Here is a 245,463-nt window from a genome sequence, read left to right on the forward strand (position 1 = left end):
TCGGCCAGGATCGCAGCTAGGATCGAATCGGATGGGATGGTATAGGGATGGTATGGGGACGGGGGAATGGTCCTGCTGATGGTGATGTATGTTCGATCGACGGATCGTGCATTAGATGCCATCGCCTGGTGGCCGCTTTTAATGACTACAGCAATTAATCTAAGAGCCTCAGCCGCCTCCGCTGCAGCACGTACATACACAGAGAAAAACCTTCAAAGAACATATAATAATAAAATATATTGAAATATAAAAGTATTTAGCCATATATTTTAAACTCTTATAAATGATTTCCCATTCCATTTGTATCAAAGTGTTTTGATATTAACATCTTCTCAAGTATTTTAAGAATAAATTGATCTTAAAAAATAATATTTCAAAATCCTATGCAATGCCTTTCAATTAAACTTGTGTTTTAAAGTGTTTTGATATAAACCATTTTTAAATTGCTTTTAATTAAATGACAAAAAAAATCAGGGGTACCTTTAATGTTAAGTTATACGGAAAAATAGGTCGCAAATAGGTAGAACACTTTTTTAAGAAAAATAAATAAGAACTTTTTGTAAATAATCTCAATTAACAACCTGAAAAACTGAAATCATCTTTTTGATAATTCGCCTATACTAAATAACATTTTCATGTATCAACATTTTTTAAATTTGCTTTTAATTAAATGGCAAAAAATCAGGGGTACCTTTAAATGTTGAGTTATACGGAAATATAGGTCACAAATAGGAACAACACTTTTTTAAGAAAAATAAATACGATTTTTTTGTAAGGAATCTCAATTAATGACCTGAAAAACTATTTTTTAAGTCATATAAATATTCTACAAATATGTAAAGGAACCCAAACACCCTAGTCCTATTTTCTCTCCATGCAACCACATATGTACGTGTTGCTATATGGACAGCAAAATTAATGCAACAATCCGTTCTTATCGGGCCAAAGAGCCGAGAACTCGGCTTGTACTTAAGTGGCATACATTGTAAATCTCTTTAAATGAGCATTTAAGCAAAGCGAAGACACCGATCTCGATACGAATACGAATCCGTATAGGATTCGGAATGGGAATGCGAGCTCCACTGGCCAGCCACTCCTGCAGTTTATGTGTGACTGTAATTCAATGCTCAATGCGTTGATAGCATCGCCCAGAAAGTCGGTGGAAAATACAGAGTCTCGGGAACCCTTCGCCAGCGGATTGTCCCAGAAGCCGGATTGTACTGTCACTGGTAGCAGAGGACCCACAGTTCCAGGCAGGCGGGATGATATTGCCATAGCGGTGGAGGAGAAACGATCGGAGACGATCAGCCTTCGTCTGCCGTTTGGTGTCCTCAATATGGGTATACTCTGCGGATTTTAGAGTTGCCTTGAAAGATTATTTGCTTTGAATTTGGCATATTATATTTTAAAATATTTTAACAAATCAGCAACCCAAAATTTACAATTTCCAATTAAGGTGTCTACGATCACAACATAACAACCTAGTATTTTGTAAGGGATATGTCAATCCTACGAGAACCAAAGCCGATCTTAAATTACCTATTTTAAGATATATCAATCCTATTATTGTGTAAATTGTATAAACCCTTCAGGTTGTTTATTTTAAAGTAAGTTATTTTATGGTAACATTATAATTATTCGTTTAAATATACCATCTTCTTGAAAAATCAAACTAATAAAAAAAAATATTTCAAATATTATTTTGTTAGGAACAGTCAAAAAAATATAAAAATATATTATTAACATACATCGAGTTATATGCAAAAATTCTGTTCTGTACTTTGCTCAAATATAAATTGTTCTCCTAAATTGTATCTGACTTTGCTTAGTTTTGAGTAGTGTTTCGCACATAATCAGATGACTAATTGTTATGATATTTATTTGCATTTAAGAGTATTCCTTATTCAGGGTATCTATCTATAAGCTTTGCTACCTTGTTCTGCTGTCGCCGGTTTGGGGATATTTATTGTATTGTTGCATTTGTTTGCTGCTACTTTGGCTGCTGTTGACGTGGCCATTGCTGCCGTGGTTGTTGCAGTTGGTTGTTGCTGTTGGTTGTTGCTGTTGGTTGTTGCTCTTGGTTGTTGCTGTTGCGACTGCCTCAGTTGTTTGTTGCTGCTGATTGTCGTTGTCGTCGATGTTCCTCGCGATCGCCTTTCAACGCGCGATCGATCGATTAACGATCGCAGGAAACCCAAAGGGGAGAAACTCGTTGTTCTGCGACAATCTTGCCGTGGTTTTTGCTGCTATTTCTGCTGTTGTTGTCGCCGTGACACTTTCACCGACCCCTCAAGAAATTAAAAAAAAAAATAAAAAAGGAGATTAAAAATGGAAGGGGCAACCCTTGATGGTCACCCACTGACTCGGCAATTACAAGTAATATATCATCAAAACAGGACACCGGACAGGACACATGTGCCTGGGTGCAATGTGCTGCAACTTCAGAGCAAACGCCGCCCGAAATCGGAGCCTGCACTTGTTCTCCAGTGCTGCCAGGACCTGGACCACCCAGGCTAGAGCTCGGTAATCACCCACAAAACTGGGCATTATGTCGGTCAGTTAACAACATAAAAAGTCAATAAAAATCCTTTTGACATTTCTTGTCCTTCCCCCAATCGTTTGACCAAATGCCGACATAATTGTTGTGACAGCCAGACGCACACACACATAAACATACAGGAGGGTAAAAAGGACCAAGGAGATTATAGTATATGGTGCTATATGGCCTGACAATGGCCGAAATTAATGGGCACAGGACCTCAATGCGGTAAGCGACCAATGAGGCAAGAATCGGTCAGAGAATTCCTCTTGGGGGAGAAAGTGTTTTGTCGGCACCGATGAATTGCATCAAACGAGGCTCAGATACAAAGATCCATACCTCAGATACCCCGGGGCCAAAGCGTTAAGTCATCGAGGGTCGATCAATCGATGGATACGCCAGGAAGTCTTGCTGCGCCGCACAAAATATTTTGACACTAAGCGCGGCAATTCCATTTGTCTCCGCTTACATTACCATGACTTCTTAAGCCTTTTATGGCCACCGCGCCCACTAAGCCTCTTATAGGTTATAACAACCGGACCCCCACCATTCGAAACCACTCTCCACCGATCATCTACCGGAACTATTTCGAAGCCCCATTAATGCTAATGGCATCCGCGGACCAAACTCATTGCAATTTGCGTGAAATATTGGCGAAACTTTGTATGCGGCTCGTGTAATGTCCAGTCATAAATATCAAAATGAGTTTTCAGCACATCGAATGGAAATGGGTGGGGCGTTTGGGAATGACCAAGGAAATGGTTATAGAACACGAAGTTAATGGGGGAAATATTGCGAGGAAAATCAAGTAGTTGGGTTGGGATGATAGACAGATGATTAAGAGGTTGCTAAAGTGATGGTATATGGGTTAATAACAGAAAAAACGGAGTGTTGGGGGACTCGTTTTATATAGAATACCGGTTAGGATGGTTGTCCTATGGGCTTAAAATCTAAAAGGTTTTACTTTATACAAACTTAATCGACCCACTATATTGATGAGAAAAATGTTTTTTTTAACTTTTAGCATACCATTAAAAATATATTCAGTTGAAAATAGATCAAATTCTATTCAAGTCTTCGCAGGCTAGAACTATAATAACCTTAAACTATGTATTACAATAGAAAGAAAACATTTTTAAATAGTAATTATTTATTATCTTAACTTATTATTTATTTATTATAATAATTCAGGAAATAATAGATCATTTCCTCTCTAGTTTGTATACATATTAAATTACCAACCAGTTGGATCTCCGGTTTCCGAAAATTCATTGGAAGTTAATCGTTAACTCTTGTTTTCTTCTCCCAACATTTGAAACCAAAATAAGCAATCTAGAGCTAAACCCGAAAGATATAAGAAAGACGCTTCGATCGAGGTCTGTGTGTCTTTGGGATGGACATGGGGATTGGGGACTCGGGGTCTTCAAGAACAGAGAGACATTTTGCGGAATATTTCTGGGGACCGACATCGGTTGTTGTCCGTTGTTATTGTTGTTACTGGTCGTCGGATGTCGGACGCTGGACATTGGACACTGGACACTGGACGTCGGTCTCTGGTCTTCGGTCGTCTGTCCAAATCGAACAGAGACAGCGACGAGATAATTTTGCAATGCTTATGGCCGCCAATTTGCGGAATATCGCCGTACAAGGAGCCCAAAGCATCCCGAATGCGAATGCGAGTGTGTGCGTTGATTGGTTCATAAGAAAAGAAGCTCGACCAGAGCCAGGGTCCACAAAAAACCTACAGAAATCATTTAAAAAGCAGGCAAACGGCGATCGTGCTTAAGTATCCAAAAAAAAAAAAATGAAAAAAGGGAACCAAAATAAAAGAGGCAGCTGGAGAAGGCAGGAAGGCCAGAGGATGAGGCTACCTCGAAGTGCAGCCATGCCAGCGATAGCTACAACTATATAAAGCGGCCCGGTAGGAACCCAGTTCCAGAACCCCAGACCCGACAGACAGGATCAATATACAACAACGACGTTTCGGGCTTGTACATAATTTTGCATTTTTATAAGGCAGCAGAACCCTTCTCCGGCGAAACAAAATGTCGGTTACGGACCAGGGCCATTTAAAGACTTCTTCTCTGCCTGGGAGACGAGAAAATTAAGCCCAGTATTTTGTAGCCTTTTTCTGGCCCCGGCCTGTGCGTGTGTATGCCCTGGTAATTATTATATACACCCATGATGAAGACGAAGAACGGTTCGGTACGGTTCGGTTTGTGGATCTGGGCATCTGGGTAGCTGGGTATCTGAGTAGAGAGCTCTTGGGCTCTTCGCTGTCATGTCCATGCGCTGGGGCTGTCAACAGCCTGCGGGATAAAATGATCAACATTGATCGCATAATGATCAGCAGCAGCGGCAGCAGCAGCCACAACATTTTTAAATGGTTTTTTTCCACACGGCAAACAAAGTATGATCACTACATTGTCAATTTTATTATATTTGTAAAGGGTTCTTTGAAGAATTTTTTGTATTTCATTTAATCCCTATAAAATTAGCCAAATATGGTAAGTTCCTTTATTGATCAGCATATAATTTAACTGAGATATTATTCCAAAATGGTTAAAAACCGAATACAGAATTAAGAATAACTATATATTTACTAAAATCGGATGTGGTATACCTAACTATATGGGTTGATGACTGATATCTAAGCTATTTTACCTTTGAAGTTGTTGTATCTATTTTAATTCTGGAAAATATTATAGATAATAGTATTTAAAGACTACGATCATGTGAACTTTTTATCTAAGCTATAATGTTCCAAGGAATACGTTTGGGGCCGTGATCCATTATTTGTATGAACTTCTATTCTATACCATTTCAGATTTCAAAATGCTTTGAGTATAGTTCTAATTCATCTATTAATTTTTGTTTATGGTACTTGAACATTTTAATTTAAGATCTTTACAGATGTTTGCTTTGTGATTTTATAGTCTCTAAAGTTTATTTTTTCAGTGCAGCCCAGTTTTTAGCTTGGTTCACTCGAGTTTGCTTTCGGCCAGATTGCTTTTGTTCGCTGCGTAGATCACTGATTAAGTGCGTGTCTCTCAGCCTGGCTAAGTAAGCTATTATGCGTGTTTCAAGTTTCGCTTCTTGCCGCCCTTTGCTATGATTCCGATTTCGATCGACCCGCATAATTTAGTTAATTATATTTAATTGAATTTTAAAGCTACCGGTTAAGGTGGCTACCCGTTTGAAGGTCCTTTTCGATTCCCAGGTTTTTTTTTTGGCAGTACGTGCCCCGCTGACAATTTTGCGCCTTTCGCCCGCCACTCGAGAGCCCTGACGAATCTCGATCTCATTTTCCCCCTTTTTTTGGCCATTATCGGGACAGACAAAAACCGAACCCTTTCCATTTCGCTATCTGTTACACAATAAACGCAGTCGCAGGACTTTCCCAGGACGCGTGACATAAATCATGGATGAAAAGCCGAGCAGCACAGGCCACAAAAGGGATTTGTTGTGCAAATCCCTTGAGAATTGATTTGTGCACGCTAATAAGCCCGAACAGAAAACTAAATTATGTTCCGGGAACCACCCAGAAATATCCTGCTTCCTGTTTGTTACGCCTTTGTATATGTGTGCTTGTGGATTTCTCAGCCAAATGACATAATCATAATCATAGACAGTCAACTGTCTGCGTCCTCTAACGTGTATGAATTTCAATTTCAACCCCTCCGAAAACTCCAATAACTAAGGGTGGCAATTAGAAATTGTGTTTACTTTGGCCACCGACAAAATGGCGTCGCATCGTTATGGTTGCGTTTCTGGTCACGGTTCCGGTTTTGGATTTGGATTTCCAAACATGGTGCTGTCCTACACCAAATACCCCCATCGCATAATTCCCGGAATTGAAAGCCGTGCGGGCGATAAATACGCGATGGATGTGGATGTGGGTTGAGTGGCCATGACGAACGCGACTCGAGTGGGTGAGAAAGGATTTCGGGTGGTTCCGGCAGCGAGTGCTTTACATTTAATGGACTTACCCTCGAGAACTGCAAATATAATTAGGATTATTTACATTTTCCGGTTGCGATGCTTTTTATAAGCCCTAATAAAATGTGATTCAAGTGTTTGACATTATTCATTCTGATAACAAGAATATCCGTTTTCCCGAATGTCAGTTAAAGTAATAGTTTGCTTTCCGTTCGAAAATTAACAACCAAATTAATCTGTCGTAAAAACATATTGGTTTTCTTAACATCTATGTATAATTTACAACAACGTTTACATGCAGGTTTTTTAAAAACAAAATTCCTTAACTGCCACTTGAGAAAACGGTCTTAGAAACTTAGAAAAATGTTAAACTAATAGTTGTTTTTTAAACCGAAGCGTACAAAAAGGACAAGGGCCGTTTTCTCGTCTAAATGTCAAGCCAGATATGGGTTTTACCTCTAGAATACTTTCTATTTGAGTTAAAAATACTATTTTTAGTTTAAACTACAGATGAGATTATAAAGCATCCTTTATTTCAGAATATTTTACCTTTACAATCACTTTTTAGACATATTTCTTTTTACATGGTGGTTTTTAAAACCAAAATATCTTCACAGGCTCTTAACTATCCAATAAATGTTAACTGGCACTCGAGAAAACGGTCTTAGAAACTTAGAAAATATTCTTTTTTTTCGATCCTTTATTGTAATTTGTATGTTACTTTAATTTTTACAAAAAAAAAAATGCAATTGCCTAATATTTTTCCTGTTTTAGATAATAAGCAAAAATGGTAAATTTACTTTATTCACTAAATTTATATATTGTTGTTTTGTCAGATTATGGATTTTATAGAGTTCCATTATCTCCCACCACCACTTAGGACACTCCTGCTTTCTGTACTCCCCCCTGAAATATTAACAAATGGCTGAATCACAGGCACAAATCGGGCAAGTCGCCCCATTTGAAGCCGCCGCTCCCATTTGGAACTCGGAATTCCTTGAGGCCTCTCCTGCTTCCCACAGACTTATGGACGTGCCCCCCGCCAGGAAACTGCCCCTTTGTAACCCCTCCTCCTCCGACTGCAACTGTCGGCAGGCATTAATGTCCAATAAATTGTTTTTGTCAAATGTCGCGCACCCCGTTGATTTTAATGTGGCTTAAATAGGATAATAAAACTAACCGCAAGAAGCGCTGGAGGGAAGGGAAAGTGAGCGAGTCAAACATGGCCAACGGAATTTATGGCCAAGCTGTATATAAAATAGTGCGTTTTATATGCCTACGTATTCGAAAATGGTATGGCATCTGGCTGGAAGCGGAACCCGAAGACACTCAATCGCACAGGTGGAGAGGGGAGGGGGGGGAGAGGTTCGGGCTAACAGGTGCTTATCGCCCTGCATCGTGACATTTTATTGGAGGCCCAGAAACCGACCAGAAAGGCTAAGACGATGCTTATCAATGGCCCAATGGCAGCAGGGCCGGCAGCTGATGGCTCCGATCGGGGATTGGGGGAGTAAATGTGGCAGGGGATATGGAAATGGAAGCGAAGGTGCACATAAACTACCTTTTTATGACTGACAGGCTGACAGTTCGTAAAACCCGAAAAAGAATAGCTACACGGCGAGAAGTTGGATCAACAGTAGATCTTTATGTATCCTATATCAGCTTTTCAATGATTTTAATTCAACAGTTTTGTATTTACTTGGGGAAAACAATTTTAAGTGATACTTTCAGTATGATACAGGTAATTGCAAACCCAAAAAAATATTTTATAGAATCAGAATATCAGATAATATATATAATATAAATAATTAAATAACTGTAATTATAATTATAATCACCAAATTTTATTAAATTGGATTAAGGTAATTACTCATCAAAAATATGCCTGCTATTTGTGTTATTCAATTATCATATGACAATTATTCATATGATTTAGATAATAATCGTTATAATAATAAGATAATAATCATATATCATTATATTTGCTTATAGAACAACTTAAATTTAAATTTTAAACCCTATCCCATAATTTTTACCCGTGCATCTACTTACTCAGCTCTCCGTTTAGCTGGAAATTTACATGTTTCTGGCGTGAATTGTTATTTTAATTAATTTTCTTGGCCGTGGAATTCCTCGCACGCGTTGCCGCCAGTCAAAACAGAGATCAGCGGTCACAGCTCCAGCGAAAATAAAATTAATTTGGCCAATTTACCGGCCATACCCTATACCCAATACCCAAATCAGGCGGCTGCCCGCTGAGCGCTGATCAATTAGCCATGGGTGTCGGCGGTGGTGTCGGCGTACCGCTGTCCATATCCCACTTACAGGCCAAAGTTCACAGGCGCCGCCTCCGCGATGGACCACCCAAAATGCAGGGCTCATTTGAAGGATGGGTTCTGCCAAAATAAGTCGAAAATCAGAGATCTCCGAAAGGCCAAACCGCGGGGAGAAAGCAAATAAATAAATAAAAAATTAATTAAAGCATTTTAATGATGCCGCTAACAACCAGCCAACTCTTGGCTCATCCTCGGATCAGAATGGAACTCAAGGCGAGTCATCTCTCCACTTAATGATTGCTTTTCGCACCTTTTCATGGGGCGCGCAGTCCGAGTTTAAAATATAAAAAAACGCCAGCTCCAAACGACGTTTATTAAGCAAATATTTTGACTCATGCAAATTGCTAACCAGCCGGTTGAGTTGGCCTCTTGATTTGGACGAGATTAGAGTCGGGTAGTTGAAAAGGGTTGGGAACTGGCTGGGCCACGATAAGCAGACCACTTCACTGAAAGTAATTATTTCTTTTGAAGAGTTTTCAAAGGGATGCAAAGGGTGATGATCATTTTGAGGAACGTCAAGTTTTTTTGATTACGAAATACCCAACAAAAGTTTATAGTGGGCTTTAAAAAATGTTATGGTCTTAGCGGAAAATTTTTTTCTTGCAACCTTTAAGGATATCATATTTAATTTAACAAGGTTTTTCATTCAATAAGCTGCTTTAATAATATTCCTGTTAATACATAATAAAGCATAATACAATTAAAATATTCCAAATATTAAGTTGAACCATTCCAGAAGATAATAAAATAGGTCTAACCATAATTCAAAGACATCTTTTTGTTAGGCCTCCAATCTAGAACAGCCATCTTTTAACAAAAAGCAAACCCTTCAAAGGAATGATTCCCTATAAAAGGTTTTATATTTCTTACGGAATATTTTCTCTTACAACCTTTTATATTCCCTTTTTAAATGCATAAATAGAAAGTAGTATTGACGTTACCTACACATTATACACACAATACAACATCCCAAATCCAGAAAATATAGAAAATTGGACTACTCATAATTCATTACAAACTTTTAGCGAAAACTCCAAACTAGAACAGCCCGCCAATTACAAAAAACAATGATTTTAACCATTGATTTTCTTCGGCAATTGTTATTTCCGGAACGCCTTGATTAAAACTTCATTCCCGTTGGGGCGTCTGTCTCAATCACTTGTCCGGCAATTGTCTGGCAAACGAGACTTCAATTACGTGCAGTTGGTAAACGGGCGAAACCCCCTTTTCCCCAGTTACCAGTTACAACAAATTACCCGATTTTCCCCCAGTCCTCTGGGACCTGTAATCCATATTGGCCCAACAATCATTTAGCTGTCACAATTCTTGACATTTCAGTTTTTCATGACGGTTGGCAACACCCACTCTCCCACACACACACCCCCCGAAAAAATTGGTGGGTGGAAGTCCTTAGAGCAGTGCATTACTCATAGAGGACTTAGTCCTGGTTCGGCTGTTATTGCTGTTCCTGGCAATATAATTTATACCTTCAGCCCATTATATGCTAAATTATATTTTTACCGAAATGATGAAAACATTTGAGTCACGCAATCCTGTCGGGGCAACTGTTGGGGCTTTTGGCCTGCATTATATTTTGCGTAGAAAAACTCAATTCGCTAAATGAGCAGGAGCAGGAAAAAACAAGGAGGTTTTCATCCACGTTTTCCTGCCCCTTCGATTTCGGGATAAAGTTTTTTCGGGGCAATTCTCACTCAACCGCACAAAATGCCTTAACTGCACAGAGAGAAATTTGTTGGTTTTATTTTATAATTTGTTGTACATTTTTAAGACCGTTTCCTCGGCTAAATTTTAAACTAATAGTAGGTTTTAAACCGTACCATACAAAAAGGACATGGACCGTTTTCTCGTCTAAATGCTAAACTAAAAGTAGGTTTAACCTCTAGAAAAACTATCTACATTTTAAGTTTTCTAGAGGTTATAAAACGTATTTTTAGTTTAACCTGCAGATGAGAAAACTGCTCTTCAGGTTAACGTTACGATTCTTTTTTTAATAAAGCATCCTTTATTTCAGAATATTCAACCTTTAAAAAACCTTTTTAAAAATATTTAGAATAACTAAATCAACCAGCAATTTATAAAAGTCTTCAGCTTAAGTTAATTCTGTAATAACCATTCAAATATTTTATTTTCTGAAAATATATTTTTATATTCCGATGTTTCTGGTACTTTTTGTTTCTAACTTTTGCTATCAATAAGTATTATAAATATATAAAAAATTGGTTCAGTTAATAGAACTGAATAATATACCACCGTTTCCCCTTTTTTTTCTCACTCCTTAGATATGGATGGGTATCCTGTTATTCTTGGCAAGTGTCACCCAACCGCTGCTGTGTTTCTTGTTTGTTTTTTGTGAGCGATCCGTTTTGCTTAATGGAATTTGTCTGGGCCAGGCCAAGACCGGGAAGACAACAAACACGCGTCCCGCTGCGCATCCTGTGCCAGCCCTACACCTTTGTCTGCATTTTTTTGGCAACAGGATGCATATACGATACATTGTTTGTTTTTATTTTGCTAACCGCACAGAAGTCAAAAGAAGGCTGCTGCTTTGTTGGCCCGAACTCTTCGGGGGCTACTGCCAAATGCATAGGGCCAAAATCAGCTTAGCTGTTTAGCTGCTTTGTGCCCATGGTTCCCTCTCTCTTTCCCTCTCATCTGCCGGTTCATTATGTAATTGATTTTTATAGCCCGAAATGTCCTTTGCGGCCAGATATCATATCTCCCAACCCCCAACCCCGCGAACAATCTGTGGACATCTGCCGCCCTGGGGATTTATTTAATTTGCTGACATCAAGCTGCCTGCCATTATCCTGATTTCGGTTTTATTGCCTCAGCTCCTGCTCCTGATTTGGTCTCTTTTTCTGGCCATTGTCAGCTCGTTTTCTGCAGGCTGTAATTTTATTGCTGTTGACTTTTCCTGCCTTGGTTTTCCCTCACATTGTCCAGCCTTCTTTGTCATATGTCCTTTCTCCTTGTCGCCACAAAAAAAAGTTAATTTTCTTTCATATAAAAACTTTGTGCGCGTGCTGTTTGCTACGTTTTCCTACAACAACCATTTTCCCAATTTTCCTCTTGTTTATTGGTTTAGTTTTCCGCAGCTGTCGACTGTCATTAGGCCATCTTCCCTGGCATATTTTCTATTAAAAAGGAAATAAATGGGGATGATGGAGAGTTAGGAACAACCAAAATATTACTAATTTCCCTTGTAAGATCTTTGAAAAAAACGAATTCTTGAATCCAAAAGTTCCTAAGGACTTATTAAAATATAAAATATCAAAACCATAAAAATTCCTTATGGCTTTTTATGGCTTTCAGTTCCCACAGTCCATAGAAATGCTGGAAAAAAGCTGCCCCGGAAACCCTCAATTCTAATGCCCAAAATAAAGTAAATTTATGACATTTTCAACACACACCAATCAGGTTTACGACCCCCTCATATATATAGTATAGTGTACCGATTTTGATTGCGATCAAAGAACGGGCCGAAAAGTCATCTGGCATATATACACATATGCATATAGCCAAGCGCCATAAGATTAAAGATATATGGGGCCCAATCAACCATTAACATGTTCACTAATTTTACGATCCGCCTTATAAACGTTGTTTCGTTTTTTCCGCTCCCCATTCGCTGCTCTTTTATTTTTTGGCATTGATTGCTTTTGTTTTTTCTGCTCATTTAATAAAAAACCCCAGCCGTATCCCAATCCCAATCCAAAACGAAACCATAATAAAAACTCGGATGGCGGGAGACGTGTATATTATAAAATTTTATGCGCAATTGGTAACAGTTAACAGCAAATTCTCGGGTATAAAATCAAAAGCTCATTTCAATACAAAGGCCGGGCCAAAAGCAGAACAACGAGAGGCCGAAAGAAACTTGTCAACAATATTTTATGAGCGCAACGTGATTTTTTCGATGGAAAAATAAAAAGAAATCGATTCGAAATTCGAAGAGTTGCAGCAGCTGGGGATCTCAAAAAGTTGGGGTATGGGGGGATATTTGTTGGGGGAGGGGTGGGGGATTTGGGTTAACCACCAAATCGACGACAGCCATATTGAAATGGTGGTGTGCTGCAGATGCCCAACAAAAAAAAATGGAGTTGCCCCGGGCAGCCGCATGGAAAAGCATAAACATAAAACATAAATAATAATACAATATCTTTTATGTGGCCTCAGTCCCAACGATCGCGGTCTGTATGCACATACATCTACATAAAATGTGTGTATATATGGTTTTTTTTTTTCTTCCTTTCTTTCTTGTTTTGTAAATTTATAATTTATGATGTTTTCCCTGGCGTACGAAACGAACGAAAACCGATCAAATTTGATCGCTGAACGCTTTGTAAATGATCGATTGATTGATTTGTTGTTGATATTGGGACAATAACAAATTAGAGGTAGACTGCCCCCGGATCCCCTTTTCGAGTAAGTGCCTGTTTCTGGCAATTAAGTTGAGGAACCCGAAGCTAAAATAACAAAAAACGGCGCCAGTCCGCAGACGAATAACCCCCCTCCTGTAACACTGGGAACTTTAAATATGGCGACTGACCATATGCCGCTCAAGATCCTAATTTTGCTATAGAAACGTCTTTGCTATAGAAACTGGCCAACTTGGCTGCTCCATTGGCCAAAAACGAAATGTGAGCAGTCCATAAAAAGGGAGAAGATGGGGCAATCCCAAGGTAAAGCCCGAGTTTATGAATATGCAAGCGGGTCTCGAATCGAACTTCTAAGCCGGATTGGACTTAAGGAGAAGCCACAAATGGCCAGGAGCAGCCCGAACAATGGGATGATTGGCTTAAATTCAGCGTGCTTTTAACTTGGCCAGGAATATGGCCTCGTAAATTCCGCTGAACTTTATAAACAAGCCATATAAAAATAAATTCGGGGTGGTATTTTTAATAAGTGCTTAAAAGCAAGCATTTTATGAAGTTGGCGGTTAGCGTTATAAAAACTTTTGGCCATAAAATCCTTTGATTAACCTTCTTAGTTGGTCCCCGACAATGTTTAAGGTTATGTTAACCATATATTTCATTGGAATACTACAAATTTTATTTTTTTAAAACAACATCAAATCATTAAAATTTTTATCATTTTAAGAGTTATATTTAAAGATCCCTATTATCGGCATAATATTTCTCTACTTTTCCACTGTGCCTCTCCATTAGGCGCAGCCTTTAATGCCAAACGAAGCTGCCTTAAGCCATCTGCCAGTGGAACCGATAAAATGGAGCCTTATAAATAAGGAATAATTTGCCGTCTGCCCCGAGATAAACGCTATCGCATGCCCAGCTCTTATTCCATCCTATCTTTTTAGTTTTGGCAAATGTGCGTTAGCGCCTCCATTTTTGGCCGTGACGCAAGTGTTTCCCCTAACAAATGATGCACTGCATCCTGGTCATCAGTTACAAATTACAACATATTGGATAGTGGATAGCAATAGCGGGTCGAATATTGAACATCGTCATGTGCGCACACAATTGGAAAACACATTAGGGCCAAATCAAACAAAAAATTGAAATTGATAATGTGGTCGCTGCTGGTGGGTGAGAAGGGAAAGGGGCGGGGAAAACTAAATCGATGTTCTCCTAATGCCCAGCGGGTCATAAATTTTCCCGAATGTTGCCCCCGTTGTTGATGATGCCGCCAGCAATATTCGAGTGCACAGAGAAAAAAGATTGGTGGTTAAAGTGCCGAATTCAATTAAAATAAATACTCTCTTAAATGTTATATAGTTCAATAAAATATTATAAATTATACCCACAAGTAAAGTGAAAAGTAAGAGGAGTACTGGATTTTAATGAAACCAATAAAAATTTAAAAGATGAATTGACTTTTGTATGGGGATATAAATAATGATATTTAAATTATTTCAGATAGATAAAAAACATTAGTTTACTAAAACATTGGTATAGAAATACTTAATTTTAAGTATATTTATTGGATGAATATGTTGAATACACTCAAAACTTATCATAGTTATTCAGACATAATAGATCATAGTTAGAATACCTATTCGAATTTGTAAGCTTTACGATACGGAAATGTTTTCTAAAATTAAAAGACCAAATTTCGTATAGATATTTATCCACAGATCAAATTTATTTCGGTGTTGGAATGGCGATATGCTGCAGGAGTCGGGGGAGGGATGTAAAACCCTATACTTACTTTCGTATCATCAGCCAGTCAGAGGGAGAGATATCGGGAGGGGGGATTACAACGTGGATGAGATGCGATGATGAAGCAGCAAAAATTTGAAAATGGACGCAGAACACGCAACATCCCATGTCTGTATCTGTATCTGTGTCTGTGCCACGGTGTTCGAGTATCTGTGAGGGGCGTTCCAATCAGCCCCTATATGTAAGCATCCGAATCTGTATGCTGCCGTATCTGTCGTATCCGAAGCGGCAGCTGCAGCCAAGTGCTAATAATCTCATAGTTCTGGGCAAACAATCAATATAAACAGATCCCAGACTTGTCTCCCGCCAATCCCCCTGTGGAAATTGAAAAGCGCATTTTCCAGCATTATCCATTTATTATGCCCGTTGCCGCTTGTAATCGTCGCATTAATGTAATCTGCTGCCACAAAAGAATCTCTCCCCAGCCACATTTTTCGCCTGTTTTGTGTTTTTTGCATGCCATTTGCCTGGCGGTTACATATTTCCCGCTTCCATAAGCTGATTTCGAATGCAAAACATTGCCCGCGGTGGGATCTTTCTTGGCCAACTTGAGGTTTTTCGGCTTACTCGGGCTGTCCTCCCCCTGTCACTCCTCCGCCTTTCTCGGCTTTTGATGGCTGTCTGTTGATTTTTGACTTTATCTTTTAATGGCCACAAAATGGCGTGTCAAATGCTAACAATTTTTCAATCAATTCACTAAATCGTGACAAAGCGGGCGTCTCTGTATCATTAGTTTTCGATAAACAAGGGCGATCAGCTGTGACATCCCATCTGCTCCCAGACATTATAATCGATTAAAACTTTCTAAATGGGCTAAGAAGTGGAGTCAGGGAAAATTAATACTTGGCCTCATATAAGTTTAGAGAAAATGAGATATCATACCAACGTTATATGTAACGTTTTACCTAGAAAACAAAAATATACATTAGAAAGTAGATTATTATTATTTATAACATTTTCCTCAAAGCATAATAACACATAATTCAATAACAAATAAATTGGTGTTCAAAATACACAGCATTACATAATTTAAGCATTTACAATTGTTTTTAGTCCTTAAATAATATTAATAGTTTACTTATTTATTATGTGTCTTGACAAAAGGTAACCTTAAGATTTCTTGGAAAGCACGGCCATTTGTGTGTATTTTGAATATTCTGTTTTGTCTAATCAATCATGACAACATATATATTCTCTTAACTTAAAAGTTAAGATCTTTAAAAAATATATTCTAAGTATTTTTTTTTTATATGTAACTAAAAGAGAAACAATTTTCTGAGTGTAGAACTTAAAATCCACCTTCCTCTTCCAGCTTTGATCATTCACATTCGCATTAGAAAGTTGCCCGTTTGCGAAATTCCTTCTTAATTTGACCCACTTCCCCCGCGGTTTACCCGCATGTTTGAAAAACCATACCACATCTGATGCAATTTAATTTGCAGATTTCTAGCCGGTATCTCATCGGTCTTAGCCATCAACATAGGTTTTAGGATTAGTACATTCCTGGTAACCACAGAGCTAAGTATTCATAAGCAATTAAGCGAATCGGAGCCGACAGATCCACTTACTTGCTCAAGCAGCTGCTGCACTTTCACCAAGATGCGAATATGGCAGAGAATATCTGCTTTGAATTCTAGGAAGGGAAAAGTCCCATTAAGAGCAATCAAATGGCCAATGGGGATGGGAGACACAAATCCAGAGCCACATCCAAATCCACAACCGCAGACACATACATGTCATCGTCAGTTGTTACAAGTTACACGATGAAGAGAACGTTGGATGGAGAAGGATGTCAGGAGTCACCCTCTGGAGGGCTAAGCCATAAGCCATAAGCCTCAACCCCTCGTTAGCAGGGTATTCTGCCTCATCCCAAAAACATCCTCAACATCCTGAAACATCCTGGAACATCCCGACTATCCCGAACACCCCGCACATCCTGCACTTGCCACACAGATGCTGCCCGGCCATTTTGTAAGCGTGTGTGTTAAGTGGATTTATGAGGATGTGGCAACATTTGTGGTTAAGTATCGGTTACATGCCCATTGACAGGACATGATAAATGTTTTTCAATAACACACGAACGCGAATGCGAACGCGCTGCTCTCCACCCATTTCACCTTTTTTTTTTAGGTCCAAACTTTTTGGAAGCACCGGCAAATTGCTCCATTTGAAATTGAACAGCGGAATTCTGCAGCAAATATCTTTATTGCAAAAAGCTCTGAAGAACGATCGTCAGTTGGGTTTCGGCCATGCTGAATTCCAGGCATCATTAAGCAAGGCCCAAAGCAAACCAGCAGATACATAAGGGTCCCCTCACCAGACACGAACTGGTTGGACAGGGTCTTGGAGTCGGGAACTTGGGATCTCGGAATTGGAATCGGAATCGGGGATCCTCTACCTGCCTTGCATTTATTAAGCACCAAGGCAAAAGTCGGCACAACACCCCACGAACACGTTCCTTTTTCCTTTTCGCCCCTCTTTCTTTCTCATTTTCGGGCTACAACTTCACTTGATTGGGGACCCATGGGTTCCATGGGAGCTGGACCCAAAAGATCTCGGGATCCCAGAGTCTGGCAAGCAAAACGCGAAAACGTTAATTAAGATTATGAAGTCATAAGAACTGCACGAGTGTGTGGGTCTTAGTATCGCTATGTGTTTGTGTTTGTGCCAAAGTGGATCCTTCTGGCCAACTCCTGGAACCAGTTTTATCAGAGTTCTCTATAGAGAGGTGCTCTAGAGAACCAAGGGGAGTTGGTAACTCGAAGAGCAGTCTGCACGATCTTCACGCGAGTTGATTTTTAAGTCAACAACTTGATTTTCCAGCAATAACAAGATTAAATTATTTAATTTTTTGCCTCATTTAGGCAGTGGACCTAGGCCGCTCTTTGATTTGTTGAGTGCTACGAGTGCTGGGCAACCATTCCCGAAGTCCGGGCCTAATGGCGTATTATAATTGCGATCGGGCTGGGAGGACGCTGCTCCTGTCGACTCTTAAGTGGCTTTTAATGCTAATGTATCGCCATCCCAGCCCGGTTCTATGTGAGTATGTATAGTATGTTTGTCATATCCCCTTTTCTGCTAATGAAGTGCCGCTGGTCCGCTGGCGGAATAAAAAAAAACTGGTTGCCCGCTTCGGGTTTCCAATCAGATTTTGTTGCATTTTATGGCCGCATTATGATAAAGTTGTAAATGTTTCCGTCCGATAGATGAACTCCCTCGATAGGGCATAATTAACTGAGTGCAGAACTTGGCCAATTAACTGAAATTACGACTAATTAGTAATTAGTTTTTTACGTGCCCAAATTAATAGTCGAATTTTGACATGGTTTTCTTGACACGCAAACAAGAAACTAATCCCATGAAATTGGTTAAGGGGAGTGGAGTTCTTAGTAGTTTTGGGGACTTACAAACTTTCCGGAAAACTTTCTTATTGATATAGATATTAATAAGAATTGTTTCTATAAATATAACTTATAAATTATAAACATACCTAATTATTTTTGACAAAGTTAATTATTATATCTTTTAAAAGCTTGATCTATCCAATATCAATATTAACATAAAAATGGAATATTGATTTTCTTATGGTTCCTAGTATTTTTTGAAAGCTTCCTTATAAATTTTTGGCAGATGTTTTTAAATTATTTTATTATTTATAAATTAAATAGCGTTCGTTGCTTAAGGGTATTTATAAAAATGTTTTTTTGTTTATATTCCCAAACACTTAATAAATTAAAGCCCAAGAAAACACCATTCTCAATTACTCACATTTTTATGACCGACTTCTTCCAGGAACTATCGAACCCATTCCTTCTCCGGATATTGTCCATAATTAACGCTAACTACATGGCCTCAATGGTTGCCATAGGCCTAGTTAACCCTCGGCAGGCCGCACCACACCTTCTGGGCCATATCAACCCCCAAAAAGCCGCGTTCTCACGCGTGTGGAAATGGCGTCGGTGTTGGCATTCGCTAAACGCTGCCATGCGCTTCCGTTTCGTGTCGCCGGCCATGTTGATTAGGCCAAGTTTGGACCGGGTTCGAGGTCCTCCGACTGTTTTAATTACTCCCAATGCAGCCGGAGAACAAACAGCGGGAGGTGCTCGAATAATTAAAAGGCCAGTCCGATGGGAGAACTTAACGATTCCCGAACAGGCTGCTCGATTCCCAGGTACTGCAACCCGCCATTAAAAGTCGCTAATGAAAATATAACCAAAGAGTTGGGCCGCATTTCCACACAGGAAAATGTACAGCCATTGATTATAAATACTAGGTGTACTAGAAATAGTAAACTCAGGAAGTATTACCCACTTAATAGCTAATTTTTTAGTTAAATATGGCCATAAATGAAAAAGTGTTGAGCCCATAGCTTATCTAAATACATTTATTAAAATGTACACCTTTTTCCATCATATTGTCATAGCTTTTTAAAATAAACTAGCCATGAACCCTTTTTTTGAAACACATTTTACAACTTATTTTGTATTTTATGATACTGAATTACCTATAATAATTAATTTTAAAATCACTTTTTTCTCAGTGCTCAAAAAGCGAATATTAATCGCAGTTGTCTGCTTTGCATATTGCGTGCCACTTTGAATTCTTCAAGGGTTTCTTGAAATTGTATTATCATTCGATTTAATGCCACTACCTCCCCCTTTGTGGGTGGAAGTGGGCGTGGCACTGGCCACAGTTCGAAAAGTTTAAATTCTCAACTTAACCTTTTGAGCTTTTTATAGTGCGGTCGGTGGAAACTCCGCCTTCGTTTTCCTGACGCCCCAGAACGCCTATTTGCTTTTCATTCTCCCTAATTGAATGGAAAACCTGGCAGCTGTTGAAGTCATTGACGGGTGGAAAAAGGGGAAAACGTAAGCAGTTTTCAGTTGGAATGTTTTCAGTAAAGGAAAACGGAAATCAAGCACAAGTAAGAACAAATATATATATCAATTCTTAACAGTCTGAGAAATAGAACCAAGGCAATTTTTTCCAGGAAAGGACAATGTAATTAAATGAATACCAAAAAATAAAAATGAATTTCAAAGTTTTTATTTTGCCTGTACCCACAAAATTTATTAATTTTCGTAACCGTTTCTAAAATTACCGAAAAAAAACATTTCGTTAAAAACACCCATCCGTCATGACTCTCAAAAAGTATACACATTTAATTTGCCCCCAAATTAAGCAAATGTTTTGATCATATCTATGCTAAACTGTGCCCAAAAATGAACCAAATTTTAGAATAATTTTCCGCCTCTAATAGATCTAATAGATTACTGCCCCCAATGATGATGATGATGATTAAAATGATGATTGTTTAATATACACGTAGTTTTTACACCGACCAAAAAAATTTCCATCCATGTACCGAGCAATACCATATATTTAGACTAATAACTGAATTAATTAAAATCTCATTTTTATGCAGGAAGGTAGAAAGGGAAAGAGAAAACAGAAACTTGGTTGGTTCGCTGGTAATTAATTTTACCCCTAATAACAGAGGAAGCCCCTGCGCCAGACCCGTAATTAAACGTCCCAACTTTTACGACGCTTGATTAGGGTCACCACCATTTTTGGAATGGTGCCTGAAAGGAGGAAGATACCAACGAACACCCAAACAACCAACCAATCCACCCACTGGGGCGTAATTAATTCAATCTGTGCACTTACACGCTTATCACCCAATCCCAAAAGCTCAGCACCCGAAGCACCCAACCAAATCCCAAAGTAAACCCAACAACCTTGCCGGGAAGGGCGTTGTTCTGTCATGATTTTTAATTAACTTAAAATCAACCCGAATCCCCTTTGGTCCTGTGCATAATTTGATTACGGCCTTATCGCCCCCGCAGGATCTTGTTTAGCTCGTTACGAGCGAATCCGTGACACTGCCACGCAATTGTTGTTTTTGTTTGGGTTGCGGTTGTCCTGGGGGTCGGGCGAAAATCCAGGCGAAAATCCAGGGGGAGTGGCCGGAATGGGATGGTATGGGATGACCAAGTTTATTTACACATGCTGGCGTCAGATAATAAATTGCCTCGCTGCGGTGCCACCCACGCACTTTGCCAGCCAGTCCCAAATGAACAACAGCCAACAAGGATAATAAAACGATTTCCGCAACGTGCCATAAAATCCCCCGAGCAATTCAATTCAATCTACACGTGGAGCTTCACACACAAATATAGGCACACGGAACAAAATTTTTGGTTTTTTTAATAAGTGTCTTTGTAATTTTTACCAAAAAAGAACATTTTTGCAGATCTTTTTCTTGGATACAAAGAAATAAATCTAATAATTGACTTAATTCAATTAAATTAAGGGTGATGTAATAAGTATATCACTAAAATTACAAGAACATTTTTATGATTATTTCAATTTAAAGAAAAGGATGAATTATTAATGGAGAAGAACAATGATATACGACTAATAATTTTATTATTTTATTAAAAATTAGAATTAATGATAGGTAGGTAAAATAAAAAAGTTAATGAATGTATAAGATTGTATTTTATAAAATGTTATTTCCATGAAAGAATTCAAATAAATGAATTGATATTTTTGCTTAGAAACCAAATATGAGCATTATTATATGAGTTTTAGAGAGAGAATACTAGTACTACTTTTAAATATTAAAAAAATATTAAACTATTCAGCAAAAGTAAATATTATAAACAAAATTGTATATACCCTTGCCCACAATGTGTCTAAAAATCACCCCCATTATGAAATATTTATAAAAATGTCGTAGTAGGCATATGATTATTTTTTGTCGTTGTTTCAATAACTGCATAGTTCACCCAAAGCTAGAAGTAACACCTTTAGAAGTGGAGTAAATTAAATTTCAATAGATCATATCTAAAAATGCTTTAAGATAGTATATCCCTATAAATATTCCGATATAGAATGTTATACATTTAATTCTCGGTGCACAAAAAAAGCATGAAAATGGGGCCCAAGCATTTGCCATTTGATCTTTAGCAGCGTCAATTTGTAGTAAAAACACGCGCGGTTTTATTATTCCATCAGCACAACAGCCGCAAAAGCAGAAGGAAGTGAAAGCAGGAAAACCCAAGACGAGGGGTGGAAAATGGAAAATGCCGCATTACGCCATCCTCGGAAAGAGGGGCGAAGGATGTGGAGATGTGGATGGAAATGGAGGTGGGTAGATGGAGATGGAGATGGAGATGGACGAGCCCAGGACGAACACTCCCTTGTGAGCCATCAGCAAATTAGAAACGTTTAGACGGCAGTAGGGGTGCACGTCAGTGGGAGCGAGAAAGAGGATGGCGAAGAGCGAGACAGCTGGAGGCCATAAGTGGCCAAGGGTTGTTTCATCCCCCAATGTGAAGGATGCGGCCGGATGGTGAAGGATAACTGGATGTTGAGCTGTGGTCTCTAACAATATTGCTTGGGGAAGTGCCCTAAAAAAGGGGGATAAAAATACTGCAAAGCGCTTTATTCAATTGAATTTTAATTGAAAGACAATAGTAGGGGAATATATTTATGTATTTTCACAAAATATACCAGTTTAAGGAATGAAAACTGAACTATAGGAACAGAAAAAAGATTTTATTTGTACTTTTGTTTTTATTTTTAAGAACAATTTTTAGAACCTTTTTAAATTTAGGTTAATAAACATTGGAATTTTTAGTAACCTCGATATTAAGATTAGCCTTTTTATAGCATTCAATTCTAGCATTTCAATCTACTTAAACTCACTAACTCCATATTTTTATTATTTTAGGATGTAACTTTGAAAGATACAAGATACATTTAATCATTTATGGTAAACTTGTGGAATGTTTCCTAAAGCAAGACATTTTTATGCACTTAAATATACACTAAAGAGCTTTATAATGATAAAATATTTTAAATTTAAATTCATTTTATAAGCTGCAAAACGAAGGAGTTTCTTATGTAACCAATAAAAATGCACATTGTAACTACTAAAAAAACTAGTTCATCCAGAGTTAATTCATAAATCCATCGGCACTCGTCGGATCCGCCTTATATAGGGTGTCTTGTTATCATAACTGCGCAGTGACCGACTTCTGGTCGCGGTTTTCCGCTGGGGAGAGATCAGCGATTAACCCAAACACGCCCGGCATGCGGCTGCCAGTGGCTAAGAGCAGTTAGAGCCACCAGTGCTCCACTGCCAAGATTCGCAGACTGGGGGAAAAACCAAACAACTGAATCCCATTCCAAATCGGGCGACATCAGTGTCGGGTTATGAAGCGCGAATAGGAAGCAGACATGGCCCGATGATATCCAGTGTAATTATGAATGATTATGCGCATGTGCGATGATCATGTAAGCGATCCGCGGACTATGGCATATATATATATATAGGTATCTATGAGTATAGGTACGCCGCCAACAATCTGATGAGCTGTCAATATTGACAGTCAGCTGGCATTGTCCGACTGGCAATTGATGACAATTATTTTATTATGGCCGATCGGCGGCGGGACAAGATGCCAAACAACTTGTTAACTTGGCCACATTGCTGCCAGTTGACCATTTCGAGGCGGAGCGTTTTACAAGTGGCAACATATTTCCAAGTCCCCTGATTAGCCCACCCAAAGCGCCAATTGTCCATAAAAGTCAATGGCAGTCAGAACGGCAGCAACAACGGCGATTGCACAATGATCGGCTCACACAAATCGGTTTAAAGGAAGCAGTCAAAGGTCCTTTTTTCGGCCAGGATATCTGTCCAAATATTTACACACAAGCCGGCCGAGATACAAATGCCGATACGAAAAGCAGGTCAATTCCTGCCGTCCGTTTGATTTCGGCCGCCTTCGATATTTTGTCAACTCACAAATTGCCCGGCACTGGTCTCATCCCTTTGTCAACTATCCTGCGAGCCTTATTTATGGGCCAGGCCAAGATCTGAGGAGCCGCCGCTCCCGAAGATCGCCACCCAAGCAGCGTGAGAAGATTCGATTCCTGGAAGAGGACCTCTTTTCTTGGCTACTTTTAAGGCTTAAAGCTCTTGGATGGTTTATATTATTGAAGATCACTTGTATCACCCCTTATTAGGTACTAATGGAATATTTTTGTACGCTTTTTGTTACAACTATAGTGAATAATAATAATAATATATAGTATATTGTATGCCCAGCTTATAAAGTGATTTGGTAACTGGTGGGTACCAATTGAAATACGGCTTTACTAGACCAAAACTTATAATAATAAAATTATTATTCAACAATAAAAAAAACAGTTTAAATAAATATCTGCATATTGAATTTCAGAGAAGACATAAACAGAACATTCAATACAAATCAAATTAAATTTTATGGTTTTATGGTTGAAAATATTTTAATCAATGTAGAACATATTAGACACGATGGTAGTAAAACTTACATTAAAATTGTTACAATAAGAATTCCATACTCAAATCAACGTTTAAAACCTATAAATTACCTAGAATTCTAAATTGCTATGCTTGAAATTTCAAATTAAAATCATTCTGAAAAATATTCGAATTATTTATGAAATCGTTGGACCTACTACTTTTTTTAAAACAGATTGTTAAGTACTTAAAATGTTTAATAAAATCTTATTTCCGGAAAGAAGTCTACATTTTTTCAAGGTAAGGCCATTTCAAGAAGAAATATCTGCCCCGAAAAAGGACAAACTAACAGCACTGCTACCCATAAACCCATTAACTCCTAGAGAGTTTACCAAAACCCTCTAATGGCACATTCGAAGAGCCGAATAATAGGGCTTACCCCCAGCAGGTCTTGCATGTTTTTCCAATCAATTTTCTGGCCACCACGCCGAACCGGCGACTCCATCATTTTTTCACTTAAGCAATTTTCTGAAGGCATCTCGTGTCCGAAGGCAATCAAAAATATTACACCCCAGCCAAAGGGGGCGTAACTCACTCGCCATAAAAAATGTTTAAGCAGCAAAGTTAAAGTTGAAATTGCAATCAAGCGAAGGGGTCCACATAGTTGGCCGCGGAGACCATGATTATGAAAAACCTAATAAAGCAACAAAATTTCATTTCTTAATAACAAGCTTCGATCAGCGCTTGAGTTTCTCTTGTTTTCGTTTTCTTCGGGAATTTCAACTTATTAACCTTTCGGGTAAGTGGAAAATCAACAAATTGGTTTCAGCCATTGCACCCAAAACTCTGATTAGTTGCAGTAAATATTTACTAGAAGTTCGCATTTTTACCCAGACGGTGGGTAATCTGCCCAATCTGTAACTCTGTAACCCCTCTGTTACTTTTTTGGAAACAAAAGATTTTTCACAGCTCAGCACAAATTACGGGCAATAAATTTGGTGTCAACGGAACGAAAACGAAAATAAAACTATATGCGCGATGCGGAGGAACCAAACGCTGTTTAAACAAGCCGAAAAACAAGCCCGACTATTGGCCAAAAGCGAACTCTATGGCCAAATCCAAATCCAAAGCTAAGGCCATTAGCCATTAGCCAAAGCGAAGCACTGCAGTCGCACACTGACAACACTAACAACCGCGGCAACAACCACAACAACAACGACAACTTTGGGCCACGACATTTGACAACGCTAATAAATGTGCTGAATTTCATATTTATGGCTTCATAATTCCACGGCAACAACAAATGGCGGGGACCAAGAAGTCGGCTCAAATGCCGCTAACATTTGTCCAAGGAGAGCAGAGGGGTTCCATCCTAGAAACTGCACTGAGAAGTAGGGATTTAAAAAGTTATGACATGGAATACAGATCTTAACTTTTAAATCGAGTTAAGAATTTGTAAGAATTTTTAACCAAAAATTAAGATGTATTATTTTTAGATCTATAAATCAAAGTATCTAAACTTCGTTTAGAATCTCTTTATATTATGCATTTTTAGGAATGTTGGTCTAAATCTTTTGTTCAGAGGAATAGAATAATTTATGCATTAACTTCTTAAAACAGTAAGAAAAATTAAAATAATGATTTGTAATACAAGTTTCTTATAAGAAATCTCATATTTCTAAATGTACTTTTAAGATATCTTTTACTTTTTAATCCCCTGTAAATACTTTTAAAATATAAATTGTTTTTATTAAGAAGGTTGTTTTATTTTTTTAAAGAATTTTAAGTGACAAGTTTTTAAGTGGTAATTATTTTAGTTGGTTGGTTTAAAATATTTTTATACTATTGTAGAAAGATTCCTAATAGTGTTCAGAATAGTCTGCATATTTTTGTATAGGAACCATAATAATATTACATTAATATTTATCATAAATATTTTTTTATTTACATAAATATTTATCTTTAAATCAGAGATTATGTTAGGCTCAGTGCTAAAAACTGGATTTAAAAAGCATGAATTTTATGATAAATATTTATGTAACGTAAGATCAATCTTTAGGTAATTTTTACAGCCTTTAGAAGGTGAATTTTTCCTGAGTGTGCTGCAGTAGACTCCAGCTCCAGCTCCAGCTCCCGATCCCAGCCAGATCGCGCTCCTTTTAGCCTGACTCAGGGGCCCGGCTTGGACCGTTTTGGCCCGAATCGACTTGGTCGCTCACAGTAAGGCGTCTCGTCCCTCACAATAAACGCCAATTAAAGTCGCATAACACATGGCTTGGTGGGCAAATATGGCGGCGGGTGGGGATTGGTTGCAGAAAACAGGGCGCAGACAGGCGACATTTGTTAATGTTCGGTTTTTGCCGGCACGGCGGCTCACGTGAGCATAAATCAAAGAGATTAATCGAACATGGCTCAATTGCCAGTGAACATGGCATAGCTGCCCCAAGGAGGGGTGACATTTTCTCAATTTCTGACTCACGGATCACGGGATGAGCTCATAGGCCAGCCCAGCTGGAATATATTTAAGCCCAGCTCTATGGGCACCTGGAATCCAAATGGCAGGGTAAACATTATGCAGTTAAACGCTGGACCAGCCCCCTGGCAATTTCATCCCCCCTCCTTATAATTACAGTCGCGTCCAGAGCGATCGGACCAACCAGACGTGTAATCACAATGGACAGTCAGCCATTCGACTGGCACTGCGACTGGGACTACGGACCATGGCCATAATTTGCTTGTCTGCATTGGCCATTTTGGCCAGGAAGGCCAGGTGAGCTGGAGAAACCCACTCGCAGAAGGGCAAGCCAAACGCAAACTGATAATTTTGATTTACAACATGCCAGTTATTATTTATAACTTACTTAGGCCCAAAGAAGAAGAGTTAGCCATTCCATTTAAAGCATCCTTCGTGCCCATCGGCTGGCTCTTGCTCTTCCTCCGCCAGATGGTTCTTCTACTCATCCACAGCAAGAAAATAGAGTACTCTTGTTTTGATAAAATAGTTAAAACATTGTTGAAGATACACTATTAATTCTCTGCTAACTAAAGGTTATACTTAAGGGTTAACTTATTTTACACATTAAATACAACCTAGAAAGAAAAAATATTGAGGGAATTTGGAATGTTACAATTTTAGGGATATTATTTAAAAAATATATAACAAACCCTTAGTTACAGAACTTGAACTATCATAAAAAGTTATTTCTCTTTGCTTTATGGAATCAATTTCAGAATAAATCAGTGTATCAGATCAAAATAAATGATACCTAGTTATAGGTTTATTATAAATGGTAGTGTTTAAATATTTTCCAACGTTCCTTTAGGACTTTTAGTGATAATAATTTGTAGAAATGTAATCTTAATAAATCTATCAACATTCCTTAAAAAAAACATATAAACATAATGTTAAAAACATTTTGAAAAAAAGAACTTAAATCTTGAATACAGTTTTCCTTTACAATAACTTTAATTGAATTTCCTTTTTATATTATTATTAATAATGGAATACATAATTTTGCTAAGTGTACTCACACCATCTTCGGGGCTGGATCGCGACTCCACTTTCCACTCTCCACTCGCCAATTCTCCGACGATTCTCCGCCCATTCACGTTGCCCGTGTCTCACGTTCTGACCGCGAGCACTGCGATTCCGAGTCCGATTCCGCAAATGGCGCACAGAACCAGCACCTCACCTTAGCCCAACTCAGCTCGGTATCCTCGGCCAGCGCCAGGAAATAACTTACTTTTGAGCACACTCGTAGGATCCCTCCTCCGGGGCAACGAGGGGATCATATGCGAAATATAATTGGATACGCCAAAAATGGTTAGAAATACTCAATTAGACGATGGGTTCCCTGTGATTTAGGCAAGGTTAAGATTATGCAGGGTCTTCGGTTAAAAACCCACGCAGAATATCAGCGAGGGAACTTTTTTTGGAAAGTCTGGGAACTGGAACTGGAAAAAAATAAACAACTAAATACACCTTAAAGAGACTTCCGGAAAAATAAGCAATCATCAAAATATTCTGGGAACTGATAAATAAGTTACACCTACAAAGCTCTAAGACTTTCCATTGTCTAAAATTATGGTGGAAATTAACTGAAAGTTGTAATAAGCGCATATTATTAATTATTAATGGACAACCATTTACAAATATTTTAATTTTCAAAGGTCAGTGTCCGACTCCTCCCACAACTAATGCTCCAATTACTAGCTTTTCTCATAATACAATAATTATAACCACTAGAAAGCAGGCTGCCCGCATTTTTCATCCGAAGAATGCTTGCCAATGTCGAGAAAAAAGTCTTCATAAATTGAAAATGATAAAACAATATTGAGACTAATATTTGTTAATGAACCCGCACATGGAGCACTCTTTATAAGGAAGCGCCGATGGATCTGTGGATGGATAGATGGTTGGTTGGCTGGTTGGATGGGGCAGCGGAAAACAATAATTGATCGAAATCAGAGTGTAAATTGTCGACCGATGGCAATTACCAAGGCCAAAGTCGTTGCCAATCAGTTGACGCAGAAATGGCAGCTCTTAATTGTCTCAAGCGGCGTATCCATCAGTTTCAGATACACAGAGAAATAAGTGTATCTTACATAGTGAGATGCTTCTGGATTTTCAAGGGAATATTATTTTTGAACGCTACCAAAAATGTATTATCTAAAGCGTCGTTTCTATCAGTTTCAGATACAAAGAGAAATAAATGTATCTCATATTGTGAGATACTTCTGGTTTTCCAAGGGAATATTATTTTTGAACGCTACCAAAATTGTATAAATTATAATGTCTAAGCAGGGATACTTTGGCGTATTCAATAATACTTATGTTTAATTTGATGCAGAATTAATTTCGGTGGGTTAACATATAATTGGGGAAATAAATTTAGCTTTTAATTATAAAAGGACCATGTTTGATGTAAGTATCTCTGTGGGATGTTATATATTGATACCATTCTGCCTTGTTTTCCGTGTACAAATGGAGTTTCTATATAGAGAAGCCATAACTGCGACGGTGGTTGAGTGTGAGTGAGCCAGGTTCATTAAGTTAATTAAACCCACACGACGCAATTGGAGTTGGCATCGTCATTAAAACTTAATTGAACGCAGGCTGCGGAGAACTGAAACCGGAGTGCGATGCCAAAACCGAGGCTGACCAATAAAGTTGTAGCCTATTAGCGGCCATATCTTATTTCTGGCCAGCAGGGGGGCTCTTCATGGGCGGCGATTGGGGGGCTTTTGTGGGAGTGCAGAGCCGCCATGGTCCACAGCTAATTAACACAATTGTGCGAATTGCGAAAATGCGTTCGCGTCACTCAAATTGCAGCGAATCAAAATCAAAATCGAAAACATTCAACCGCAACTCTCGCAGATCATTAAAGCCAATTACAACTTACAATTAACAATTGAGTGCGAGCCCGAGTGGGAATTGTCTAGTGTTGGTATTAGTTAGTGTTAGCTGATTTTGCAATCGCACAGCTCCAAGCGTTAATTAATTGCATCTGTATCTGTATCTGTATCTGTAGATGTATCTGTATCTGTATCTGGCATTTCAGCCTGATTATTGCGTGCTCTCAACACTTTTGATGCCCGCTGGCTGAGAAGCAAATATTTATTTATCGCCGTTCGCCTGCTTTTAATTGTAGTTAACAGCTAGTTAGTTAGTTGGTTAGCTAATTAGAGGTTACTTAGTTAGCTGTTGGAACAATGGCATTTCTGCATTTTCAGTGGGGCTGCTCACAGGCATTTAGCGTTCGTTGAGTGCCAGCCGGAAATCGGCAGTTAATAAATGACACAGGAGAAACCCTCAAAAGTATTTCCCAGGGCCTGAAATTGGAGAATTGAGGGTGGAAACTCCATTCATCTGTGGTTCATAAATATCAATAATCTGGGGCAGAAGTTAATAGAAATTAAATGCATTTCAGAGGGGAAACTAAACTAAATTCTTCAGTTTTAACTATTGATTAATTAAGAGTAGATTTTTTAAATTGATAGTAATTTAAATCTTAATACCTATAGATTCAACCTTTATAAAATCATGTTCCATACCATATATCAGCGGAAGGAATATTTAGATATTCCCTCAATTCCACCATAATTTCCCAATGCAAACCTTTATATTTATAGAAAAAAGTCACGGAGTTCAAGGACTGTAATACCAAAGAATCCTACAGAACTTCAACAATTTCCTATAATTATTTCATATATTTACCAAGAATAACTCGGCAGCCAAATGGAATCAATTACTCATTGATTCTTGGCCAATGGTTGCATGCCAAGAAAACGAATGACCAAAATCATTACCACAAACAATCCTAATTACGAAAGAGCTACGAAATTTGCAGCAATTACGACATTTCCTGTCCTCCAAGTGGAACACCTGCAAAAAAAAAAAAACAGAAAAATCACATATAATAATCGAAGACGAGGCAAAGGCAGCCAATAAATTGCAGTCATAACTATAAGGTAATCAAAGGAAATATTTTGAGAGATTCTTGGTAAGCAGTTTAAACAATTTCCATTAGCTTCGTTCGTGAGTTGGTGTATATAATGTGCCATATATCATCATTATCAGGGCTGGGCACATTCCCCTGCTTGATGACTTTGCACATGTGAGGCAGCAGAAACACGAGATCCGATCCCTCCACTCATGGATTAGTTACAAACCTAACCAAACCAAACCGTACCCAACTTAACTGAACTGAACCGAACGAATCAACCTGAATATGTCGACAACTTTGTAGGAACGACAGGGAAAAAAACGGGGAAGGCCAGTAGTACTATTAAAAACAATTTTTTGTAACTTTCTTATAACTCAATAATAATAATATTTCCCCCTATTAAGTTTTTCAAAGCCTTATTGTGTCGTAAATAAGCCATACTTATAACATTTTTATGTATATCCTTTACAGGACCTAAGCACAGACGTTTATTTTTGACGTACAGATTAAAGTACGATTAAACCATACTGATAACTTAACAGGCAGATAAGAAAATGTCCCTTAATAGATGTAATAAAGGTATCATATATATGAAATGATATATGATATATGTGATTTTCTACAAAGTTATATGATATTCAGCATAAGTTTTGGTATCCCCCCTTTATTACCATTATTTTTTCTGAGTGCATTGAAGTGGTTTTTAGTGGACAACCGCAATGAGCTGCCATTTTACACGCAGGGCCAGCGCTAATGACCAAATGCGAGGAGCGAAAAACGAAAAATCCAAACCAAAACTGAAACCGAAAAATCCCACGAAAAGGGCCCCGGCAAAAGGTGGCAATTAAAATCGAATGAGCGCCGAAGCTTCCATGTTGAGCACTAATGGGTGTCGGCCAACTGGATTGGACGTGGTCTTGGTTCTGCTTGGTCTTCGCCTTGGTCTTGGTCTTGGCCAAGTGGATGGGCTGTGGAAAATGTGTAGAATTGTTTTAATGGCCGACAATATGGCGGACGAGGCAAGAGCGTTGGGGATGGAGAGAGAGACTAATGCAGCTTCGTCAGAAATCGAGCATAAAATATTTTTAATTAAAAACTATTTTTTTTTCTTCAGCTCGCCAGCTTGCCATTTCCTTTTCCCCTACGCATAAATCAAGTGGCCAAGTCGTCGGCTGCAATTTCTCTAGAATTACGAAGACAATTACACATGAAACGCGTGGAGCCGCCAACGCCCGAGCTGTTGGCTCATTTCTCGGATTGGAGATTCCAGATCCGTGATTCGAGATTGAAGATCTGACACCGAGCGCATCATGATTTGTGAGCGGCTTAAATAGTGCGAACGGAAATCATGATTAGCCGGGCCATTAAAGCCGAGCGTTTCCCTCGGCAATTTGAGGCCTTCTCTGGGACACACAGAAAAATTATATGAAATTATGTTAAATGCGTTCTGGTTCCGCAGCCAAAATAGTTCCCAAGTTAATAAGTGTTTAAGTGAAACGGTTTTGTCTGCATTTTCTAAGTTAAAGGTTAGTAGTTTCTATTAATTTGGGATATACACTTTACTAATTTTGTAATTGTACCTGATATAAAGAGATTATATAATGCCCAAATTTCTTTAAAAATATCTTTTGAATATTTTAACATACAACAAAAATATTATATTTTAAAATGATAACTATAATTCAAATGATGGTATAAATGTAGAAATTATTTAAAGTAAAAACTGTATGTAAGGCAACATATATCAGCATGCCCATTATAATAGACTTCCATTCCAACCGTTCTATATATAATTTTATATTAATACACCTTTTACATATAAAGGGCGGAACACTTAATACAAAACAATAGCCCCGGGTAATAAAAATATTTTATATGGATCCCAATGACTTGATTTCTGAAAGGAACCCTATTTCAAACTTATGAAAGTGTACGTTGGTCTCATATTTTGAGAAAGTCTATTATAATATCATCCACGGATCGTAATTACTTCGCAAATTAAGCCCCCGATCAAGATCTCGGGATCTCCTGATCTCTGATCCTATTTTTTTCTGTGCAAGCTTTAAAGCGACCTGACCCCCGGCCATCTGCCGGCTGTGTCTCCTTTTCGGGCCGCAAAAAACGCCTTCGGGGCTGGGCCCTGATGTTTTCATTTCCCGATAAAGGAGGTCCGTAAATGGCACGGACCTTACTCAACTCAGCCCAGCCGAGCGCACGCCAACATGGAGATGGAAAGAGAGATGGAAACGCAGATGGAGTTGCACTCGCAGCACGTTGCAGTTGTAGCAAATTAAAAAAATGCAAATGTTGCACGTTGTACAGCCAGACAAACCAGCAACAGCACGGCAGCAACAGCCACTGCACACCAGCAACATATCCACAGCACGGCAGCAACATCAGCAGCAACCGCTTGCCAACTTTATAGACTGACTCCTGCCTGGAAGCCCGCAATCGTGTTCATGTGTCACCAATATGATGTTGTCCAAGTCCAAGTCCAAGTCCAGCTTCAGTTGCAAGTCCAAGAAAAATACGAAGACGATCGGTACGGAGCGATAATAGAGTGGGGAGCCGAATGGAGGTTGGGCAGGAGGACGCGGACGAGGGACAAGCAACTGCCATGTCAGGCTGCCCGGCACAGATGGCATCATCAGCATCGTCAGTAGCCATCGATCCCTGGCCTTCGGTTGGCCCCTCCCTCTAAATGTGCATATACATACAACATATAGGAGACATTTCTGCATGAACTGGCAGTTGTTGGGGAAATTTTCAGAGTAAGGAATTCAGAAACAAATATATAAACACAATCTGCTGAATATTATCAACAATCAGATACATATTACGAAAATACTTAAGTACCTACATTGTAACATCTTACCATATTTCAAAAATAAATGTTATAAATTTGAACAATCTTTAAAACCTTTTCCAATAACCTGTATATTTTTTTATAGTTTACTTATATATAAATTCTTAATTTAGAAACAATTCAATCCACTAAAATATCACAAGATACAACAAATTTCTAAGCAGTACGTCAATGAAAATGATATATCTTATCATGATATATCTTAATTTTCAGTCGGTGGAATACAAAATCAAACATAAAAGCACAATCTGCTTAATATTATCAACATTCAGATACATATTAGGAAAACACTTGAGTACTTACATTATAATATCTTACCAATTTTCAAAAATAAATGTTATAAATTGGAAAAATCTTGGAAACTTTTTCCAATAACCTGAATATTTTTTGTATACCTTATTTATATAAATACTTAATTTAGAATCAATTCTATCAACTAAAATATCACAAGATACAACAAATTTCTAAGCAGTAGGTAAAAGAAAATGATACATCTTATCATGATATATCATAATAAAAATGTAATTTATAAGCATTTCAATGTATTTAACAAGAAGAACCAAATTGAAAAGAATTTTAAATGACTCTAAAACATATTTCTATATTCTGTTTCAAAAACGCATAGTCATGCCTTAATTAAATTATTATCTCTCCCTAAATTTTCCTGTTTTCACCGCTTAAATAATAGCTATCCCAGAAACCATTTTAAAACCAATGCCCCCATTGAGCTGTCATTAATTTCCAGGCCAGCATAAATATGCATGGGGTATATCTGGTGTACTTATTTTGGTATGCACGGACTATATTGTGGTTCCATGGGCTGCACATTTTGGTATAGCAATTTGTGTCTTAATTAATGTCCCAATCAAGAGACCGCCAAAATCAGAAATGAGACCCACGACTGGCCGCGAGCTCCGAAATCTCCATTTTGGGCAACGAACCCACAACAGCGACTGCTTCCATATGTATTTATGCATATGTATATGGGATATGGGTATATCTGGAATGGAGTGGTATGGTGGGATGCGGATGGGGATGCAGCGGCGATAAACTCGTTTCGGTGCAGGGCACTAAATTAGTTGGCTGGTCTTCCCCCAACCCCTCGACTGCAGTTCCACAAAGACTTTTCAATACAATTTTGTTTGGTTCGTTCTTAATTTCGATGGAGTCAATTTTATTGCCCTTTCGCAGCAGACAGAGAGGGGGGAGGATTGAAGGGATGGGGCTCTGACCAGGTAGCCCCGCTAAGTAGTCGCCATTGCAGTGGAGTTCGGATCGAAAAATCCTCTGCACAGGGAAAAAGTGGTTAAATATATTGAATAAATTGAAAACAAGATGTTTAAACTCACAACATGTTCAGATAAACCTAACATATTTCTTTGTAAGATTAATAGATCTTTAATAATAATAATAATAATAACTGTTCATAGAAATACATCGATCTTTAATACCAAGTTATTTTAATAAATTACAGTTTTATTTATAAAGAAATTAAAAACCATTCATACTCGTCAGACATATTTAAAGCTGCCACAAAAATGTTTAAATTTTAAAGATCTTAACTTACAAAAATTATATATAATATCAACAAATTCTATCTTATTTTGGAAAAGCGATCTATAATACCAAGCAACTTTAATAAATTGTAAAATAAAAGTTTCCTAATCAAGACAGTTATTCCGAGCCCTTCACGTAAAAATAGCTTACAGTTTTATTTATTAAGAACTGAAAAAATATTTATCTGCATCTTCAAGCAAAAACAAAAATATTCTATCTCATTTTAGAAAATCGATTTTTAATATTAAGTGATTTTAGCAAAAATTAAAGTATTCTAGTCAGAGAGGTATTTTAGAACTCTAATTAAAAACCATCCCTTCGCATCAAATAAATTTAAAGCTGCTGGAAATATTTTTAAATTTTAGGATTCTCTGCTCACCAAAACACAAAATAATATAAAAACATTTTATTCATTTTTGGAAAATGTTTATAAACCTAAAAACGAATTAAGATGTCATTGTGAAGAATAAACCTCTACCATTTACATATGTATATACCAAATTATTTAAATTATTTTGGTGGGGATATTATCCTAAATTTCCCCAAAGTTGATCTAAACTAGTTCCATTTTATTTCCTCTCAGTGTGGACTTACAGTCTGTCGTCTTCGGCTGGAGCCCAGTTAATTTGGTCATCTTCCATGATGTTTTGATAATGTGGCTGGAGCTGCGGACCCAATCTCCAGTCGTGGTCCTCCGCTGCAGTTGTCCCCATCCACTTTTGAGTTCTTTTTTTATTTCGTTCGCTGCTGGGTTGCGCACGAAATTCTTGTCGCTGCGAATAATTACATAAATCAGTGGTTTTTAAAGCGTTTCGAGTTTCCAACTGTCAATACTGCCGAACAGTATTTAAGGCTGAAGGAAAGGCAAGCGGTAAGCACATCTTTTGTCAAGCGTTTCGAGCGCTGATTGCCGGGGATTAAAATCAGCTAAGATATTAACACCTCAGGTTACCGGCGGTTCCCACAACAAAATGTTATGTTTATGCTTCCGCAAGATTTCTTGGTAAAACAGCTTCGCACCTCCGTTAAAAAAAGGGTCTCTTAATGCCTGCCAATCTGTCAGCAATTCAAATTTTAGCACAAGTAACAAAAGAAATGATTTATGCTGTTGCCTGATTGATTTTGGGGCATAAATTGGATGGGGGAATTGAAGAAGAACCGCTCGTAAAAGACCGCCTTTGAGAGATCTCCGACGATCCGACAGTTGCGGTGAGTTTTTGATGCGCTTTCAAAATGCAGATTGTTCCGTTTTCTGCCCATTTAATTTGTATGATTATGGCCTGTCACAGCCAACGAAGCATGGTCCGAACGGAACGGTAAACTCAAGCCAATGGCCAGGCTCAAAAGCTTGTGGTCAGCATGGGTTAAAGATGAGGATTGGTCGGATCGGATCAGCTCAGTCAGCTGTCGATGGAGTGTGTCAGGCACTCAGCTTCCTGGCCATCAGAAAACTGACTACCCTTGTATGTAGTACTTACAATAATTAAATAAGGCCATAAATGCTTGCTTTAAAAACAGGCGTAATGTTTTTATAGGTATAACTCTCAAAAACATTAAAATGTGAATTTTGGGTACCAAAAAGGTTATATAATAAAAAAAAGTGAAACAATAAAACCTCTTAAGAAGGTAAAAACTTAGTGGCGATCGCACCTTTAATATGCAAAAGTTCTGATATTAACTTTTGTGAGGAAAATGTTTTACACGATCCACTAAATGAATGCACATTCTACATTTTTCACATTTGGCATACTTTATCAATTGATTTTATGATTTGAGATTCGTTGAATCGGTGATTCGATGATTCTATGACTTGGTGATTCGATGATTTTATGATTTGATGATTCGTTGAATCGGTGATTCGATGATTCTATGATTTGGTGATTCGATGATTTTATGATTTGATGATTAGATGATTTGGTGATTCGATGATTTTATGATTTGGGGATTCGATGATTTTATGATTTGATGATTCGTTGAATCGGTGATTCGATTATTCTATGATTTGGTGATTCGATGATTTTATGATTTGATGATTAGATGATTTGGTGATTCGATGATTTTATGATTTGGGGATTCGATGATTTTATGATTTGATGATTCGTTGAATCGGTGATTCGATGATTCTATAATTTGGTGATTTGATGATTTTATGATTCGATGATTTGGTGATTCGATGATTTTATGATTTGTCGATTCGATGATTTGGTGATTCGATGATTTTATGATTTGGTGATTCGATGATTTTATGATTTTATGATTCGATGATTTTATGATTTGGTGATTCGATGATTTATGATTTGGTGATTCGATGATTTTATGATTTGCTGATTCGATTATTATATGATTTGCTGATTCGATGATTCGTTGATTTGCTGATTCGATGATATTATGATTTGGCGATTCGATGATTTTATGATTTGATGATTCGTTGAATCGCTGATTCTATGATTTGGTGATTCGATAATTTTATGATTTTGTGATTCGATGATTTAATGATTTTATGATTCGATGATTTGGTGATTCGATGATTTGTTGATTCGATGATTTTGTGATTTGATGATTCGTTGAATCGGTGATTCAATGACTCTATGATTTGTTGATTCGTTGATTCTATGATTTGGTGATTCGATGATGCGATGATTCGTTGAATCGGTGATTTGATGATTCTATGATTTAGTGATTCGATGATTTTATGATATGATGATTCGATGATTTGAACATTTGGTGATTTGAACACGCCCAAACAAAATGAAATGTTTAAAATTAAACCCCACTAAAATGGAAAAAAAAATTTTAAGATTCCAGCCTCTTTCCCAATAAAAAGCATTGTTCTTTTGTAAGTTTTATATGATTTACTTATATTTTCCTTGTGCACAAATGTCGAAAATGTCCCACCAAAATGTATGAATTTTTTTGTAATTTTTCAGTATTGTTTTGTTTTAGCATATGTGGTTATAGCTGGCGGCTATCCCCTCACAATCATAATATGGATGCTTGGTTATCGAGTATATCCATCGTTTAATATTTATTAATGAGTAAGTTACGTTCTCATATGCGTAAGTTGGGTACATATAATTTTAAAATATATATATATATTTCTGTTATATCTGTTGTATCACCACGAACACACACATAAATACAAATCAAGATTCCATTATGTATGCAGTTATTGTTATGGCGGGGATCTTCCAGAATCGTGTCCCCATCGATTTTAGATTTTGGGCAAACGCTGTTTGCCGTTCAATTATTGCATAGTGAAGTGACACAACTGTATGAATGCCAATAACATGCTCGTACCGGATCGGTAATGCGGGGAGGGGTATTGAACTTGGAGCTTATGCCCTAATGCGATCTATATCTTATATACAATGTACATGCATGGGTTCAGGGGGCTTTCGCTTCCTATTTACACAAGCAACTCATTGCGAATGCATCTCTCTCTCTCTGTCTGGTAAACCCGGATCCAAATAATATACCTAATATTGAGCTCTTTACAAACTATAATGGCTGTGCTAAAAAATACATGCTCTGTCGCTGAACTAATCCTGTGCTCGGCTGGTTATCTGTTATCTGTGAGTTGTAGGTAGGTAGTTCTGGTCTGGTGTTCTAAATTATTATCGTCTTGTTGCAAAAACTATTGACTGGCCGCCTTCGCTCATGCTAAAATCCTTCCTCGCCTCTATGTTTCTGTTTCTGTATCAATTTCATTCAATTATTGTGCTGCACTGCAAATGAGTTTCGTTTCGATTTATTCAAAAATGTAGTTCGTGTAAATATCATTGCTTTGCTAATTGTTATTCTGTGTATATATAGTAATGTAACATTTGTATTTTCCCCCCAACAATTTCACCCTTTATATAGGCTAATCTGTATTGCTTGCATCAGCTTGAATTTTGTATACCTCCTATATACAGCTAAAATTTCAGATGCTCGCCGGATCCTAATGCCTCTAATACTGTCCTGGAGTTGCGCTTAGATCCCGCTAGGATATGTCCACCTCACTTCACTCCCTTCTCTTCTTTTCATTTCGATTAGTTAATTTAATTTTATTTTCAATTTCGATTTGATTTCGAGTTGTATTTGCGATTTGCCAAAAATTACGATTCAAAGTACCAACTACAGTGTGGAAAATTTACACGGAATAAATAATTTAATACATTTAATTTTAATTTGCTTTCATTTACATTTACAAATCATCCTCGCACCGCCATTTTTGAGTATAATTGTTCGCATTTTTGCCTGGGCAATTGTTAGCTCTAGTTAGTTTACGTTTAAATACAGATGTCGGAGTTGCTATAAGTACAAAATACACTTTAAAACTTAAATGAGCGCTTCGTTGGTGCTTAAAGAATAATTGTTAAAATTATGGTTAGAATTAGAAGTGTAGAAAACAAAGCGACGCAGCTTTGTGCACAAAATACTGTTCAAACGATGGATCGATCGATCGATCGGATCGGATCGAATCGGTTCGGAAATTGGTAGACAGTTTTTGTACGTGTTCATTTGTCATTTGTCAGCGTTCATCCTGTCCGGGCGCCTACTGTAGATGGCTTCTTATGCGATACGATCTCTAACTGCTAATCTATGTCGGCTAATAGTTATTGTTTATACTGCTGTTGCTGCCGCCCTCGGATGCTTAACAAACTAAATACAATTTCGTTCACTTGCATGCTGGTTGTTCGCCTTGGCTGGTGATTTATTTTGAATCAAAGCTACCTCTTTCAAAGGTCTTGACCGACGTAGGACGTTGAATACTCTCGCGTGTGTGTGTGTTTTTATATATCTACTATATATAAATATATTTTAATGTGTGTATGCTGCGCTTCTAGACTATAACTAAACGTCTCTATCCCCTATTTATGTACAATCTTTGCTTAACCTACTCTAATCTCTTGACCAAAATTGTGCTGCTTCAGTTAATGCTGTTGTCGTCTCCACGGCTCCCTCCTCCTCCTCTTGCGACGTGGCAATAAGGGTGACCATCTCAATGGGATGTGTGGCAGTGCCGGCCAAGATGTTGGGGGTGGTGATGCTGATGCTGTTCGTGGTAGCCATCTGGATCTGCGGCTGGCCGGTGGTACAGGATCAGGAGTGCTTGTCGGTCAGCTCGCCCCAGCGTGACTCAAAGAACTTGCGCATGCCATGCCCTGCCTTGCCTACAGGCGAATCATCCTCGTTGAACATCTCACAGTTGTCGAAGATCTGACGCACATCCACGCAGAAGTCCTCCCGGGCTTTATAGCTAATGAAAAAAAAGATCAATTAGTGATCTTTTCATTATAGAAGATTTTCAGCTTCTTTACTAACCTCAAATCCAGCAGTTTCTTTTTGATCGTGGACAAGTCCATGGGAATTTTGATTATTTTTCGATATGTTGGAAACTGCTTGGTATTCACTGGCAATAGAAATGGCCAAGAGTCCTCATGGAGCTGGAAGAATTAGACAAAATATATTATTTGAATACTTTTTCTTTAAACAGGATGTTTAATGCCCACCTCCATTTCCCCCAATAGCGTCTTGCAGACGGCCAGCTCCTTCATGAGCTTCTTGGTGGCGTGCTTCTCCTTCTTCTCCTGCTTCAGCTTCTCCTTGGCCTCCTGAATGGCATGTATGTTGATGGGCGGTGGCGACATTTGGTTGGATCCTGTTCCCGTTCCCACTCCAATGGCTGGTGGCGAGGGCATGGTCATCAGCTGCTGCTGCTGCTGCTGTTGGGGCGGCGACTGGCAGGCGGTTACATGGAGGGCGGTGGCTGTGGGCGAGGCCTGCATGAGCAGCGGTGTCGGCGGCGGTGGTGGTGGTGGCGGAGTGGGCGCTGGCGTCGGTGTGGGCGTTCGGGTGCGTGTGGGCGTGACAGCCCGTGGCGACATGGCGACCACGTTGGCATACTGCATCGCTGCTGGTGGTGCCACCGGCGCTGGGCTAATCAATCCAGCCGAGAAGTTGCCAGCCACAACTGGCGGATAGACCGGATAACTGCTGGGCATCACACTGCCACTGCCACCGACCGCCGCCACATCTTCCAGCAGAGCCGCAGTACCATTATTTGGCGGAGGGATGAGATGCGCTTGGAAGCGACTGCTGCTGTCGACCGAGTTGTTGGCATGATGCTGGTCATCGTAGGCCGTTGCCGAGGCTACCGAGTGCGCCGGACTGCAGAGAGCAGAGGCATTATAAACTGGAACCTGGACCGTGGACTCCGCCGCCCCCTCAGCCGCCCGCAGGCCCCCACACTCACCTCAGAGGCGCCGCCGTCAGCGAATTCATCGACTCATCGTGCGACGAGTTCAGCGACGGCGGCTGCTGATGATGATGATGGTGGGGATCCCCGCCTGCCAGTGGCTGCATCTGCTGCTGGATTTGCTGCTGGATCTGCTGCTGTTGCATGTGATCCATGGCCGGTGTCTTGCTGTTGTCACTTCGCCGCTTGGCTGATCCGCCCGAGTCCCGATCCCTGTCCCTCCGCGACTTACTGCTGCTGCTGGCCGTTCCGCCGGCACTGCGTTTCTTGGGCGGAGGTGCTCGCGAGATGCAGCCGTGGCAGTACCACTTGCCACGCGGCACCTTCAGCAGCGGTGGTATGTAGCAATCGGCGTGGTAGGCCCGCGGGCACAAGTCACAGTAGATCATCTTGCCCACGGGCGAGGGACGATGACCGCCGCACACGATGCACTTGCGCTCATTGGTGGCTTTGTTCACGCACTCGTAGCAATACCTGAAAGGAGAGAAGGGATACCAAGTTACTCACTATTGTTAGATCCAGGGTTCAGGATTCAGGGTTTCGGTATTTTTGGGGAACAGAGAGTAACAGTGCCACAGTTTCTCAACGGTTAACGATCAACGATCAACAAGACAACGCGGATTAATGTGTTTTTTCTTAATTTTTATTTTGTAATCTATGACAGTGACATGTGAGGAATGAGAGGATGTATAGAGAGAGAGATAGAGAGGAGTGGTTCCAGGTACTCACCAATCGCCATCGGGAATGTTGTCCATCTTGGGCTTGAAGCAGTAGGTGTGATAGCCCTTGTCGCAGCCGTCGCAAAGTAGCAACTTATCCTCATTCTCGCCGGACGTGCAGAACTGGCAATTCTGTAAGGAATTGGAATATTTGCTAGAGTTTGTATTGTTGGCCGAGCGTCTGCGTTTGCCGCCACTCTTCTTCTTCGTCCGTGTGCCAAAGTCCGAGTCGGAGTCGCTAGTGTTTGGATTGGAGGATGGGGTTGGAGATGGGGATTGGATTTGGGACTTGGATATGGATTGGATAGGGTTGTTTTGGGTTTGCTGCTGCGAACTCTGCCCATTTTGCGCCAGAGCCTTCAGGTTGATTTTGATGCTCAGTGGAGCTTTCTTCTCTGGCTTTTTGCTTGGGGTATCCTTCTTTTTTCCATTGGTGGTTGTGGTGGTCAACTGCTGCTCCTTCTGCTTTTTCTTTTGCTGTTGCTTTTTCGTTGGTGTTGCCTGCTTTTTGGCGCTGCTCTTCTTCTTGCTGGACTTGTTTTTTGTTGCATACTTTTCGGATGGCAGTTCGAAACGGTTCGTTTTGAAGAGGGGATGGTGGGAAGACAGTCGTGGTGGTTTTGGTGGGTTTTATTTTGTAGGGGGTTTTAACGGTTATCGGTAAACGGTAACGGGCAAAAAGCATTCAAATGTATGTGTATGTGATTCGTGGGTTATGTACGTGTGTGTGTGTGTGTGTGTGTGAGTATGAAAGCGTTAAATTTATATTTTTTTTGTTTTTTAAAGTACACCATGAAACACCACAAGCAACAAACAAGTCAAACATTCAGCAAGAGACAGTTAAGAAAGACAAATAAAATCGGAAGGAGAAACAAAATAAAATTTGAATTAATTTCACAGGCAGTTTCAATTTTTCGGTTGTATTCAGAAAGGTTTTAGGAACTACTTAGCTACAATTCGAAAACAAGAAATACAATTGAGTGTGATCATGGATGCTTTTTAAAGTAATGTGCACTTTAGTAAGTTATTTTTAGCAAATATGTAACAAAAATATTTAAAAAAATGCATTTAGTTAATGTAAATTATACCATTTTTCAGATTTTTTACTTCTATACAAGGTACTACAATTTTAAAAATTCATTGCTTTAACCATATATAAAATAAAAATACATACTAAATAAGGAAAGTGTACAAAGAGCATTTATCTTTTTTTTTTTAACTAAAGAAAACATAACATAAAAAAACAAAAAAACAACCATGATCTCAGCTCTATAACTCCTTCGTTTCATTTGTGGTGAATACGGTTAGTGTGTTAAAACTCAGATGGTTATGCAATGCGTGTGGGTACAATTATGTAGGAGTGTGAGTGGAGGGTGTTAGTGTGTGTGCAGCCAAAACAACAATGAGATGGACCACAAAAAAGGCGGGTGCCAAGCGTTTTTCTTTTTTTTTCGGGGGGGATTGGGTTTTAAAGGTTGCCAAAGCCCTCCTAATCTTACCGCTTTCATAATGCTCTTGTCCCAGGCCACGCAGGATTCCAGGACGTACAGGGCCATCGCCAGCTGGGCGGTCGTGTGCGACCGGGAAACTGCATCACGCCACTGCACCAATCCCTTGGGAATGTGCTCCACCTTCTCATCCCGATCGCTGTCGCAGTTGCTGGCCGGCGAGGCATTTCCGGAATTAGGTTCCCCACTGCCCGATTCACAGGGGGTTACTCCTCCTCCGGTTGCCGAGTTCCCGGCTCCAGCGGCGTTGTTTCCTGTTCCCGAAGCTGCTGCTGCCGCCGCCAGAGCCATGGTGCGCTCATTGAAGGACGAGGGATTCATGTTATTACCCGTTCCCGATCCTTGTTGCTGCTGCTGTTGGGCCAATTGTTGCTGCTGCTGCTGTTGCATCTGCAGGAGATATGCTGCCGCCGATGCGGAATTCTGCGTCTGGGTGCTGGTATGCTGGTTCTGGGCAATCACCGCCAAATGGGCATCGCCAGTCTGCGAACCCAAGGGGGGCTTCAGATAGCGCCTTTCGATATTCGCCTCCAAATCAATTATTCTCTCCCGGATCATGGGTATAATGCTCACGAAATCCTCTTCGGTAACATCCTCCTGCGAGTCCAGGGTGAGTTCACTCTCCACGCGATTGGGCAATTGCCAGTTCTTCAATTGCATCGAGGCACTGGCCACCTTGTCCTCCAGGGATTCCAGTTGCTCAATGAGGGCAAGTTCCACACGTTTGGCCACCTTAGGATTCCAATCACCCTTCTTGTCGGGCATAAGGAACTCCTCCGGGAACTCTGCATCCGATTTGAGCTGATAATTCACACCCAATGGCTGTTCTAGGCCCAGGAAACGCTGCAAGTTCTCCTGCAATTCTCGCTCCCTCAGCCCAGAGGGATTAAGGGTTTTGAGCAACTGGCGCAACTTCTGTTCATCGTCCAACTGCCACCAGCCGTAGCGCTGTCTGCGAGGCACATAAACCCCGTGGACTCGTTCCGGGAAACCCGCCAGCTTGACCTGCTCCAGCAGACGATGCTCATCGGGGGTCATGGAGAGCGGCAGCGGTATGTCGATGGGAATATACGTTTGCACACTGCTCAGTGACATGTTGGCTATATTGTGGTAATATGCCTGCGATAGCGCCTCATCCAAACGCAGCTCAATCTTGGGCTTCACATCGGCTCCCCCCTCGTTTGTCCCTCCTCCCGTATCCGGGGGCGCATCAGAGCGCAAGCGAAAAAACTTGTCCTTGCCAGCGAGTTCGTCTGCATCCGTTTCCATTTCGGTGTCGAAATTTTTATCCAACCTCAGCTTGGCCTGCTCCTCATCATCTTCAGTCTCGTGGTGGCGATGAGGAGAGCCCAGACCGTTTTTTGACTCCACCTTGTGGGCCTTGTACTCCTCCACCTTGGCCAGCATTTGCTTTTCATCCAAGCCACTTAGCGAGAAGATGCACTCGTTGCCCAGCTTGCTGGTGTCCACCTTGCATTCGTCCATGGGGATCGAATAGTACTGCATGTTGTTGATCAGATCCCAAGGATGTCCCTGTAGCTGCAGCTGGGCCGAGCAGTTCTGATTGGCAAAACTGATCTGCAGTTCCTGGCCCACCACGCCGCCCTCCTCCGCTGGCAGCTCACTGATCAGCGGAACTTCCCGACGGACAATAGAGAACCACTTGGGCGTATCGTCAGCACTGGATGTGGAGACTATAATGCAGTCATCCTCCTTCTTCATATCCTCCATCTTGATCACAGCCTGTCCAAAGTTCTGCTGCTGCTGCTGTCCCAATCCCAGATTCAAGCCCGTTTCCAACTTATCACAGTTGTCGCTTCCGTTGTTGTTGTTATTGTTATTGCTGTTGTTGTTGTTGTTGAGGGTAGGCGGCATTAATATGCCAGGCATTGCGGGTATCTTGATTTCCGCCTCAAAGTCTGTCTTGGTAGATATCATCGTCGTGGGCGGCGGACCCATTAGCTCCATCTCTGACTTAACCTTGATCTCTGGTCTAGGAGGTTCTATTTTGGGCAGTGGTGGAGCTGCATCATCATCATCATCGCCCAGGTCAACAATTTCGGGTTCCACCTTGTTGATCTCTGTCACATCATCATCGTCATCCTCCTCTTCTTGATGGGAATTCGGCTGATTAGTTTCAGAAAGCTCAACATTTTGAGCTGGAGCTCCATCCTCCAGTTGCGTGAGAGATTCATCCACCTCCATGGGTTGTTCGGCGGACTCCGCTTCGGTTTTCTCCTTCTCCGCGTTTTCCTTCTCGCTAGCTGCATCCTTCTTGTCATCCATTCCCTCTAAGGCCTCATGATAACCGCATATATCATTCTGGGCCGACTCAAGGGCTTCAATAAAAATGCCACCTGCCTTGGGCAACTTCCAATAGCGTCGCCAGAAACGATCCTGTCCAAAGCAGGCCGCCCTCAGCTGATTGGTGCTCTTTTCCAGCGCCTCCTTGCAGTTGAGAGAAGCCCTCACAATCTTGTCCAGCTTCTTCTGCAACTCATCGGCACTCAAGCGATTGTCCTCGTCTTCCTCGACATTCGTGATCTCCGAGTCCAAGTCAGAGAGATCATCGTCGATAATGCTAACATCATGGTGGTGTTCATCGTTAATGGAGTTACGTGCTCCGCTTTTCTTGGCCTGCAGCAGGGCACTCACTTCGGATCCAGTGGTGGCACTTGTTGTGGGTGTACTGGATCCATTTATTTGATAGGTGGGCGTTGCCATGTCCTGTTTGTTGGGCGTAAGTGTGTTATCCGCTTGGATGATGCTTTTGGCCGGGCTCACCAGCGATTCCTCATCGGCCACGCCATCCACATCCATGGGCTGCTGCTGGGGCTCCTTGGTGACCGCCTGTTCATCCTGATCCTCCTCTTTCGGCTTCTCGCCATTGGGTGAGCCACCCTTGGTTGCCTCTTCCTCTGTTTCGGCTGCAGCGGCTGCTTCCTCTGCTGCCGCGGCCTTGGCTTCCTCCTCCGCCTTCAGACGCTCTGCATCTAGCTTCTGCTGCGCCATCAGCGCCTGCATTGCCGCCTCGCGCTCCGCTTGTGCCCGTTCATAGGCCTCAATTCGAGCCTTACGCATATGGAGTGCCTTGTACTTGCGCACCTTCATGTCCGTCATGTACTTCTCCTTGCGCATCTGGGCGCAGGTCTCCAGGCTGCCATCAATCTGGCGGAGCACCGCCTTGTTCATCAGCAGATCATTGCAAAGGTGGGCTAACATCTGGGCCTTACGGGTGGGATTTAGTGCCACGAAGGGGCGATCCTTCAGCGAGTGCGATAGCTTCCAGGTGTCGTTCTCGTGGAGGAGCTTGTAATACTCCTGGTTCTTGGCCGAATGGGAGTGAGTGGCGGTATCGGTATCCACTTGATGATGATCGGGCACTCTCCTCTCTCGCTCGCGATCCACAGTGATGCCATGCATCTGGCGTACCTCACCCGTAGCCGTGGCATACAGATAGATCCTCAAGATCTCTGACACATTCGAGTTGGTTATGTCCGCGTTGCGAAGCGATTGTCCCAGCAAAGTGGTGTGTCTACCGGGATTGGGTACACCCGGATCCTCAATGGCACAAACCAATAGATGCGTCATCACCGACAGTAATTCCTCCTCAGCGTCTGCGCTGCTATCGCTTATCAAAGCATCATGTAAGTTCTGGAGCGTTGGCAGTGATTCCATGTCGAAGCCCAGAGTCTCGCCGAAATTGTGCAGGAATTCGAAGACCATTAGCAGATCGGCCATTGCCTGGCCGGGAAGACGGTTGCCCGCAATCCTGTCCAGCTCTGGGATTACCAACTCCTGTGGCAGCTCAGAGTCCTCGTTGGGGCGCCTAATCAACTGCAGGATCTCTGCATCTCGTTTCCGCTCCGCCATGCGACGCTCACGGAGAAGTAGACGGTCCAGCACCAGCTGGTGCTTTTTCTTCTCGCGATCCTCGAATTTGCGACGCACCTCTAGCATCCGGATGAGGCTCATGTGCTGGCGACGACGCTCCCGTTCCTTTTCGGATAAGAAAACGAAGTTTAATTAAGTTAATAATTTAATTTCCCTAAATCCTTACCATTTCGGCAGCCAACAACATCTCTTTTTGTTTTTGAAGCTCCTAAGTTATACAAATAGAACAAATAGGTTAATACAATTAAAGGAATAAACTGATACTGAGATGGCAATGTTGGGCTTTGATGACTACGAACATAACGAAACGAAGCGTAGAAGCCCTAAAACTAAATGGTATAGTTAAGCCGAGATTTATCAATTAAATATAAAATTTAGAATACAACTTAATCAACAGCCCAAAACACCAAACTTGTATCAGTATATTAAGTTTGATTTTCTGTATCCTTATAATATTAAAGGTTAGTTAAACTAAAACCAATTAGTTCTACAAAAAATTAGATAAAACCCTTGGAAAATCGTAAGCCCCAGTTTTAAACGGATATGGAACGGATTAGGATCTAGGACAAGACAGAAGGTAAGAAGGTAAGGCATTGTGTACCTGTTCCTTAGCTAAAATGGCCTCCTGACGCCGCTTCTCTTTCTCCTATTGCAAAACAAAACACAAATTATGCACTGATTGTGAAATGGCATAGATTATCTAGACTGACCTGTTGCTTCTTAAGCAATTCCTCTTGCTTAAGGCGATCTAGCTCCTCCTGACGCTTTTTGCGCTCCTATAAAAATATGTTTTTGCATAAGAAGACAATCTTCATAGGCCTTAAACTCTCAAAGTTACCTCGACGGCCTGCTGATTCTTGAGCTCCTTGTCCTTGCGCTGCTGCTCCAACTTGGAGTTCTTCTCCTGGCGTGCCTTCTCCTTGTTCCTGGCCAACTCCTCCTTCTGCAACTTCTTGGCATCACGCATCGCCTGCTGCTGCTTGGCGATCTCAATGCGCTGCTCCACGTTGAGTGTCTGGCGGGTGAAGACCTTTAGATCCTCTAGCCGCTTGGCCACATCCTCGTCCGTCATCCGTATGTACTCGCCATCGTTGGCGTACGGCGGTGGAGCGGGCTGCAGGAATGAGCCAACAATGGCTCGTGCAGAGAAACTAAAGTTCTCACGACTCAGATTCGATGGCTGCTGCTCCAGGATCTGTGGGGAGTTCAAGAATTTAGCTAGGCTTCTAGGGACTAAATGACGTTATGATGATGTGCACTGTTGCCAATTTGTTAATTTGATTAAGAAATATAAATAACATATTGTGTGCATAAAGAATTAATGTTTTAACCACCGATTAGTTATAATTTCTGTGATTTTATAGTCTATAAGTGTTCTTGGGAGTGGCTTTAAGATATTCAAAAAAGATGCCCTACAAACTCACAGCAAAAACCTGTCCGTTGCTCTTCAGAGGCGCCGTGCTTCCCGGTGCATAGTAGGTGACTTCGCCACGGATCTGACCTTGCTTGGTCAGACCACGGATCACCGTCTCCCGCTTCCAGCCCAATTCCAGTGGCACCCTTAGCTCCGCCACGTTCAGGATGTTGGCATCCTCGCTCTCAGACTCCGAGAGTCCACTTTCTGCTGCCACGCTCTCGGAATCCGTGGAGGTCTCCATATGAGCATTGGCCTCGCTGAGCGCCAGGCGAATTTTCTCCTGGAAAACCGGAAATATAAAGTTAAAGTACACTATATAGATTAATTTTAAGTTAACTCACAATATCAGCACCCTGCTGAAGAAGTTGCTGAGTGGCCAGCATCGGTTTTAGTCCCACAGCTCGGGATTGTGCCAACAACGAAGCAACCGTGTTCTTCTTGGGCTTGGATACACCGCGTCCAAGGTTACGAGGTCTTCCCTCTTTGTAAGAGGACGATCCCCCGCCGGATCCAGATCCCGAACCACCGGAGGCTCCTGTGCCGGCACCTGCCGGAGCTGGGGAGGTTCCTCCGCTGCCTGAAATGGATCCACCTGGCATGCCTCCAGTTCCTCCCAAAGCAGCTGTAATCGAGCTCAAGCTCTGCAGGCTATTCCCGCTTTGGCCACTGGCCACCGCCTGATAGTCACTTGCCAAATTGGCCAACGCTGCGCTGGAAGAGGAGGACGCCCCTCCTGCTGGAGTTGTAGAGCCACTGTTGCTCTTATCAGAGGGTTTCATGGAAAGATTAAGTGGCGCATCAAAGTCATCGATTGTGATGGGATTGGAGGCTGAGCCTACGGCTCCGCTGGGTGTCAAGGCATTTGCATTGTTCGCATTAGCCTTTAGGCTGAGATTCACACCTCCAGAAGTGGGAGCCAGATCGGTGGTGAGGTCATGTACCTCTTTACCCTTGCTCGAGAGGTTATACGCGCCGTTAGAAGTGATTGTTGGCGGCAGTTTGATCACCTCCACGCGATCACTGGAGCTCTGGTTGAGCAGGTTGCTCCCTGCTGAGGAGGAACTGGTACTGGTTGTGGCCGCCGTCGAGGAGCTGGCCTTGCTCACACTCAACTGATCGAGTGGATTGCCACTCATGCCCGGCAGACCGACCAGTCCAGCCATTCCAGGGATCCCGGCTGCCCCCAGCATCCCGTGGAGTTGCTGCTGCGCCTGGTGTTGCTGCTGGGCCTGCTGATGTTGCTGTTGGGCGGCCGCGGCCATTGCCGCGTACTCCATTTCGAGTCTAGCCCGCTTCGCGGGACTGAGACCTGGAAATGCAAGCAGAGAGGAAATGGCATTTGTGGTGCTGTCGAGCTCTTTTTGTGCTTGTGCTTGTGCTTGTTGCTGTTGTTGGAGTAGGTGTTGTTCTGCTTGGTGTTGTTGTTTCTGTTGTTGTTGTGTTGTTTGCTGTTCAGTTTCAGAAATTGTCTTTTTGCGACCGCGCGAGGTAGTACCAGGTATCTTGGGTCCCACAATCGAGGACGTGTACTTGATTATCTCCGTGTCCGGTGGTAAACGAACTCCAAGAAGAGACGGGTGCTCACTACCAGTGCTGTCAAGGAATTAATACATTAAATTCTGAAATATTTAAGCTTATAAATCATGAATTACCCCATCATGTAATCCTTGGCGCTGGATTTGCCGCCCGATCCCGACGTGGAACTGTTGCCACCCATTTGTTGCTGCTGCTGCTGGGAGGAGTGATGCGGCGAGGAGGTTATCGTGGCGGACGACGACACTCCGGAGCTGGCCGCAAAAGCATTCATTGCCGCCTGCATGCTTTGTTGCGGCGTCATGCCCAAGGCTCCAAACTGCGACAGCGAGTTGAGCGCGTTTAGCGAGGGATTGTTTTTGTCACGATCCTTTCCGGATGACGAAGACGATGAGCCCAACCCCGCATGCGGCGACATTAGCGGATTGCTACTGGCCAGACTGGGATGCATTCCACCTAATGATGAATTGCTAGCGCTTACACTGGTCGAAGCCTTGCCACTGGACATCATGCCACCACTACCACCCATTCCCATTCCGTGGCCGTGCATTGATGAGGATGATGAGCCACCTCCACCGGACTTCTTGCTGGAGGAACCGCTGGAACCCGAACCGGAAGCAGCGGCTGCCACGGCCTGCATGGCCAACAGCTCCTTGTGAAGGGTCACCGGATCGTAGGCGGAGCCCGGATTGCTTGCCATGCTACTGCTCGTCATGGTCGAGGGTTTTCCATAGGCGCTAGCCGTGCTCTAAAGGGTTAAATAAGAGAATTAATAGTATCAGAATATTCTTCCTTGATCGCAGAGCTCCCTAAAATTGTCCCATTTTACAAGCCGTCAGAAAAAGATCAGTCAAACTAGGAATCTACATTATACTCAAGAATCAAACTCATCTAAAAATTCTTCTGCTTTGTCAGAAATATTTTTTGGTAGGCAAACCACAAAATATAACTCTTTATCTATATACAATTTTAAAGCACACATAGACTGATCATGATCATTTTTGTTACATTGATCTTAGTCTGACAGGCTAGAGAAAGTAAGTCTCACCTTGTAGCTCCCATGACCTCCACTATTGGTAGATATAGAACCACTGCCTGTGCTCACCGACGGAATGCTGGTGCCCGGCACTCCCACTCCGAATCCATGCATACTGGCCAGCGCAGCGGCGGGATGGTTGGCCGCTGCTGCTGCTGCCGCCGCAGCTGCCGCATTTAGACTGTTGGCCAGACTCTGCTGCTGTTGTTGTTGCTGCTGGGCAGCTCGCTTCTCCTTGCGCGACTTGTTCGACTTGCTACCGGAGGATCCGGATGAGGAGCCACCGCCACCGTTGCCACTTCCTCCATTTCCCCCGCCTCCGCCTTGGCCAAGGACACCTGCTCCTCCGCCTCCAGCACCCGCTCCTCCAGCTCCGCCACCCATTCCCATGCCAGCTGGTCCAAAGGCAGCCGCCAGATCGGGATGTGGGAAGGGGGAGAGACCCGAGGCCTGCAGGCGGCTGAAGTAATCCTGGGCAGCTAGCTGGGCCATGGACCACCAGCCTGTAAATCGAGTAATGAGTGAGTTAGAAAGGGTTTTTCGGCTTAGATTTATCAATCAATTAATGCTTTTTCATCTGCAATAAAGTTAATTACGGAGGAAAGACTAAACTTAGTTTGAAATTGTATCCTTTGAAATAGAATGACTTTTAACTTATCACCACGAATGCATTACTCATTTCATGACCACATATTTGTCTATTACAACTAATTTGAAGATATGAATTCAACTTAATTCTTCAATTTATGACCAACTTTTGGAAATTTTAACACTATTCTACACTGATTGCTCAAATAAATATGTTAAAGATACTTAAATACTTTACTAAATTTGTTGACTAAGTTATTCTCAAGATTCTTTTAAATTATTTATTATTTATAATCAAATTTACTTGCAAAAATTACACAAAAATAGACTTAAATACTTGTGCTTGACCATTTTTCACTGCCCTGCCCAGGAAAGAGCGTTTTGCGCAGTGTAAAGCGAACAACAAGCTACTAAATGCAATGCTCTGGGAGTATTTTCTTCAAACGCCTTGAACGATGAACAAGACATTTGCTGTTTTACTCCATATAATTTAGATAAAAGCTGTTTTCACCAAGCGGGAATCGAACTCGCGTGGATTTTTTATGATGATTCATGTGACGACGTCGTTTTAACGCTTTGCGCCAAAGCAGTCGCTAATTTCGTACCATCACAAATTTCCTCTTGGGGTGCGCTACTAAAATACGGAATGTGCCGACATTTTACTCACTTGCTGGATGCAAACCGGCCAAACTGGCGGCCTGCGAGGCGGCCACTGCCATCGTATTCTGATGATGATGGGCTCCCGCCGCCGCGGCCGCTGCAGCTGCCATGGAATAGCGGTCATTGGCAGAAGCGCCTCCGGCCTGAGGCAGTAAACCCAATCCGGCAGCAGCGGCGGCATTGAACTGCGAGTTGAAGAGCGGATTGGATGCCGCTGCAGCAGCCGCTCCAGTGGGATCACGTCCCCAGTAAGCTGGATGTGGGAAAAGAAAAACATGTATTACACGAAGATCGTAATTCACGAATTTTAAGAGTTAGTACTTACCGAACAGGGAAGCTGCATCTAGGAGGCCGGTGGGGTCGTGCGGCCCCCCGGCTCCACCACCCCCTCCCGCATTCGAGTTTTTGTTTGAGTTTTTGCCATCGCTGCCATCGCCGGCATTTTTGTTCATGTTCAAATCCCCTAGATCTTAGGACCAACTATTGTGCGTAACATGCGTTTGGAGTCTGCAAGAAATGCGGAAAAATTATATTAAATAATAATAATAATAATTGTCATTTTAACTAAATAAAGTTTCATATTTTAGAGACAAGTCATATTTATAATAGCAGTTCCAATATTTTAATATTATTCGATTCATGTTTGTAGTTTTCATTGACGAAGCACAGATAAATACTATGGGTTTTAAATCACTATAGTTTTAACTATAAAAATAATTAAATTTGAGCTTGTGAAATACTTTATTTTAAATTTTATTAACAAAGAAAATGCTTGCAATTCACTGATTTAATTTTTTAAGAATATTGTGCCCCTTCACACCGAAAATTTAAAATAAATATGAATTTTTTAACTAGACAATAACTCCATTTTAGTAAAAAGTATCTCAACTGTAATCACAACACTTGTAATCCCCTAGATACAGTTCATCAATTGGTTTCGATTTTAGCTTCTTTCGCTCTTCGCTATTACTCCACTCTCTGTGCTGGCAATGCCGCAACGCTTGGGCGAAACTCGAGCACAAAGCGGAATCGGCCGAAATATGGAAAGCAAAACAAAACTAAAAAAACTACACGCCAGCGAGAGGGACAAACACACGCACAAAACGGAAGCAGAAGCTGCTCTCTTTTACCACTACACCTGCACTTTATCGGCAGTGCGGCGAATTCAACGCGTAGCCGAATATTCGGCGAATTCAAAATTTACGCACAAGATTGCATTTTGTTAAACAATAGAAAAAAATCCCCCTCGAGGAAAAAACTTGAACTTTACAAGTCATGCGCAACATTTACCACTGCCGCTTATAAAAAAAAAAGGAGGAAAAGAAATGGAAAAGAAAAGCCAAGACACCCGCACACACAGACACACGCAGACTGCAGGCGGCGACTGCGAAAACCAATGCATACACAAGGCGAAAAAATAAAAAAAAATTCCGTTCACAGCATTTTGCACTTTTTATAAGCAGGGGGTTTCCGTTTTTGCATCACTTTAGCAAATTCATTCATAAAATTTGTAGTTGTCTGCTTTTGTTGCTTTATGGAGAATTAACAGACACTTTGTCTGCTGTTTTTTTGGCTGTTAATGTGCTTGTTTTTATTACTTGCGCTGCGACAGCAGTTAACGGCATTTGTTTACACTGGCTATTGCATTTTCCGCGAATTAAATGTACAATTAACAAAAATATTTACAAGCGCCGCTCGGCGACGCGTCCGTCTGTGTTTGTGATTTCGCGGCGAATGAGCGTGTGGAGAGCGCGGAGAGTAGAAGAACCGCAAGCGGCGGCAGCGGCGGACCAGTGGAAATGGAACGCAAAAGGGAGAGTGCGGGCGGAGGACAGCGAGAGACGAAGAGAGAGAGAGAGAGAGGAAAAGTGGTAGGGGGCCGCCTTACATTTGTTGTTGCCACGCACTGTGGTTGATAATTGCACTTTTCTTTTTGTCATTACTTGTTATTATTATTAGTTTTAGCTGTATTAATCACTCTAATGAGCCAGCGTTTAGCCCGCTAAGGTGGGGCCCACTGTGGCTCGCTAATAACTGTAATTGCGCACTCTTTTTTTCCTGCTTTCTTTGGGTGCTATATTTTATTTTTTTTTGTTGTCACGCATCGGCAGGCGACAGATGTGCGCTCTTATCAGGGGGAGGAGGTGCTAGTAAAAGAGAGTGAGTGTGAGCAAGAGAGGGGGGAGTCTGCGAAAGAGCGCTGGCAATTTATAACAAGCATGAAATAAAACAAACGGAACGGACAGAGCGACTTGGTACAGTGGTACTTGCTTGAGTGGACTTGACCGGAACTAATTTAATATATTTTTATTACTTAAATGATAATAACTTTATTTTAGAAGCGGGTACTTTCATTTTCTGCCTTAATTTAATACCTGAAAATTTTATTTCATTCTGCTAAGCCGAAGGAGCACTGTAAAACTTTTAAACATTTGGCAACAGATCATTCAATTGTTATATTTTGCCTGAATGCGTCCGATTTATTTTCCAACAATCCACTTTATTTGCTTTATGATAGTTACATACAATTGGTTTTAGCGGAAGTAGCACTGTAAAACTTTGCCTTTAGTCTACTTCTTCAACTTGGGCATTGCTTTTGGGTTCACCGCAAGTGGGAGGGGGAGGGGGCAGGGTGAAAGGTGGAGTAGAGGGAGCCAGCAATATGATTCGGGCATTTGTCTTTGACACTGCCACACTTCGCTGCCTCTGCCTCTGCTGCTGCCGACGTCGCGGGGGCGGCAGCGCAGTCGACTTCGACGCAGGCGATTGGGAAGGTGTGTGCGTTTTTCTTGTTCTTCTTCTTGTTGTTTCTATTTCTTTTTGCACTGTGTGTATTTGTGTGTGACTCGCCGCCTACCGCCTCCCACCCCCTCCTTCTGCCACTCGTTTCACATCAATATTTGTGAGTGACAGCAGCGAACAAATGTGAAATTCTTCTCATATTGTGCTGGCGTCACTCCACTTGGCCACCACCCCCCACCCCACCCATGCCACCCACCGAACCTGCTCCCCACCCCCTCCCCATACCCCTCCCCCTGTGGAATACCCATTGTTGTTTGCTCTTGATTATCTTCTCTCTCTAGCTCAATTGGCCGACTGTGTCTGTCCATCGCTCATGAGTTGCCTTTATTTCTTTTTTATTTGCTGTATGTTTTTGCTTTTTTGTTGGGCTTTTTTCGATTGTGTGTGCGTGTGTTTGACTTCGTGTTATATCTTTTACCCATACACAGGCAGATAGCGCCGCCGTTTCGTTTGATTTGCCATTAAAAAAAGTTTACGGCTGTTTTTTCTTTGGTCAATAAGCCTGAAAAGCTAATCAATTGCTGGAAAAACAAATGGATACGAAGTTCTCAAACTTAGATTCATCCCAAAGTCTTGCTTCATTCGCAGTAGCATATAAACACACTCATACAAAAAAAACTTAACTAGAGTATTTATATACACTAAAACATATGGCCTAATGCGAAATAACCCCAGGTTATCATAAGTTTTAGATATTTGTTTTCCATATTTCTACATTTTATCTTACTTCTCTAATGTATCTCTAAAATGTATCTTTTCGTATTTCAAATATTGTTAATCTGACATCTACTTCAGGTTCAACTCAGCGAACTGGAACGGTAATTAATGATGATGAGTCAGTGGTTTTACTATAGATTTCTGTTTAAAACTACCGTAATTATTAGATCTGTGGGTCAAGTTTTGAGTTCGATGGGTAGTTTATGTATCTTGATCCAAAACAAATAATTGAATGCATTTTTAATCGTTTCCTTTGCTTTGGAATTCTTGAGATATGTGTTTGGTTCTTCTGACTTTCTGACTTAACTTCTGCTTCTGCGGATTCTTCTACTTCTGATTCTTATTCTTTTTATGCCCTATTGTTGTTGGCGGCTTTTTTATGCCCCATCCAGTGTGGGAATGTGTGCGACAGAGAGGGGACGAATGTGAGTGCTTCTGACTCTTCCTCGTTTTTTTCTTTTTTTTTTTCTTGTAGAGCGAGTGAGGTTATTGACTCAAAAAGCAATATACCCCAGCCACTTTTTTAGCGTCCAACAAGCCTGCAGTCTGCGTCATCGTCTGGCGCGATCTTTAGTCTCGTTTCCCCTTCCCCGCCCGCTCTATCCCTTTCCCTTTCCCTCTTTCCAATGCTTCTGCAACGCCTTCAGATCGAGTGCAGCAACAACAAGAATGCCATAACTTTAGCCGCAGCAACAAGTTCCAGTTCCTCTGCTTTTTCCATTTTTTTATCAATCAATTTAAGGCTGTGAATTGCTTTTATTATTTCGAATTTTTAAAGCTCTATAAAGCTATCTGTTACCTAGAATATGTATCTTAAAGTCGCCACTTCAATATTAAAGCCTATCAAAAAGTGCATCCTTATCCCCAAACTCACAATGGCAACTAAACCTCTCTTCTTATCTTTCTCCTTTCATTTTCATCATTTTCACTGGCATTTTCAGCCTGCCTTTAAAACTCTTTATCTGGAAAATGCTTTCAATTTTCCCCCCTCTTGAAATTGTGCAATTTAGCCGAAACGATATAAAATATGCATAACCGTTGAATTGTATCAAATTTTCCAATTAAACAATTTGCCGCACAATTGATTTAATCCAGCTATTTTCTCGTCTTTTAAGTGGTCAACATTTTGTACAAAATAAAGCCTTTAAAGGCCGTTTACAAAGCCGATTGTATGTAAACATTTAATGACGTGATAAAGGTCTAGAGTTTCTATCTCTTTTGACGAGTAAGTACTTTTTGCTCGGTTTAAAGAGCAAATATAAAACTATAAATACATTTAGCAACTTTGCCAACCGGTTTGCAACAATTTAACTAATAATCAAGAGAGCAGTTTTGCTTGGTTGAACAAAAACAAGTAAACAAAACTAAGTTTATCAAAGGTTTTTGCAATTTGTTTGGACAGTTGTTGGGCTACTTAACAGTATTGCATCCTTAAATAACTATTAAATGATATAAGAGGTAAGTTTCTTGGAATTATTTAACAAATATTAACAGTTTAAGTAATATTTTGGGAAATATACCAAGTTATACATAGATTTAACGAAATATTTTGGTTGGTACTTTATGTTGAATGTGTTTTCAGCAAAAACAAAAAAGAATAATGTATATAAAAAATGTTAACAGTTTTACTAATATTTTGGGAAAGGTTCCAAGTTATACATAGATATAACGAAATATTTTGATGGTACTTTTGGTATATCAAGGTTTTTCTGCATGCTAAAATAATAATATAATAAAAGGGCTGTGTTTTAAACAAAAACAATTTGTAGTTTTAATGAAAAATGTTCAAGTAATTAATGCCCTTACACAAAAGGCAGTAAATAATATTTTGGAAAAAACAGAACCCACTGGAAATGAAACGAAAACCCAGCGCCGATTCTGTTATTCTTGTTTTGCACTTCTCCGGGCTGGAATATATTATCATGAAGGATATATTGCCAACCAGTTTTCGGGAGGAAAATGCGGAGGGGTGGTTGGAAAATTCGGGAGGGGGGGTAGGTGGGGAAATTGGGAGGTGTTGGGTCTCTCGCCTGGGCAAGAAAACTGTGCAAAATAAAAAAAACAAAAAAAAAGGACACACATAAAATGTAAACTCTGAACCGAAACGGGGCGTGTAACGAACAGGGGCGACAAAGAGGGGATGGCGAGGAAACTGAGTGGGTGGAGAAATCGTGGGTTGTTGCACACAGGACGAACAGGCCAACAAAACGAACAGGAAACGAGCGTGCAAGGACACACAACTTTGGTGGTGCAGAAATAGGAGGGGGAGGGGAGGGTAGCGGGGGAGTTGTGCGGGTGGGTGGGTGCAAAATTGGGGGCGTGGCAGGGGTTAGCCGGAGTGAAGTGGCAGTAAAACGAACCGAATGAGAATCGAGAATTGCGAATGGGTGTGGAAGAAGAAGAAGCAGCGGCATCGGCCGAACAGCAAAACTAAAATTGAAAATGGCAACGCCGGGGGCGAGGAACAAGAGGAAGAGCAAGAGGAAGAAGACAGAGGGCAGAGCAGCTAGCAACAACAACAATAAAACCAAATAGAGTCCAACTTAGCGCAGACGTCGACTGCGACGTCGGCAGCGAAACAGAACTAGCAATAACAACAACTGCAGCAGCAGCAGCAGCAGCTACAACAACACAAACAGCATTGGGAGCAAACAAATGAATTTATGCAGCGAGGCTAGAGCAACAACAATGACAACCGCAGGCAGTTTAACAGTCAGCACTCCCTAAGTGAAACCATAATTTTAAGCAAATGTTGAATTCAGGGTCCTTTTACCAGTAAAAATATACTACATTTTGTAATTATGTAGTTTAGTAGTTTATAGCCCTATGCCTTTTTGATCCTTTGATTTTACTTTTGAATTTGGCTAAAATGAAGTATTTTGACTAATGGAAACAACTAAAATCCAGCAAATTAAACCTACAGCTCAGAACAATATATTTTAAGGTGTGTTTAGTTTTTTATTTATTACTACTTATTATTACTAAGGATTGTTTAAAGTCGGTATACAGTGATACAATTATTTTTCTTAGCATGTTAGAAATATTGGTTTCGTGCAAGTTTGACTGTGTTTTAGATTTAGCTAGTTCTTAAAGATAATAACAAGATAATGGCATGCCATGCGATTAAGTTAGAGTTCAAATAAGGTTAAATATATTTAATGATTATATCTAACCAATTATACAAGTTAAGTTCCATTTATAAAAGTTAGGCTTGATTTTTGGAAGTTCCGTTTAATAATCACTTTGGCAGGTTGCCCTGTAGTGTGTATTTATGTAACGATGTTGGTGTGGTTGATGTTGTAACTGCTGCAGGATTACAGGAGTAAGAGGAATGCATGGGACATGGGATGTGGGATAGAGGATGGTGGATGCGGCGGGAGAGGGGAATAGGGAGCAAGGGAAAAGGAACAGAAACAGGAACAGGGCAAGGGAGGGAAGGGGAGGGCAGAGGAGAGGAGAGGTGGCGCATTGGACAAGGGACAAAAGCTGCAAGTGGAACGAGAGAAGCGCGCACGACCCATAAATTAGAGTGAGAGAGTGCAAGTGTGCGAGTGAGAGGTCTTCGAGGAGGAGGAGGAGGAGGAGGAGGAGGAGGAGAAGGACGAGGGGCAAAAGGAAGGCAACAACATTGACGTATTTGCCATTTGCAACAGCAACAACAAAAACAAGGTGCAAGAGCAGTTTCAAGGAGGAGCGAAGAAGAGCCGGAGAAGGAGGAGTGCAAAAAGGAGACGCAAGAGCAGAGACATGTCTCTCTCTCTCTCTCTCTCTCTCTTTCCCCTCTCTCTCTTTCACTCACTTTTGTGGTGGGCGGAGTGGGCGCATTTTGTGGCTGCACCCAGTGCAATCCCTTCCTCTCTTCCCTCTCCCTCTCCTCCACCTCTGCGTTCCTCCTTGGCATTCGCAAAATGATGATAACGTGATGCAATTTCCAGTCATGTGCAGTTGACCATGTGCAGTTGCCAATTTATACCAGCCACCTGCCTCTTCTACCTGTCCCTCTTCCCTCACTTCCTCTTCTTCCTTTTCCCTTTCCTTCCCTCCTCCGCCTGACCTTTCACTGGACAATCAACTGATATCGGGGACATGTTCACTTCTTCAAGGATTTAACTTAACCCTCTGACACTTCTGTATCAGAAAATGGATCATACATAACTCAGCTTTAAATTACATTTTGGGTGATGGGAAAATTATTGTGGTGTAATACGGCCTTGCTTATTCAAGTATCTTATGGATAATCATATCCCATATCTCCTTTAATATGTGCTAACACCATTATAGTTAATATTAAGAGATCATATGGTATCTTAGATATTTATAAAATTAGGGCTTTAAAACTCGAGTAAGATTAACTTATCAGCTGATATAATCAAAGGTTTATCTAATTAAATATGGGCTAACACCCTTATAGTTACTCTTAAAAGATCATATGGTATATTAGATATTTATAAAATTAGGGTTTTGAAACTAGAGTAAGATTAGGGGATCTCTGAAATGCCTTATCAGCTAATAGTTTCGATACCTTTCTATGTCTAAAAAAAAATTAATCATTTTCGGATTTAAAATCGAACGAAGTTAAGTCCTACGTGTCGTATTAAATATCATTAGTTTTAACCCCCGTTTCTATAGCACCAGTGAAACACCCCATTACGGTTCACAAATGTTTCCGTTGATTTCCCACACTTGGCTCAGGGCATTTTCACCCAAAATAACTGGGTAGCTGCTACATGTGGTTTATGACCGATTCTTCAGCTAGTGCCCCCCTCTATAGCTACGGCGATTACAATCCAATCGAAACCAATCCAATCGAATGGCTGTCGCACGTTGCACAACTGTACGCATTTTGCTATTCGTTGCCCAAAGCTTTTAAATGTTGCTCTGCGTTGCGGTGATTTCATTAGACGGCAAATACAATTAAAGAGCTTGTTGCACGTAATCTAATATGGACAGCGAACAGTATTTGTATTTGTATTTGGATTTGTATCTGTGCTTTATTTTGTACACACGGTCGCAAAATGACGGCGATAGATACACGGATAAAAAGATACATAAACGCACACACATGCGTCCGTCCGCACAGCAATTTAATTAATGCTTAAATCAGATTATCCCAACAAAAGGCAGAACGCGGGTGGAATAACGGGGGTGGGAAGAAGGATAAACTGAGTGGGCAAGGGGAAAGAGGAGAGCGAATGCGAATGCGGTTACTTTGTAACATTAACAGATGGACAACTTCTAGATACATTTATGCATGGAATGCATTCGTAATTTCAAAATATAGCATGTGTCTGAACGATTCATAATACAATTAGTTAATTATTTATTTAAATGGAAACTATGATACATGAAACCGAATGCACCTTTACCATTTGTAGCGATGGAATAATTATTTATTAAATATTTTCAAACCACATTAAATATTTGGGATTTTGGCAAATGGAAAACTTTGAAATGTCTTTATAACAGTACCTAAACTTGTATATTTTCTATCGAACTATAACCATTCTAGTAAAAGGGAAATTTGTATCCACTTGAAATTCAATTGAATTTAAAAAGGCACTTAATTCAATTTAAAAGCAATTCAATATAATCCAAATATAACAAAAGGGTGACGGCTAACGGCTGAAAATCATTTAGGTATCCTTAAGATACAATATCTAAAAACATATTCCCTTTTGACAAATGAATAAAATTATAAGTATCAGAACCTATTGATGATGCTAAAGGCATCTTGAAGATAAACCCGAACCATTTTATATTTTCCATTTCAGAATGTTTAAAGTGCTCTTTTGTGTGCATAAGAAGAACTCACCTCTTGAAGTGAATGAAAACTCGTAGTTTAAACTTTAAGTTAGTTCTTCCAGTTCCGCTTTGCTACCGGTTTGTTTACTTTCATTATTATTCAACTATTCACTTTTGTCGCCCTTCGATTTTGCTTTAATTTCTTTTCATCATTTATCTGTTTTAATTTTTCTCACTCAAAGGGGGATCGATGGCTAGATAAATTAATGATTTTTGTGTATTTCTTTTGATTTTATGATTTTATTTCTAGATTTCCGTTTGCCTCTCTTTGGCCTGGTTAACACAAACACACAATGAGTCCGAAATGATTATTGAAATTTATGAGACGGCGTCGCTCAAAAGAAAAAAACTTGTAGAGGAAAACGAAATTGAAGAAGCCCGAGGAATGAAATGCACAATTATAATTTCGGTATTTGTATTTTCCGACAATTTTCCTCACTCTCTGCTGAAATTAAACAGACAAGCAACAACAATTATGTATTTTCTATTGGTTTCTGTTGTTTTCTTTTTTTTTACATTTTCACTTTATGTTCCTAAAAAGTGGAAAGAGATGGAGGGATTGGGTTTGTGAGTCACTACTTTATATAAACAATGGCGTTGGCAGCATTTTGGTCAACTTCTCGTTCGCTCTGCCGGTCATTTAGCACTTCTCGCCGAAGGGGGGCGTCGGGGGTTAAGAGACCCGTCGGCATACAGGGGGTTAAAAATTCTGTACCAAGAAAGCTAATGAACGACAGCGTCCGATCCGAAAAATACGAAAAAGCAAGAGGAGAAAAATAAGAAAAGAGTCAACATTTTTCAATTGAATCAGTTGGCAGAACGAGACGGAAAAAGTGGGCGAAAAAGAGATGGAGTGGGGCCAAAGAGGCCAAGAAAACAATTGACAGTCAGTCAGTGCGTTGGGGGGAGGAAGGGGGGGGGGGGCTGTCTGAGCGCTGCGCTTCAATAAATCCGGGCTACAAAAAGCAAACGAAACTCGCCTTCAATCGAAAGAATTCCGAGTCTATGTACTTTTCCACAGTGAATCCTTTATAAAAAGTATGCAAAAGTCAGGGAGTGTTTCTTCGTAAACCTTTGTTATTCAAAAATAGAGCATACAACTCGCGAACAAATATTAAATATATTCTCATTTTAAATATTTTATTGATATTAAATATATTATTATCGTATAAAAACCAATAATGTATTTAATATTTAATATATTGTATATTTAATATTTTTAATTTGAATACTGAATGTTTAAATAAAATTTTTGAAGGAGTTTCTTTATAAAGGGGTATGTTTAAGAGCTAAAACCTCTGCAAATTAAATTAAAAATTGTTCTGCAATCATCTAGAATTCTTTTAGATCTTTCATTAGTGCAAGCTCCACTGTATTCCTGTGGCAATGCAATCAATCAGATAGCAACTGCCAACAGTACGAACCTAACCTAACCGTAAATTATCGCTCAATGGCCAAGTGTTGTTATAAGCTAACGCTTTCCAACTCTTGGGAAATGTAAAAACATTTGTAATTTAATTAACCGATTGCCTGGGATTTCATCGTTTGCCTCTAATGTGTTGTGTTTGGAGTGCCCCAATGATATCACAGCTCTCTCGTTAACTAAACAAACCCTTCACTTGTTTATCGTGTGCACGGCAAACTGGAAATCTGCTTTTGCAAAATCCATTAATTGCTCTATGCAGTGCACACAACCCTCTCGTTTTTTACCCAAGTGATTAAATGGCATAGCAGTTTTCGCTGACCACTTTGACATCGAGATACAGGTACACAGTGAGAAATAAGACTCCAATTGTCAGGTAAAATGAGGTTTATAGAAAAGTACATTTATGTATTTTTAAGTTTATTTAAGATACAAAACTGCTAAACACGTCATATTTTCTTGGAGTGGCCTCATTGCCATACTTTCAAATATTATTATAATTTTTTTGCAATTCGTTTTTTTAGCGTTATAAAAAGTGATATTATCTTTTAACAACGGATAACCTAATTTTTTTTTACTTAAATTCAAAGATCTGACATTTTTTTTAAGTGTTAGTCATAGAAAAATAAAATTAAAGTGCATCTGAGGAAACTGTAAATTCAAAGCGATCAAAGAGCAGATGCATTTCTCAAAGGGCATTTATTTGGTTGCATTTGTGTGCCATATGTGTGAGTGTGCGTTTAGAAGTGCAATTGTGGTGGTGAGGGTGCTCGGGTGCTCGGCAAATGACTAAAATTAAACAGGAAAACAAATTCATCACCGAAATGCCTCAAAAATCCGTTGAAGGGATGATGATGAAGCTGAACAGAGGAGAAAAAAAAGGTACAAGCGACATGACGAATTGTAGATACAGATACAGCTGAACCCAGATGAAAGAGGAAGAGCGGAGGGAGAGGAGGGAAAGGAGGAGGAGGAGGAGAGAGCAGGAGAAGGCGGGGGCAACAACAACGAGCATGGCCACAATGAAAACCAACGAAATAAATTAAATAATATGAAAAGAAACACGCTGCAGAGACGATGGCGTACACCCAAAAACAAACGAAAGAGGGGGTAGCGCTAAAGAGGGGGGTTAGTGGAGTGGGGGGCAGTGGCGGCGGGGCTAAAAGAGAAGCCAGGAAGGGGGGGGAGCCAAAGGAGAAGGAGAAGCAGGACGGGGGCACAGAGCAATCAGCGAGGAGCGAAGCGAAACCGACGGCAAAACAACAGACGAAACAAAACTTGACAGATGGACAAGCGGGCGGAACGGGGTGGAAGGGGGAACGAATGGGAGGGGGACAGACAGAAATCCAACTAAATATCGAAATCACAAATCCGCAACAGCACGAAAAAAAAATGCCATAAAGATGACCAAACTACGACTAACCGAAGTGTTTATACACTTGCAGATTAAAAGATACTGGACTTTGTTTTTGATAAAACAATAAGAAACTATGTATATTTGGAGATGGATCTTAATGTAAATTAAAATAATGCATGATTTTTGGCATTCAGTCAGACATTGCTAACATACAAGTCAATTTCCTGTTAATATCTATATCTAATCTAAAATAAGGATATTTAAAAAATGTTTTTTATAACAGCAGTGTAATACAAGATTAATTTCTTTTAACATAAGATCTATAGATATTATAATTTATTTTTAAATTAATAATTAAAAATTTAATTAATTAAATGTAATTAGGAGGTGGGTTAATCGACATGTGGTGTAATAAAACTTATATGCAATACAAAGATCGAATCAAAGTTGTGAAAACCCATTCCAAGGGTATGCGAAAAAAAAACGCGTCCAAAAACAGCGCAAAATTGTATTTTAGAAACGAATGGGAATCGGACAGTGGTCAGCGGACAGCGGACAACGGAAGGTGGAGAGGATTGGCCGAGAGCTAAAACAACAAAAATAATAACAGCAACAATAACGAAAGGAGGCCTGACCAAGCAGCGACGCCGGCAGAGGCAGAGGCAGAGGGCAGCGACGCCGGTTAGTTGGCTAAAACCAAAAACAATTCGCTGCGAGGGAAATACACACGAATTCCGGCCGACTTTGGCTCAAATGCGCGTGGTTAGGCTTTAAAAACTCGACTTAATTGGTTTTCGCCACCAAAGGGTTAAGGCATCAATATGTCGAGATGATCCGGAAAGATGTTTCTATTTCCATAAAGAACAGATAGATGACTTCACAGCCATATCAGCATCGCAAATTCACTGGTTCGCTTATTGAGCCCACGCAATACTTGTTTATCTTATTTTTTTAATGATTTCACAGTGAAACTTCGTTTAAAACATTTTGGCAAGCATTGCAACAAAGCAATTAACTAAACCTATATCATGAAACAAGTCATTAAAGGTACTATACAACTAAAAAAAATCATTATTATAGCATTCTATAGATCCCCTTAGGCATAAAAATAAAGATTTTATACATTTTCGGACCATCTTAACTTGACCACAATATTGGAATTTTAAGTGTGGGAACCCGTGTCAGCTGATCGGGATTCGAGCCCAACACTGGATACATAAACTCACCACGACGCGTGTTGAATCGCGTCGTATGTTGAGTTCAAGAAGGAGTCGACGATAAGCAACGAAAGCGAGCGGTAGCGAGCAATAGCGACTGTTTAATAAAAGTTATTAAAACTACTATACACGTGTTATTACTGGAGTATTACATTGGCGACGAGGATTAAAATCTATTACTGACGGATAAGAAAGACTACTGAGTATTAATAAAATAAACGACCGCTGCCAACGAATGCAGGTAAAGAAAAAAAAAAAGTGCATAAGCTGGAAAAGGGAATAGAGATACATACATATATGTATGTATATATATTCCTGCACGTGCAGCGCTCATGTATGTGCGAAATGTACATGCGATGTGTAGTTGTATGTAAATGTGTGAATATGCAAGCTTGGTACGCCACAAAACGAATAAGTGGGTAAAACGTCCGTTCATCGAGAGCCGATTAAATTCAGGCTGATGAAATAAAAAGAAAAGAAGAGACAAGAAAAAGGAAACTGGAAAAGTTTCGATCACGTCCGTTCATCGAGAGCCGATTAAATTCAGGCTGATGAAGGAAAAAAAAAAAAAAAAAAAAAAAAAAAAAAAAAAAAAAGAAGAAAAGAAAAAAAAAGGAAAGAAGAGACAAGAAAAAGGAAACGGGAAAAGTTTCGACCACGCCACGAAAAATAGGTTGAAGCAAGTGTGCGGATTAAATTCCTGCAGATCTAAAGAGAAGAAACACACCACGAAAAGAAAAATAAGAAAGAGGTGGTGGTAGATGAGAGAGAGATGTAAGTGCAAAAGCGAATGCAAAAAGGTATAGCAAAAGCGCATGTTTAAGAGCGTGGTGGAGTTGAAAATAAAGCAAATGATAATAACAACGAATTGTTATTATTGGAGCTGAAAAAAAAAAAAGTTGATTGTTATTATTTTTCTTGAATTTCAGTAATCTACCGAAATGGCGGAGCTAAAACCATTTCTATTTCAAGCATTTGACAAGGCGTTGTGGAGAAATGAGTGGGAGACATGGCTGCGCTCTTTTACCATCTACATAGAGTCGGAGGAGATAACGTCTGTGTACAAAAAGCGAAATAAGTTGCTGCACCTGGGTGGACCGCAGTTGCAGGCAGTGGTGTACAACTTACCCGGGGCACTTGTTGCGTTCGACGAGGAAGCCAATAATGACATTTTTACACCTCTAGTGGAGAAATTAACCGAGTATTTTTCTCCACAACGGAACTCGGTTTTCGAGAGGCACCTTTTCCGGACTATGGTTCCTGTGGAAGGTGAAGGCTTTACCGAATTCTTAATGCGCTTGCGTCGACAAGTTGCAAAGTGCTCTTTCGGCGAAACCAAGAAGGAAATTGAGGAGATCTGTCTCAAAGACAAAATCATAGATGTCTGGGCGCCGGTGGACTTAAAAAGGAAGCTCTTGGAGAACGAATTTACTTTAAATGATTTTGTAAAGATGTGTCACATCGAAGAGCAGGTTAACAGGCAGACAGAGACGATGGGTGCAGCTGGCCAACAAAGCACAATTCAGAGAGTTTCACATCAAAAGGCACGAAACCCTGATACACTGCAAGAATGTGGTCGTTGCGGGAGAAAGGGACATAGGGAGAACAGCCCAGATTGCCCAGCACGAAGCGCCACATGCAGGAAATGCTCAAAGATTGGACACTTCGCACGGAAATGCAAGACCAAAATAAGAGCAGGCAACCACGACGCGGACGGGCCTTGGGCAAAACGGCCACGGCGTACAGACACACACATCAGGCTGGTTAATTGTGAGTGTGTGCACGACGGAGAAAAGTCAGCAAACTCTGATTGTTTTCGAGTAGCCACCAAGGGGAATAATGACGAGATTATTCCATGCAAAGTCGGCGGCAGGACAATGGAAATGGTTATCGACTCTGGTTCCAAACACAATCTATGCAGTCAAGCAGATTGGCAGAAACTTATCGACGACCAGGCAACCATTTTCAACATGCGCACTAAATCATCGAACCAGTTCCGTTCTTATGCTTCTGATCAACCTCTCAAAATATTAAGAGTATTTGAAGCTCCGATAAGCGTAAAAAGGGACCCGGAGGTAATTGCTACGTTTTACGTCATAGAAAACAGCAGACAATCACTACTAGGATGTGACACTGCGATACAACTCAATGTTTTAAAACTAGGGTTAAACATAAATCGAGTTGAGCAGATTGGGTCGTTCCCCAAATGGAAAGATGTTCAGATAAGGCTTTCAATTGATCCAACGGTGGTGCCTGTCAAACAACCCATGAGGCGAGTCCCGACGGCGCTGGAGCACAAGGTAAACGCAAAACTAGAGGAAGCCCTAAAATTTGATATTATAGAGCCGGTAACTGGGCCGAGCGCTTGGATATCGCCAGTGGTCATCGTGTTTAAAGAATGTGGAGATATTCGAATGTGTTTGGACATGCGCAGAGCCAATAAGGCCATAAAAAGGGAAAATTATCCTCTTCCGACGTTCGACTCATTGATGACCAAATTGAAGAACGCTAAATACTTTTCTCGGCTTGATCTAAAGAACGCCTATCATCAACTTGAGCTTGACGTTGCGAGCCGGGAGATAACGACATTCATTACACATCGTGGGCTGTTCAGGTATAAGAGGTTGCTATTTGGAGTGAACTCAGCTCCGGAGATTTTCCAGAGGCTTATGGAGGAGATGCTGGCACAGTGCCCAAATGCCATAAACTATATTGACGATGTTATAGTTTTTGGCAATACCCTCGAGGAGCACGACATGGCGCTGAGCGCGGTGAAAGATGTTTTTGTGGGCCGTAATGTGATGCTCAACGAGGAGAAGTGTGTTTGGCGGACAACTAAGCTGAAATTTCTTGGTCATATCCTCTCTGACAAGGGGATTGAGGCGGATCCAGGCAAGATTGAGATAATACAAAACTTTAGAGAACCCAAAAATAAGGAAGAGGTCCGCAGCTTTTTGGGTTTGGTCACGTATGTTGGAAAGTTTATACCAGACTTGGCGGATACGACAGAGCCATTGAGAGGATTGCTCAAATTGAACGAGAAATTCATATGGGGTGAGGCGCAGAAGTTAGCTTTTAAACAATTAAAGGAAAAGGTTTCAGTAGTCCCCATGCTGTCCTATTTTACCTTGACTGATCGGACTAAGTTGATTGCGGACGCTAGTCCGGTAGCGTTAGGAGCGGTATTGGTGCAACTAGACAAAGATAAAATTCCCCGTATTATCTCGTTCGCCAGCAAGAGTTTATCGGAGGTAGAAAAAAGGTACTCTCAAACAGAAAAGGAAAGTCTCGCGTTAGTCTGGGCGGTAGAAAAGTTTTATTTTTATTTGATCGGATTAGAATTTGACCTAGTAACAGACCACAAACCTCTGGAGGCTATATTTAAGCCCACTTCCAGACCTCCAGCCCGCATCGAAAGGTGGCTTCTACGCCTACAATCTTACCGTTTCCGAGTCGTGTATAAACCAGGAAAAGAAAACATCGCAGACTCATTGTCGAGACTGTCCCAGGAAACCGAGTCAAACTCATTCGATTGGCAGGGGGAGAAAAACATTTTTCATATCGTCTCAAATTCAATTCCAGTTTCGTTATCAATCTCAGAGATAGCAGAAAGTAGTACTCATGATGAGGGGATAATGGATGCAATGACGTGCCTAAAGGAGGATTCGTGGAAGCTAGCTACATCGAGTCCATTCTATCCGTTTCGATTTGAAGTGTCGACGCTCGGTAATTTGCTGCTAAGAGGAACAAAGATAGTGATTCCGAAAAATCTGCGACGGAAAGTGTTGGAGTTAGCACATGAGGGTCACCCAGGCGAGACTGCAATGAAGCGGCGACTCCGATCGAAAGTATGGTGGCCACGAATGGACAGAGAAGCTGAAGAGTTCGTTAAAACCTGTCGTAGCTGCATTTTGGTGTCTGCTCCGGTACGTCCGGCCCCAATGAAGAGGCACTCGTTTCCAAATGGCCCATGGAAGTGTTTGGCAACCGATCTGTTAGGCCCGCTACCAAACGGAGAATACATTTTGGTACTAATCGATTATTACTCTCGATATATGGAGTACAAAATAACGAGGAGCATCACATCAAAGACTATAATAAACGAGATGGAGGAAATTTTCGCAAGGCTAGGTTTTCCCCAAACATTAACAGCGGACAACGGTCGCCAGTTTATAAGCGCGGAATTCAAAGAATTTTGTACAACAAACGGGATCGAGTTGCGTACAACTCCTCCATATTGGCCACAAGCGAACGGCGAGGTGGAGAATATGAATAAATCGCTGGTTAAACGTCTCAAAATCGCATATGCGAGTAGAAGTAACAATAAGAAGGAGTTGCAAAAGTTCGTTCTTATGTATAATGTAACACCGCATAGTACAACGGGTGCAGCTCCAACCCAGCTGATGTACAATCGGACGATTCGAGATAAAATTCCCGGAATTGAGGATATTTTGGATCAGGATGTGGACTCGGAGGAAAGAGATAAGGACATGTGCCAGAAAGAAAAAGGGAAGAAGGTAGCAGATGCAGCTAGAGGAGCAAAAGATATTCAATTAACTGTAGGTGACAGGGTTCTAATTAAAAATGTTATTATCCCCCACAAGCTAACACCAACGTTCGATCCAACGGTTTACGAGGTGACCAGCAGAGACGGTGATGTGGTCCAGGTAACCGGAAATGGGAAGTCGTATACCAGGAACGCCAGTCACCTCAAGAAAGTCGAATCCTCTGCTGCAGTTCAGCCAGAGAAGGGCCAGTCCCCGAAAAGGACTGATGAATCATTCCCGGCCAAACCAATTGACGCGGAGCTCACCTCACAGATGCCACAGGGAGGTCTAAAACTGCGTCTGAAAAAAAAAGGAGAGATGTGGGAACCCGTGTCAGCTGATCGGGATTCGAGCCCAACACTGGATACATAAACTCACCACGACGCGTGTTGAATCGCGTCGTATGTTGAGTTCAAGAAGGAGTCGACGATAAGCAACGAAAGCGAGCGGTAGCGAGCAATAGCGACTGTTTAATAAAAGTTATTAAAACTACTATACACGTGTTATTACTGGAGTATTACATTAAGTATCATTTCATTTGTAATCTACTTAAAAGCAATCTGTCTATAAGACCTCATTGTTTGTTATTAAAAAGTATTTGTCAGATAGAATATCTGTTTATATCACACATAATTTCCTCAAGTCATGTTTTCTGTTTGCAGCTGTTCTGAAGTTCACTTAAAGCCACTATCATTTGGATTTGCTTCTGAACTAGTTATACAAAAAGTTGTATATTTTTATTGCCCCTAGCAAAGTTGCCCTGTAGATCAGTTTTAATCCGTTAAGTTCTCGATTTTGCGGCATTTTTCAGTTTGAGTTTCAGTTCGGTTTGGTTGGTTGTCAAGTTGAGTCGGCAGAAAATGAAACAGAAACAGAAAAACAAGAACAAAGTAACGAGCGAGTCATGCACACACACACACATGCACATATGTATGTGTGTAGTGTGGGGAGAGTGGGGGGGCAATGGGGGGTGGGGGAGCAGGATAGGCAGCTCCAAAGTAGCGCAAAAGCAGCAAAAACAAAAACAAAAACAACAAAACCGAGACATAAAATAAATGAGCGCCGCCGCACAAACATGTCTCCAATGTTCACCCGTTGTTTGTGTTGTTGTTGTTGTTGCTGCAATTGTTATTGTTGTTGCTTTCTGCTGTGACTGGCCGTTACGTATCCCCCTCCCCCTTTCCACTCACTCCATCACCCTCTCTCGCTCGCACTCCCTCATTCCATTCCATTTCCATCCGTGTGCTTCAATTTCGTTTCCCAAGCGTAGTTGTTGTTGCCTCTTTCCTCTTGCTCTCTCCCTCCACCACAACCTCAACCTCTCCCTCTCGCTCGCTCTTTGTAATTATTGATACATAAAAATACAACAAAAGCAAGTTGAAATGCCGGACTGCAATTGTGGTCATAATAAATCTTATTGCACGCTGCTCAAAACAACGTTAAAAAAACAAATATCGTGAGAAATCTTCGAGCAGTACAAACTTAACTTGCTTTTTATCTTATGGTTTATTTAAAGATAGTTGTTAGTTGTAATTATCGCCGGATAATGATATGATTAAGGCCAGCTAGAACTATAATAAATCTTCCTAACTTTCCCCTAAAATGTACCCTGAAATATTTTAAACGTATTTAAAACGTTCTAAATGGATATTATTGTTGGTTAAGGTACAGACAATAATCTTATTATTCTTTATAAACACACCTCTTTGGAGAAAATCATAAGAGCATCCTTAAATCTCCAAAGTTTTTCTAATCTAATCAATTTTACATTTAAATAACCATTGAACTTGAAAGCAATCAATGGCATCAAGTATTTGTAAATCGTAAGTACTCAATCGGTACTAAGTAGCACTCACAAGCACTCGTTCCCCTGTATCGTTAAATATATACATATGTACCATCTAACTTAGTGGTTCTTCCTTTTTATTCGTAGATGTATTAAGTACTTGGTAAATTATCATATTGAGCCATGAAAAGCACTTTTGCTTTTGTTTTTGCCCTTTTAGGTCAATTTTAAAATGAAACCTTACAAAGTTTGCTATTTTCTATCAGCTTTTTATATCATTTTACATTATTATAAACTTGATGTGGGGTTCCCCAGTCTTTGGTGACTCCAAGCCATTGTATTTCAATAGATTAATGCATCTAAAACAATTCCTTTCTTAAAAACTTCAATTTTTAGGGACATATTATGAAACCTCATTGAAATGATCTACTATTTATTACAAAACGACAGCTTTTCTATCAATTTCAGAGTGGAATAAAAATAATCCGACGAGCTCTAATCTTTTTACATTATTATAAACTTCATGTGGGGTTCCCCAGACTTTAGGAAGTCTAAGCCTTTGTATGTCAATAGATTTATAATAATAATTAATGCTAATGTGTCTAATGCAATTTTCTTTTAATAACAATTTTGTTTCCTTTTAAACTTCGGTTCTTTAGGGATACTTTATGAAACCTGATTGAAGCGGTTGATATTACAATGGGACAGTTTTTCGATCAATTTCAGAGCGGAATAAAAATAATCCAACAAGCTGCCTTTTTTCTTAATCCTTTTTCTCCGCCGTCTCCTTTGGCGGCTGTACGAAAAGAAGAGCGTGGAGAATAAGGTGGCGGAATGGACAAAAGAAAATGCGCGCTCACACACACACACACACACACACAACCACTGGAACGCTTGGCTGCGTTTATAGAAAAAGAAGAAGAGGAAGCCGAGGAGGAAGAAGCAGCAGAACTTGGCCCAAACGAATTCCGTTTTAGCTTTAGCTTTGTGTATCTGTATCTGTATCTGTCGCACTTCCTTTTTAGCTGATTTTTTTTATTTATTTATTTTGTATTTATTACTTTTACTTGTTTGTTTCTTACTTTGGCACATTCACAAATATTGAGCACACACACACATACACTTTTCTAATTATTTTGCTTAGACAACATTTTTTACGACACTTTTATTTTGTTTTCTATCTCATTGCTTAAGCATTTGTTTTAGATTTATTATCTTATTTTGTATTATTTTCGTTGGGGATTTTACTTGCGCGACCGACGAGTTTCCGAACCAAACTAACACCATCAACATTCAACATCAAACATTCAACATCAGCGGCAGCGACTGCGACGCCAGCAGCGACGCCGGCAGCGCAGCGGAGACAACTGTGCGGTAGTTGCCTGTTGTTGTTGTCGTTGTTGTTGTTGCTTGCTGATTGGGAGAGGGAGCAAATGTGTGGATATGGACGGGGAAAGGGGACCAAGAGAGCCGCAGAGAGCAACGGGGCGACGACTGCGATTATATGAGAAAATTTATTCAACATTTAACGAACGTGCCCACAGGCTTTGGCAGAGGGGGTGGGGGAGGATAATGGAGGGGGTGAGAGTGGGAGTGGGAGAGCGGCAAAAGGAGGAGAGCAGAGGGTGCTCGTCAGGTGAAGGTGTCGTTGTTAGGGGGCCAAAGTGGAAGGGAGAGGGCATCAACAGAAATTTGAGGAAGACAGCCTGCATTTGTATTGTTTAAATTTCTTCATTTCTTTTCTGCAGTCTTTAATTTTTGCTTCAAGTGCTGGTAATTAAAATTGCTATAACAACTAAATCAGATGGCACTGCTTCCTTAAAGACTTTCAAGTGTGTGCGTATTAGGGTGGGTCAATTTAAATTGATTAATACAAATTAAAAAAAAACTATCCTCAATACTAAAAATCGGGAGTCTCTCCCTCGAAATTCGGGAAAAACTTGTGTTGATACAAAAGTAAATTTCCTCCGAATTCCGCCCGAAGAAATTTCTGTGACACCCCGGAAATTGAACACTTGACTACTTTTGTTATGGGATTAAAAACCCCATCATAAGTTGAGTTTTATTTTGTGGGGATTACCTTTATAAATGCAAATACGATTAAGGTTTTACGAAAAATGGCCTCTTCCTTTCCCTTAATTGTCTTAAGAAATTGCAACTGCAATTGCAATTGGGGCCACCCTAATGTGCAAGCGTGTGTGAGTGTGTGCGTGAAAGGAACAAGTGAGAAATTAAGCAGTGCATGATGCCAAAATGGGGGAAATGAAAGGGTAACAGGAAACGGGAAAATGGAAGTGAGCAAGCAAATTTCGCTATGTGTGCTGGTGTGGGTGAATAAGTCTGGAGTTGTGGCAATGTGTGTGTGTGTGTGTGTGTGCAAGCTCAATGAAAAGGTGTCTCCTTTTTGTTGTCCTGCTTGTGTTTTTGTTGTTGTTGTTGCTGCCAAAACTTTGCGGCGGCAGTTGTTGTTTTTATTTCTGTTGCGGAAGCAGCAATGCAAATTGTTGAATAATGTCAAGTGAAATTGCGTTTTCGTAAGCGGAAGGTGTGTGTGTGTGGAGGGGCCAAAGACGGAAAATTGCAGGCACACGCATGAGTTTTCCACGCCATATTTCCATCTCCCTCACTCTGGCTCCGCCCACTCTCGTTCGCACTCATTGACAAAGAGGCGTAGGTGCTAAAACTGCAAGTAGAGCGTAATTAAAAAAAACACGGAGTCATGTAGTCGACCATTAAATACCTGGCTTTTCATACAAAGTATTCGTTGCATAGTTTGAGGCGTAGTTTATTGAAGATACAAAGAATTGGCATTTCAGAAGAAATATTTGTGCGATTGATATGAAATTTGGTATGCGGCTAGAACTTGTTAAAACAAAGGTTGCTAAACTTTTTCCTAGCTAATTTTTACCAAGTCTTCTGAGAAATACCCATTTAATGATTGTTTCTAAAATGATATCTATCTGAATTTAGCAAGTTCAAGTTGCAAGTCTAAGCAAAGCCTTCTCTGTAATGACCATTAATAAAAAATCATAATTGCTTAAGTAATGCAATCTATGCTATCGTGTGGTCTACCTACCTCCCTATAGACATAATCGATTTACCAAGCATAATCAATAATATTGCACATTTTTCGCAATGTTTCCAGGCAAAGATGTGGGACCTGCGAACCGGAGTGAAATGTAAAAGGGCAACGACAAGAAGGACGTGCATAGTGGCAAAGGTGGAGAGGCCAAAGAGGAGGCGGAGGAGTGGGAGGTGGAGGATAAAGAGGAGCTGGAGAAGGTGCATGAAGCGGCGACGTGGCGGCAGCAGACAAAAGCAGAGGCTGATGCTGTCGAACGCAGCTTGATAAAGGGGGGCGGGGGGCTAAAAGGGGGATTCCGAAAAGGAGAATGAGTGGCAGGGGAGGAGGCAGAAACTTGCTGCAGCAGCAAACAAGGAGAAAGGAGAGACAAGGAGAGGCGAAGAGCGTGTGCCAACTACAACAACCAGGATTACAATTCAAACTTGCTCGTCAGCCTGGCTGGCTGCCATAGCCGTGGGCCAAAAGGGGGTGCCAAAAGGCAGGGGGCGACAGCGGAATAAAGGAAATGACAGAGGGAGCAGGGGCATAAGGGAGGCAGAAATGGAGAAGGAGGAGGGGGATCAGCAGCAGCGAGAGGCGCAAGCAGGGATGTCGTGCAGAGAAAAACGCCAGAGTCAGAGGCAACAACACACAGGCCAAGTTTTTGAAATCCCCCTTGCGACTCTCCATAACCCCCCTTAACCCACCCTTTGGCCACATCCCTGTCCAACGGCGAAGCTGCAGTTTGCAAAAGAATACACACACACACACACACGTGCATAAAAAATGTGCGGAAGAAAAAATGTTTAAGCACACGCGTGTGTATGTACGGGAAAGAGAGGGCAACAACGCAACCAGAAAGAGCAAGAAATAGAGCATTTTTAAGAAGAGGAAGCAAGAGGAAGAGGAACCTGCGGCCAGCGGAAAATACAGTGGACATCTTGAAAGGTGATCGAAATACAAATATTTAATAAATAAATAAATTAAATAAATAAGAAATAAAAACAAATAAAGAGCAATTTGCAAAATACAAGTACAAGGTAAATATTTTCAAGGGGCTTATTCTATATCTGATAGTGACTTTAAAAATTGACTATGAATGATAGATGCGAAGATAGATATCTTACTCTATATATTAAAAATAAAAATATCCACTGTAGCCTGCGTGCACCGTAGATAAAATGAGCGCCAAGGGGCCCAAAAGCAAAGCCAACAACATTTCAGCTTTTTGTTAATTTTCATCAGCAGAGCCACAAATGAGTGGGGCCAAAAGGACAGAAGGTGGAGAGGAGGTCCAGATAGGCAGAGAAGGCTAAAAAGAAAAAGGGACACCACGAAGTTCCTCAAAGTCAGCTTAATTGGCACAGCGCAGCTTTTTGCAGATGATTGTGATTGTGTGTCCGCACTGTCTCCACACTTTTTTTTCTCCAGATTTTAGGCAGTCAGAAGTTAGAGCAGGGCACGTTCCACTGTGATTAGTTGGGGCTTTATAGTCAGGGGATGCCAAAGGGACCACAAAGCGGTCAACAAAGTTTCAAAAGCGGACTTTAATTTTGGCAGTAGGAAAAACATGTCTAGGCTACACAGTCCTCTACAATTAAGCAGGTAGTTTACACTTTAAAAGTCAAAGTCTTCAACCTAAATGGGTTAGTATCTTTCAAAGCAAGCTGAGGTGTTAAAACTTAGATACCTTAAATGACTTCTCTTCAATTTTCCACTTCAATATAAAAGCTTGAGGCTTTAAGCCCCAAACTGTTTTCACAATAAATGAAATTCATTGACCGAAAACTTTTAGTGTGACAAATTTAATAGGCTTAGTTTGCTCGTCCGTGTGTGGTTTTTGATTTGCAAGAATTTACCTAACCAAATCAATCAATAAATCATTCGGCCATTTAATTTCCATTCGAATTGTACAAAAGACATTCGATATTGAGTGGCACAAGTTGAGCTTGCTAGCACAGGATTATGTACTTAATACCCTTTATACTTTGGTAATTGACCATTTGGTCAACTGATTCTCAAAAGATTAAAACTTATTTCCTAATTAGCAAACGGATGTGAAATGTGGTGACTGCACCATTAAATCGATGAGTTATCTTTTATGCGAGGTGGAAAGTATCTCAAGTAAATCTAATGAGCAGCGGCGGTGTGCCACGCCCACGCATCTGGCAGATACATAGATACTACATTCGCAGATACTCGTGCATTTGCGGATGCAAGAGCACCGTCGGCGACAGCTCATCCAAAGTTGAGCCATGCAAATTACAACGATTTCCCGTATGCCGCACAGAAATAGATACAGAATGTGTATCCGCATCTGCAGCTGTGTACCGTACCAGCGAAATGTATCTGCATCTGTATCTGTAAATGTATCTGCATCTGCAACTGTATCTGTAAATGTGGCCGCTTGGCACGCAGCAAACTGTCTAATGTATCTCGCAGATGCATGGCTGGCGAGATGGCGATGGTGACACCAGCGTCGCCAGCGTCTCAGCATCTCGGCAGCTCAGCATCCTCAGCATTTGTATAATTTGCACAATGGCACAAGGAAAATGCTCGCTGCGCAGATACAGATACAACAGTTGCAGATACTTGCAACACTCACTCACTCACTCACACACGAAACCCATGAGTTTCGGAGCACAAAAGCGAAATTGCAAAGTTTTCGCTGCAGCAGAAAAGTGGGCGTAGAAGTAGGAGGAGGGCGTGGGGCGTGGGCGGTGGTTCCCAGCAGGAAGAAGCAGAACAAGAGCCCAGTCTGAACTCGCGTTTCATGCAAACAGAAATGCCTCGCTTTACATTGGTCAACATGGCCCTGCTTTCGTAGTAAATATTTTAAACAAAACAAGGAGGTACAACTAGAAAAATATGGTTCCTACTTAGTAACAACATCTTACATTGCTTGGATAGTTATATTTAGACTTCCTTTAACTAAAAACAACATCCAATCCCAACTTGTCTTTAATGTAATGGTTTTTTTTACACTTATTCTTTATTGTATAAATAGTTTTCTTTCTCTTAAGACCATATAATCAAGGTTATGTATTTCAAATTACGAAATTTGCCTTAACTAAAGTTGTTACCACCTTTATAAACTTAATTTGGAAAGTCCAAGGACTAAAGACTTAAGGACTTAGTTTGTAGTTAAGGCTCTAGTGTCTTCAACTTTGTATTCCACACAAAGTTGTTTTGATTGATTGAGTTTAAACTGGAATTTGCCTTGTTGCCTAGTGTGTCTTTGTATATAGATAGAAAATACCCAGAAACATGGACCCATATGCCAACTAGTGAGCATATAATTACAACATTGGTTAAAGGCCGCCGCCCGTTCAGGATATCCTGACTTTCCCCATTCTCCTCCTTACATTTTCTAACCCCTCCCCCTCCGCGTCCTTGTCAATTTCCCCCACTCTCTTCATTCGAGAGCCACGAAAATGCCGCCACTTGCGCTTCCCTTCCAGAAATAACCAGGATTCAATAGACGACGAAACCGAGGACATGAGCGAAACGAAGCTATTGCTATGGCTTTGGCTATACCTTTTGCCCACCCATAGATACACACGCACACAATGACGCCCGCCGGATATACACAGATACACACACATGTGTAATGCATTCATATATACAGATATTCACATAATGAAGTAGAGCACAAATGCCTTTGGGGTGACTGGATGATGGGCCACAACGAAAGCCAAACAGTTGCCCACTCGAGACCTCGACCCTCGTCCTTCAGCCCCCTCTCACCCAACCTCCCTTATCCTGGATCTGCTTTGCAGGCAATCGCCCAACAGGCAACAACAACCGCACGGGGCAAAAGTTCACATTCAGCTTCGTTTAGATGGCCGAACCCAAAGGAGCCCGACAAAGGAGAAATACAAGGAGTTGGAGATGGTGGTGGGGAATACGCGAAACCAAAAGTTGGTGAATAACAGGATTATCCACAGTGATTGCTTAGAAAACAATATTATTATTTCCAATACTAAACTTTAATTTGCCAAAGGTAGAGAACCACTTATCAGAGGGAACATAAAAAACGAAATTGCTTATGTATATATATTCCAAAGATATTGCGTATATTCCAACGAAATTCTTAAGAACATCTCATAAATGAAACCCTAAACAGTTGGTAAGGAGAGTATATGTTGTCCAAGACAAATCATTTCCTAAAATTCCTAATGAACCATCTTAGGATAATTATTAATATCATTATAGCCATTACAATACTCCTTGCTTTAACTATTGTACCATGCCATATAATATCTTGTATAAGAACTCACTATCAAGGTAAACACGTATCTTTCATATCTATTTTATATTATTCTAAACTATTTTCTGGTCCAACATAACAATTTTCATAATTTCTCTCATTATAGTCATTACAATACTGCTTGTTTTAACTATTGTACCACACCATATAATATATTTTATAAGAACTTACTATTAAGTTCAACACATATCTTCTACATCTATTTTATATTGTTCTAAACTATTCTCTGCTTCATCATAACAATTTTTATTATTTAAGGAATACCCATACCACAGATGATGATACACCCCTGATAAATAATAATTTATGCATAGCATTTATCTGCGAATCCAACAACATTGTGCCACACAGTTTCAGTCATCGAACATTCAAAGTCCCCAAATATATTTGGCCCCATCCTTCAATAACCGATTCAATTAAAAACCGATCCGATGAAAAATATATGTACATGTGTATATTCCGTAACATGAAATAAGCTCCACAAATAAACGGAATCAAGCAGAAATAAGAGAATTTCCGACCACAAGGAAAATAGCAATGGAAATTGGCGAAAATTGTGTGGGAGAGAGATAGCAGCGGCAAATGAGTGGACAATGGAAAATTACGAATGGTGTGGAAAAAGAGGGCCTGGAAATATATAGGTGGCTTTCTCATCTTTAGTATTTCAATTTTGGCTAGTGTTGACCTGCCTTTTTTCTCTCCCCTTTCCCTCATTAATTCAATTACTGCCAATATTTTCCGAGCGTGCAAAGCAAATTGCAACAAAAACACAAAGGGGGCAGGCCAACAACAGTAGTAAATTCAATTTTGTGTTATCCATCGATGTTTCCCCAGAGAATTGGAAAGAGACAGAGGGATAGAGATAAAGAGGGGCTGTACAACACCATTGCCCCGTATTCTCCCCAATTTTGGGGTGCGATTTTTTGCACTTTCAACTGGCACTTTGAATTGTGTTTGAAATTGGGGAAGCGAGAGGCCAGAATGCCAGGACCAAAACAAATAAAATGTGTGTGCATTCCGAAGTGCAATTGGTTGAGCCCCCCCCCAAAAACCACCTTTTCTATCCTGCAACGTAACCCCCATGCCTCCCCCAAAAATCAACTGACAAAATGTCAAGCCTGATTCTGATATTTGTTTTATATTCCTTTGCATGGAGGGTATTTTAGTGGTTATCTCAGGATTAGCACGGCATCTACATTTTTTTATTTACTAAAACCACATTAAACAATAAATTTATATATTTGTAATATTACTATTTATTTTACTTGTCTAAAACCATTTTTACCGATGCTTAGAACTTTGAATTTCAATAAAATAAAAATCAAACTTACTATAGTTTTGAAAGTTTTTATAAAAACGTTCATAAAAATAGAAAGGAGTTTCTCAAAATCATAGTATAATAGTACTATATGTACAATGTACATTATACATATATAATTATTTGATATACACTATTATACTATGATTTTGTCTGAGGAAACCCTTTATCATAATCAGGGTATAATGAGAAGTCCCATCAAATTTAATTAATAATACTTTAAAAATAAATTGAGAATATTTCTTCAATATTTTTAGTTCTCAATAAAAGGGTATGTTAATCTCAGTTCTTAATGAATATAAAATATATTCGCTTATAGCCCCCAACTAAAACTATTGCTGCTGTAGGTGCCTATACTGCTCCCTTTGTTGCTGGTTGCTGGTTGCTGTGGAGCTTCTGTGTTTTTTCAGGTTCCGAATTTCGGGTAGTTCTCATCCCGAAGTCCTTCCATTTATCTCTGGCATTTAAACAGCGTGGCTGTGGCTGATATTTTCTGCTCTGTTCAGCCTCCACATACCCATCCTTCTCCTCACGCTGCCCTTTCCCACCTTGCGATTCCAATCCTGTTTGATTTTGGCCTGCCTCTCCTTCCCCATTTTCCTTGGCATCGAAAAAGCTCAAGGTGCAACCTGAAATCTGTTCACTGCACTGAGAAAAATATTTACCTATGTATGTTGGCTCTAAATTCGGAATTTTAAGATAAATAGTTTCACAAAATCAGAGTATAATATGTAGTTATAGTAAATAAATATTATATCTTTTCTGAAAATAACCCTTTATCGAAATCAGAATTCAATTGGAAAACAAATAAAATTTCAATACATTGTATTGCAATTACTTAAATAATTAATCTTTTTTAAATGTTTTTAAGATTATAGGGCATAACTTATTATTCTGAAATGATATGTGTGTTTCTTTCAGTGTGCGACTTTTGGTTTTGAAACAATTGCCCATACAATCCTCCTCTTTCTCTCTCTTTCTTCCCCCCACTTTTTGTTGCTATGCTAAAGGGAAGGACAGGGAAAGGTGGTAGAGGAAGAGGTGGTGAAGGGGAGGGGAAAGAAGAGGTCGCAGCATTTGTCGCCATTTATTTACACGATTAGAAATCGATTTTGTGCGTTCCCATATAGAATTCCATATGAAATGACAGCCGAAACGAACAAATACATATGTACATATGCACGCAGACATACAGAAAAGAGGGGTTTTTTGGGGGGCAGAAAGGTGGCGTGAAATAAAGGAGAAGGGGGGCAGTGTGGCATGTAAGGTCCCTCCTGTATGTGCCGTTATAATGATTTATGTTAAGCTTATTGCATACACACACACACACAAACAGAAGTCGAGGGTGTGTGCGACAGGGACGGAGCTAAATCGAAATCGATTTGTGGGCAGAGGAAAAGCAGAGCGAAGAAGAAGAAGCAGAAGCAGCAGCCGAAATCGGCTAGCGGGTGGCGACATCTGGCGGCGGGAACCTCTTTTAATTTTGGCCAAAAGGGAATCGGAAATGCAAAGGGGAAATTGGAATAAAACGAAATACGATGTCTTATATCAAAACAGTTTACCGTTTGATTAGTGCAGCTAATTGATTGGCTGATAATGGTATAGGGGTTACGAATAAAAATTACGAATATTATAAAATCTTTAAATGTTTAATCAAGGGTGTTTAAATTACAATAAGATAAGATAACAAGATACATAATTCGTCTTCATAAAAATAGGCATTATAACAAGATTGATTATAGTACTACTTTAAAATGTGCGACTCATTATGCGAAGCTCTGAAATTATATTGTTTTTATGTGATTATTTGAAACCTAATGCTCGTCCCAATAATTTACCTTAGTACTACCTTTACAATTTGCATAGCTAACCAAATATTCTACATTTGAAATTCAGCCAACAAAAAACCAGCAGCCTGTGTGTTTGTACAACAAACAACCGAGGCAAAGAAAACAAAAAAGGCAAAGAGCAGCTAAACCAATTGATTAACAACTAAAAGTTCAACGCCGGCAATTAACATGCGAAGGGAAATAGCGAAATATGCCAAGAAAAGTAAAGAAAAGGAGGAGGAGGTGGAGGAGTGGAAAAATTCAGTCAAAAGAAGGGTGCAAGAAGGGCCGAGGGAAAAGCGTATAAAACAAAATCTAAAGCCCAATCCACTTGCCGTTTTTTTTTTGTACGTACGTACGTCTTGTTTTTTCTCTATGTTGTATACCCGTATTTCTGATGAGCGTATGTATGAGTGTGTGTTTGTCCGCGAACTCTAGTACGAAACTAGCCTGAACCATTCACCCCCTCCCCCTTCCCCTCGCCCACCCACTTTACAATTTATATACAACTCCAAGAGCAAAAGCAAAAGCCATTCGTGCGCAAATCTCAAATAAAAGCGCGCAGAACCAGCAACAACAAATAATAGCAGCACCAGCAACAACAACAACAACAAACGACGCCGACTTCGCTGCCGCTGATGAATTGTATTTGTGTGAGCCCAACACACAAACACACACACTCATACCCTCGCACGCAAGCACACACACGCATAACACATGCGGACAGGGCGGGCAAAAAAAGAAGTAAAATAAAATAAAATAAAATACAATATGAGAGCAAAAGGAAAAATAAAAGAAAAAAAATTAAAGCAGAGGAATCGGTTTCGAGAGGTGAGTTGACTCCTCGAGGTGTCTTTACCTCTGCCGCAGACGCAGTCGCTGCCGCTGCCTCAGTCGCTGCCCCCTGCATTTGTCATTGTGTTCGTGCGGGGTACAGTGGAGCTTCCCTGCATCGAATTAGTTTGTTTAACCTTTCGAGGAATTTTATTTCAGCGCGGTTCGTCCTGCAAATCAATATATGTAGTTTAAGCCTACGCAGGAAACCATTCCTATCTCGGAATACAAAAAAAGGTAATACACAGTGATAACCTATTATGAAGAAAAGAAAACTGGATACAGGCTTATGCTTCGAAGTTGAAGTTTTATTTAATTGGTATTTTAAGATATGTATCTTACAAGATTCTATATTAACTGCGCTAAATAATCAAATATGAAACTTGTTTACTTTCTTTTTAAAGTGTCACTAATTAATATTGTCCTAAAAACACACAAAAACTTTTAAGCTGCATATTTTGTTATTTAAGCTGTTACTGTATATTGTATACCTTTTGGAAAAATTCATAAAGCTGTAAACTTAATATGGAAATCTAAAAGGGCTTTAAGAAGTACTGTAAGGATCGTTTTCTCGACCTTGTGATAAACTAAACGTAATCTTTTCTGAACATTTTAGAGTTTATTACCTACTTTAATTTTAACAAATGGATGGAAAATATTACTAAATAAAAATATAGATGTCGGATTATAAGTAAAACCATTTTTTTAACATTCACATTCTTTGATCCTTTAATCCTTTTATTGAACCCAAATGTCATTTTTAATCTTAATCGGATTGGATGGATTTCAGAAAATAAAAATAATTGTAAGAAAACGATTTTTCCTATCACAGGATAGGGTGGTTTGACTTAATTGTTAAAGTAGAATTTGTTTCATTTTTCCAAGTATGCATTTGATAGTTCTTCTATAAGGAGTCTCCACTGTACTTTGTATTCGCTCTGGCCAGCAATGTTTGCTCGAGCATGTGTGTGTGTGTGTGTGTTGGCCGCGTCGTGTGCCACTGCTAGTGGCGTTTCCATTCCAGAGTTCGCCGTTCGCCGCCTTCCATTGCTCACTGTCACCGCCGAAGTCAAGCCGAAATAAAGCAAGAACAAGAACAACAAAGCAGCAGCAGCAGCAGCAGCGGCGGCGGCAACAACAACAAAACTTCTATGCACCATGTGGAACGAAATGAAATGGAATGAAGGACTGAAATCGGCGACGCTACTTCTTTTGCTTCTTCTTTATCCGCTTCGGTTTTTTTGCCCATTTTATTTGTTTGCGGTTAAAAGGGGGGTGGGGTGATAAAAAGGGGAGGAGTTGCAAAATCGAACTCAGCGGGAGTTACTTAGGGGTGCAATATCATAATTGCACTTTTGATTACATGGTAATGTTTTTTGTTTGGTTTTTGAGAAACTCACCGTTTTTTATTAGTTTTAACTGCTTATCGCTGATTGACTTCTCTTCCTTTTCGCTGCCCAATCATTTGTCACCCACTCACACACAAGCACACACACACTGTATTAGCAATTTCTCGAACTTCTTTGCTCTTGATATTTCTCCTTCCTTCTTTTTTTTTTCTTTTTGCACACCCACACAAATACAAGAATTTTCGCCGCGGGCGTTTTTCCTTTTTATTTATCCGCCTTTTCCTTGGCGATGATTTTCACGCGAGTGTCACTGTTCCACCCGCACACGCGCAAATTTTCAGCTTTTCGCAAGATTTTTCAAAATTACTTTCAATTTCCTTGTGATTCCAAAATTGATTAATTAAATATGAATATTCAAAGGGACGCGGCCGCCGCTCAAGAATCAATCATAATTGTTGTTTACTTTGTTCGCTGATGGTTTAGATTTTTAAATCAAGTTCGTATCGTTTTATCTTTTTAACGTCCGAACGCTTCGATAGAGAAACTGATACTCTTTTGCGTTTTCGCTCTCTTCGATATTCGCCGTTTGCAGCTCTGCCCACCCTCTGCCGCTGCGCGTGTGTGGGTGCTGAGCAGATTTCTGTTAACTAACAGAGGTGAGAGAGCGGAACGAAATGGAATTGAAACCAAGTGACCAAATCTTGCTATTGTTGTTGTAGGCTAGGCACAAACAAAAATCACACACACACACACACTCTTATATCTATTAATCATTTAATAGTCATCCAAATTATTAGGAATTCAGCGATTGTTTATTTTAGGCCTTTGAAAACATTTTGATTGACCTGATATAAATAAGTACTAAAACAAAGTTGCTTCTCTTTGAAGGTACAGTTCCCAGGTGACTTTACCACCTGTCCACACACACACAGACACACTCACCAACATGACCGCGCACCCATACAATCGCACCGCTTTTAGACGTTTTCCTGCGCCGCTTACCAAATTGTCAATTCTTTATCAATTCGCCCAGTTCAGCCACTTAAACGAAATGCAAATCCAATTCCCAGAGCAGCGGAAAAGGCGGACAGGTGGTAAACTCAACGGATTAAGCAATTTCACGCTGTCTTCGAAAAATGGTTGTTTAATTGCTTAAAGATTTCTGTGGGAAAACACAGTTTATAGTTGTTACTCCAGGTATTTTTCCATGTTATAGATATTGCAAAATTGGCGAAAATGTTTAGTCCTTAGTCTTCAATCTTAAAATAAAGGTCGAAAAGCATCTGGTAAAAAAAAAGCCAAGAAAACACAGAAAAAGTTTAAATATACATACATACATATGTATGTAAGTACAGACATACATACCTAGAAATTCAAGTTCAAACCCTACTACATTAAATTCAATCAAAATATTTTGGTAAAAAATAATGCAAATATTTAAATTGGAAAACATTTAACTTATCTCTAAACAATTCTTAGCAAGGTAATGAAAGTGCTACAAGAGATGTAATATAAATTTATAATATAAAAAGTAACCCCCCCCCCTTTGTTTCCAAAAATCGATTCTTAAAGTAAAAAAACACATTGTCTAAATTAAGAAAATGTCTGACATTTTTTCACAAATTTTTAAATATTTGAAAAAGGAACTCTTTTTCCTTACACCCGCTATCGAAAATCTGAAACTTTTTTTAAGTTGTTAAACTAAAATAGGAAACATATTTTGTAATACCACTTTTTACATAAATATTAAACTATGTACGTATATCAAAAGTTAAGACTTTCTTTATTTTCCATCCCTTCAATATCGTGAAATCTTGAAATTGAGATTGGTGAATTCCCCTAAAAAGTTAATCTTTTAAATTTATGTACAAAGGTGTATGTGACCTTTTGAAAACGAAGAACAACATGTGGAAATAAAATGGTAAAAAGCTAATTGCAATACAAATTCAAACCAAGGTTTGTTATCAATAACAAATATTCACTTTAATGGTAAAGGCAATAATAACTAAACTAGCAGCTTGGCTTAGAAGTTGAACGTGAGCGGGTGGACGGGGAAGTAGCCCTTGCTCTTGGTCAGTTGCTTGGAGAGTCGCAGCAGGTTGTTGTCATTGTTGACGAAGTTGCCGCCGTAGATCTGCGTGCAGAGGGTGTGGACGCGGTCCTTGCCCTCCGAGCAAATGGCGGTAGCCGTGAGGAGTTCATGATCCGCCAGTTGCAGTCCAATGCAGTAGGATCGGGAGGCCCTCGCCACACTGGCCCACATGGCATAGATGATGGTGCCCACCTCCGCCAGGCGTTGCATTTCGCTCTGCCGCTCCACTACCGCATTCCCGTGACGGGTGAACATCAGCTCCACAGCCATCTGGAGACGGGCCACCGAATGCTCAATGCACTGGGCTGCCGCCTCCAAAGAGGGATGCACATGCTCCGACAACTGCATCTTGGTCTTGGGACTGTCGATGCTATTGGTGTCCAGGAACTTGCCGAAAATGTGGCCAGGATTGAAGAGAGGATTGCGAGATTTCCGCACGCCCGCATTCATCGATTGCTGGAAATAACAAGTGTGTCAGTAACCTATATGGAATCTTATTCACTACCAAAATCTCACCCCCGCATGCTGCAATCCGGTGAGGGCGATAAACATGCCCAGTGTGTCCAGGGACTCGCCCTGCGTGCACAGCTGGGCTGCATCTCGTAGTCCCAGCTCTGTACTCTCACCGCTGAGCAGACTCTTGGGCCCCACGAGTCCCAGATTCTGGGAGGCAATCTCGTACAGCTGCCGCAGGGTAAAGTACTTGGTAATGGCACTCTCCAGCGTCACATCCTGTACACGGAACTCGTCCAGCAGGCCGGCGGTCATGTAGAGCATGCTCTCCATCGCATAAACGGAACACATGGCCCGCGACAAGTGGACGCGAGTGAGCTCCAGGTCCCTGTGTTAAAAACAAATAAAAATATATAAATTATTTTAGAACAAACACAAAATATATACCTAAAGTTATACCTTTACGTCTAAAATATGTGGAATTTGAAAATTCAATTATTTAAAATGATTTCTTATAGGCCTTTTCCCACATACTTTATGGCAACTGCTAGTTTTCCTCATCTTCCCATTTTATAAATAACTTTAACATTACGAATTAACTAAGTTTTCTTTTATTTCTTAGGTTATTCCTAGGATCTTTGTTGGATTTTGGGGATAAAAAATTTTAAAATACCTAATTCTTATCGAGTAAAAACTTTTAAGATATGTTTTTTTGGGTATGCTTCTGTATGTCAAAGCATTATACACAGATAAATTAAAATATATTGCTAGAATTTCTAAAGTAGCTCCTTTAAGTTATTTAGAAAGTAGGTTAAATTAATTACTTAGAGGACGCATTTACGAATTTTCTTTTAGTTGATAAAATATCTTTTTTCATTAAAAAATCATACTCACTTCAGTTGAACGCCACATTGAGTAGTGCTCACCGAGTACTGGGCCAGTTCGTTGAGCAGTTTCTTGGCCAGCGACACGCCCACCAAGCTGCCCCTCAGGCGGGAGGAACGCACTAGTTGCTCCGAGTACCGATTACCATCGTGCGGCAGGCCCACCACCTGATCCTCTGTTAATTTCACCTTGTCGAAGTGCACACGTCTGATTTCCGCCTGGCGGCAACCGAAAGTGGCATGCTTTTCACCCAGACGCACACCCTCCTGCTGGGAGTCCACCAGGAAGATGGTGGTGCCACGGCCCAAAGCGCCCGGAACATTGGGCTGCTGGGTTTGGGCGAGGACCAGGAAGAGTTGTCGCTCGCCGGGAGTGCAGACCACAAAGGCTTTCTCGCCATTCAGTAGCCACTTTCCAGTTTCTGGGAGCAACTCCGCCTGGGTGCTGAAGAAATCCTCCTCGGGCGGCGAGTACTCATATATGGCCTCGGTGGCTATCAGTTTGCCAGTGGCCAAATCCTGCAGATATCGCTGCTGCTGCAGGGGAGTGCCCACTTCCTTGAGGAGATCCACAACCACGCGGTGGGTTTGCAAACCCAGGGTTACATTGACATCCGTGGAATCAGGTTCGCTGGCCAGCAGACTGGCACTCCAGCCGTAACCCCTGCCATCGTACTCCGTGGGCACATTCAGACCATAGAGTCCCAGTTGGCGGAGCGTCTCGGTAGATGACTTATCCTCCACCTCGCGCGGCTCTTCGAAGTAGTTCTTCAATGGGAGCAGTGCATTCTGAAGCTGAGCCATCTCGTCGCGGGCTATAACCTCTGGATAGGCCAGCAGTTCCTTGTCCACCACTCCGATGAAGAAATTCTTGGCCAGCGGCTCTCTGGTGGGCAGTTTTTGCTGCTGCTCCGGTGACTCCTCCACGGATTCCGATTTTCCGCTTTCGGTGGTCGCCGCATCCTGATGCTGCGAGTCCAGGCTGGTTGAGGTCGCCTTGGTGCTCCTTCCACGAGTCAGAAGTTTTCCATTCCGGCTGTATTTCAAGAGCCGCGAGGCGCCGGAAAACCAGTTGGATCGCATATTTACCAAGAAATTGAATAAATGTCTTGTATAACAAAACAGGTGGTATTTTAGGACGGCTGTGCTGCGGTCACACTGCCCGATAGGTTCAGACAATATTATCGATAACTATTGGTTATTGTAAAGATACCATAAAACATACATCAGCTGTTCAACGTGCTATAACAATTTGAAACGGTTAAGGAGTTTGCTATAAATAACCGTTTCAAGTGGCAGCATAGGAACTGCAATTGTAGGAAGATTGAATGGTAGAGAGGGGATCAGCTGTTCGGCGTGCTATACAAATTTGAAACAGTTACGGGGTTGGCTATAAATACCCGTTTCAAGTGGCAGCTCAGTAATTGCAATTATAGGAAGGTTGGTAAATAAAGAGAGGGGAGAGAAAAAGTGAAGAGAGGAGGAAAAAAGAGAGGCGAAGATGGCGCCTTTTTTCAAAAATTCCTACAACTGCCTTTGGAAAAATAAGATCAAAGATGCCATTTTTGGGTTTTTATACTTTTTAATCACATTTGAATTCTAAAAAACTGCATGATCGTTCAGTGTATAAAACAATAAAGCTAAGAGAACAATTGTCGTTTGTATTAAGAATCAAGAAATTCGAAATTAATTTTTAAATCTCCTTAAGTTGGAAAAAAAATTTTAAAAGATCAACGCAAAATCGTATTTTCTACAGCGTCCTAAAATAGTTAAATAAAATAGGGCCGCCATAAAATAGGTAAAAAAAATTAAAGGCGAAATTTAAAAAAAGTTCAAAGCTTAATTCTAAAATTTCACAAATTAGAAAACTTTACATTTTCTTTTTTTTTAATAAGTAAAAAAAATTAAAAAACATAAAATTTTTTTTTTCTTTAAACTTTTTAAAAGCTTAAAAAAACTATTTAAAATCTAGTTCATGGATTAACGTTCAGAAACAGTGGCTAAAAACCTTATCAATTTCAAGTAATTTTAAAAAAAAAAAATGCTCTGGAAAAATATAGTAGTTGTAACATACTAAATAGTTTAAAATCTCAAATGATTTGTATAAATAAAAATGTACTATTTTTGTAAAATTTGTTTTCTTGTTGTCTTTGAAGAATCTTTTTCCCTAAGATTTACTCCAAATTTATTTATTTATTTTGTCGTAAAAATATTTTTTATCAGATAAATTCCAAAATCTCCCCTAGTCTTCCAAATGAAAAACACACTTTCCCTTTATTGAATCATTGTATTGTATATTGGTGTTATTGTTACACATATAATTGCTATTGACAGCGCACATTAAGCTCTCTACTTAAAACAAATTGAACAAAGTAAATTGTATGATTCCCAGCCGACGGGTCTAACTAATGCACATCCCCATCGACCTTGCTTTATTGTTTCGCTTGGTTTTTTTTCGAGTTTTCCTCATTTTTTTTACGTTCTAAATTTAATGTTTTATTTGTTTTCATACCACCTAGATTGAAAATTTGTTAATAGCTGTGTGTAGTACGTTGTTATACAATAGTTATAGTCAGGTATCAATTGAAAAACAAGAATTTGGTTAGAATTCAACACATCTAGATCCGTATAGTAGTCGTATTATTGAAGTACAGATGTGCTTGAAGTTTGGCGAGGGTTCCTATCTCTCTAAAAAACCCCTCGAATGCATGGCGTGCAAATGAACTCCAAGCACTTATTGCATATGGAAAACCAAACAGGGAAACTAATCTGTGTAGTTTGTAAACACAAAATAAAAGAGAACGACAAAAATGTAATCGTCAATTGTATTTAACTAAAAACTCTATTAGAAGTAACCCCCTCGTGCAGCTCATATCGTATCACAGGCACGCTTAATTAGACACTCTCAGAACGGAAATACCAAATTAAAATCGAAACCAGATAAATTCATTTCAAACTTGCACTCAACGAAAAGTTTTCTTTTGTTTTCTTTGTTTGTTTAATTTCTGCGGTTAAAATCACACTACACACTAACAACAACGATCGATATGAGCGCACATCAACCTACTACTGCAAATCGCCAACTCCACCCACAAATTGCCTTTAAAATTGCTGACGCTACACGACGATTAAACATATGGTACATAAATATATATTTAAATATATATATATATATATATATATTGTATGTGATATCTGCATATGCATGTCCTATATACGTAGTTATCTCCCTTGCGTTTTCACACTCACACATTGCATAGTTATTTTGTTTAGTATTGCTAATTGCTCCGCTCGCTCTTCCTCGCGTGGACCCCAAAGATACAGATAGAGATACAACTGCAGTTGCCATTACAGATACGGATACAGATAGTTTAGCTAGTCTAGACTGACCGCCGCCTGACCGACCGATTCGACTCGATTGCTTTCATAATTCAACATTTTTACTTTCGCAATGTTTTCTCACACACATTTTCCAGTAATTCAAATTCAAAATTCAAAACTATACGAATAGAACCTCCTGCGAGGTGGAATACCAAACAAATTGTTAAAGAAACTAAACTTAGGTATAGATTTAAACGATAACTAGTAAAGCAGTTGGTTGGTTGTCACACACACACGACTCAGTTGGAGTTTGTTTCGCCTCCTGACCTCCGTCTCTTCGTGCTGATCCGTCGCCTACAATTGGTATCGGGGCCACTGCCAGAGATCCCTCGTCTCCCTCTGCTGCTGCCATTTGTCCTGGAGCTGCTTGCACAGCCGGCGCAGCAACTCAAAGGTGCCGCCCAGGGCTCGCAGTAGCTACTAAATCCGGCTGGTGCTCTCCTGTCGCGCACTGTAGCGCGGCTCGGCGGGCATCATGGTGTCCGTGACCAGCTCGTTGGGTGCCTCCAAGACGCCCTTGGCATGGGCGGCCGCCGTATCGCAATCGGTGCGGCGTGAGATCAGCAGTCGGATGTCCGTGTGCAGGCACAGTCGTCCGGAGCGAGATGTCTGGAACCTGGTGGAGAGCAAAGGTGGTGTTAGTCCAGAGTAATGACTTAAGAAAGTAATTAAAAAGAGGGTAGGGTAGTAAACGGTGCAGCTACATGCAGATAGATCGATTTTTAACCCTGCCGCTGCATCGTTTACAGTCACTTCATAAACTCATTACCTCAGGTGTATGGAGTAGCGCAGCCGCTTCATTTGCTCGGCGCTGATGAAGTGCCCCAGTTTGCTGGTTGTGCTGGTCACCGTTGGGCTCCTTGGCATCTTTGGTCCGGCATCCTGCTGCTGCTCCTGGCCAAGCTCCTCGGCCAGAATGCGCTGCCGAATGAAGGTACGGTGCAGCGGCGGCATATCCCGCATATCGTAGGGTATCACAAACATCCGCACCACCGTGCCCATGGGATTCAGCAGCGTGGCCTGCACCGTGCCTGTCCTCGGCACCGAGTAACCCTTGCGCGGCAGACGAATTTCGCACTGAAAAAAGACATTTTCCATATTCCTTAATTCCATTTTTCTGCCAAACCTAACTAAACTGAAGGAAACAAGGTGTTAAATAAGCCTCTGCAATATCTTCTTTGACTACTGGGACTGGATTTTGCTTAAGAACTTTATTTTAGCGAGTTAGAAAAAAAATATATATTTCCAAAAAAAACAAAAGAATGTGTGTATTTGGTCCCCTAAACTTTTACTTTAACAAAAAACTCACCAAGTACGGCGTGCTAAGAGTCTCGCCATGCAGCTCGTAGAAGTAGGACACAGCCGGGATGGTCAACTGGGTGGGACAGAAGCCCCCGGAGGCGCCCAACTGCAGCTTGAAGCCCATCACCTCAACCTTGGGCATAAGCCTCCTTTGGAGCAGAGACTCCTCCAGGTTTCCCAGCAATGGCCGCCCTGCAAAATGAGCCGCCAACCTGGCGCGACACTTCAAGGGCGATCCACCCGCTGGACTGCAGAGTCCAGACTCCAGATCCTCATCCGACAACTGCTCGTCGGATCCCAAAGAACTACGATCGCTGCGATCGCTCAAATGGCGAGAACGCCGCTTGTGGGCGGCCAGCGCCTGTTTGGCAAATCTTGGCGAAACGGACAGAGAAGCAGCATGTGGCAATGTGGGAGCAGAAAAGGATTTCTGCACGGGTGGCGTGGAGCCTGCATCCGGCGCTAGCAGCTGCGAATGGGCGTGACTCAGGGCAGCTGGATCGAAACTGAAGGCGGGACAGCCAATGGCAATGGGAGCCGAGCTGCAGAAGATCGTCGTCAGGTTCACCTTGGGCAGTGCCTTGCGCATCTGTGGCGAAACAATGGGTGGCGGCGTTTCGCTCTCAAGCAAACCAGAGCCACAATTCAATCTAAGCTGACTGGGCTTTGGTGAGGATTTGCCCAGCTGCTGCTGCTGCTGCTGCAGTGGCACCATTGCATCTGGTTGCAGCTTGGCCGGCACTTGGCTCAGCGGTGTCTTGAATTGCACTACAATGTGCTCGGCTACTCCTGGAGGAGGCGTCTTGCAGCGCTCTGCGGGATTTAGCGAACAGCGTTCGATGTTGGGCGTCAGCTCGGTGGAGGGAATCTGCGAAATATACTTTGTTAGTTAAGAATATGATTATAAATAGGGCAAATGATTTACCTGAACTTCCTTTTTCTTCTCCGCCTCCCTGTGCATGCTGGCAAAACCATTGCTCGTGTGCTCTCCATTGGTGGGTTGATGAATCTTTCCATTTGCAAAGTTGTGCTGCGTCTTCTGGCGTTTGCACACCTGGCAGCCACTTGTGGCGGGCGTCACTTTCACCAGATTGTTGTTCTGCCCACCATTGAGATCTGAGTTGCGGCAGGAGGAGGAGGAGGAGGAGATGGTGGCCAGGGGAGCCTGTTCCACCGTCTGATGTGGCTTTCGATTTCGGTTGTGGTTCTTTGGCGTGCGCTGAATGGCCTGGAGCAGGAGCTCCGCCTTGTTGCGTGGTGTGCCCACGATGAGATCGCCGCTACTGAGGCTGCAAGTGGAGGTCTCCTCCATTTCGGAGGCTGTTGTATCGCTATCATCGGCATCCTCTGCTTGTCCTGCTCCATTAGTCGTTCCTCTTCCTCCTCCGCCCGTGCAGCTGAGACAAAGTAGAGTCTTCTCACTGCCACACTGCTGGCAGCTGCTCAGGGAAGTCTGTGTGCCCGTGGAGATCATGGCTATACGCCTTGGTTGCTGCAAGGTCAGGGATAGGGATTGCGCCTCTGATGGCGTCTGAGACTGCGATGGCGACTCCTCGCCCTCCTCCATGGGCTCCTCGGTTTGTTGTGGATTGCTTTCCCTTTCCGGTGTGGATTTCCTCTCCCTTTTCTTGTCCCTCCGCTGCATTCGTTTGCGATACTTCTGCAGCTGTCTCTCCCGGTGGCTCAAACTCGAATCCCCATCGAGTTCATCCAGTCCCTGTCCCATTTCGGGTTTTCCATTATCACAGTTGGAGCCGCTGGCCGTTGTCGTTGGGGTGAGTGCACTTATCCGGGCTCCCAGGCCAGTCGGCGTGGCGGCATGAAGTCCCCCGCCTCCGGTGGGCGTGCTGGCGGGGTCTCCACCTCCGCAGGATCTCAGGCTTCGTGGTGCCGGACTTGGAGGCAGTGGCTCCACATGCGGCAAGCCACCATTAATCCTGGGCAAACTACGCACGCTCACCGAGATGCTGTAGCTCTCGGATACATTGACGTTGGGAAAATTGTGCACATTGGCCTTGGCACTGAAGCCATCCTCCTGGTGGAGCCCACTATTGCTGTGGGCGGTGTGCTGCTTGATCCTGTAGAAGATGTTGAGACGAGGTCTCTTCTGGCCGCCACCACTAGGTGCATAGGCTGTGGCCAAATCCCCGGCATTGTTGCCGCAGCTGGAGAAGATAACGCGGCCACTGTCGTACACCGATGGATCGCATTTGCGGAGGAGATCGCACCAGGCCACGATCTGGGAGAAGTACAACTGACTCCTGATGGCGCTGCAAAGCGAGGGCAACGTCATGGTGGGTGGAGGAACTCTGGAAAAGAAGAGGGGTTATATAAGTAAGAAATCTAATATGGTTTCTCATTAGTCTAGGACTCACTTCTCCTTGCCGCTGATGATCCACTGCTCTAGCAAGAGCTTGTGGCTCACGGGACCCAGGTAAACCTCGATGCAAACGGGTTCGCGTCTGGCCAGGATGGCCTCCATCTTCATGCAGTACGCCCGCCAACGATTGCACTGGAAATAAAAAGAGATTTCAAGGGTTAACTATCTTTATAGACAAATGAAAGTAAAGTTTTAAGTATTATTAAAACAAAGTCTTAAGGAAACATCCCACTTACGGTCATATTCACGTAGGACATATCACAGATGTGCTCCTCAGCCTCCGATGGCATCTCGCCCTTGGCCAGACCCATCTTCCTGAGGAACTGATCACAGTGCGGCCCGTGTTTGGGCCGCGATGCGGAGCTACTTGCTCCGCTGCTGGCAGTGGCAGTTGCCGTTGTTGTTGTTGGTGTGTTGCTAATGCTCCCTGCTGCTATTGCTGATGCTGCTGCAGCTGCTCCCAATCCCAATCCCAATCCCAATCCCCGGCCACCAGAACCACCCGATCCTGACCACAGAAAGGCCAAATTCAGGGGTCGTGGCTCAACAGGTGGCGGTGCCAAGGCGGGTCCACCTCTCAAACAGGTGGTGGCCAGCGATTGCAGCGAGTGGAGGATGTTATCCGATGAATTGGAGCCCGGTGAGCTGGCGGCACTGGAGTTGTTGGTTCCACCACCACCGCCACCACCTCCACCGGAACTGCTAACCAGACCACCCATTCCTCCAGCACGATTAAGCATCACTCGGCGTACAATCTCGTAGTCGCCGTGATCCTTGTTGAGATCATTGATGGCCAGGGATACCAACTCCGGTTCGGCACTCATCGTCTGGGCAGCCGGCGAGATCTGACGCAGCTGGCAGAGCTTCTGCGTCCAACGCTGGTGGGTCAGGGAACTGCTGCTGGGCGATCCGGCGGATCCACTTCCATTGCCCGCTCTATTCTCCGATCCTCCCATCGAACCGTAGGGATTCGTTGTGATGTTAATGGCTGCCCTGGATGTGGAGGGGCGTGGCGAGAGGCGTCCCCCGGCTGCTCCAGATCCTGCTGATCCTGTACAGACCATTCCCACCTGCTGCTGCTGCTGCGGCTGCTGATACTCATCGTCGGCAATGGGTCTGCCTTCGAGGATCAGCGAGGCCAGACCCAGCACAACGGAGCTGTAGTTGTTCTGAGCCCCCAATCCAGATCCTCCACCCACTCCTGCTCCCGATGACACGCCTCCAGAGATCCCCAGACCGGATAACATCCCTCCGCCCGCCGCCGTGGCCGAGCCCAAGGAGGCAGATGCTCCATTCTGGCCCAATCCCGCTGGCGGCGGCGAGTTGGTCACGCTGGTGGGTATCATTGTCGGTCCGTTGGTTGCCTGTCCGTTGGAGCTGAAGCTGTTTCCGGTTCCGATTCCGATTCCTCTAGCTATTGCTGCTGCTGCTTCTTGCACCAGAAGTACACTGCAAAAAGAGCAAGGAGAATTTTTTAGAGATGTAAAATAAATATATATCTTTAACATTGGAAATCAGTTTTAAAGTACACACATACAATTGTATTTTAATGTTAATTTTCTCATTAAAATTTTATATTAAACGTAAATTTTAATCTCTAGGTTAAAAATTAAATTTTAGTTTAACGTGCGGCCAAGAAAACGGTCCTTAGTTATTAAATTATATTTTTCTTAACTGTTTCTGTTCCTTTTAAGATAGAAGTAGTATCTTACTACAAAATTTCATACTTTTACAAATTAAACTTTACTTTTAATTTAACTCCTACTTTTAATTTAACCTTTAATATAACATGTGGACAAGAAAGCGTTCCTTAATTATTAAATTCAATTTTTCTTAACTGTTCCTCTTCCTCTTAAGATAGTAGTAGTCTCTAACTGAAAAGTTCCGTGCTTATCCAAATTTAACTCTACTTTTAATTTGACTCCTACTTTTAATTTAACCCCTACTGGTAACTTAACCTCAATTTTTTTTGTTGACCATGAGAAAGACAAGTATCTCTTAATTGGCCAATTTGTTAAGTCAATAAAGTTAATAAAGTTGGGTAAAATGATTATTCTTGCCATGATAATTATATAAAACGTGACAAGTATAAGAAATTTGTTCACAAAGTTGATGTAGTTATCGAAGTTTGAAGTGAAGTTAAACACTTTTTGCTTGAAAAAAGGTAAACTTATTCTTGCCAGTAAAACTAGTTTGCAAGTTAAACTCTTAGAAGCTTTAATTTGGCCTTAACTAGGCTGGCAGACTTTTGGTTTTGTATCCTTGACTCCATTTCGAAATCCGCAAGGCTGTTCTATAAATAAGCCTAGCAACAGATGCAGATGGCAGATGCCAAACCACTGCCCACCACCCACTCCCACCCACTGCAATTGCCGAAGGTCGAATGACGAAAGGAGCACCCTCAACTTGAATCGAATCCCCAAGGTCCGTCCATTATATACTTATGATATTATATACCTGGACACTATGTACTGCTGACATGGTTTACTTCTTGGTTTATCCTTCCGATGCGGAAGCAACAAAAGGCCAGGCCAGTACAATTCTGTTGGCCAATTGTTTAACTGCGACACACTGACACGGCCCCATTTTGGCCTGAAATCATCATGTGCACTGTATCTGTGTATCTGTATCTGTAGCTGTATGTGCAGCAAACCGAGCACATTCATACTAATAAGCGAGAAAAAAAAAGAGCAGAAACCAGGTCGTTACTTAACCGGAGACCCAGTTAGGAGCAACATGTCAGCCGTTTGGCAATGCACAATGCATCAAACACCCCCTCTTTGTAGCCCCCCCCTTCACCACCCCCTCGAAATTCGCACAGGTCCACAAGCTGTGGCAACAACATGTTGCTAGCGTTGTGACGTCATTGAGCCAAGCTTTGCAAAAGCATTGGCATTGGTATGGGTGTGTATCTGCGTGAGACTTTGAAGGTCGTTCTGTGGCACCTTCTATGGGAATGCTCTACAAATATTATTTAACTTAAATATCATAGATATATAATTTCTTAATTTGGTTAGCTATTAAAAATTATAAAAAAAACATATTTGTATGTTTTAAAAAAATTTTAAAAAGGCGATTTGTTTATTAAAATGCTTTTCTTGAAGAATTGACTCTTTTTAAACCATTTGATTTCACTTTTTTACTACTAATCTCAATATAATCACTAAAATATTAAGATATAAAGCTTTCATATTCGTAATATACATTTTAGGAAACTTTAAAATATGAGGTTCTATATTTTTTCTATACTATGATTTTTTATAATAAGTAAGATACAAATAAAATGATAGTAAAACAAATAAAGCGGGATTATGAATGCCTTAATGGGGTCAAAACTTTGGGAAGTGTAAAAAATCATTTTATTACACAAAATCATCTTGGTTTTGCAATTCTATTTCTGCGTTTGCTGTTGTTTTTGCTATATTTTTTTCGTTTGCTAAAACTTTGCTTAGCAACAGCAAAATCGCGGATTGCGAATCGAAAAGCAAAAAAAAAACAAATTAAGAGGCAAACATGCAAGCAGTGCACATGTATGCAGCAAAGTAGCGTGCAACATGTTGCTAACGTACATGAGTGAGCGCGCTCTCTTGGGTAAACATGTTTGTCTTTACTTTTGCTTTTGTTTTTGCGTTTCTTCTTGACCTGCATACACAATATATAAGTAGCGCGCGAGACAGACACAGATACATAAGGCGAAAATATAAAGAGAGCATGAGAGAGAGAGCGAGAGAGCAGAGCTTTGGCCCTCTCTCAATGTTTGTATTAGAAAACATCTGATTTTTGTATTGCTTTGCAATGTTTGCTCTGCCTGTGTGTGTGTAAGTGTGTGTTGAGTTTTGTTTATGGCACATTCGCGTGTATATATAAAATACTCTTGGCCCACAATAGACAACACATACAGACAAGAAAACCCGTATGAAAATGGGGACAAGCGAACGGAACGCCAGAGTTTAATAATATTTCGATTACATTATTGCCAATTTTTTTTTTGTATTTCCCTCCCTTTCAACTGTCCATTATCATTTGCTTCTCATCGCAGGCGGAAAATTCGCTTTCCATCCGAAAAATTAAAATTTACTCGATGACGCAGTTGGAAGAAAGACGACCGACGATTTTCAAGAAAATGTCAGGAAATGACAAACGTGGAAAATCGCATGGGACATGGGACATTGGAAAAATGTAAATTGTAGCGTTTTTTTTTCTAAAAATATTTTTGAACGACTCTAAAGACGTCATTGTACTTTCTTGGAAAATTGGAATTATGTACGTAAATATAAGTAAAAAAGATGTTACAAGATTATATATTTTTTAATTTTGTTTTAAAATAAAGTTTTTTATAAAATATATTTTACAACTTTTCTTTTCTTGATTTTTTTTTTAGATAAATATCAAATATTTATCCCATTTTTTGTAGATAAATACCAAGTACTTATGAATTTTGAACAGATTCTCTATACTGTAGTAGCGAAATATTTTTGTTGGCAGAAATGCAATTGCTAAATTAATTGCAGTACGATTTTCTGTAGATAGTGGCCTTGTAGTTAACTAATTGCACTAGGAAATCTTTAATTCTCGTTGAAATAATTGCTTTTTAAGGTAAAAACAGATGCAAAAGTAATTGGCAGCGAATTAAAGAAACAAGCAATTAGGTTGATCGAAAAAAGTTTGTCATATGGTTGTTTTTTATTCCACCTTTTTCCTCCTCGTGCGGCACACTTTGTTGTTGATTATTTGCTGCACTTCTTGGCAAAGCGATCGAGAGTATGTTTAAAGGGTGGGGGGTGGGGGGGCGCCACAAGGGGGTGGGCAGGGGGCGCATTGTTGGACTAATTTCATTTAGCTCGGCCACCGTCCTTGGCATGCTTTTTGATTTTGCAACGCGCGCTGCATTTGTGTTTGTAGATTGTCTTGCTTGAATAATTTATTTATTGCACATTTTCGTTTCATTTGATTTTTTCCCATTTATTATTACGTGTTTTTCTCTTTTTTTGTTGACGCACATTACAAAATTTGATTACCAAGCGGAAAATGCAGGCGCGGCGAATTGCAGAAGGAAAACGAATGGTGGAACGGGAAATAAATATTGAAACGGAAATTTTTATACGCTTCTTTTTGGGTATATTTGTCATATAAATTTAATACAACTTATAATTTCATTATAAAATCGTTAGTAACTACCATTTCTAGAGTTATTGATAAAAATCTCCTTAGGCACCCAAGTTATGAAGAGTTGGGTCGAACTTGTTAGGAACAGCTTTATGAACCCCTATTTAATATAATTTCTAAGATTCATGTTAATGATTACCCACAAAGCCACCTAATTGCATAGAAATACCCTTGGTGGTACAGATGCCTATATAGTGCCCTCTGTGAGGGTATAAAAATCGAATAACGAATAACAAATTTCTGAGGCGCGCCAAGTGGAGTGAAAGGCAGGTAACTAAAACCACCACCAGGGGCGCTGCTGAAAAAAAAAAACACAAAAAATAACCAGTTCAAAGCAGATAAGAAAAAGAAAAACGACCGCCAGTGGAAAATTGTTATGTTGCAACTTTTCAAAAGAAAAAAAAAAACAAGTTCCGTTTGCCTTTCGCTTGTTTCGGGGGTTTCCTTTTCTGCGTCCCCCTTTTTTTTGGGATTATGAAATCAAAAACAACAAAAACAGCAGTTAACACGTGAGTGCAACGAAAGCCACAAACAAAGAAAAAAGGTCTTTTATTAGCTTTTAACATCATCTCTCATACGGTTGTGTTTCACTTTAGTCATCTCGGTGAATGCGTCACCATAAAGTTTAATTATACTTATTCTCGTTAGCTGCAGAAGTTCGTTAAGTGGAGGATGTGTCATCTAAAACGGAAGTCGAGTCGTAGCGAGATTGTCGAGATGGGTCAAAAGATATGTCAGACGTTTTTGTGAATGCTAAAAACTATACCTTTTTTAAGATTCCTTAAATTGGAGGTAAAGATACAATTTTAAAAATTTTGGACTTCGTTTTTGGCTTTAAAAACCAAGTAAATTCATATGTAGGATGTTTATTTTATATAAAAATCAGGTTTTATACTAAGACGATCCTATCAAAAAAATTTCTTTTTGAATAAAGGTTTGATAAATATCATTGGCGACTAAAATTGGTTTATTTTGATGTACAGATTAGCCATATAGTTTTAATTTTTTATAAAGTTTGTTGATGTTTGTAGCAACCTAACCTAGTTACAATGAATTTTTAATTAAATTTTCAGAGAATCATCTTGTAGTTACATGCATATTTATGTGTGTCTTATTAAATTTTCAATTCCCAGGAAGACAATCGCTTTTCCTAACACTGATTGACCTCGCTGTCGACCTTACAAAAAGCCCATTCTGTGCTTGTGTGCGTGTCTGAATGCACATGTGTTGGTGACCCTCCCAATCATAAACCTTCACAGCTGAGCGAGCTTTGGTTTTTTTTTTTGTGTTTCTAGGGGGCCGCACCTTCATTGCATTACATGTAGCCACCCCATTTATCACCCATCCTCTCTATTTATCTCTATTTCTCTCTTACGGAACAAAGAACATGTTGTAGGGTGACTTAGCTTATCAGCATGGTCATTCGATAGGGAATTGCTTCACGTGCATATATATGTACCTACGGAAAACTTCTGAAAAGTTGACTTTGTCAGTCTTCTTTAAGCTCTATAAGTTTTTAAACTTTAAGACCGAATGCATTGTTTATAATTCAATCATTATTTAATAGTATTCTCTGAAACCTTTAACAGTATTTTTGTAATGCATACAAAAGTAGATTCAAATTAAATTAAAAATTTTTTTTAATACGTTGTTTTATTCACTTTTAAATTTTCCCGCAGTGATACTTATCACTGTATTTGAATTGATATCAAAAAAGCAGTCAAGGTTTTCCTTATAAAAAAAACCCCTTCACTTACCTTTTAAAACTTTGTTAAAATTCCATTATTTTTGTTGCTTTTTGCTGAAATAGAAAAAAAAAACATTGATTAGTAAGAAAAATTACATTTATGTAAATAATAATTGTTTTTTAATAATAATTTTATTTAATTTCTCAGGCAGTGAGGCACCCTGATTCTCTTACACAACAAATAAAGTTGAGGTCCCCCCTCTCTCTTTACCCCTCTCTTTCGCTGTCTCTCTCACCCACATTGCCCTGCTGATGCTCACATGTGCGCAGTAAATAAAAATAAAAACAGAGGCAAAATCAAAGCGAGCAAAAACAAAAAGGCAAAGCAAAAATGTAAACAAACGCAGTCCAGTTATGGTGTGCTCTTCTTCCTCCACGTGTGTGTGAGTGGGTGAGCCAGTATCTCTGTGTGTGTGTGTGTGTAATGTGAGAGCACGTGAGCGCATCTCGCTCGCACTTGTGGGGAGTTGGGGCCACGGCAACTGGAGTGGGCGAAGGAGAGAGGGAGACAGAGAGAGCAAGAGGGAGCCAGAACAGGACGAGCACGTTTTTATTTTTAGCCAAAATATTTCTTGCAAATTGAGAGCAAAAAATAAAAAGAACACACACGCACTTATTCTCTCGAGAAGCAAATGACCGCAAGACGTCGTGTTAATGCCTTCCTTTAACCCCCATCCTCCATTCTCTTCCCTCTCTTTCGCTCGCCACCTTTTCTTTCAGTTGATACTTTTCCAACTCCAATTCTTTATTCTGCCTCTCTGTCTGACGACCGCCCCCCCATCCCCATTACTCCCTCTCCCTCCCTCTTTCATTTACATTTCCAACTGCGCACGTATAAAATTACTATGACAAATGCATGCATGTGTGTGTGTGTGAGTGTGGGTCCGAGTTCGTTACATTTCATTTATGTATATTTTTTTCTTTTTTGCGCTATCTGAATTGATATAAATTGGTCGAGTGTACACGTGTAAAAACCCCCGCAAAACTATAACCAAAGTTCAATTATTCAAGCAGAACAGCTGTTGCTATTTATTTTGCTTTTACTTTGGCCTAGCTATTTTCGTGTTTGTTTTGCTAATCTGCCAAAAATTAAAAAGAAACAAAAAAAATACTTTCACTTATATAAAAAGCTGGTTCAGAGATAGTGAAAGTTTGTCATTTAATTGTTCTTGGTAAATTATTTTTGTTAAAGTGACCTTTAGTTTTAGATACAATTTAAATGTTATTAGCTACAGTAAATCAATTTTAAAGTTTATAACTAAAACCACACACTAAATATTAAAGAATCCCATATTTACAGCTTATCACACTTTTCATACACAATGTATCACTATCTCAAGATCCCCCTTCCCATTTTTTTTTATAAATTTGATCCAACAACCTAGACACGTGGGAGGTTTTTTTATTGCGCATTTTATTCTTACAGATCTTACAGTCTTTTTTATTTATTACATGATTTCTGCCTATTGTCTTTTTCCATTTATTTCCTCACAGCTGATTGAGTCAAACAGGTTACAAAAGAGACACGGATAAAGAAGTTCAAAAGCAGACCCCTGATACATGATAAATGCCCCATGCAAAGCAGCAACAAAAGTGTTGACACACAGCAAATGCAACGCCACAATTAGAAAATGTGTGTCAATTATATTAAAAAAAAAAAAAACTCGAGTAGTTTTTCCTGACTTCACAACACACAAAAACAACATTTCAGGGAGTGGAAAGATAGAGATAGCCCGATAGGTGGGGAAAGAGAGGGGGGGGGGGGGGGAACACGGGGCCAGGGAGCATGATTCGAATTGCCTTTTCAGTAAATTATGTGTACTGTTGTTGCTCTGTGTATGTGTGTGTGTGTGTCAAATAACACCGAAGGGGGCGTCGCATAGTCTCCCAAAGTGCTTCACCTACACAAGTGACGAAACTACAGTCCACCCTCAACAAGTTCAACTTTACATAACCAGAGAAAAATAGGTTGAAAAAAGCTTTTAAGGTCTAAACTTTAAATATGTTTTCAAGGCAATGCTATGACCCAATTGAAAAACCTGTTTATCAACAATATTTTGGTTTAATAAACTATATATATCCTTTAACTATTATAAAATGTAGTTCTCATATTTGAAGTTATTTTTTAAGTATAAATGTATTTTATACTAAAGCTTTTGGGAACATTTTTTTTTATTATACGACATATTACAAACAAAAACCTAAAACTTTAAAAGCATGTTTCGTCAATTTCAGATATTTTAATTGGAAATTCAAGTCCCTTTAACATTGACTTTTTAAAATTTAATTTTATATCCTTTTACTTAAAAATAAAAATACCACTACTTGAGGTCTAACGAAAAACGAATTGAACATTTTTTAAATATTTTAGTTACATTTGTTTCATAACATTATACATTTTGGAACGGTGACCTTAAAACTTTTAAAACAAGTTTAAACTTCTTCACTTTGTATTAGATCTTTTTAATAATTTCAAGTTTCTCTCAAATCAAAAATTAATATTATTCTAGTTCCACCTGTAGTTTTCTTTTTAGGGAGCCCCCACTGTCAGTGTGAGCGATCTTCAATTATTGGCAACTGTGTGTGTGGGTGGTTGTGGTTGCGGGGGTGGGGGTGGCGTTTGGGGGGTTCAGAGCTTCGCCAATTGTGCTGTACTAGTGTTAGTGCCTGTGCTTTGGGCATTACGTCACCAACACATGCGCAGCTAACCAGCTGAGTGGTCACAAACACACTCACACACACACTTGGCACTTAAAGCCATACAATTATTTTGGTTTTTGTGCACCAACCTTTTTTTCTCTTGTTGTAATTGTTGTAAAAACTTTTCGAAAACTTCCTTATTTTGCTGTATTTTTTTGATCAGGTTAATTGGCAAATTGAAAAAACACACAATCAATTGATTTTTAAATGTTCATATTTTAGGTATTAACTGAGGCGGATTTTTGTCGCCTTTGATTTTGTTGGATTAATTGGCTTCTAGTCCTGAGGTTGAAAAAATGGCAGTGGCCACATTTTTTTGGGCTTTCGCTTAGCTGCATTTGAATTCGCAACGCTTTTGAACAGCGCGTATTAGCAGTGTGTATATATAGATATATTTATTTTCAGTTTCGCAGGTAAGCGCGTTTAATATTGGCCAAACAACAAACTTGTTTGCTTAGATTTTTTGGACTTTGCTTTTTTTTTTCTTTTGTATTTCTTTCGGAAGAGTCTCTGCACTTCACACACACACACACACGGCGCAAACACTGGGAAAAAATATCTAATAATTCCTTGAGTTTTTTGTCTTTTTGATTTTCGTTTTATTTAATTTTATGGATTGTGACGCGTGTGCTCGCTTCGACGTCTCGAAGTGAATGAAATGGAAAAAAATGAGCGGAGGAGCCCAAGCGCTGCGAACCGTTCGCTGCTGCTGACGGCAACTTTCTAAAACAGCTGAGCAGCCAGCAGTAGCGCTTTGTTTATGTGTATACTATGTAGGCGAGTGTATATACTATATAGATATATATACACATGTATGTATATACCCCTCTTGGCTGCGGGGAAAACTACGTCGTACATTTGGCTAGTTTTTGTGGGTTTATTTGTGTGGCAACATGTTGCTGGCCAGCCCAGTGGCAACATGTTGCTGTTGCGCAGGCCAAAAATGTACACAAAAATCATATGGAGCTCACCAATACCAATGAAAGGCAACGAAAAAAATAAATAAAACACATATGATAAGCCAAGTAAATAGGTAAGTCACAAAACCACAACTATAACTCACAGTGAAACATCGATTAAGTGGACTTAACTCATACAAACTTATAATAATAACTTACTAATAACTTGAATCTATATAATTGACCATTTGATTATTGTTAATTTATTTTATAAGATCTTTCTGCCCTGCTAAGCCTTATAATTATTTAAACAATTGTTACGAAACCTTTTACCTTTATTTAGGTTGCTCTTGTGGAACCCTTTTTTCCCATTTTAGTGGGGCAAGAGCAAATGTTGTTGCGATAGCGATTCAATAACAAAAGCCACTCACAGATACAGAAAACACAGATACACACACACACACACGCCGTAGATTAAACAAAACAACAAAAAATAAAGAAAAAAGAGGAAAAGACAGAGATAGAGAACCCGTTTCCATATGTTCGAGATGCCATGTTGTCGAGTGTTGTTTTGCCTTATGTACGAAAATAGCTGTTCGTTTATATAGCGTTATATATAGTATATATGTATGTATGCATACAACTTGGGTACTTGTTGGCAGATTTCTTGAAGAAGAGGAAGAGGTGGAGCACCGAAAAACAACAACAACGCATGCGCTTTCAATATATATGTATGAGCATGTGCGATTATATATCCGTATATAGCAAGCCCCAAAAATCGTCAGCGACCCAGACAACAGCAACAACATTCAGAATTTATGTTTGCCTGCTCTCCCTCTCTTTCCCATTCCGATTCGTTCTCTCTCTTTCGCTGCCTATCTTTGTCTTTCATTTCCTCTGTTCTCCTACGATGCGAATCTTATCAGCAGAACCCACACAACCGTACATTCTGAAATGCGCTGCTCTTCTCAACTTGCTGATATGATTTGTACTTGATATTCTTTTATAAAGATTTGCCACAACTTGGCCTATTGTGCTCGGAAAACCATTGGGAATTCAAAAATGTTTTAATTTAAGCGATAATACACCTTGGTTTCACGATGTCTTAACTATATTTATAATAATTTCATTATAATGTTAATGTAATATATAAAATTAAACCATATGTTCCTGATTTTGAGGAAAATAAATATTATGCTGTATTCACTTCAAATATCTTTTAAATAACAAAGTAATATTAAAATAGGTTAAGAAATTGAATTTTTTTGTTCTTATGACTTGGTTTGACTTAAAAACCAACCATCTGAAATTTTTGTTTGTCTTGCAAACCGCTGAAAAGAGATATTTTTGGCATCCAAACAGTATGTAAAATTGGCTCCGTTTCCATAGTTTCTCTTAACCGTTACCTACTGTAGGTGCAGCAGACACAATCACAGACGGCACCACATCTATAGCCACAGATACTTGTCAGGCGTCAGTCTGCAGAAAAAGCGAAGAAGTGAACTCGAGTAACCCAACTTGCTGGAACCGAAGGATACTCAGATACTCAGATACTCGAACACTCAGATACACGGATACACGGCGACAACAAAGAAGAAGGCAGCCAGACAAAGAAATGCCCAGACCAATGCGAAAGCGAAGGCCAGACCAAAGAAGTCTGGGGTCTGGGATGGTCTTCGCTCGCCATCCTGGCCAAACAGGAAAACAAGAAACTGCTGTTGACCCCCCTTCCATTCAGACACAGAATAAACTTAAGTTATGTTTACCATTTCCAGACACATACTTTTTTTGAGGTCCCCATACCCAACCATATCAATAGTCTACATCCCAATAACACATTAATTATCATATAATATATTATCACGAAGTCGAAAAGTCATAGTATAAACTTTAATATTATTAAATTGTATTTATAGACTGTGTTCTGATCGGTATAAATTTTAAAATAGTTCCAAATTAATATTTGTAGGTCATGTATCAATAAATAATATGTTCACAAACAAGTTCAAAACCTATCTTTCTTAGAACTGTAAGTGCTATATTATCTCTTTGTCAAGTTTCAGTCGGATTGATTGAAAATTGTCGTCAGTTATTAATGGAGAAACCTCGTGGACCGATTAGCAGCTCTATCGATCAATCGATTCTCTGGGTTTTTCTCTTTTTTGTAAGCCAGACATTTCCCATTTATTTCCTAACCCCAGATACAAAATTCGAGGCAAATATTTACTGTTTCCTTTCTCACTTCTCTATATCTCGTGCAAGTACAAATAAAAGTAAGGGAACTTCAGTTAGAGCTACAGGTAGATATTTCCTTATTTCTATTGGAAAGTCATGCTCAAAATTCAAAATTTTCCACGCACAAAATAACGTTAAGAGGCGCTTAACATAAATGAAGATGATATCATAAAAGCCCTTGGGCCCAAATGGATTTTTGGTTGGTTTTTTCGATGCCCCTTATTTTTCTTCTTTTTTTTCTGCTCTCCGGTTTCAAAGCTTGAAAAGTTCCACTGATTGACGTCTGGCTTTCTTCGCTTAATTTTAATCAAGATGGAATTCGAGAAACGTGCCAGTTTGCGAATAAATATGTGTGGAATAGTTTGGGTTAATTGTTAATTTTTCCACTAATACTTTTGCCGAATTAAAATGTTTTCACAGCTCCGGTTCGTGGTCTCTCTCTTTAATAAGGGTCAGTTCTCTCCCTCTCTCTCTCTCTCTTCCGCTTTTTTTATGCGCAGTTGTTTTCAACACACAGATACAAACAGACACTTAATTGCGTCGATCAGCTGTTTTGATAATAAAACGGTTAAAAACCTTATGAAAGCAAAGCAGCCTGCAAAAGAGGAAAACGAAACACAACTAACAATAAAACAGTCTGCACTACTTTTGAAGAACCAAACAAACTAAAGATCACCTTGAAATATTTTTAAAAGAGGTTTATATCTCAGCCGAATATGTTAATATCGGGTATTATTATAATATAACGGGTACCTTAGCAATTCAAAAACTGTTGAAATTAATAAATACATTACCAAATTATAAACATGTAACTTGTTTCAAACTTCTTTTAGTTTAAGATTCAGATGGGAAAACGGTCTAAAATATAACCAAAACAGACTTTCCCTGTTGAACTAAGCGAGTCATCACTGTATTATAAGGAGTGTGCACTGCAGTTCCTTACACTTTGTTTCAATCTACAAGAAAAGTAAACATGTGTTTGTTTGTTTACCATAACTTATAAATTATAGAGCGTTTTGCCACCCAAGCAATTGTGAAACCGCAAAGAACGCAGTTGAAAAGTTTCGAGTTTTTGAGACCCTTGGAAAAACCTTGGATTGATTGCGTGCAAATATAGACTCAAGGCAGACGAAGCGCTTACACAAGAACGGCTGAGGGCACTGCTCATGTAAGGCGCGTGTATTGTACAGTAAATATTGGCTAAGAATGAAATCATATATTTCTTTAAAATAGTTCATGATTTTCTAGTAATACATTTCCCTTTCTTTTATATTTTTAAGATAGTAATATTTGTATAATTTTAAAATTGGTTAACAATCGAAGATTTAGCATCAGTTTTGAAATTTTCATATAGTAGTGATTCGAGTTATAGAAGCTGCTATAGAACACATTTTGGAATACCCACTGTTCAACCCTTGGCACTGTCTACATTCCGACTATTATAGCTCTTTGTGTCTGTCGTGTGTTTTTCTTCATGTTTTCCGGCACACCAACACAGCTGTTCTTGTAATTTGGCCCACACGTGACTGTGATTGACTCGTCAGGTGTAGAAAATCCGAAGAACGGGGGGCGCAAGAGGAAAAACTGGCGAACGAGGTGCCACTGTAATGAGCTTTCCACGGAAAAGCAGGAAAGTTTAAGGTTGAGAGCGCAGACAGCTGTGACATCAAAGCCAAGTGTGGCGGCCATTTTGGGAGGTGATTGTGGGAGTGATTGGAAAAGGGGTGACGAGGGTTCGAACAATATACACATAGATGGCCGATGACCCAGCACTTTGATAATCTGAGTCAGATAGCAGACTTTTTGAATAATAAGCCCCGTGAGTAATTGTAGGGTATCAATGCAAGTTAGTTATAGTTAATTGCCTTGTCGAGATAGGGGTTTATTACATTCAGATAAAGTTATAAAAACACTCACAATCTAAACATACATATAAATGTACTAATTTCACCATTATGTAAAGGACTATAATAACAAAATTTAACAGACAAACCGTTTAAAATAATGAAGACTTTAAAGTATTAGTGCATTTTAATAATGTAAGCAAATTAGATGGAATTAAAAATTGTATAACAAACCCATCAACTCAAATTTATGTCAACTCTATTTTTTGAGTCATGTAGAACAAAGCGTGTCATGACGCAATTAAGTAACTAAAGGGAATAGAATATTTACAAAAATGGGAACTATACTCAAGACCCAACTCTGCTACCAATCCCAAAATCATGTGATGACTACATGCTGTTTATTTTCGTAAATTCGCCAAAGCAAGAAAAAAAAATCTAAACAAAGAGCTTTTGTTGGCAACTTAGAGAATTCATATGGAATATGATTTTCATTTGTGTTTTTTTTCTTAGCTTTGATTGAAGCGATAAAGTGGCGAATTGAAAGAAATGCAAATTCCATGAAGGCCATTGCACGAATATCAATCAAAACAATGTTGGGTTGTTATAGTCCCTCCAGTCTTTCCTCCTCTCTTTGTATCTACAGCAACCCTCGGATCACAGGGGGTTATTCTAAACACAAAGTAAATCAAAAATTCCGAAGAGGGAGGTGCGATTTCCAGACGAGACATACACCCCACCCCCTAAAAAAAACTCTTGATTTGTACCTCCCGAACTCATCAGCTGTTGGAAATTTTGGTGGGTTCGTTGGCTTTACATCTCTCTCTTTCTCTCTGTTTTTCTCATTAGAGAGAGAGAGAGTGACGAACTGCCCCCCAAAAAATGTTGTTACTTTTTAATTTTCTTATTTTTTGCTCGCTCGCACACGTTGTTTTTGTTATTGTTGTTGTACCAAAGTCATTCAACCCGACAAACAAAATAACGTAAAATAAAACGCAAAAGAGGGGAAGGAGCAGTAGCAACAACAACAACAACAAAAAACAGCGGAACGGGAACGGATAAAGTCAACGGCTGAAAAGTTGGGGTCACTGAGCGTTAGCCACTCTCTCACTCTCTTTCTCCCACTCTCACTCACTGACATCCCGCCCCCTCTTCGCGATTCTCTTCAGGCGAATTTTAAGAATACCTATAATGCGTAGTAAAGAGTGCGACAAAGAAATCACGCCGAAAGAAGCGTTCTAACATCCAGGAACAGGTTCTATAAGTCTCAAACAAAGGTTATAGTGATTAGTGTTATAAGATATGGTATTTTATAATTTCTAATGCGTTTAAGGTGATTTCCAATTTCCATAATGATCAATGAGTAATACATTTTACTGTCAAAGGTATATTTTAAAATTGTTATTGTCAGAAATCAATTAAATTATATGATTTTATAGAAGTATTTTTACAACTAAAGCAAATCCTAATATGTCGTTAAAAAGAAATTTTTTGTAGTGTTATAATGGTTAGAGTGGATGACCGCCCTCAGAAAAATAACCAGGATATTGTTCATTAAAGCATATTTAAAGAAGCGAGGAAGCTAACAATGGAGCAGTAAAGTTTAAGAACTGTTCTTGCCGTTCTTTCGTTATCAGCTCAAGAACTTATGTGATATACGAACCTGAATCTTAATGCAATAACCCCAGGGAATTGGGAACTAAGATAGACCTTATCAGGGATCCCAGTATCGTATTTCGGATCGGGTTATCTCAGGCTGCCGTATACCCACATACCGTAAATAAATGTATAAATACTAATAACTGAGACTTTGGAAGGAGTTACAAAACAGAAAGGCAAACAACAAATTTAGGTTTCGGTGACTTTGAGATAAGCCTGCAATTTTTCTAGGTTTCATTTTTCTTATCGTCGAAAGTTTAACCCGAGAATTGCGTGGAGGTGGTGTATAGGGTACAATATAGCACTTATGGCTTCCATTAACAGCATGGAAAACCATAAAAAAGCCCAGACACGCAGGAGGCCTTACTTTGTCCTTCCCCTGGGTGACTGTGTGGTTATTTGCTGACATATTTAATTGGGGAAAAACACCGACGACTGAGTGGGAAAATACAAAATTTACTGATGTTAAGCTCTCGAATAATAGTATTTTCATTTCCAGATTGTTGTGAAATTAGTAAGAATGTTTATGATTCATTTAGCATTATAAAACTAATCATTTTTAATGGTACTCAATTCATGTCATCAAAATGTTTAGTTCTGACAAATGCGGGTTCTAAAGTTATAAAAATCGAAGTAATTTAGAAATAAATAATGTACCGGAACTTATTTCTATATTTTTATGTTTCGAGAGATGAATTTATTTATATACAAAGGTGTATTTTTTGATGAACTAAATACATAACAGATATGTTGCTATCAGTTGAATTTAATTTAAAACTTAATTTAATTTTAAATTTAATTATTTTTGTTAAAAACAAGTGTTAAGAATTTGAGGTATTTTAGGATAATGTGCATAAGTTTATTAAATTTCTATTATCTTTAATATAATGAGGTACTGATACCCATTCTTCACCTTTCGCTACACCTTTGATCTGTAAATTAAACATGGCCGCCAACGAATGACGGGATAAAGACGGGGCGCGGACAACCGTTAGTCCGCTTACAGTGCAACATCTTTAACCCGTCTGCCAAGATTTCGCGGATGTAATGCGCACTTGGCAGCAAAATCCCAGCAGCTAATTGCTTATGTAAGCAGTCTGCTTTTGGCTATCACTTAAACAAATCAATGCAAATATTAAATCAATATGGATGAGGCGGAAAACTCAAACTGTCAACCGTTTTCATTACAATTTCCTTTGTTGTCTGATTCTTCTGCGCAAAAAAGGAATAGGAAGCAAAACGAAACGAGACGATACGAATTCAAGGATACAGCAAAGTCGGCGCTAACAGTTTCTTTGTCCGCCCTCTCCATCTCTTTCTCTCTTACACACACACATGAGCACAGCTGATTAAGCGAAAGGGAGAGAGAGAGCGCGGGGGAGTTGGGGAAAGTAGGAGACGAAAGAGACAGCAAATAAATATTGAAGCCAAGGCAGTGGAACGTGAATTGAAATCATTTACTTTGACCATAAAGAGAATCGACGAAGAATTCACACACATGTGGACACACAAGTACACTTGGAAAAAATATTTTAAAGGTCAAGTTCGTAAAATGGTTTTAAATTTAGAAATGTGAAAAAAGAATAAGATCGATAGACAGTTGATAACAGTTTACAGCTACAAATATTTGATAGGGATTAAAATAAAGAAAATTAAATATTGAATTAAAATTAACCTTTGATCTTATACAACAAATAATATCTCAAGGTTTATATTTAAATTATAAAAAGCTTTTTTAAACACATTTCATATTTTGGATAGCTATGTATTTTGGTTTAATTAACTGATTTCAGTTCCCTAATTTCCCCAGTGTATGCAGTGTATATACATAAGGTATTACTTTGCCTGCTTTGTTTACCAAAGTCCCGCATTTCCAGTTTTAAGCTCCGCTCCAAAGCGCTGTCTTCTAACGAAAGACTGCATATAACTGATGAAATATTATGGTCCCCGCATAAAGTTCAAGGCAATTAAACGCAATTTGCGGCTATTTTATTAACAAAAGGCCGAGAGAAGTGATATGAGGAGAATGCAATAAAAATGGCCGACTCACCTTCTTTCGCTTTGCAGCAGAAGATCCGTTGAAAGGCACAATTTTCGCTCAGTGCAGCCTTGATGTATGGCTTTGCTAATTTGATGCCTCATACATTTTTCGACATTATTGCAGTTTCAATTCTTTTTTTGGGCTGCAAACATTATTGATTTCACTTGCTCACAGCACACACGCGCGCACACACACTCGCAAGCAAACAGGGCTCACACACACACGCACTCAGCTGTGTTGCTTCTTCTTCTTGCTTTTCCTGGATTTTGCGTCTATATCATTGATTTATTTTCGATTTTTGCCAGACTGCATTTCGTGGCACTTTTGATAGATATATATATTTTTTATATAACCCACGGATTGCCACTTTTCACTGCCTTTTCACACTCTTATTCGCCATTTATGAACGACTAATACGGTTCTTTTTCTCTACTTTCGCATGAACCCACGTACCGCTCTCCACTCTCTCTCTTTCTCCACCCACCGCTCTTTATCCTTGATTGCTCTTTCTATTTAGCGGAATTGATCGTTCTCAATTTGGTCGCCATTGCAGCTCCACAGGCGAAAAAATCGGTGGAAATGCCAACACAGGTGCACAAGTGCCGATAAGCTGGAAAATCCGGAAAAGCCACGCCTACACTTTCATTGCCAGCATCGCGTTGCCCTTTCGCTGTCGAGATTCGCATAATTTCCACTTTTGGTTCGCGCACAACAACCAGCTAAATTATTGTTTATTTTTCCCCAACAAAAACAACAACACAACTGTGAGGTGAGACTGTGAGACCAGACTGGACTAGTTTCAGGCAATTTCGCCTTGCACTCTTGCTGGGATTTTCAGTATTTATATACTAAATCAGGCTATTGAATTGCTGAAACTTTTGAAAATTGAATCTGTATGGAGCAGCTGTTAAACAGCTGAACGAAATTGAACAATTCCGCAATTTAACAGATTAAAGAATACACTAAATATATGCATCGATAAACGGTATGTTATTGTGTTTTGGGAACTTTTGCCTAGCACTTTTGCTGGGATTTTTAGTATTTATATACTAATTAAATACTTCGTTGTTTTTAGTCTGAAAGTTGATTTTAATTTAAAATTTAATTTCATTGAATCTAAAAAGACCAGTAAATAAAATAAAATGAAAGGCATATATGTATATATGATTTGGGTTTCGGCTTGTATACAATTGTAAACTATATTAATTATTAATGCCTGCAATTCTTGGGTTTGGAGATCGCCAAGTTTTTCAAAATATTTATAATAATTTATTTTCTTACCTTCATTTTACCTAACTTTTAGATTGGTTTTCTGGAAAGGCTACTTACATGAACTGCTAATCTATTTGTGTGTACAACAACCTTACTATGTTTAAAACAAATAATTTGACCGCCAAATAAAACACACAGGAAAATGTCTCATCTGGTTTCGTTTCCAGTCATTTACAAAAAATTTACAAGAATTCCACTTATAGTGAGTGCATTTTCAAACTAAGAAATATGAAAATAATAAATAGCCGGACGACTTCGCTTGAGTGTGCGTTCCTCTTGTCGCATCTTAATGCGCTCGCGCGTTGTACTTGTAATTATTACCAAATATTATTAAAATGTATATTATTATTATTAAAATTATTAAATTTGTATTTTCCAGCGCTCGCCAAAAAATAGACGTAGTTTCCGGAAAAAACCCTTGGAACAGGGTTCTCCCAGAGTCCTCGGTCACGTCTACGACCTAAATCGGTGACTATAAATCATATAAATATTGCATTTATTTCTTAAGAATGAGTCTTATTTTGTCAACAGAGGTCGGTCGATTATGAGTAAGATGCTAAGCCGGTCGAAGGAATCCCTGAAGTGTTACAACTGCGGAGAAATAAGACTATGGAAAATCTAAGTAATACAGATCAATCCGCTGAGTTTTTCTCCGGCATCAGTCCTTTTTTAGTTTTAAATTTACGTTCTGACTATTTTCCCTATCAAAACAAACATTAAAAGTCGCTGATATGAATTTTAGCTGCCGACAGACAAAGATTTATCTCTTCAAAGATCCAAGATGAAAGAGAGTTTAAAATAATATTATGGCCGTACGCGCAAGAAATGTCAAACCATCGATATCTTTGAGGCATTTGCAAGGTTCATGTATCCTCACAGACTGTGGATATGGAAATCGACGGGAAAACCAAAATAAACATTTATTTCACCAAGTAAGTTTACCGCCAAATAAACCACACTGTCACTTTGATATTTAAAATATTATTTATGTTAAACGTTTCTCAGTTTAAAATGTCATATTTTTTGTTTTGCCATATTAATTTTTGTTAATTTTCGAGTGTTTCATTTTTGTTATTATTTTTTGTTTGCAAAACTACACACGTACATAATGTAAATATATTAGTCTGCATTGTAAAGCCTTTATGTAATACATATACATATATAGAGGTGTATATAATATTTAATTCTCCTTTTAGATGTAAATTTTATTGAACCAAAGGTTGTTTTTGTGTGGTACGGAACTTGATTGCGCTTTACGGCAATTTTCCATATATGTATATATTTTCGGTTTTTTTTTTATCAACTCTAACTCTAATTAATACATATCAGTTGTGATTTTTTAGTAGACTTCTTTTTAAACAGTTTTAAAACAAAGTTGAAACGCACTACAAGAGACAGACAGAAAGATCCGTTAAAATACGCAACTTACAACTCTTGTTTTATCTTTTTGCATTTCTTTTTTTTTTGTAAATATGATTTTGACTTCTTTTTGGTTTTTTTTTTGTTCTAGGAAAATATATGGTAGGTATATGTTTGTATGACACCATTTGCTTAGCTTAACTTTTAGCAGAATAAAATGAATCAGGAAAATATCTCATCTGGTTTCGTTTCGCGTTTTATTATTGTGCTTATCTGTGAATGTCGAGGGGTTAAGAATGATAATGGGTTAAGGGGGCAGAAGTGGCCTGATATTGTCACGCCATCGCTTATCCAATTCCCCAGCTCACAACTTGGGTTTGGTTCGATCTCTCGAGGATTGAATATAGTTCTGCTGGAGTGGGGAAACCTTTCAGTTGTGAAAATCCTATATTATCTACATAGTTGCGGTGGCCCAAGCTGTGAGCTAACGATTACTTTCCTGCCCCGTTTACACATTTTTCACTGGATAATACATTACAAAATATACTGTATAAATATCTGTGTGAGTCCAGAGGTGTGTATATAGATTTATTGAATTATTTATGTGGGTACTGTTTTGTGTTTCAGGGAAGATGATCCAGTATGTGAGTCGTTTGTTCGTTGTGTAATATACATGGCTATACATAGATAATGCTAATTGCTGAACAGTTGTAGCTGGCACTAGACTTGAGTGGATTATAAATCAAATGAATCGTACCTCGCATAGTGTGTTTGTTTTTGTTTTTGAACGCTTTGTGGTTCTATCGACATGTTTCGGAATTTGGTAAACTCCAGGTTTTTTTTGGGGGGGGGGCGACCAGTGAGAGATAAAATCCGAGCATGCTCCAGATGGATTTATAATTTAGTCATAATTTAGCAAACATTTAATACAGGTATGCGTGTATGAGAGTTAAAACTAAACGCACATAATTGCAGTTTCTAGGCTAGACACGGAACATTCAGCGGAACCACCTGAAGCTGCCGTACGAACATGCATAGAAATATGTATATACAGGTCTATATAAGCTAGCAATTCATCGGGCTGCAGTTAATAACAAACATAGAGCGTGGGGCGTGGGCTAATACAGATTACACAAATGAGGGTCTAGTTAACGTAGCATATTAAATAAAATAATCACAATTTGATGCTGGTTTCTGCGAGTTTTTGAAACTCGCTTAAAACTAAAACTAGGGTTAGGTTTCGGTTTCGTTCAGGCCGCTGCTGCTGCTTCTGCTGCTGCTCCTCCAGAACTGGTGGCTATGTGGTCATCGCTGCATCGAGCAGGCCCAGCAAGTACATGCAGATCATCGAGACGAGGGTCAGGCTGAACACCATGGCAAACATGGCGAACATGACGATGCACACGGGCCAGCATCAGTCCGTGGCTGTCTTTCGCATTATCTTCCTGGCGAAGCCGATGGCCGTATCTCAGAGAATCTCACAGCAGCGGCAATAGCGTGGTCGGTGGCCGCTGGTCACAGCAGGCGGCGTTCCGGGCGCAAAGTAGGCGTGCACCTTGATATTTGGTAGATGGTTCTGCAAGAACACATTATGTTATATCTCAGCAATCAATACAATCTTTTTACACTGCTCACCTTCAGCTTGCGTATGGCGTTGCGACTGATGAGCTGACAATCGAATAGCTCAATGCGCTGCAGGTTGTGGCAGGACACCAAATGCTCTAGCGTTCGATCCGTGATCAGGGGGCAGTTGTCTAGCTCTAGCACGGACAGGATTTCCGCAGCACAGCTGCCGGTAGTTAGGTGTCGTATGCCATCGTCCGTTATCAGCTCACAATGCGAAAGGGTCTATTAAAAAGGCAAGATATTAGATAACCCTCAGTTATAAAGGTAAACGCAAGACTACCAATTTCTCCAAGCTGGGACAGCCGGTGGCAAGATGGGCCAACGTGAGGTCCGTGATCTGACTGCACTCCTCCAAATCCATGCGCTCCAGATACTTGCAGTTTCGCCCCAGCGCCTGAAAGCCGATGTCCGTGAAGTTTCGGCATCCAGACACCTCTAGGGTGTTCAGCTGGTGATTGTGCTGCGAGAGGGACAGCAGCGTGAGATCGGTGAGATCCGCGCACTTGGACACGCACAGTTTCTGCAGCTTGTGGCAATTGGCGGCCAGTTGCCGGATCGATGAATCGCTTATGGTCTGCGATAAGCAAAAGGCAATTATAATGCAATAAGTTTTGAACAAAATGTAGACCTACCTCACAGCTGTGTAGATTTAGCACCATTAAATCGGGACAGTATTTGGCCAGGCACATTATGGCATTGTCGTTTATCTGTTTACAACCTTTACTGCTGAACTTGCGCAGCTTGACGCAGCCACGGGCCAGCGCCTCCACGCCGTTTTCGGAGATCAGGTGGCACCAGGACACGTTGATCTCCATGAGGTTCTGCGGGAACAACCCGGATAAAGTATGCTTATTTCGTATGGTGTTATTCAAGTAAACCTACTGGACAGCCATCGGATAGATACTTCAAGCTGTTGTCTGTTATGTTGGAGCACGAGTCCAAATTAATGGCTGTTAATTTGGAGCAAAACCTGCTGATGGACTGTGTGGATATATCGGTTATCTTCTTGCACTCCGAAAGATCCAAGTGTTCGATATTGTGGCAGTGATTCGCTAGAGTTCTGAAATTTATAAATAACTTTTTTATTTAGGTTCTTCAGCAGCTGTTGGGATAGATACTCACCTTACGGACTGATCTCCAACCGATTGGCAGCCACGCAGCGAAAGTGACTTGAGGAAACCGCGACATCGCTGAGATATATTCTCAATCACGGGACCCTGTGGATATAAAATGTAAATTTAATTGAATTTTTTGTGTAGAATATAAGGACTCTTATACCCCGCACTATAATAACATATTACATATTAATTAATCCAATTTCTAAAAAAACAGAAAATATAACTTAATTTAATGAATGACTATGCATTTGCCTAGTTACAGTAACCAAAAATAACCTATCCTACAAAAATTGTCATTACTTAATGGAAAATTGAACCAAATTAAATAAATGTACATGGATAACTTACTAGTTATAACTTACTCAAATTAACTTATCCTACAATAAAACAAATTATTCACATATGCTCTTTTAAATCTACAAATTTTCATTGAATTTTCAGGAAGGGCTTCCTAAATGAATGTCTTACATACAGTAAGTAACTAAGTAAGCGGATAAGTGATGAAAAATATAACCCTATGCAGAATTTTACTCCTATACAGTACAACATAGCATTAAAATTCTGGAAGCTGTGCGTGGCTTTCGTTGACCATTAGATGCCCCAGGCTCACCTCGATATCGCGTTGAAAGTCGAATAGATTGATTTTCTGCCAGCTGGAACCGTCGAGGGCCAACACGTTCCAATATTTGCATACCTGGTGGCATGAAAAATTCATTAGTAGGTGGAAAAAATAAAAACGGAACACCCAAATGGGCGTTTAACCTGGGCTAGTTCATTTACCTGGGCACAGCGGCATAGTGAGACAACATCCAGGTAGGAAAAGACGCGCAGCAGTACCTCCTTTGGCAGTTGTTTGATTAACTCATCGTCCAGTTCGGTGGCGCCTAGGAATGTTTGCTGAAACGGACACAACATGGCGTATGAGCGATGGAATTTCAAATTAGAATATTTCTATGGCTGTTGTGAAGAGTTCCTGATTGGAGATGTGGATGGCTAAACAAAATCAACTGACTGATTCCTCGACGAGTGGTCCCAAAAAATTATAACATTCATGAAAAGCAATAGATTGAATTGAATTCCGGAACAAAACAAATTAATTAATGGAGGAATCATAAGACGAGAGATAGAGAGAGAGCGAGAGGTGGAGGAGAAAAGAGCGAACTATAGAGGCAGAGCGATTTGAGTGGGGTTTTTGAGAGGGTTTCTTGAGCTATATGTACAAAATGCTGGATCAAGATGATATTATACGACCGCTGAAGTGGGTAAAATGTCTTCGAAGGTGGTAACGATAGGCAATTTGTTGATGGTACTTGTTCTGGTTTGTATTTTCTTTTTTTTATGGGTTTTTCTCGGTTTTCTTGTTTTATTTTTTTTCTTACGGTCTGATCCTCTGGCTGATCTTGAGTGCTGGTGACCCCTGTCCTTGGCTGATCAGTTGGGCAAACCTCTGGCGCTAACGACGAGCTCAATGAGCAACTATCGCTGCTGCTTTCCATACTTTTTGGCTTAATATGTACACTTGGTAGGGGGTTAGTCACAGGCGTGGCACTGCCAAAAGTGGCCGAACGCCAAATGGTGCTGCAAAAGCCGCTGATGATGTTGCTGCTGTGATTGTTGTTGTTGTTGCTGTGGCTGTTGCTGCTGTGGGGAGGGCTAATGTTGCTGCTATGGCTGGAGTTGCTGCTGCTGCTGCTATTGTTACTGCTATGCGGCCTGATGTTGCTGCTGTTCTGTCTAGAGTTGCTGGTGTTGTTGCCAATGTTGCTGCCGTTACCATTCAGTTGTAAGCTCGGATTGTGATTGTTGTTGTTGCTGCTGCTGCTGCTGCTGCGATCTGTGGCACCACTGACGGCGGTACTGTGCGTTTGACTGCTGCTGCCGCTGGCACCGCTGTTGCTGCTGAAACTGGCGCTGCCGCTGATGCTGCTGCTGCCGCTGGGCGGGCACAGCAGCTCGATGCTGCCGTTGGCGATACCTCCGTTGTTGCTGCTGCTGCTGCTGTTGTTGCTGCCACCATTGTTGCCGCCGCCGCTGCTGCTGCCGCCGGCGTCGACGACAACGACGCCTGTCTCGCCGGTACTGGCAAACATTCTCGGTTCTTATCTTCAAACGCTGCTGCCTCTGCCGATTCAATTAACTCTTCAGCACTCTCGCCTGTTTTTTTTTTCCAGTTGGCGCCGTGTGAACGCTCGATTAAATTATTCACAATTTGCGTCTTCAATACGTTGCTCCCGGCTTCTCTTATTTTTGGCTCAGCTTGTTTTCGATTTTTATTATTTTTAAATCACTTACTGCAGCAGGAACTGAAGTTGAAGTGTCAAAAAATCAAACAAAAACGTGGAAAATAGAACAACAGTGGAATTTATTAAGAGACTCAAAACCAAACAAAATAGAGTTTCAGACTTCAAGGTTGCGGGCGTGCTTTGATTGAAATACGCACCCAACTTTAAGCCTTTCGGGGACCCCTCTTCACACCCATCCATCGCCCCCCTTTTGGTGGCATTCAACCTAAATGAAAAGTCATCAAGCCAATTTAAAAAAAAGGCAATCGATCGAACGTGTGACGAATTTGAGCGAAGCGCGAACAAGAAATAAGTGTTTATAAATAATAATGACAATAACATAAGATTGAACTGATAACTGAAAGAAATACCTATAAATCTGTGGAGGTATATTGAATATTTTACGAGTTCTGTGACAATATTTAGATTTAAATGGGATAAATCTACTCTGAGCTACATAACAGCTAGAACTATTTCTTCAAAAACAACTCATAAAATTTAAACTTTAAAAATTGAGCAAACTTTTCATTTTATAAATATTTAAACCTTTAAAAAAATTGAGCTGTATCATTGAAAATTTGTTTAAGCTGAATAATTATTGCTGTTTTTTCATGAATATTAACCAGTCTAAAGTTTAGACCATAAGGTCTATTTTCGAAAGTAAAAAGTATCATTTCTTTTATAGCCTTTTGGAAAATTTTATCAAGACCAGAAAGCGATTATAAGCAATTTATTTTTTCCGCATTGAGGCCAAACAAAAATGTTATAATACTTGGAATTCCCCAGAGCAGGGTATACACATATTTATTTTAACAATACGAATTCCTCTTTTCTTGTCTGAGGTACTGTAAATGGCACAACAATTACAGAGGCACTATGAACACAATACATGTCAGTTATAAAATTGCTGTTTCCACAATTGTAAAAAGGCATTCATATGTATGAGATTCAAATAAAGCGATTGAAGGTCCAATAAATAATTGATTGCAACAGATCTTTAGCTAGAATAGGAGTTGAAATAAATATATAGGAATATTCATGTGTTCATATTCAACTAGACCATGAAAATATGACAAATTGCTATCAATTCATGTGAAAAACACTTAAAGTGAACTGAATTCAATCAGGGCGAAACAAATAACAAAGAAAAATATTTTTAATATTGTTTTTTTTGGCTTATAATCCATAATTTGTCATGTATGCTCAACGTTCTTGGGTATTTTTCCATTATTTAATATTTTATCTATTGCCTAGGCATATTATTAAACATGTTGTAAGCTACCTACTACTATTATTGCAACCGCCGTTTTATTTCACGCCCAAGGCGCTATATCTTTCGCACGTACTTATGCAAATTCAAGTGCAGCTGAGCCCCAAATAGTTCCAACTCAATTCGCTTTAAGTGATGGAAGCGACAAGTGCAAGGCATTTCGCTTGATTGCTGCGTTTTGCATAGTTTATTATTTATTTGATCATGCAACACATGGCGTATACGTAACTAAACTAAACAGCTGACAAAAAAAGAAATAAAAACAGGGCTGGAAAGTGGGCGGTGTGGTGCGTGTGGAAAAAAGTAAACAAATTACAAATTCCCAGTCGGGCATTTACTTTCCATGTGACCTCGAGCGCACAAAAAAAAAAAGAGGAATAAATGCATATAAAGTCTGCGAATGTGTTTGTATCGAATGCCATATAGCAGCCCACATGACAACAAATCTGGGCTGCATTTTATATAAGCCATGGCCGGGTCAGCTGGCCCACAGAAAGTTGAGAGTTGATAGCACTGACAGACAAGCGAGCTTCCGTTCTATATACCCCAAGGTATATAAAATACAAGCTATATACATACATGTAAGCAAGGTCAGCGAATGGGGAAACTGGGTCAGCATCCAAATTGGTATTTTTTTATGTGCCGATAAATATAGAATTCATAAGGGGCAAAGAACACAAAAGCATTTCCACCTCACGGGCTCTTTAAGAATATTTAATAAAAACTCCTAAAGCCCATAAACAATATACACACAAAGCAAAAAAGAAAAAAAACAGCTGATGACACACAAGAAACGAAAATCAGGCGGAAAAGTCCAAAACATTTGGAAAAGCAATTTGCACAACACAAAACACACTTTCAGTTAGTTAGACAGCGAATTTAAGTTTCACTTTGCCCTACCATTTGTTTATATTTTCAGCTGGACTGACGTGAAATGGATTTTCATTCGATTTTTCCTCAGCTGCGAGGAAAAACCATGTAAATGCAGAAACGCAAGACACGAAAATCGAGGGGAGAGCTGCAGTTTTCGCGAGACAACATCGATGACAACAGAGCGCAGAATGAGAACTGAGTGGAGAATCGAGAAGGCAACGCTGCCGAAGCTCCAAAACAGCTGTCCCATCAGCACTCTCTCTCTCTCTTCATTTCTCTCGGGAAAATGCAACGAGGAGGCGGGGCAATGCACCCACACAAAAGGTCGACAACAAAAACCCAGCTAAACTGTCTCAATGAGAGAGTGTCTTCAAGCGAAAGAGAGAGTGCAAGTGGAGGAACTGACCCAGCAAAACTGAAGAACTTTAGATGCCCTTGCAAAAATAGTTGAACCCTTAGATCGGGTCAATCGAAAAAATATAAAAATACCAAAACACCTACAGTTTTGATTGAGAAACTAAGTATTGTCCCTCAGAGCTTGAATTTCATTATATTTTCATCATATTTCATATGATATTTTTATAACCATATATTTTTAAACATTTATTCTCCCGCGTTTAAAAAAACTTTTATTATACTATTATTTTTGCTGGTTCAACAAAAACATTTTAACTTTTTTTTGTATTCAAATCTATTTAAAAAATATTTAAAGTGTTTCGGAATTAACAAACAAGAACGTTGTAAGAAAAAAAAACATTTTGTTAAATTGAATGGAATCCTTTTAGAGATATAAGCAAATACACCTAACTATAGGGTATTCATATTCCCAATAGTTTGAATTAAATGGATTTTCTTTCGGTGAACAATAGCGTACACCCCTAATTATAGGGTAACATATCCCCAATAGCTGTCGTAAATACCAAGAGAGTACCTCGCGTTTTCTCGGAATTCCTCCCCCACCTTACTATGTAAATCTGCAAGGGTTGCAATGCTGCCAGACTTTTGGGATAAAGCCCGTCAGCTGTTTATCGGGCAATCTGTTTACTTTCGTTTGTTATTGGTTTTCGGGTTGGGTTCTAGATAAGTAAAGTACTCTTAATACCAAATACCAAGAATGGACAGTCCGTAAGCCCCAAAACAAATAAGCAATTCGGTGCGATTAAAGCATGGGGGAACGCAATTAAAATGAGTCTTCGTTCCAATACCTCTTCCTCCCATTCTAGCAATTAAAAGAAGTCCACGTAAAGAAATCAAACCAAATAACCTGATACCATAGCTTTACTCAATGGTAATATAATGATCTCTAAAAATAGTATGAAAAAAAGTATTCCATTTAAAACTTTATACTTAAGGGTCTCAGAATTGAACTTTAAGCTACTTATTTCTTGTATGAAATTTCAAAACCTTTCTGTCAGTGTCTAACAAATTGGTAAATTCCGCTCATGAGCTTCTTTTCTGTTTGCTTATTTACTTTGCATTGTGTCCACATTGCACTTGGCGAAGAATTTCCAATTTGTCAGAAGTCCTCACTTCGCAACCGGTCATTATCCGAGTTTGGTGGGTTGTTGATGGGGTGTTTGTGGGGACTTTGGGGGGGCTGTGGCTTGGGGGTGGGTTTGTCAGCGAGTTTATTGCACTTTTGTCGCAAGACAAACATATAATTTTTTTTGAGGGAGGGCGAGACATTAGCCACTTACACTTTTACAAGCTGGGCAAACTCCCTGTCGCTCCGACAAAGGCGATGACTCCTGTGCTTCCTCTTCGTATTCCTTATTCCTGACTTCAAACGAAGGACAAAGAACTCGCTTTGCCATAAAAATAAACGAGATGCAGTCTATTTTCGGGGTGGGGTGTGCGGGGGCCGGAGAAATTGAAGTGGCTGACTAACTGTCTGGACGGGCAAACAAACAAAAGAGCAACAGTACGTCTTGTAAAAAAAGAAAGGGGAAGGGAGCCCCAGGCTAACGAACGAAATCAAAATAATTTCTTGCCCTTTTCATGCTTAAAATTTAGATAGAGATAAGGCCGGGTTTTTCCAATTTCTTGGTTCCAGCTGGGCTATCATACAGATAGATAGTATACAAGTATTTTAAACAAAAATCAACAAGCTTAACAAATATGGTCTGGGGAGAACCCAAAAAAAAAACATATCTCATTAATATAAAAAGCTAAAGGTTAACTTCCTTATTATAGAATATTATTATATTTTTATTTATCAGTTTAAATGAGCAAGAGTTTCCTTTGGGAAAACATATGAAGATGGAATATTTAGAGGGTCTTATTTATCAATAAATGCGCTGCTTATTTTCTGATTGCCTATCTACCACTTGAAAACCTCTTGAGAACTCAAAGCTCTCCGGGAAAAGAAAAACAATAAAATAATAAGGAAACTGCAGTTTAAAGGAAGGTCAATAAGCTAAGCACCACAGAAAAATGAATAGACATTAAAACTCTTTGTAAAGTATACGGTTTTGGGAACAAATAATAAAGAAAGTAAAAGATACAAGATCAAAACCAACTTCAACCCATAGAATAACTGCGGAATTATTAATTTCCCTTTGAGGATAAAGGTTTTTTAAGCCGAATTCAGGGTGTTACCCAACAATACTCAAACAATATTTAAAACACTCTCGAAATTTCCCTAAGAATACGCTCCAAAAAAACTATCTTGAAGAACCTCTTCGAGATCTTAGGATCACATCGTAAACCTGCTGGACAACTTACATCGTATCGATGATGATTGCGTCCCGAATTGGTCATTTTACGCGTGGATATATCCAGAGATCCAGATCCAAATCCAGAAATGCAGTTTGCTCCCCCGCACTTTTTCGCCTTCCTTTCCCTTTCGCTCGCTCCTTGCTCCTCCCTTCCCACGCTCTTTGATATTCTTTGTTGTCCCGCTCTCTTTGTGCAAGCGAACGTGCGTGTGTGTGTGTGCGAGCAGGAAATTATGCGTCGTCTACTTCTGCTTTTGTTGTTCTTCTTCCTCTTGCTCTTCGCCGTCCACCGTTTGTTTTTGTTGTTTTTGCTGCTGCTGGTAGTTCTTTGTTCTGTAATTGTTGATTGCACTTGGTCGCCGTTGTTTTTGTTTTCGTTTTTTGCTGCTGTTTGTTGTTGTTATTGCGAAGAGAGTTATGGTATCGGTATCGGTGATTTTTTTATTTTATTTGCCTACATCACAAGAGATCTGCGTTAACTGCATTTGGTGCAGCTACCCCGATATTCCGATATTGGCATTATAAAAACAAAATGAAACGGCAAATCAACGACTCGCTTCGTAATGCGTAAATACGTTTTTCCCGTTCTTGCATCTTTTTCGCCGTTGCCTTTGTGCAGGTATTCGCTCGCCCGTTCGCCGCGTTTTTCTAGTTTTGCCAGATTTTGTTCCGTTTTTATGTAATTTGCATTGCAATATTGCACTGGACCGATGGTGGGCCCGGATTTCGTTTTACAAAACAAACGCAAACACGTAAGACACGTAAGACGTAAGTGTCGTCAAAACGTAAGTGTAAAGCGAGATAGCTTCAGCGTAAGTGTCAGTAAAAAAGCGAGATGCAAAATGGGAGAATGGACCGATGCACAAAAACACAAAAAACACTGTGTGACCGTTTGGTGGAGAGCGAGAAAATCACATAGTCGTTCAATCAGCCGTTAGTATTACCGCATTTTAGGTTCAGGATGGGGAACTAAAAAATAGTAATTTATTTAAATACGAATTCAACAAACTAAAGCCTAGTACTCAGATTGGCTAAGAATTTCACTGGTCGAAAAATCGTATTCTTTGTAAGGTGACCGATGTTTTCAAAGTTCACCCCCAATGCATGTGGCATGGTCTCTTACTGTCAAGCAGCTGGGCGTGTTGCCAAACGGAAAAGAAATCAATTGGAGCAATTTAAAAAAGAAGAGCCTGCTGCTGCACAAAGAAATTAAAATAAAAATAAAAAAATGTTCAACGAATATTTATGTAAATTAAAAGTGTAAGGCTTCCTTTTTGTCCCACGGATGCTTCGCGATCTTTCCCGCGCCATCTGTAGTTCAGCTTCAAGCCCCAATAGGTTGGCCAATAATGGCTGGTGATGGCTCCACCAGCTGTCCCTTCGCGGGCGACCTTATTTTCTCCTCCCTATAGAAGCCGGCGCGTCCTCCATCTCCGCTTTAGCTGTCAAGTAGCTGGTGTGGAGGTAGAGTCCTCAATGGAGAGCTTGAGATCGAGCAATGTCCCATGTTCCTTCCCACTGGGATTCTCTAGTGGATCTTCTCCAGCGCTTCAACTATTCTGCGGATTCGCCCCGTTGTGGTATTGCTTCCTGTCGGTCTAATCCCACAATAATGGGCAACAGCTTTGATTAGGTGACCTTTTTCATCTGCACTGACCTCCCTTACCCGTTTTTGGTGTTTTTCTTCCATTTCTAATTTTTAAATTCCCCTCCGCTTCTGCACGAACACCGCCAAAGAATTAAATTTCTTATTCTTTTTCTTTCTCTTTCAGAATAGAAATGCGATAATTTTAAAATTAAAATTTTAACGTTTTCTGTAAATACCGTTACTGATTGAAACTTTAAAGCTCTCAAAAATATTCCCCACTGAATTAGTTCCTGTTATATTTTCAAAATGGTATTTAAAATTAATAACTTAAGGAATGTATGTCAATACACTTTAAAAATATAAACTCTATCCATAAACCAGATCTATGAACCAGAACCACAAAAACCGCATAACGTTGTCCACCTTAAAAAAAAACTACGAAAGTAGGCCTGTTTTTAGGCTTTAAAACCCTAATAACTTAATTCGTTACTTTTTCCAAACATTCTTATTAAGATTACCGTTACAGTGCCGTATTCCTATTGGAAATACTGAATGAACTAGTTCCCCAACTATTTCCAACGATCTGGCAGCCCGATCAGCTGTTGGTCTTGTTTTGTAATTCAGCACGCCGCTTATTTCGCGTTTTTCTTTAATAAGTGGCTTTAAATTTAACAACAACTACTAATAAAACCAGGATGTGGCCCATTGTAATGGCTCTGCTAAGGCGTAACGCCGTCTACATAACTTTGCCAATAGCCGGCATCGTTGGATTTATTGGCTATAATCTCGAGAGTATGCTCTCCGACAAATACACCCCATACAGCCGTGAGTTATTCTTATTATGAAAGAAATATTCAAGTTAAAGTGTAAAAACTCCACAGCATCCATACAAGAGTTACGCGCCAAACGTTTGACAGAGGAAAGTCTGAATACAAATGCCGCCAATGTGGAGAAGTTACGACTCAGTAGTCCTGTACTCGAACGCAACCTTTCTCCCTCGCTGCAGCCGAAGGCCTAGACCTACTACCATGACGTGTTATCAAAATTAGAAAGTTGTTATCAATAAAAAAAAAAAAAAGATACGCCAAAAAAATTTACTTGAACGCAATGTTACATCCCTTGCGGGGATCGAACCCGCGACCTTTGGATTAGAAGTCCAACGCGCTATCCTCTGCGCCAAAGGGACAGGTGGTGGACGGCTTTCCAATGACTCATACGAGCCAAGGGGAGTTTCTGCTGTTGCAAAATGGATAAAAAAGCTTTTACTCATCTTTAATAATTCAATAAGTACATCGAATAATACATTCGTAATAAATTTAAGAGTTTAGAACAGCTTTGTTCTCGATCTAGAACGTTTGGGGGTTCAAGTGCTCGTTAGCCGAACGTCCGTCATAGCCTCGGTGGCGCAGTTGGCAGCGCGTAAGTCTCATAATCTTAAGGTCGTGAGTTCGAGCCTCACCCGGGGCATGTAATCTTTTTTTATATTTTGTTTTTATTTTTTTTTTATTCTTTTTAAATACAGCATAAAGTAATTTCAGGTGGTGAGATTTATTTTCCCATGCGCTGGATGGACCACTCCTGCTGGCACAAAGGGCATCGGTTGTTCTGTTTGACCCACAAGGACATGCAGCAGTGGTGGAAGGAGTGGTTGCACTCGCCCCAAACCACCACGCAGTCCTGCCGACCCATTACATCCCGCTTATTGTCCGCTTGGCAACGAAGGCAGGAATCTGGAAAAATAATAAGAAACAATTTATTAGCATAAGCTATAAATATAAATAAATATATTTTAGGGTCCTCTTTTGTATAAATGTTAAACTAATAATAGGTTTTCAATCGAAAAATGTTCGGAAACTTGGAGTTTAAAACGTGTTACTAGAACATTTTACTATTTAAAAGGTATTTTAAAATAATAAAGAAATTTCTATAAAAAACCTGTATCATCTTGGATAATCCAAAAAGTTAAATTTTCTTTAAAATCTTCGGTATTAAAGTCAGGTATAAAAGTCTTAAAGGGACAACCTTAATATTAACATTGAATCATTATTGAAATCAATTTTTTTTGGTGAATCATCAGGTAAAAATTTAGTTTTCCTCCCCCGTAGGTTTTATGAAAATCGTCTTAATTGAAACAATGAGATGGGATGAAAAGGTCAAGTGACTTGAAAGACGCCTTAAAAATAGAACTATACAAAAGTGCAATAAGTGATCTGCAAGTGCTCTTGAGAAAACGCGTCACTCACAACTTTGAGATACAATTAGCTGAAAATGGCAACGGTTTCGAATCTCTGCGGCTGTGACGCAATTGCATCTTTGACACCTGCCCGATTTCCTGTGAATTGATTATGCCCAAAAAGCTATTGGAAATGTCCTCCGATTGCAGTTATTCGATATGAATGTTCTTGACCAGCGGAAATGCCTTCATTCAGAAAATATTCACACCAAAATCGGCAAAAACGTTCATTCAACAAAAGGTGAGCACATAAAAAATAAGTGCAATGTAAATCACAATTCAGCGAGCCTTTCCCCCCTCTTCACCTTTGATTTCAGGTATTTCGGTTGTTGTTCGTGGGAGAGGTCACTGTACTGGGCGGCCCAAATTGAGAACGCATCGGTTTTCACTGGCGATAAAAAAATTTTCTCAGAACGACCGCCGAAATTTGACAAGTCAATGCAAAAATGGTTCAATCAGTGGCTCATTATAAGTACAGAGGGAAAATAAAGGGTTTTCTAAACTTAATGTTTAAAATTGGATCTAGTTTGGATCTATATAGATAAAAAACGGGTAAGGTCCGATAATAAACTTATATGTCTTCCATATGAATTTGGGAAATTATGATAAAATTTTTTAAATGTTAGTTGGGTTTTTTCAATTGTTAGGATATTTACTACCTTGTCAGTCTATACCACAATTTACTTCTTAAAAATTAACCTAATATTATGGTATTAAGTGGCTCATTATAAGTACAGAGGGAAAATAATGTAATTGATGTTAAGAATTGGATCTCGTTCGTATCCACAAAAATTAAGAACAAGAAAGGTCCCCCCAAAAAAGCCTATATGTATTCCATATGAAGTTGGATAATTATGTCTTATTTTTTTAATGACAGTTGGGATTTTTTAAATATAAGAATATTTGCTATCTTGTCAGTCTATACAACAATTTATTTCTTAAAAATTAACCTAATATTATATTATTAAGATGGAGCTAATAATTAACACAGCAATATTTTTTAGCGGCATCAATTAAACACTTTTAATATTTAATCAAGCCCATTGTGACCCATTTTCTTGCCGTGTAGCGGGCATCACCTGAGCCGCTTGGGATACCTGGTGCAGGTGTTGGTGTTGACATTTCGAAATACGATCGCGTCGGCAGAAATTTACAATACACCTTCGAAAATGACAATCAACAGAACAAGCAGGTAAGGTAAATGCGTCGTCGCCGGACGGCTTGTGAGGCATCACGTATACGCCGCTTTGGCTGGCGTTGCATCGTAGAATTCTGCTGATCCGTAGAAAATATTAACAACGATATAAAGAACCCAAAAAAAAAAGAACAAGCGAATTGTACACCCCGCGTGAGTCAAGGAATTATGTTTTTTTTTTTGGTGTGAAAATCGCCTCACAATTTCCCCTGGTTTTAGCACTTTTGGGTAAGCGAAAAACGATCACAACAACAGGAAATTGTTAACATACTTCCAAGAATTTCATGATTTTGTGTAATTGAAGTAGAAGTCAATAGCCATTGGTCACGAACTATGGCTCTAATCGGGTGGCTTAAATGCGTTCTATACACAAAATTGCTTCACTGTTCTTTTCCTGGGTCTTTGAACTAGTGAGAGGTGAACTCTAGCCAAATGAAATGGCGTTGTTTGTTGTAAATGCTTTTTTAATTGTTTTTAAATTAGAATAAATTATTGTTTTTTTTATTTGGAGTTGATCGTTTAATGTTAATTGTTGTTCTGATTATTAAGCATTGTTTCATTGTTCAAAATGTTTTCAAATGAGCTTGTATGGTTAGCTTTGTTGACTGTTTTGCTGCAGGATTCAATGGTAAATCGTATTGTATTATTACAATCTTAAGTTCTTTTATATTTGTATATCCTTTAGGGCACTCGTCTTTTGAAGTTCACTAATGTCAAGTGCATGGATCTACCCACTTCACGAGGTTTTACCAAATACGAATACTGTCGTTTGAAAGTGGTACGCAGGAATCAGGTGGAACTTTCTTTGAAGGTCAGCTTGCTGCAGCTTCCCATCAATAATTTGACCACCAGATTACAATGCTTTCAACGACGGGATGGCTATCGACCCTTTATGTACAACATCCTCTTTGATTTCTGCAAACTAATGGGCAGTAGTAATTACAAGATATCCTTTGAACGATTTATTTTCGAAGCCTTCCGGAAGCAGAGCAACTTAAATCAAACTTGTCCTTGGAAAGAGGTGAGTATAATATAAGGTTTTTGAAATACATCTGCAATAGAGATTCTCTATATACCAATTAATAGTTTCATATAATATAATTTCAAGTAGTCTTCAAGTATAATATCATTTTTAAATTATTGCTTATAGATTTAAAAAAGGTGTTGTTCTGTTTTGGTCCAACTCTTGAAGCATAAATTATAATAATTCTCTATAGGGTAGTTGTTTTTGACGATTTGCTTATAGTTTTTAAGTAAACATATTTAAACTCGGCTAAAATCGGTTACCTTTTGACTTCCTGCCGCATATTAACCCATATTTTTTCAGAACCACATGACTGTTGAGAAGTTCGCTCTGGATTTTAGCAAGATCAATATGCCAGTGCCCGCCGGAACGTATCGCTTGGATTTCACCTTTTATGCCTACGGCATCGCTCGTACATTGACACAGGTGTTTTTCGAGAAAATCGAGTGAGTCTCCGGGCGTCACAAGCATGTTCTAAGTTCTGCTTAAAGCGCCCTGTATTACGTAAGTTAAAAGATCCGAATACACTAAATAGAATGGCATCACTGTTTTCAATTTACATAGACCAACGTTTTGATTTCCTTGCCGTAATAAAAGTCTGTGTGGCAAGTTGAAGTCAATCAAGTCAATAAACAATTACGGGCAATGGAAAATTTTTTAGAGGGCTCGGCCTAGGCACAGTGGGAGAAATAAAGTGTCCCAGGCGAGGAAGTGACATTTCATTTTTGTTCCCAGCTCATGCATAATCAATCAAACCACCGTCCGGAGGCAGTTTTGATTTAAATAAATACCAGTTTGGCAAATTGATTCATTTAGGTAGAACGATATGAAATACCCACGGTACAGTTAGTGGAAAAATATGCGCAAAAAACAAACTGCGTCATTGCAAATCTGCGAAGTTCTGGCTCTACAAGTCTACAAGTATTCTTCGAGTTCAATTGCGATCGTTTAGCAGGGCCGCCAAAAGGGTGGGGTGTGTCTGGGAATCTGGAAATCAAGTCGATCGGATCGGTATTTGACTCCGTTTTATAGGCCCATCCATATGCATAAGGCAAATCGACAGTTGAGCCCTCGACGAGTTAATTGCACAATATGTATCTGCTGTCAGATCGCAGACAAACGAAACGTGACAATGACGCGCCCACCTCAGTTGATTTGAGCCCAGCTCACCTGACTTTGCGAGCCGGAAGCTGATCGTCTGGCTATATGGAGAGTTCCTAAGTCGAGTGGTCTGAGGGTCTTGTTTGCCCAAGAACGTAACTTATATTTTAAGATCCCCAGTCTTACGTATTTTTAATGGAAATGGAAATCAGTGGCGTTTTTAGTTCTCTAAACCTTTAGGTGCCTAAAAGTATGCAATACAAAAGAATGGTGTCCTTCCACTTGAATCCATTCATATTCCTGATTTTTAATATTGTTGCATACTTTCAAAAATCTTTTTAAGAATCCAAGATATTAACTTAAATTTAAAGATCCCCCAGACTTAAGTATATTAATCGGAAAAGGATATCAGTGGGGTTTTTAGTTCTCTGATAAAGGTGCTTACAAGTATGCAATAAAAAAGAACGCTGTATTTCCAAATGAATCTATTAAAATTCATGATTATAGTATTGTTGCATATTTTTAGACATTTATATAAGTGATTTCAATTATTTTTCTGGCTCTCTCGTAACATATATGTTTAAAAACTATAGTAATTTTTATACAAAAGTTTATTGCTGTTCGCAAATGAAAATGTAGTGTTTTAAGATCACTTAAAAAGTCTCTAAGACTATGCTACTCTTTGGTTTTTTAACTTTCTAAGTCTGGAAGGCCAAAGAAAATTCAGTTATAAGTCTAACTATTAGTATAATTCGTTTTTTGACAATTAAGAGTATACAAAAATGATCATATAATCATAAAATGTGTTTTTAACTGTATGTCTCCAAAACTCGAACTTTTTTGGTGGCAGATAATGGATAATGATTCAAGTATTGAAAGTTCGACGGCATTGGAAAAGGTTACTTTCTGCCTTGTATTACCTTATATCATAGTTTTCGACTGTACGGCAAAAGGGAACCTTCTGTTTTCCATAGTTCTTAAGGGTTTTACAGATTTCTGCATGTGACCGAGTAACCCATATGCCCCATTACCTATAGAGTGTGGCAGTGGAACGGCCGGCAAACCTGTCCGACATACCTGACAAAATCGTTACTGCTTTGACTTCAGGTCTGCCGATACAAGTCGACAGCCGACTGATTAAGAATTCCAGTTTACTGCGCCTGACCAGACCAGACGCTAGTCGACCATATAGATATATAGATAGGTGAATCGGACCGGATCGGAATCGGATTTGGATTTGGAACTAATCGAGTGCACGGCGGTATGCAAATGCAAAATGTCTGGGGCCGTTATGCAAGTATAAGTTCAAGGTTGGCGGTTGCATTAGCGAATTTGTCTGGGATCGGGCCTAAATATAGACTTTTGAATTGTGGCACATGGCGTGTGGTTGAGAATTTTAGCACTTGCGACCCACGTTTTCTACACCTCGATGGCTATTTTATCGGGGCCTCAATATATCTACGCCTTATCGTTGCAGTCGATTCACCGACAAATTGGTCACATGCTCGACATTATTATTATTAATATTTTATTATTTTATTTGTGGTTCGTTTCGCGTGTCACGTTGCAGCTGCTGCCATCTCTTTCGTTTAGCTCGCTCTGTCTCTTTTCTCATCGCTCAACTCGTTTCGCATTTGTTGTAACGGTCTCGCTTACGTGACGTCATGCACGGGGGCTTGTCGCCCAGCAGCCAGCAAACAAAATAACAACAACAACAACAAAATATATGAAAATCAACCAACGAACGTGCCCCCAAAACCTGCTCTTCGTTCTCTGCTCTTTGGATTTTCCGCTCTTTGTTTGGCGCGAAAATGCTCTCTTAAGTGCATCCTCATCGAACCAGTAGTTGTTTAATGGGTTTTTGTTGTTTGGGTTTTTCATTGCGCTTGGTATAAGATCAGTATTTTATTTTCCATTGTTTAAAGGTCTAGTTAATATATGATGATAATGATAAATATTTCTTCATAATAATAAGGTTTCAATATTTTTATAACGTCAATCATAAATAAATAATGGAAATCACCGCTTGTCTCGTGGAAATTTTGATGTGAGGGTGATGTTTTCAGACGTATCTTCAGCTATATCACAATGCCATATCGTTTCGTGGAAAGTCGCACATGTGACCGAATTGAAGGTGTGAATGTTAGTAGATTAATGTTAATTTTTGCAGAGCGGTTGGGTGGTGGTGAGTAAAATAATTCAGGCATTTAGAAGAAATTAACAAGCTAAGAGCAAAAGGGATAATGCCTTGGGAGCGTACTACAAAAGTGAAGATAAATATTTTGTTATAGTTCTAAGTTCAGGCAATTAGTGAGTGATCTTTGATTGGGTAAACAAATAGATACTACGATTTAGTCTCAATCACTTGCTTACAAATCATTTATTTATAAACTTAGCAAGTTACTCATCGTAGGTCACTTCCTTAAAATATTATAGTCTAGAATTTTAGAATTGGTTAAGAATATATAGTATTTATAATAACATATCCTTTCATATTTTTATAAAGATACTTTTTAGTAGAGACTTTTAGAACCAACTATCCGTAACCCCAGAGAAAAATCTCGAGAACCGCAATGCATGGCATATAGTCTACGAAATTGCACAGATACCAAATGAAAAGACATAGCGTAGCATTTTCTGGCTTGTTCCACTTACGAGTGGGCAATATCTGGCACATTCAGATACTATATACATTAAGATACCATACGTACATGACCGATCACATGTGCAGAGATCGGAGAACGAGGCGAACACGGTGCAAACTTGAAATTTATGGCAATCACCGAAGAACCGAATCGATGGATGTGGTTAGGGGTTTCTCAGAGGGGTAAAAATAAGAGAAGTATTCCGTTGAGAGGCAGAGGCACTTTCTCGCACTCGCTCACACATTCAAAGATCACTTGCAGGCGATGAATGGAAAATTTTGATTTTCGTTTTTGTTTCAGAGGAATTTTTTTTCGAATCTCTGCACTCCTGCATTTGGACTTGCCGATGCGAGTGAATGCCCCTGGTAATTTTCCATAAAATTTTCCACTTGCCCTAAAATTGGTACTCGCACTCCATCTGTCTTTTTACAGATCTGTAGATCATTGTCCCCCGTCTGGGGTATTGAGTTATTATCTGTATGTGTTTTTTATAAGCCACGGGATCTTGCTGACCTTGCTTGTACTTTTTTTTTGGCACGCTTTACATAAGCCATGCGACTCGGACAGGTGCAAAAAGGTGTCATATGGAAGGAACAGGCAACTGGAACAGCCGAGGGTTTGAAATCTAATCCTACATATATATGTAGCTGCAGTTCCGCGAAGTTAGGAGCTGCAGTCGAGAAAATTCTAGAACTGAAAACCATTTATACAAGAAGTTATTTTTAAAATTACATACATATTCAAGCGATGATATAGCTAGAAAGATGGTCTTTAAAACTTATTTATTCTACCTAAAACTTTGTAAAAAAATTGTAATTCTCACTAATCAAATAAAATATTATATTTCATATATTCCATTATAATTTGTGTTTATTCTGAGAAAATATGTAATGAACTCTAAGTGTTTTTGGTTTACCAGGGCTTGCCCTGTGAATAAATTTAGTATTAAATGCCGACCTATGGTAAAAATCTGGTTAAAACAGCCTTCACCCACTGACAGCCTCGTGACATTCAGACAGCGTGGGTGTGGGTATTTGGCAAATATTGACATCTCCCATCATCCCGGGTTGGGTCCGGGTCTATTCGCTCTGATCTGATCATTGCACCGCCTGTTAACGGTTTTTATTTGCTTTGTCCCGATCTCGTTGCTAGCTGGAAGAAGCTAATGTCATCCGTAATGGCCGTGTAATTACCCAGTTTACGTTAACTGTAACTGAATTACGGAACCCGCCTATTGTAACCGTAATAATCCCGACCACACGCCAGCGTAATTTTATGACGGATTTGGTTGGTACATTCGCAATTTATGAAGGGACTCTCAGGTGCTTAGCACGCGTTCATAAAATATTTGAAAAAAAAAATTGCAAAGTAAATAGAAAACAAATTAAACTGCACACAATAGATTCGGTGAAAATATTTAAATCACACAATAAAAAGTGTGACAAATAAGAGCAAATAAAGTGAACTTATATTACAAAATTATCACACATAAATAAATATTACTTCATGTAGGTTATTAGGAAAAAAAAATAATGTAATAAATAAATGTCAAAGGACGAGAGAAGGATACATTTTAATTACTTAAAAATTTGGTACATGATAGTCTCAATATTATTCGGCTTTAAAAAAGTTAAAAAATAAAGAAAAAAAAGTTTTTTTAACTAAAAAAAAGGAAAAAAATGTACATGCCCCGGGTGAGGCTCGAACTCACGACCTTAAGATTATGAGACTTACGCGCTGCCAACTGCGCCACCGAGGCTATGTTCTTCGCGCCGTCGGAGTGCAAGTTGAAACTTGCCACGTGGCAGGTTCTCAAGAATATATGGATTTGAAATTGTCTCGTCCACAGACTTTTGTTTTTTGTATTTTATTTTGAAAACAAAACGATATCGAAATTATTTACAAAGCGTTGAACATTTTTGCACGTAAGTCAAGGCTATTATTTATTATTTAGCACATAATGTGCCCTTATTATTGTTTAATTTGTACACTCAAAGGTTCTATTGACATTTTTGTGCTTTAATTATTGAGTTTTATGAGCAATATGATATGCTTTGGAATGTTTGGTGCTTAGAGTAGATGGGAAATAAGTAAGCTTCGAGAAACTTTTTCAAAACCTTTTTGCATCAGCCGGTTAATTAACACGTTGAAAACAGTTTGATTAGTGCCAGTAGACTATCGTACGATAGTTGATCTACCCTCTACCCCTTTTTTTAGTTCCTCGCCAAACGGAACCTACATATACATATTGTTTTACCCTCCAAAGAATGTGCATATATTCATGAGATGATTTATAAATAAACGGCATCAATTAAAGCCGCCAAAACCAGACTCTGTTAAGTATTTTAATCTTTGCATACTGGCTGGCAGACTAAAACTGTATGACTAACTAGTCAAGCCAGACGCCAACGATCGTTGTTTTTTTATGTGGGTTTATTCCTACATATGTATATGTATCTCGTGGATATCGTATGTGAATGTGTAGATGTGGTGTTAAGGTTTCTATTAACGCTCTGACGCAACTTCGCAACTTTGAACTGGTCACTGGCGGTTGGTGACAGAAATTCAGATGGACGGACGGACAGTACGGCTTTGACCTTGGCTGAAGGGCACTGGTCTTGCCATTTAGCTCGCCTTAATTACCTGGATGTCTGAGTACCTCTCGCTATCTTACTTTTTCTCAGTCAGTACACAGAAAAAATATGTTTCATTTTGCACCTGATATATCAGAAAATACACTTTTCTTAGATCTTTAGAAAAGGGAAGAGATATTTAATTCTTTTTAGATAATAACTTAGTTTTTATAAAACAAATGTATGAACTCAAAAATAATTTAGGCCAAATAAACAAGCAACATGACTGATGATTTTAAAACTACAAATTCTGGCTAAGATCTTAAAATAACAATAACTTTATATCTGATACTTATTATTATGATCTTTTAATTATACCAAATATACCAAATATGTGAATTTTCTTAGATCTTTTAAAAGGAAAGAGATATTTCAAACTTTTAAGATAATAACAAAGTTTTTATAAAACAAATGTATGAACTAGAAAATAATTTAGGTCAAATAAACAAGCAATATGACTCTTATCTTAAAACTAAAAGTTCTGAGTAAGTTCTCAAAAAAACAATAACTTTTTATCTGATAATTATTATTATTATCTCTTAATTGTATCCAATTTTTTTCCGTCTACAACTAATGCGGGTCTCATGTGCACACGTGTTAGCTGTTGTACTAGGTAAGCACTTCCCATTGAAAATTAGCCGTGTATAAATAGAAAACAAAAGTCAAATTCTAATGATTAGCTGGCAAACGAAGCTTTTTATTTGGGAGAGCGCGGGAGCTTTTTGGCTAGGGGGCAGCGATCGATCGACGGATCGATGGTATATGGGTGCATCAATGACTTGGACTAAGTTTAAAGTACGCCCGAGGGGATTATAAATTTTTTTTTGCAGTCCGAAATGCTCGTCATAATCGGATCTAATCAGCAAATTAAATGGGGAAGTGCCAACAGGCAAAGTCTGATTGGAGAATCTAGAAGTAGAGCAAGTCACCATGTGGAGCTTAATTTCGATTGTATGGGTGTGTGTGTTGGGGGCTCTCTTCGTATAAGTTGGAGGCTCGTCTGGTTTGCCAAAAGCAGCAACGTCACCACGCACACACTCGCACTTGAATATTCAGTATACATACATATGTAGTTGTTATATACACAGAAAAATTAGGTCGATATAAAATTGGAAAGCTAACGTATAATAGATATTAAATTATTCATATAGTTAAAGAAAATTACAACAAAATCACCATTTTTCACTTAAAAGGGTTCCGTACAATCTGTAAACCTATACTATATTTTATTTTAAGGTTGAAAAAACATCCTGCTAAAATGTTATAATGAGATCAAAACAGTTCTTTAATACCTGTTTCATATTATACTGTAAAAGTTATATCTAAAATCTTCAAATTGATCATTATTTAAACCAAAGTTTTTCTTTCTCTGTGTATAAAAACAAAATACTTTTGATTTAGCTGGGCGCGTGACGAAGAAAATAAGGTAAAGAGCAAGGGGGCGGGCATCACATGCTTAACTTAACTTATTGGTCTCTTTTTGCCTTACATATTTTGATATCTTAGCGCTAATTTTGGATGCCAAAAAAAAAAGATAAGAGCAAAATGTGATCACGTGTGCATTGAGGGCTCTCTCTTTTATTTACCACTCTCTCTCTTATTCGCTAAAAACTGCTGTGACTCGACTCCAAAACCAATTAGATAAATAAGCTTTTAATGATTTTTGCCATTTGTTTCAATTTGACTTTGTCGAAGTTCTTTAATTAGCGCATGGAAAATTTCCGCTCACGTACAAGAATTTGTGTTATATTTATTTTTACAGTGGACCCTCGTTGGTAGAGTCTGATGCAATAAATGCGCAATTGCATCAGCTTTTGATTTGCGCGCCTGCGCCACCTCACAAATTTCATAGGTTGATGCACTCTCTTAGGGTTTCTCTCTCTCTGTCTCTTTTTCTGCTGTTGCCAGGTACTCCACCACCTCTCTACCCCTCTTTTTCCCTTACTGTATAGCCCCCTCTCTTTCTTTACATATATACCCCTCTCTATCTCTCTCTCTCTAGTGAGTACGTGCAGCTGGGGGGCTCGTCTCTTTTGGCATTTTCAGCGCTTGTTTCGGCATTTCTGTTGTGGTTTTTGCCGATTTTGTAGACTGGTGGAGCTACTAAAAATAGACAAAATAGGAAGTGGGTCTGTGATTTGCGGGTACAGTTCGGTAATTACGAGAAAGCTCCGTGTCAATTACGTCAGGTGCTGGGAAACAGAACTGATAGGCCTATCTGTCAAGAGATAAGTTAAAAGCCTTGAATGCGTAAAGCCAGTCAAAGCGAACACCCACCTCATTATGCTATAATGAATCACCTAAACAAGTGGGTGTCCCACAGATAATACCACTTATAAGAAATAAATGCCATTTTATTTGGATTTGTTTTGATAATATTACGTTTTTGACACCATTTTTTTGCCTATATGTAAAATTATTTAACTTTTCCCTCAGTGCTGTTCCGAATTTAAACCTTTAGTACTTCATTTGCAAATATTTCACAGTTCATTGCACTTTCGTTTTTTTTTTTTCACCACTTTAAGTTCCTATTTCGCCAGCTCTTTTCTCTCTTTCTTTCCCTCTCCAAAAGATCTTTTTCGCTCCCTCTCGCAATTCCTGTCAATCAAGTTTTGTATTCAAACATTTTTTGCTTGCCGCTTTTTTTTGACCTTCCCACAGATCGAAAAAACGAAAACATTCATCTACATTTAAGAGCTTAACTATTGTTTGCTATGTGTGTATTACTTTTCCTCGATTCCAACTAAGCCTTGAGTCATGCAAAAATAAAAAAAAAGCACCAGATACAGTCCGATACGAACCGATAGTAACTTTGAGTCGAGGGCAAATGACGGTCGGCTGTGGTGGAATGGAAATGCCGAAATATCTTACGCGTGCTACGAAGAATCGTGATTAAAAACTTTCCGTTAATTGTTGAAAATATTCGATCAGAAGCGCAAAACAGTAGGGGGTCCCAATTCCAAAACAGGGGCTCGTTTAAAAGTAAAGAAACCTTAAACCAGATAGTAATATGTATATGTTATCGACTGTGGCAGATCAGCAGAGGCTCGTTAAAAAGTTTTTAATAATATATGAGGGCAATAGAACCCAAATCCTATAGAGCTATTGTAGGTTAATGCTTGGTAATGCCTTCGATTAAGGCTATAATCTAATTCTAAGGTAATATAAATGTTATCGGTTAATGCTTATTAATGCTTTCGATTTAAGCTATAATCTAATTCGTGACTAATAATGGGTAAGGTGATATTGTTAAGAGGTAAAAACCGGATTGCATAAGAATTTGGAAGGGAAGTTAAGTTTTAACTCGCAAAATTGTTACAAATAATAAATATAGCATATACTTTTTTTTATTATTTAGAACAAAAATATAAAGTTGTATTTAATTTTTGATAAAGTCACAATCAAAACCTCATTTGGGATTACCCCAAACCACTTTAAAATTCTCGAGTGTGGTATCAAATAAAATTCAAGTTAATCTTAAGGAACTCACTTAAGCTTTGACTAATTTGTTGATAACTTTATATTTTGTTTTGATGAAATATATTTCTAGGTATTTCTTTTATTCAGGGTGACCCCATATGACCATCCTGCTTTTAGAGCAATGCCCAGTATTCATATCTGTTGCTGTTTAGTCGTATCTGTATCTGCAAATAAAACGAAATCGGCTGGTGGGCCTGGTACTTGGAAATTGTGTCGTCTCATTGCGCGTAATGTTTATGCCACGTTATGAAATAGAGAGACGAGCCCCCCGCATCTTTTTTTTGGGGGCCCGTTTGATGATTTTAAACAGAAATCGAAATAAATAAACCCATAAAACCATAATAAATAATCGAGAGTGCCGCAGAAACTCGAGGCACTTGTCCCGCGTTTAATTATTTGCCTAATGCTTATTTCCCCCCATATCATCGCATCATCCATCATCGTTTGTTTTGGTTGCACTTGCGTCAGGCCCCCAAAAAACTAAAGTATCGAATTGAATTGATATTGACATCGACTGGCGGACGCAAGGAGTCGCACGCAAAATGTTTCCCAAGGCTTCCAGAAATTTGCACGCGCCTCAAAGTCAATTTAATAACAATCAATTGAAAATATGTGTGTAAATAAAAATCAATTGGCAGGCACTCACACAGAGCCCCCGAGGAACTCTCAGCATCCAATCCAACCAGCAATTGGTCATTGAGCATAACATAACCATAACTATAACCACGTAGCGGCCAAAACAAATCAATAAAAATATAAACTAAAAGGACACACCGACTGCGAAATTATCCTAAAAAAATATTTTGCAGTTGGGCGGGAATCATATATAGTAGAATTATAATTTATCAAAATATTCCTATATTAAACAAATTATAAAATGTATTCCTTATATTAGGTGGTTTGATATAAGTTTAAATAGGAAATATGGTTAATAGTGGTTCAAATTTTAAAATGACTTAAGCAAGAGTTACTTATTAGTTGAAATTTATAAAAGAAGTGATTGACGATGCCTCTATATTTTTATGACAAATAAGAAATCCGGTTTTTAGTTATTGACGTCTGTCAAAGTTATTTTGAAACAGCATTTAAAAAAGTTTTTAAAAAATATTCTTAAATTTTTTTGTGACAAATAGTATGTTGACTAAACCAAGAATTAATTTTTAGTTGAAGTTTAAAAAAATTTGTTTGTCAATTTCTCTTGGTATTTTTTGTGACAAATAGGAAATTGGCTTTTCAAATGTTGACTCGAGTAAAACTCATTTTTGATTCAAAATTTAAAAATACATATCGAACATTTTTAGTATATGTTTCTTTGGTGACAAACAAAAGTTCGTAACTTTAAAATATGATTTTACGAACTATATATTAATGGTTTTTATTGAAAAAAAAATTTTTTTTTGACGATGTCACTTTTTTGTGACTAATAGGAAATCGGGGTTTTATATGTTGACTTCAGTAGGAGTAATTTTTAATCGGCTCTAAAACAAGTTGAATTAGCTTTAGGTAATAATAGGAAATCGGGGTTTTATATGTTGACTTCAGTAAGAATAATTTTTAATCGGCTCTAAAACAAGTTAAATAAGCTTTAAGTAATAATTTATGTATTAGTCCTATCTATAACTATTTTGGTATATTCCGTTGCATACCTCCTGGTGTCAGACTGTGAAGAATTCTTGGGATGATCTAGGGACTTCAAATTGTGTCTGATCGATATGAAATTTGGGATGTGGATGGTTATTGGCAAAACAAAGGTATCCGATTACAAAGCCATGAAACCCCTTTTGAAAGAAGTGTATTAAAATGGGTTTTGCATGGTGCCAGTGGGTCGCGAGTCGCGACTTCTCTTCAAGAACACGCGTCATGCTCTCTCGCAGCCTCCAAGTGGCAGGAGCAACAACAACAACAACGGCAACGACGGAGACACCTACGGCTAGGAGGCGACCCACACACACAAGCAACCCATTCATTCATGCCTTCTTTTCGACCTTCGTTCTCTCTCCCCAGAAAACCGAAAAATCCAACTCTCTCCCCATCCCAACCGACTCACCCATACAAGCAAGCGATGAGCGCGAGAGCGGGCGAAGAGAGTGCCTGTTTTACCGTTGGGGAACAACAAAAAGCTCGAGCGAATAACTCTTCTTCTTCCGCTACGAAATCGGTGTGCGCTATATAAACGTTGCGCATTCGAATCTCGAACTTCAGTGCCACAATAGTGGATATCACATTTAGTAGTTTGTTCCAAAGGTAAAAAAAAAGACCACAAACATCGCCGCAAAATTATATCTCAAAACTAAAAGCGATAAAGGCAAAAGACCCAAAACCAAACACAGTGTTACTTTCCAGTTGGTTATTTATAGTTTAGTTTCCGAACAGTTCCGGCCGCCACCTTATCGCGTTTCTCAAGAAATATTAAAGAAACTACTTAAGTAAATAAAAATTAAAAAAAAAACAGTCTCTGGGCTGTCTGGGCCTATAAAAAAAAAGAAAAAAACACAACGCAAAACTTGCCAATTTATGCGCATTTTTGCATACTACGTCAAACCTAAGAAATATTTATGAACCCAAATTTTATTGAAACCGCTGCGGACTGCAAACTATTTTACGTAATGTGCGAAAAAATGTTGTAAAAGCAAAAGAAACAAACGAAAAAGAGATGACAAAAAAAAACAACTATTTGCCAAGGGTAAAATGCAATTTTCGAGGAAATAAATAAAGAAAAGTCGAGAAACTTTTTTGGGAGAGTGGCGACCGTGAAAATACGTAAATTTAGACAAGAACACTTGAATTTTATCTCTTACAAAAATATTCGAATGGTGTGTAGTAGTGAATTTTTGAGTGAGTGGCGCGCAAAAAGTGAAAACAAAGTCGAAATAAATACAAAAATATATATTTCAATTTCCAAATTCGAGTGTGGGCGTTTCGTTTTGCGCTTCGCTAATTGAAGCGAATTTACTTATAATACTCGTCTGGCGGCGGCTGCCTTTTGTTAATTTTAGTTTCGATTACGGTTTTGTTAATCTGCTGTCAGCATGAAAAACGTTTTTTAAAAATAAAATGCCCACAAGATCATGACGAATATACGAATACGAATACGAATACAAGATACAAAATCGCAACGTTGCACTGTTGACGTAGGCTGCGCACCTGTGTGGGTTTTGGGTTTAATAGTGTGCGTGCGTGTGCCATGTAAGAGCGGGGTTCATATGGCACGTGAGTTGGTTTTTGTTAAGAGAACATGCCACAGCTGGTTAAAGAGCGGTTTTGAATTAACCAGGGCTTAAGAGAGCCCCAGAGAAACGTGCTGCGATCTCTTCGCCTCTCAGGCCCCCAAAAATATGTGTCATTTGCCCAGCCGCCCACACACACACACACACACACACACTGTAAGGCGGCCTTCAAGGTCAATGGCAACTTTTAGCGCCTTTCGCAAAAGAATTTGCATATAAACACTGGCGCTGCAATTGCGTTTCAGGCTGGCGAAAAGCGCAACACGTTCATTAACCAATTAATGGCTAACTAAAAAGGCGTTACGCGGAAAAATATTTAAATTAACTATTTTTAGAGTAAAGCCCACACACTGAAAATGCCAACATTTCATAACAAATTAATGATCTTTTTGGTTCATTTTTTACATAGTATACTTTGGAAAAACCAAAATATAACATTAAAGTGATAAAACATTTTAAAAATTATACTTTTTTTTATAAATTCTACATTTAAATGTATAAGTACACAGAGAAAATTCTGACGTTCTCATCTGAGTTGAGAATGTTCTTAAAAATAGAACGACATTTTTAAGTTGAAAATGTTTTTATTTTGCTTAATCAAGTTGAATTTGCGGTATTTATGTACAAATAAACTATTAGTTGTTAAATAAACTCAATTTAACTTTTCTCCTCTAACCATTTCGTTCATATATTGAAACCAAAATGTACTTACACGGTTTTTAAGAACGAATGTTCTCAATTCAAGAACAATGTTCTTAGATAGTTTTCTCTGTGTAGCATTATTCCAGCAATTTAAAAAGCTCTTTAATCCAATTTTTGTATTAAAACTAAAGAGTATACAATTTGTTTTGACGTTATAAAATGCAGGATTGTATTTTTTATTTATAACTAAAATGATTACAATGTTATACAAAATGATTAACAAATTTTCCCTGTGTCTGCAATTAAACTTTCGGGTGGGATTCATGCCCCCTCACACATAAGTTAGACCTATCGTTATGTCACGCCTGCTGATATTTGCAGGGGAAAGCCAAATAAAGAATTGAATCGCAAAAAAAATGACACCCACTTTCTCAGTAATAGAATGAAAGCAATAGCAGGGGAAATGGGTGAGAAAGCGGTGGCCAAAAAATAAATGCCGAAAAAAAACGTCGACGTCATGGCGCCCACACATTTTCCCAGGCAGCACATCACATGACGCAAAGTGAAAACTCAAAATAAATACGAATGAGTCCAACCAATTTTGACAAAACCAAACAAATGAAAATATTACCAATTTTTCCGCGATGCGGTCATTAATCAGCTAATATATATACAAAGGAAAGTGGGTGGAAAATTTTTGAAATATATCTATATTTATATTTTTTACCCAACTGCCGCATGCCAAATATAAAAGATCATAAATAAATTTCATGCTGCCGGTAAATAAAACAGCAGAATACACAAAAATTCGTGAAAAGTAAATAAAAACAACTCTTCGTTGAGGAAAACACCGCTTTCACAGTGGCTACAAAGTTGGTCACGCGTGGAAATCAAGGACAACCGGCATCAGAAAGTGGGTGTGTTGGGTGCTAAGGGGGCTCGAGCGTTATCTAAAACCCAAACCATAAATTTTTTCGATAGCAGAACCAGACATCAGACGATTTTAAGTCGACAAACTACTACTGCTGATATAGTGCAGTTATCACTTATCTTTTCGAGTGCCCAACTATTTTTACACCAGACCATTTCAATTAATACATTATAAGCATGTATAGGTATAGATTGCTTAATTTGTATCAAACTATAATATAACAGCAATACAATTAGGCCAGACATCAGACAAATTAAAACCACTGATAAATACACTTTGTTAAGAAGTGGAAAGCTAACTATCTTATAGAAGCTATAAGCCTGTTACTTGTATTATATAATTTCTAGCGTTCTATATCTTTTCCTTTCTTTACTTTCAGCAAAGACAAAAGAATTGCAATTAATCAAGAGAAGAACACATTGTTTACTTGGGCAAGTGGAAGACACCAAAACAAGTGAAAATCTGTGACAAAAACAAAACAACCCAAGGAAAACCCACTAGTTCAAGTTCACCTATAAAGCTATTGAGCTGATAAGATGAGTGGACGCGACAACAGAGGAGCCGGCGGCGGCGGAGGCGGCGGTCATCAACCGCTGAGCAGCGCCATGGGCAAGCTCAAGGAAAAACTAACCCGAGTAGGTGTAAGTATCTCTAAAATAACATTATTGGGGTAGTCAACAAGCCTGGCATCCAAAGAACCATCACTCGATAGCCAAAAGATAATATAGGTATTTTATAATCTGCGATTATTAAGGCTTCGCATAGTATATCTAGAGCATTACTGACAGGCCTCCAAAATTCATTTAAAAAGTTTTAGCCGATATATATAGCTGATATAAAATAAATCACAAAATAGTATTTAAACGGGAGCCTTAGCTTATTAATTATCCAGAGACAATTCATTAAAAACCTATCAAACTTATTTTTCATGTCAGACAAATGATAAATAACCATTAATTACAGCAACAAATTAGTGAACATATAAAATATTGCATTGCCACCGAATTAGTCGTAAATGTCGGAATGTTGTAAATGACTTTAGGATGTGTTAAGCCATTAAATTCGCTAGTAAAAATATTTGTATGAGAGCCAAAAACAAGGTTTTAAAGAGCAGCACCAAGTGCGCACATGTGCGATAATGCCTGGACCTCTTGCAACCTTTTGAGATTGGTGTTCAAGAACAGATCTCGCGACTTAATCGCAATGATTTCGGGCGGTTCCAAGCGGTTTCTTGTTGGGATGGATGGGTAGGCTTCATATTTATGCCATGCTTATGATTCGATTTAATTAATTCGCGACTGTCTGTCGATTCGAAACGATTTGATACACAGGACGAGCTGGGCTATCATCGCGTGGAAAGCAATCTATCCACCTCGAATACAGCCACCAGTTTGGACACAATTCTTCCCGAGGATCCCTTCTTATTTCCCCAAGTATCACCCCAAAGGCATCCACAGACAGTGAGGACACAGCGTTTGCTGGAGGACGAGCCACCGCTATCGTTTCGCCCATTATTGGAGGACGACGACATCAACGAACCACCCACACAACAGCAACAACAGAGGACTCCGCTGCGAGCCAGTGGTAGTTTGGAATTAACCGCCTTGCCACCACCGCCCACATCCTTGGAGATCCGTGAGCATCGCGATCGCCAGCAGAGAGGTGCCCAGGGTGACGATCTGCAGCGCAGCAAGCAGAGTTTGAAGGGATCTCGAGTGTCCTTCGAGCGAAGGGAGACGGGAATCAGCAATACCAATAATAATACCAACAGCAATACCAAACCCGCTGAGAGCAGTGACGAGGATAGTTTCGAGGAGAAGAGATCTGGTTTCCAGCAACAGAAGGCCACGAGTGTCGATCACAAGGGCATCTTGAAGGACCTCAAGCACATTTTGGCCAACGACAATCGTCGTCAGTTTCAGGCCAAGAAGCACGTCTCTTTGGATGTCAAGGGCACACGTTTCCTCCAGGATCTACTAAAGGAATCATCCTCCGAAGAGGAGTTTCACAAAACAAGAAGGGAGTTCCAAGGGCGCAAGCACCAGAGTTTGGATCCACGTGTTACCTTCAAGCTAGATAAGGTTCTCCAGGGCTCGAGTACCGACAGTGACGAGGAGGGCGAGGACGCCGAGCACAAACGCCTGATTCATCGGCCCAAGGACATCACCAAGCCGGTGATTATCGATCTCAAGGATCTGGAAAGCGAGAGCGACGAGGACTTCCTCACTTCGCGACAGCACTTCCAGCAGCAGCGTTCCATCAGCACAGATTCCCGCAAGAGGTGAGTGTCATCTATAGGAAAGATTCAAGATAGTCATAGAGCCAAAATCCCAAAAACCGCGCTGAAAGTAGATCGATAGCATTGAGTTGGTCAAGGCCAGGGGTTATCTTCAACGTTCTTTCGCTTTTTGCTGGACTTTGTTATATAGCTAAAATTAAATGAAATTAACATTAATGCAATGCAACCTATTTAAGCTCATGGCAACGAAAGGGTTTAGTAGAAAGTATAGTTCTTGATTGATATCAACCTGGATAACAACTTATCAGTTAACGATTTGCAGTATCACATGAGATACAGAAAGCTGTCATTAATCAAATATTTCCAGGAACTGATAAGTTCTGTTAAATTAGGTCATTAAATTCCAAAGAAAGATCGTCTAAGCGATTTGCTTTAAATACTTTTGAAACCATCACACAAAGATGAGACTTAAACAATAGTAAGCCAAACTTTAACTCAAATAATAATTGAAAATCTAATAAGGTCCCACGTGATAACGTAGAAAATATAGCTCGAAATGAGCTACTCCAAATAAAATCATAGTAAATAGTGCACAATCCATATAATTGAATAGTTAGCTCTTCGCATGCCCAAGATTGCTTTCAAGCTATTTGCGCACTTTCGTTGATTAATTTAATCCAAGTGGCATACAAATTGGGATCCCCTGACGCTGCTTTGACTATTTTGAGCGATCTTATAGTATCTCCGGCTCGGGCTAATCCGCCGTACACGCGCCTACGCAATGAGCCGGACAATAAATGACTGTTAGCAGTGGGCAACCTTCCAATCCAACACTGACACGCAATTTTGCAACCTTCTCTACCCGCAGCCGCCGACTGTACGAGATGGACGAGATGGGCAACAAACGTGGCGAGAACATCCGTCATGCGGTGCCCTTCGTGCGCCAGATAACCGAGGATGGAAAGCCCAAGCTGGAGGTCTACCGTCCCACCACGAATCCCATCTTCATATGGACACAGGTGGGTCACATGCAACATGCACTTGAAAAAACATATCAATCCTTTTCATCTTCATCTGAAATAAATCCTATTAAGAGAAGATTTTTCTAAATTTAACATTTAATTTCTATAACGTTCAAAAGAATCCAACAAAAACTTTTCGTTTCTAAAAAATTTTTTTTTGGAGTTATTAAAAAAAAATCTTTTTTTAATTATTCAAAAATTTTTCAACGAAGTGTGATGATATGAGGAATACAAAAAATATAAATTAAAAGAAATACCACACAAAATATTTTGTAAAAATATTTCAATCATCTGAGGGTTCGAACCCGGTCCTATCCTTTCAAGAACATTATCTCCAAATTTACCCAAGTGTATCCTCTAAGTCAGTATAGCGAAATCCAGGGGCGGTGGAGGACATGTATTGTCCGCTCGTTAAGCTCGTTGGCGCCTCCCGGGTCCCGAGATTATGAATGGCACTAATGCGACCATAAAGCACTCGTTGAGCAATTTAAGGGGCCTCCAGATTGAGCTACGAGCGTGTGGGCCATTTGAGCTATTTTCGCACGATGCCGCCGCCGCCGCCGCCTCCGCCGCATTTGAGTCTGAGTCGCTTTTGCCTTAATTGAAATTAACGCATTTAGTTATGGCCGGACTAAAAATATCGCTAGCCTGTCTGATGGATGGATCGAATCGGATCCGTATAGATTGTGTGCGTTGAGAGGTAAACTCTGACAGTTGAACCTGCAACTTCTGTTTGTCGATGTTTTTCCAGTTGCAGTTACATTTTGCATTCGAGCTGGCAACGTTCGGTGAAACAGCCTCAAACCGCTTTTCAAAATCCGGCATAGGGCCTTTGTCTTTGTCGCAGGAAAAACAAACTGATAAGCCTGGTCTTGATCAAACGCTTGGGAACAGAATCCCGCTCACATTAGCGATATCGATCAGCGATCAGCACTCGGTGGCTTCGTGTACGTGCCTGAGCCTCATCGAATCACGGCAAAAACTGTTCTCGAAAATTGAAAACTAGCGAAAATGCAACTGCCGCTGCACTCGGGCAAAATGACAAGTTTCAGTTGAGTTTTGACGAGCGTACGCGCCGAAAGCATTCCAATCCAAGGAGCAAAGTGAAAGGCAGCCAGTTAAGGCTACATCCGCTATATATCCGCAACCTTGTTGCCAGCCAAAAACGGTTTCAGTTCGAGATTCAGTTAGATTTACAGCTGCGCAATGAAGATCCTAATGCGAGCGGACACCCATGTGTCCTTCTCCGTGCCCGTGGAGGAGCCCAAGGCGATTTGTACCTTCTCCCAGGTGCCTGCTTTACATCATCACATCAAAAAACACCATTCAATTTTACCCGAGATAAATATAGCTCTTACTAAACCTATCATTATCCTTTATATTTTTAGGTCCTGGCCGCCTTGAGCGTTTCGTTGGGCTCCCTAGTGGTCGGATTTTGCAGCGCCTACACTTCCCCTGCTCTTGTGTCGATGACCGATAGGAATATCACCTCGTTTGAGGTTACCCAAGCTGCTGTAAGTACGATGATAAGAACCTCTTTGTTTAAAGTTGCTTAGAAAATTCGTAGCAAAACCCCCAAAAATTGTTTCAAACTACTGTAATGTAATGTTACTGTATGTTCAGTATATAGTAAAAACACTTTGTTTTTAAATGTAAATCTTAAAATTCCATAAATTCTCTTGGTTGGTATGCTGAAGAAATTATAAAAAGGGTTCCTAAATCATTTTAAAAGGAAATGTCGGTATGGCAATCTATATTAAGTCAAAGATCGTGTCCAAAGACCTAAAACTGTTCAAAAATATTGTAAACTGAACATATAGTAAAAGCACTTTCTTTTTAATTGTAACTCTTGAAATTCCACAAATTCTCTTGATTGGCATGCTTAAGAAAATATAAAAAAGGATCGTAAATAATTTTAAAAGGGTGTATATGCCCTAAATGTAAAGTATATGTCGGTTTGGCAATCTAAGCGATGTTACAAATTCTCATAAAAATCCTTAAACAAAGGAGTATTTATACTGCACATTAAATTTCATTAGCCGCAAATATTGCATTAATTTTAAAATGTTGCTAAATACCTCAGTTCAAGCATTAAAGCCCTAAACTATCCTATCTAAATTCAATAAGATATTTATCAAAAGCAAATTTAGCTTAGGTAATCAAGTAAAATCATCACTCGGAATTTCTATCTATTTACAGGGTTCCTGGGTTGGTGGCATTATGCCGCTGGCTGGATTGGCTGGTGGTATCGCCGGCGGACCCCTGATCGAGTATCTGGGCAGGCGCAACACGATCTTGGCCACCGCGGTGCCCTTCATCGTCTCCTCGCTGCTCATTGCATGTGCGGTAAATGTGGCCATGGTGCTGTGTGGTCGATTCCTGGCTGGTTTCTGCGTGGGCATTGCCTCGTTATCCCTGCCCGTATATCTGGGTGAAACTGTGCAGCCTGAGGTGCGAGGCACACTGGGTCTGCTGCCCACGGCCTTTGGTAATATTGGAATCCTGCTTTGCTTCGTGGCGGGCACTTTTATGAACTGGTCCATGCTGGCCTTCTTGGGAGCAGCTCTTCCCGTACCCTTCCTGATACTGATGTTCCTAATCCCGGAAACGCCACGCTGGTTTGTGAGCCGCGGTCGGGAGGAGCGTGCCCGCAAGGCTTTGACCTGGCTGCGTGGCAAGGAGGCGGATGTGGAGCCCGAGCTAAAGGGTCTGATGCGATCCCAGGCCGATGCCGATCGTCAGGCCACCCAGAACACCATGCTGGAGCTGCTGAAGCGCAACAATTTGAAGCCTCTGTCCATCTCGTTGGGTCTGATGTTCTTCCAGCAGTTGAGTGGTATCAATGCGGTGATCTTCTACACGGTGCAGATCTTCAAGGATGCTGGTTCCACCATCGATGGCAATGTCTGTACGATCATTGTTGGTGTGGTCAACTTTTTGGCTACGTTCATAGGCATCGTTCTAATTGATCGGGCGGGCAGAAAGGTGGGTTTTGGCTAATCCTTGCAAGTATAAGCCAGTTCTAACGTATGTCCTTTGTTTTTTAGATTCTTCTGTATGTGTCTAACATTGCCATGATCTTGACCCTGTTCGTTTTGGGCGGCTTCTTCTACTGCAAGGCCCATGGTCCGGATGTGAGCCACTTGGGCTGGCTGCCGCTGAGCTGTTTTGTCATCTACATCCTGGGTTTCTCTCTGGGTTTTGGACCCATCCCTTGGTTGATGATGGGCGAGATCCTGCCGGCCAAGATTCGAGGCTCGGCTGCCTCGGTGGCCACGGCCTTCAACTGGTCCTGCACGTTTGTGGTGACCAAGACCTTCCAGGACCTCACTGGTGAGTTCAGCTTTTGTCTAACTAAAAAATGCGTGTTATTAATAATTTATTTCAATATTTTTATGTGCAGTTGCTATGGGCGCCCATGGAGCCTTCTGGCTGTTCGGGGCCATCTGCTTCGTTGGCCTGTTCTTTGTGATATTCTATGTGCCCGAAACGCAGGGCAAGACGCTGGAGGACATCGAGCGGAAAATGATGGGCCGTGTGCGCCGCATGTCCTCGGTGGCCAACATCAAGCCATTGTCCTTCAACATGTAAACGGCGTGTTGTAATGGATCTGAATATGCGATCAAACCAAATACTAGACTAGTGCCTTTAGTGCTTAAGAAACGTGTGTAAAACGCAGTGGGTGTTCCTAAACAGAAACATATTAATGCTATAAGGACCCCCATCCAGGCGCTCTGATATTGTTAGTCCTAGCTAACTTGTAATGCTTAGCAAAAGAATTTCCTTTCTACACGCATAATTGTTATTATTATTTATAATTATTAAGTGCATAGTTTTATTGTGTAAATTATGATTTTTAGCACTAATTTGTTGACATTTTGATAAATGTTGCGTGAATTTATCGGTGTAAAAAAAATGACATGAATCGTAGTTAGTTGTAGTTAAAACTAAAACCCCCGAAAACAACAAAATCTCCCCTGAAAAATACACCAATTGGCTATATATCGAATATATGTATTGTACTATACCTAAGTTCTAAGTGTATCTATATGTAGACTAATTTAAAAAAAAAAAAATACAAATCAAACCAAATACAAGTTACGTTTACTTTCAACGAAAAATCGGTAGAAATGAGTGGGGAAAATCGCTTTGCATACGACCTTCAGAATGCGGTTTACAGTTCGAACAATGTCAGCGCCTCAGATACGTGAGTTTCATTCCGAATATGTCCCCGCACTCGGTTCTAAATTAGAATATATGTGGGTATATGAATGTCTAGATGACCAATCGGCTAGATGGCCATTCCAGAGGCACATGAAATGCAAAAATAGAAACGCATTTGCTCGATTTTGCACTGACAATCGCCGCAAAAATCAAACTGCTGACTCTCGACCGAATCGCCTCGATAAGAAAGAGCGTTACATGGTCCTCGCAGCGGATCGGTTCGAATCGGTTCAGGTTCGAATCTTATCGGTGGGCAATTAAGCGAGTTCAAAATCGAATAAACAATTGCGAAAGAAGCATCCGTGCAACGGCTGGACGATTATGTGATAGTCATACTAGAAATTGTTTACATGTAGGGGATGTACTATGGTATTTATGTTTGTGTCCCTTTCATTGATCTGGTTAGTTTCAACTGGTAATGTAATCAGATGTTCAACAAATTCCCTGACTATCTGATTAGACAGTATTTAAGTGGGTTTAAAAATAAATGTTAGGGCGATGTCATCCAATAATATGTCACATCAAATGACGCAAATGCATTGTGACGGAATAATTTGAGTGCAATCGGACTCGAATAAATTTGTATAATAGTTAAACCCCATACTATCGTTAAAATTTTTAAGGTGTCCAGTCCCGCAATTAGTTGTATTAACTGTCAGACACCTTTGGAGATAAATGTTTCTTAAAAAAGATTTACGACTTACAAATTTGTAGGATATTAGCTAAGATACCTTTTTTTAAATACTAGTTATTTTGTGAAAATTAATGAAACATTTGATTTATGTATATCTCATAAATCAAGTTACTATCCACAAAAGCTTTTTATATTAAAAATAATTTATATTTCTTCCTAATTACATTTTTAGGGTGCTTTTAAAACCTTTCTCTACTCGAAATAGAGGAAATTTTTGTGAATTTTTGAAAGTTAAAGTGTTACTAGTTTTTGAAAACTCATTTCATCCACAGAATTTAATATACATACATATTATATGCAAAATATAATAGTTTATACACATATATTATACAAGCACACTCACAAAAATCAATAAAAAAAGGATTTATTTGGTAAAATAAATTATTAATAAGGCTAAATGCATATAACATCTATAATCGATTTTATTACGGACCTCTGTTTGTGTATTTTTGTCAAATTTAAAATTTGATTTCCAAAGTTTATTCAACTTTTCAAAAATAACAAACAAAATATTCTTTACATTTTGATTAATGGAAATAATTTTTAAAGAAATGGTCCATATTTGACTAAATTATATAGGGCAATTTTTGAAGATCGGTAAAAGAAGATTGTTTTAGTAACATTACAAATATATTCTTTTATGGGCCGAAGGACCTTAGTTTCCAGGGCTTCTTTTTCATAAAGATATTAATTTTAGTACTATATACAAGCTTTAATTTGTTAAAATGAAAATAAACAAAAAAAATAATCCTTTTTTAAAGTTAAGTTGTCAATAAAATCCTGAGTGTTGAGTATAGTTAACATTCAAATAGGTAGAGTTCAACGAACTTTAAGAACCTAAAATCATCAATGAATAGCTAGTCAGTCTTGAATTTCTTGAATTTAGAAAAAAAATTTGCCTAACAGTGACAAACCTCTTATTAAACAGGCAATACGATTTGGAAAGAGTATAAAACGCTGATTGTTATGGTTTTCCTTTCTCTTTCCCTTTGTCTTTATGGATTTTGCAATGCTTGAATTGCACGAAGTTTCTGTTTGGTGCAAACTTAAACTTGCGACATATGTAGGGGCGTATTCAGCATTATAATTAGTGATAAAAGCTTAAAATATAATAAATATTTACTCACCCATAACTTGAACGCGGCAAATGGCACAAATATCACACTCGACATCCCAACTCCACATTGCAACAACGCTCCATTTCTTCAGGGTGAACATCTTTTCCGGCTTGCTGGCGTCTCCCTCCTCCGAGGGCCTGTCCACCGAGTTCTCCGGATCGTCGGCCATGTGAAATAATCTCGGAATTCGCAAATATACGCAAAAAATAAATGTAAACAATTGCGAGCCAAAAATCAATGTAGCCACACCAAAACACGGAAAAACAATGACCAGTAGTGCCACACCTCTTCAAAAGGAATAAGTCATTGTAGATATCAGGTCACACTTAGCGATGACATTGTTTCGATAACACTTCCCTCTTTTTTTTTTATCGATAAGGCGCTTAGTTTGTTTTTGATTTGAGGTTTCAGTTTTTTCAACTTCACTTCAATTCATGTCTAGCCTTCGGCAAGTTCGGAACGTTTGCGGCAGCGTTTCTCGGCCACGCTTCTCAAATTTCTGCATTCGGTGAAAAACAAACGGTTGGTTTTTTGTTTATAGCAAAATAAAAAGAGCAATAAAAATTATTTGTGGTTTCCGGTGATTATTAAAAAAGAAAACCTTCAACTGACAAATGTTGACCGTGAATACTCAGCAACCTGATTTCGATTCAATTTCCAACCAGAACGCGCCCCGCATAAATAATTGAGTAATTTCCATGCCGCTCAGACGGAATTTAACAGTTCTCCCTTATTATTCGCTCATCGTAAACTGGAATTGAACAAATATAATAACAAACGAGCCATTATCATTATCAGTTCAAATTGCGCATCCGACAATCAAAGATAAACATCCGTATCAATGCGAACCATTGCCAAATAATGTGATAAGCCGATAAAAGGAGCGGTATTACTAAATACCTGTTGATAAAGTAGTGGTTACTAGAAAATTTTTCAAATAAATAAAACCAGTGTTTAAAAAAATGTATTTTTTAAAATTTTTTAAAATTTTGAATTATAACGGATTGAAAATACCTATGTTTTAATTGCCCTATATAAAAATATAAATAAAAAATATTTATATAATGCAATGAATTAATAATATTATAATAATGTGACATATAATAATAAAAACTATATTGAAACCTATTTAACGATATTTCAAAATAATAAAACTAAATTCAAAAGCGAAATAAAAAAATTATGTGTCTTTCAAAAAATGAAAGTAAAAAGAAAAAGATCCAAAAGACAATGACAATTTCGTGTTTATATTAATGGATAAATATCAATAATTTTTAAATAAAAACCCTAGAGTTGAACGCCCTTTTTTAACTGGAATTAAGCAGCAACTGCTGAAGGAGAAAAAGGCCAACAGCAATTGTAATTTAATTAAATTTTCTTGTTTTGTGAGCGTGTTCGGTTAATTTGTATGTATACTGTTGCTTTTGTTGTTGATTTTACTGGATAATCGACGTAATGCTTCCACCCACATCGAAGAAAGAGATGGCAATAGCGCAATTGACTTTACCATAAATGATTTCGGTTTTTTTTCGCTTTTTTCTCTTGGTTTTTTAAGTGTGTTTGTTTGTTTGTTTGTCGAGCGGCGAAAAACGTTGGCAATTAGCGGAACGACAAATGTTTATTGACAAAGGCGTTGGACACTTTGATTTGCTTGGTCTATTCGGTGGAAATTATTTACGATTTTATGCGAAAATAATGTCACAGCTGCCGTCATATGGGGGTGCTGTATTTCAAAGTCTAGATGGGTAATATGAGATTTCTATCGTGCATGGTTTATAATACATATGTTTTGTAAACTGTGTATCGTTTATAATACACATATGTTTTGTAAACTGCCATTTATTAACTATTTTTAACCTTCAAAAGTTGCAATTCGTTTTGCTATTTAATTTTTATCAAACTATTTTCGCAGTCCACCAAAAAAACTAATTACCTGGGGTTATTATAGAGGTTTGTGGTCTAGCGCTACTTCAAAAAAAATGGTTCATTACACCAGGATTATAATATTGTAAACATTTCTATGACATTAAAAAAATTTCATTAATTTATGTAAGAAATTGTATAAAAAAAACATTTTTAGAACATAAACAAATCTATAAATTTATGTATTAAAAATTCGTTTTGCTGTTTAATTTTTATATAACGATTTTCGCAGGTCACAAAAAAGAAGTAATTACCTGGGATTATTATAGAGATTTGTGGTCTAGCGTTAGCTCAAAAACATAATAGCTCAATAACATTATAATATTGCAAACACTTCCGTCATTAAAAAAAATTTCATTAATTTATATAAGAAATTGTATAAAACAACATTTTTAAAAACATAAACAAATCATAAAATTTTCTTATAACAATTTTTTAACAACCAAGAATTTACTGGACATAAATACCGTCATAACTAAAATACATAATATATTACCTATTTTATGCCCTTCTTTTTTAATTATATGCTTGAAAACCCATCCAAAATGGAAAATACATTTACGAACCATGTCAGCACAAGTGTTTTGTAATGTGGAACAATATCATATAATACCCTATACCACAATGACCGTTAAAATAATGCAATTAACTGGCGTAATGCACCTGTAACACCTGGTCCCCCCCTTTAACCCCATGAAACCCCGTTTTTTAACGCTGTTCACGTTCGATTTGAATGACGCAAATTGGTGGCTGAGAAAGTGCAAATTCAACACTTAATGATCTGAACAATGTTTGCCACCTGTAACGTCTGAGGGTGGTGTAAATTTCCAATTGCCAACGATGTCAGACGGAGGCGTTTTTATGTCTACTAATTTGCCATTTTCATTCTACTTCAAGCTGAGTAAGCCACAAAATAAATAATTACAAAAAAAAAAAAGAAACCAATAAATAATAATAAAGCAAAAACCGTAAAACCGCAAACTTGCGGCTTAAATAAATGGTAGTATTTTCCAGCATTTTATGTGTCGTTTAAGATATAATATTACTTTGAGCTGTCAGCTCGGCGATCGAATATGCAATTAAATGTAAAATGGCAATTTAATGAACTCTGATTTGATTAACCAATCACCGATCGAAAGTCAAATTGCTCCAAATCGTTTGTCATGCGCTCCGAATTCGAGGCAAAAGGAGAAATACGAAAAATTAACGAAATTCCAATCTGAGTCTGCGTAACTGTCAAATGTTGTAAAAAATCAATAACACAAATGTTAACATGCTCACAATGCTAAAAGCGCGGCCCACAAAAACGAGTCGGACAACCAATAAAATGGGCAAAACACAAAAAAATGAAATGAAATGCCTAACGACGCTTTAAAGGCAACTCGGTTTGGGCCAATCCAAACCCGAGATAAAACATTTGACACTTTTGGTTAATAAAAGTTGCTAATGAGTGCGAGCAACTCGCTGATTCCGAGATGTTGATTTAGTTATTTTTTATAGAGTCTGACCAATGGGAGAGCATTATTAAATGGGTGCAAAGAGGGGTGGGGAGTTCCTCTAATTGCGCATAAATCAATCAAAGTTCATGTAATCCAATTAAAGTTAAATGCATTTATTTAGAAGTGTTGATGATGACTTATTGTATTGGTATTGGATCACTTGGAAACTGTATTTGTTTTAAAAATAAAATACATCTTATCTTTTTGTCCAATCAATTTCAACATGGTTCAGAGATAAAAGTTATTGAAATTACTAGAGAAACCCTTTAAGCTGCTTAAACGATATGATTATAATTTTAAAAAACGTTATTCGATATGACTCTCCAAAAAGTGAATATATTAAACTTTATAAACAGATTAAAGGTTTTAAAACAAAGATTTAACTTAATCTAATTCTACACAAAGATAATTCTGACATTCTCATCTGAGTTGAAAATGTTCTTAAAAATAGAACGACATTTTTAAGTTGAAAATGTTTTTATTTTGCTCGAATCAAGTTGAATTGGCGGTATTTAAGTACATTGTATGTACAAATAAACTATTAGTTCAGTCCGTAGTGTATACTTATCAAAAAGTTGTTAAGTAGACTCATTTTAACTTTTCTCTTTTCACCATTTCGTTCTTATATTGATACCAAATTGTACTTACACGGTTTTTAAGAACGAATGTACTCAATTCTAGAACACTGTTCTCAGTTCCAAAACAATGTTCTCAATTCAAGCACAATGTTCTTAGATAGTTTTCTCTGAGTACAGAACTAAAATCACATTATATCTTTAAAAGCACATATTTATTTATTTAGTAATTAAAGATGATAGTAATGTAAATAAAGCTAAGGCTAAAGGGTAGTGCTACCAAAAAAGATCATATTTAATTATGATTATTTTAATAATATCTGAGGATAAAGTACCCATTACTACTTAAGGAATTAACTTTTCATTGATCGCATAAAACCAACTTAATGTCTTAATTGGTCTTCAGCTCTCCAAGTCTTCCCTTTTGAAACCTTTTGAGTTGTCAGCCTCCTTTAATGATCGGCGAAATCGTCAATTTCAGTCATGAACAACGATCCATTCATAGAACTGCGTTTTGCTTGTCCATTGAAAATTGACTAAAATGAAGTGCGCTCATAAATATTTATTAGGCATTGCTAAACCGGGCACTAAGTAGTCGATAATTTAAGCAGACATGAAAATTGTTTAGGCCATGTCCACACTGCTGGTCCATTCGGCCGATTTGGCTGCTGAATGAAGAGTGTAAATTGGCGCGGCAAGTGTACTTTTTCGCATGAAATCGGGGGGATGGAAGGGGTCTTGACTTCCACTGCATTTTATAGAGTGGAGTACACGGATTGCGGCTAAAACGAACACGAACTTAAGCGCCAGTTGGGGACGACATTAATTTATGTTCGGCAAACATTTTGCCTGCCATTTAGGCGACAAAGACAAAGTAGCCTCGCCTGGCCAAGATTTCCCCGATTCTGTTTGTGTTCGAGCCGGACGTGGCGGGATTATTAATTAGCCAACATCGCAGGTGAAGCCTGCAAAACATCGGGCCAACACATTCCCCAGCTGGAGATGGGGTTGCAATTGGGGGTATCTGGATAAGCTCTTCGTGATCTCAGCTGTGGGAATGCATTTTGCACTGGGGTTAGGATAGGTCAGCGTTTAATGCAAATGTATCACTTTGCTTTATGGCTATTTTCTCCGTTAACAAAAAGTAATTTAAAAAGATTTTAAGGGGTTACATTAGGGATAAAATATTTAAATATATTGTTAACATATTTGTTTTGATACTTATTAGATACATATTTTGAAGGTAATTAAACAAAATTTTTTTAAATATATCAAAAAGTCTTTCGATGAGACTACTATTGTTTTTTGTTTTGATACTTTTTAGTTACATAATTTGTAAGCCATTTAAAAATTTTTTTTTTAATATATCAAAAAGTCTTTTGATGAGACCATTTTTGCTCATACTCTAAAAATGTAATATAACTATCATATCATTTTAATCTATTTTTTCTATCATTTCTAACTTAAGGTAAAGTATTTAAGTTTGCCACAGAAAATGAATTTTTTTATAATTATTTTACGAGGAATTCAAAATGTGCGCAGGTTAAATAAATCTATGCAAATTTTTCCACGTAAAGAACAGGTACCTCAAGGGCAGCTATATATAACTAGGTTTAAAGCACTACATTTTCAAAAGTTTTCTAGGTTTAAAACCTACTTTTAACGGTCGTAAAAATATTTATTTGATGAGTTTTAAACATCATTTTTACTTCTGTAAAAGGGTGAACTTTAACAATACTGTAAACATTTTAAATGAATAACTAATAATAAAACAAAGCAAATTTTTCACGAAACGAGCACCCAAATTCCAAAATATTCACGTATCTTTTCAAGCCCCAGAGAGTAATTAAATTGTAACTCTAGACTTTTGACCACCCATTGAGCAAAAGCGGCTTAAAGCCAACGGCTAATTGGCTGCGATTTTCATGCCCATTAAGCGTTAACTGTCAGCCACCAGATGGATGGATTATCATATACGAAAACCGACAACAAATTGCACCAAATAACAAAGCCAAAAATCGCCTGTGAGCGAGGTTTCATTAGCCGCGCTCGAAGCGTGAAAACGTGATAAAATTTCGGTTTCAACTATCTGGCCATAACTAAATAAACTAAATCGCAGATCGCAATTTGCGAATTGCGCGCACAGTTTGGAAATCAGTCAGTCACTTGGTTTGCCTACTGGCTTTTTGAGGTTTTCTACATTTATTTTTTGGGGGTTTTATTCTCAGGCCAGTTCAATTACAAGCGACATGAACATAAATTAAATTTTATTAAGTGCTAATTTCTGTTTTAAGCTCGAAATGGGCAAACATTGGCTCATTGCTGATTCCGCAGAGGCGATAAGTCAATTTGCTTGGCAGACAGATGGATAAAAGACAGGTCCAGATTGGCGCCTTAGATACCATTGATATGGATGGAGTTTATGTAGACTGAGTTTGATGGGTGGGTTTATATCAAAATCAGGGAACGTACGCCAAGGTATTTGGCCAAAAAAGTTTAAAATTTAAGCCAAAACGAAAAAAAATAAACTTGGAATAAAGAAATTTACAAAAATTAAGAAGACAATAGTGTATATAAAATTAGGTTTTTTAAAAAGAACGTTTTTAGAAATGAACTTTTAGATTCCAAACATGTTTATAATCACTTTTAGTATAATCAAAAAAGTTTATTAATGAGTTTTTTATCTTTTCTATGATTGTACAATATATATACAATGTATATAAATTTAAAACAGAATGAAATTTTCTAGTTTTGGCTACTTTCCGAATTTATATAAAGCCACAATGGCAACTCCCAAAAGCATTACCACAAATCCCAAGCTGCCGAAAAGGGCTAATGATTTGGAAACCTCTTTGAGGCCCGAATTTCCATTCTCCATATCTCTTTCATTTGAAGATGTATCCCCTTCACCCGGCATTACCACTCGGAAGGTTAGATGGGAGAGTTCCGAAACTTCAGTACCATTTCCGTGTGAAACATTCCGCCTTCTCCTTTGGCCCACTGATGGCAAACAATCCTGAGCTGTCACCTGACAATCTTCGCGTTCCAAACAGCCAGTGATTCGCATGGATATTACCAAAACCTCTCCACTTCGCATCCCAGGAAACATGACCGCCTTGAAGTGGAGCCTCTGACCGAGAGGGGGTTCCAAAATGGGAGGATGGGCACAGATGGCCTGCATGGCAGGATTTAGACAGCCCCGGGAACTGACCAACTGAACAGTGTTGAGTACTTCTCCTCCGCCTGCAATCCTCTGCAATTGCACATCACTCAGTTTTGTATAGTTCCAGCCTAAGAAATTACACGATTAAGGTTTCACATTCTTAATATAAGATGATTAGATGACGTACCATCTCCGGCTAGAACATGAGCTCTTAGCAGAAGTTCCTCGCCCAACTGGACAGCTTCATTGCTCTCCAAGTGTCGGGTATATCCAGTGTTTCCTTTTCTCAACAGTTCTACGTGGGTCCGAAATTGATTTCCACCATGGGCATAGCTACCTCCACTGCGAGCTTGCCTGAAACAAACAGAAGAATTATTTTAAAAATCGATCTATCTTTAAAAAGAAAATCCCATCCTACACATCATTAGCCACGCCCATTTTTAAGGCATGCGTTTTGACTGCCACTCGCTCTTGGGTCTTGCAATGTAGGGTTAAAATCGAATCTCCACTGGTTCTTAACCCCCTGATGGCGGGAAAACGCAAGCGTAGGCACAGATCCTGGCCACAGGTTCTAACGCCACATCTCTCGAAATTCTCTCCAGAAATATCCAAGAGCAGAAAACTTCGGGTTAGTTTCATTTCACAGCGTTTGTCCAATTGATCGTCATTATCCTGATCCACTGTGGGTACTGCGCCCAAGAAGCTGTCCAACTTGAGAACAGCTCGAAAGTAACCCCCCAAAAGACAACGCATGTCCTTCAGATGGAGTCTCAGTTGGTTTTGTTCCTGGTTTCCATCACTGGGAGGCGGCAGGTAAACTGGAGCCGGTGTGGAGGGCTTTTGCGGGTATACGGGAACAGCCACTGGAGCATGGTAATCGTAGCCAGGAGATTGTATGGTCTCAATGTCCTCTCCAGGATCTTGTACAATGATGGGTCTTGCAGTAGTGGTGGTTGTGGGCGTGGAGGTAGTAATTATGCTGCCTGTTGGATGGGGATAGTAGTAAGCTGGATAAGTCGCCTCGCTGTAAAAGGATAATTATTAAAAAAGAATTGGTTATGAATTTCGATTATTTACAATATTTAAAGTTTTAATCAGTATCATATGATGTTGGAAATATTTAAGTTCCGTATTCACTTTATCAATATATAAGCTTTAAATATTTTGAATATTTAGTATAGACTTTTGGTATTTTATTTTACATTGAAGTAAATAAATTGAATATAGTTCAAGGTCTTAAACACAGATTCCATTATCAATTTGAAAGTTTAAAATACCCTTCAAAATATCACGACTTTAATAGTAAACCACTTTATAGAAAGTAACACCCTATAAATAAAACCCACCTAGGTTTAGGACTTTCGTAGTTGGGTCGTTCCTCCACACCAGGCGGTAGATAATGCTGACTTAGAGGTATGAAGTTGCCATGTCCAGATCCCTGGAACTTCACACTGCGATTCTCGATGATCTCTGGCAGACTAAACTCGGTGGTGGCCGCGGGAGCCACTGGGGCAGGAGTTACGGGAGCTGCAGGCGGAGATCCATATAAATTCGAAGGTAGTCCCACTTGAAAGGGCACTTGTCCATGGAGATAGTTTCCATATTGTTCCAATGGGGAGGCAAAGAAATGAGACACATCCGCGTGGGTTTTTTGGATAGTTAACCATCCCAAAAGGGCTACGATCCGCTTGGTTGACATTTTGACCAATAACTGACTGATGGGCCTGCAAGTGATATTGTTTTTATAAGCTCTCTGTGGGTATGCTTAGGCGTGACTCCTATGACCTGGATTGATTTGAAACCAAATTATTCTGGAAGCTCGCACTTTCCCAGCTGTCACTTTTAATGGTCGAATCCCCGAAAAAAGTGCCACACGACTTTGCTGTACCACAGTGACTTTCCTTGATCACGAAGTGCGTTGAGTGGGTCAGGTTATGTAAAGCTAATTGCGAAGTGCTCTCCGGGGAATTGTGACCAGTGATCAGTACTCATTGAACCAAGTTCGGTTCCATCTTCGCGATTCACTTGCCGCGCCAGCTAGATTGTCCCACAAATCATTTGCCATTTGACATCTCGCTTGTGGACAACTAATGACAACAGCTGCGACACAGCAGCATTTTGGCCATATTGCGAATTTCTGATCGCTGTTAGCCAGAAGCCAATCAAACCTAACGAGCCGACAATCTGTCCGTTAATGTGACCATTTTGGGCAGGCTCAAGCAAACAGTCATCGTGGACCGTCATAATGGAAACTAAACAGAGAAAAAGTTACATAGATCATTTTTGAATACCTAAATAGTCAAAAAATAACATATTTATATCAGGTATTTTATGAAATACAAGAAAGGATTAATATCAATCCATACAAATTATATTATAAATTATTCTTCGGGGGTTGTTATACTTTTTCTTAATATTATAAATCAGGTAATCTAAATTAAAAGACAAATATACCTTTAATAGATATTTGATATATTAACACATAAATAAAATTGTATATTCATATTAGGTATAAAATGAAATACAAGAATTTTCCTTTCCCTACATTGGAATTTCTGTAGTCGTGTTGACCTATATCGAACTATTTTTTTCCTCAATATCCAAAGATTTTTTTTATTTTTTTAAGCCAGATTATAAAAGTTATCAACACTGACATATTTCTTAAAATATAACCATTTTCTGCTGTGCACCTTCGATCTTTAAGCACTTGTACACGTGGGAAGAGTTCTCTTGACTTGTAATCGGATTTCAGAGTTCATTCACTTGTTTTTTTAGGGCTACATTTATGGGGGTTTCAATCAGCTAAACATGACATTTATGTATTGAGCCAATTATTTTTGATGTAACTGGTTTTTCTTGCAGCTGGTTATTATTCCCAGCGGAAGATTTGCCAAATTGAATGCAATTAATTGAATTAACAAGGCACTCTATGCCACACTTCGTGGGGGATCGGTTGAAACCATAACTGGATGGTTTAACTAGTTTTAAGTTGATATATGAGCTAAGTCTTTGCCACCTCTTGCCATACTTATTAGCGATTTCCCTCAGGATATCGAACGATCTCGCCTGCGAAACATGCCCGGCACCTCGTATCCCACGAATAATGATAATTTCAGCAACGGATTTCCGATGGCCACCACACAAAGTGAGCGTCTGTTGCAGGCTCAGAATCGAAGAAAATTTAGTTTCCCTGCCACACTCCATTCCGCCTCCCTGTTGGAAGTGGGTGGTGGCCCAAAGGAGACCACTCGACGGAGGTTGAGCAATGTCAGCGATGCGGTGACCAGAAAACTCTCTTATACCATTGGTTGGAAGGCGGCCCAGATTCCCGCGCAGGATATCATCACACAGGTGGGTTGGTAGTCTAATAAATATACCTATTATAGGTTTAATATGATAAAATTCACATATTTCCACTCAAGGGTCGTTGCCTATGTGGCCACTACATCAAACGACGTCTGAGAAGATCGGGATTGTTTAATAAAAAGTTGGGACTGCAGCGCATACGTAGCATTCTAGGTTCCACCTCCATGGGCATTGTAAGAGATGTTTTTCCAGCAGTTCAAGTGGTAAAGTACCTTAAAAATATATACTTTATGTATTAAAAGAATTTATAACTTTACAAAATACCCTACCTTAGTTAGGTGACGAACTGGAGCGCATGCATCCGCGTGTCTACAACGGAGTAGCTCGTCAGATTTGTCGAAATCCTGGCGGTGAGTTCCATACTCCGGATGCTGTGAGCTTGCTTCTGGGAGCTGTGGGCCGCGAGCTTTTCCGGGTGGAGATTACCTGGAGCAAGGTGATCTCATTGTTTGCCATTGCCGGTGGACTATCTGTAGATTGTGTGCGCCAAGGACATCCCGAATACCTGCCCAAGTTAATGGAGAGTGTTTCGGAGGTGATTGAGGATGAGCTGGTTCCATGGATCAATGAGAATGGTGGATGGGTAGGTTTTTTCTAATCTATTATCTTTTTGCAAACTTACTAATTTATTTTTGCATTCCAGAGCGGCATCAACACTCATGTTTTACCCACTACCAATAGCCTGAATCCATTGGAATGGACCACTTTGATTATAGGCGTAGTTTTTGGCTTAATTCTAGTTTTTATGGTTTTGCGGTTTATAGTTAACATGATTATACCGAAAATATACCAACGATTTACGAACTGAACTCGAAGCACTCGTTTCAATTTATTATTTTACTAGCAAAAAAAATCGTTGATAGCCTATGTATTTTGAAAAGGTAAGCTTTTCAGTGCTTCAACAGCTTTTAAGACTTGTTTGATTAGAATAGCTTTAAGTAATGGCTATTGAGAAAGTAAACATACGATAAGATATTGATAATGAAAATAAAGAATCTTATATTTTTTAGAAGCCTTTAATAATTTTGGCTAAATCTACATTATTTATATTTCTGACTAAAATATGATCTTTAAGGGTGTAAATTTTAACCCAAACAGTTGCATAATCCCTTTCAACTGATAAGATTGTGTTCACATAGAATAGGTCTTCGGCTTGTTTTATTACAAAATTTGAGAGGAAAATCTTCCGCGGACTTAGGTTAAAATTCAAATAAATGCAACAGTTATCAATTCAACGGTACATAATCTTTATGCTACAACACGTGACAATCTCGCCTTACAACTTTCCAGTTAGTTCTGGCACAGCCTTGAAAAGATCAGCCACGATGCCAATATCGGCGACCTGGAAGATGGGAGCCTCGGGATCCTTGTTGATGGCCACAATCGTCTTGGAGTCCTTCATGCCAGCCAAGTGCTGGATAGCGCCGGAGATGCCTACGGCAATGTACAGCTCGGGGGCCACAATCTTTCCGGTCTGACCAATTTGCAGATCGTTGGGCACAAAGCCAGCATCCACGGCAGCACGAGAGGCACCCACAGCAGCGCCAAACTTATCGGCCAGATCGTACAGCAGCTTGAAGTTATCTCCGGACTTCAGGCCCCTTCCTCCGGAAACGATAACCTTGGCTCCGGCCAGCTCTGGGCGATCGGATTTGGTCAGCTCCTGGGACACGAATTCCGACAGGCTACTGGCATAATCTCCAGCTGGGGCCTGCTCGACAGCTCCACTTCCGCCACTGGTGGCTGCTGGCGGGAAGTTGGTACTCCTCACAGTGATCACCTTCACGGCATCCTTGGATTTAAGGGTGAGGATGGCATTTCCAGCGTAGATGGTGCGCACAAAGGTATCCTCCGACTTGACATCAATGATCTCCGAAATGGGTGACACATCCAATTTGGCCGCCACGCGGGGCAGCACGTTCTTGCCAAAAGCCGAAGCTCCAGCTAAGATGTGAGTGAACTTGAATTGGGATTGGGCGGCCAGGACCAAAGGAGTCAGCGATTCCGCGGTGAAACCCTTGAAGGCGGCGTTCTCGGCCACCAGAACTTTGGTCACGCCTTCGACTTTGGAAAGAGCCTCGGAAGCCTGGAATATACAAGGAGTTATACTATTAGAGTGTTTACTAATTAAATATTTTGTGAAATTAGGGTGGTTCAATATTATAATTTTCAAATATTAGTTATTCCTAAAAAATAAATCTTTATTAAATCTAGAAAATGTATTTTAAATTTGTTTTTATACTTCCATAACTGAAAACTTGCAAACCTGCCTATTCTTTACTAATGTGCTGAAAAATGGTAAACATTTTGCCTTCAGGTAATTTGTGGATTACTTTTTTGAGATTTCTGGACCAGTCTTTTGTTTTAATGCATACATATTAATTTAAAATCGGTTGGCAATTCTCAGGATGTTTATAAATGGGTCAATTGTCTTGTCTACTTTTATTTTAAAAGCCTGTTTTTTGAAGGACAAAATGATCATATTCCTAACAAAACAAAGACATTTATATAACTTTTTGCCGGCATGTTTACTTTTTAATCAGAGAAAACTTGGGAAAACTTGGAGTCCTAAAACTTTTGGTACACAACCAGATATTAAACCTATAGCTAAGATTGGAAGCTCTTTGTCTTTATGACATCTCGCCATATGGAACCACCCTAATGTGAGACTTTTTGGGACTTACGGGTCCGCATTTTGTGCCTGCCACCAGAACTGTGACGTCACCACCGATCTTCTTGGCCGCAGATATAGTGTTCAGGGTAATTGGATTGAGAGCCTCGTTATTGTGCTCGGCCACCACCAAAGTGCTCTTGCATCGCTGCAGCTGCAAATTGAAAATAATATCAATTGTTATTTAATTTTCAACCATCAGCGCCTGCGCCTTTTTATCTTTTCTATTATTTTCCAACTTACGAGGCTGCTGCGCATCAGAGTCCGCGTATTGCTGGCAAACATTTTGGATACTATACAGAGCTGCCCACGGGATACACAAATATTGTTTGATTAATTAAAGTCTATTAATGTTTTATTTAAACACTTACCCTACAAAATCACAGAAAAGTCCAAAGGTTTCCTGAAGATTCAAGCGTTTTCCGTTTTTTAGCACATTTTGGCACATACACAACAGCTGTTAGTTAACAGACGTTCGCTGTTATCACTGGATGCTTTTAACAGTATAAACTGAAAACAAAAGTGTGACTTAAATTATGTTGAATATTTGGTAATTAACGTGCTAAAATATTAAAAACATTATAAATCCACATCCATGTTATAAAAACAAAAATTCACGAATCTTTATTAAGCTACCGTACATGGAAATATTTCCTAGTGTCACATGAAAGGGTTAAGGAAGGATTTGGTTCGGGGCTATCACAATCTGATAAGGTGCTTGCACCTATGCGTGATCAAGAAAAGGTGACTTAAGTTATGTTGAATATTTGGTTACTAAGGTGCTAAAATATTAAAAACATTATAAATCCACATCTATATTATTGAAACAAAAATGCACAAATCTTTGTTAAGCTACCTTACATGGAAATATTGGTCCGAGGTTATCGCATTCTAATAATGCACCTATGCGTGATCAAGAGGTGTATAGCAGACGGTCTTTGAAATCACCATCCAGTTTCAAAATAAAAATCAACATGAAATTACTGGTGAGTGAATATTCCGTTGAATGCGCTGCAAACTCAAGTGATTTATATTTAGATAGGCGAACAGGACGCCTTGATAGCAGTTGCTTATGCCCGCTATTATGACAGTTATGAATCTGATTATAGCAGCTATGAAAGTGATGAAAGCTACGAAGATTGTTATTGTCCGGGACACCGATACAGGAGGGATCTACACAAAATTCAAAAGCGGTGCGCTGCAAGCAGTTGCTACCCGTGGTAGCAATATACAAGAATAATAAAAGAACATACATACAAATTTTGTGTTTTCAAAAAATTGTTTTTGTACAAATGTTTTGATCCTAATAAATATGTTATACTTGCGTTTTTTAAATTTATGAACTTAAAGTTGGATTTGGCTGGAGTTGGAACGATGGAAGATAACAAGTAAGTTTCAAGGCTATTGAGTTCTGATCCGGTTGCGCCCGCTTTGTGGAGACGGTAAGATGATAAGGCGTTACTATCTCTTTCAAGAGTTTGCTTTTATTAATACTGTAATTATCAAATTATCAAATTACAGTATTTGGGACAGAATCAGCCATACTAGGTATACCTGGACTATAGGGGTGGGATACATTTTGCACAACAAGGATGTTGTAAATTGAAGAAATTTGAGTAAATCATTGAAAAGATGAATTGTAACTTATTCCCTTACCATCCCCTTAAAAATAACGGTGAACAGTCACGGGCTGGGTAACAGTGTCATCTCTACAGCATATGTTACTTGTGCGAGATCTGGCAACTCTCCAAACAAGCATTTTTTATTACAACACATTTTCCGAAATTTTTAACGAAATTCCAAAATTTCTATTTGTAATTAAGGTAAAATCAGTTGGAAAACAGACTAAATAATGGCCAAAGCCATACCAGAACGGTGAGTAAAGTTCAGAGATACAAAACAAGGGATATTTCAGGGAAACACTATTTTTCCTGGTTTATTTATGTTTTTTTTTTTGTGAATTACAGATGGTTGAATTATAAACCTATTGGCGAGCGTGTTCCTGGTACTCGCTTTATAGCATTCAAGGTGCCGCTGCATCAGGTGAGTTCATAATATCCCCCATCCATCGGATCCGAGGTGGGAGATCCAAGAAACCGGTTGACAGGAGAGCCCATTGATGGATGTTGAAAACCCAGGACAGGACCACCGACTTTGCGAGGCCCTCTAAAAATATAAATAACAACGGACGACGACGAATTTTGTGCATTGTAATTATGCATAAAAGTGGCAACTGGAACATGGACCCCACATGAATATTAAATTAAATTGTTTTTGCTTAATTAAATAACGCCACGGATCCTTGGTCTTTATTAATTGCCTGCCCTCTGGGCACTTTGCATAAATTGAGCAATTTTCAGCCGCCCATTGTAATGCTCTGTATGTCCCATGTGTATTTACTCTGCTCCCTTTTTTTTTTGTTGCAGCATGTCAACGCCAGAGTGGAGGAGCATCTTCGCCTGGCGCCCGAATCACTGCTGGAATCTGTACCCGATCTGGGCCTCATCATCGACCTGACCAACACGAACCGATACTACCATCCCAGTGCCATGATCGACAACGATGTGCGTCACCAGAAGCTGATGATACCCGGTAAACAGACGCCGTCACGAAAACTCGCCGAAAAGTAATTATAACTATACCTTACTATAACTAACTTATTTGCTGAAATATTTATAAGCGCGACAAATTGCTTTACATTTGCTTTAAGAGCCTCTTAGATATTTCAAATGATCAAAATACCTCTCATATCATTTCAGATTTTGTGATTTTGTGGCCGACTTCCTTAAGAGCAATGCGGATAATGGTGAGTGCTGACAAATCATCCCACACATCATGATCTTTGGGACACGCTGCCGTGAGAAACGCTTTCCCGCCAACAATGCAGATCCAGATGCATATCTGTCCACACAATTCGAGCCGCAAAATATGCAAACAAATCGTATCAAAGGGGGGCACCCGCAATTACCACGTATCCTAATACCTGGCTGCACTGCCTCCAGAGATTCCTATCAGCCGGCAAGCGCACAGCAAACATGGCTCAAAGCGGTGAAATGTGCTCGCGGCCAAGTGCCTGGCAAGAGAAATACTCTATTTAACCCTTTAACAGCCAACTGGCGCACAGATGTGGGCGCGCACACACTCAATCAGTCAGTTAGTCAGTCAGACAGTCAGTTTTTTGGCCTTTGAGGAGAGCCCGAGGTTGGGACTGTCTGCCAGTCGGGAGCCGGGCAAACAAATCACTTACGGAGCACGGAGCTTAGTCATGCGCGAGTGGGGAAAAGGCATTTCCAATTATGCACAAAGGCATGCGAAACCATCCGCAGGCCGCTTTTCATTTATATTTTTCTAAAATTGAAAGACGGGAACATGAAGACAGTGAAAAAGATGTAAAAAGTCTAGCCAAGTTCAAAGTTCTGTTGATATCAGAGGATTTTGTTCAACATTAACTAATTTCATATCATTTTTTTTAAACTTAATTTTCAAATCAAGCAAACATTTTATTAGATACCTAGCATAACGATATTTCTATTGTAAAGAAATTGTAACGAAATGGACATGTTTAGGGTATCCAAACTTCCATATGCTGCTCGATTTTATGATAAAGTGGGCGCACAGGTACGCCTAATGTTTTGCATGCACTTTTATCTTGCGCTAATGTATGTGCGAACCGATTTGGATTACAATATGCAAAAATGCCAGCAAGAATGCCCTAGGAGATTCGGATGTCTTCTTAGGGCTTAATTAAAACACGATCTGGCGCCGCGGAAAGTCGCGTAGAGCAAGCAAACAATAAATAAATACACGAAGGCTGCCAACATATTTACAACGAAACAAATCAGGGAAATAAGTCAAATCCGAGGTGGTCGCAACTTGTCAACGGCCAATGAGGCAGCAGAGGCTCGAAAACAAGGCAAAGTCGTTGTCTCAGCACAGTGGAAACATCAAAAGATTTAAAAATAGTTTTTATTGGCCTTGTGCTTAAATACAATATTCCGAACAAATTTCAAAAAACTCAAGCAAATAACTTCAGTTCATTAATTAATTAAAACATTTTAAATTCTTAATTTAAATGTAATAAGACATTTATTTGGAGACCATACTTGAATTTATTTTTTATTTTACAATTATATAATTGTTCCTAAACATGTTAAACAAATCCCACTGTTCCTGGCATATTGACAAGGATGCGCCGCGCGTTCTCGTAATTTAATTTTGTTTTTCGATTTGCCTGTAAGTTGGCTTAAATGCAAGCCAAACATGACGTACTGACTGACTGGCAGCTTCGTACGCTGCCAACAACCAGGCCAAAGCCAAGCCAAAAGCCAAGCCGAAACCCAAAGCACCCGCATAGTGCACAAAGGCTGGCCACCGCGACCTGGTGGGTTGTCCCCATGCCCCTGCCCCTCTGGAAACCCCTCGCGAATCCCTCCTGCTGACATGTTTTTGTGAAATTTATAGCCAATGTTATTATTGGCAGAGCGCGCTGTTTTCTAGATTTAGCTCAGGTCGCTTCTGCTTTTATGCCAAATTGCCAGGCCGGTTTTTCTGTTGCGGTCTCGCTGCGTGGGTGTTACCAAATGGGCGTGGAGCGGGATTTGGAGGGTTCGGAGCTGGGGAGAGGGACATTCCTGTGGCCGTGTTTGCAATGAAATTTGTAGCAATTTGCAGCAACATGCGGCACTGCAAAGAGGCTGTGGCACTGCTTCTAAACGGGAAAGAAATATCACCAAAATGGGTTAGCAGCCTGCACTTTTTTTTATGCTAAGGAGGATTAAGTAACATAACGCTGGACAAATTAAAGTAATATGGTTCTATTTCATTTCACATTTAAAAAATACCACTTTGCAAGTTTGTCAATATTTTATTTTATCAGGAAAAGGTTAAAATTTCTTTATTTATAATTCCAAATTTCTGTTTTTCTTACCATACAGACAAACTTATTGGAGTCCACTGCACGCATGGAGTAAATCGAACTGGTTACCTGATCTGCTACTTCATGATATCCGTTATGAAAAAGTCCCCCGAGGAGGCGATAAAGAGTGCGTAGGATTTTGGGGCTTATCTATATCCGACCATATAGCTTAATCATTCAAACCCTATATATGATCCGCAGACTTTGCTGCAGCCCGTGGACACGAAATCGAGCGACCGAATTACTTGAAGTCCTTGAATAAGCTTTCGGATCAAGAGGCGAATAAGAATCGTTCTCTTTCAAAAGAGTCAAGTAAAGAGGACAATCACAATGAGTATGGGTATAACAGCAGATACCACGCCAATAGGGAATATAAAGATTACCGCCAGCAAGATAGACACTACCAAAGAGGTGGAGGTTATTACCAAAAATCCAACTACAGTACGTATTATTCATTTCATTCAATCTAACTACAATACATATGCTTACAGTGGTACAAAACCAAGAATATCTTTCTTCCTTTCTTACATTTAATTCAATATTTTGTATTTTGTGTTTTATACACAATAACTTAAAATAATTTCGCAGACATTTTAAGTTTTTTTTATGGAATATAAATTATTTTTATAAAATAGATTTAAAATGAAGAACTACAATACAAGTGCTCGTTATGCTTAAATTTCAGGAGACCAGAACTACGGAGCTCCTGACAGCAGTAACTGGCGAAGCGGAAATTCGAGAAATTATTCAGGAGACCAGAACTACGGAGCTCCTGACAACAGTAACTGGCGAAGCGGAAATTCGAGAAATTATTCAAACCATTCAAGAAACAACCAGTGGAACCATCAGGATCATCAGAGCTACTATAAAAACAGAAGAAATGACAGCACATATGGGCAAAAGGTCGGTTACTACAAGAATGACTGGCCTTATTCCCGCAACCATCGACAGGTTCGAGAGTATCACCAAGACCGGTATCAAAACAATAGATCAGCAGGTGGCTATCATCAACAGAACTCGAGAGGCTATAAACAGAATCATTATCAAAATTACCAACGAGTCGATTCGAGAAGACACAGCAGACGCAACTACGAGGATGAGGAGTAGCTTTAGAGTTTCAAGTAAACAATTTTATATTGTAGAAAATCCCTGAACTAGATTGTAATAAATTTCCAATGGCACCTTGAGCAATTTGTAAATTGTTGCTGATTACATGCCGCACCAAGTACAACAATTAAAATTCATTTGCAACACGGCCAAGTTAAGACCACATTATGGTAGTTAACAAGCAATCGGCTCAGATCGTGTGAAGATACAATAAGAGTCGACAAAAATTTGCATCTCGATAAGCGAGGAGAGCGCGTAAAATTCCCGGAAATTCGTGATCATCGTGGCAAGCGGTGCCGGAGGGCCAGCTCCTGTGTCAAAACAAATGTCAGGATGGCCCGGCAAAACGCTTAATATGCACAGTGGGTGTAATCAGTGGGCGATGTTAAAAAGTTGTTAATAAGGTGAACATAATAACACTAATTCTTTGGGGTTTCAGAGAGGAATACTAAGAGCATTTTCTAATATTATTTTTTTTATGTTTAATAATTAGTACTCGCTCATTAAAATATTAAAAGCAATTGTTAGTTTGCAGTTTAACTAAAATCAATGTATAAATTTAATAGTTTCAGTTTATATTGTTTTTTTTTAATTTACCCCATAGTAACGTTTTTTTTTTAAGTACCTGTCACGTTGACGGCTTCTGATCGTTTCATTATTTCGTCATGGTGGTCAAATGTCAACTTATTAGCATAAATGCTGCTGCTGTCGCCTCCGCCCATCGCCTCATTTTCCTTTTTGAAACCCTCGGGTTCCGATATCGGCGCTTTATCTTTGTGCAATCTTATCGGGGCCGCACGATCAACGATTGTCATTATGGTCGAGGGTCTGGACCTCGGACAGCGAAAAATCGTTGGTCATTACAATGGGCTGGGTGATGGTACTGGACGAGAAGGATCGGGATGTGGTTACGGAACCAAGGATCGAATCGATCGGTTGGGATCTGATCTGACTGCCCGATAAACGCCTGTTGTGTGGCATGTGGCGTAAAGTTGTTTGTTGCGCTTAATTGGACAGCGTTTCATTTCGCGGCTGTTCGGTTGTTGGGTTGGCTTGCTTCCTTTATTCACTCTTTATTTTTAGCCTCTGACTGACCCGAAGACACGGCCAAATGGCATCCAGCGAAAGTGCCATCAAACGCTTTAGGGGATGTCCAAAGATCTTTATTCGATTATGGGCAGCAGGCTTTTTCTTGGAAATACATACATATATGTTGTTGATTGGGGATAAAAAATCAGGATAATTAAGCTTTCAGGACGTGAAATTAAAATAATTGTAGAACGAATTTCATTTTAATACGTATCTAAAACTTCACCATAATTTTAAGACGACAACTGTATAATACATAAAATAGGCGCACAAATGAAGATGACTTTAGCTGGTCATTGGTTTAAAATCGTGTTTTCATCAGGGCAAAAACAAACTGAAATGGTAGAATTTTTATTTAAATTAACAAAGTTTGAAGTCTGGGAATTCTTCATAAAATAATTATTGATTAATTACTCCAAAATTTTAGTAATTTTAAAATTCAGTGCTATTAAATCAAAATATCAGGAAACTAAGACTTTCTGAAAATAGCTTTGATGATGTTTGAACAAATCACCCCTGTTATTAAATTGTTTGAAATTTTATTTTATTCATTTGTACGTATTGTTTAACTTTTTCATCCTTGTTTTGTCAATGGTTTTTCTACTTCAGTTGGCGTCCAAGAATCGAAGACCAACATTTTAAAAATAAAGTTCCCTTCTCACAAGTCCCGCTTTTAAAATCCCTGATTTTTATGTGGGTCTTTTGGTCATGCCGACGACATGGACGTACCTCCGCCCCCTTTGCTGCCATAAATTGCTGAATCAACCAAAAATTGCCAATTGTCAGTTGCGTGTGCGGTTTATTTTTGTTGCCTCCAACGAGCACACAAATTTTTTCATATTTTTTTCTCGTTCGTTTTGTTTAGTTTATGACCGCGAAAGGAAAGACGGCTGGAAAGTGTTGCCAATTTCCACCGACTGTGCCGGACTTGGGGCCATTTATCTTAGCATAACTTGGAGCGCGATAATTGCATTCCACGGACTTGGCCAAGATCGAGGAGCGAGGCCACTTTGAAGTTCGGCACGGACAATTAGGCATGGCCCATAAATTGCCATCGCATATGTGGCGATGCGGCGGAAAAAAAAGGAAGCACGGCATTGATTTAAATAATAGTGTTTAACTTAGCAACCAACCCCCTGAAAATGATAGAGGCTTGAAACGCCAGCGATGCAGCGACAATTACCTGGCCATTTCAATTAGCCGGCTTACAAAGTAAAAAAAAAACAATAGGTGGGGCCGAATCCATCGAGTCAATCAGATATCGATATCAATGCCGGACCAGTCCAAGCTCTCAATTGTTGTCGAGGCCTTTTGTCTGCTCCTCGCAGGTGATTTACGGTGTCGCCCTGTCTGGCTGATAAAAAAAGTTGACGGATCAGGAGCAGACACATGGAAATGGGCGTTCGGAAAAGTGTGGTAACCGGTGAAAGGAAGCGAACCTGTACCAGCGGGATTAAAGTGCATATAAGACTTGGCAAAAAATAGAATACACGAGGGAAATAATCAAAAATTCCCTGTTTTAAATCAAGGTTTGCCTTTAAAAGTTGTTTAAACTTTTTTTATTTTATACAAGTTATATGAATACCATTAATTTAACAACAGAGGAGGCATCTTGGTAGAACTCGCAGAAATTGCTAAGGTCTTACCTATTACCAATTTAAAATTTTTAAGAACTATGTTCTTATATTCTAAAACAAAAATGATATACCATATTATTACTTTTACTTGGTGATCTAAATTGTATAGGCAATTTTAAATTAATATATACATATTTTTTTTATTAACAATTTAAAGCCAGTATATTATATTAAAATTAAATTTATTTAAAAAAGTGCGCTGGAGACAAATATAATATAATTAATTTATACATATTATTAAACTGCTATTTCATCTGTTTTTTAAAAATATGGATTAAATAAATAAATTTAACATCGTGAGGTAACGCAGTACAAAGTAAATGATGGCAAAACCGTGAATTTCCTTTACTTACCCTCAATCGAAAGGCGATTTCAGGGGATTCCTGCAACACTTGCCATTTATCGCCCTACGCAATCTTAATTAAAAGCCGCCCCCAGATTAAAACAAATGTTTACTTTAAAGCCGATACGGATCGAGCAATCACGAAATCGATTCAGTTCGATTCGATTCGATTCGAAGCGCGTTGAAAACACACGAATTGGGCAATTAAAGCGGCTGAAGGGCGAGACTTTATCGTTGATTTTTGCGATATGGATGCGAGGCACGCACATGACCCTCCCACCCATTAAGAGGAGTCCTACAAACCGGGATATAAACTGGTTGGCAACTCCATTGTCTGGAAACTGTGCCACACACAGCAAACAATGAAGCACAAATAAATTTTATACCAATTCCCATGTAACCTCCTTATATAGATTGTATTAAATACTGACATAACTTTCATATTTAGTAATCAAACACAAAATAAAATTTTAAAATTCAAATAAACTTTTTAGTTTAACTATCATTATGTTTTAAATTTATATTCAATATTCATGTACCTTTTTCTTTACATAAAATAATTAGGTTAATAGAAAAGTATATTAAAAACAAAAAGAAACACATTCATCATGTAACATGTATTTTAAAAGAGGTCAAATTTGTTTAGTAATTTTAAAAAAAGAGCCTACCAAAATCAAACTTATATTTTGTTTCGGACCCTTTTCTTGCAGTGCATAGATAGCCCATCATTTGGCTGAACTATTTCGTGTCCCAAATCAGCCGACTTATCTTCTGTTGAAACTCCCACTGAGTGCATTCCAGGCCATCCATACTTATCCTTGGCTATTGCAACTCCTTTCTATTTTTTTTTTTATTTGGCCATGGCGCCGTGGCATAAACTTTATTGTCGCCACATTGCTGCTGCATACTTAATGGCGCCACAGCGACAAAACACACGAAAAATGTGCCATGTTAGTGTCAACGAACTTTAAAATGCCCTGCTCTGAAGAAAATCCACCCACTCAGGGGGGCGGGATTTTACCCACTCTTTTCTCCCTGTCCAGAAAATTCCATTTTCGGCAAATATTTGTGCAAGTCAGCTCCATTTTGGGACAAGTCACCCCTTACTTCTCGGCCTGATTCTTATTTTTCTGTTATCATTCGGACTGCATACAATGGGCTGGGCAAATTGCTTAGAGACTTGGCTGGCAAATGTTTTGGAAATATCTCAAGTGCTATTTATTTTGAAGGGTTCCAGGCCAGGGTGGTTTCCATTTGGTGGTTTTATGGGGTGCCTGTGGGTGGATTTTTGGATGCTGCCCCAAGCTGCGAAGCAAATTGGGCAGATAAGCATTGTCATAAAAATATGATCTTATAGCTCACCTGGCTTTCGTGGGTAAGATGATTTTTTCTACTGAAAATATCTATTTGGGAGTAGTTTTCTTATATATAAAGCCAGAGTATTTACTCCTAGAGAAACCAACTATGTTTGTTTTAAATGCCGATTTTGGTGTTCTTTATTTTCCATCAAGTGTACCAATGTTACTGTAACTGTATAAAACCAAGAAAAATAAAAGAAAAACCACAAGATCTGAAAACAACATATAAAATAGCAAAAAGTTGGCATAAAAATAGTTTTATTAGCATTTCGAATTCCTATTCCTATTCCTCAAATCCATGGAACCAGGCCTTACTAAGATGATATTTGAGGAACCACTTTCTGCTCAGGGGAAAACCGGCTAACAAAAATTAAAAGTCGATGGGTATCCGCCGAAACTTTGGATGCCTTAAGAATGAATGTTATGGTGGGTCAATCAATATTTAAAAAGCAGTTAAAAGTTAGTATAGTGTTCGTATTAATACAACTTAAATAATCCCTAAAAAATTATTGTGCAAAAGACTTGTTATACCTTTATAATATCAATTTGAGCATTATAGAACAAGAAAGATTATTAGGTTAAGGACAATTTTTGATCTGAGTTTTATTTTCTTTAAGAATCACTTTTGCTAACCTTTTAAATATTCAGAGCAAGCCTACAAGGACTGGTAAATTAATTTTAGGAACAGCTTTACAACATCAAGAATGTGAGAAAATACGTAAAGCAGACATCACAACATCAATCCGTCACTCAATCAACATTATCATAACCGCCTCATGGTCAACCGGTACTCGTCCCCATCTTCATCTTGCACCCCAGGAATCTCCTCATGCGCCAGGCCGTCATCTCGATGACAAAACTCAAAAGGGCCAGGATGTAGCCGAGGGCCAGAGCAATTGCCGGCATGACGAAATAATCCACATTCAGCGGCTGGGCCTCCATATGCTCCGTGATGAGAAAGTTTAGATAGCCCACGCGAACTGCCTCGTAGTCGGCATCCAAGGCCAGTTTCCTCGTAAGACCGCTCTCGAAGGCCCAGTACCAGGCGTGGCCCAAATGGTGCTTCAGAAACCATCTCTTCCGCATCGGGATACCAGTGTAAAGGAACGAAAAATCGATAGGAATCCTCAAGAGTTTCGGGTGCTTCAGGAACTGCTGTGCATAGTCGTATAAGGCCATTCGATCCGAGAACAGTATATAGGCATAATCCTGATCGAAGCGATTTCTATGCTCCAAGAGAGTATGAAAACTGACCGGTTCCATTATGGAAGCAAGTATCTTGGGCATGTTGTATTTGGCGAATAAAATCTGATCGTACGGGTCCACCATTAGGGTTATATTACTTTCTACCAATGCCTCAAAGGTATCGATTTGCTTTTCGAAAACCTCCGAGATCAACATACTTTTGAGCAATCCCAGATACATGGTGGAGTAGACAAATCCGGCTATGAACAAAACTCCAAAGAGAATGTATCTTTCTTTTCCGTGAAGCTCTTTTAAGTAAAATCCACTGAATAAAAGTGAGCTGAATACCTCGAGAAGATGTTTACTAAGGTCCCATTTTCCACTTCTTAACCAGTGTATTAAGCTCAGAAAGTTGACCACCAGCATTACGTAAGCAGCCAAACATAGCCACACACTCAATTGAAATGGAGCCGTAAGATATCGATAGGAGTGTAGGGGTTTTGCATGGGTCACGAAAATATTCGCCGAGGCTATCCTAAATCCATGGGTTAAACTGAAAGCCGCGGGATTTGCTGCCAGGGCATCGGCACAAACATCCACCGATTCATTGCGCAAATGTAATGTACAATTTCCAGGAGAATTACTCGGCGTGAGAACTGGCACGAAGCTGCCATTCCTTGAGGCAATAAAAGCCCGTATAAACTTCATGTAGAACCCAGCAAATACCCTCTCACCCCAGCGATTCTCGTAGAGCATAGAGCGCGGAACGTTATTGTAGGCTGCAACTCGAACCGGATAACCATATATGTTTCTAAACGATCCCCTAATGGATATATAATGCTTTATGGAAGTCTCCTCTATCAGCAGCTCGGGAAATATGATTTTGTGATATAGTTTTTCATCATAAGAGGTATAGAATAGCAAATTCGCGTAACCTTGCTGCCACAGGTGCCTTACAAAATTGAACCACTTGGTTTCCCTCTTCAGATATACGGGACCATCTATGATCAAAATATATTCAGCCTGTTGAAAATGCAAGTCCAAAGCGTGAAAGAAATTATAAGGCGGTTCTTCATTGCCCAAGATCATAAAGAGTTTGTTATCAGCTCCTAAATTATACTCAAGTTGGGTGACGTTAAAGGATTTAATTGAGCTAAAGATCATCAGGTTTATGGGTGGCATATGTCGGAGATACTTGATCTCGTATTCATGTAGTATATCTGTTCGGTTGCAGTACAAAAAGTTTGTAGATATGAGAAGACGTTTGTTTAGTTCGTTTATAATACTATTGAGGCCTTGAGTCCTTAAAACAGAAATCGCAATAACTAGCAGAAGTATGAGAAGTTTTGAAGATTGTTGAAGTATCATCTGAAAGATAAATAAAGGGGATAAATACTTGAAATTTTGATCTAAGGTAGACAGAATGGTTTGGCAGACAGATATGTAGAATGGCGAGGTGTAGATGAAGATCTGAATAAATTAAGTGACTTGGATAGACTTAAAATAAAATGGTCATCAGTATAGAATTAGTTGTGATCCTAGGACTGCAAACATTCATAAAACATTTTTGTATATGGTTGCTAAATTTTTTTTTTGAGATTTCAAAGAGTAAAGTACCGATAAAAATATCAAAGTATGAAGTTACTGAAGTATTTTTATTAACAATTTACACCTCCAAAGTTACGATTACATCTGTTCAAATTCCATTTTTCGGCAGTCACGATTACTTCCGCCTTTGTACAGTTCTTTTCGCAGTCTCGAACTCAATTAGCACCGACGATTGATATGAATATACATGGATGTACTTTGTCTAATCGATTGCCCAACCTTATTGCTTATAAATATTCCATTCCACCTGATTGAGTCTGGGGCAATTAACACTCCAACACGATCCCACCCACGCATCCTCGGCGGCAATTGGGCCACTTTACTGGTACATTATGATTTACTGATATTTATGAGTATATTTAGCTTATCCATTCTCATGCGCGTGCAAAATCGGTACTGATCGTGTCAATATTTTCGCGCAGAGACAAAGGAGCAGTCATGGGAAGCGGCTGCCATCACGAAACCGGCAAGTGAATGGAAAATCACAAAGTCTGCATCGCCATTTTCTCTCTATCTAAATATAGCAGATCCATTCTGGCGCCCATCCAATCAGAGATCAGTGGGGAAATCCCCCTCTATATATATTCTTGCTCTCTTCTGATTTGTGGCGCCTGATTAACGGTTGTCAGACATTGTAATGGCTAACTACTGTATCTTTTGGGATCCGCATGACCGATGTGGTTAAAGCCTGTGAGTAGGGTTGGCCAACTGACGCGCTGAGATGCGTGCTGAATGACCATGCCCATGCCCCACGGACATCTGGTGGGAATTGAATTTGAATAAGCCGGCTCTTGGGCCCGTTCAGTGGGTCAATGTTCGGGTGGTCTTCGCGAAAGTGGTAATTAGCGAGGGCTAATTATAACGGTATGAGGTGAAGGATCTCTGAGAATAACAAGCTGTCGGCCAGTTTATTTTGGCATTCTGTTTCCGTTTAAATACACGTCAAAATAAAAAATCTCGAGTTAAAAAGAGCAAAATGTTAAAAAAAGTATCAAGGTTGTCTTAACAATGTTGTATTTTATACCTATATCTGATCCATCTAAAAAGCCATTAAGAGTTTAAAAATATACCAAGGCGGTTTAAAAAAATGCTTTGTTTTGTGATTTGTTTTGATAACTTTTATTATAATAACATTATTTATTGAAGTTATCTATTCATTAAATTTTTAAAAATAATCATAATCATGGTGTATAAATTAAACTTAAATTCCAAGTTGCTTGGCTACAATAATTCTTGTAAAAATAAACGTATATTTTTGTAAGTTTTCAATTAGTATTCTTATTCTCCTCCCATTAAAGTTCTTATATATAACTTCTCTGCGTTTTCCCACATCTCGCTTCGGGCTTTCTCAGATGACTCATACGCACAGTAGTCCACCGACCCATTCCACTGGCAATAAAGAGCAAATAATTAATAAGATAAGAAAAAAGCACTTGCACGAGCGCAAATCCAGCCCGAGGCTGAAGGTCAAACTAATAATGATTTAGATAATCAAAGAGTGGCAGAAACCAAGGAGCTGGGGCCAGGGCACCACAGCACCAGACCAACTGCAATGCGAAGCACTTGAACCTGTTGCTACCACCGAAGGACCCCAAAGGCATCTGATTCTGCTGATGAAAACCAAACAAAACGATCGGGGAGCGCCGTCGCGGATGCTTCACTGTGCTCCAGTGCAGACTGTAGAGACGGCAGAGTCTGGTAGAGTCGGCTCATCCAGCCGGCCAGACCATAAATACCAAAGGGTTACGCCTATTTTTACACGCAGCCGAGTGCATTTCCTCGTACTTGGGCCATGAGCGCACAAATATTAAAACGATGCGACGTGACAGATTACAAAACGTTTGACACCAGCGCCAAAGCCGCCAAGATGATGCCCCCAAAAAGACGAGTGAGAAGAAGAAGAAAGGGGGTCCAGAAGACTGGGGCCCAGAAGAGGGAGCTGCAGAAGAAGCTCGGGCAGATGAAGCTCGAGCGGAGGCCAAAACTGCAACTGCAGTCAAGCAGCAGCCACTTGCCACACGACGATGACGAAGACGAGCATGCTGATGCACAGTGGGCAAAAATCACACAGAAATTGGATGAAAATTATTTTAAAAAACGGTAACAAATACTAGCTTTGGCAAGTTAAAGTTTGCTTTACATAATATAAATATATAATTCTAAATTTTAATAACCAAAATATGGGATATTACCCTTTTAACTATAAAAATATGGTATACTTCATCTTATTATTCGATATGGCAGCTAGAGGAATAGTCCCCCGATCAGCAAGAAGATTTATCCTGATCAGGGTATACATTAAAAAAATTTTTTAAGGTGCGCAATTTTAAAAACAGCGGAATTTGTCAAATTTGATCTGACTATTACCTTCGGAGTTATAGGATCTTCGATACAGTAAACAAATAAAATAGAAAAAAAAATTTTAATTGGGTAGTTCTAAAATACCTGTAGGAGGAGTACTATACTCTTCTTTAATTAAAATTAACAACAACTTTGTAGTTTTAAAACTTCCATTACAACCGTAAAGGTAGCTTATTATACCCGTTACTCCTAGAATTTTGTAATTTTATTTATTATTTGGAATTCCCCGAGCAATAAAATATTAATATTTTTAGGTTTACAAGACAATGATGGTTTGTATTTGCTTAGAAGTAATTTTGCCAAGTCCAACATTATTGATGCTCTTCAATTAGTTTTTTAAAACTTTATATCATTTTGATAAAATAAAAGTGTGACCATCTGTTTTTTTATGTCTAAGAGTGGCTGTAGTTTTATAGAAAGCAATTTAATATGTGTGAGATTGCTATTTGTTGTATCTTTATAGAAGGTCATAATCCAATAAACACCAAACCACTGTGCATTGTTGCAGTCACGAGTTTGGCTACCACAGCGTGCACCACCAAGCGAAAAGAGTAAATTGCCTCCAGGCCATGGCTCCTCGACTGCAACTGGGAACTTGGAACTGGACTGGGATGGCTGAAGATGAAGATGAAGATGGGTATGGGGTAAGGGTCTATGGGTATTTTGGACAAGAAGGGAATATCGGAGGAGCTCCGTGGAGAGCGCGCGTCACAAATTAATTCGCTGATGGCGAGCCTGTGTTGGGCTGTGCTGGTCTTGTTCAGTTCTGGCCAGATCGGCATGATTCCCACAGTAGTCCCTTTTATTTGTGGAGTGCTCTTGAGGATCTGCTCCTGCTTGTCTAGTTCACCTGCAACGGAGCAGCGGTTAAATGCGGAGGCCGTATCTGTGTTTGTTTGCATCAGTATCTGCGTCTGCTGCTGCGTCTGCCACTCGTGAGTTATGTCAGTCAGTCAGACAGAACAGAACGGACTGGACCAAAACCAGACCAGAGGTCCTCTCTTCCACTTGAGCTCGCAATTTTTCTAATTCACATCCCAGGAATCCCAGAACCGAGCATCTAGAATCCAGAATCCAGAATCGAGTATCCAAGATCCGAGAGTCTCGCAGCGGGCGCATCGCGTAATTGACTTGGAAGTTATGAACCTTTAAATGTGGGATCCCAGGATCCTCAGTCGAAACCATGGTCATGTAATTTTAATTTTCTCACTTGATTGCCCCGCAAAGACGGCCAGCCGATTGCCATTCATATGGCCATTGGCTCCTGAACTTGGTTAACTTGGCTAACTGGATGGCCAGATGCTATATGCAGTCGCACTTCAAGCTGAGTTGATTAGTTTGCCAGGTGGGGGCGGTTTTCGATGCTGAAAGATCATCGTTATCATGGGAAAACGAAAGGGGAAACGAGTTACCATTCCGTCTTTGGGACTTAAAGATTAAAGTCAAACAATTCAACAATTTGTTTGTTTTAAAACTTAAAAAGATTTTTTTCTATAAGTCATTTATGATTTTTTATAATCTTATTGTTTAAAAGACCTTTATTAAGAAAGAGAAAAAACATTTGTTTATGAGTCATTTATTTGTCATGTTTTAAGTAAAAACTAGGTAGTATTAAAGTACACTTTTTATAACATGCTTTTAAGATTAAAGTCCATCCGAAATTATATAGAATGTGCGAAATGAATTAAACGAATTCTGCGAATCCGGAACTAGTTCTCTATAATTGGTTGGGATTTTTTTATCAGATCCGGATAGATCTTAACTTTCGTAAAACTTCGCACCTAATCTTTCTTTTCTCTTCACATTCTTATAAAAAAAATGCAAAAATCTCGTTAGATTTGGTTATAGTCACTAAACCTTTGCACACCTGTTCTCTATATTTGCTTTCGGTGCTAATTACCTTTAATGCCAAAAAGTTTGGAGCGAAGTTCCCATGTCAGTAATCAGAGTTCACTAATTAGAAGAGGAATGCATGCCAGACTTTTTTTTGCGGGGACAAATACAAATTTGAGTTAAATATCAGATGGATTCACAGCGTGACATTCGTCAGCTCGAGATTTATGCGGATTTCGAGCTTTGGGCTTTCGGTTAGTGGGGTATTTATAAGCGCGAAGAGATTTTATAATCCGGTGTCGTTGGCTGTGGCACTTCGCACTTGTGCGAAAATTATTAATGCAAAGCCCCGAATATTTCATTCAGCGTTTTCAGGCATTTTTGGGCATCTTGGCCCACAGCAGCTGCCAGTGCTTTTGGAGCTATTGGCTCAATGAATTATGAGCCCGCTTCTTATGAGCATGCAAACAGCATCGAAGTTGTGGGTGTCATGCGTTGTCCGGTTAATGAAAATGTTTGGCTTTAACTCGGGTTTTTTGTTATTTTCGGTCTACTCGGAATGTGTGTATTTTCACCCGCCTCTGTTTTTTGTTTGTAGGTGGGAAACGTCGACTTATTGCGCATCAAATTACAAGAGGCGATCAAAATATTTGCCCGTGGCATCTCAGCATTGCCATCCACATGTTCATCACGGTCTGGTGGCATCTTTGCCTTAATGGCCTTGTAATGAAGCGACTAGTAAGCTAATGGCTATTGTTGGAGGTGTATATTACCACATATTTAGATGCAAACTAGGAAGTGTCTCGTTTTCGGACAGGTGGAGATATCTTCGAGCTTTGTTTGGAAATAACTTTCTTATGTCTTGTGGAAAGCGTAAATAGATGGAAACCAATGGTGAACTATATAACTAAGAATTTTTTACATTTATTTTTTATAAAATGTTTCAGATATAGCAATTACTAATTTTAATATAACTAATTTCCTTTACTTCGTTTTACTAATTAAATATTTGGATAACAATCTAATCAAATATTAATTCATTTTGTGTTATATAAGGCTTTAAAAGTTTAATTTGCACTTGTTTAATATTTGTAATTTGTTCAGTCAGCTTTATTGCTTAGCCTGAAAGCTGTTAATTGGTAAGTTTATAACCTCTTTGGTGAGGTTTATAATTTTTTACGTTGATACTTTCACATTTTGACAAAGGTTGTAATAGTGTGAATTTAGGCGATACGAAACATTTAAGATCCCAGTTTTAACCTGACCTACTTCGACCAAATCTTCTTTAATAAGTTTCTAATAAAATCATTTTACCTGGTCATTTCAATGGAGGAGAATCCCTTTGTTAGTGCGAAAACCGCTCGCCAATTAGCAAGGCATTTAGAAACACATTAACCTCTTCGCCTTGGCCTTAACCTTTAGCCAAAAGAGCGTTAATTCGCAGCGAAAATATTAAAAACGCAAATCTCGATTTGATGATGCTGATTCACAGAAGTCGTAAAATGTCATAAATATAACGTATATAGACTGGCGCCAAGCCGCCAGCTCCAAATTAAAAAGGCTATGTGATTTTACCAATTTTGGGGCACACGCGTCTCCACTCACTTATTTTTTGGTATGCATAATCCCGGAATTTATTTTAATACTTCTGGGAAATGACAAACATGAGCACATTTATTTGATCAATTTTTTATAATTCAAATATGGCTACTTAAAGCTATTTTTGTCTTGTGATTTTTACGCAGATATCCGTTAATTGACATTTATAAATTTGTATATGTATGTAAATCTCTTCAAGTCACAAAACATCATTGTTTTCACATTGGGAGTTCTCACTTTAAAGCTGGGGGAATTGTTAATTATTTGCTCAAATACACGTGTTTCAGGTGCGGAACTCAGGCTCTGACAAATTTCGAAATTTGTCAGCCTGTTTGATTAGAAATTTTTGGGAAAGTGAAATAAACCATCCCTTGCAAATTCAAAATTTTACATATTATAGGGGTAACTCGTTTGTTATCTCAAGGGATCAACAATTGTCTGAGGTCTTCACTGTGTACACTTCATTTGTTAACATTTGCCAAGCTGATATGATCGGAATTAAGGATCTAGGAACTACCACAGATCTTGGAGTTTCAATCAACCCCCTTGACAGGATCGATCAGAAGTCAGCCACGCGTTAATGTTAACAGAAGTTCCGATCACTTTCACTTTAAATGTAAACTCAATGAGGCCCAACGCATAAATTAAGGGAAAATGATCACTGGGGTGAGTGAAAACTGTGTGGAAAAGGGGGTTGTCTACATTTTCATTAACGAAACTCTTGTTAGTGACCAATTCGATTTGACAGTTGGCCAGTTCCGAAGAAGACGAAATACGGGTGCCCCTTTTTCGGTAATTAAAAACGGGTTCCCATACCAACAAAACCGAAAACAAATGTATTGCACATTTTGGGGTTTAATTGAATTTGCTGCACACGAAAGCAAACAAAACTGGAGACAATAAAGGAGATATTTCATACGATATGAGAAGCGGTAAATTGGGGGACCCTCGGGGCCTCGAAAGAGAGTTCCGTCGATTGATCATGTGTTATCCTGCGGAGCTGCACTGTCCAGCAACCTTAACCCATCAGCAACACCATCGGCGTTGAAAGGTTAACTCTGCACCACTTCACGTCCAGAGACAATCGCTTACAGTTCCCTGGAACGCGGAGATTGCTACGCTTTTAATACCCTATAATTTATGGGGATTATTACATGTTTTTAATTTCTTTGAATTTTTAACAGATCTTGAGAAATATGTTGGAAGTGTTGAAAAAACTATTTGAACTATGAAAAAAGGTTTATAAAATAATTTTAAGAATTATATTTTTAAAAAGATGTATATCTATAACCAAAACAAAATATTTAAGAGAAGCAAATTAATACAAGTTTATTTCTTTAAAAATATTAGGTTCAAGTGTTCCTGTTGTTGTCTTAGAAAAATATTTAAAAAAAATATATGGGTTTATATTACCTTCAACAATAAACGCTTAACTTTATTTTAGTGTCTTGTAAATAATACTTACTCAAAGCAAGAACGTCTTAAATTTAAAAATAGTGTTTAATAATTTTTTAGTTATAAAAGCCATTAAAGGTTAAAAACTCCTTGGCAAAAGAGCATCCAATAATGTCATACATTAATCCCACATATTTCGCATTTGCCTCCTTTTGTGCTTTACTTATATATTTTTTGCAGATCGTTTTTTTACCAACGCCCACCGTTGGCTTTATTTTACCTTTGGGCCGCTCTTGTTGTTGGTTTTTTCGCGTTTATCAGTTGAGATCAGGCGGCGGTGGTTCGGCTTTAGGTTTAAGTTTATCCTGTCTGCCTGTGGTTTTGGTAGTTTCGTTTCTTCTCTTTTTTGGGGCAGTGAATTTTAATTAAAATATTTCTCAGGGTTTTTATTTTCTCTCAGCTTGGAGGGGCTAAACTCCCGCCTGGGCAACCAAAAAAAAGGGGAATTGTCTCTTGGTCGTGAGTGTGACACATTTGCATCAGATATGACAAGCTCGTCTCGGAAGGACACCCACAGACTCATAAATCAGAGTAGCGCGTTTTGCTTGGAAAAACAAGTTGAGAAAAAAAAACAACCCAAAATTGACTTGTCAGGACACCTGACATCCTCATAAATATTTGAATTCGTTTTCTTTGTTTTCCGCAGTCGTGAAGATTTTACACATTTTTCTCGTTTTTGCCATTTTTTCACTTTGACGCGACATGGCGCCACTGCCTTTTATGCCCCGCTGTGTTGGCCAAAAAAAATAAAATAAGGACCGCATTGGCACTAGAAGAGAAGAATCCTATCTATGATTATGCAGTTATGGCTACGTGGAATTCTCTGTGCGGTTGGATATATTTTTATTCCATAATCACAATCTGGGTGGGACGACTAAAGTACCTTGACCAGTCGAAGAGGTGACCTGTAAAAAGAACACATGTTATATTTATAATTAGTTCCAAACTCTTTTCGCACGCTTACTGCTTATCAATAGGTCTTTTTTGGGTTCCCTAACCACTTGAGACTGACGACTGGAATTTCTCATCAAACTTGTTGATTTAATGAATTTATCATTGTCGTTATCAGTTGCTAATTTTCTTTTTTAGCGTTATTTTCATTGTTTTGCAAATCACCAAACTGTCTCATAAATCTTCATTAAAATGTTGCTCCATTTCTTTTTATTTGGAATCGGGTCAAGTGGATAGTGCACTGTGGTCTTAAGCTCAAATAATTAATTATTTATTTTTGCAGAAAGTAGGGAACGTTGAAATCTTTATAATTGTAAATAAATCCAAGAAGGTAGGTAAGTACTTCCACGGTACTCACTAAGATGAAATTGTAATTTCCAATGTTAATTTGTAATACTCTGAATTTGTATATAGTAAATTAATATATTGTTTTTTAAACTCTAGAAATAATTTTTTAATTTTTGTACTGAAATTTGTATTTTGAATCAAACCCTATAACAATGTTGCACAGCATGTTTGATATCATACCAAAATGTTAATAACATCTGGCTTAAAAACGCACTGCTTGGCTTTGTCAAAAGTCGCACTGCTTGCCAAGTAACAGAGCTATGTTATTCCCAAAAATATTCAACGACTTTATCGGATGTAAAAGCGTGGCTAATTCCCTTTATCTATTTCATCAGATTTATTGGGCGCCATAAGCCTAAAATAATACGTGATAAACAAACAGTGCGTCCTATCGATTATTCTGCCATTTCATCATTGCTCTCATATATCATCGGAATTCTAGAGCATTCAAATTTCACCCCTAATTGTGCGTCCTAAGGCATATGCATAACTTGGAAAACATTAGCAAAGTATATGACACCATCAAATATTCGTGATCACTTTGGCATTTTTGATAACCGGGAGCAATGCTACTGAATTTTTCGGAGCAGTCTACCTTCATTCATGGCTAGATGTTTTCTCAAGAGTCTAGTGCTCTAATTGAACCTATCACAAAAACTTGTGCAGTTATCTAGGTAACGAGTTAATTGGAAATTGAAACATGAGCAAAGTCCACATGGGCTGTTGTTCTCGATTTCGGGGGAAGTTCCCCTTTGATATGATCGGGGGTCTCATGGGTTATTCTGCGACAGATCATTGGGATGCTGACGTACTTATAACTAAACATTTCTGAAAACTAATAAAATGGATTATAAAGTATAGTTTGGCACAATAGCCACAAAAATTTTGTTGATCAAAAAATATTTCTAATTGTTATTCATGTTTTATTCATTTGACAAAAACAGAATTTATTAGCCAAAGGAGTTCGATTAAAAATAATGTCTCTTTACTTACATCTTTTTAATTTCTCCTTTTATTGACCGAAATAAATATTGCTTAATTTAATCGGTGTACGATTTGTGCTTTGTTTTTGGGTCGTTGGCAACACACACAATTTGATTTACAGCATGATCAATAAAACTGCCTGATACAACTGGCTGGCTAATCGATCAATATCAAAATGCAGGGGCAACTTTGCTAATGGCTCGCCAACTGGACCTTGCCCAATATCGTCTGGCATTTTCCCTGGCATTTTTCGGAATTCGGAATTGGGTGGGTGACTAGTTTTATTTTTTTAAAGTGGAGCAGGTGGACGCCACCTAGAGATCATTACTGGTCGGCAAACCTAGTTCTTCTAAATGGAGCAAACATTTCAAAGAATGACAAACGCAAACTTGTCGGTCTCCTTATTTATGATCACTGCAGTTTGGTGGGTGTTTAAAATGGATTGTAAACTGCAAAAAACAAAGCATACGAAAGCTATTCTACACGGATAGAACAATTTAAATGGAAACTTAATATTGAAAATATAATGGATCAATAAGATCCCTAGAATCGTTTAGAATTTCCAAAAGATTGCCAAATTCCATTAGGTCATTTAAAGTATTAAAACAAACAAACATGAAATGTTCAGTAGATTAACTCTAAAAAAAAAAACTAAATAATAATAATAAATACTACAAGGGTAAGAAGTCAAAAGACATTTCGTATTCAAAAGGTAAGCAAAAAAACCATTATGTTATTACCGATTATTGGATCAAACACTGTAACAACTAATTATGTAAATATTAAATGACATTTTTTGTGGAAGCATATATGTATGTTTATCTATTTACAATTTTTATTATTTTAAAGAATAACTATTATCACGTAACTTTTTTTCATATAACTTGTCTGTTTGCATAGACATTTTTGTGATTTAGTTCAACAAGAATATTTTTGTAATATGTTTTTATGAAATAAAAATAAAAATAGGCTTATATTAAACATTCTTACCTATAGACATATTTAAAAAGGTTTTGTAATGCTAAATGGTTTAGTTAATACGATTTTATAAATGCACTGAAACAATAAAAATCACTAACTATGGAAATATGCTTATACATATATTGTAATATAGGTTTATGTATTATTATATTATATAGCTCTCGTAAGACAATTAAAATAGTACTTTGAATATTTTAGGGCGGAATTTCGATTCAATTCGGAAGAGCCTTTCGAGATCTCGACGTTCGAGAATATACTTCAGTGTTTTCTTCAACCAGTTACACACTTTCTTCTTTCAGAAATATAGATAATGAATTTTTGAAATATTTTGAATTACCATACACTTTTTTTGGCATTTGATTTTAATAATATTTTTTATTAATAATTATTTGTTATTATTATCAATTATGTTCGAGACCAACACGTTCGACGTAACTTGTTCGAACTGGTTCGAGCGAAACAGCGAACGAATGTATCTGAAAGATACGTTTAGTATTTCAGTTCAGTTTCTTTTCACCTTTCGTCGGTTAAAGATCGCTGACAGCGCAACCAACGGATAACCAAAGCCAATACCCAGCAACAAATGCCTTGGAAAATATTTTTGAAAAATTCCAAGTCACATTCCAAACCAACTAATTCAAACGAGCCTGATTAATTCGTTTCGATTAATTAGCCAGAGGTGAAAAGTGCATTGCGCGGCTACAGATACTGATTTTGTTTTAAAAATCGCACACCGAAAACCAGTTGAAAAAAATAAACACAGTTGAAATATATTTTCGAGTGCCCCAGTGCCAGTGCAAAAAAAGTTCACGCAAAATAAATCAAATTTTGTGCAACTCGAAAATACACAAAAGATATATTCGAATAAATAAATAAACAAAATATCGTGTCATTGTTGCGTCGCTGTTGACAGAAGTGCAATACAAGTATATAACCCAATAATAATATATATTTATTACTATCAATTACATATTGTTAATCAAAAGTAATAAAATACGCAAATCAAGGCGAAATATTGCATGCAGATAACAAAAAGTGCGGTTGACAAAATACAAATTGCAAGAATAACAAATAAAAAACAAAACTGAAAAACACGCCCGGATTTGATTGCATTTTTTTGCGGTGTAGTTGTAATTTTTGTTGACGCCGCAATTTCTGCCCAAAGTATCAGATTTATATTCGCCGTACATATTCGAGTTTATACGAATTCTGATTTCTGTATTTCCGCTCGGACTCCAAACTCAGCAGAAAACTAAAACTCTTTCGTCAGTCAAATGATAGACTTGCGACGATTCTACGCACAAACCCATGTTGGATTATAATTTATACCCTTAAATTTGGGGGCTACAATGCGGCCAGAAGTATACGATGTAAGTCTTGTGACTCAATATTTTGGGTTTTTCATCCTAATGATAATATTTTAGTTCTTAAAAAATACAATACGATAATCACATACTAAATTCGGGGAACTCTTTGGTAAATTTTTTATGACTATTCGCAAGAAACTTTTATAGTAACGATAAATTAATAAAAAAAATAGCCAAGCTAAAAAAGAAATCGCTTCATGGAAATAAGGCTCATTGGTTAAAGGTGCAAATTATCAAATTATATTATCAAATTTTTTTTATTAGGCCTTGTAAAGCTTTTTAAAAATTAGCTTTTCTTGTGTTTATTGTATTCCTAAAAAATCTTTGAAGTACTATTAATAATTCAATAAGTAACGAACAAAGGTTCGCAACAAGTAAATATTTTAAGAGTATTTCAAAATATCTGAAGATTGATATAATTGATGTTTTTTAAAATGTTTTCGGTTTAAAAAATCCGAATTTTTAGAGAAGTGTTGTATGGGTTTTGAATCCTTAATTTTATGTCGAACTGAAAACGGGCAAATCCCTAAACCACGTGCAAAGGGAAGAGAGATGAACACGCCATGCCCAAACCGAGAACCGATGGCAAACCATACGCAATCAAAGGAATAATCCGCAAATACCATGACCTGTGTTCCTCGCTCCCTTTACTTTTCGCACAATTCCCACACAAACACAGACGCAACTATAAAACTAATATATATAATAAATGGAGGGCTGTTTATCAGGCGCAACGCAATTTCACTTAAAAAACAATTTCCAAACACAGATCAAAAGCACAATTATATGTTCGAAACAAGAAATATGTACGAAATGTGCCAAAGACCAAGACTCGGTTGCATTTTCAGTTTCAGTTTCGATTTCTCGGTATGTGTTTCTGTTTCAGCTTCAGGTTCAGGTTCAGTTTCAGGTCCATAATTGCCGTTTATAACTTGTTATGGCACCAACACATGCAAACTGTCAGGATAAATCAGCTTGTGTGTATTCATACCCTGCCGCTGTGTGTGTACAACCCCTTTTTCGAAAAACTTTCGAGGGTTTGTGGCGTGTTCTGATCTCAGGACATTTACCTGAGTTATAAATCAATTGCGAACGCGCCAACCCTCGGTTAAAATCGCTTGCAAAAACTCGCAAGGAAAACTAAACCAAGCTAAAACCTTTAAATCCAACTAATTCAGAATAATTATTCCCCATCCTAATCACAGTCCACACACACCTTTTTCCGAATAATAAACAAGTTAAACTTTTCCAAAGGCAAACATTGCCACGCCCCATCAAAAATATTTTCGGAGAGAGACGATAAGAAACGCGTTTTTCTGTAAAAATAGACAATATTTGATTTGATAATTCGAATTTGTTCGCTTCTTTTATTAATTAAACGGAAATACGTTGAGATAACACCCGAGAACAGAATTTACGGGCTTGGCCTAAAATCGATTGATAAGCACGAACAGCAGCGGTATTTTCCAGGCCCAATTGAAGATCCATTAGGAGAAGATCACCGAATGGAGACACGCGAAAATGAACACATTAATCTACACCCTCGAGTGTTTTATGGAGATTTATGATTTTTCGGCACGAGGCACAAGCTCAATTGCCAAAACATCATAAATATATCTGTGACTTGGCACATATTTCTGTGCAGCTTTGATTAATGCAATCGAGGAACCCAGAAACCGAATCTCGCCTCATTTGCTACCGTTAATGGAGGCCACACAACCTTGGCCAAGTAAACTGCACTCTTTTCCATCATGACTTTTGAGAATATCAACAAGTTCATTGATACATATGTATATATACCTATATATATATTTCCCAGAATTCTATCAACCTGACTATGTTAATTACTATTAAAAATATTGAGTTATCATTAAACGTGTCCAGGGTAGGTTCATGTAAAGTATACTAAAGTTTGCGGGTATTAACAGACCAACAAAAGTTTGTTGGCGCCCAAAGCTGCTAAATGAAATGAATGTCACATCCAGGTTTATAATTAGGTTACGCGCGGATGGAAAAAGCTGTACACAGAGAGTGGGTTGGCGAAAAAGTGGCTTAAATAATTGGGTCCCCAAACATATATGACGCCACGACGAGAAATCGGAAATCAGTGCTAGGAAACGACCCCAAAAGGCACGTCCCTCGGTGCCCTGCTTTTCCATACAGAGATAACGACAATGATGTACGCCATATAGAGTATATCAAACGATTAGTCACATTGGCAGCTGGGATCAGGGGTTTATAAATACAAATCGCCGACGGCAAAGGCCGCGTCACAAAGTCGCGTCTGAATTCGTTTATTATTATTATCACCTTACAGCGTGAAGAATTCGGTTAAGGCATTCCGGACACACTTCTACCACCTGTGCGATTTGAATTCGTCCGGTTTGCGGCAGGTTAAACCTGAGAGGTTCTGGTGGAGTTCTCGATGCGATAAGCAGCCAGATATCTCGATTGGCTTTTTGGCGATCTTCGATTTGCAATCGAATTTTCGGTCTAGAAAGCTGAATGCCTTTATGGCCGGCTCAATGCCAGTGACTAAGTGGTCAAGATCTGGCCAAGTCAACCCCAACAATAATAATCCCCTGATCTGAGCCGACGGGCAAGTGCTCCCCGGTGGAAAATATAAAAGAAACGAGTTCCCCCCCTTATCTTATCAGCAAAGAACACGTTCAAACTATACGCCACGGCGTACTACGCGTACTACGACTATACATATATATTGGTCTATATCTACATATTTGTGTGTACTATATGTATGTGGACAAAATAATAACAATACGCCAAAAAAGAACCATGCGGCCGTCAAGTGTTTACTGTTTGTTTTGCTTTTTCGCATAGTACTAAAAGACCCTATCAGAAAAGCCCCACCCCCAAAGCTCGGCCCCTCGAAGGGCTCTATGAAATTTTACTACGCTTTGCGTTCGCTTTTACAACTCGATGAAGTTTTCCACGTTGATAAGTTCGCTTTCTATAAAGGGCAATTTGAAATATTTGCCAAGTGCGACAGAGAGGGCTGATTAATTGTTCGATTTAGGCCAAATATTTGCATTGGGCATTACGGCTGCACACCGATTGTCGTTGCACCTGACCCACAATGCTGGATATTGCTTGTTTTATTGGTGTTGTCATTGTTGGTATAGTGTTTCGTAAAGAAAAAAAAAACAACAAATACCACAAACACACCCACTTTTGGAGGTCCCACGAAAATGCATCAAAGATAAAACGCATCGATGGGAGATTTTGATGAATTAGAAAGTTAGTTTCTTTGAATAACTCCCCCCCCCCCCCCCCCCAAAAAAAAAGCCTAATCAGCTTAGCGATTGATTTATCTTTTCGGTTTTATTGTCTAGGTGATTTATTGGCAAGTCGGCTATCGACGGTTATCAGATATTTACAGTAATGTAAAACTGGCTTTTATAGAACCATAACGCTTGATAAGGTGCCCGATTTCGATATATCATTTCACCGTTTCCCTTTGAAACCATATCAAATGTATTTGCTTAGCCATTTAAGCCGGCAATTTAGACGGAATGGAAACCAAAACATGCGTTTTCCCCCCAGTTCAGGTGCAAGGCAATTATTATTTACTTCCAGAAAAAGGTGTCATATTTGAGTAGCCCGCGCACAAGTCCCTAGACAAACTCAATGGATGCACTTGCCATGTTTGCCTTAAACTCGCCATCGTCTCATCGATTTTGTCGCCATCGCCCCGTCTCTTTCCTTGGCCCGACACCCATCTCTTTCGCACTGTCTGCGAGCGGTGTTGACACTTTGGGAAAGTTGCTGAATGCTTAACAAAATATATTCGCTGCCACTTAAGTAGCCCGGACTTATCAAAAGGGCTGAGAGTAGCGCCGAGAGCCGAAAGCCGCTTATCACCTCCAAGGGTGCAGCTGTCCCGGTGGCTAAAATCGCATTAGATACAACCCCTCATTATATATAGTGGTATTATAGTGGTTATGGGACAAAAGGGGGTGGTCACACAGTGCAAAAAACATGCTATAATAAAACTCCCAATACAATATAAACAATTAAAGATCCAATCTCAAAAAGACTTTGGTTTGAGTTCCATTTAAAATCAGCTAATATCATATCAAACAAGGTTGTTAATAAGCTCACAATCTCACTACAATTACTTTTCTAGCTTTATAAAATTTTTTATTCCTGAGCTTCAACACATTTTCCCTCAGTGCATCTAAAGGTGAGAAGGGAGGCCTGCTAATGAGGCGAGATGTGTGTGGCGGCACGTCTAATTTTTCAGCATTCCAGCATTTTTCTGCCATCTTCCCCGCAGCCTTGACATCAAATGATTCGTTCTCCTATATAATATCTACTGAACAGTCTGAAAAACAACATTAGCTTATCGCTGGGGTACACTGAACTCTCACGGATTCCCGTTCCCATTTTGCCGCATTGTGGTGGTGGTGCTCCCTATTCTATTTTATTTGGGGCGTTGCTTTGGTGGCTACAAGTTCAAGAGGTTTTTGGTTGAGAGTGGGAAGTAAAAGGGAGATGGATGGGAAAGAGCCCTCTTGGTGCCAAAAGTATGCAAAGCTTTTTGGCTTGGTTGGACAAATCTTAGGTCTTAACTTTTAATTAAAGAAGTCTGGAAAGTGGCCAAGAAAATTTACATAAGTTACTTAGAAATATTTAGGAAAAATTCAGTGATTTCTTAGGGAATTTAAAACTTAAAGGTAATGCTTTTAAGATATATATTTAACAACCCACTTTGTTTTAATAATTTATTATTACTGCTTATTATTCTAGGATTGTTTTTCTTTTTATATGTGACATTTTCTGCCAACTTGTTTGTATTATGCACCCCAACTCTTGCCGGCTCTTGATCACATTTGCATATTGTTCTAAATCTCAAGTCGCATTGAAATACTTCACATTCCCAATCTGAAACTGAATTTGTATCCGAATCCAATTGCAACTCCCACTGCCTGTTGCAGTTGCAAATGCATTCGCTGCTGTGCACATTATACATATAAATATTGTCGCATAATGCCCACCAGCTCGGCGCCCTGCTGCAAAAACAATGGCAAAACACAAAACTGGCAACTGTCAAAGTCAGTTGAGTACTTGTGCACACATAGGGTATGTGTGTATCCATCCCTTTCAGTTGGGAACTTCATTAAGTCGGGACAGAGTAAATACGTAAAAAGTTGCAGTTGCAGCCGGAGAATATCGGGGGGTTTCGAGGGATTCCGAGGGGTTTCCACGGGGGTTCCGAGGGATGAGGCTTAGGGTTGCTCGGCGAAAAGCGCAAGGTGGATGATGTAAGAGTATTAAGTAACATTCAGTTCCCTGCAAGCCACCCCTTAAAACAAAAGGAAAAAATTGCATTAAGTGCAGCCGGGCAGGCCAAAAAAAAAAAATAAAGAAGTAAAAAAATATATATAATATGGGGTGGCCCTCATCATCATCATCATGGTCATTACAATCACAATCAGAATTATACGCACAATTGACAGCATAAAATTTCACACCAGAACACGTGGCAGTTGACAGGGTAAATCGGGCAGTTACAGGACCTTAATTATATGATGGATTACCCACAACTCCCCAGAACACGTGTCCGCAATCAGAGTTCAATGCTATCACTTTCCTCGCCGACTATCTGACTGAATCTTTCTGCCAATTCATTTTTCTGTCCAAATACTTTAGGACCTAATCTAATCGGCTGAGCATTCCGTAGATGCCGTATTCATTTTGTTTAAATACATATATAGTAAGTACAAACGAAGTACACGAAGTACAATTATGCGGCTATATATTGTGAGTTGGAAGCAACAAGTGTTAAAGTCCAGATGCCAACACGTGCCCCGTTCTCGAGAGAGTCGGAGATTTGAGGCCCAAACTAGTTTGCATTCGATTCCAATCGAATCGTATTGGAAAAGACCTGGTGCTTAGCATATTATCGATCGATGCGATCGGGGCAAAAACACTTGGAGTTTAATTTTAATTTTAATTTCCAGATTTATATGTAGTCGGCCGTAGCACAATCGAGTGGACAAACTAATTAAAGGCCTGAAAATGTCGCCAGCGATTAGATTGCACATTTCAAATGTGGTCGCTGTGACGTACAGATAGATGATATTACGAAAGGAGGTTCCACTGTTTCCTCAGACTTTGTGAATGAAAGCTTCCTCGTTCGGGTGGTCCCGGTCCCAAAAAAAAATAAAATGTGAGCACGTAGCGAAAGGAAAACTTCTCAATCCAAAACTATATGTACATATCCATATCTATTCAGTATTCAGGGCACATTTGAGGTGCAGGGCCCTACGATATTGCGTAAGCCAGACCAAGGAAACTGGGGACTCAGCAGAAACCCTTCTTCTGGCTCCGTTCTGGGCTCCTGTCTGCATACCAAATAAGGTAATTATGAGTCGCAGAAGCGAACAAAAGTAAAGCACAGACAGAGGCGACTGGCCATAGAAGCGATATCGAGTTACATACATGGGAACCACTTGTACACAGGGAAAAATAATAATTAGAACGGGAAAAGTCTCATCAACATAGATAGTATATGTGTATATATTTTTAAAAACCTTAAAGTCCAGCTAAAAAATCATTTCATCATTTATTGAAAATTATATCAGCAAAATTAACGCCAAATATAATTATTTAAATGGATAAGACATTATCAACATAGAAAGTATATTTTTAAAACCCAATAATTTCATCATTCATTGAAAGTGTTATCAACAAAATTATTTGATGTATGACATCTAAGCATTATCATTTTTCATACCTAAAAATATAACTACATAAGTATGAAATGTAATTACAACCTTTATATTTGTTGGAAATTTTTCTGCCTGTATTGGGGACTTGGGCCTTTTGTCTGGTCTTAGAGAACTCCTGAACTTTGGAAGTTTTGGTTTCAATTTTATTTTATGTTTTTTTTTGTTGTGCGGTTACCAGCCCCCAAAAAGTGCCTTTCTTTTTGTTTAACTACCTAAGCTAACTGAAATTTCGTAAACTAATCCTATTGATCTCTCAGCAGTAGCTTCACCATTCGCTGGAAAAGCGGTGAAATAATTTACACAGAACGCAAACTAAGCATAAATTGAAAAAGCTTCAAGTCGATTTAATTGCATGCCAAGCTGGTACGGCAAAAAAAAAAAATAATACAAAACGTTTGAAAAAATGTTGTTCTTTCGGCGGGAATTGTGAAATTTCATTTAGAATGCCCGTGTGTGTTTGCACATTTCAAATGAACTTTATTGTCTGCTGTGAAATTGAAAAATGATAAAAATCGCACGCCACCAGGCATTTGATTTGGCAGAGTTTTTTTTATATTTCTTTCTTTTTTTTCGGGACTGCCCACTGAGAGGGTTAGGGATTCGGATTTGAGACCAAAGGCTCTGCAAAATCGCCTCCTTCTGGGGCTGTTTTAACTTTTGACTCTCGGTCGCTGCATATTGATTTCTCGAGCTTGATTCTTTGCGTTTTCACTTTTCAAGCGCAGAACAGAGAGACCTTCGTCTCAAGAAACTACCCTTCTGGCTCTTGAGTTCTTGAGTTCTTGTACGCTGGTTTTCTTTTTTTTATTTTTTTGTAGTTCAGTTCAGTTCAGTTCAGTGCTAAGCTGAAATCAATGACCTTTTGGGCCCGGGGATTAGTTGGTCGTGAAACAGAATATGCAGTGCGGAAAGTACAACAAAATATGGCAAGACTTGTTCGCCTGAATCGATAAAATAAAAGAAAGGCAAAACAAAATATATATATATGAAGCACATTTTTCTCTGGCGTTTTCCGAGTGGCCACTTGTGGTCACTTGTGATGGGGTGACATTGAGCCAGAGGCACTTTAAGGGCTCTCCATGGAAATCCGATGGATACGTGTCGTGTATTTTATTTAAATATATTTTTAGAGATCTCACGATCGGCCGTAAAATGACTTAATTGTTGTTTAAGACGGAAGTTCATCTCGAATGATGAGACAAAAACAAAACGAATAAAGTTGAAAACAAATCAATAAAACCAATAATAATCATTAATAATAATCTGTAAGATTTATGCAAATGTTTCTCCTTTGAATCACACTCAACTCTTTATTTATAGTGGCTAGCGTAATTTTGTTGTTAATACAAAAATACTATTGATACTATTGTATACAGTATATACTCATTTCGTTTATTTTTCGCCTACTTGCAGGTTACTACAGTTCACGCTGCCCAATGTCAGGACTTTTATATTTATACTGATGGTGAGTTTTTGTCCCACCGTGACTACTAAATCTTTATGCTAAGAGACGATTAGCATTTTAACGACCTACGTAATTGAAAAACTTGTCGTATTTATGGGCTTTGGACTGTTTTTGTGGCGAAATCCGTCGAACTAGCATAATTTACTATTTCCCAAGAATACTTTGGCTAAAGCCTTGTTCCAGTTTTTGGCTTTTGGCTGGGCAAAAACCATCTGGAAATCTTCAGTCTCAATCGAAAGCTGCCTTGCTTTCAACACACTCTGAATAATTATCTTGAGAAATGTCAAAATATTTTTATACGTTCGAAAGATTGAGTGTGTGCAATCGAAATTGGAGTGGGGGGGCGAAGCAATTCGGAGTTTTGATATGGGGAGCGTGTGTACATTGGAGTGGCTCTCGGTTTTGTGGGGTCTCTCCACTTGAGGCGGCCCATAAAAAATAATTATAATTATTATTATGATTATGATTGTTACACATACAAGCTGGGGAACGTCATTGAACTATGGAAAAGGTCGCACGGCATTCTCTATTTTTTTCTGTTTTTTTTTTTTTTAGAGAAGTGCAAACAGAAGGCCTTACTCTCCTTCCATCCATCTTTTTTGGAAAACTGACATTGTGTCAACGTCAACTTGAAGTTGGAAAATATGAAAAATGTCAACAACTTGGGAAACTCGAATCGATTGGTTAAGCTGCGATAAATCGATTGGCACGCGTCGATCTCCGTGCTTAGGTCAATTTGTTTTCGATTGTGCATACAAACCCATCGCTTACCCACCCGAAAGCCCAGTTAAGACCTCTGCTAAAGTCCAGCGTTATTTTTGGCTATTCCCCCATAAATAGCTAACAATGCTTACTGGTCGTCTTTGGTGCCGTGTGGTGAATAGGCCTCATGAACATTATTAAACGATATGATGTATGAGTCTGGTCGGATCTAAGCCCCGATAAATACTCGATTTGCACTCGCCACGCCTATTATATGTCATATGTCTTTCCCATTTGCTTGTTTTGCTTATTTGCATATTTTCTTTATCATAGAATAATTGCGATACCATTCGAGTAGTGGGTCGAAATTTGTCTGTTCAAAGGTCGTAAACGTGCCATTGATGGTGGGCATGAGACATACACGTGTCAGGTGGTGAAATATAGTTATAGAAGCTCAACTTCCGTCAGGTGATTTCTAGAAAAAATTAAATTTTAAAATCCAAGCCATATCGAGTTAGTTACAGTATCATTCTTGCAAATTCCCAAGCAATTAAATTTCGTAATAGGACATTTATCGGCAACTTGCTCTGGCAATTTAAATGCATGGGAACCCGCTTCCCAACGCAGTTATCCGACTATCTGCAGAATGTCAAAGCTTAGGACAACATATCCCATTGAGAAACCAATTACCTGGACTACCATAACACGCCTAATGGCCAGTTGGCCAGTGGGCTCAACTTTGACCATAAAAATTTTCGTGTCGCATGTGCGGGGCGGTGTAATAAAAAGCTCATCGTATTAATGGAAATTTATGGGGCAAAAAAGGGTTGCGTTGGGGCAGGATTAGTCGCCAGATGTGGCCGTAATGCAGATGAATCGACCATTAATTCGAGGTTCTCTATCTCTTCCTCTTTATTCCAGGTTGTGGTTGCTATTGTGAGGCCAGCATGCGCCGCGAAAAATGTTTTAACCCTCAGCAAACACAGCGAACTTGCGCTGCACATCAATTCGCACGGCAAAGTGACCGCCGAAAACATATTGCGAACATATCGTAAGTATATCCTATACTATATCATATATATATACCATATATCACCAAGAAAATAAAGCATACCGATCTGGAAACCAACCGAGACAGCTCTTACTCACGCAACTCGCGTTTATCAATTACCATTGGCATTTAAATTAAATTGGCATTTATAAAAGTATTGCTATAGATGCGTATGTCCGCAGATAAAGACAGGCCCCCTTAAAGTAAACCAATACAAAATTGTATTTTTAAAATATTAAATAATATTCAAAATGTTACTGTAAAACAGCTAAAATAATTTAAGAAAATATTTTAAATTTTAATATTGTTATACCTTTATTCCCCTTAAATAAGTCGAAGCTAGCCAATTGGGCCTGTAGCAATATTTTGAACTCTGTCTGGGTCTGGGTCTTCGTCTGTGGCTGTGCATATTGTGTGCTTAATTAAATTATTGGTAATTTAATATTTGATTGATGTTATGAACCGCGCCGAACGGCGCCCATTGCGGTTTCGTCTTGTTTTGTTTGTCCGGCCGCTCTTAATTTATTCGGAATTCATTTGCTGCGGTTTCCAAGCCTCTGCTCTGGAGTTCTGAAGTTCAGGAGCAGCCCTCGTTTCATTGTGGGTTGATGGCTGAGCGAAAGTGACAAGATCAGGCGCCGCCTTGCGTCACTGATAAGTCGAAAGGGATTTTTACCGATCAGCCGCCTAATGCGTAAATTAATGCCCAATTCAATAAAAACGGAAACAGAATTGTCAGCTCGGCATTTTTTATCTTATCGGTACGCAGGTGCTACTGGGGCAATTTGATCGATTTGATGGCTCTTCGAAGGTCTTCCCCCGAGACCCAAATCCAATAGTCTAACCCCACTGAAATCGATCGGAAATTATCGGGCTTAGGTGTATTTCAGGGTTAAACCCTTGCGTTAAGAAAGAGTGAAAGAGTTCAACGACTCAGCGCCAGTAATTGGCTGGCTCGATTTACTGATTCCATCAAATGTTCCACAAAGACCCATAGTTTCACAGGTTCTAATCAAATACCCCTTCATAACTTTATCAAAAACCTTTCAATTAATTGGGTTATCTGTATGCGCTTCAAGTGGATCCAGTTCCAGTTCCATTAAATATTTACACAATAGCCGTTGCTCGTTTGTTTGCCAATAATTAATTAAATTTTGGATTTTGCCATGTCTCTGTATTTATAGAATACTTCACGATGGAAGCTGTCAACGATGTGTTCAGCCTGGATTTCAAAATCACCATCTATTCGGCGGATGTAGACTACTTTCTGTGCTTCCATCAAGGCAGACTGGTTGGAAAGGTGAGTTTTCTTAGATATTAGTCAGGGAAATTGTTATATATTATGGATAAAGCCGTAATATAAATTCATATGTATACCCAAGGTTTTGATAACTAGTAAAAACAATTTATCTAGACTTATATTCTATAAAAATGTATGTTACATTTTGATAAATTTAAAAGTCTGTAAAATAAAATATTAAACTAGAAGACTTTTATACTTTTTTTTTTATACAAAGTATTAAAAATTCCATAATTCAGACCATTACCCCTTAAAAATATGCGTTTAAAGCCGTACTAAGTTCCTTCTTCCTTCTTTTTTTTGGCTTATTTTAGAAAAACGCCACAAAGGACTGTCACTTTAAAGAGGGTATATTTATGGGCAATCATCACTTTACCAGCGCCTACAATCCAAAGCTGCGAGTGGGTTTCAAGGGAAACTTTAAGCCAATTGGCTTGAACGATTTCGCCAAGCCGAAAGTGATGAAGAAGGCCATATTATATTTCTTTCCTGTTAGTGAGGAGAGATTTAACTCACATTTGGCTGAAGTTTTGAGAAGCACTACCACTACCACTACCACAACAACAACAACTACATCAACCACAACCACAACAACAACAACACCACCCAGTACTAAGAAAATCAGCTCCACAACAACAACAACAACAGCAAGCCCAGTGGCGGTCACAAAACGAACGCGTTCAAAGTCGCGTCGCCCAACAAGTATTAATAGCGATAGTAGCAACAGCAATATCCCCGAAAAGATCAGCAACAGTAATAGCCTTAAGACCCACAACCAAGCCAATAGCAACAACAACAACAATGAGCTGGACCTGCAGCAGCAACAGGTGATCCTGCAAAGGAATCGCAAGCAACATCGCCGCCAGAGGTTGCAACAAAAGAGGCAGCAACAGTTGCAACATCGCCGTCGCCATCGGCAATACGGCACAGTGGGTGTGATGGCCCAACCACAGCCCAAAAATCTAGTGGTCCGTCATCATCACAATAATGCCACCATAATGGAGCGACGTCGACGACGCCGCTTGGAGCGGCAGCAACACAAGTTGCAGCGTGAGTTGTGGGAGCAGGAGCAGCGGGAGGCGGGCGAAAAGGAGCGGGAACGCGAGCGGGTGGAGCACCTGCCCAAGGCCACCTCCTCGGCCTCGTCCTCCTCCTCCTCCTCCTCGTCGACGGTCACCTCAACGGCCCTGACAGCCACGGCCGCCTCGTTGGCACCCAGCGCCTTCAATCTGGTGGCCATTATGGCCGCAAGTCGTCGCAAGCGTGACAGGCGAAAACGTTCCGCCGGTGCAACAGGTGGCGGTGCCACAGGTGGCGCGGGCACAGCGAGGGGCGGCAACAGCGGCAACAGTCCGCCCGATGCTGATATGCAACTGGTGGAGCTACCCTCGCAGCGATTGCAACAGCAGGATGACCACCATCCACAAAATGAATACTCAAAACCCTATGTTAATAGTAACTTAAACTTAAACTTAAATGTAAACCAACTAATTGATAGTAGTAGTAGCGCTAATGTTAATCATGCAATACCTGCCTTGCCAAAAAACTACAACTACTTGTACAGTAACGAGCATTATAATTTGAATACTAAAAGTAGCACGACTGATTCTAGTAGTTTAGACGATAGCACTAAGTTCGATAGTCCAAATAGCCATAGCCATAGCCATAGCCCTAGCAATAGCCATAGCCACAGCGCGTTCAATCAGAATATTGACAATAATCTTAAGCAATTAAACGATCGAATTGACCATGTTTCAACCGAAAATCAAGTTGAGACATCAGTGACCGAAGAAGGTGACACAGAGACAGTTACTACCGAAACTGTTGTGCAGAATCGCAATCATATTGATGCTAATAATATAATCGACGATAGCTATCCGAACGACGAGGAGCACGAAGAGCTGATTCTAAAGAAACTTCTTCGTGGCCTCCACAAGCTGCAACAGCAACATGTGCAGCAGCAACACCAGCAGCAGCAACAGCACCAGCAACAACCTAATATTGATAACCCTAACGAAAATATTAATGTTGTTAACGATAATCAGAATCATAATGATGATAATGGGCTGCTGACAAATAATAACCATAATAGTAATTACAATGAGCAATTTGCGAATGACGATGAAACGATACGAATTCAAAATAATAAATATGAAACACATATAGTACAATACAAACATGCGGTAGTTATTTGGAAAATAGTGGGGGGTTTTTGGCAATTTTTTTCTGCATTTTTAGCAAAGGTTTTGGATGGAGGAGAGTCCTGAGACTATCATGCAATGGAACCCTTTAAAACAGCGCTCGGCTGGCAATACAATGATATTATCATTTATCTCTTATCTACCTATGGAGCAGCTTACCGTTGTACCACCCTCTGTTCTACACTGTTTGTGTGGCGGCAGAGATCGAGCAGACAAATTTCATATGTGAAGTGGACCGCTGTCTAAAACATTCCAGAAAAATATGGCCGATTCTAAATGTAATATATGGGATGTCAAATATCTTGACTATCTTTATATACTGAAAATCTTTAAAACATGGGGTCTACGGTAACTGAGTTAAGATACAAGCAATACAAATCGAACTAAAATGTTTCCTTAAGTAAGTATTTAGGATAATTTTTTTACTGAATTTAAAAATTATTTAAAAGCTTTTCTTAATAAATTCGTTCATGATTTACGATCTCTGGCCTGTGAAAATATTTTCCCAAGATCATCTCGCAATCCGGAAATATCCATGGCAACATTTATACATTTTTGTGACCAGATCACCCCATTGGATTATTCAAAATGCGCATTCCAACAAATCGTAAAAAAAAACCGACTGAAAAATATCAAAACATAATTTGAAAATCGTGTAACAATTGATAAGAATCTACAACAATGTGACAATGTGTAAATCTCCTGACTGCCTGACCTCAATCTGGTCGGATAACAATAAATTATGTGGCGGCCAAAGTCGCCACAAAGTCGCGTGCAAAACGCGTGGGCGATTTTCGAATATTTCCATCACATCTTCTTTTGTATTGTGATTTCCAGCGATCGGTGGAAACTATTTGATAGATGTTCAGGCCATGTTGACAACGCATAAATCATAAATAAAGATTTCATATTAATTTATGCAAAGTACCCGAGATGTATGGCGTGTCTGAAATTAATTAACCAACGTTTTTCTGTGTCGCAGCGACACATGCAAATTCGGCTAGCTTTTCAGGCCCCACATGGGATTTATCAAGCAACCTGCGCTTGAAGTGTCCAGCCAGCCAATCTCTGTCCCCACCGACAACTCTGGCCAAAACAAAGATCTCTCTTGGCCAACTGGCGCCGCGTGTCTTTGATCGCGCCCCTAAGCGAAAATTTAGTAAAAAATGATTAAAAAAAACTCAAAAGAGCTCGAAACGAAACGAAAAACGCCACGCCAACGCCTTAGACCGATATTCACATATTTGGAGTCGGCAAATGCCGCTAATGAAATTTTATTATACTCTCGCAGCAATAATTTATAAATTTGTTTAACAAAAAATAAATTTGTTAAGCAATAAATTAAAATACGCAAAGCACTTGCCACTTTTGTAAAGCGCTCTGCTATCTGTTTGCGAGGCTATCGAGATGCTCTCACGGCTTGGGTTTCTGTGTAGACTTGATGATAGAATCTTTGGTTTATTAGCGGGCGAATTTGACATTGGTTATATGGGTTTTTGAGCCAAGGACAGTGATCAGAAACGAGAATCTTCCTTTTTAAAACAAGACATTTTTGGAATTTAATCTGAAATAATCAGGAGTGCCTTGATCTGCTTTTAAATTCAGGAGAAATTTTCATACTTTAAGAGAATTTATTTGGAATACTTATTATTGAATCAAAATATCTTAGATATATACAATGTTCCATAATTAAATTTGTAGAGTTTTGGTACTAATTACTTTGGTTTGACTTACCTAAAAATGAAAACAATTTCAAAACAATTTTAAACAATTTCTTGGTACTTTTTATAGTCAATATTTGGTAATATTAACATTGCCTAACTACTAAAAAACTGTTTCGCTTACGAAACAATTCCTTTATTTACATTTATCACGGAACTTTTTCGTAAGTTATTATTCACGCAACACGTTTTTCCATAATTTGTTTTTAGAATCTTAAAAAAACTGACTAGTCCCACCCATCGCATAAGTTTAACGCTTAGTCCGGCACTTAAATATTACACCTTCCCTGGGTGGATGAGCAGGTTTTTTTTTTGGATGGAGGGGAAGGAAGTGGGAAATATCAAAAACCCAAACAAATAAAATTCGAAATTTGCATTAGAATACGTCTCGGTTTGGCGTCAAAATAACTCAACAGCAAATAGCTCACTGGTTTTGAGTTAAATTTATTACCCAAACCCAAGTGCAAGAACAACGTGAACAAAGTCGGTTGGGAATGTCGGTATATATATATTTCTATGCATTGTATATAAATTTATTACTTTCTTGTATAAACATTTTTGTGTTGATTTTCGGCTTGGCGCCTTGGAAATTTCATTTGAATTTTGTGGTTACATTTTTTCTCAGCTCAACTTTTTGTTGTCGAATGTTTATTAGCCAAATTAGCGTGTCAGGTGAAATTTAAGCAGATTTTAGTTGAGCATCGCCGGCTGTTTATGGGAAAATGATTAGATCCGCTTATGGCCGGGTATCGGTGAGATGTTTTTATGCGTTTATTTTTATGACACTTATTCTAATGAAGAAACATTTTAAGCCTTGGCTTAAGTGACGGAAATGCCTGAGCAGTCTCAGCGGCTCTATACCCTATTCCCACTTTCAGAGACATTCATATTCATGTTGATTTTTTAACCATTTTTCAAGTGCAGCTTAAGCGGGTATTAAGCCAACTTTGACGACAGGCGGCAATTACGTGAGATTAGTTTGCATCTTAATTTAATTGTTGCAAATTAAATAAATTTGCATAAAGGAAAAGTTGCGTTCACGGCAGCTGATTGAGAAATGAGAAAATAACTAGCGATATCTTGTTGATTTACAAGATGATGGGGGTGAGGTAAAAAAATGATGATATTAACGGGTGTATTAAGGAAGAAAATAATATTTCTTTTTTTATCTTAAAATTTGTTTAATATTTCTGTTTAAGGTAAACACATTTTTTTTAAAGCTCATACATAAATCATTGTGGAAGGTCTTTGATAAATCGTCCCCTTTGTTTCAGATGACAAAAGCTCATATATATGCCATATACGTAAGCACTGGGATCATAAAATCAATTTCGATTTATGGCCATTATATTGATATTTATAGCAAACCACTAAAGTCACAAAAACCGCGTTAATGATGACCAAAAGAAATACGCGACGCTTATTAACAATTTGGCGCCATTTAAACGGCGACGAAATTTTAACACGATTTTTTATAATACAATAACTAAATCCCAAAAAACGAATCTGTCTTCTATATATCGACAACAATGTCGGAGATTTTAATGGCATCGTTAAGGCGAATATCGAAAAGGGGACTGTGACGGCATCAAAAACGTTTTACGACTTTGCGCCTTAGAACCAGCTCGTTCTTTTTGGCTTATTCCGATATACGGTTGTAGACATTTTCTGTGCATTCTATATACGATCCGATGGGTGGGAATTCCAATGATTGCTATAAGGGGGGGTACGAACCGGTTTCGGTTCGGGGGTACGGGTTAAAATTAAAATCTGACGCGCACTCAATTAAGTTTATTGCATTGCAAATCATGTTCGTAACCCATTTTTATGACAGTCTGAAGGTGTCAAGATGATTTGTCAATGTTTGGCCACGCCCTCGCACATCCCCGCCCCCAACGCCCCCCAAACACCCCCTCATCAACCGTACTTGACCGTCGTAAAAAACGCCGGTAAACAGTTAGCCCAGACACTCGGACATCTGTGGCTGTGCCACTTGCACTGACGGAATGCTAACTGTTGCTCCCACCTCGGCATTAACTTTAACTTCGACGTCGCCTTCAACTTCGACTGGGGCTTAGAATCAGCAGGGCACTGAAAGAAAAACTGTAGGTTGTTTATAATATTTTACATTGTAAGGTCTTAAAATATAATTTATCTAAAAATTTTAAAATGTGTACTTTTAAATCCCATGAAACCTTTTTCAGTCCATGAAATATGTAATATCTGAAGATTTATCCTGACGATTGTTTGAAAAATTAATTGAATCCACTGTGAATGGCAGTCCACGTAGTGACGAATCGCACCGTCAGTCCACATAGTGACGAATCGCACCTGTTTATTAATTGTAGAACACTTAGATGTTAGGCTTAGATTTTATAGAAGACTTATAGACTTAGAATAATTTCTTCTTTGTAAAATCATGTGTTTATGAGAATGAAAAGTTTGGAAACACGTTTTTAAAAATGACTGATAACATCAAAAATATGGGTAACCCTTTTTCTATACTAATACAAATGCAAATACTTGGAAAAGTATTATAATACATATATTATAATTCGGAATATAATAAAAATATATATTGATGTATGATGTATGAATGGTTAATGGGATTTTTGTTCCTCCTTGGATAGAAAAAATATTGATTTGAGCAAATGTAGACCTATGAATATTCCAAAATTTTTAATAATAATATTTTTTTGGTTTTATTCCAGAATCTTTAGCAAATGCAATGACAGATCGCGGATGTTTCGCGGTGCCATTTGTTTTCGGTTTTGGGCTCAGTTCGGTTCGGTAATTAACCGCACACTGACCTTCCTCATTGCAGTTGGTAGTTGGCAGTTGGCAGTACTTGGGTTTTGGCACCTTTTGCCAAGCCAGTTTCCGCCGGCAGTCCACTTAGTATGTGCCTTGTGCAAACAATCATAACTGTTCAGCTCGTCAGTAGCTCATTGTGTTCTAAGACAAGTTTTCGGTTTTTTCCTTTTTCCTTTTTCTTTTCTATTTTCTATTTTCTATTACTTTTCGTTTTTTCTCTTATTCGTTTAGGTATTTAACGCCCCGTTAAAAGTAGGTTAAAGTCTTTAAATATTTTAATGGCCCAGTTTTTTTCAATTTTAAATGGGTTCTACTTGAACAGATCAAGTTAAGTGGGACTTATGTAAAAGGTACAGTGTTGAAGGGAGATATTTCACACTACTAAGGAAATGTTTAATGATAGTGGTATAGTACTTGGTTAATAGATAAATCAAATTAAAATATTTATTGTGTGGATAGTTATATTTTTTTTATGAATAATGGTTAACCTAGATTAAGTTGTACTCTAGTTTGCAAACACTTAATCCTGTTTTGTGAATTATTTTGCCTGGGCCTATCGTATTTTATATTTTAGTTCGCGAAAATACACTCCTTGGATTGGCAATTTGCCTGTACTTAGCCAAAATATTTCAAATATTTGCCACCACCTGGAAAAAGGTGGCTGCAATTGCAGAAACTGCGAAACTAAGCGGCTTGTTTACGTGGCAGCCACGTCACAGACATAAAATATTCACACAATATCACAGAGTCTCGCTTTGAGTCGGGCTTTTTGCAGCCAAGGCAAGGTGGAAGCCAAATTGAAACGGAGGCTAGCCGGCTAGATAGTTAGCCCGCCTGTCAATCCCTCATGGACTAAAGACTTAACTATTTGACAAATAGCCCAGGTGGCAGCGAAAAAATCTACATAAATTCTCACCCATTGCAGCAGGCCGATCGAATGGGCGATGGGAAAAGTCTAGACCTCGCATAGATATTTGTATTTGATTTTATTTTTTGAAAGTGCCAACTACTTGACATTTGCTTTCCAACTGCCAGACTTTCAAATGCCCGAAACTCCCGACCCGGCCATCTTTTGTTGGCCGAAAAGCTTCGGCTTTTAATGATTCTTCGCAGGGGCCTCTTTCTTTTGTCGAACACCTTTTTTGTGTCCAACTTTTCATTTTCAATCAGGCCTGTCAAATTTGTCAAGCTCGACGAGTTTTCAAGTGGTAGGAAATGAGCGGGGAAAAGCCGCAGAGAAAAATTACAAAAATGCATTCGAAGATGCGCATTCCCTTCGCTCCTAATCAATGGCATCTAATTAAATGGCGTTGATTGTTGTTGCCACTTTGACAAATTGTTGTTGTTTATTTGTCGGCCCTTTGGTTTTAATGCGTTTTTGATTGGGTCGAGTCGGCTTAGAGGCTTCGGCCATAGGTAACATTTTGGGTAGAGTAGGTGTGAGGCATTTTGATTTATTCGCCCCCTAATCAGATAAAGTAAAAAGCTTTCAGTTTGAGTTATATGCTGCCTGGTAAACCGTTAGGGAGTGTTGCTGCCTTTATTTTTTGGAGGTAAGAGTGTTATGAACAATATTTTGTTCGGCTTGCCAAAACGGAAATCCAGTTTAATCTCTGTGGAGGCTTCAGAAACAATCAGCCAAGCCATATTGCGTGCTGAGTGGAGTAAAATAAGATTATCTTGGATCGGTTTGGTATATATGGAGTAGAAAGTGCTTAAGTTTGATTTATGTTAGATATATTGTACTCTTGGTCTAAAATGCATAATTCCATGAAACTATAACTTTTTCTGGAGCCTTTACAAATGAAGCTATTATCCGTATATCTATTTAATATAGATTTTTGTCATAAAGAAAACTTAAAATTAAAATAAAAATAAAAAAAATAAAAATAAAACTTTATACTTAGGTACAAAACTTGATGCAATTGACATATTTAAAAACACAAATTGGTTGAAAGTAAAGTTTTAAATGATTCTTTGAAAGTTCTAATGAACAACGGTCTAGCCATCAATCCATTGAAATCAAAGTGCTTAATCATTTTTAAGAAGAAATTATGCAATATTGAACTGTTCCCCTTGATGATTAACAAAACACCAATTGAGTACGTGGAAACCACCAATAATTTGGGTATAACATTTAACAGAACCTTGAACTGGAATGACCACGTAAACAAAGCTGTAGGCAAAACATACGGACTAATAAGATCCTTGTCACTAGTTAAATGTTCCTTACCTGTTAGTGTGCGTCTTCTAATTGCCAAGTCTTGTATAATACCCACACTCTTTTATGGTCTAGAGATCTATGCAAATTGTGATGTAGCAAGTCAACATAAGCTGAAAATAGCATACAACAGTATTGCGCGTTTTATATTTAATTTGCATAGATCTGACCATGTAACTCAGTTTTCTTAGAAGATATTTGATATAAGCTTGGCAGATTATATGAAAAGTAGAACAATAATCTTTTTACACAAAGTTATATACACCAGGGAGCCATCGTACTTATTTGAAAAATTACAATTCTCCAGATCTACAAGAACAAAGAATATTATCTGCATCCGACACAGGTTTCTGCTTTCAAATAGACAATTTTTTATAAATGCGATTAGAACGTGGAACGAGCTTCCCAACTACATAAAAGAAACTAGGAGCGCAACACTATTTAAGACAAAACTTCTCTCACACCTAAAAAATAGCAGTTCTAGTCTACTATAAGGTATATTATCCTATTTTAACATTGCGACTTATCCCCAAAACCTTTTCCTTAGTTTTTTAATTTCGATTTAACTTCATTTCTATTTATCTAAATGTTCAACAATAAATGTAACAATGTATGTCATTAGATTTAAGAACCAATTTTGTCCAAATTTAAATATGTTTACCAGTTGTGACTAGCGCTGTAATTTATAAGTTTTAAAACTTGTAGCGTTAGGAAGCCTAAAACAATAAATTATAATAATAATAAAAAAAAAAAAAAAAAATTCTTAAAAACTCCCATTTTGATAATTATTAAATTACTTAACTTTTACTGATGGCTAACGTCATAAGCTAGCAAAATTAAACTATTTTGGGAAATTATAATGCCTTAAAATAATTTAAACCTACCAGTTTATCTGAACTAAGCCATTTTTAATGCATTCTGATATCATTTGTAGTATAATTAAGCCGTTTTGAATATGAATTGATAATTACATCAGCAAATTACCTAACTTTTACTGATGGCTAACGTCATAGGTTAGCAAAATAAAACTATTTTGGGAAGTTATAATTCTTTGATATAATTAAAACATACCAGTTTAACTGAACTAAGCCATTTTTAATGCATTCTGATATCATTTGTAGTATAATTAAGCCGTTTTGAATATGAATTGATAATTACATCAGCAAATTATCTAACTTTTACTGATGGCTAACGTCATAAGTTAGCAAAATAAAACTATTTTGGGGAGTTATAATTCTTTGATATAATTAAAACATACCAGTTTAACTGAACTAAGCCATTTTTAATGCATTCTGATATCATTTGTAGTATAATTAAGACGTTTTGAATATGAATTGATAATTACATCAGCAAATATACCATAAAACCGCTCCTTCCCTGATCAGCCAGTGAACTGAGAGCATTTCGAAAATGATATTCTCAGCCCCCTTCTTCCCGTCCCACCTGAGGTGTCAATATTCCGTTCTATTGACGCCCTCGAACAATAACCCGAAACAAACTTCAAAAACTTGTCCCCGGCACTCGACTGTGTGTCACGGGTTCGAGATCCAATCGATCGGGGTTTTGTTGTTCGCCGCCCCGCCTGAGAACTTGATTGGGCCGATCAATTTGATGATCGTGATCATGATGCCGTCGATGCTGATGACTTCATGGCAGTCAATCAGGGGACCGGCGCATTTGAATAAGCAAAGAATATTTTTAAATAATTTCTCGCGCCAATATTATTTAAAATTTTTATGACTTTTCCAATAAAAATGAGCTCATGTGAGGAGGAGCCAAAGTCTGGGAAAATGTCAAAATGTTTTGTCGCCTCCTGTCAGCCTGTCGCCCAGCCCTTTCGGAATTCGCCGACTATTTCCCCCCACATAAAGTATCTAAATTATGTAGCCGTAAATTATGGTTGGGAAATGCACGAAATTAGCATAAACCTTGACTCACCCACGACCAACTGCTGAGCGGACTTTGTTTTCCCGCGATCCAGTTAGAAAGTAGTAAAAGTTCGTTAACCAGAATTTTTTCGGCATTTTTTTTTTTTTGTGGCTACACACTTGAAAATGTTAATTTTCCAAATGCATTTCTGTTGTTGTCATGGGCTTTAAGTGTTCGACATGATTTTGATGATTTGTAAGCTGTGATTCGTTGATCTGCGATCTAATGAGACTTAATGGGGCTTTTTGTAAGGGGAGGGGGTTTTAGAAGAGATCATCTTAAATAATATAATACAATATTTCATTAAATAATCAATATGATGAGTAAATACCTTTAGTAGATATTCTTCAACGATCATATCTTTTTCATTTACTTTATAGAAGTCTATGTATCAATTATTTCCAGCCTTTTTAACTTAAATGTTACATTTGTTGGCTCAGGACACATAATATTTGTTTAATATTTATTTCAAAAAATATTGTATAAATAGAAACCATTTTTAATTTGTTTCTTAAATGTTTTCGCATATTCACAGTTGAACGTGGACTTAAATGTAACGTTTTGGTCACATGCCACCCAAGATTTAACCGAACCCAATCCCGAATCCCTTATCAGCGTGGCCAATTACACGTAAAAAAGTAAAGTGCCAGATAAAACACTTCTGCCCCCAGATAGTACACACCTATCGGTGCTCAGTAGTTAGTCCAGAAAACTGTTGCAAAAAGTCGAGAAGAAAAGAGCTGAACAAAGGCAGCGACAGGGGTCGACGTGGGTTGAGGCGATAACGGGAACAAACCAGGTAGAAGCCAGATTCCAACTTGGCCCAAATGTCCAACGAATTGACAATTTATGTGACGGGCCGTGCATAATTGAGGCCTTCGGCATTTTGCAACTGCTGTTGTCCAGGTAAATAACCCACCGGGTAATAGGTATGTAATTTTTCCTGGTAAAACTTAATTTCATTGATGTCCTTGCCCAGGACCAAGATCATCGTGTGCCTTTGGCCGGCAGTCGGTCGAATATCAAAGGATCGATGCCATATAATTCGAGTGATTTATATGACCATTGATAGACTGATTTTTATAGACTACAGGCAATTAACAGCTGCCTCCGACTTCCGTTTTTCGTTGACTGGTTTGATCTATTGGCTGTAATTGCGGAAAATTGTGGCTAGCGCCAAGGTCGGAAGATTGATTTGTCCGGGTTGTAAAATTCGTTGGAGCGGGATGTGCCCTCATAAAGACATAATCCCTGGCAAACGGAACATACCTCTCCAGGTGAACCCAACTCGAGTGTTATTGCCGCCGGGCACTAAACCAACTTAGTGGACAATTTGGTATTGTTAAGCTCTTAGTACATCGATAAGACAGCAATTAGCCAAACTAGCCAGTTTTAACCGGTTCTCCACTATCTATAGTGTTTAGTTCACATTCCTGTTAGACCCCCGCCTTATGATCAATAGTAATACAATTTACACGGACGCACCTATGATCTTATGTGCTTTTTGACTCACCTCAAGTGATAACTCTATTTATAGTGTGCTAATTCTCGGAAAGAAATTGCTATGGTCAGGGCTAAATGGAATTTGTGATTAGGAACGAATTTAACACGCAATTGCGGAAGCCCTCTCATGGAACTTTTATATTTGAATTGGAACTTGGACTTTATCAAGTGCATTCAAGCATAACAATAAAAAGGGATTCCCCACTTCAAAAGATATTTGAACTACGTAGTTTATTAATGCAATTAAATAGATCACACATATAAATTGCCATACTTAAATGATATAATTAATAATTAACACTTAGGTGATATTTTCTTACATATATTTTTTAAGCTAGCTGATTGAAGAAACGCTTTAAGCATTGTTTCCTAATAAGGGGAATTCCGATTTGAAATCTATTGGCTTTGATAAGCATTATTGTGATCATTTTCTTTATGCACCTGACCCAAATATTGGGTGAGCAATTGTTAAGAATTTACGAGCTATCAAAAGTGCCGAGTAACGTTGACAAACGCATTTGCAAACACATATCTGGATATGCGATATCTTGGCCTTGACCTAGCACCACAAAATCCAATCTGGAGTCCAGGGTGTTGACCACGGCAACAGGAGAGCCTTTCGATTTGATTGGGCTCCTCTATAAACAAACAACAGCTAATGGTAAAAGTATTTACGATTCGGCGACGATAAACCAAAAACAAAATAGTAAAGCCGGCCGCGAGGAGGCCTTTAGGCCAATAAAGTGGACAAGTTCTGTTAGCGTAACGAGCCCCCCCTTAATGGCAATAAACCCGTATTTCCAATCGATAATTGATAGTCAGACGAAGGTATTTATTTTGGCCGAATTGCGACTTAATGACCGCCCAAGAGGTTGTAGAAAGTGATGTCACCAGCACGCGCTAATAAAACCAATTAGCCACTCTAGTTTCGTCTAGCGCCATACAATGGAAAAATTATCAGATCCTTCTCCAAATCTTGTTACCAATAGGTATGCTCTTGATCAATAAAATTCTAAGTGGAAAAGTTACCACATTCCTCTTGACCAAAGCGATTGCCCAAGGCCATTTAGGTGAGGGAATCGAGGCTAATTTGGCCGGCATTCTGCAATTACCACCGAGAGATCCATAAACCATGGGATTTCCGAGTTTTGACTGCAAAAATGTGTTATGCTTAGAATATCGCGTAACTTGGTCGAGTCTCATTCAACTTAAACGTGACTGATGATACAACAATAAGCACAATTAGTGGTATAACGAATGCTATAAAATTGAACCAAGACACCCATAAAATGTGTTGCGTATAATTATAAACAAACGGAACGCAAACGTGATTATTTAAAGGGCTTTTTATGGGAGGGATAAGAGGATAAGAGAGCTTATGTATTTTACATTAAGTTAAAATAAATATTTTAGGTTTTATACGGTTTTTTAAATAAATACTGCTATAAAACTGAACCAAGACACCCATTAAATGTGTTGCGTATAATTGTAAACAAACGGAAAGCAAACATGAGCATTTTAAGCTTTATTTTAATAGGAGGGATAAGAAAAAGAATGTAATTAACATTAAGTCAATATTAATATTTTAGATATTACACGGTTTTTTAAAAATATTTTTGAACATAATATTTGTTACACAAGTGCTAGTACTACGCGCGTGATAAATAATATTTTTTCGACTTGCCCGGGGAAACAAAACGAGCCGAACTTTTATCTTATTTGGGGTTTATTTTGTTTTGGAGAATTCCTAAGACCCGGCTGTAATACCTAGTTGACAACCTCGAGTCCGCTGGCATGCCTTGAGATCGTGCCGGCTTTCCCTCTCTCACTCGATATATGATATACTATAGGTATGCACTTCGATATGTAAACCTGCGCGGAGGCTTACAGGTTGTTTACGCCCAGCGAAGGGGGCTTAAATGGGACCTCCGCCGATTGTTGGCTTTTAATGCCCCTGGTAAATGCCACAAACGGACCGCTTTTGACCAATTGCACCATACGCCTCCGATTGCCGGGGCTTTTGTAGTAGGTCACGGTTCTCTAGTGGCTACCAACTTCTGGTTATCGCCGCCGATAATTGGTTGTGCCAAGTGCGAAATATCGGAGAGGTATTGGTATGGGGCGCGTAAGTTCTTCTCGCGACGATAACCAGAAACAAAGTGTAAACATCCGCACTCGAAGCGTGATCACTGATCACAGATCATCAGTACTTGTCGGTGGGTAATTTCCTTTAACATTCCACGTAATCTCCCTTGACCGAATGCGAAATACCTCCTGCGATAAGCTATGTCCCAAAAATAAGTCACAAATATGTTGCCGCAGAAAGAAAATTCCAAAAAGGTTGTAGGCCTTTTGACTGATTAGCTTGGGCTTTGTAATATGTTTTTATTACCGTACTCTCCTTTTCCCAGAATGATAAGGATCTGATGGAATTTATTGAGGAATGTTAGATAGCACCGGGAAGTACATAGATTCGATTTATTGGAATTTTCAGATGCGTAAGAACGGATGTGACTTGACATTGATCGAAGTGTGATATTAACATTTAGCCAAAATTCTTAAATAAAGTGTGATTCATGATAGTTAAACATAAATACGTTCTTAAAAGTGATAATTAAACTTCGTTAAATTTATTTGCACTTTTCCTAAGAGTATTTCCATAAGTGTTGTTGCCTGTTTTATAATATTCGTGTGCTACTCATTATTTCTGTAGCAGACATCTTTATGATACTAATTTCCTTCCTTCGTTTGTAAAATCTATTTTTGATTCTGGGCTAATTTCCTAAAGCCCCCAAATCTTTATGATCCCTTCTTCTTCGATTTGGTCGCTAGGGGGCTGTAAAAATTTGGATAAGCCTTTTAGAAAGTATGATTCAGACCCAATCGCTTCTTAAATTGCCAATTTCCTTCCGCTTCGATTGTATACATTTTTGGTTAATATGTACTTTTCTGCCGCTTCATTTCCTTTGAGTTTAAGGCAACGTCAAGCCCCTAATGAGGCAGAAATCTTCATGCAAAATGTCACAAAGGGGAAGGAATGGAAAAACGCAGAGTCATGGGGACGAATGCTGTCCCAGAATTTCGCCAGCGGCCAAAAAAAGGTGAAAGGTGATGGAGAGGGGTGACTTGGTGGCAGACGTCGACAGGACATTTGTGGCCTTTCTCCCGTCCATTCTGTTGCGTCATGTTAAATAAAAGCCCGCCGACGGAGAACAGGACATTGGACATGGACTTGGCTTCCGGTTAAGGGCAACAAAGGATCGCCCTGCAGCAGTTGCGGTTTTTCAATTGAAATCAGCCAGGACGAGGACGAAACGAGGCAGGACAGGAACTCAACCCTGACCGCAACGTGCTTGGAAATGAATACACGGCCAAAGAAAATAAAACCCAAACGCGGGGAGTTGCCCCGGGGCCAGTTGCAATCCTCGAAATGCGGCTATATATGCCTGTATTTCCGACAATCCGGCTGTGAGGAAGTCTCGTGGCCTTCCTGTCCACCCGAGTGACACCAATATTTAGAAGAAGTCAACGACTAACTGGCCGCTCAGTATATCACAGTGAAACCTTTTTATAAGGGAATTGGTTGTCTAGTATTTTTTAAAAAATTCCGTATAAACATTGTTGTATTATGATAGCGGATTGTATAAATAGACCAGATAATTTTTTTTTAGAATTACCTATAAGGTAATTAGTTGTCAAGTGTTTTGAAATAAATTCCGTATAAACCTAATTGTATTATGACAGAAGATTGTATAAAAAGACCAAACGGTTTTTTAGAATAACTAGGATCATTAATTGGCGGAACAAATTTATTAAACCAAGACATTTTAATTTCGAAAGTGTATGTACTCTAAAATGTGTTTTTTAAAAAACTTTTACTTAGTAGATACTTATTTTAATGGACCAAATAGTATTTAAACATTATTTTGAACTCTACATTACAAAAGTATCTATTACAACACCATTTGCTTTACACTCATAGTTAAACATTTAAAAATATTTGCAATTCCAAATTCTTTTTGATTCTGTTGTTAGGATCTCAAATTGATCTAAAAATTCTACATAATGTTGATAATGTTGTTAAGGACATTCAGGTTACAATTTATTAGAGTGTTTCTTCGTAGCTCAACGTTAGTATTAAGCAGATGGCACATCGGTTTAGGGAAGTTGTCCCGTATTTATGACGATCGGTGTTCGCATTCCGAGCGGCCAACGCACACCCATGAGGGGCCAAAGTTTGGACTGTCCTAAATTAACATCTGTGTGCTAATTGACTGCTCAAATAGTTGACTCGATTCATTAGCTCTTGGCTCTCAGTGCGACTTGGGGTTTTGGGTAGAGTCGGTTCTGTCAAGGGCTCCCACATGGCATGGATCTGAGTTTTAATTGCCGCACCTGCATCGCGTGTCCATAAACAAAAACAAAAGGCCACAAAAGCAAATAAGTGTCAGGCCCATTGTCAGATGTGTGTCAATGATATATGTCGTGTACATTCGTTTATGGCAAATGGACAGCCTTGAGCACATTTATCCTTAAATTCAAATTGTCGCTGATTCAGATAGTGAATGTGGGACATGCCATGCAATCGGTTTATTCCTGAAAACATTCAGTTCAGCAGAGGTCCTGCTATATCATTAAATATCTTAGTTTTGCAAAACTAAAATTTATATGGATCTATAATAGTGTCATGCTCAGGCATTATTCCAATGTTTTAAGTAAGTTATATTATCATTATTATACCCGTTACTCGTAGAGTAAAAGGGTATACTAGATTCGTCGGAAAGTATGTAACAGGCAGAAGGAAGCGTTTCCGACCCCATAAAGTATATATATTCTTGATCAGGATCACTAGCCGAGTCGATCTAGCCATGTCCGTCTGTCCGTCTGTCCGTCTGTCCGTCTGTCCGTCTGTCTGTCCGTCCGGATGAACGCTGAGATCTCGGAAACTATGGGAGCTAGGCTATTGAGATTTGGCGTGCAGATTCCTGAGCTTCTTACGCAGCGCAAGTTTGTTTCAGCACAGTGCCACGCCCACTCTAACGCCCACAAACCGCCCAAAACTGTGGCTCCTACAGTTTTGATACTAGAATAAAAATTTTAGCTGAAATGTATTGTTCTCATCAATACCTATCGATTGATCCAAAAAAAAGTTTGCCACGCCCACTTTAACGCCTACAAACCGCGAAAACCTGTGACGCCCACAATTTTCATGCTAGATAAAAAATTTTAACTGAAATGTATTGGTCTCGTCAATACCTATCGATTGATCCAAAAAGAAATTTGCCACGCCCACTCTAACTCCCACAAACCGCGAAAACCTGTGACGCCCAAAATTGTTATGCTAGATAAAAAATTTTAACTGAAATGTATTGGTCTCGACAATACCTATCGATTGGTCCAAAAAAAAAATTTGCCACGCCCACTCTAACGCCCATAACGCTTAAATCTGTATACCGCCGGTAGGTGGCGCATTTTAATCTCGCTTTGCTGCTTGCATATCTCCATTTAGCTGAGTAACGGGTATCTGATAGTCGAGGTACTCGACTATAGCGTTCTTCCTTGTTTTTAAATGAAAAGTTCTGACATGATAAAAAGAATTTACTTTTGTTATTATAGGTAATTATAAGTATAGTACTTGCCATTGCTATATCGATACTCAATCCTCACTTAACCTCCAGCCAATGACAATTATCAACCGATTTCATTGATCAGTCCCATCCTATCCCTCCCTGACCCCCCTGACCCTATGGCATCCCCCTTTTCCACTCCTCCACTCTGCGACTAATTTGAAACGTTTTAAAAAAATCTGCATAAATTAGTTGGGTAAATAATTTTGCAGTTGATGACGCGCCGCAACAATTTGAAATAAATTAAGTCGAGTTTGGGCACAGGGGGAGGGGGTATTCGGGGGGCCTATAGACCCGATCAAGTGACGCTAATGGCCACAACAAACAAACCAAACGATGCAACTTGATGGTCGCTGATGATAGTCGTAGTTGCAGGGCCAAACAGCAGCGGCATCAACAAATTGATCAATTCATAAATAATGAAAACGTTTAGCCAAAGAAAGTGTTGACGTGGGGTGGCGGGGGTCTCTGGGGGGTTTCAGGGGGTTTCAGGGGGGTTTCAGGGGCTGATGTGTAAGCAGCGACGCGTTCACAACTCCACTAACGTCAATTTTAATCGTCTATGATAGGCAGGCCAAGTGCACTGGAAAAAAGTGCTTTGAAAAAAATATGTGTCTTATATAAGAGACTTTTATAACATACTTCAATACTGTGTTCATCAAGGTTCAAGATTTTCATTTCCGAACGGAATGAGATTTATATTAGCATACAAAAGATATATTGGTTTTTGGTTAAAGTAAAATTATTATAATTACATGTTCAGATACTATGTATACTGCAGTTGATTTTAACCAATACTCGAAGATTTCAAATGCTACGGTATAAATATGTTTTTAGGCAGTGCCTTAGTTAGGATTTGGTGAAGGGGGTTGCTAAAAAAAAATTGATGAAGGATACTTTTAAGAACATTGTGTTGCATAGAATTTTTCTTGACAAGTAGTTTATAGCCAAAAGAAATCATACTCCTCCCCTTGATTACGCCACTGTCTTTGTGGTTGATTTTAGATAATTCCAACAGGTGTCGCTTTTGGCATTAAAGTTTAACTATTTCGAGTTAGGTATGGAACAGTTTGACATTTAGTGAATAAATTGATCAATTTTGAAAAACGTATTTCAAAGAGTCTTGAAAAATTAAAAAAAAAATTCTTCAAGCTTTATTTCTGCTAGTGCAACAGGCGATTGGCTAACTGTAGCGTGCCATATCTCGATCCAGACCCCCCCGATGTAGATCGACACATGAAGTGAAGAGTTTTGCACTTGCGTTGGCGATTGTCACGATCGATGGCGACGCCAAAGACAACGTCCCTGCCGCCAGAAATAAATATTCAAATAAGAAATCAAGTTCGCTTCAGGTTCCCCCGACTGCCGGCTCTTCAAAAACCAATACCCAATAGCCCCCCCAACGATGGCTACTTGCATCCGCAATCGGTTGAGGTTGATGTTGCTGTTGCTGTTGCTGCTGCTATTGCTGCTGATGTTGCTGTTGCTGCGATGATGTTGCTGTTGTGCCCCTGATGTTGCTGCTGGGACATTGTCGCCGCTGTCAGCGTTTGTCAAATGAATGCACCGCAGAAGCCAATGGACAGCGGCAACATGGGTGGGCACCACAACTGCGACTTGGACTTGGACTCGAACTCTTGGCGTTGACAGTTCCCGATCCCCTGACCAACAGACTCCCCCTCTTCGATAACGAAAAAAAAAAACAAGGAAGAACGCTATAGTCGAGTACCTCGACTATCAGATACCCGTTACTCAGCTATATGGAGATATGCAAGCAGCAAAGCGAGATTAAAATGCGCCACCTACCGGCGGTATACAGATTTAAGCGTTATGGGCGTTAGAGTGGGCGTGGAAAATTTTTTTTGGATCAATCGATAGGTATTGACGAGACCAATACATTTCAGTTAAAATTTTTTATCTAGCATGAAAATTGTGGGCGTCACAGGTTTTCGCGGTTTGTGGGCGTTAAAGTGGGCGTGGCAAACTTTTTTTTGGATCAATCGATAGGTATTGATGAGAACAATACATTTCAGTTAAAATTTTTATTCTAGCATCAAAACTGTAGGAGCCACAGTTTTGGGCGGTTTGTGGGCGTTAGAGTGGGCGTGGCACTGTGCCGAAACAAACTTGCGCTGCGTAAGAAGCTCAGGAATCTGCACGCCAAATCTCAATAGCCTAGCTCCCATAGTTTCCGAGATCTCAGCGTTCATCCGGACGGACAGACAGACGGACAGACGGACAGACGGACAGACGGACAGACGGACAGACGGACAGACGGACAGACGGACATGGCTAGATCGACTCGGCTAGTGATCCTGATCAAGAATATATATACTTTGTGGGGTCGGAAACGCTTCCTTCTGCCTGTTACATACTTTCCGACGAATCTAGTATACCCTTTTACTCTACGAGTAACGGGTATAAAAAATAAAATAAGCGACCGGATAAGGCGTTTTCTGCATTACTTTGTTCATTGGAATTTTTTCTGATGCCTCAACGGCGTCGGCTGCTGGTAGAAATTAGAAAAACGCCCATGAAATGGAATTCTTTTGCGGCCACGGGCACACACACAGCATGTGGCATTTTAGCCATCGGGCCAACTGGCAAGCCGTTGGCTTCCAATTTTAACATTTTAACCGATTTGGCGCCTAATTTGGTGCAAAATTTGATTTCCAAGGCGGCATCGCTTGGCTTTTAGAAAGTAATTGTCGCGTGGGTGGTTCTTTCACCACTGCAACCGAATGTGGCTTGAATAAATGGTCATTTGATTGCCAATCCAGTTTGGAGACACTGGGGAAAATAGTACGTTTTATTGTTATTATTATTATCTAATTCTAAATTATAGTTAAAAGTTGTGGTCAAAAGAGGGTTAATTAAAAAGATACAACAGCAAAAGGCATTAACCTTGTAATATAATTATTTTGTAACTACTTAAAAACAATAAAGACTTATGAATATAAATTTAAAGGGTTATAAAATGAATTACCTTTGTACTAGTAACTTTTATACATATTTTGTATGACCAGAAAAGGACTTAATATTAAATGTTTTATTTTAGGTAGCTGACTTGCATTCAATTCTATTTTAAAAACAATTTTCTTATCTTTAACACTAATTAAAATGTATTTAAGCTAGGAACAACTTTTAATTCAATCCTCAAATTCGAGTGCAAAATGTACCCACCTGGCGGTCAAGATATTTCTTTATTATTTTTCCCAAATAGTTTACTCCAAATATGATCGAGTCTTGGCTTTCCTCGAAGCGACTTCCCTAAGTGGGTCATGATTCTGCGGCTAGTTCGTCGCACTAACGATCCTTTGGGCTGGTAAATCAAGTGCGTGCCCGCCATTAATCAAAATCTGAGTAAAGGATCTGCCCGAGGGCCCTGCCCTGGCATGTCCGACTACTAATAAGTAAAATGAAAAATGCACCACGCCCCCAGGCCACTTAATTGTTGGCAAACAAAATGAATGCATAATTAGTTTGCTCCCCAAGATGGCCACGATGGCATGAGGTTAGTTATTTATGTCGGCCCGGACCCGTTCGCCCCCGACCCCTTATGCATATTATGAATATTTCTGGCCGGGGCTTCGAGTTAAATGCATTTTTAATAATTTCATTAGGGCCATGTCGGGAATTGGTCGTCGGTCAACTGATATGCCATAATTTTAATGATCGCTTTATAGAGACATTGGCCATCAGACGAGTTGAGAGAGAGAACCCTAGATACTTTCCCATCCGATAAGAACGTGGAAAATTTATACGTTCGTTTGGCATTGTCAGTGCCGTTTACCGTTGAATCTATTTCACTAGGTCTTCTTCTCTTCGTTTTTTGATAGCTTAATTGGAATTTATTCTATCATCGCTCTGATCAATGTCTGGTGGATTCTTCTACGAGTTGACCGATAGAAATCTTGGGTAACCAGAACTTGAACAGCATAAATTTCCCTCGTCTAATTTATGCAGTTCTACCAAGATGAGCTTTTTAATTTGGTTTTAAAATTCCAGTTCTTTAACTATATCTTCAACTTATTAATTGTGAGAGTGAGAATTGTAAGTTCTTTCACTTTCAAGTTATTAATAGTTGCAATTAGCACAGTCTAATAATCCTAATGACTTGGCAACTTCTTTGATCGTCTTGGTCCTGCGCCAGAACATGGAATGGTAGCATCTTTAAGCGATTATACACATATCATACCATCTATATTAAGCTGGGTAGGGTGGGGGGCAGACCTTATCGCTGGCATCGCATCTCTTAGAGATCCTACCTTTGCGATAAGCAAACTCTGGAAATCAATTTTGCTGCGTTGTTGTACTTAATTAAAAAAGAAGTGGCCTCGAAGGAGGGAAAAGTGGAAGACAGGGGCCAGGAATTCCTTTGCATACAGTTTGTTACCTTTACCTTTGTGGCTGAAAACTTAATTTGCCAGGTGAGTATGTGTGTGTGTGTGTTGGCCGATAAAGGAGCTCAATTAGCAGCCGAGGGCACCTGTTGGATCCTCCTAACCCATCCCCATCCCAACATTTCTACCTGTGTGGTGCCGGGAATTCCTTAACTAATTTCCCTCTATTTCTCTATTCGAGTGGCCGCCGCCTCTGATAAATCAAAATTCCTTTCAACATTGTGTGCGGTCCAGCCAATCAATGAAATTCGTTTCTCTCCTTTTGTTTCACTTTTTTATTTGCTTTTGTATTCTTTGTGAAGGACTCTTTTGGCCGGCTATTAAACAAATCGTTCTATATATTATTTATTTCGTGACTTGTTTGCTGGCCGTATATCAAAACACTTACCTAAATCATAATTTCAATTGTTGCCATGGGCGATGGGAAAAACCAATGGGGAAAAACCAAAAGAAATTATTGTTTTGGTTAAACTAATGAGACGTTTTTTTCTGGGAAAACCGTGGATAGCTTAGTACAATAGCATTTAATAATTTATTTTAATTGTTTGTGGTGCCAAGGAAAATCAATATGTGATTTATGAGGGCACTCTTTGAATGGTCCCTTAACTGGAATGTGATTAAAGCACAAAATGAGTCCAATTCTAAAGGTAAGCACTTGAGATATAAGTGTAATTCGAGTTTTTATTTGCAAATATTTTTAGTTATTCATGATATTCTAAAACTCGGCTGATTAATAATAAAAGTGTATATAAGGCATTAATATTCCATATAAAATCTAAGCCGTTTTTTAAATATTACCTTAATATTATGAAAATATCGTAGGAGACCCTTGACTTTATTTTTAATACTCCTTAAACGACCTCACCTTCACCTGAATGTACAGCGGAATTCTAATGAGACCCATTTAGCGTATTTGCAGATCCTTATTTCCAAGGTTGACACTGGGAAATTGCCACTAAATCACAACTGTACATGCAAAGTGCCCCGTAAGTATGCAACTCTTGTTGGCTGCAGCTTGGAAAATTCCAGCAAAAATGTGCAGAAAATAAAGGTGGAAAAGGTGAAAGAGATTTATGGCCCGGGCCCCATTAGCAAATAATTTCGCCATTCAGAGCCTAAGGCCAAGGCGAATTTAAATCAATTTTAAATAGCAACCGAAATTGGGGGCGTAACGAAATGGCTTTTCCGCCTCCATATGGTCGGCAATAATTTGGCATGAAATTTTCGCCCATAATTTATTGTCAACCGCAGTTTGTGTGTGTGTGTGTGTTCATCCTTTGGACCAACTCTTACCTGAAAGGCACACGCACCCTGGCACACTTTCACCTTTCCCCGAGTTTCCCTACATTTCCCTCTTTTGGTCACCGCAATTTACCGCCTTAATGCAGTTTTCCTCCTCCATTGTCTCTGGCTCTAATTTGTGCTGCATTGTTGCAGGAAAAACAGCTGGTGCTGGTACTATATGTTATATTCTACGTATCCTTGGCACGGGTCCAAAATAGCACGCTTTCCCAATTGATCGGCATTTTTAAGGAGGCGTGGGCGGCGCTTTTAATTGCAATGCAGCTGCTCTTCATTTTTCTCGTTAATTCCAGTGATTCAACCATTGGTGACTCACCCCCAATCGATGGACCAATCTCATCGAATACCCGCATTTCCAACTAAAATCATCAATGAACTATATTTACATATCTTAAAGAACCCGGGGAGATGGAAAGAGAGGGAACGAATGAAAGGGGAAAACGTTCCTTATCTCAAGGCGCCGTTTGAAGTTCATTTTAGACGCATTACCTGGCAATCGACTGAGAAAATGTGCCCCGCTACAGAGAAAATAATTTTTAGATCTTGACTAAGAAAAATAATCAAAAAAAAAAGGATTTTTACTTTGTTGTTATAATTTTAACTAATTCAAATATTTAGTTTTGTGTTTTAATTCCTGATTTTATGTTAAATAGTAAGTATGACTATAAATATTTCAAATATATTTTTTTCTCAGTGGTATCATCTTTGTATTCAGCATCTTATACTTCCACATCTTGCACTAACGGACGCCAAAAACATTTAGTCAGCAACTGGTTCTGGTTTTGTTTTTAGACTCTGGATCCCCGGTCTTATCGCGGGCACTGTGAACCACTTGAAGCCCATGGATAAATAGGATGGGGTATGAGGAAAAACTATGAGAGATGTCTGGGTCGCCATATTCCTGGCACGGGCTACGTTTTTGTAATATTTATGGTGATTTTCATTGAGATAAATTATTCGATATACCATTTATACAATTGGTTGTTTAAATTTGCATTATGAAAAACATTGGTAGCGTCAGTCTCATTGATTTTTAATAGAAGGTTGGAAAGGCGTACTTAAAAGTACATTAAGATAATTAGTTTATAAGTTAGTCTATAAGGTAAAAGTGTTATTTCACGAAAACGTATAAATTTTTTAAGAAAATTATAATATATATATATTTTAAAAGTAAATACAATTTTAGTAAGTAATTAATGCTTAAAGACTAAATAAATATTATGTAAAACCTAGCATAAAGACAGGATTAACAGACTATCAGATACCCATTACTCAGCTAAAGGGAGTGCGAGAGAGATGGAGATACGCATGCAGCAAATTGGCTGTTTCCTTGATTGCGCACCACACAAATACGCCACCTAGCGCCTATTACTTTATTTTCTGGATATAGCCAAAAAAGGCTTTTAAAAATAGATCTTCAAGTATCCTGAACAAAACGTTGGCTCACTTGTTGAACCGTTGAAATCATTCACATTAAGCCTGCGTATTTACGGACTAAAGCACGCCCTTGGGAGAAGTATTTCGCGTTGCTGGTAAAACGCCTATTGATTTCCTGGCCCATTCAACTAATTGGATCCTTAGCGCTGACACGTTTTGGCCATTGACAAGTGCGCGCTTCAATTTGGCACCAAAATAAATGACTGGCAATTAGACAATTGGCGAGTGCCGAATGTCGAATGTCGAATGCCGAATGCAATGGCACTTTCAATTTGTCTGTCAATCGCACGTGACTTTTGCCTGGCAGCATATTTCATATTTATGGAGCTGTCATGTTGCCCAAACGGAATTGGGAATTCGGAAATCACAATCACGTGCTGCAGTTGCCGGTGTTTGGGTTTCGTTTTCATTTGTCACAAAGGATATATCCATTTTTTGTGTCGTTGTGTGGCATTGGCATTATAGTTCCAAGTGTCATAATTCATATGAAATTTATGTCAGCTTTGTTTCTTTGTTTTCTCTTATTTTTTCGTGAAAAGGTGTCCTGGCTTATTGACTGCGCCAGGACTAAGTGACATTTGTGATTTTGATATGTGGAGTCAAAATAGAGGTGAAAAGGTGGAAATGAAACGTAGTTTGAGGCACACATAATATTGCAGGAGTTCCATTTTATGTATCCTTACTACCCAATCTCCTGGTTTTGTTATCAGGTAAAAGTTTCCTTTGTTCAATAACTTTAAGTTATCACAACTTCTGGCCCCAACATTTACTATCTGTCAAAAAACAATGAGGTAAATCCAATCCCTTGGGTTTTCAAACTCCCTTGAAAACTTTGCTTTTATGGAAAAGGTGCCTGATAAATGTTTTACCTACTTGTAAGCCACAAACTTTCACAAATTGGCCTGTATCTATATTCAAAGACAAACTTAAACAGCAATCTAAAATCCTCTAACCAGCATTTGAGATAAAGCAATGAAAAGCTATAGAGATACCAGGATAAAGTTGAGTTTATCAAATCACGCACACATGACTGTCAAATGCAGAAAATTCCCCCATTTTAATGGCAGCCTCAAATTGAATCGTATGGCATACGCTGAGTGAAATTTATTCACCCTTGTTAAATTCTCACACACAATGATTTTCTTTTCGCGGCCATTATCATTTTCACTTTAAGAAGAAGGGCGAAGCTCCTGAGCTGGAAAATGTATCTACTGGTGGTGGCAAGCGAATTGCAATTTCCCTTTCTTTTGGGCGAGAGTGAGCTTCTCTCCTGACTTTTACCAGCTCCTCTGGGTGCGATAATTCAATGAAGTTTCAACAGCTTTTTGCACCACATGCACCTCAGGTTTTTCCCCAGTTGTTGCATGCTAAAATGTTTTCCCTTCACATTTGCAGACACTTTTGCAGCGCGTCTTTGGCTTTTCCTTCGTTTTTCCTCAGGCAAATGCGTCGCCATGAAATTTTAATCAACTTTTTGCTTCCGTTTTTGACTATTTTGTCTTTTTATTTTATGCATGCAAAAATAGCAGACATGTCTGCCGCGTCGCATTTCCGCTTTTTTGAGGCGAGAATGGGATTTGTGGGTGGTGTTGAGCTGAAATAAGGTGCAAAGAACACACATAGCTTTGTGGTTTTTCGGGCGAGTTCAGTGAACTTTTTATTACTTTTTAAAGGACTTAAGAATGTAAATTTGTCAAGAATTTTAAAAGAATTGTATGCTGAAAAATTTGCATTTTCCAAAGGTTCTTCTTGTCTGTTCTGGACTTTTAATGACCTTAAGTTACAAGATTTTTAATTTAAATGATAAATTATAATACAAGTTTTTTAAATTTTCTTTTATGTCATTTAAGGCGAGTTTTTTCTTAAAATCTTGCTAAATGCTTTGCTTTATATCAGCATAATACAATGACATTTTTGGGGGCAGCTTATGAATGTGTGTCTGAGGACCGAGCTTTTCCCTATGGCCGCTCTCTTATATATACATACATTTGTATACCTTAATATACCATTATCAGTTCACAAGTTCATTGAACGAAAATAATATTATTTCATCAAAATATCGCGCCCGTTACTTTGTAATAGCCATAATCGATTAATGGCCATTGCCTAATAAGTGAGTCCGGTATGCGCTAACAACTAATCGCATTGTTTTGCTTCGTTCCTCAAAACAAACGGCAAGTATCAGTTAATGTAATGTAATTCCCAACTAATCTATTGAGCAATTCCTACAAAGTTGCACTATAACTACTCAAAGCTGCTAAACGGAAACACTCTGCAAACACTCGTGCCCACTCGTTACAATCCCATGATATAAGACCCATTACCAAATAAATCATCGCACTTTCATCGCCCAGCCCCCAATAAAACCAGTCATTCGCCAATCAATAGGCTGGGGCATTCCAAGAAGTACAATGCCCAGGAATTATTTGGTATTATCCCAACCCTCTGGCTGTTTAATCTTTGGACTAACGTCAAAAGAAATGTCCTTCCTCTTGAAATCATTCAATTAGGGTCTCAAATCCCGACAAAAGCTGATGTGCAAACTTTTTGGCAGCAAGTTGGCTGCGGGTACCAGTAATTGAAAGCGAATCCAGGACCCAAATCACGGCCTCATAAATAATACAATGCCAAAAGGGATAAGCGACAAATTCGAGGCCCCCGCCGATGCCAGCGGCCAGATAATTGCCGGCAATCAAAGTTTATTGAAATGTGACACAGAGCCCTCAGGCTCCTGTTCTATCCACTTCCACAGCAGCAGCTGCATCATCTGGCATGCGGGAGCAGGAGTCCCAATCCGAATCCCAATCCTTATCGCCATCCACCCACCCGAACGACCTCAATTCCTCCGTCTGCCAGACACCAAGTCGCCTACGCAAAAACTTTTCACAATCGTGCAAGAAAAAAAACAAAAAAAAATTGCCGAAATTCTCTGAATGAATGTGGCAGAACAGAAATAAGTTTGTCCTGGCCCAAAGTTGTATTTTTAGTAGCCAGACTTTTGGTCGGGGGCTGGTCAGAGAAATAAATCTGTCAAGTGAAGCCAAAGTTCTGTGATGATTATACTCTCTATATGGGGTATAGGGTTTTTTAAGGGATCTCTAACAAATTTGGTTTTTATTAGAAAGGTTAAAGAAAGTAAGGTGTTTTAATTTAGTTTATTTTCAAAATATATCTTAGAGAGATAAAGGCAAAATTGAATGGAATATCTTTTCAAAAAATATCCAATATTTTATTAAATATATTATATTCTAATTACTGCCAGGAAATAAATTCGTCATGCTGAAGAATTTCTTTATAAAGTATTTAAACCTATTTCCAATCAATACAATTTTTTTTGAAAATTATTTTAAAGTTCATCTTTATGGTTCCTACATCCTGGCAAATGATGACACATAGCCATATTTTAAAGAGGGCAACAGCCAAGTCCCTCGATTCCAAATTCCAGGCGCCTACTTAACCTTCTGTTGTTTAACAAACTAAAAGCCTTTTCAAGTTCAGCTGGCCCACGCAAAATGGTAGGCCCAATTATGGATGGCTTGCGCTTAGGCCTTGACTAAAAATAGAATGAAAAGCCATCGAGGGTGCTGCTAGGCTAAAACTAATAAAACGATGCGAAGAATATTGAATATTTTATGGTGGAGTAGAAAGGAGGTGGCGTCGCCTCAAGTTGACCTCAAACATTTTTGAATACATAATGCATAAATGGGCAAAGTGACGCCAGCTTTTGGCTCCGTGAGGACTTTTGAATATGACATCGCGACTATGACTATATCTATGACGTCGTTCTGGGTGGTTGGCGTCAATGAGATTGCCGCCCATTGTTGGCTGGGTTATTTGTCGGCAAGTGCATTGCGTAAGACTTTTTGCCACACGGAATTGCTGACGCCACTGAAAAAACCAGGCAATCCCGAACCCACCTACCAAAAATGCCTGAAATTCGAATTGATGTTGCGTCCTTGCGGTGGCTTTCTTGATAGACAGGGGCAGACCAACTGGCGCTGGTTGGACAGAAGCCAATTGGAGTGGTGCTATATGGATTGTGCCAATTGGAGGGTTTAGTGGGTCAATGGGTTGGAGCTGGGTTAAATATTTTACGATTATGGGCGAACATAAGTAATAACAATTTAATTAAGATGTTTATTTGCTCAAACAAATGACTCAGTCCATATTAACCTTTTTATGGTTGTTTTTAAGACTTCGAATATAAGAGAATTTAATGTTTTATGATCGCATTTTTCGATGGTTTATTGAAATAATAAATAAGTTTAGTACTAGAGGACTCCTTTCTACGGTTTCTATAAAAGTTATATTTTCTATACTTTTTGATATAGAGAGAAAAATGAAGAAGGTCGTTCTAATGTCTTACCTCTTAGACATCAAATATTTCGTCAGCCTACCGGTTATGTTGCTTATTCAAATTCCCCAAAAAGAATTTCCGTTTAATTGGCTTCAACTAGGCCAGCTAGCGGCTCATTTGGATCATAATTGAAGGTTGCCAACGCGGGCCGGAAAAACCCTTTTGATCCATGATCAGGGCCCCATAACCGAAATCCCCATTCATTCCCCAATCCGAACTCGAAGTGCAGCCAACTAACTACCAGTGCAATTAGAGTCTAATAAGACGCAAAACACTAACGCCATGCGATGCATAAAATACAAGTAGTAATAGCATAAAAAGAGCCAGAGATTCCGGAGGGAAGTCCAGTGGAGTCGAGTCGGCCCGGGAACAACTACCACAAACTGGGCAGAGATAGCCATCTAGTTAGCCAACAAATTGCATAGACAGTAAAGTGGAAATCTAACACACCCCACCGCCTCACCCCCCAGAATTGGCCATGAAAATGGTGAGAAATTTTCACAAATTGCGCCAGGCGATTCATTTCGCATTGCTGGAGGATGGGGATGGGTTTCTGGTTGGGTTCGAGGATGAGGATGAGTATGAGGATGGGGATAAAGCCGGGCCTCGAATGGCCGGCTAATCCAGACGCAGGCGGCGGCCGCTTTGCTGGATATGATTAGGAATTTAAATGCTTTTGAATTATTAAATTAGTAAATATGCAACGCCCGGCGAGAGGCGAGATCCGAGATCCCAGATCCCAGATCTCGAACCAGCCCGCAGTTGTTGCAGGTGCAGCTGGATCCAAAGCCCCAGTCAGGCTTCTGACTCAGGCAGGCTCCAAAACCAGTTAAAAGTCCATTAAAACGCCAGGGAGAAAAAGAGTTTGCCCGCAGCCAAATCTGACACAGTGGCTTAAAATGTATGGTAATAAAATAAAAATTTGATATTAATATTAGATTACTTAAGATAAAGTTTCATGAAGATTACCATCTTTAACAAATAAATAGCTTAAGGTTGAGAGAGATAATATTGCCTACCATTATAAATAGTTAGCTGTTAACTATATCAATTTTAATTAACGTATCTGTACATCGAGATATTATTACATTCTTAATATTAAAGAACTACAGCTAGTTAATTTTTTGTTAATGCGATTAGATCATAAATGTTTAAGAATCATTAAATTCGAACTTATAATTTTCCAAGGCTCATTACATTTCATGTTATTATTTTTAATTAAAGCAATTGAATATTGAAATTTTTTTTTATTGAAAGTTGATTACTTTTATTGGTAGTCAGTTACATATAAATACACCTACACTACATAAGAAATTTATATCGTGCAGTTCTTTAATTCGGTGATGATCTTTTTGTAGTGATTCAGAGCATTAAAAGCGATGATGGTACTGTAGGGTAGTCAAAGCTTTGTTATAATTTAATAATTCGGTCCATAGTTTAATTCCTAATTTTAAAACTTTTTTCTTACGATAATTAATAAAATTTTGAATTCAAATTAATAATAAATATGTCTTATTTTGGAATACACCAAGTACATATAATTTAGAACATTGTTCTTGAATTGAGAACATTCGCTCTTAAAAACTGTGCAAGTACATTTTGGTATCAATGTTCTCAATATTATAACAAAATGGTGAGAAGAGAAATGTTAAATAGAGTTTATTTAACAACTTTTTATACCCGTTACTCGTAGAGTAAAAGGGTATACTAGATTCGTCGGAAAGTATGTAACAGGCAGAAGGAAGCGTTTCCGACCCCATAAAGTATATATATTCTTGATCAGGATCACTAGCCGAGTCGATCTAGCCATGTCCGTCTGTCCGTCTGTCCGTCTGTCCGTCTGTCCGTCTGTCCGTCTGTCTGTCCGGATGAACGCTGAGATCTCGGAAACTATGAGGGCTAGGCTATTAAGATTTGGCGTAAAGATTCCTGAGCTTCTTACGCAGCGCAAGTTTGTTTCAGTAGACTGCCACGCCCACTTTAACGCCCACAAACCGCCCGAAACTGTAACTCCTACAGTTTTTATGCTAGATAGAAAATTTTAACTGAAATGTATTGTTCTCATCAATACCTATCGATTGACCTAAAAAAAAGTTTGACACGCCCACTTAAACGCCCACAAACCGCGAAAACCTGTGACGCCCACAATTTGCATACTAGATAAGAAATTTTAACTGAAATGTATTGGTGTCGTCAATACCTATCGATTGATCCAAAAATAAATTTGCCACGCCCACTCTAACGCCCATAACGCTTAAATCTGTCTACCGCCGGTAGGTGGCGCATTTTAATCTCGCTTTGCTGCTTGCATATCTCCATTTCCCTTTGAGTAACGGGTATCTGATAGTCGAGGTACTCGACTATAGCGTTCTTCCTTGTTTTTTATTCGATAATGTTTCTTTAGGTTCCACTGTGCGACGCTCGTGGTCTGCGGCTGGCGGCTGGTGGCTCAGCTCGTTTTGTTCTTGCCTGCTCTGCTCGCTGTTCGACTGTTGCTTTTGTTGTAATTACACGCCCGCCCCAGTCGCCGCTGAAGTCGCCGCTACGCTGCGTGTAATCGAATCTATCAATCTATGAGATAAATCTTATTTTCTAATCTTGTTATCGTGCGCGCGCCGCGATCGACGGATCGCTCTGGAACTCGGGGAACTTGCACTGGGACTGGTACTAGGTCTTGCCTCACTTTTAGACCATTGCTGGGGGATTTCTTCTCCTGCGTTTTTTTTTTCTTTTTGGCTGGTCAGTAAATTTTGCACAGTATTTCCGCCCAGGCACAAAAAGCCGAGCCACAAAACACTTGTGCATAAATTGACCAAAGTGGACAGCACTTGTTGGTTGGGGAACTTGACGCATTTGGTTATGCTCTAGCTAACTGTTAATCTTCTGTGGAATATAAGGTTGGTATTACCAATTTATCCTCATCTCAGTGTTCATATTTCACATTTTCAGCCGCCCTAAATAAGCAATCACATGTCAGTTGCTAACTACTTTAAAGGCTCTCAGGCGGTGCTCTCAACAATGACAGTTTAAACTAACTGCAACTAAAAATAGTTCAATGATATTTATTACCACTGAAGGGAAGCCACTAAGCGGCATGCAAAGCAAAACAAAATATGAAAAGCAATTAACTTCGAGATTAATTTAAGCGCGCTTGAAACATTCAACAAAAATATTGAGCAACTAAAATAAACGGTAGGAAGGGAAGCCAAACAAAACACACACGGCCTAAATGAGAAATAATGTGTACACTGTGAGAAACAGGAATGGGAAATGAATATTAAATAAATTTAAGCTGTTAGTGAGAAATAATGTGTACACTGAGAGAAACAGGAAGGGGAAATGAATATTAAATAAATTTAAGCTGTTAGTGAGAAATAATGTGTACACTGAGAGAAACAGGAAGGGGAAATGAATATTAAATAAATTTAAGCTGTTAGTTATATTATTATTGGGTAAGGTTTTAAAATTCCTTAAAAGTATGCTTGAGAAAAATATCACTCGAAATATACCGAAGCATATTATTAGACACCTTTTAAAGAGTTTTGAAACCACACCCAATAACATTATATATTAACATTGGTTTCGCCCAAAAGTATGCTGTGAAGAATATCACTCAAAATATATGAATGGCTGTTATTAGACACCTTTAAAAAGTGTTTTTATTCAAGAAAACCTACAAAAAGATGGCCTGTTAATAAATGCAATATAAAATAATTATAATATTAATATGTGAGGTTTTGAAAAATCCATAAAAGATTCCCAAAAGTATGCTGTGAAAAACATCACTCAAAATATATCGAAGCATAATTTTAGACACCTTTGAAAAGTGTGATTATTCAAGAAAAGCTTAAAAAATATAGTTTATTAATATGTGAGAGTGTATTATGGTTAAAATATTTAAAAGATATTTTTTCTCAGTGTGGCAAAGTCCAGGAGCCGGGGTAAGCCACAACTAGCGCCCTCAAAAGGCGAAATACTCTGTTTATCGCAGGGAAGCCGGCTCCTTCGGTGGCTGAGTCCGCTGTCCAGTTCGGGCCAACTCCCTTGCCAAGATCCCGATGCAGAAGTGGCTGTGGAGTGGAGTGCACACGAGCACATTGATTGAAAAAGATGAAAAGTGCATGAAATGCTATGCACTATTGGCAGCTGGGACTCGACTCGAATCGACTCGACTCTCCTTGGACGGACAAACAGACCGATGGACGTGGACGGGGCACCACCGAGTGGAGGTAGGCAATATTTAAACTAAAATGAACAAAAGATGCAAAGCGAAGCCGACACAATCTGTCGATGCTGATGACCAACAACGATGGCGATGATGAAGATCGTAATGAGCCGAAAGAGGAATGGGAATGGAAATGGGTCCACCGATCGGCCAGGTTTTTAGGAACGCGTCGTAGCGTGGCATGTTTACTTAACGAAACCAACCCATTCCATTCCGAGTTCCCCAGTTCCCAGTTCCCAGTCCAGTTCCCATCTCCCATCGCCCAGTCTCAGTCTCAGTCCCATGTAAAAAGCCACTTGAGCATTGGTCAGCCTCCGCAGTGGAAGTGACGGACCCATGGACCAATGGACCAATGGACCAGTGGACCAATGGACCCATGGACAGACAGATTCGACTGCTGAGGTCAAGTGTAGTTTTTAATTTTTTGTTTCAATATGCACATTCCCCCAGCGATTGTTCGCGCTGCTGTTCTTGTCCGTTGATGAATTATGTGAGGAAGTCCCCGCCGACTCACCGATTTCTCGATTCTGTTGTCTTTAGCTTGAGGGGGCCAAGCGATCGTGGAGCTTAAGTGGAGCTTAAGACCGAGATTCACTTGATTCAAGGACAACAACAAAGGATCTTTTTCAATGACTTTTCAATATTTACATATTTTATAAAATTTATGAGGGACCAAGAGGGTAGCTTATAAAAGGATCAATAAATTAAAAATCCCATTTTTGTATGAAACTTCCAAGCTAGAATAAAGTGTAAGTCGAAAGCACAGAGTATATAGCCTAGTATTTGCCAAGAAATACTATTTTACTTTTTATTTTCCCTTCAAAATATTTTTTAATAGTCCAAGCCGTCTATAAATTTTCCATAGCCCAAAATGGCTTCGCTTTCACGCCACTCCTAGAACCTCTTCGCATACCTAATCTGCCACGAAAAGTTTCTAACCAAAAACCAAACAAATCCACCTCTAAGACATGCACTAAAATATGGAAAACTCAGACAAAATGCGTCGGTCAAACTGTAACATAAATCAAATGTCGCCCATTTCCGAAGGGCCAGAGCGCCGTGTGCTGTCAGTCATTTTGGAGGAGTCAAGAGTGGAGGAGTCGAGGAGTCAAGGAGTCGTCGGGCGATAAAAATCGCTTCCTCATAAAAATTCCGCTAAAAATATTTGTAGGCCGGCAGTGGAGAGGACCTAAAACCGACACCTTCCAACGGCTGCAAAATGTTGTTAAACAATGAAAATGCCCCGACTGCAGTGGAGCAAAGAGTTACGAGAGTTACTTGGGGAGTGGGCCTTAAAAGGATGGGGCCCAGAACCCAGAGCCCCGGAGAGGGCGGACTTGCAATGCCAATAAACTGTTGTTTATTTTCACTAGCGTCGACGTCGCTGCAGCAGCGCATAAATACAACAAAAAAATGGAGGAAAAAAATCAAAATACATCCATCACGATGGCTCCAAGTCCAAGTGCAAGTCCCCAGTCATCGTCGTTGTCGTCGGCAATTTATCTTTGAAATCAGCGCCTGACTTCGCTTATATCTCTGTTTCCATCCTGTTTTTTTTGTGGCATTTTTCCTTTGCTTGTAATTAGATACGCGCTAAAGCAACCCACACAAAGCCGAACAGGTGAGCAAAATCTACAAAGAGGTGAAAATGAAGGAACAACAGTGTTGGGAAATGTTGTATGCCATGTAATAGAAGTGCAACAATTGTTCCAGGATTTTTCAGAAAATACTACCATATATATTTTAACATTTATAAATAACAAGTTATATTTCTACTTTCAGCGAACAGATGACAAAATCTGCCCACAGGTGAAAATGACGGAACAACAGTGTTGGAAAACGTTAAGTAACACAAATGCAGCAACAGAGACCTTTTTAATAGTACCTATCGGGTACAATTAAATTTGTCTAACATTTAGTTATATTACTTAAATATAAATAGTTACAATATCCTTTTAGTAACTTAATTTTAAAGGATAACAAAATAATTTAAAATGTTATATATTTTTTTTCAAAAATAGTATTTTTATTAGTTTTTAAGCGTAAAATAGAATACAACTGTATAAAATTATTCCTAAAATTATAACTCAAAACAATTTTAGTAATAGTGTTTATTAACTGGTAAACTTTTTGGGTGATATTTTCCTCTCTGTAGGCAATCGCGTTTGTTCTGCTGTGGGCGTGGTCGAGAATTAAGCTATATGGAAAGCCCAGCGACTTGGAGTCGATTGTTGGCTCAGCCAGGTTAGTACCCAGTCCCACTTTCCCGCTTTCCAGCAGACAAAGTCTGAGCCCGAATCTGTGACTCTGCATATGCGCAATCAGTGCAAACAGCCACCTCAAGCCCCCAACTACCTCCTCTTTTGGGTCGGACCTTGTTGAAGTGCTAAAATGCAAATGCAAATAGTTAGCCCCACCAATGTGCCTGCATTTGCATCTCTTCATCTGCATCTGCATCTGGCAGTCAAATCATTTGACTTGTGGTTCTCGACTGGCTGTTGCACTTGTTGTTATGACTTTGTTATGTGGTGTTACCTGGGGTTAGGTGTGTTCGGTTTGGTTTGGTTTCGGCTAGGTCTTGTGTGCTGCTCCCATTGTTCAGTAGGTCAGTCCTTGAGCTCTGAGTTGCAACAAGCTTATTCGAATAATTTGTGGCATATAAATTTAACTTTCATCTTCATCATATATATATGATCAAATCTTTTGAATAAATTAAATTCACATTCAAAGCTAGTAAATTAACAGTTTGTGGAATTTATTGTTCAATAATTTATTTCGGTTTTATTTATGGTTTAATAATTTTTAAATAATGAAGAGACTCAGTTTGTAATCATTTTGCATAAGATTGAATGTAATTTGTAATCTTTAGTTGTAATAAGTGTTTCCTTCCTTTCGTTTTATTATTTTAATAAATAAAGATGGAAATATATAATATCTAATATTAGAACAATACAGATTGAGACTTCAAAAAAGATTTTATAGCTTGCTTTTAGGCGTGTATAATGTTAATTGCAACCATCCTATTTTAGGTTCCTAGTCTATACATGGTTCTTAAAGAAAAGATTGGAAGGAGTTCTCCTACTTCGGTATATCTCTTGATGCTTGACACAATATTTAGCAAAAAATTCTTTTAAATTGCGGATCGATTATGTTACTAAACCAATTTACTTATACTTCATAAGCTGTTTAACTGTTGTGCTCAAGACCCAGACATATTACATTTACCCGCCAATCGGTGAATGGAGTAAGATTTGTTCAGTTATCGAATGGACTATGCTAATCCTATTGAGTATGTGAGAAAGCTAAACTATCGTTGTTTAGTTACTGTCTAGTTCCCACCAAATTAATGGAATTTTTTCGCATGGCCATGTGGAATTTTCTAACGACTCTCATAGGGTTTTGTAACGCACTTTAAAGCATTCGATTTTTATGGATTCACAGACGCATCCCAGACACTTTTCCTATCCTTTAGTGGATTCAGTGGATGAGTGTAACCTCCATTGACCCCGAAGCACAAAGTTTACACATAAAAGTAAAAGCTTTGCCAGCGGCCAACGAAACCATGTTGGTTGGGTCAAGAAATCCCCATACACGGCACTCTGAAATCTATGCAAATGAAGAGACCCCCGGTAGGAAAATATTTACCTAATTACCAGGCAAAACGGATGGAAACATATTTGCACGCCGGGCAAAAGCGTTGACATCCAGCCAAGCTGAGCGCTACGAAACTGCGGCACTCAGACGGTAGACATATGCGAAAATTGACAGCTAACAGCGGAAAAACAACAAAAGACAACGACGACGAGTGTTAAAAACAAAAAGTTTCCACTAAAAAGACGCAACAGTAGTGATTGCCAATTGAAGGTGTAATGGAAATGGAACTCTGGTTAGTGGATATTGGTTATTGGTACTGCCCCTTCCAAAACCCCTCGTAATACCCCTATCTATACCGTATCTGAGGACTGTCAAGTCATGCGACGCGATGTTTACGCGGCATAATGAGTTATTAGAAAACGTTTAATAATTTGCATAAATCAACAGGCTGCGCGATAAACTTGTACAGAAAATATGAAAATACAGATAGAGTTGGGAAAAAAGAAAAAACGTAAGTTAAATACGCACGGAATTTGACAAAAACAAGCGGCCATGGGGATACTCAAATCGAAGCGATAATACCCTTAAATTAAAGTAGCAAACAAAAAATAATTTAAAAAATTGTAAATTAAAAATACGATTATAAAGAAATAGAAGTACGTATATATAATGTCTAAAAGGCTTACAAAGAAATATTATTTCTAAAAAATTCAAATCCAATAAAGAAGTACTGAAGATCTAAATTATTAATAGGCCACTAGAGGCGGTAATATCCTTAATACTTGGATCATAATTTCCGATTACACAGCACATTTATCCCAACTTCATCTGATATTTCATCAACTGGTTTTCCATGAGAGTATATTAGGTTACCCCACTAGTTCGTGATCTTGCTCCCAGTTTATTCAAATTTTTTTGTCTTTTTTACCCTCCTGTTAAACGACGCTGACATTTTTGGTACGCGCAATTGCAAAAAAAAACCTGCAAAATATTTATAATGTAAAAATGATTGGAGTAGTCCATGGAATTTGTTGGGTAAATAAATAGCAAGCGTTTTGTATGCTGTCCATGATAAGTATCATGCTTTGCGCATTTTTTATTAATAATCGTACTTTGCTTTATTTTTGTGCCGGATTTGGGTACAAAGTCTAACTTTGAACTATGAATAATAGAATTTAGCTTTAATTACTTGGTAATTTAATAGATAAGATACACTCAAGACGGTATTGCCTTGGTGTATTTCCCAGAAATATACTTTAGATGAGGAATTTCTACGTATGGCAAAAAAAGAAGAATGTTGAAACGAAATTCCATTATTATCGCAGACGGTTATCTATGGTCATATAACCAAACCCAAACGACTTTTTAAATATGATTTGTTTTGTGTCAACCCCTTTTGACCATAAATATTATCTATTTTTAGCTTCCGCAGTAAATAAACCAAAACATTTCGGGCAGTAAAATAATTTAATTACGGAATTTGTGATGTTAGCATAATAGTTTTTTTGAGGAGTCAATAAAGGTTATTATATTGAAAGGTTCTTTGTCACAACCTTGTGATTTTAGATTGAGACCTATTTTTGTTCAGGAAATGGTTTATTTGTCTTTATAAAAATAAGTTGTTAGTGATTTATAATATTGAAATTATTATTTATTAGCCGAATATAAGTAGTGTTTTTATTTTCATATGTTAGTTCTTATATAAATATAATATATTAAAATAAAAGTGGACAAAGTAAGAGTCTTTCTTAGTTATTCCTTTTATTTGGCAATGGAATCTATGGAATTCCTTGGATATCTTATCCCGACTGCCATCTCATCTTTCCGCTTTGTAAGATAGGTTTTTAACAAGGTGCGATAAACAACAAATTAATGCCCTGGCACGATGACAGCGCCGCACAGTGAGCGCCAGAATTAAATTCCACATGGTGCTCGACGGGCGCCGATGGAAATGCCTGGATGGAAAGGAGTTGGGAAAAGGGTTTTGGACTTAGTCCAGGGAACAATTCATAATTGTCATTTATTTATTGCTCAGATATTGCGAGCTTGATTTTACGGGCGCTTATTAAAATGAATTTTTCAACACACACAAGGGACCGTCGGCGAGGTCTGGGGACTTCGAAGTGCCGGCCATCTGATAGGCCATTTGATCGAAAGCT

At 39.1% G+C, this 245,463-nt stretch overlaps 13 protein-coding genes, 3 long non-coding RNA genes and 3 other non-coding genes across 34 annotated transcripts; 8 read left to right on the forward strand and 11 right to left on the reverse strand.

Moving 5' to 3' along the window:
• Positions 1–39,317: 39,317 nt before the first annotated feature.
• tou (bromodomain adjacent to zinc finger domain 2B toutatis) lies at positions 39,318–85,608 on the reverse strand. Of its 6 annotated transcripts, none has more exons than XM_065863785.2 (17): positions 85,138–85,607; positions 53,097–53,278; positions 52,779–53,024; positions 51,536–52,026; positions 50,607–51,235; positions 50,450–50,547; positions 49,296–50,263; positions 48,962–49,234; positions 48,376–48,732; positions 48,248–48,313; positions 47,704–47,745; positions 43,635–47,642; positions 42,146–42,687; positions 41,414–41,890; positions 40,671–41,328; positions 40,483–40,604; positions 39,318–40,417 (listed from the first exon to the last, which is right to left on the reverse strand). In XM_065863785.2, exons 2-17 carry the CDS (start codon positions 53,221–53,223, stop codon positions 40,261–40,263), a joined length of 9,261 nt encoding a protein of 3,086 aa, XP_065719857.2. In that variant the 5' UTR covers positions 53,224–53,278; positions 85,138–85,607; the 3' UTR covers positions 39,318–40,260. The 6 variants fall into 6 exon arrangements, with proteins under 6 accessions (XP_065719857.2, XP_065719855.2, XP_065719858.2 ...); XM_065863783.2 differs by adding an exon at positions 48,139–48,183 and having other exon boundaries at positions 49,296–50,547; XM_065863786.2 differs by adding an exon at positions 48,139–48,183 and having other exon boundaries at positions 42,146–42,267; positions 49,296–50,547; positions 85,138–85,605.
• A 1,435-nt stretch (positions 85,609–87,043) lies between these two features.
• On the reverse strand, positions 87,044–89,637 carry Egm (acyl-CoA dehydrogenase family member enigma). The gene is made up of 3 exons (XM_017072329.4): positions 88,526–89,637; positions 87,695–88,019; positions 87,044–87,634 (listed from the first exon to the last, which is right to left on the reverse strand). The coding sequence occupies exons 1-3, from the start codon at positions 89,596–89,598 to the stop codon at positions 87,110–87,112; spliced, it is 1,923 nt and encodes a 640-aa protein (XP_016927818.3). The 5' UTR covers positions 89,599–89,637; the 3' UTR covers positions 87,044–87,109.
• A 1,145-nt stretch (positions 89,638–90,782) lies between these two features.
• Positions 90,783–114,619, reverse strand: atos (atos homolog atossa). Its single transcript, XM_036813036.3, has 8 exons — positions 113,879–114,619; positions 102,502–102,545; positions 95,815–97,027; positions 95,574–95,710; positions 94,124–95,507; positions 93,206–94,066; positions 92,666–92,973; positions 90,783–92,512 (listed from the first exon to the last, which is right to left on the reverse strand). Exons 3-8 carry the CDS (start codon positions 96,922–96,924, stop codon positions 92,317–92,319), a joined length of 3,996 nt encoding a protein of 1,331 aa, XP_036668931.3. The 5' UTR covers positions 96,925–97,027; positions 102,502–102,545; positions 113,879–114,619; the 3' UTR covers positions 90,783–92,316.
• LOC139352565 (uncharacterized) lies at positions 109,274–117,002 on the forward strand. 4 transcript variants are annotated; one of them, XR_011603790.1, is made up of 4 exons: positions 109,274–109,493; positions 115,173–115,451; positions 115,521–115,609; positions 115,673–117,002. It is a non-coding gene; the product is annotated as an uncharacterized lncRNA (long non-coding RNA). The 4 variants fall into 4 exon arrangements; XR_011603789.1 differs by lacking the exon at positions 109,274–109,493 and adding an exon at positions 114,505–114,638; XR_011603792.1 differs by lacking the exon at positions 115,173–115,451 and having other exon boundaries at positions 109,280–109,493.
• Positions 117,003–117,347: 345 nt separating this feature from the next.
• Positions 117,348–127,142, reverse strand: LOC108009758 (F-box/LRR-repeat protein 20). Of its 3 annotated transcripts, XM_017074380.4 has the most exons (10): positions 126,394–127,142; positions 120,624–121,547; positions 120,025–120,141; positions 119,855–119,938; positions 119,249–119,343; positions 119,009–119,186; positions 118,759–118,947; positions 118,407–118,700; positions 118,136–118,348; positions 117,348–118,076 (listed from the first exon to the last, which is right to left on the reverse strand). In XM_017074380.4, exons 2-10 carry the CDS (start codon positions 121,332–121,334, stop codon positions 117,969–117,971), a joined length of 1,989 nt encoding a protein of 662 aa, XP_016929869.3. In that variant the 5' UTR covers positions 121,335–121,547; positions 126,394–127,142; the 3' UTR covers positions 117,348–117,968. The 3 variants fall into 3 exon arrangements, with proteins under 3 accessions (XP_016929869.3, XP_016929870.1, XP_016929871.1); XM_017074381.4 differs by lacking the exon at positions 120,624–121,547 and having other exon boundaries at positions 126,394–127,131; XM_017074382.4 differs by lacking the exons at positions 120,624–121,547; positions 126,394–127,142 and adding an exon at positions 123,697–123,838.
• Positions 127,143–128,569: 1,427 nt separating this feature from the next.
• On the forward strand, positions 128,570–129,085 carry LOC108008817 (small integral membrane protein 12-A). Its single transcript, XM_017072723.4, has 2 exons — positions 128,570–128,799; positions 128,856–129,085. Exons 1-2 carry the CDS (start codon positions 128,670–128,672, stop codon positions 128,990–128,992), a joined length of 267 nt encoding a protein of 88 aa, XP_016928212.3. The 5' UTR covers positions 128,570–128,669; the 3' UTR covers positions 128,993–129,085.
• A 2-nt stretch (positions 129,086–129,087) lies between these two features.
• On the reverse strand, positions 129,088–129,160 carry TRNAR-UCU (transfer RNA arginine (anticodon UCU)). The gene has a single exon. It is a non-coding gene; the product is annotated as a tRNA-Arg (tRNA).
• Positions 129,161–129,368: 208 nt separating this feature from the next.
• TRNAM-CAU (transfer RNA methionine (anticodon CAU)) lies at positions 129,369–129,441 on the forward strand. The gene has a single exon. It is a non-coding gene; the product is annotated as a tRNA-Met (tRNA).
• Positions 129,442–129,448: 7 nt separating this feature from the next.
• Roc2 (Regulator of cullins 2) lies at positions 129,449–156,645 on the reverse strand. 2 transcript variants are annotated; one of them, XM_017073390.4, is made up of 2 exons: positions 156,392–156,645; positions 129,449–129,704 (listed from the first exon to the last, which is right to left on the reverse strand). In XM_017073390.4, the coding sequence occupies exons 1-2, from the start codon at positions 156,549–156,551 to the stop codon at positions 129,523–129,525; spliced, it is 342 nt and encodes a 113-aa protein (XP_016928879.3). In that variant the 5' UTR covers positions 156,552–156,645; the 3' UTR covers positions 129,449–129,522. The 2 variants fall into 2 exon arrangements, with proteins under 2 accessions (XP_016928879.3, XP_070851265.1); XM_070995164.1 differs by lacking the exon at positions 156,392–156,645 and adding an exon at positions 132,690–132,912.
• TRNAM-CAU (transfer RNA methionine (anticodon CAU)) lies at positions 137,859–137,931 on the reverse strand. The gene has a single exon. It is a non-coding gene; the product is annotated as a tRNA-Met (tRNA).
• LOC108009222 (facilitated trehalose transporter Tret1) lies at positions 144,420–154,443 on the forward strand. 2 transcript variants are annotated; one of them, XM_017073381.4, is made up of 8 exons: positions 144,420–144,529; positions 147,465–147,726; positions 148,417–149,366; positions 150,193–150,343; positions 151,735–151,860; positions 152,546–153,331; positions 153,394–153,679; positions 153,750–154,443. In XM_017073381.4, the coding sequence occupies exons 2-8, from the start codon at positions 147,622–147,624 to the stop codon at positions 153,935–153,937; spliced, it is 2,592 nt and encodes an 863-aa protein (XP_016928870.2). In that variant the 5' UTR covers positions 144,420–144,529; positions 147,465–147,621; the 3' UTR covers positions 153,938–154,443. The 2 variants fall into 2 exon arrangements, with proteins under 2 accessions (XP_016928870.2, XP_016928871.1); XM_017073382.4 differs by lacking the exons at positions 144,420–144,529; positions 147,465–147,726; positions 148,417–149,366; positions 150,193–150,343 and adding an exon at positions 151,398–151,636.
• Positions 156,646–156,791: 146 nt separating the features above from the next.
• Buffy (BCL2 family apoptosis regulator buffy) lies at positions 156,792–167,717 on the forward strand. Of its 2 annotated transcripts, none has more exons than XM_017073387.4 (5): positions 156,792–156,904; positions 166,591–166,893; positions 166,965–167,111; positions 167,183–167,491; positions 167,552–167,717. In XM_017073387.4, exons 2-5 carry the CDS (start codon positions 166,618–166,620, stop codon positions 167,714–167,716), a joined length of 897 nt encoding a protein of 298 aa, XP_016928876.2. In that variant the 5' UTR covers positions 156,792–156,904; positions 166,591–166,617; the 3' UTR covers position 167,717. The 2 variants fall into 2 exon arrangements, with proteins under 2 accessions (XP_016928876.2, XP_070851264.1); XM_070995163.1 differs by having other exon boundaries at positions 156,815–156,904; positions 166,659–166,893.
• Positions 163,102–165,863, reverse strand: LOC108009223 (uncharacterized). Of its 2 annotated transcripts, XM_017073385.4 has the most exons (5): positions 165,328–165,863; positions 164,889–165,266; positions 163,961–164,566; positions 163,730–163,896; positions 163,102–163,670 (listed from the first exon to the last, which is right to left on the reverse strand). In XM_017073385.4, the coding sequence occupies exons 2-5, from the start codon at positions 165,239–165,241 to the stop codon at positions 163,135–163,137; spliced, it is 1,662 nt and encodes a 553-aa protein (XP_016928874.3). In that variant the 5' UTR covers positions 165,242–165,266; positions 165,328–165,863; the 3' UTR covers positions 163,102–163,134. The 2 variants fall into 2 exon arrangements, with proteins under 2 accessions (XP_016928874.3, XP_070851262.1); XM_070995161.1 differs by having other exon boundaries at positions 164,889–165,863.
• A 327-nt stretch (positions 167,718–168,044) lies between the features above and the next one.
• wal (electron transfer flavoprotein subunit alpha wal) lies at positions 168,045–170,046 on the reverse strand. The gene is made up of 4 exons (XM_017073386.4): positions 169,951–170,046; positions 169,823–169,882; positions 169,593–169,733; positions 168,045–168,994 (listed from the first exon to the last, which is right to left on the reverse strand). The coding sequence occupies exons 2-4, from the start codon at positions 169,862–169,864 to the stop codon at positions 168,185–168,187; spliced, it is 993 nt and encodes a 330-aa protein (XP_016928875.1). The 5' UTR covers positions 169,865–169,882; positions 169,951–170,046; the 3' UTR covers positions 168,045–168,184.
• Positions 170,047–170,163: 117 nt separating this feature from the next.
• On the forward strand, positions 170,164–170,914 carry LOC118876962 (uncharacterized). 2 transcript variants are annotated; one of them, XR_011603793.1, is made up of 3 exons: positions 170,164–170,323; positions 170,432–170,565; positions 170,618–170,914. It is a non-coding gene; the product is annotated as an uncharacterized lncRNA (long non-coding RNA). The 2 variants fall into 2 exon arrangements; XR_005013907.3 differs by having other exon boundaries at positions 170,164–170,565.
• A 382-nt stretch (positions 170,915–171,296) lies between these two features.
• Positions 171,297–175,681, forward strand: LOC108010291 (RNA/RNP complex-1-interacting phosphatase homolog). The gene is made up of 7 exons (XM_070995165.1): positions 171,297–171,454; positions 171,547–171,622; positions 172,006–172,205; positions 172,339–172,385; positions 174,514–174,621; positions 174,696–174,935; positions 175,180–175,681. Exons 1-7 carry the CDS (start codon positions 171,432–171,434, stop codon positions 175,599–175,601), a joined length of 1,116 nt encoding a protein of 371 aa, XP_070851266.1. The 5' UTR covers positions 171,297–171,431; the 3' UTR covers positions 175,602–175,681.
• Positions 175,682–180,544: 4,863 nt separating this feature from the next.
• Ir48b (Ionotropic receptor 48b) lies at positions 180,545–182,581 on the reverse strand. The gene has a single exon (XM_065863600.2). The coding sequence runs from the start codon at positions 182,579–182,581 to the stop codon at positions 180,809–180,811; it is 1,773 nt and encodes a 590-aa protein (XP_065719672.2). The 3' UTR covers positions 180,545–180,808.
• A 3,078-nt stretch (positions 182,582–185,659) lies between these two features.
• On the reverse strand, positions 185,660–187,249 carry LOC139352563 (uncharacterized). Its single transcript, XR_011603787.1, has 3 exons — positions 187,083–187,249; positions 186,393–186,546; positions 185,660–186,328 (listed from the first exon to the last, which is right to left on the reverse strand). It is a non-coding gene; the product is annotated as an uncharacterized lncRNA (long non-coding RNA).
• A 6,587-nt stretch (positions 187,250–193,836) lies between these two features.
• pyr (pyramus) lies at positions 193,837–208,237 on the forward strand. The gene is made up of 4 exons (XM_065863137.2): positions 193,837–194,703; positions 204,541–204,670; positions 205,855–205,970; positions 206,285–208,237. Exons 1-4 carry the CDS (start codon positions 194,683–194,685, stop codon positions 208,235–208,237), a joined length of 2,220 nt encoding a protein of 739 aa, XP_065719209.2. The 5' UTR covers positions 193,837–194,682.
• The last annotated feature ends 37,226 nt before the right edge of the window (positions 208,238–245,463 follow it).

This window comes from Drosophila suzukii, chromosome 2R, assembly GCF_043229965.1.
Source record: "Drosophila suzukii chromosome 2R, CBGP_Dsuzu_IsoJpt1.0, whole genome shotgun sequence".
Lineage (NCBI taxonomy): Eukaryota > Metazoa > Arthropoda > Insecta > Diptera > Drosophilidae > Drosophila > Drosophila suzukii.

Coding starts and splice junctions, on each gene's coding strand:
- tou (XM_065863783.2), bottom strand. CDS start 53,223: ATGAACAAAAATGCCGGCGATGGCAGCGATGGCAAAAACTCAAACAAA. Junction 47,643..47,703: donor TGTTGTTGGCTGCCGAAATG/GTAAGGATTTAG, acceptor TTATCCGAAAAG/GAACGGGAGCGTCGTCGCCA. Junction 42,688..43,634: donor ACAAGAGCATTATGAAAGCG/GTAAGATTAGGA, acceptor CCATCCGAAAAG/TATGCAACAAAAAACAAGTC.
- Egm (XM_017072329.4), bottom strand. CDS start 89,598: ATGCGATCCAACTGGTTTTCCGGCGCCTCGCGGCTCTTGAAATACAGC. Junction 88,020..88,525: donor CAATGTGGCGTTCAACTGAA/GTGAGTATGATT, acceptor TTTTTAACACAG/GGACCTGGAGCTCACTCGCG. Junction 87,635..87,694: donor CCGGATTGCAGCATGCGGGG/GTGAGATTTTGG, acceptor TGTTATTTCCAG/CAATCGATGAATGCGGGCGT.
- atos (XM_036813036.3), bottom strand. CDS start 96,924: ATGATACCCACCAGCGTGACCAACTCGCCGCCGCCAGCGGGATTGGGC. Junction 94,067..94,123: donor AGAAGAAAAAGGAAGTTCAG/GTAAATCATTTG, acceptor TATATTTCGCAG/ATTCCCTCCACCGAGCTGAC. Junction 92,974..93,205: donor CTCTTAGCACGCCGTACTTG/GTGAGTTTTTTG, acceptor GTCTTTTTTCAG/TGCGAAATTCGTCTGCCGCG.
- LOC108009758 (XM_017074380.4), bottom strand. CDS start 121,334: ATGTTTGCCAGTACCGGCGAGACAGGCGTCGTTGTCGTCGACGCCGGC. Junction 120,142..120,623: donor ATCAGCCAGAGGATCAGACC/GTAAGAAAAAAA, acceptor TGTCCGTTTCAG/CAAACATTCCTAGGCGCCAC. Junction 118,349..118,406: donor GTCCCAGCTTGGAGAAATTG/GTAGTCTTGCGT, acceptor CCTTTTTAATAG/ACCCTTTCGCATTGTGAGCT.
- LOC108008817 (XM_017072723.4), top strand. CDS start 128,670: ATGTGGCCCATTGTAATGGCTCTGCTAAGGCGTAACGCCGTCTACATA. Junction 128,800..128,855: donor CAAATACACCCCATACAGCC/GTGAGTTATTCT, acceptor AAAACTCCACAG/CATCCATACAAGAGTTACGC.
- Roc2 (XM_070995164.1), bottom strand. CDS start 132,897: ATGCTTGTGACGCCCGGAGACTCACTCGATTTTCTCGAAAAACACCTG. Junction 129,705..132,689: donor ATGCGGCAGGAAGTCAAAAG/GTAACCGATTTT, acceptor TTATTTTTCCAG/ATTCCTGCCTTCGTTGCCAA.
- LOC108009222 (XM_017073381.4), top strand. CDS start 147,622: ATGAGTGGACGCGACAACAGAGGAGCCGGCGGCGGCGGAGGCGGCGGT. Junction 147,727..148,416: donor AAAAACTAACCCGAGTAGGT/GTAAGTATCTCT, acceptor TTTGATACACAG/GACGAGCTGGGCTATCATCG. Junction 151,861..152,545: donor TTGAGGTTACCCAAGCTGCT/GTAAGTACGATG, acceptor ATCTATTTACAG/GGTTCCTGGGTTGGTGGCAT.
- LOC108009223 (XM_017073385.4), bottom strand. CDS start 165,241: ATGTCAACCAAGCGGATCGTAGCCCTTTTGGGATGGTTAACTATCCAA. Junction 164,567..164,888: donor TACGAAAGTCCTAAACCTAG/GTGGGTTTTATT, acceptor ATCCTTTTACAG/CGAGGCGACTTATCCAGCTT. Junction 163,671..163,729: donor TCATGTTCTAGCCGGAGATG/GTACGTCATCTA, acceptor GTAATTTCTTAG/GCTGGAACTATACAAAACTG.
- Buffy (XM_017073387.4), top strand. CDS start 166,618: ATGCCCGGCACCTCGTATCCCACGAATAATGATAATTTCAGCAACGGA. Junction 166,894..166,964: donor CGCAGGATATCATCACACAG/GTGGGTTGGTAG, acceptor TTTCCACTCAAG/GGTCGTTGCCTATGTGGCCA. Junction 167,492..167,551: donor TCAATGAGAATGGTGGATGG/GTAGGTTTTTTC, acceptor TTTGCATTCCAG/AGCGGCATCAACACTCATGT.
- wal (XM_017073386.4), bottom strand. CDS start 169,864: ATGTTTGCCAGCAATACGCGGACTCTGATGCGCAGCAGCCTC. Junction 169,734..169,822: donor CTCTGATGCGCAGCAGCCTC/GTAAGTTGGAAA, acceptor TTCAATTTGCAG/CTGCAGCGATGCAAGAGCAC. Junction 168,995..169,592: donor CAGGCACAAAATGCGGACCC/GTAAGTCCCAAA, acceptor TGTATATTCCAG/GCTTCCGAGGCTCTTTCCAA.
- LOC108010291 (XM_070995165.1), top strand. CDS start 171,432: ATGGCCAAAGCCATACCAGAACG. Junction 171,623..172,005: donor TCAAGGTGCCGCTGCATCAG/GTGAGTTCATAA, acceptor TTTTTGTTGCAG/CATGTCAACGCCAGAGTGGA. Junction 174,936..175,179: donor TTACCAAAAATCCAACTACA/GTACGTATTATT, acceptor CTTAAATTTCAG/GAGACCAGAACTACGGAGCT.
- Ir48b (XM_065863600.2), bottom strand. CDS start 182,581: ATGATACTTCAACAATCTTCAAAACTTCTCATACTTCTGCTAGTTATT.
- pyr (XM_065863137.2), top strand. CDS start 194,683: ATGCGGCCAGAAGTATACGAT. Junction 194,704..204,540: donor TGCGGCCAGAAGTATACGAT/GTAAGTCTTGTG, acceptor TCTTTATTCCAG/GTTGTGGTTGCTATTGTGAG. Junction 204,671..205,854: donor AAACATATTGCGAACATATC/GTAAGTATATCC, acceptor CTGTATTTATAG/AATACTTCACGATGGAAGCT.